This window comes from Marmota flaviventris, chromosome 3 (assembly GCF_047511675.1).
Source record: "Marmota flaviventris isolate mMarFla1 chromosome 3, mMarFla1.hap1, whole genome shotgun sequence".
NCBI classification, from domain to species: Eukaryota; Metazoa; Chordata; class Mammalia; order Rodentia; family Sciuridae; genus Marmota; species Marmota flaviventris.
In genome coordinates this window covers 109,130,772-109,419,129 of record NC_092500.1, presented here as the reverse complement: position 1 = coordinate 109,419,129, position 288,358 = coordinate 109,130,772, and the positions used below count along the sequence as shown (strand labels likewise).

Sequence of the window (288,358 nt, the reverse complement as noted above, 5' to 3'; positions counted from 1 at the left end):
GTGGTAGACCCCTTCCTTGCCTGGCATGTGTGAGGCCCTGGGTTCAATCGTCAAAACCGTCAAACGAAAAAAGAAACATTATACCAGAGAGTAACAAAAGAATAGTCTCATTTAAGATGAAAGTTTCTGATATTCCAAGTTAAAAAAGAAAGAGAGAATGACAGTTGGTACAATTCATGGGTTCTGTTGTCTATTCCTGCTAGATCCTTATGTACCTCAGGGAGCACAAAAAGGTTGATTTCTCATGGCCTCAGTATTTTGCCTTAAATGTCACAGGCAACCAACAAAAAAGCCTCAGGAATCAGTTTCAAGTTTCTTATCTATCTATACTGCATGACCTCATCCTATTTTATCTGAATCTTATCAACTGAGGCTGTTCAAGCTGGAACCTAGTGCTCCTTAATCCTGTCTCAGCCTTAGCATAATTAAGGAAGGCAAATTCCTTAAGGTAACAAAGGATCATTTAAAAAATGACTCTCAACCCAGAGGAGTGTGAGCACCAAGTAGAAGGGCTATACATTTTCAAAATGTTACCTAAGTGATTCTAACATGCCTTTCCAGGAGGAAAAACACTCATATTCGTTGAAAATGACTATTACAAAATTTCTCACAACCAAATCTGGCAAGTTCTAATCCTTTTCATCATTTCTAGATTATCCTTTCCCTAGAGTATTTTTATAAGAATATTCCTATAAAAGTACTCTTCTTCCTTATAGGTAATTACTCTTATACATTAGCAAATAACTGTTATGGTTTGAATCTGGAATGCCCTCCCAAACACTCATGGTTAAAGTCTTGGTCTCCAATGCACCAATGTTTAGAGATGGGGTTTTGGGGAAGTGATTGGATCATGAGGCCTCTGACCTCAATGGTGGATTCACAATTTGATGGCCTTATTTGGGGTGATGGAAATCGCAGGAGGTGGATATTGAAGGAGTGTCTCCTTGGGGATGTGTCCTTGGGTACTGTAGCTTGCCCCTGGCCCCTTCCCCACCCTCCCTCTCTCTGTATCCTGGCTGCCATGTGCTGAGCAACTTTCCTTTTTCATGAGCTTCCACAGTGGTGTTCTGCCTCACCTTAGCCCCGAAGCAATGGAGCCAACTGACCACGGACTGTACCTCTGAAACCATGAGCCAAAGTAAATGTTTTCTCCTTTAAATTATAACCACATATGAAATAGCAAAATCATCATATAATCAGTGTTATTTTTTAAAAAAATGAAACTTATCTCAGTAACCATAAATGGGCAAATAACAAAATATCTTTCATATACCTTCTGCCTTTCTGAATACCCTACCCCATTAAATTTGTGACCACTAGTGCTTAGATTCTACGCTGAATTCCATGTGTAAATCAGACAGATGCAAAAAAGCTTACCACTTGCCAGAATACAAATGCTAGAAGACATACTAGTGGTAGATATGTGTGTTTGTGTTTACATATATAAATGTGTGTGTGCATATATATGTGTGTGTATGTGTGCATGTGTACATATATTCAAAGAGAATTATTTGAAATCATTTCTACTAAATGGAGTCAGTAGAATTATTTCTACTAAATGAAGGCATTCACTTTACAAGAGGACATATGTGACCAATATGGTAGTATATTATGTTGCACACTAATATTAACAAATTAGTAACTGTATTTTATACGTGTAACCCAAGGAAATACACATATTCACCCAGCTGAAGTTTGCTATTGATAAGATTGACATCAGTTTTTTTCCACATATAAAAAGCAATAAAAAAAAATCATGCCAAAGAATTTAATGAATCAAAGGAAAGAGGAGGAGGCTAATTTAAAATCTGTCTTGGGCACTTATATACCTGACAATGGCAACAAGAGTCCATAGATCTGTATCTGACAGATCAACAAAACAGCTCTGAAGTTCAATATCTAACTGTCATCTGGAAATGGAGGAGATGAGCACAAAAACTCTTCTGCATAACACTTTGAAGCATTTTTTTTCAAATATGGAAGCAATGAGTAGGGGAATCTATAAAAAATATGGTATGTTTAGAAGATGTCTTCCTTACTATGGAGGAGAGCTGAATTGTTTCTAAGCATTATTATTTATTTTGGAGAGGTGTATATGGTTAGTAAGATTTCACTGACAATGTTTTTGAAGTAAAAAAATTATGATGGTGAATGGAAGACTGAGAAAGGTTAGCATTGGGAGACTGTTTGACTGCAAAGTAAAAGATTATTTTCTTTGGGATGATAAAGTTTGGTATCCTGACTCTAGTAGTGGTTGCACATACCTATACAATTCTGTAGAACTAAATACCAAAAAGTGCATGTAAAAACTGATGAAATCCAAATAAGTCTGTAGTTTGGCTAATAGTTTGTATGATGTCACTGCCCCAAATTCTGATAATTACATTATAGTTTCCTAAGTTATCTAAGTTATAGTTACTGGGGGAAGCTGGATGAAGGAAACAGAGGAACTCTGTTTTCTGCTTTTGCAACTTCTATATAAATCTAAAATTATCTCTGAAAAAAAGATATCCTTTATAAAGAAAGATTTTAAAATGAAGATTTTTTTCTATTAATATTGACCAATTTATATTGCTATTCTGTGCTCATGTAAAAATATATTATAATTAATTCCACTATTATATAGAATTATAAAGCACCAATACAAGTGTTCAAAAGATTTAAAGTAGAGTGTAGAGAAATTTCTTGTGTACTACCGCATATTTTCTGTCAGTTTTAAATTACATCAAAATGTAAAAGTTAACAAAACCAAAAAAGGTATTGGATTGCTTCTAGAACCTTCAGAGAACCAGGTTCTGAAGTCCTGCAGTCAGGTGTAAAGCTCAAATCATGCCACAGACCTGGTTCAGTGAAGACATCACTCACTGTTCACTGTCATTGTCCACAACCCTGCAGTTTCCAACACTTGGCACCACAGACACTGGACGTCCAGCACTGCATAGCACCATTGCCATTGTTGCCTCTGGCAGCCGGATGTAACTGCCTCCCCTGATCCCTGAAAGGGCTTCTACCTAGTCCCCACTTCTTCATGGGAGTATCTCCTGACTCCATATGTTGTATCAGATAGATGGGGATGTATGATATAGCTTTATCTGCAAAGGACAATGGAAATATTAGTGATGTAGCACTTTCAGCATTCATGGTGAACAATAGGTTGTCCCCCCAAAAGTGGGTGATTCCCCAAACAGTGAGGAAGTTCTAAAACTGGATCATTGAAAGAAAGGTAAAGATCTACTACAAATAAAAAATGGAAACATGGTCTTTCTTATATCGTTCTTCTGTCAACTGACCCAAACTCTTACCCTAATGAGAAGGTGGTTCTGGAGTTCAGGGGTGAACATCAGTGAGCCTAGTGACCTAAGGTACAGCAACAGGCCAAGAATCCTGAATAGGGATGACTTTCAGGCAGATATGGGACAAAGCTTTTTAATCTCCCAAATATATTTGAGGAAGAAGTTTTTTTTTAGGGAAAGAAGATAGTTAACTAACACTTGTGTGTGTATATGTGAATATATCAAATGCGCTGAAAAAAAATTATTTTCTCATTCTTAGCAATAAAATAATCAGATCTCTAGTATAAAAAGACTTGCAAGCTTTTTAGTACTACAGCGTGGTAAATGGTATTAGATACAATAGAAAAGGATAAAGGCTGATGTGGCCAGAAAATAAAATACAAAGGAAAAAGAAAAGAAGAAGAAATTGCCTAACCAAAAGGCTAAGACTTAAACAATAAATCATAGTGATAATAGAATTCAGGCAAAATCATTGAAAGTATAGTGTTTGTTTTGTGTCTATAAATGATCCGTATAACGATTATTCAAGCTTAATAGAATAGACATGCAAATCTAGAAGTCTCACTGAATTTCATAATAATCATGTATGCTTTTAGTTCTACCATCAATTCCTGATACAAATATGATCTAGCTTCATGCAAATTTTCTAATATTGTATTCAACAATTAATATATTTTCATTGATCTTTGTAGAACAAATAATTTGAAGACTTGCTGGTCTTAAGTCTTTTTATAGAAAAGAACTTCACCAAAATGGTAATAGACCATCAATGGCATGCAAACATGGTCTTCCTTATATCGTTCTTCTGTCAACTGACCCAAACTCTTTACCCAGAGTTCAAATTATTAACATTGTCCCATTATTCATCTCCTCTTCCTGAAACTAAAGCTGTTACCCCTTATGAACAAATTAAGGACATTTTTACATTCTCTTGTGTTTCCATACTGAGAATGTAATTAAATAACACAAATGTATCAACATCTTTAGGCACTGATAATTAAAACTTAAAAAAAAAAAACTTTCAAACCCATTTAGTTTCATAGTGATATCTAGACATATTTAGTCTTTTGTTTTTCAATGTACCAAGCATATTTTTCATAGGCACTTGTTTCTTCAAGTTATTTTAAAGTTAAATTTTGTCACTGCTAGTGTCTCACAAACAGAAACAAACCACTATTTAAATTATAAAACTATTTGGATATTTTATGTTTTATGCATCAGTTAAAATCAATTCAAACAAATATACAATAGAATCTGTGCTGGGAATCTATAATAATTTAAAATTATTTGTAGGAATACAGATGCATATTTGCATAATGGAGAAAATCTAAAATATGTTTTGGGAAAAAAGAACGATCAGGAAACACGTTTTAGGACTTGCAAGATACTTAAGTTACTTCTAAATGAGGGAATTTCGTCATTTCCTGAAAAGTACAGTAGAGTCACACAACCTTGTGATTTTTTTTTAACCTTTGAGAAAAATTATTTGCCAGTTGTCATAAATACCTAGTTTCTATGTAGTCCAGTTCACAAAATCAGGAGGTTGAGAAACCTGAGGTACAGCTGAGGCAAAGCTCACAGATAAATAGAAAACAGGTGGACATCCAAAGAAAATAACTTGAAGTGGGAGTTTGTGGTAAACCCCATCCTCCAAGGCATTTTAGTCTCCCAACCAGCCAGTGGAGGAAAGGGATGATCCGGGGTGTTGAGTAACAGGATGAAATACCTGATTCAGTGACGACACTGCTTTCCCTAGAGAGGAGGCCAAAATCTCAACTCCAAATCTCCAAGCCTAAAAGAAGAACTCACTTGAGTCTCATTCAGGAGGTGAGAGGACAGGATAATAGGATGTGCTAAAAAGGCTCTGGATCCTAAGTGCAAGACAGCTCCTCAGGTACTCATGCAGATGTGTCTAGGAACATTCACCCAATAGACTGAGGTTTGCCAAAGATCCCATCTGCCAAGTTTCATTCTTAGGCAGAGATAAGAGGTAGGTCAGGTGTTGAGGTTTAGATTCAAGGTTGAACTCTGGTCCCAGTAATGGAAACTGATAAATGATAGCTGGTCTTTTATGCCAACAGTCAATACGTGCAATAGAGAAAGCAGAAGTAGATGAAGAAGAGATCATTTGGATCTCAGATGAGCACATGGAAGCTTGTCCAAAGTATTCAAGGTACATTCTAGAGCATAATATGTCACTAGGCCTTGTTCCTTTGTAGTTGCTGTTGCTTGTTTGTTTTTGTTGTTTTGTTTTGTTTTTAATATCTATTTTTATTTTATTTTAATTACATTTTTAGAACTGATTCTTACTGACTCATGGACTAATTTTCATTTCTAATAAAGTGGTAGGGACTTGTGGTTTCATATAATTTTTCTACTATTTCATATTAATTATAGAAACATTTGAAAAAATCAAATTTTTAAGGGCTGAGACTTAGTGATAGAGCATTTACCTAACATGTTCAAGGTCCTGGGTCCAATCCCCAATACCAAAGAAAGGGAAACTTTAAAAAAGAAAATACATATTCTACAATTCTACCATATAGAGATCCTACAATTTTACCACATACAGATGAAATAAGTACCACTAAACTTTGGTATATATTTTTCAACTTTTATATATATATATATAAATATATATATATATATATAAAATATATTTTGTATATATATATATATATATATATATATATATATATATATATTTTGTGTATATATATATATAAAATATATTTTGTATATATATATATATATATATACAAAAAAAAACACCATTATTTATGAAAAAAAGAAAATCTTATATATTCTTCATCAGATGATCACATTGTCATAATTTAGTTGTCTCCAGGAAGGCAATGGTGACATCTTAATTGCTGTCATATTCCTACTACCCAGCATAGTACTTAGCACAGGAAGACAGACAGTATATAAACTTATGGTTTTTGATAAATATCAGCAAATTGCTCTTGTGGTAGGTTGCACCCATTTATAAACCCACAAACAATTATTTTTTTTTTCACCTGGCATGTTTTATTATCATATAAATTTATCTACAACAGCTGCAAAGTTATCTTTTTAATACAGATAGTTTCTCTTCCCCAGTACAACAGTTAACTCCCTTGTATCATGTCAATATTAATATATTGAGTTTGTTGTTAATTTCATTGTATTACTTAAGGTAACTCAGAATAATGTACATTGGTTGATATACATGACAGACTGCCCAAAAGCATTGTGAGTACTAGAACCTCAAATTAACAAATGAATAATCAGTCCAGAGTGTATAGATACATAATAAAAAAGTATATGCTAAATTATTAATATTTCTTGATTGTCAATTTTGAAATAAAAGGCATTAATTTTCTCTATTCTATGTTTGCTTAATTTGAATTTTACAAAATAAACCTGTATTACCTTTTATATTAATATGTTTTTTGTGCTGGAAATTATAATATACAGCTTGGAATAATGTCATTCATTATCATTAAAAACATCTTATACAAAACAAAAGTTATGAATACCATAGGCAATCCTTCATTCACTCTGAAAAGCAGTAACTCATACAAACTGTTTGAATAGAATTAAAAGTTAGGGGTGTTTGTGAGTGTTAAAGAAAAAATTAAAGCAATGAAATTTTTTTTTTTTTTTGCAGAGGAAAGAGAAATATGCTTTATTGAGCCATTTTTAACAAACTACCAACACATCAAGTTCAATTGTACTCTCTATAGGGAGTAAAACTCTGGGGGACACACTCACACTTTATTTTTTTTTTAATTTATTTTTTTTATTGGTTGTTCAAAACATTATAAAGCTCTTGACATATCATATTTCATACATTAGATTCAAGTTGGTTATGAACTCCCAATTTTACCCCAAATACAGATTGCAGAATCACATTGGTTACACATCCACATTTTTACATAATGCCCTATTAGTAACTGTTGTATTCTGCTACCTTTCCTATCCTCTACTACCCCCCCTCCCTCCCCTCCCATCTTCTCTCTCTACCCCATCCACTGTAATTCATTTCTCTCCTTGTTTATTTTCCCATTCCCCTCACAACCTCTTATAGGTAATTTTGTATAACAATGAGGGTCTCCCTCCATTACCATGCAATTTCCCTTTTCTCTCCCTTTCCCTCCCACCTCATGTATCTGTTTAATGTTAATCTTTTCTTCCTGCTCTTCCTCCCTGCTCTGTTCTTAGTTGCTCTCAAAGAAGACATTTGGTATTTGTTTTTTAGGGATTGGCTAGCTTCACTAAGCATAATCTGCTCTAGTGCCATCCATTTACCTGCAAATTCTATGATTTTGTCATTTTTTAGTGCTGCGTAATACTCCATGGTGTATAAATGCCACATTTTTTTTTTATCCATTCATCTATTGAAGGGCATCTGGGTTGGTTCCACAGTCTAGCAATTGTGAATTGTGCTGCTATGAACATCGATGTAGCAGTATCCCTGTAGTACGCTCTTTTAAGGTCTTCAGGGAATAGTCCAAGAAGGGCAATAGCTGGGTCAAATGGTGGTTCCATTCCCAGCTTTCCCAGGAATCTCCATACTGCTTTCCAGATTGGCCGCACCAGTTTGCAGTCCCACCAGCAATGTACACGAGTACCCTTTTCCCCACATCCTCTCCAGCACTTGTTGTTGTTTGACTTCATAATGGCTGCCAATCTTACTGGAGTGAGATGGTATCTTAGGGTGGTTTTGATTTGCATTTCTCTGACTGCTAGAGATGGTGAGCATTTTTCCATGTACTTGTTGATTGATTGTATGTCCTCCTCTGAGAAGTGTCTGTTCAGGTCTTTGGCCCATTTGTTGATTGGGTTATTTGTTTTCTTATTGTCTAGTTTTTTGAGTTCTTTGTATACTCTGAATATTAGGGCTCTATCTGAAGTGTGAGGAGTAAAAATTTGTTCCCATGATGTAGGCTCCCTATTTACCTCTTTTATTGTTTCTCTTGCTGAGAGAAAACTTTTCAGTTTAAGTAAGTCCCATTTGTTGATTCTTGTTATCAACTTTTGTGCTATGGGTGTCCTATTAAGGAATTTGGAGCCCGACCCTACAATATGTAGATCGGAGCCAACTTTTTCTTCTATCAGACGCAGAGTCTCTGATTTGATATCTAGCTCCTTGATCCACTTTGAGTTAACTTTTGTGCATGGCGAGAGGAGGGGATTCAGTTTCATTTTGTTGCATATGGATTTCCAGTTTTTCCAGCACCATTTGTTGAAGATGCTATCCTCCCTCCATTGCATGCTTTTAGCTCCTTTATCAAATATAAGATAGTTGTAGCTTTGTGGATTAGTCTCTGTGTCCTCTATTCTGTACCATTGGTCCACCCGCCTGTTTTGGTACCAGTACCATGCTGTTTTTGTTACTATTGCTCTGTAATATAGTTTTAAGTCTGGTATCGCTATACCGCCTGATTCACACTTCCTGCTTAGAATTGCTTTTGCTATTCTGGGTCTTTTATTTTTCCATATGAATTTCATGATTGCTTTATCCATTTCTACAAGAAATGCCGTTGGGATTTTGATTGGCATTGCATTAAACCTATAGAGAACTTTTGGTAATATCGCCATTTTGATGATGTTACTTCTGCCTATCCATGAACAGGGTATATTTTTCCATCTTCTAAGATCTTCTTCTATTTCTCTTTTTAGGGTTTTGTAGTTTTCATTGTATAAATCTTTCACCTCTTTTGTTAGGTTGATTCCCAAGTATTTTATTTTTTTTGAGGATATTGTGAATGGAGTGTTTTTCCTCATTTCCGTTTCAGAAGTTTTGTCGCTGATATACAGAAATGCCTTTGATTTATGCGTGTTGATTTTATATCCTGCCACTTTGCTGAATTCATTTATTAGTTCTAGTAGTTTTTTTGTAGACCCTTTTGGGTCTTCTAGGTATAGAATCATCCCACAAACAATTATGAGAAGTTCATTCCCTTCACTCACAAGAAAACTTCATATCACTTTTTTAAGAACCTTTGCCATTTGATGGAATTAGCTTGTTTCTCATTTTTTCTGTATTTGCATTTCTAAGCTATTAAGCTTGAATAATTTTCACAAAGGCCATTTGTATTTGCAAAATAAACACTTCCCTTCCAATGGTTTCGCCTGAATTCTGCCTTTGCTAATATTAATTGCCTCATTATAAACCTGAGTTAATAGTTTTATTTGTCCCTTTGTCATCCTCCACTGAAAAGGATGATGACACTTTCCCAGCAGTTCCTACTTCTTTTTGCTCATTTCAATTCAGTGCTTCCACTGGACATCTAAGCTGAGCTCTGCAAAGGAAATCCTTCCTGTCCTTGAGTCAGTAACAGCAGTTTAAAGAATCCTGAATAGGAAAATGATGGGATATGAATTCAAATCCTGGCTTCTCTACATACTTAGTGATCTTACGAAAGACAAGCAACCCCCATGGGCTTTAGGCTCCTCATTTAAAAGAAATAATGGCATTTTGCCTTCCAAGGTTGCTAGAAAGATCAAATGATATAAAATATGAAAAAGCACTATATAAATGTAGGTTATTGTTGCTCTTGTTACTACTTTCCTTGGGGATAAATAGTACATCCATCACCTGTTTTGAGGAAAATTGGCAAAGACAGTTTCCTTGTCAAGGCTAAAAATAAAACACAAGAGAGACTTGATGTTGCCCAAGAGAGTGTGCAGGGCTATTGAAGTTTGCACTTGCTAAGGAAGCTAATAGAGCTAAATAATAACTTATTCTACTGACACCATAATGTCACTCACCAGTGTAACCCAATTTGCTTCACTTCTCTTCCTACAGGAGTGGAGATTTGTGCTGCAAAAGGAAGCACATTCAATTTCCTCACAGGGGTTATTCAAACATGAGATTGTGGCAGGGTAGGGGTAGGGGGGAGCATTGACCTACAGGAAAAGGAGCCTGGAGCTGAAGTAAGTAGGGGAGGGAATCCTAAATGAGCTAGAACACTTGCAAGTCTGTCTTTCCTGTTAAAAATTTAGAAAACAAAAGAAACTTTTAAAATGTCTCTTTGAATCCACCCTTGCTCTACAGGCTCTACACAACTCAGACAAGTGCTGCCAACAGTGATTCTTACCCTTGGTTTCCTTAGCACTCAAGGAAGTCTTTATCACAGTGGTGTGCACGCCTAGTTTTTCCAAATGCTTAAAAGCAGATTATGTTTACTTTGTAGTTCCTTTAAAATACATAAATATGGCTTACAATATTTTAGAAGAAATACAAAAGTATCTAAAATCAACCTGTGGGATGAACTTTTCTTTATTCAAGATGGGGTAATAACTGAAAAAAAAAAAAAAAACCAGAACATAGTTAGGACCACCTAGTTCATTGTTCCCAAATTACTATCTTCAGATTTCTAGAGTACTATCAGCATTTTTAAATGGAAATTTTATATGTATATGCCATTAGCCTGCCCCGATGGATTCAGTAGAGCCTCTAGGTCTATTGAGTGTTCACCCTCAAGTTCATCAGTCACTCTGGCTAATGTAATTAGTTAATGCAAAAATAAATAATCACTACTCTATATACAAAAATTAAAAATAATTCTTATAAGTCAAAATTAATTCTTATAAGTTAAAGTTTGGGAAAAGCAATCCATATTATTGAACCAGTTTTATAGATGGGGTGGTTTAACATTGTTCAGTGAATTGGGGCCAGTGACTTGGATTTACTGACTCTGATGCAACACTTTCTCCTTCAAACAAAAATCAGTGTTTACATGGAGTTGAAATAAATAAATAAATCCCTCAGTCTCTTGTATATATGCAAAAGTCAGATACAAGTCCCCTATTGTGTACATGCTATGGTCATGCTTGCCTCTGTTGTGGGATACAAAGGCAAGACAAATTTCCTGCTGCTCTTAGAGAACTTTAAGCCCAAGAGAGATAATGCACTTACATAAATAAGAAATGCAAAGAATAAAATGACAGGTGCTGTCAAAGACAAAGATGAAGAGCTACAGAGGTTAGGAAAGTATAAGATTTACACTGTTTTAGTGTCAGGCCAAAAAATTCATTAGCATATTAAAAGGCATGTCTTACTAAACTCCCCAGCTATACTCAATATTGGTCGCTGGAACCCACAAGTAAAAATTCCTCTCCTTCCATGCGTTTACTTCATTGTCTAATATGAAAATCCTGTAGAGTCTTGAGTTAAGGCCCAGTTCAAACAGGGTTTCCTCTATGAGTTTTTCCATCAACAACCTCTAAAAACTCCTGCAGCATGGATGGTTCCTGAGACACTTCATTGCATAAAGCTTGATGTTGTACTATGCTAAAGACTGTAAGGAAGACTTCAGTCAAGGGCAGCTACTATAATGAGGTTTCAGAGTTGTGGAGGAAAGAGATCAGGCACAATTTTATAATACAACAAGTCAAGAGAAGATTTATAACCAAGGACCAGGGTGTAGTCAATGAATGGAAAATTATTAAGAGGAAACATCAAGGCTGAAAGGAATTTTGCTAGACTGACTCAACAGGATTCTTGCTGAAGGCAGAGCACAGTGATCCAGTGCCAGGAGTGAAGGAAGTTTGCTAAACTCACTCAGCAGGATTCTTAATAGAAGTGGACTAAGTGGGTCATGGTCAGAGCTCAAGGTCAGGCATCTAGTAAAAGAGTACGCAGGAGGAGCTTGACTGGAGTTTGGTCAAAGAGAGCTCTCGTCAGTGCTTTGGTTTTGTCTGCCTTTCTGACCTTATATTTCTAGAACCTTACTATAGTCTCTCTACATTCAGTCCAAAATAAAGAAATGATTTGAGATTTCCAAGTATTCCATTTACTTCTCATTTTCTTGCCTTCATCCCTACATCCCTAGAGTTCTTTCATTTGTGTTTGTTTTCTCAGAATTACTTCCTTTAGCAAAACCTTCCTAATACCCTAACCTATTTCCCAGTTCCATACCCTATCTGACAGGGTCTGACGGGAGACAGAACTGTCTGGTAGTTTAATCAGGACTGGGACCCCAGAGGGCAGATTTCCACTTACCACCAACACTGTGAGTAAAGTAAAGCCAAGGAGGTCAGGCCCCACAGGTCAAAACTGAAATACATAGAAAATGGTGATGGCCACAGGGGAGCAGGCAGAAGGAGGAACCAAGGAACAGAGCCGCAGTTGGTGAAAATATAAACAGATGAGACAAAATAGAACAGAAAGAAAGTAAAGTGTGATGAGTTAAAAGCTTATAGAGCCCCTGGAAATGGCTGTCCAGTCTTCAGTATCAAAGATGTGTTTGAGTTAGAGAAGAACCAAATGGCATATGCCCTTCTATATGTCCTCCTCCCCAGAACTAGATTAAGATAACGTAATCCCATAGAAGTCTGTAAATCTGGACTTCCCCCACCCCAGAAGATCTCTTAGACCACAAAGATCTTCTCAGTGTTGGCTTACTTCCATGGCCTGAGGGAAACAAGAAATTATTGGAAGGTAGATGGAAAGAAGCTTGTTGGTGCTGAGAACACACGGTGGTCAGGATACTGTTGGGGGAAGGGGTTTGCAATAAAGAGAAGCAGGCAACATCGGTAGTATCAAAGTAAGTCGACCAGTGGAGTTTGGGTGACAAACAGGTTCTTCCCAGAAATGAATTTTAAGCTCTTAAATTAGAAATATGAGATTTCTCTGATGTTGAACTAAAGTGGAAAGAGATTTTTTGTGAATCCATCTTGGTATGAACACTTTGAATCCTCTCACAGGATTAACTTGGGAGAATTTTGCCCCATTAAGTTAGGGAAGGATCGAAATGTTTGTCATTCTGAGGAACAAGCATCATTTCTCATTGCAGGACATACCAGTTCAAATCAGAACTCAACACACAGAACATCCAAGAGAGATGGTCTTCCAGTTCAATCCATCATTCACTCACTCACCCAACATACCTGTGAGTCCATCAAATGAACTATTTAGAAATCAACTGTGAAAATTGGGTAGATACTTTATTGGACACAGATACACATACATTCTCATATGGTTCCCTCTGAAAACAAAATAGGAGAGCAGAGACTGAGGAGTCCCTGAGGACCAAAGACTGAAGTCATGTCTGTGAATGTGAGCGATCTTGACCCAGACCTCATGTTTATCAGCTGTGCCTTGTGGTTTGTTTGATTCTTATTTCACAAGCCAGGGATGAATGGCAGTCTAGGAGACTATAAAATTTTGTTCAGTTTCCTGAAAGAAGGGTCAAAATGTGGGTGTCAGGTGGTTCCCCTGGAGGGTGTGGCCAAGCACAGAGCTAGGGGGGAAGGGGATCAGGGTTTGCCACCCCAAAATATGCCACTTTGACATATGGATTATTTTCTGTTAAAAACAATTAAGGAAAAGCAGACAGAAAAAAATCTCCCTATCTTCTCATCTGCCTAAAAGACCAGGAAGAGGAGGAATATGACACTTATCACCAGAAATGGAGAACGAACTGCGATGAGCCTGCAGAAACAACCCTTCATAAATAATCCCAATCTACCATTAGTTTTCTCCATGTATTTCCCTTAACACCCCATTTCCTCTGTGTAATAACGCCTCTACAATTTATCATCCTTTGTTAAAATGATATAGAAACTGCTGTTTCTAACCACTTCTTTGGGATTTTTACTTTCTTTCTATGAAGGCCCCTAGGCATATAAAATTCAAAAATATTAACATCAAGTAAAATCTGTATGCTCTTTCTTCTGTTAATCTGTCATCCATTTAATTGGTAGGCCCTGGGAAGATAACAATAGAGGGGAAATCTGTTCCTCCCCCACATAGGGCTTCCCTCATCAAGGTGATTTTTCTCTCCTGGTTACACAATAGAATGACCTGGGAAATTTTAAAGGCTTCCAATAATCAAGCTGCATCACAGAACAATTAAAGTTTCTGTAAGAACCCAAGCATCAGTGTGTTTTTAAACTTCTTAAGTAATTCTGTGCATCCAAGGTTGAGAAACACAGCCTTAGCCATGCGGTATAGAAAGTTATGGAGCAGTGTGTAGTGACCTAGAGGGGAGATAAAGGTCAAACCTAGAAAGCAAATCTGATGCTAGATAATCAATCAAGGTCCTTGTTCCAGAGTAGATGCCAAGAGTATCTAGAAAAGACTCTGCCCACAAGGAAGTATTGCAGAGTGGACTAAGGCAATGTGGGTTGGAGCATTTCCAGAGGTGGAGTGTACTTACATATGCTATCCTTGAATACAGGTTTCTCAAGAGTGTTGCAGTTATGGCAGACAGGACACATCCCAGAGTTTGTCCCTCCTGCCTCTGACTTCCCTATACATCTTGGGTTTGTTCATTTATCCTGATATACACACATTGTATCCTGATTATTTAGATGCCTGTCTTTTCTATTCTACTGGAAGGTTATTTCTTGAATCAGAGACTGCTGTGTTGTTTAATTTTACTATCTTTGCCTTCCAACAGTATTTCCAAAATTAGTAAGTCTCTGTTGAGTAAATGAACTATTTATACTTCAAATAGTATCTGTCCACTAAGGCTGCTATAACGAAAATGCCACAGACTGGGTAGCTTAAACGACATTTATTTCTCACACTTCTAGACACTGAGAGTATAAGATTAAGGCAGAATTGGTATCTGGTAAGGGTCAACAGTCTGCTACATAGATGGCCATCTTCTCACTATGTCCTCACAAGGTGGAAAGGGTGAGAGAACTCTGTGGAGTCTCTTTGATAAAAGGACTAATACCATTCATGAGGAATCCACCCTCATAACTCAATCACCTTCCAAAGGTCCCCATGCCCCAATACTATCCCTTGGGGTTTAGCATTTCAACATTTGAATTTCAGAGGGACACAAACATTCAGTCCATAACACATAGTTTTTGACAACTAAAAACTGTCTTCTCCTTTCAAAGAAACTTTAAATCCTTAAATCAAGGGCACAGCAGGAAATAGCATAGATATTTCTTATTAAGAGATATAGAAAACCAAGCAAAATCCTTCTCTGTAAGCAGTTCAGCTCATATAAGGTAAATACATATTCTGTATCAGAAAGGGGGACATTATATTCAGAGTAGGTATACTTCAGTGCCTGCAAATTCAAGGGCTAAAGAACAAGCAGGAAGATATTTTAATTCTCATTTATTATTTACAGTAATTTATAAAGAAGTGTTCCATTTAAAAAATTGCTCTAAAAGTATCTGCTTTAAAACCCATTTTGTTACATTGTACCCAATGTGGAACACCTATAAAATTTAAATATCATATATAATAATAATTATAGATCCTATCATATTATAATATAACAATTAAAATATTAGCATAATTGCTTAAGCTTTGGATTATGGTTTCCTATTTTAATGCACATGTGTCAATTTTATTGAACTCTTCACAGAATTGAAAACTTGGAACTTAATGGGTTAAGGCAGGCAATTACATGATGCAAATGAGAGTGAGCAGAAAAATTATTTCTAGATTCAAATACTTCCCAAGGCTGCCTCAGTCACATTCACATTGTATTGGTTTTCTGTCAAATAAAACTAATGTGTGTTCATAAAAAGAATGACTGGCTTACCTAGTTACTGTTGTTAAATCCAATTGCTTTAATAAAAAGGTTGTATGTAGAATAAAACCCTGCTGATACCAATTTTAATCAGCTAAAGTTCAGTCTACTCATTCATTTACTCACTCAATACTTGTTGAGAATTCGCCATAAGACATATCTTCACATCCAGCATGCCTAAAATCAAATGAGTACTTACTACAATTTTGTTAAAGATTTGTTAAAGAGAATTGGATAGAAGATTGATAACAGACTAGACTTTGGTGGAACATAATGCAAGACTTAATTTGTTCCATCTCCCATTCAACTAATATGTACTAAGACCCTACTATGGGACATGCTTTGTTTTAAGTAGTAGGGGTGGAGCAGTGGATAAGAGGCCTGTCCCCTGATTTAATGGAGTTACAGCTTAGTGAGGGGGAGGATATAACAATTAAGCAAAACAACAAACAGAGCAAGAAATGTATCTTTTGATAAATACAATAAAAACAAAAACAAAAAGATTTATGAAAGAAAATAAAAGAAGTTGTTCTTTATCTTATTAAATATAATAATAGAAGTGAAACTTGTATAGATCAGGGGTTCAAAAACTGCTCCACTGCAAAAGGACCACTTAAACAGAGCCCTGAGTATGAAATGGTGCAGAAGATGTAGAATGGGGTCAGACTGATTGCTGCTGGGTATAGAGATGTAGCCAGTCACATTGTCTCTGAACAATGAGCAGAGAAATCAGTCTGGACATTGATCGTGAATGGGACTCAAGAAAGGGATCAGGAGTCAAGGCCAGTTCTGGGAATGATTTTATCAGACAGAAATATAGCCATAGAGGGACTAGAGCAGGATGCAAAGCTAACTCCAGTGACAGATTCAGTGAGCTTCTGCCTGATTGAAAACTTGAAACAATGACAAGTTTCTGGTCTTTCTCCATAGACGCCTTCCCAATCTGGTCCCTCCTTGATTTCAGAGACCAAATCTGTTAAGACTTTGATACCCGTGTACGAAGCCCTGTCCTCATCTCACCAGAGGCCCTCACAACTCTTGCTGGCTACGAGGGTTATTGCCCTTCTGAGGATTTGGAGCTCACCTGGGGAATTCATTGTTGGCTCAGAAAAGCTGGCCTTTCAATGCCGTGAACTCTTTTCCGTTGTTCTTTCTTTACCACTCACCATTAGCTGTCTCCTTTGCTCCTCTCAGATCTTCCGCAGAGATTCTGACAACAGGTCACTTTGTGCAGTCTTGTCAAACTAAAGGTAAAGGATGTGCTGAGTGCTGAAATTGCAAAACTCTTAACACAAATATTACAAGCCCACAAAATGGAAAGCCAGGTACCTGAATATTTCAATAAGGGCTATTTTTAAAATATTCTGTACAAACAAATGGGTGACATTGGATGTATTATATGAGGAGAAAGAGAACGTTAATGTATTTAAATACACGGCTTTTGGCTTCACTAAGCACCAGAGCACATTTTCTCATGCTATATTTAGGCAGCAGGTTTCCATGTTTAAGGAATCATGAATTATTGAAAAGCACTTTGCAAAAATTTGGCAGCAATCCCCGAGCCACAGTCTGAATCAGATTTTTAAACTTCTAATATTTCTTCACTGTAGACCTCTATGAAAAAAGTGCTCAATAGTGATCAGAACACTAAAGAAAGTAAGACTTTTTGTAATTAAATAGGTAAATCAGTGGCAGGACTAAATACGGAAGAAAGAATAACAGACTAGAAGTAAGAAGACCTGTGTTTTGATTCCAGCTTTACCATTTCAAAGCCATGAGGCCTTTGACAGCACCTAATTTCTCTCAGTTTCATTTTTCTTATTTATAGTGGAGAAAACAATTTCTACTCCTCCAAGACTATAGGTCAGGACAATTATAAGAGACACACATGAGTGAGTGTGTGTGTGTGTGTGTGAGTGTGTGTGTGTGTGTACATGTATCTATAGAAAGTGTAAAACATCCACACACAAAAAAAGGTGAAGGATAATAACAGTGGAGATGATTAGTGTCCACCAGGGATGAATGGTTAAGAAAATAGGCTCTATATACATGATGGAATACTATTCACCCTAAAAAAGGAAGGAAATATTATTTGCAGCAATATATTTGGAGGACTTCATGCTGAGTAAAGAAAAAAAAAAGTAAGGCAGAGAAAGACAGGGCTTAATGATCCCACTTTGACATGGAATCTAAACTAGTGAGACTCACCAGAGCCTGGAAGGGGGATGGGAAAGTGGGAAGGTGTTAGTCAAAGAATACAACATTTCAATTAGGAGAAATAATTCCAAGAAATCTATTGTATAACATAGTGATGACAGTTAATAACAAGGTATTTTTATTTGAAAATTTCCTAGAGGATATCATGTAATATTTGATAAACATATAGTTACTTGTCAATTTAATTTAATCATAGGGATGTTATAAGGAAAACATCAAAGTTGTGTTTCCTTTAGTTTTTACAATTTCAGAGATGAATAACCCCCATTATCCTTACTTTCCAGGTGATTTTTAGATGTGCCCTCTGGGCATTACAGGTGTTTAAGGATAATTACTTCTCCAATAAGCTCTTTCATGATTTCCACAAAGGTTTGATTTTCTGGAAATCTCTCTTCATAGTCCCTTTCTTGACCTGTGTAACTCCATCTTTAGTTCAATATTGTAACTTGGAATGTCTTCTGCTACAGGTAAGAATCCCACCCTTACCTCCGATTTCTTGGTACAGGGACCAAGTGTCTTTTGCTTTGTATATTCCCTAAGTTTTGAATTGGACTATCTTACTCCATTTTCTGTTGCTGTCACAGAGTGACACAGACTAGACAATTACAAAGAAGTGTTTTCCCCAAATAGTGGATGCTGGGAAGTCCGAGAGCCTTGCCCTGGACATCAGGTGAGAGCCTGTGGGCTGCATTATCACATGGCAGAAGGGCAAGTGAGCACATGGGACATGGAACAAGAAGGCCAAACTGATCCTTTAATCAGGAGCCCACCCTCATAATAATGAGTCCATTCCTGAGATACCGAACCTTCATCTATGCTTGAGGGCAGTGCCCTCATGACAATCACAGCTTCAAGGTCTCACCTCTCAACACTGTTACAATGGCAATTACCTTTCGGCTTGAGTTTTGAAGGGGGCATGTCACACAGCACAGATCTACTCTCAGCCACTAAAATCACATCCTGGATGGCTGCCTGGAAGGCTCCTACACCATGTGAGAGATGTCCTTTCTTTATAGAGATGTCCTCTCCTTCAAAAATCTTCCCTCACCATTTTGTATTCCCCAAATAAGTGAAGAGGGTTTGGGTATTGAAGGATTGATCCTCAGAGATTCCTTAGTTAACTTCTGTATGTGTGGCTTTATCTCCCATCCCCTTTGTACCTGATTTTATTACATTGGTGTCTCATTTCCACATCTTGTCACAGATGGTAAGGACCATCTCAGATTTACCTATTAGGTAAAGCAATATCATCATGAACACTATGACATTCAAATTTGCACTCTTGTTTCATATTCATGACATTTTTCAAAATGAGCACACAAATCGTGATACTGAATTGACAATGTGAAACTGTCTTTAAGGATAAGAAACTGTGGCTAGCTCTAGGTCAGTCACAGTCTTAAATCCATCATAGAATCACCTGTGTCCTTATTATTTCTCACTGTTGTCCTAACTATGAAAATAATTAGTTTGAAAATATTAAAAAAGATTCCATTCTAAGACCATAATTTTGAAGAAAATGGTCTTTTCTTCATAATATTCCCCTCCTCTTGCTTCAATTATGCATACACAGATTTAAAATTTGAACCCAAATCTGATTGAAACTTTATGTCTTACTTCCAAATGATGGGAAACATAGGGGAGTGAAGAATATGTTAAGGGACACTCCAAATTTACAGTCAACAAAATGCAAGTATGGGTAACTTCACAGAACTAAACACCTGGTTCTTAAACAACAATAACCAATTACAAGCATAAAAAAATATACAATTGACCCTATGGAGCAAAAGAGATTTTCAGACACCTATCAGCTATTTGCTATATCTGGACTCTATTTTTATTCTGATTCAAATAATCAGACTGAAAAATGGAGAGAAAGAGAAATTTAAACACTATAATGTTTAATAATATTAAGAAAATGCCAATATTTTAAGAAATATTAATGTGTTCAGGGAGCTAAGAAAATTTTGTTTCCTGTCATGGAGTTAGGAAAATTTTTGTAATTATAATTTTAAAAATATCTTTATCCTTCAAAGAGTCACGCTGATATAATTATGAGTGGATTTATACAATATTTGAGGTTTGCATCATAATAACTCAGTGGTAACGTGGGATTCTAGAATTAGAGAGAAAGCAGGATTGTCCATGACTTAATAATTTGGAAGTTGGGCAATGGTACCAGTGGGTTTATCATACTATCCCCTGTATTTTTATACACATCTAAAACTTTCTAAATTAACATGTTTCTAAAAGCCAATTGAATGCTAACCAGATGATTGAGCAAATATTCATCGTTTCAGCTGGCTGTGTGATGTGATATAGATTTGGTCTGAGTAAGGTGTTTGATTTATTCTCTCCTTTATTTACCAAGAGCATAAAACCAAAAAGGCACAGATGAGTAATGCTAATGGAAGCTCTGGTATACCTACATACCATAGGAGTTATTTGCTTTGTGCTACACTACAAAGAGAGCAGAGAAAATGCATAACATTGTCCTTTGATTTGAGCAGGGAAGGCTGCTTTCTTCTCAGTAAGAGGGATGAAGAGAAATGCAGCAGAATGACCCACCCTTGCTTTGAAGTCTGAAGGCTTTGTGTCATTATTCAGTACTCTCCCTGAGAGAAAGTACTGTGGGGAGGTAAAATACAGCTAGAATTTATCAGAATGCCATCTCAGAAATTAAGACAGCATAAAGATTGGGAAAGAATACAGAAATTACTTTAATAGATTCTGAAATTTTTTTTGCCTTTCAAAATATTTTATATAAATAGTTGCAAAATTCTTTGTTCCCTGCCTGTTTTAGATACATAGGTATTTGTTAAATTTTTCTCCATTTTCCTTTTGTGATTGAATATTTAATTATAAGCAATATTTTTTAAATATTTATTTTTTGAAATATTTAAAGTTTTCCTAAATTTGCTTTTAAACATAGCTTGAAAATTGGAAAAATAAATGTAATTAATACATCATACATTCTGAAAGCCAGGGACAGTCTTTTACAGGTATTATAACTCTTCCCTCACACAATCCCATAATATTAGCTACATTGCCTGAAAAGAAACCAAAATATAATTAGATTAGTGTCATGTCTTAAAATGTAAATGCTACTCTTCCCACCCAATGCTTTGTGCAATCTTTTCTTTTTATGGTCCAACTCATTCTTTCCAAACGTGAAGACTATTGACTCCTTAGGGCCACAAAGTCAACTTTTCCTAAATCCTATGTACCCTAAGCATTGCAGATAGAGCAAATAAACAATGTCTCACAAATGTATGTGCTGCCATTTTTCACATACAATCTGTCCCCAACTTAACCATGGATCAACTTAGGATTTTTATATTTTACAATGGTATTAAAGTGGCATGCATTCAGTAGAAAACATACTTTGAATTTTGATTTCAAAGTATGTTTTCTACTTTTTTTCCTACTGAGATCTTTTCTTAGGATAATGATATGTGGTATGACTCTCTTGAGATGCTGGGAAGCAGTAAAAATTTATAGCTCCCAGTGTGTCGCACAATTATAAGAAGAACAACCAATACACTATCATGTACTGTGCTTCTAAGCTCTGATGCCTAGTACAGTAGATGTATCAAATGCATTTTGTGTTTATATGTTTTAATTTATCATGGATTTATCAAGATGTAATCCCAGAGTTAAACAAAATGATCTTCTGGGATTTATAAAATTTATTTTTTATAAAAGACTAATAGAATCTGAAATGTCTTTTGGCTGTCATAAATTCTCTCAATTAACTGATTAATAAAACTACAAAACCTATCATGGAGAATGTCAAAGTTTGAAATCCCTCCAAATCATTGGTGAATGTTGTACTTCATCCTTTTTGCTACTCATTTAATATTCCACAACATAAATGTACTGCATTTTAGTCAGCCTTTACTGTATTGATGAGCTTTCTGTGTTTCTAGTCCTTAACCACTACAAACAATAGTACAACAAACATCCTCTGACCTAGGATCTCACAAATGAACCCTTCTCTTTCCATGAGGTACAGTGCCAATACTGGAATTGCTGAGTGTGTTTTAGATTTCAATAGATGTTGCTACATTGCCTTCCAGAAATTCTATAAAATATTTGCAGCAATGTGCAAAGAAACCCTTTCCTCATATCCCCATTAGTAATGGATTTACAACCTTTTTAAGGTTACCAGTCCAATAAATGTAATGTGATATTTTGTTATTATTTTTATTTAAATTTCTCTTACTTACTGCTAGTGACTTTAAACACTCAAGTTTGTTGACCATCGGAATTGTCATTTATTTTGAATAAATCATTCTGTCAAAGATTTATTCAAAATATTTTTGAATTTTCTATTGTTTGTCTTTTTCTTGTCACTATGTAAAAAATCTTTATATTAAAGGAATTGCCCTATATCTGATGTCTCTCACTCTTACTTCTCAAGTCACATTCTACCAACTGACCTTTGTTTCTCCATAGTAATTATCACTATTTTAAATTGCTTTATTATTTTTTTATCTGTCGTGTTCAACACAACATAATTTCCATGAAGATAAAATCTTTTTTTTCTTCTTTTTCTATATCACCTATGACAGTACATAACACAGGATAGACACTTAAGCATTTGTTTAATAAGTAAATGAGTGAATGATGGCAAGGAATAGATTTATAAAATACAAGGCTTGATTTAAGATACTAGAGATAAATGTCATAATTTTATGACAACCACATACCTCACATTTTCTGGAAACATTTTGACTATTCCATTTCCTTTAATTATACTTACCCTTGTAAGGTCATGTGTCTAGGATGTGGTTCATACATGCATATATAAATTTTGCGTAAACATTGATGAGAAAGTAATGAGTAATTCTTGAAGAGCTGCTAGGAACTGGAATAACCTCAACAGTGACAATAAGTTTTTGCCGTAAAACCAGGAAAAAAGACAGGAAGGCAGATAGAAGAATAACGTAAACAAGGATATAGAGATGGGAGGTAAAGAGGCATTTATGGCTAAGTAATCTGGTATACTTGAGAAAGTAATGTGTATTTGGGATAGAGAGGGGAATTAAATTAATTGTGAATAAAAAAAGTGGTGAACAGATCATTGAAAATCTACACATTATACTAAGGAATTTGCTCTAATAACACATGTAAAGAAATATGGAGTCATCAAAAGTTTTTTTCAGTAGGAGGATGGCATAAATTTATAATATAGAAAGAACACTCGGTAGCAATGCTATGAATTAATTAGAAAGGGAAGAGAAGTTTTTATTAATAACAGTCCCTTGCACAGCTCTAAAATAACTAGTGCCAAACTAGCCCAAGTATATTTTATGGATAACATTTTTAATAGAATTAGCAGAGTCAGCATACATTTCCCAAATCCAATGACAGAAAAGACACTCTAAATTTTATCCATTAGCTTTTGCTGCCCAAATTTTTTATGCTGAAGAATAAAAATCATATATGAGTTGCATTAATTTCCTCAATAAAAAGGATGCTTAAATTGATTGAGAGTTTTATTCATTTTCTGCCAAACTCTGTTTCCTATTCTAATCCAATATTTCTGAAATGCTTCTGATAAATTTTATATGCCAAGTATTATGCTTGACCCACACCTAGGAATGAGTCAGATGAACTGGTTTGAGTAATATTAGAAATAGCATCGCCTAGTTTTGTCTTGTCACCTGCCCTATTTAGGATGCACATATCTGCATGGTAAAAGTCATATCTCTATTTGGCCAAGATAAGGTGAGGATTTTTTTTCTTTTGTTAGCTTAATAAATCTCAGTGAATACTCTTTGGCATGAATTTTTAAATCAGGACTAGATATTGATCAACTAAAGTGGTTAATTGGCACATCTCCCTTTAGAAAGGTAGTAGCTCTGTCTTTAGAAATCATTAGATTCTCCTTGAATGATTAAAAAATGTCTCCTCTGACAAGATGAACTGTACTTTATTGAGAGGGTGCCATACAGTTAAAAGGACATGACTTTGGAATCATTTATTCCTGCATTTGAATCCATACTATGCCCCTTATTACTTGAGTAATATTCATTTAATAAATGGTTGCAAACTATTTTGTGCCAATTACTGGTCTAGACATTAGGAATTAAAAGGCTCTATCTTTCAAGAACCAACAGCGTATTAAGAGAAATAGACAATAAAATAGATAGTGTATCATAGAAGAATGAACAAGGAACAATAGCAACACAAATAAAAAGGTAATCACAGAGGGTAGCTAAATTAAAAGGCACCCTGGACCAAAAAGACAAGAAGAATAAAATTGATAAGGCATGCTTAAGACTTCTATATTTGGTAATCTAAAAAATTAGTGAAATTTGGTTTATTTACATGCTAGTCTCTGCATGAACAAAGAATTTGTATGTTTAGACCACTGTAATTCCTAGTACCTAAAAAGGGGCATGATATATAGAGTATGATAGGTATTTGGTGAAAAAAATAAATGAAGTAAAAGATATGTTGGAAAGTGGTGAGAGAGAAAGCTAGAGAAACAAGCGGAGGACAAATTATTGTTAGAATTATAATCAAAGATTAGAAACTATGATTTTTATTTTTTATCTAAATATTTTTCAAACTTAGCTAAGTGCTATGATTTGAATAATGGAATTAAATCTCAAGAGAAAAGTTGGAACTTGAATTATAAAGTGGGAAATATCTGCATAAAAATATAGTGGTAATCTACACAGATTGTCCCAATAATTCATATTATGGTAGTCTGCCATATGATGACACATCTCCTATGGAATAGTGATTAATATTTCTCAACTAACTCTCCAGAAGGGGACAAAAGCCCTGATTTGTGGCATTCATCAAATTTTCATAAAATGCACCCACAATTCTGATCTCAAGCTACCAAATACATCACAAATCTGAGCTTGGGAAGAGATGTATACAGTTGGCTCTCACCAGCCAGTGGAGGCTGGCTCCAGCATGCCACTTCAGCCCTCTTTTGTCCCCCAAAATTCGCTGGCAGTATTCTTTGGGCCATTCTCTCTACTGGGTCCTTACTCTGGTAAAATATTTTCCATTTTACCAATAAAAACAATACCGCAAAAAAAAATCAAATACAATACATTTAAATAAGGTAATTTCTTCCCAAACATCCCATCTGTTTTTCACAATCCTGCCTAGGTTAGAGTACTCTGCTCCATGTCAGCTGGCAACACTGAGCAGCTGGTCAAGTCATGATTCACTGTCCAGATGCATCATAATTGGGTCAGGTCAGGTCTGGGTGTACCTTAACCGTTGGCCTTTCCAGTTCCCATCAAAGTACTTGACTTAAGTGACCCTCCGAGATCTACTGACCTAGAGCCCAAGTTTCAGGATTGTTGGAGTCTGGTGGTTAATAAGGTTTATGGTTCCTAAATTCATCCCATCTGTCTCATTCTTCTTTACATCTTCACTCTCTTGAGAAAGTTCCAGACTGTTCATCCCTCTTCCTCTGTGAAGTCTGGTAAAGGAGGCTTTGCAAACATTTCCTGAAGGATTGGGAAACAAACTGGGATGAGGCAACAAGAGTACAATAATTATCCAGCCATGATTAGCTAATACTTATACGGAGACTGCCCCTATGTCTAGCATTATCTGGCATGATATTCAGAGTAAGTCTGTTGTTTAACAGACTTACTAGCTAGCTCTCTCTCCCTGTTTGTCTTTAGAACATAGCTGATGGATTAAAATTTAACCCATGCAATTGCCATTACTTGGATGTTTATTGTGTGATAGACTCTAATTTTCTTTCAACATTTTAAAGATGGTCAGCTGACACAGACTGTTGGTTCTCTGAAGGTAAAGTGCAACTTCTTTATCTATTTTAAGTCTTTATTTTTGACATTGTATCAGTGGCTGTGTTATGATGTAGTTACACTTAGTTTTCTTAGTATTTATCTCTCTTGTGGTTCAAAATACTTCTTAAATCTATGACTGGATTTCTTTTATTGATTTTGGAAAATTCTCAGCTATTTTCTTAACAAATATTGCTTATTTCTCATTTTTTTCTCCATCTAGTATGTGACTTATGCTTTACCCTTTAAATAGTCCACATAATTATTTATACAATTTTTAGAATTTTCATTGTTTTTTTTTTCCTCTATGGTTAATATATCTTTTTTACCTTTCTTCCAGTTTACTGACTCACTCTTTGGTCACGTCTAATCTAATGTTAAGTTCACTTATGAACTCCTCAGCTAATATTATTTAATTTTTCAATTCTAGCACAGTAGCTTGCTTCTTATTTATTCTTATTCTTTGCTGAAGATTTCCATTTTATTGTTTATATTTTTGATCATTATTTCTAGTTATTTTAACATTCATATCTAGTAATTCCAATAACATGATCAACTCTGGGTCTATTTTACTTTTATTTTGGTCATCTCTTGGCTTGCCAAGTAATTTTTTAATTGTGTGTGTTGTTGGCAACATTTTCTTGAATGACATTGTGTCATAAAAAATATAGAGGTGATAGAAGGTGTTATTGTCATCCCAGAGAGGATTTGTTAGTTAAGTTTGGGCAAAAAGTTGGAGTAGGAGTTGTTCATCTTAATCCAATCAGAATCTTAAATTATTGAAAACTAGATTTCAGTATTTGAAAGAAAGATCTTATCTACTTTTAGTTCTCCATTATTTCAAGAATGTAGACCTTCAGGGTTTTTAACTGAAATCTTGATGTGTTTACAAGGGCCTTGAATTCTATTGTCTCCCTGACACTATGAGTCTGAGAAATCTGCTAAACACTGTGGCCTCTTAATCACTGAGTTCTTATAAATAGACAATTTTCTGAGAAAAAGCAGTGTAGAATATAAAACTCACTCTTTTGTATTTCTATTCATTCTACAATCTTTGATCATCAAATCTTTATATTATCATTCCTAAAGTTCAATATATGCCTCTCCCCCATGAGACAGAGGATGCTCTAATCAAATTTTTTGCCTTTTACCTACCACTTCCTGCTGAGCTTATGATTCAACAAATGAGAAGAATGATGGCATTAAATTTTGAACCTGCTCAGTAAATTCTCTTCTTTCTGAACTCTGAGCCATTCAAAGCCTGGCTGCTTACATAGCTCTCTGATGCCTTCAAATTTATTTTGTTTCATATCTTATCCAGACTTTCTAGTTCCTTGAATAAGAATTGTTTGGCTATACGCTAGCTCATCATAGCCAGAAGCAGAAGTGAAAAATAGTTGTATTCTGGATATGCTTTAAAGATATACATTGAAGGATATATGTTGTAAGACATTCTTTCATACAAAGCGAGGTGTGAGAGATGAATTAAGAGTCATACTGAGGCCCTTGGCTTAAGCCACTAGAAAAACTGAATTGTAATTTATGGATATAGAAAGAGCTCATAAGAAGAGCCTTGGCAGAGGAATATCAGGAGTAAATTTTAAGATGACTGTTTAAAAAAAATAGATATAAGGTATCCAGTAGGCATTTTAATATATGAGTTTAGAGTTCAAAGAAAAGGTACAGTCACAATATATAAATTTGGAAATCAGAAGCATATGGATGGTATTTACAACCAAGAGAGAAGGTGAAGTTATCAAATGCATGAGTGTAAAGAGAAAGGAGGAAAGATCCCAAATGTAAGTCTAGGGGAACACTAACATTAATGTAGATGTCAGGGACATGAGGAGAAACCATCAAGGGAGAGTAAGAAGGAGCATAAGGATAGACATGAAGACCCCAGGTCAGTACTATGCATTGGAATCCAAAAGAGAAGCTATTTCGAGTAAAGGACAGTAAACACTATGTTGAAGTCTCTGGAAGATCAAATAAAATGACTGAAAGTAGACCATTTGTTTGACAACATAAGGTCATCCTCCTCCAATGGAGGAGGAGGAGGAGGAAAATCTGATTATTTAGATTCCACATAAAGTGGAAGGAGAGGTTTTTTTTTCTTATCCCTGTTTACTTATATTGGGGAATTAATTCTTGCTTCCTCTACTGATGAATATTTCCAGGAAAACATCTCATCTAAAATTTATTTTATTTCTTGGTAGAAATTGACATGATTTATGTGTTCTCAAGTCATTGATTCTTTCTATGTTATCTTCAGAATCTGTTCATGGTTGAAGATCTTTCTTTCCCTAGGTACAGTTAATAATCACATGTAAGATGTGAAGATCTTGTATGCTCTCCACACTCTGCAAATGTCATCTGGAGCCTTGGGTATTTATACAGTGTTGACAATATAAATAACTTATAGGATTTGTACTACCAATACTTGCCCCCCAAGGTCTTTTGTAGCTGCCTCTGCTCCCTCAATTCTGAAATTGCAACATTTTCATGGACTATTCCAATCAAGATTCAAAAATATCCCTGTCATGAAAGTAGCAGACCTTGAGGTAACACACACACACACACACACACACACACACACGCACACACAATATTCCAGTGGTCATTTCTCAGTGAATAATATTCACCATAAACATGCTTCAGAGTTCAGCCCATATGAAAAGAATTCTGCTGAACCCTAGAAAGAGAAGGCTATCCTTGAACCCAACAACTCTGACAAATATGTCATCTTCTTCTCTTCTTCTAGTAGATAAAATTATTTTCTGCTTTTTTTTTTTTTTGATACCATGGGTGCTTAACCACTGAGTCATATCCCCAACCCTTTTTTATTTTTTATTTTGAGTCAGAATCTCAATAAGTTGCTTAGGGCTTCATAAAGTTGCTGACGCTGACATTGAATTTCTGATCATTCTCCCTCAGCCTCCCAAGCTGCTGTACAGGTGTGCACCACTGCATCTACATAAAATTATTTTCTTAATAATTTACATTAATGTGGAAAACTTGTTGATTTATTTTCATGTTCACCCTTCTTTAGGTATCTCTCTTGAAATCTCAGTACTCAACAACTAAGATAAATTCCCAAAACCTTACCAACATTAATCCTCCTTATATATCTCATTTAGTATTTTGAATCTGTTTAGAGTTCAGTTATTCTTGGATCAGAATGTAAAACAGTGTTTGCTCCATCTTTAGGGAAAAAAAAAAAAGATGCCATTTGACGTGATTCCTCCATCACTGCCATCTATGATGTGGTTTATTATTCAGGAGACAGCAACTGCTGAAACTACCATCCCCAAAATTGTATTATCAAAGAATTTTCTTGCTTATGTTAAAAGATAAACTTGGGGATATTATACGTTTTCCACATTTTTATTGGTGCATTATAGTTGCACATAATGATGGGATTTGTCGTTTCATATTCATACATGCACATAATATAACAATATAATTTGGGCAGTATTCCTCCCCAGCACGATTTTTGTTGAATATTCAGTGATTCATCAATTGAGAAGTACCAGGCTGCTGGTGGTTCCACACTTCACTGGGGGAACAGGTAAGAACAGAAACTTTTATGATGTATTCACAAAAGGAAGAACAAGAAAATATATTTGATTGCTTAAAACAGAAAGTCCCTAATTAGAAGTTAGTTGGTAGTTTCTGCTTGATTAAGCTTAAGTTTTATTTTACTGTTTGCATTGAATAAGATTTTTCTTTGCTTAAGTGGGAGCCCAAGGTCCAGAGCTCTCAGTCTAATGGCCTTGCAATTGATTGTTTTAACACTTATTAAAATTTCAGGGTAGGGCTGAGGTTGTGGCTCAGAGTAGCATGCACACCTAGCACATGCGAAGCCCTGAGTTCAATCCTCAGCATCACATAAAAAATAAATAAATAAAATAAAGGTATTGTCTCCAACTATAACTAAAAAATATATTTTTTTAAAAAGAAAGGAATAAAGGAAAAAGAAAAACAGAAAAAAATTCAGGGTGGACAGTCCTGTTCAGATGCTCTTCCTGGGCGGCTCTCCTCCAAACATCACCTCAGGATCCCAGGATGTTTCTATCTTCTGGCTTCTAGCTCCTTCTGACATCTTTGGCCAGCAGATAAAGGGTAAAGAGAACAGAGACTTGAATAAAGGGTTTTGTGACCAATCCTGGAAATGAATACATCATTTCCAAAACATATATATCATTGACCAGAAGTTAATCTCGTGATTTTAATCTGATTTCAAGGAAAATAGGCAATGTAGTATTCTTGTGTGCTCAGGAAGAAGAGATACAATTTCTGGAACTCTATCCTATCTCTGCTACAGAATTCTTTCTGGTCATCCAATTTTCAGCCCATTCTTCCTCTTCCCATCACCTATAAGGGTAATTCAAAGCCATACCCAATTCAGAGTCCAGGATCTCTAGATGATGCATAGTTCTTCTATCAAGGTTTGATTGGCTTCTAACATTCTGGTAATATATGAACTAAAAAGATCTGTCTACCATCACTGCCCACACAGCCAGCATGCAACAGTGAAAGAGGCTGCAAACCACACTTCCCTTTACAAAGAGAACAAGTGGGGAAAGCCCAGACATCAATAGACTTCAGCCATACTGAAGTCCTTTAAAGTAAGCAGAAAATGTAAAGAGCCCTTCACATGGTGGTAGGAAAAGTCACTTGATTTTTTGGTTTTGCTAAGGCTGCCAGGGAGGAATGATCTTGCCCATTGTTGTTTGCAATCTGGCTCCATCCTCTGAGAGTTCCACCTTGTCCATGGGTGAAGTGGGAGAGGGAAACACACCTTTTGGGATCCTTGAAAGCCAGCCTCATGCTTATGGAAATTTGATGTTCCAGTGGTTGTTTGAACTCTGAAATGATCAAAACTGGGTTATTTTATCTGTTTGATTAATTTATTGTCTATTTGGAAGTAAAACTTCCTCAAAAACTGAATAAACTTCTGATCATGTTGCTTTCTGGTATGTGCCAGAAACCACATTTAAAGATCTTTCTTAGACATAATTTTAAAATATGTTTTATTTCTCGCTTCCTTGCCACCACAATAAACTCTTCAATTTAATAATAACTACCTTAAGAGTAAAGCTTCTGAATTAGAATAACTTACCCAGAAATAGATTTCTGTGTGTGTGTGTGTGTGTGTGTGTGTGTGTGAATCACTTTACTCATCTGAAAAGATTTACTAGTCTATTTGTGCTTAAAGTTCCTTGTTTGCTTGCTTCCTCCTCTACATTTCTCTTTTTGTTCTCTTTCCTAGTTAGCTCCATTTTTCATCATTTGCATTCTAGAAACAGTCCGTTTTTTTCATAACTGAAAAATCTGAATTTCCAGTTCTTTGTATTTCCTTATATTTATTCTTGCAAAGTAAACTGTTTCCCAAGCTTTTTCACTGGCCAAAAAGCCAGTGAAAAAGAGAGCCTTTCTGAATATTGTCTGTCCACTTGCCCTCAACTCATTAGTGGACCACACTTAACGTATTCCTGTACTGCCAAAGAGCCAGTGAAAACCCCATACCACTAAAGTTCTGTTTGCCATTTCTTCTTCCTAGAGTTCAATTTCAGTTGGTACATATTCTACTTTCCAACTATTTACATGAAAAAGCTCTACCAAATGTTTTGCCACTGCATAAAAAGATTACCATTTTTCTAGTGGTTAGTTTGTTTCCTTACTGACCATTGAACAATTACTAAGTGAGTTCCACATGTCATACATTTGTTGTTATGAAAGTGACATACCTCAGCATACAAATGTCTACATACGATAGGCTACCTTCTATCACAATGACTCAAAATCTTATGGGCTCAAAAATGCTTTTAATTCAATTCCAATGCAAATACCTGGTTTTGTGATTCTCTGAAGTGGTTCCTTTGCAAATTCTGACTTAGTGACTCATGGACTTCTGTTCTGGCTGGGCCATTTCAAAAATTGAAGATAATCCTAGGATAATCTAGTCAGCAGATGAAGGAAGTAAAGAGTAGAGGATTTTATGACTGTGCCAAACAGATATACATAAATTCTGTACACATTTCCAGAATCCAATCACGTCCCAATTTAGCACACACACACACACACACACACACACTCAAAAAAATGGGAAATAATATCTTCCCATGTGATCAGGAAAAGAAAACAGGATTTTTGAGCATTGAACAAGCTTTAGAGTAAACTGTAGCTAGGACCACAGATTATCCAATGTGGGCAAGTAAAGATCGTCCAGTTCTGAAATGTGCAAGAAAGACAGATGGAAAACACAGCTGGAGCCTTGATATTCTATCAGCTGAAGTTCATTGAGAATCTACTTTTTGCCAGGCATTCTTCCAATTGCTTCATAATTATGAAGTCATTGGTCCTCAAAGTAACTCCATGAGGTGGTTACTACTATTATATTGATTGGATAGACAAGGAAATTATTGCATAAATGGATTGAGAAACTTGCCCACAGTCACAGAAGGCAGAAACAGAATTTGACCCCAAGAAGTTTGGTGCTGGAGTAGGAATTTACACATTACACTAATCAGCCCCTTCCAATTTCTTCATTAATTTTTTCAGTGAGCAGTTAAACATTCTATTGTCTAATGGCAGCATGATTTCCTCTTCCCTCCCCTTCACAGAGAGCCTTTCTGAGGCTTGTCTCTCCACTTGCCCCCAACTCATTAGTGGACCGCCCTTAATGCATATCTGTACTGTCTATAATGGTGTTAATGGAACTTTTGGGGAAAATCACCAGGATTATCAAATGACAAGGAAAGAGGATAAAGGACAAACATAAGAAGCACATTTAAGGGCTAATAAGGAAAATAAGCCAGTTCGTACCTCATATTTACAGAGACTAAGGCAAGAGTACAAACAATGGCCCATTTTTCCATAGGTCTACTATTTAGAAGTTTCAAATTAATAAAAATTTTAAATAAAATCTATTTCAATATCCTAGAATACCAATTTGAATTTAAATTTATAAGACTCAAAATTCCATGTTGCAATATATAGTTTGGGTAGGGAATAATCCCTCACCCTACCTTCTTTCCTTTCCTCCATGTGGATCCATCCTTTATGACAAAGTACTCTCTAGCATACTGTTGACACCCAGTGTACACAATTGTGCAGTGTCCACACAATTGTGCATTTGTCCACATTGTGGACAAATAGCTATGCCTATGTCTGCCATTAAGAAGATAATCATCATCTGAGAAAAGAGATGAACTGGAAACCACCTTCAGCTATAGAGAATTCCTAGGTCCTGAGCATCCAGAATAAGTCTAAGTGGAAGGTAAAGAGGTTCTCTGCAGGCACATTCCTATGGTCCAACAGAATCCTCACACAATAGTGGATGGCATAGCCCTATGAGGCCCAGAGAACGGCTCTCCAGAAAGCAGCACTAAAATCTCTGATTTCCTCTTTTGGCCATAAGATGGTAACAGATCAGATTTACCCACCAGCCTCCTGCAACAGACTGGAATTACTAATAATGTTGAATTAATTCTTCAGGAATAAAGAAAATGATAACCTATGATAACTTAGGATACCACAAAGAATGAAGAATGTCAGAAAAGACATGCATGTGTCGAATATAGAATATATTCTTCTCATTTTTAATATCTTTGAAAATATAACTGACTACTTAGAGATATACCCTGAAAACACAAACTTAAAAAAAAATTATGTTTAGTTTATGTTACTATAAGACAAAGTAATTGTAAAACAAAAGCTATCCGACACAAAGAAAAACATTCATAATAATGAAGGCACTACTTCACCCACAGAACATAAGAATTCTAAACTTTTACACACCTATTGACAGAGCTTCAAAATACCTGAAACAAAATCGATGGGACTAAAAGAGGAAACAAACAAATATACAATAGAACTGATATGGGAAATTATCACATTACAGCAGGATATTGCTATACTCTTCTATCAGCAACTGAGAGACAATCACATGGAAAGTCAGCAAGGATATAAAGCACTTGATGACCACTTCAACCTATGTGTCCTAATTGACATTTATGAAACACTCCATATAATAGCAGGAGAATACATATTTTTTTTCATGAACCTGGAACTTTTACCAAAATGGATTATATATTAGGTCATAAAACAAGTCTCAAAAAATTCTGAACAGTTGAAATCATACAAAGAATATTCTGACTAAAACAAATGTACTAACAGGAAGATATCTGAAAAATCCCCCCAAGTACATGGAAATTAAAGAATACATCTCTAAAAGAGATATCAAGCAAAACTTTACAAGGGAAATTAGAAAATACTTTCAAAATGTAAATATGACATATCAAAATCATGGGATGCAGCTAAGGTGACATTTAGAAAGAACTTTTGAAATTAAATATTTATATAAGAAAAGAATATAGGTTTCAAACCAATGATGTAAGATTTCACTTTTTTAATGGTGAGATTAAAATTATATATTTTTCTTTTTTTAAAATTTGTTCTAATTAGTTATACATGCTGGCAGAATGCATTTTGACATATTGTACACAAATGGAGTACAACTTCTCATTCCTCTGGCTGTACATGATGCAGAATCACAGCAGCCTTGCAATTATATATATATATACACACATACACATAGGGCAATAACCTCTAACTTATTGCACCATCCTTCCCATCCCCAAACCTCTTCCCCTACCCTCATTCACCTCTGGCCTATCCAAAGTTCCTCCATTCTTCTCTAGCCCTACCCCCATTATGGATAAGCATCCACATATCAGAGAAAACATTTGGCCTTTGGTTTTTTGGAAGTGGTTTATTTCACCTTAGCATGATATCCTCCAGCTCCATCAATTTACCTGCAAATGCCATAATTTTATTCTTCTTTAAGGCTGAGCAATATTCCATTGTGTATACATACCACATTTTCTTTATCCATTCATCTGTTGAAGGGGACCTAGGTTGGTTCCATAGCTTAGCTATCGTGAATTGAGCTGCTATCAACATTGATGTGGCTGCATCACTGTATTATGGTGATTTTAAGTCTTTAGGGTATAAACTGAGGAGTGGGATAGCTGGGTGTTGAATGGTGGTTCCATTCCAAGTTTTCTGAGGAATCTCCGTACTGTTTTCCAGATTGGTTGCACCAATTTGCAGTCCCACCAGCAATGTATGAGTGTACCTTTTTCCCTGCATCCTCACCAACACTTATTGTTGCTTGTATTCTTGATAATAGCCATTCTGACTGGAGTGAGATGGAATCTTAGAAAGTTTTTATTTGCATTTCTCTAATTGCTAGAAATGTTGAACATTTTTCCAAAGTTAATCAAAAGGGACAAAGAAGGACATTTCATACTGCTTAAGGGTTTATACATCAGCAAGACATAACAATCATAAATATTTATGCCCCAAACAATGGAGCAACTATGTACATCAAACAAACCCTTCTCGATTTCAGGGGTCAAATAGACCATAGCACAATAATACTGTAAGGCTTTAACATACCTCTCTCACTACTGGACAGATGTTCTAAACAAAAACTAAACAAAGAAACTGTAGAACTAAATAATGCAATCAATAATTTAGACTTAACAGACATATATAGCAGCTCACAGGTCCTTCTCTAAAATAGACCCTGTCTTATGCCACAAAGCAACTCTTAGCAAATACAAAAAAGACATAGATAATAGCCTGTATTCTATCAGATCATAATGGAATGAGATTAGAACCCAGTGATAAAATAATAGAAACTACTCTAACACATGGAGACTAAATATATATTACTGAATGACAAATAGATCGCAGAAAAAAATCAGAGATGAAATTTTAAAAATACTTAAAGGTAAATGAGAACCTGGAGACAACATTTCACTTTTAAAAACTAGGAAAAAGAGAGCAAAATAAACCAAAATAAATAAATGGAACAAACAGAGTCCACAAATAGGCCTATATATTTTTGACTAATTGACTTTTGACAAAGGTGCCAAGATAATTCAATCTGGAAAGGATAGTCTTTTTTACCAGATTGAGTGTGAACAATTAGATATCTCTATAAAAGAATAACTTTGAGGATTGGAGAGGAGGGGAGGAGTAGGGAGGATAGGAAGGGCAGCAGAATAGAATAGACAATATGATTGATGTATGTACACTCCATGTATGTATTATATGTCAAAATGCATTCTACTGTCATGTATGACTAAAATAAATAAATAAAAATTTTTAAAAAAGAATAACTTTGATCTTTACCTCCCATCATGTATAAACTCTTAACCTGAAATGAGTCTAGGTATAAATATTAAAAGTTAAAATATAAAACTATTAGAAGACAGTGTAAATGAAAATCTCATATCCACACTTAATTTAAGGACACTTTCAAATCAACAAAACAAACAAAACCCAATTTTTAAAACCCAATGATAAACCATTTTAAGACATGTCGCCAAAGAAGAATGACAAACATTACATGAAAGTCTGCTCAACTTCATTAGTCATCAGGAAAGTGACAATGAAAACCACAAAGAGTTACCACTACACATTCACTGGAATGACTAAAATTAAGAAGATTGAGTACTGAGTGCTGGCAAATACCCCACAAGCATGGAGCTATGGGAATGTTCATAAATTGCTGCTGGGAATATGAGATGGAATTACCACATTGAAAAACAGTTTGGCAGATTCTTATAGGATTAAACATCTGCTTATCATGATACTCAAAATCCAGAAATAAAAACATATGTCCACATAATAATTTGTATTTATATAGTTATAGCAGTTTTATTCATAATGGCTCAAAACTGGAAATAATAAAAATGTCTACTACCTGATCTGTGAATAATAAGAGAACGCTATTCAGCTTTACAAAAGAAAAAAATGATGTGGAATAACATAGATGAATCCTAAAAGCACTATGATAAGCATTTTAGTTAACTTTTCATCACTATAACAAATATATATGAGCTAATCAACTTATAAAGAGAAAAAAAGTTTATTTTAGCTCATAATTTTGGAGTTCCCAGTCCATGATTAGCTCTGTTGCTTTAGGCTGTGGCAAGGTGGCACATTATGGTAAGAGCCAGTAATATAGCAAAAACACTCACCTCATCAGCTAGGAAGAAAATGAGATGAGGAGAGGTCAGGATCCCACAATCCTCTTCAAGGACATGCCCACCTTAGATCACTAAGGGGTTCCCTTTAACTCCTACCTCTTAAAGGTTCTTAAAGGTTCCACCACCTCCCATAGTACTACTCCGGGGACTATGCCTTGAGTGTGTGGGCCTTTGGAGGATATTCAACATTCAAACTATAGCACTAAGTGAAAGAAGCTAGGGGGAAAAAAGACTAAGTACCAAACAGTAACCATATATACACAGTTTTAGAGAAAACAAAACTATAAGGACAGAAATAAAACGAATGTTTGCTAACAACCAAGAACGAGAGATAAGATTGACTCCAAAGAGGAAAGAGGACAATCCTGGAGATGATGGAAATGTTCTATATCATGTTTATGGAGTTGGTTTCTTGACTACAGATATTTGTAGAAACTTATCAAACTGTACTCTGATATTAATAAATGTTATTTTTCACATATTAAACCTCAATATAACTGCTTTTAAATAATGCAAAGCCCAAAACAGGGATCTCTTTTGTTGAGTGGAAAGGCAGTAATAAAAAAATAAACTAAAATAAATTGAAAATGTTTAATTTATATGGTGACTAGAGACCCTGATCACGGTGTCAGTTGAAGCCAACAATCACCAACATGCACTATTTAATGGGAGTTCTGTGCTATATACTTCTCTAAGCTTCTTGAATTAACTCTTTTAATCTGGGTGACATCCCTGGTGATAGTCAAGTCTTCTACTGAGGGCATGGTTGGCACTGAATGCTGCCTGCAAGGTGAGGATGAGAGGGGTGTATGGTTTTATGCCAAAGTAGGTGTTTAACTATTAAAAAGATGAGTTAAAACTGTATTAATATTGGGTGAGAGTGAATTAAGAAGAAGCAGTGACAAAGAATGTAGGCTATGAAGAAAGAAGTGATGCAGAATTATAGCCGAAGGAAGATTCAGGTTTTGTTTTTTTTCAGATTCTGATATTTTTAACATGTTTTTATAATAAGAAAATAGAAAAGACAGATATTGATCATATAAGTGATTAGGGGAAGAAATGATTTTTAAAAAGGAGAATTTGAGTTCTTTACATTTAGGAGCCTCACATATTTCTTATCTGCAAAAATAGAAATCATAATCTCAAATACACAAATTTTGGTGAAAATTAAATGAAATAAAATATAGCATATATTCTATCACAAAGCATTGCTTAATAAATGACTACTATGTTTATTCCATCTTATTTTGCTCTATAAAATCCAAACCAGATGCAAAATTAAAACTTGCTATAACATTATGTTTTCAAGTTTTTCTATGAATCCTATTTAAATGGGCAGGGAAAGGGGGAAGCTGGAGAATATTCAAATGAGTTGGTGAGAAGATATCAAAAGCCATATACAAATGCCAAATAGGAAATGAAGCATAAGAATAAATCTAATGCTTTTGGAAATAAAAGTGATAAGATGAAAGAGACTGACATAAGAGAAAATTTGAGTTCACTGTCCAAGTAAAATAACCAGAATAACCAATACTTTTATGTAAGATGATTATAGCTTTAAACAGATAAAAATGTTGTAAGCATCCTCAATTGCCTTCCATATGTGGCATTAGCAATGCAGATCAACAAAACAGATAAACTGTGTGGGACTAACTGAGCTATTAAAATAGGGGTAAGAATAAATTTTTTTTTGTTGTTTTTTGTTTTTTTTTGTTTTTTTTTTGGTTTTGGGGATTGAACTCAGGGGTATTTATCCACTGAGCCACATCCCCAGTCCTTACATTTATTTATTTATTTTTGAAACAGGGTTTCATTAATTTGCTTAGGGCCTCAGTAATTTGCTGAGATCATCATAAATTGAACTTGAAGTCCTCCTGCCTCATCCTCCTGAGTTGCTGGGATTACAGTCATGTGCCACCACCAGACAGGATTTTTATTTTTTTTTAAATTAAACTACAATAACTGTCAATAGGAGTATATAAAGACTACACAAAAATATCAATGATAAAAATGTTAATTAGAAAATTTGGTTTCTTCTTGAAAACTAAATTCTCTGCCAACTCACCCTTGACTAATGTACCCTTCCTTTAAAAAGTATATTTTTTTCATAGTCCATAGATTATGGCCTCACTGGGAGGTAGGTGTCATGCAAGCTCTGTAATTCCACCAAAGGTAAAATATGTAAATGATAGATAGATAATTAAAATCCCCTGGAGAATATTCTATAGCCCTTAGAGTAATAAGCAGGAAGTCAATCTATTGTTCTCATTGCTGTCTATATTAGCATGTGTGTAAGAAATGAAGTTAGAGTTACTAGAATAAACATGTGCTTCAAAAGAGCATATATTCATAGGATGTAGGACTATACATGAGTCCCATCCATAAGCAACATAGACTTACATACCCCTCACACATAGAAAGCATATATACAAACACATATTCATGTCTGTGTCTAGTTTGTGCATGAGAGTCCTTTGAAGAGCTGGTTAAAAATACATACTCCAGCCCTGCCCAAACCAGCCCTTAACTCTCCAATTTTATCAATAGATCTGGGGTAGTCCTCAGAAGAATACATTTTTAACAATAACCCCCAAGTGATTTTTATGTGGGAGGTCTGCAGACCATACTCACAAAAGCACTGTTATAGAACAATGTTTAAGTTAATCACAATGAAGAAAAGAATTCCACTATAATAAGTAACTCTAACTAAGCTGACCTTACCTTAAGCAGAGTTAAGAAACTTAAATGATTTGATTTCTGGAGGCTCTGGTTTCCCTGAGGTGACAAAGTCCTTCTATAATTAGAGGTCACATTGGATATGCAAGCTCACCCTCTACAAAAGTAATGTGTTAATTTACATGCATATTCAAAGTAAAAATACCCATACATGCATAATTGGGCACATTTCAGTTCTGTGCTAGAAATGGAAAGCTATTGGAAACAGCCCATCAAAGGACTTGATTTCTACATTTCTTAACCTATTTCATCTCTAGTGGCCTTTACCTCATCTATCATTCCTTTCCCACGACCACATCCTACACAACTCAGCTTCACCCTGGAGTGCTGAAACTCTGAAGTCTTCCAATCAAATATTCCCCTCAATGGCTACAAAGATTTATCCTTCCATGCAGGGCTTCACTGAGACCTCTGCTTTTTGGTTCATTTCCCTTTACCTCATTATCATCCTCCTGCCTTTACTTATTTTCTTGTTCATTTGGATTTCATGATCTTCACATTTTTCTTGGCACTAACTGCAACTCTTTCCTTCATTATCTTTTTATCTTTCATACCTCACAACACACATTTGCTTGATACTCACACTGGGATGTTGGGTTTGGTTACAGAAACTCACAAAACAATGCAGACTATTACTTCTATAAATTCATAATCTACAAGTCTAATCGAGGTTCTTAAAATTTCTCAGAAATCCTTCACTTTATTACTGTGCTTTATCTCCCACTCTTCATTATAGTGATTTCCAATCTTTGCCACTCTCTTCAAACTTGATGGCTCACTCAGGGGAACATTCATTTCCTATTATGTAGAGAAAGGAAAACACATCAAAAAAGACCACTGAACTTTCTATTTTCAAACCACACATGGGCCTCTCCTCCTGTTATAATAGATAAAATTCCTTTTTCTTTTTCTAAAGAACCTACCATTGTGCTTTAGATCCCTCTACCTCTTTTTGTTCTTGAAGCATCAGCTGTGAAATACCAGCGCCATATTACCTTTATCCATTCATCTACTGAAGGGCATCTAGGTTGGTTCCACACTTTAGCTATTGTGAATATCATGGCATCTGCAGGTAAATGGATGGAGCTGGAGAGTATAATGCTAAGTGAAATTAGCCAATTCCAAAAAACCAAATGCCAAATGATTTCTCTGATTTTAGGATGCTGATCCATAATATGCTGAGGGGGGGTGGATGGGGGAGGGGAGGGTTAAATGAACTCTAGATAGGGAAAAGGGAAAAGGGGAGGGAGGGGAAGGGGTAGGAAAGACGGTAGAATGCCATCGTCATCATTGCCCTAAGTACATGTATGAAAACACGAAGGAGGTGACTCTACTTTGTGTACAACCAGAGATATGAAAAATTGTGATGTATTTGTGTAGTATGAATTGTAATGCATTCTGTTGTCATATAAAAATGAAAAAAATGATTTAAAAAAAAGCTCAGTTCAGACCTTTTGAATCAGAATTCTAGATTTAGCATCAAAGAATTGTACATTACAAAAAAAAATAAAATAAAATCCAGGGGATTTTTCCTTCCTCTAGTATGCAATGACTGACCTCCAGCTTGCCACATCGGAGACCTTCCCCTTAGCTCTGGGTCTTCAGTATTTCTCATTGATATTTAAACTTGTGTGGTTCTCTTATCAGCCTTGACTATCTGCCTCCCTCAAAACTGAGACTCTTGTTTTTCTCTTCTGTTTCGCAAATTTCTTGAGACAGTTGATTCAGTTATTATCTAAACTGATATTCCCCTTTCAATCTACCACCCTGCCACCACCAATGCCCTCTACTGAGACTACTCTGGAAGCCACTGATCATTGATGACTGAATCCAGGAGGCAAGTTTCTATGTTTTTCCTACCTGGCCTGTCAGCCTCCTTCCTCAAAACACTCTTCCCTATACCTCTGTGACATTATAAGAGCTTCTCCTTTTCTGTCAGTCATTTCCTATTTTCTGTCCATATCTTAAATTAATCTACAGATTTATTTTCTAGAATTTCTTTTCTTTTAATTTATAACCATATTCCTGGGGAAAAATCCCATGAACTTCTTTGTCTTCATTTTATTTTAATTTTTTTATACCTAGGATTAAACCCAGAAGCACTTAACCACTGAGCCACATCCCCAGCCTTTTTTATTTTTTATTTTGAGACAGGGTCTCACTAAATTGCTTAGGGCCTCACTAAGTTGCTGAGGCTGGCTTTGAACTTGTAATCCTCCTTCCTCAGCCTCTTGAGTCACTGGGATCACAGGTGTGGCCTACTACACCCAGCAATGTTTCTTTAAATATTGTACATAATCTGATTAAAATCAAACCGATGCTGTACCTATTTCTCTTTTGAACTCTATTTTCATCATTTCTACCCTGCTCCATGTTCCCACATCTGTTTCTGTGTTGCGTTCTCTACCTGAATCATTTTGACTCCTGCTCCCCTGGACCCCCACATCCAATCAAACACCAAGTCCCCTTTCTTCTATTTCCTAAATCTCTCTCAAAATCTATTCATTAGTTTCTCTACATCTCCCTCATCCCCTTTTCTTACTTTCACTTCCTAAATAATCTAGTACCAAAGCCTATAGGTGGAGCTGAGGTTGGTGGGCACCAGCGTCAATGGGTAAGGGGAGTAGGGAGCTACAGTGGCTCAGGGTGTCAGAAATGAGTGGAGTGAGAAGAACAAAATGTTACTGGCACAGAAAGGGAGAAATTAGACTGAACTCTGAGATATTAGTTGAGTAACTGTAGGTACCCCGTGAACTCACCTGAATTTTTAATATATGTAGATATATGCAGAAATGAATATGACACTTATACATATAGGCATGTATAAGCATATGCCCTAGCACTACTGAGAGGGTCTAAGAGCATGATGAGGTGGCTGCACTATGGTAATGTTGTCAAACAAGGACTAGAAATGTCCTTGTTTGCTGGAAATACACCTTGAAGTGTTCAAGGATGGTGGGACATTAGATAAGCAACATTTTCTCAAATAGTTAGAAGGAAAAGTTCTCTTACATGGTTTTTGAAAATTTTCTATAAATTTGTTATTGTTTTAGTATATATTTTAAAATCTAGGTGAAACACACACACATGCAGTAAGATAAAGTAGCATTGAGCATCATCAATCAACGCTATCTAATTGACATCTATAGACTTTCATTCAATGACAAAAAATATACATTTTTCTCAAGCTCACATGAACCATTCACCAAGATAGACATGTTCTGCACCAGAAAACACACTTTAACAAAATTTTAAAAATAAGAATCATTTGAATTATGATTTCAGACAACAATGGAATTAAACTAGAAGTCAGTAACAAAATGATGGTTGGAAAATTCCAAAATAAACAGTATAATTAAAAAACAATATATAAACCAAAGGAAAAAATTATCTCAAGAGAAATATTTAAAACTGAAAATACAATATCAACATTTGAGGAATGCAGTAAATCAGGGCTTAGAGGAAAATTCATAGTATTGAATGCATTTATTTTTTTAAAAAGACAAATATATGGTCAATAACCTAAATTTCTACCTTGGGAAGCCAGATAAAAAGAGCAAATTAAGTTCAAAATAAACAGAATAAATGAAGTTTTAAAAATAGAGCGTAAATCAATAAAATTGAAAGCAGAATATTAATAGAGAAAATTAACCAAAAAAAAACCTATTTCTTTGAAAATATCAGTTAAATTGATAGGCCTCTAACCAGGCTGTAATGGTTAATTTGAATTGTCAACTTGGTTGGATTAAGAGATAGCAAGGATTGAGGCTTAGGGGTGTGTTAGTGAGGGTGTGTCTAGGAATGATTGGTATGTGGGAAAGCCCACAGAAATGGAGACCCTCCCTAAGGGTGGGCAGCATGGTCCAATAGGATGATGGCTTGGATGGAATAAAAGTTGGAAGAACAAGAAAGCAGCATCAGATGCAAGCTCAATTCTTGAACCAGTTCTTGATTGCTGCTGGGATCCTCTGAGGATAACAGACTGTTGCTTCTTCACTTTTCCAAAGTGGATTCTGCCAGTAATTCTCCAAAAGCCTTTGGTCACAGGATAGGGTAGCACCATTGATCCCTCTTGTTCTGAAGCTTCAGCCTCTTGAACTGTGCAGCTATTGGTTCTTCCAGCTCTTCCTGTAAATGGCCATTATAGACTATCTAGTTTCTGGTAGGGTTAGCCAACCTAATACTTTCCCTCCTTATAATTATATTTCCTATGGATTCTGTTCCTCTAAAGAACCTGAACTAATACACAGGCTAAATTTTTTTTAAAAAAAAAAAAGTATTGAAGACACTAATTACTATTATCATACATAAAAGATGGAAACTCTACTGATCCCATAGGCATTAAAAGGATAACAAGGTAATATTGTGTAAAACCTTATGCTCAAAAAGTCAATACCTTAGATAAAATGTGAAATGTATTAATTCTTTAAAAGACAGTCTATCAAACTAACAAAGAGCAATAGTGCTATTGGAATGGAATAGTCCTATTCCAAAGAAATGTAATCCATAATTAATAACTTTCTAAAACAAAAAATAAAAGTAAAAGACACAGAATAGCCAACACAATATTAAATGAGAACAGTCAGGGGACTATTATTATTTGACTTTAAGATGTGTTATAAAGTTTCAGTAATCAAGACAGTGCATATTGGCAAAATGGACAGATCAATGGAACATAATAGAGAGCCCAGAAGCCCAGGCAAATATAATCAACTGATCTTTGAAAAAGGAGCAAATGGATTTAATGGAAAAATGATAGTCCTTTTAACAAATAGTGCTGAAACAACTGCTTGCAAAAACACCTAAACTTTACACCCCTCAAAAAATTTCAAAATGGATCATAGATCTAAATGCAAAACAAAACTATAAAATTCCTAGAAGGTAACATAGGAGAAAATCTAGGAGACTTGGATTTGGTGATGATTTTTTAAGACACAGCATCAAAAACATGAACCATGAAAGAAAACAGTGACAAGTTGGATTTTGTTAAAACTAGAAACTTCAGTTCTGCAAAAGGCACTGTTAAGAGAATGAAAATGAAAGTCATAACTGGGAGAAAATCTTTGCAAAACATATATCTGATGAAGGACTGGAATCCAAAATAAAAACAACTCTTAAAACTCAAGGAAAAAAAAAGGCAACAATTTTTTTACAAAAAAAAAAAAAAATGGGCGTAAAATCTGGATAGATAGATCTCACCAAAGAAGATACACAGATAGCAAATAAGCATATGAAAAGATGCTCAACATCATACTTATAAAATTACAAATTAAAACAATGAAATGCCACTATACACCTGTTAGAATGGCTAAAATCCCAAACACTGACAGCACCAAATGCTAACAAGCATGTGGAGCCACAGGAACTCTCATTCATTGCTGGTGGCAATGCAAAATGGCATAGCCACTTTGGAAGGAAGGCAGTTTTGCTAATTTCTCACAAGCCTAAACATAGGCTTACCATATGATACAGCAAGCATATTCCCTGGTATTTATCCAAATGAGTTAAAGATTTATATCCACACAAAAGCTAGTACATGAGTGTTTATTGCACTATTATTCATAAGTTCCTAAAATTGAAAGCAAGCAAGATGTTCTTCAATAGGTGAATGGGTAAATAAACTGTTCCACCCACACAATAGCAGATTACTCAAGTATTTTTTTAAATGAAAGAAAAACAGCTAGGGGGCTGGAGATATCCCTCAGTGGTAATGTATTTTCTTAGCATGTGTGAGGTCCTGGGTCCTGGGCTTGATCCCCAGCACTGAAGGAAAAAAGGTGGGGGTGATAGGAAAATTTTTGCTCTGAACTTGCAACCACTTTACAAAATGAAATCTATTTTCAAAAATGAGCTAGCAAGCCACTAAACTACTTGGAGGTATGTTAAATGCATATTGCTCAGTGAAAGAAGCCAGCTGAAATAGCTATGTGTACTGTATGATTCCAACCATATTACATTCTGGAAAGGCAAAATTATAAGACAGTAATAAGATCATTGACTCCAGGGGTTCACAGAGAGAAGGAAAAGAGAAATAAATACATGGAGCACAGAGGAATTTTAGTGTAGTTAAACTGTTGCGTATGAGGCTATAATGGTAAATACACGACATTATGCATTTGTCAAAACTCAAGGAATCATAGAACACAAAAAGCAAACCATAGTGCAAACTATAGACTTTGAGAAATGTTAATTTTTCAACAGTAGCTCATCAGTTATTAAAAAGATACGGCACTGATGCAATTGTCAATAATAGGAGAAACTTCATGTACACAAGGCAGAACAAGGTGAAGGGGGAGTGGTATTTAGAACTCGGCACTATTTCTTTGCAAACCTAAAGCAGCTGTGAAACCTAAAGTCTATGTTTTTAAAATAAGAATAAATAAATAAAAAGGTGAAAAAATAAAGTCTATTTAAAAATTTATTCACTTTTCTCCACTGAAATTTTCAGAACCATCTTCAAGCTACCTTTGATTTTTTGCCTGATTTAACTCCTGCCCAGCTTCAAATTTCTCTCTCTGATCCATAATACAAACTGTAGCAAGACTGATATTTTATAAATATAGAAACAATTGTGATTTTGCTACTTCTGTTGTTGCCTCTGCCTTTACAATCTGATTCTCAATCCTTCACCTGAATCATCAGACCCTGGACATCTGCTCTTTACACTTTCAATTCCCCACAAAACTTACCCACTCCTGCATGCCATTTCTGCTAAACCACTTGCAGGTTCCCAAGTCTGTCTTGATTTCCTTCTTCTTTATCTTGTTCAAATAAGACTTATTCCTCTTCTGGTCTCACCTGAAACATCTTTTTCTCTAACAAGCCACCCCAGTGTAGCCAAAAAGTAAGCCCTGACAATCTTCAAGTGGAGAAACTAAATCCTATGAATTTCCAATGCATGTATCCAATAACTCACTTTATTGCATTTTATTAAAAGCCTGAGAAAAGCATTTGAGCCTAAACTCTGGCTTTAATGGATAGAACAAAATCATCTCAGGAAAAACAAGAAAAAAAAATGAAAAATCATTCAGTCATATGTGTGTGATGGGTTTTCCAAGTACAAATGTATCTGGACTGGAGATCAGCCTGGATCCCATTGAGGACTCCCAGGCCCTGATTGCATGTCACAACCTAAACAAACTTAAAATGACCCCTGGGAAAGTTGGCAGGTCATCACAGCTGTTCTGGTGTGGAAGCAGGCAGATCACTCCAGGTGATAGTGACTATCGCCCTAGGAATAGCTCCAGAGTATTAAATATGCATTAAAAATAGTCCAGGTGCAAAAGAAGAGTCACTTGGGCCTAGAAGGAAGAGGTGAAGGGTCAAAGCCAAGGTCAAGACCTGAATTAAAAACATGATTGGCCCTGAAGGATTAGAGACAGGAGAAGAGACAAACGTTTTACTGTACACTGAAGGCTAACATGAAAATAATAGTATACATTCCCCCCCCTTTTTCCGAAAGAAATCAAAAAGTGACCCAGACCTCTTCTAGAGTTGGTGATAATTGCATCTAATCCTCTGTAAGCAGCTGGGCCTGCCTTTGTTGTCAAAAATGTGTAAATGGTCGGCTCAAATTTTAATTCTTTGAAACCCGAGTTGAGAGTAAGAGATCCAGAAAGGGGAAAGAAAGGGAAAAGTGTAATATGAAGAATGTCAGGCAGTGCAGGCAACAAGAGAAGGTGATAACAGCCCTCCCTACTCCTCAGCCTCTCCAACACCCAGGGTGGCCGTAAGCTAGGTTGAGTGGGGGAGGCTGCACCATTGCACAAGGGACCACAGCCACCCATAGCTGCTTGGACACTCAGTTATCTGTCCCTTTCTTTAGACCCTCTGATTCTGTTGCTGTATACCCCATAGGGTGCTGGTTTGTTCATTCATTATTCATTCAACAAATATTTGCTAGGACCAGGCGCTGAAGTTATAGGACAAAAGAGACAGACAACATCCTTGATCTCATTCAACTAACATCCTAACTGGGGAGAGAGGAAATACATAGATAAAATATACAAAAAACAATGCCTGAACATGCTCAGTGTTATGAAGACAAAAAAAAAAAAAACTAGACTAAGACAACAGAAGGGAAAAGTATACTGGTTTAGATGAAGTGGCCCAGGAAGTCCTCTTGAGAATAATGTTTAAGTATACGAGGCTTAAAGGACTTAGGTGAGTGAGCCTGTGAGTATCTGTGGAAAATAGTTCGGGCAGAGTAAACAGCAAATGCACAGGCCTGAACTGGAATAGGCTCTTCCAGAGGAGCTGAGAGTCAAAAAAGGGAGTTATGTCACATGTAAAGCAGGACTTTGACCAATAGCAATCTTAGCCAGGTCTACTAGACGGTGGCTTTTATTCTAAGTGTAGTGGGCATCCCTGGAGGATTGAGAGCAGGGAAGGGATTGTATTGAGCTTGTTTGCTTATTTGTTTGTTTTCAGCAAAAGATATATAACTTACAAACATTTCCATCTTAACCATTCTTAAGTGTGTGCTTCAGTGGCATTACATCCATCCCTAACATCCCATCACCTTGATCTCAAAACCAAACTCTTTTCACCTTGTAAAACTGAAATTCTAGACCTATTAAATAACAACTCCCATTTCCCTCCTACCCTTATCCCCTGGCAACCACCATACTACTTTCTGTCTTTATCAATTTGGCTACTCTATGTACCTCATATAATTGGAATCAGTATTTTTTGTGACTGGTGTCTTTCACTTAGCCTGATGTCTTCTGAGTTTGTCCATGTTGTAGCAGTTGTCAGAGTTTCCTTTGTTCTTAAGACTTATGGTTTACATTTTCAAAGGGACACTGGCTGATGGGTGGAAAACAGATTGCCTAGAGATAATAATAGAATCAGGAAACATAATTAGGGGGCTCTTGGAATATTAAGAGCAGTCATGACGGGCATTACGATCAACAATGCCCTGCTGGACAGAGGCCCAGATGGTGTCATTAGACTTGGTTTAGGCCACCAGGCCTACAGCAACAGGAGCACAAAAAGATTTGGGGATGACTAGATCTCTCAATTCATAGTCTCTTCTCCATCAACAATCTGTATGGGAACTCTGCTGAATTTGGCCAGAGACTGAGGTATGTTTGATACTATGCAAAACATCTCACACACATATTTCCAGCTAAAGGAATCAATTCCCATGGGAAGACTGGAAACAGAGCCTCAGAACAGCATCTCTGTTGACTGATTCAGCTATTCCTCTTGCTGTGAGTATGAATTTGGGGCTAGACTAAGGAATGCAGGTTTGTTCTGTTTAAAAGAAAACTGCCACTTCTTATTTGTGTTTATGCACAGGGACCTGGAAGGGTTTGGAGATGTGGGGAGCTGTGATTTCTCAAGCTCACAGTTATTTCTAACAATGTTCAGTTATTTTAATTTTGACGCAAACCAGCACACTTTTTGTTCAAGCAGATCTACATACTCATCAAAATTGTTTTGTTAATAATGACATTTAATAAATGGCTTCTGTTTCACTTTTTTTTAGAAAACAATTCCAAATCCTTTCCAGGAACTAATGAGTTCTTGAACTTTTAGAATGACAAGCATTTCACTTCTAATGACAGGGCTAAAACCTTTCAGATAATAAGAGGAGTGTGTTTATTTTAACATGGTGATCTATTCCAGACTAAGGTGCAAGGTGGGCAGCTAAAGGAGTTGAGTCTTGATAGAAAATAAGACAAATCTAATTCCTCACTAACCAATCAGCAGCTTTGCATTTGCAGAGCATTAATATTCCAGCCATTCAGAAGAGACTTTGAACCAAAACAAACACAAAATCACTTTACTGGTTGTCTACTGAAATCTGGTCTAGGCACAATCCCAGAGGGTCAGATGAGAGGGCTCACAATAAAAATTCAGGAAAAAGTCAACAATGATATATAAATAGATAAAACCATCAGGCAAAAAACTGGGGAGAACCCTTAAGGTTTTGGAAAGCATTTCCACAACAAAGTGCTCATTTATCATTATAAAATATTTCATAACATATTCCTATTTTCCAGGATTTTCCTTAGAGCAATAAAAATAATCAATGACATTTAACTGTTTAATTAACAGAGTGACTTTCTGGTACAGTATCTCATTTAAAATGGAAAATATCTGTGTGAGGTAGGTGACCCCATTTTCTACATGTGAAAGGTTAAGCTGTTTTATTCAAATGACAGCCCTCTTTTTTAAAACACTTTGAACAGCATATACTCCAGGAGACACCCATGTAAATGGCCTTGTTTCAGTTTTAGTTACCAAGGAAGGAGGAATTTAAATAAAGGTAACATTTTTATTGAAAAGAAATCAAAAGAATAGGGTAGGAGATTGTAACTTAAGAATGTGGTAGCCACACATGCTTTGTGGCACTAAGGCAAGGTAGTATAGGGTAATGGTATTTGTTCAAGTTCAGGGTTTAGATGGCCCTGGCTTCTTAACCTGGATTTGCTCCTGATTTGCCCTGTAGCTTCAGAAAAGCTAAATAACTTCAGCCTCAGTATTACTAACATGTAATGTGAGGGAAATAATAGCATCTCTCTCTTGAGGTAGAACTGAATGTACTACAGCACGAAGGTGGGTCACGACATAGCATATGCCCAATGAGAGGCAATTGTCCCAATGCCTACTTCATAACTCCCAGAACTCCTAAAGGAGAGAGAGTCTGTGGGGTGAGGGGCCATACAGTCCATGTGGGGAGCTGCCAAGTTTGGGCATAAGGAATTTAGAATTCAGAACAGAATCATGAGGAAATAGGTTAAAATAGAGTGGAGAAATATACAGAAAAAAAAAGTTTATTTCCCTAAAGCCCATAGCTTATCTTTCATTTTAATAGCCTCAAATTCCTCTTCTCTTGAAACTTCACTATTTATTGGCTGTTTCATGTCTATAAACTGTACTAGAATAGAGGCTGCTTCTGGAATACCAGGTTCCCAGGGAATGAATGTGAGGCAAGCGAAAGAAAAGTTGGGATTGAAAATTACTCCCTAAGAAATATAAGTTGGACCATGAATTGATATGTCCATCTCTGAGTTGTCAATAAAGTTAGGAAGTGGTGCTTCAAAGACATTGAATGTGGTCCTGAAGTGGGCGTGATTTATAAATAGACCCCATTTCACAGAATACTTTTTAACATCCTTTTTTCTCATCCTTCTCTCAAACACCCATTTTAATAAATATTATTGAAAAAATATATACTTTTACCAGTAATCCTGGTGCATGTATAAAATAGTTTTTGTTGGAGTCATTTCATGGGATTTTACAGGGGATTCTTCTTCTAACACTTTCTAAACTAATTTAAAAAATGAGACAGAGGTGAAAGGCAGATGGGGAGCCAAAATATCACGAGAACTACTGATGTACAGATACCACTAACTGCCCCCCAAAATCTCCCCTCCCTCCCTCTCGGGTCATTTGTCATAGGCTCCCTTGAAGTCAGGTGACTTTATGTGGCTTTGTTTTCCACAATGGAATGCAAGTGGATATTACGTCTCCACTTGCAGAGCAGGTTAGAAAACCTTCCATTCAGGATACCTCATGCTGATTTGCTCTTCTTATGGCCAGGAATGAAGATCTCCAGGGGAATTTTGAAGCCACATGTTGAGGAGAGCAGAGAAGAATGAATACATGAAGCAGTTCCATGCCACCTACCTGAACCCTAGCCTTGGGCTCTTAGGAGACAGAGATGAATGATATTTTATTGCCATTGCTTAACCTACCTTAACTCATGATACAGCTGACTTTAGAGACAGTTTCTCTCACATCTGTGGGTAGGTAAATTCCAGCACAAGGCAGACTTATCCCTCAGTCCCTCTGATCAGGGTTTCCCATCCTCTTCCTGCTTTTCACTTCCCATAATGGATGAAGCCCAGCAGAAAGCCCGCTCAAGGTCCCTCACGGGAATGACAAATGAATTTCTGGATAGCTACCTCTGGAAAACACTTTGGAATGGTTTTTATGAAAGGGTGAGAGGAATAGGATTGGGAAGTAAAGATGAAAGGGAAGAAAGAAGGAAAGAAAGAAAGAAAGAAAGAGAAGTAACTCCTTCTGCACTAGCCTAGACTCTAACCCTGATCCAAAACCAATTCTCCTCCTTCACAGACTGATTTTTTGGCATTCTGTCCACAGGCTCCTCAGCATCCAATCTTGGCTTGCCTAGATTTGTCTTTTACTTCCAATCTTGGCCCACACAGCTGGGAGTTTTGCAGAAACAGAAGTCTGCCAAAAACAATAGCTTTTCTAAATGTCCACCAACAAGGGAATTGGGATATAAATTATGAAGCATCCAGTCAATGGAGTATTATTCAATCATTAAACATGATAAACATGAAGCCTTTGTAGCAACATAGAAAATGTCTGTGAAATAAAGTTACTGAGGGGAAAAAAAGCAAGTCATAAAATTATAGATGCATTATGGCAACAGCATTAAAAAAATGTGCACATGGGAATAAATCTTTGCATGAAACCTGGAGAAACAAAAGCAATTACTGGGTTAGACTAGTACTGGGTTTCAACAAATATTTTATTGTTTAATTAAAATTTCAATGATCAAAGAAACTACCTTTGCTGTCTGCATTCAATGATACTACAAAGATATAGTACTACCACCACCCCCACTTGCCTTCAGTGGGAACACCCCAATTGGGAACAGAGGGAGGCCTGGCAGTGCTCCAAGGGGGGGCCTGACTCCAGACACCCTACGTCTGCCTGATTCGAAGTCTGAACACAAGTCCCCGCTGCTGCTTCCATATGTCCTCACTTTATTTTTAAGTCTTTTAAGATTCTAAGCATTTTGCATTTTGATGGTAGTGCTGTTTCCCTTATTAATTCAGACACCCAAATAGAAATATTCCGTTACTCCCTCCTCTCTGAGGATCCTGGTTAATGTAACATTCTTACAGAAAGCTAATGGAAAATCTATGTCCTCAGATCATTTGAACAGATCAATACAATTCTCTGTTGACAATACTTATGAATGTGGGATTTATATTCCTTTCACTGTTCGGGAAGGCATTTTTGAAAAGGGGGTCAACGTTAAGCTATTTTTATCATTTTCTTGAAATGTACACAGAGAATGCAAATATGAAAAGCATTCGATGACAGTAGAATGCAAATTAATGCACACTGTACATATTTCTTAGTTCAAAACACTTCATGTCTCCAGAATTGATTTCTTCTACTAACTGGTTTATCACTGTCCTCCCCATCTTTCTCTCAGTGCTTTGTCCTCCTGAGTGAAGGGAAAAGGCAAAGTCCAGTGGTCATTAGTGCAACAAGCCCTTGTCTTGATGTCTCTAACACAAAATCTTCCCTTAGTTATGTGCCCATGGCTCCAAGCTTTGCAAAATGCCCATAGAGTTAAAGCAACTTCAGATGAGGCCCCAAGATAAAGGAAAAAACCCCACCTGGGAGTATATTAGACGGAAGGCTACAGAATCTGACAGCTGAACAAACTGTAAGAATTCTTGCTCAGGGGGATGAGAACTGAAAAAACATAAGCAGCCACTGGATGAGATTAATGAATTTTTGACTGGGGAATTTGACCTCAAAACTCATTTCTCAGTTCAGTGGGGGCAGGAACAAATCAGGGACAGCTGACAGATGCATGGTACATACTGTGAGGCAGCATGCACAGATGTAAGGCCTGCCCACGACAGCACTCTTTCCTGTCATCTCGCACTTAGTCCCTTTCAAGGCCAGCCAGCCCTTGATCCTGGAATACCCTTTCCAACCTTCTTTCCCACCCCCAGCCCGCTTTCCTGATCTTGTCCCATGTCAGATATAAGTCAGTTAAATCTCCAATTCTTTGTCTTCTGCAGTACTTTTTTCTTCCCCTATATTAATACTTAACACAACTTTCTAATAATTATTTATTAAACTGGTTCCACCATTATACTTTGATTAGTCCCTGAGAATAATGACCTTTCTATATGTGTCTGTATCCACAATGTACCTAGTAAGTTGTCTAGCACCTACTAGGTATTCAACAACCCTTTTGTTGTATTGATATCAACTTTGTAACATAAAAACAATCAAGAATGCTCTCTCTCTCTCTAAGTTGAAAGGCTGATGGGAGGAGAGAGGCATGCATTGATCACCAGTCTAAACCAGTCCTCTGCAAAAAAGAAGTAGCCACACTTCACAGATTATGATCAGTCAACAAATACATGAAAAATATTCAACATCTTTAGCAGTTAGAGAAATGCAAATTAAAACAACACTGAGATTTTATCTCATTCCAGTTAGAATGGCAATAATCAAGAATACAAGCAACAGTAAATGTTGGCAAGGATGTGGCAGAAAAAGGTTCACTCGTACATTGCTGGTGGGACTTTAAAAAGGTGCAATCACTCTGGAAAGCAGTATAGAGATTCTTCAGAAAACCAGGAATGGAACTCGCATTTGACCCCGTTATCCCACTCCTCGACATATACCCAAAGGACTTAAAATCAGCATACTATAGTGACATGGTCATATCAATGTTAACAGCAGCTCAATTCACAATAGCTAAGCAATAGAACCAATGTAGGTGCCCTTCAACAGATGAGTGGATAAAGAAAATGTGGTATATATATACAGAATGGAATACTAACCATACATAAAAAAAGAAATGAAATTATGGCATTTTAGAGTAAATGGATGGAACTGGAGACTATCATTCTAAGTGAAAAAAGTCAATCCCAAAAAACTAAAGGCTCTCTCTGATATGCAGATGCTAATACACAATAGGGGAGGGGGTAAGGAAGTATAGAAGTTCTTTGGATTACAGAGAGGGGGATGAAGGGAAGGGAGCAGGGATGAGAAAAGGAAAGACAGTAGAATACATCGGATATAACATTCCTATGTTCAAATATGAATACACAGTGTAACTCCACATCATGTACAACCACAAGAATGAGAAGTTATACTCCATGTATATATGTGTCAAAATACACTCTACTGTCATGTATAACTAAAAAGAATATATAAAAAATTTTTAAAAAGAAAAAGTAGCCACTAAGGATACATTGGAAGTTGAGTGCATCTTTAAAATATTCTTCCCAGAGATAATCTGGCCATCTCGTCCCAGAAATTTCTTCAGTAACAACAGGAGATAAGGAGGAGGAGCTATAAAGTTCTTCACTACAAGAAATAACCTTTTTAAATACCCTCTGTTATTGTCCTGAAGTTGTCATGCTTAAGAATTTTAAAAGCAAGCAAAAGGCTTCTCCACATTTGGGAGGTATGAACACATCTAGAAGGTTATAGTGTGATGTGGGGCCTGACCCTGAGCCAAATAATACCTGATGTCACTAAATCTGATCATCTCTATGCCAAGCAAAGATGGAAATGTTCCCTATTAGCCTATTAAATAGGTTGGGAGATTTTAACATGAGCATTAAGCTTCATTTTCCTTGTGAACATCATACCCCAAAGGGTTTTGTTTGTTTATTGTTTTGTTTTTCAATTGAAATGGAAACTTCTATTTACACTTGGAAATTAGGATTTTTCTTCTGGACTCACTAAAGCTTTCAATGATACTTCTAAGATAGGACATAATAAGAAAATGTTTCTGTCTTTCATGTTGAGTCAAGAAAAAGTGGAAATACAAAAATCAACATGAAGAATCAAAAAGTCTTTGATTCCACCAAAGAAATGCTGCTAAAAACATTTTGAAACTTTGTAATGAGAATTAACATCACCCCTTTTGCTCATTTTCAGAATGCCAGTGCTTTTGCTGTGTTTGAGTTAAACTTGAACAAGATCTTTGTAGGTTATTTAACTGGGGTAAAAAGGTAACAACCAAGAAAGCAAGTAGTATCAGCATACTAATACTAAAAATGATATTTTAGAGAAACCAAGTAACTCATCAGCTGGAAGTTGGATAAGAAGGAAAGTAGTTATGAAAAAGTCCTGGTATGTTAAAAGTTAGTGATCTTAAAATTCACTGATAGACCTTGAAGGATCCAAAAGTCTTTGGACTAGTAACTGTTTCTCTTTACAACAGATGAATATCAGTATTTTTAAAGTTCTTCAACTTAATTTTTTTATAGGAATGTGGATAAGTTCAGAACAGCCAATAAAACTGGGTAATGGAAGGAAAAAAACATTGTCTTCAGATTCTCACAAATTTGAATTCACTTCAAGGGTAACCAGTTGTCTTGGTTTGCATAGAACAGAGAGTTTTCTCAGGATGCAGGACATTCAGTGCTAAATTCAGGACAGTCCTCAGCAACCTGTGATGGCGTGGAAACTATTAGCTGGTGATCCTCATTCCAAATTCTTCCCCATACTTCCATTTCCTTCTCTCTAAAATGGGAATAATAGATTGTTATGAATGCTTAAAATAAAACTAGAGTTGCTGGGGCCTTCAAATTGTATCTGGCCATCAACAGAAATATTAAACAAGAAGACCAAAATCTCACCTAAACTCTGTATTTGATCTTATTTGCATTGTTTTACTATATTCTTTCCCATGTAGCTGACTATACTCCATATTTCAAAAGGGTTTTCAATGCAATGAGATTGTAAGAAAGTGTAAATCCTGCCAAATGTCTAGAATCTGAATGTTGTTATTGATTTCTTTTAAGCATCTTTAGAAAATAGATTTTGTTTCAATTCCAAGAGAATAGGTTGTCCCTCTTTCTGAAACTCTAGTTAAGAGAATTAATTCTTCAGTGATCCTGAAGCAAGCTCACATTGGGCAGAAGGGAAACCATCTTTGATCATAGTGAACTATAGACAAATCTGATTTACCGTCAAAATCCAATGGCTCTGATGGGCAAGGGGGAAGGATTGTGATTCACCAATGATTCCATCAGATGTATTTCTCAGTCCTGTGAAAGCAACCAAGTCAGTAAGAGAGATGAGGAAAGGTAGATCCAGCTCAGAAAGAAACTTACATGAACAATGCTCCAAACTATTGCCTTGGTTCAGAACTGGCTAGAAGGAGGGCAGGAACATAGGGACAAGATATTCAAGTAAACTAACCCTAATGACAGTGGTAATGTCCCAGATGGACTCAACATCACAAGTGAAAGCAGAAAAATAATTGCCACTCACTCACCAGTGGGCAAAGCAATTGCTGAAGTAGGGCTACCATTTAATTTTTGGATCTGGGCAGAACTGAACCAGAGACAGCAGATTATTACTGATGTCAGCAAAACAGGGTTGGAGCAGACAGGAATGGACCCAGGTGGTTTCTGAAGTTTGATATTTATCAAAGATTTTTTTAAACTGAATATGAATGTTACTGGTTATATGTAATCAACTGACAAATTTGTAGGGGAAATACAAAGCTATGTTTCTACTCAGTTTTCAGTTTTTTGTTATTGTAAAAAAAGATGTGTTTTTCCCTCTAAAATCTGGAACAAGACAGGGATGCCCTCTCTCACCACTTCTGTTCAACATAGTTCTCGAAACACTGGCCAGAGCAATTAGACAGACGAAAGAAATTAAAGGCATCAAAATAGGAAAAGAAGAACTTAAATTATCACTATTTGCAGATGACATGATTCTATACCTAGCAGACCCAAAAGGCTCTACAAAGAAACTATTAGAGCTAATAAATGAATTCAGCAAAGTGGCAGGATATAAAATCAACACGCATAAATCAAAGGCATTCCTGTATATCAGCGACAAATCCTCTGAAATGGAAATGAGGACAACCACTCCATTCACAATATCTTCAAAAAAAATAAAATACTTGGGAATCAACCTAACAAAAGAGGTGAAAGACTTATACAATGAAAACTACAGAACCCTAAAGAGAGAAATAGAAGAAGATCTTAGAAGATGGAAAAATATACCCTGTTCATGGATAGGCAGAACTAACATCATCAAAATGGCGATATTACCAAAAGTTCTCTATAGGTTTAATGCAATGCCAATCAAAATCCCAACGGCATTTCTTGTAGAAATAGAGAAAGCAATCATGAAATTCATATGGAAAAATAAAAGACCCAGAATAGCAAAAACAATGCTAAGCAGGAAGTGTGAATCAGGCGGTATAGCGATACCAGACTTCAAACTATATTACAGAGCAATAGTAACAAAAACAGCATGGTACTGGTACCAAAACAGGCGGGTGGACCAATGGTACAGAATAGAGGACACAGAAACCAATCCACAAAACTACAACTATCTTATATTTGATAAAGGGTCTAAAAGCATGCAATGGAGGAAGGATAGCATCTTCAACAAATGGTGCTGGGAAAACTGGAAATCCATACGCAACAAAATGAAACTGAATCCCTTTCTCTCGCCATGCACAAAAGTTAATTCAAAATGGATCAAGGAGCTTGATATCAAATCAGAGACACGCCGTCTGATAGAAGAAAAAGTTGGCTACGATCTACATACTGTGGGGTCGGGCTCCAAATTCCTCAATAGGACACCCATAGCACAAAAGTTAATAACTAGAATCAACAAATGGGACTTACTCAAACTAAAAAGTTTTTTCTCAGCAAAAGATACAATAAGAGAGGTAAATAGAGAGCCTACATCCTGGGAACAAATCTTTACTCCTCACACTTCAGATAGAGCCCTAATATCCAGAGTATACAAAGAACTCAAAAAATTAGACAATAAGAGAACAAACAACCCAATCAACAAATGGGCCAAGGACCTGAACAGACACTTCTCAGAGGAGGACATACAATCAATCAACAAGTACATGAAAAAATGCTCACCATCTCTAGCAGTCAGAGAAATGCAAATCAAAACCACCCTAAGATACCATCTCACTCCAGTTAGATTGGCAGCCATTATGAAGTCAAACAACAACAAGTGCTGGCGAGGATGTGGGGAAAAGGGTACACTTGTACATTGCTGGTGGGACTGCAAATTGGTGCAGCCAATTTGGAAAGCAGTATGGAGATTTCTTGGAAAGCTGGGAATGGAGCCACCATTTGACCCAGCTATTCCCCTTCTCGGTCTATTCCCTAAAGACCTAAAAAGAGCATGCTACAGGGACACTGCTACATCGATGTTCATAGCAGCACAATTCACAATAGCTAGACTGTGGAACCAACCTAGATGCCCTTCAATGGATGAATGGATAAAAAAAATGTGGCATTTATACACAATGGAGTATTACTCTGCATTAAAAAATGACAAAATCATAGAATTTACAGGGAAATGGATGGCATTAGAGCAGATTATGCTAAGTGAAGCTAGCCAATCCCTAAAAAACAAATGCCAAATGTCTTCTTTGATATAAGGAGAGTAACTAAGAACAGAGTAGGGTCGAAGAGCATGAGAAGAAGATTAACATTAAACAGGGATGAGAGGTGGGAGGGAAAGGGAGAGAGAAGGGAAAATGCATGGAAATGGAAGGAGACCCTCAGAGTTATACAAAAGTACATACAAGAGGAAGTGAGGGGAAGGGGAAAAATAATACAAGGGGGACAAACGAATGTCAGTAGAGGGGGCAGAGAGAGAAGAGGGGAGGGGAGGGGAGGGGAGGGGGGATAGTAGAGGATAGGAAAGGCAGCAGAATACAACAGACACTAGTATGGCAATATGTAAATCAATGGATGTGTAACTGATGTGATTCTGCAATCTGTATATGGGGTAAAAATGGGAGCTCATAACCCACTTGAATCAAATTGTGAAATATGATATATCAAGAACTATGTAATGTTTTGAACAGCCAACAATAAAAAATTTAAAATAAAAAAATAAAAATAAAAAGTATGAATCTAAAAAAAAAAAAAAAAGATGTGTTTTTTAATCAATCTCATAATTCATACATCTGAAAAAAACAAGATGAGTGAAAAAGAAATTTCTAAATTCTCACACCTCCCCCACTTCACCTTAAGTCATGTCTGACCTGATAAAAGTGAAAATGATTCATGAGAACTGGCCAACATTTAAAAAATTATATCCTGGCGATAGTATTATAAGCTATCCCAGTAAGAAACAAAGGAAGAACAGCAAAAGACCTTGAATAGTCCATGCATAGTGAATAGTGAACTCTAGAAATTCACACTTCAGAAAGTAAAGAAAGGGGTGGGGCAAGTAGTATACTGAGAGAAAAAAAGAGAGAAAGAGGAGTTGACGTGAATCTCTAAGAATAATATTAGAATACCTAACACTCTCAAATAGCTGAGAAATGTCAAGCATGCTAAGAGAGCAAACATATTTTTGTTATATTGAAAGTAAATAGAATAACAAGAAATGTGTTTCTCAGTTGCCTGAGCTACTGATGTAATGTTAACAGATGACAGTGAGATGGAAAGGAACTCAATTTGGATTTTGCATTGGTCTGCTTTGTCAGCAAGCATTATTTTTATTCTGAAAAGAGTAGAATAAATATTGATAGATGTGTAAGGTCTAATAAAGCAGCACCTGGCCTCTCTGAAGTGGTTTGGTTCCTCGACTATATAAATACACATTCATGGTGTAGTGTGTTTCGAAAATGTGCAGTACTTTGTGGGCTTGTAGAGACTGGATAAATGTGTTCCCACTTATCTAAAAAAGATGCAGATGGATCCTGTCATTTATGGACTAGTGAGCCTGACATCAAATCCAGGCAAGTTTCTGGGATGGAATATTAATAGGTTGATTTGTGGGCACATACAAGGGGAAGTGGTGAGCGCTAGGAGATACCTCGGGACTCATAAAGAACAAATCACGTCAACTGATCTTTCTCTCCCCCCCTGCCATCTCTCTCTCATAGTTAGCTAAGTAAAAGCTTCAGATAAACCTGAACTGCAGGAAAGCTTTTGACAAGGTCTTTCATGACATCCTTATAAAAGAAATGGAAATGTAGAGAGAAACCAAGGGTAGAGCCCTTCTTAATGATGATTACAGCTGGCATCTTGCCAGAAGACTATAAATTAATGCATTTTGTCTGCATTGGGGAGGTCTTTCCTTTGTTTAATCAATAACAAATGATACCATTTTGATCATCTGTGTGAAGCACATGAAAAGAGGAAGGCTACTTAATGCATCAGATGGAAAATTCTTTAAATCGTTTTTAGGAGAGAGTAACTGGAATTCATGGGGCTCTTTGAGAAAAGCAAATTTCCTATTTTACTGGGCCAGTTGGACACTACTAGGTAGTGTCATATATAAATGTGTTAGGAAAAAATTATAAGTTCAATCTTGAGAAAATTCTACAATTTATTCTTTGAATTGATAAGATTTCATTACTTCTATATGTCTAGATTTAAAAAGCATTGTATTTTACTTAGTATCAAGACTTTTTTTGAATCAAGATTTTAAATCAAGGACTTCAAAGGACAAGAATATTTGATGGATCTTTAAAGAAAATAAAGCCCTCCACCAACAGTATAAAATTATAGAAAAGACAGAATATGCCTAAAGAGCAACATGGAAAGGTTTCTGGGTTTTCATGAATTATTATATATTAATATTAATGTTGTAAGAAAGGCCAGATTCCAAATGTGAATTTGCTCTCTGTTAAAGAAATATATTAAAGTAAGAAATAAAGGGCATGTACTACCCTAGATTCCATGCAGATTTGTTTCACATATCATGGGGTAGGGACAAACTGGAGTGTATCTAGTCGAGAAAGATAATTGCATCATCATAGGAATAGATGAAGGAACTGGGATGGTTTAGCAGGAGATGGTTTTCTTCTAATACATGAAAACTGAATTTGTTTTAGGAATCAGCTCATTTTCTTTTGATGAGGGCTACTTTGCAGGTAACTAATGGGGCTGGGAAAGACTAGTGCTGAGAGGAGGTACACAGTCAAGGTGGAATAATCTCAAGAATGATCACCAATAGAGCTAGAACAGATTTGTTTATAAGTTTGCAAAAGTCCACAATTACCATTTCTTTTCAAGGAAGGTAATACTGGAACCATGACATGAAGCCAAAATAATCAGAAGGAACTATGAAGCCAATGAGCAAGGTAGAACAAACAGCAAATAGTAGTGACAGGGAAGGAGGATGATATAAGACAGAGAAACTCCAGAGTCTTAGAATTACCAGGTGACAGTGACTTTTCTTATGATCTCTGATCCTGTCATGAAAATTGGTATGTCTTGCTCATTTTAAGGGGTTAAAAATAAAAGCAGCAATCAACTCAACCTCCTTACACTCAAGTGAGAAAAGAGGATCTTTATGTCCATGATTTCAGCATGTGATGAAGTTCATCTGTTTTTAATGTCTTGTCCCAAGAGGGAATCAGTTCTGAAATTGGAATATTTTGATGAGAGAGAAAGAGAAAACCAAACTCAAGTAGCCAAAAAAAAGAAAGAAAGAAAACAAACAAAATTCAGATTCAAAATAGGGAAGAAGCCAGAGAGGCTAAGAGCAGAAAGGACAGGGCGACAACGAGCAGATAAAGTGAAGACAACCAAGCTTAGAAGAATGATAAATTTCTGTACCATACCCAAAGTTGACTTTTTTTGTAATTTTCATCCTTATTGACTGGAAATACCATGTGCATTTGAAGGGCCCAAAATTCTCAGGGTAGAAATTTTCCTGAAAAAAGTCACTTTTGAAACCTCAAATTTCTAGGAGTTATCAACCCTACAATTGTAGTTGCTTGACACACATTATTGCAAAGTCTAAAACATAAGGAAAAAGGCCAAAATGATCTAAAAAAGGACATACATTCTCATGTTTGTATATATCCAAGCAGCTTTAAGTGGGTCTAAGCACATCTGTGAAGGAATAGAAGACTTTCTTAATGTAATGTCCTCAAAAGTTAACAAAGAAATTTGCTGACTAACACCTATTCCTAGTAGAGTGGAATTAACCTAGACTAAGAGGCACCACAAGTGTTCTACTGAGGACCCAAGGTCACTGCAATAAGTTCTGCTCATTAGAAAAAGGTCCTTATAGTGTAACTTGTGTGGATATGGTCTGGTGTCTATAGAGCAAGTCTAGTCATAAATGACCAAGACCTTTAGCCTCAGAAATATCTCTGTCTAGTAGATATGTTTCTTCTTTTCCTTCTTAAAATTAGTTATTAAGCCTATTTACCAGTAGTAATGTATATATCCCAAACATATATAACCATCTTTGATTATTCTAGAGAGTAAGTCTGAGAGCAATATCTCTCACCTCTTATCTGATCTCAAGAAGTTGACTTTCCTAGACACAATATGTCATATTTATGGCTTACAAACTCATATCCTTTAGGATTTTTCCAGAAAGAATGCTTCAATATTTGTTCAAGAAGAGATTTAACATGATATTGAAATAGATAAGAATCTTTCTCTCTAGGAGGTGATATAGGATCAGATTTTTTTTTTAAAGAGAGAGAGAAAGAGAATTTTTAATATTTATTTTTCAATTTTCTGTGGACACAACATCTTTATTTTATTTTTTTTTTATGTGGTGCTCAGGATCGAACCTAGCGCCCCGCGCATGCCAGGGGAGCGTGTTACCGCTTGAGCCACATCCACAGCCCTAGGATCAGATTTATAACCACAGGAAGATGTAAAAGAAAAAAACACAAGCTGAAGAGCATCATTATTATTATTCCTCTACTTCTAGAAGCTTTCTACCCATCATTCTTCCTAAATTATATGAGTTCTATGTAAGCACCAATTTTATTTAGAGTCATTCTTTATGCTACTAATCTAGATAGAGTCTCACTGGTTAAGATTTATTTGCTTATTTATTTATTTATTTACTGAGGACTTTGTTTAGAGCACAGAGAGTGAGTTAATACTCTTGGAAGGAGCACAAGCATCAGTTGTTAATGTCTCACACAGCTGTACCTCTACTGCTTCCTGATAAGAAAATATCTTCTAGTAGATGGCCAATCTGGATTGCCAGGAAAGAGATGATGAGAGAGTCTCCTCAAAGCAGGCTGAACAGGACAGAGGTAGTACTGGTGGTAGAATTCTGAATTTCAGTGGAAAGCATGGGAAGAGAGATAGCCTAGTTTCCAGTCAGAAGAGAAAAAAGAGTAGGGAAACATGGGATGTGAAAAACGGCCAAAGCCGTTCACACGTCCCCTGTGCACAGTACACTGGAGAGATCTGATGCCTCCCCCAGTAGAGTCTTCTCTATCAGCAGGGTTCACACCAAGCATGACAATGGATTAAGTAAGCATATGGGGCCACACCACGATTTGTCACAAACTTCATTATTTCAAGGCTGACGTGAACAGCCATGTCAATTCTGCAGGCGTGCAGAACACTCCTCCTACCTCCTAGCTGGTGAACAGGGTGCATTGGGATGTGAATGAACTTTAATGGCCATCCAGGTGGGCTCTAGCAATGATTACACCTGGCATCTCAGGTGCTCATGAGCAAAATGTGCGTAAGTGTTGCTTTGTCAAAATGTGCCAACTGATCAGTGCAGTAGAGGAAGGGGATTGAGGAGGAAGGAAGAAGCACTGTGGAATGAACTTGATCAAATTATGTTATATACATATATGAAAATACCACAGTGAATTTCACCCTTGGGTATATCTATAAAGCACCATTTTATTTAGCTTTTGTGTTTCTGTGACCAAAATACCCAACAAGAATAACTTAGAGAAGGAAAAATTTATTTGGGGGGTTACAGTTTCAGGGGTCTCAGACCATAGATGATGGACTCCATTGCTCTGGGCCCAAGGTGAGGCAGCATGTCATGAGGGAAAGGGCCAGTAGGGGAAATGCAGGAGCAGCACAGGGAAGATACACCCTTCCAGGGCACACCCCAGTGACCCACCTCCCCTAGTCTACAGTTTCCAACCTGCCTACAGTTTCCAACCAGTCAGTACATTCAAACTAGGATGGACTAATTGGGTTACAGCTCTCATAATCCAACCATTTTATCTCTGAATATTCCTGAATTAACAGGATCTCTGAAGGGACACCTCTATCCAAACAATAACAAGCACCAATTTAAAAAAAATAAAAGTAGAAAACCAACAGAGTAGAGGAAGAGAAATGGGGAGGAAGGAGGAGAGAGAAAGAGAAAGTACTAGGTTTTGGAATGGAGAAAATTATATTCCATGTACGTATATTATGTCAAAATGAACCTTGCTATTATGTGTAATGATGATGCACTAATAAAAACTTTTTTTAAAATATGCCAAGTGATATCTAAGAGACATGCCACCAGCTTACTCAGAGAGACTGGAAGTTTGGATCTGCTAGATAGTTTGCAAAACTGTACCCTTAGGTTCTTAGAAATTGGACCCACAATATATATCTGTTTACTCAAGTCACAGAGATACAGAAAAGTGCTGGTGACTTCTAACAGTGTCTTTGGCTTCATTTTAGTGTTCAATGCAAGTGATGGTGGGCAGTGCCTACCTTGGCATGTGAGAATAATTTACTTGAATGTATCCATGTCTCTTGGAGAAAAAAATGCTGAAATGCTAAACATGTACCATCACAAGAAAAGTACAAGATCAGATGACCTCTAAACGTTCTTTTAATATTAATATTGATTTACTCTCATGACTGAATTTGTAAAAATGCTTACTAACCCAAATATATCTCAATTTGGTAAAATTTCACACATGATAATAAAGTGAAGGAGGAATTATTTAATATTTAAACAGTAAAACAATATATTTGGGGGCAGGTTGATAACTGTTTTGAATGTTTGTTTACATATTCATACATGTGTACAAACACACACACACACAAATAGCCACAACCAACTCCTATAGCGTATACAGAACAATGTTTCTATCTTGCCTTTTCCAAATTGATGGATTTTTAATAACTAAAGGAATGATCCTCACTTTTGGTTTTGGACAAAAAACAAAAGGAAAAAAGAAGCTTTTGTTCTTCTCTTTCAATTGTTCTCAAACTAGCATACAGCATCAGCACTGAAGCATGATAATAATACAGATTTTAGAACCCTCTCACAGATTTCAGATTCAAAAGCTAACATGCCATTATAGGCCTGAAGCTCAAAATTTTGTATTTCTAACAAATTCCCAAGTTGATAACACTGTTGACCTGAGGACCACATTTTTAAAATCATAGCTTTTTTAAAAACATGAGCCAGTTCTTCTAATTTTTAACTGGATTGTAAGAAACTTCTAGGTCTCTGATAAAAAAAAAATTTTCACTCAGAGATTTAAATTTTTAACAAATTACTCAGTATCCCGTGTAACTGATACTTTGAGAAATGCCAATTATTGTCTTTGTTCTTTGATTATATTCATAGTATTAACATTCTGGTGTAGCTTGCACATACTTTTGATGCCAAAAATGGTTACAATAGCAGAGGTTTATGCTGATCAAGGCATTTACTGATTTTAAGTAAGAGTCCCCCAAATTCCCAAATTCCACAGGTATTATACAACACATCTAACTTAAAAACCCTTTGGAATCTCTTCTGCATATTCCAGCTTTGATTTAAGGAGTGGTCCTTGAAGGTTAGATGACAGGTCAATGACACTTGGACACCAGAGAGATGACAAAGCACTTAGGGAGTACAGTGTACAGAGCTGTGCTGGAAACTTGCTTCAACTGACCCAGGAGGTATATTTTAAGAGTAGCAGGGTCTGTTCTTGTTTATAAATCCATATCTCTTCATTCCTCCCTCCCTGTCAAAGCATTACCCATTCAACCATCACTAAAAAATAGCACATCTTTCAGGTCTCAACTATGGGGGAAAAGGGAACGTCTGAAACTCTGTAGAGGGGGCAGGTGCTCTAGTAATGGCAGAAACAGCAGCTCCAGTACCAAGCAGGCAAGGCTGTGAGCCTTGTTCTCTGGTGGAGAGTTGAGCCCCTGAGTGATAATCATTGTCCTAATTGGTCATATCCAGATCTAGGATTTCCTAATTTGTTCTCCAAAGTCTGATTTAAAAAAAAAAAAAAAGGCTCTGGGCATGGTGGCTCATGCCAATAATCCCAGCAGCTCGGGCTGAGGCAGGAGGATCACTAGTTCAAAGCCAGATCCAGCAAAAGCTAAGCACTAAGCAACTCAGTGAGACCCTGTCTCTAAACTACAAAATAGGGCTGGGATGTGAGTTAGTGGTCAAGTGACCTTGAGTTCAATCCCCAGCAGCCCCCCACCAAAAAAAGGTGCTAATCCTTTTCCCTGTAAGGAAATCCACCTTTGTAAATGTGGATTTAGTGCTGGCCCATCAGCACTCTTAACTAGCTCATTCCTTCAACCAATGGGAAGTATTTTCAAAATGGAGGATGTCGAGTAAGGGATTTTATCTGAGATTATGCAATAATTAACATCATGATATATCCAAGCTGACCAGTCATCCTCTGCCAACCTAACATCATAAGTGAAAGAACATATAATAAATTCACAAGCCCATTTAATGGTTACATAAATTTTTCTCCTCTTTCCTCCAAAAAAGAATATGTGAATTTGGAACCCAGCTCTGCCTCTTATTAGTTAAGGATTTGGGCAAGGTAAACTGTGAGCTTCAACCTCCTTATACTTAAAAAAAAAAATTAGTGATAGTACCTACCCCATTGGATGTTGTAAGAATCAAATGAGATAAAATATGTAAAGCACCTATAATAATGTCTGCCATTTAGAAATCAAGTCAGTAAATGTATTATTTCTTGACTTTTTCTGTAAATAACACTTCTTTTTAGAAGACTTCTCCTAAACCATTACCAATGACCTCCAGGAAGGAAGAGTTCTTCTTGAATGATTCAGTCAATATCTGTCACTGACATATAACACAATGTTTCTATAACAAGCAATGCAAAGTGGAAAAGTTATACAGTCTTATTTTAATCACTTAAATCCAAATAGAAGTATCTGTGCCTTCACTGTCTTGGAGTTCTAGAAAACTGGAAAGCCCCAATGACCATACACCTAAAAGATACGTGACTCAGCTAGAAGTCTGGGAAGTCTCTCAGTCTAGATCTTCTGGGAAGACCTGGATATTCCCAGCTTCCCATACCCAGGGACTTTCCTCATATCACTGACCTGTTTGTAGAAGCTAAATTGCAGCTTTGCCCTTTCAGTTACTCAGGGACTGGCATCCATCACTTACAAGGTTCCTAGGTGGCTCTAACTTGTCACTGCCTGGTAAGCCCCAACACCATCACAATCACCTTGATTACAAAAACTGATTCATTTTGACAATGCCTAGAAACAGAAGCCCCCTTTCCAATCAATATTGACAGTAATGATATTTTTTTCTCATTTAAAATTATAGTGAGTTTCACTGTATTTTGTTTTATTCCACCTAAGATCAGTCTGAGCTTGTTTTACACATAAATAAGTGTGAAATACCTTGTTAGTGCAGTCTTGCTACATGCCCCTCAAAGAGCAAAAAGGAATCTGCTTGTAAGTCACGAGAATGGTAAATTCTTAGAGAATAAAGTTAAATGAGAGTAACAGCAGCCTGCCTCCTGGAAAATTGTGCGTAAATTGACATTATCTAAATTTGTCCAGCCAACTGTCTATTGATGGTCAAATAAAACTTAAGGTATTTTTTTATTAGTTATCTGGAATAAAACTTATTTGAAATAATATTAACATCATCCTTTTGTCCATATATTTCTGTTAACAAGAGCATTTTAGGCTTCCTCTTTTACTTTTCCACTTCATACACATGTTGGAGTGTGTGTCTCTGGGGTCATTAGTTCTATTGTGGGCCCAAGAAGTCCCCATCATATACTTTGCTTGTTTTAGTAATGTAAACCATATTCCTTAAATCATTTCCCTAGCAGGTGCCTGATTTCTTGCACTAATCATAGTCCGACTCATGAACAATACTGCCACCCTCAGGGAATCCTAGGGAATGCCTTTCTACGTGGGAAAAAAAAAAAATGCTAACATTGGTATGAGGCTGGGGTAGCCACAAGAAATAAATGAAATAATATTTGTTGGAGTCGCAAGCTGGAAAAGAAAAGACTATGTTATTGAGATGTCTCAACCATTGTGAGAAGGGAATTTTAGTTGTTTTAAAAAAAGCTAAATGAAAGCAGGCATTTTATGAGCGTTCTTGGGGGTTTCCATGAGAGTAGGATCAATGCACGCTCTCCAAATGCTTGAGAAGCGACTCACAAATGAAATGTCAGCTGGCCACAGTTTGCTCATTGTGTGATACCATTGCCTGAGCTATGCTTCACTGCGGAAGTCCCTTTTGTCACCAAGGTCATTTTGAAATCCCTCTCTCCCTGGTTTTCTTTTGTGGTTGAATGTCACCAGTGTTCTGAGAACCCCATGTTGGTGTGTGATCAAATGGCATTTTTATCCCACTCAGTTGGTTTGCAAATTAATATAGCATGTCAGAGAAACCTAGAAGAAAAGATCCCTTTAGAGAACAATCTTGATATTCAAAATCTGGAGGAAGGGCTCTTCTCTTTGATATCTAAGGCTGTCTTAAGCATCCAACTCCCAGAACTATTTAATGGTCATTCTTTCTGCTCAGCTTTCTGCTGAATGGGAGGGCATCCATTAAGCAAGTTAGACCAATTTCCACGTTGTCAGGGGACCAAACACTGTGTCCTGGAAAGCAGGTCACTATTAATCTCCTTGCTACCTTCAGCTTGCTCCTCACCTTCTCTCCACTACTATAGAGAACATGAAATGTTTGGGTAAGGGCAGCGTGATCCATAACCACACCAAGTGCCTGCCTACCAGGTTCCTCTCACATCACAAAACATTTCTTTCGCAGCTCATCAGTTCTATGCCCAAGATTTCACGAGCATGAGCTTTTATTTTTAATACTTCTTTACGTGGTTTCAAAGATTTTTGTTGATCAAACCATATTTGAGTAATAATATTCCCTCCTTTTATGCATAAAATACCAATAAAAATTCTAACCAATTCTGTATATACTTAGCTTATGCAGCATTACCATAGGTAAACATCTATTTTCTTACTTTTTTATTTTAAAACTAACTTTATTGAGCCTTAGAAGTCTAAGAATCCCAGACTGCTATAAACCACCAAGTGTCATTTGTATCTTGTCATGATGACTAATTAGAACCATTCTTGAAAATAAGTTTTAAGTCAGTATAAAGAAGTGCACAGAACTCTGAAGTCCTAATGTACTGGGAAGATTTTCAGAGAATTTCTGAAAAGCAGAAAAGGAAAGGCTGAGATGAGGGACAGGGGACTAAAGATGCCCTTCAGCTAATTACATTTTATTTTACCCAGAGATGTTAAGTCCAGTTGAATGGGTATTTAGGCCTTCACTAAAATATCAGTACCTAGAACAGTATCTCACACTTTGTAGTTCCCAGTGAATGATTATATATGGATGAATGTTGCTAAAAAGCAAATAGAGTGACTTTTTAGTTCTTATATGTACTATTTTCTGTTCTCTAAATTTGCCATAATAAAAAGGTAAACCTTGAAGAAAGAAAGAGAGGAGAGTAGGAGGGAGGAAAAGAAGGAGGAGAAGGTTAAAAGGGGGGGAGGGAGGAAAATTTAATTAGAAGAACCCAGCATTTAAGCAAAGTGACACAGATGATTCCCCCAAGCCACAGCCACAGCCTCACACAGCCATGTGACCAGGGAATCCAGCCAGATAATCAATATTTGTCTTTTACATTTTGAAAGAAATCTTTAGAATCACTAATGTTCTAAGGGGAAAAAACCTGCAAAGCTATTAGGGAGAAGAATATAATCTAATAATGCCAAAAAATAATTTGAAATATGTTTGATACAGAAGTTCAGCTGAAAAATGTTACTGAGGAGAGTTATAGCAAGCAGCAGTATTCATAGTTGCCAAATGAAATGACAGCAGAGAAAAAAGTTTCTTTGTCCCTTCATCACATTTGTTTTAGCATATATGCTGAATATCTGGTGTGTTTACTTATCCTAATGGTCACACTGAATTCCATCAGAAGGCACAATTTGAAACCTTGCATTTTAAAGGCAAATGACAGTTCTCTTAGTTGTTAACTGTGTTCACAATTTTCTCTGCCTACTGAGTGCTGAGTGGACCACCACTCACACAGGTGCCCTACTCACACCAAATTGAAGGTAGGAATCAATCGTTCATTGCCATCTGGGTCAATAAGCACAAATGAAATGCACCCAGAAAACTGAGGCTAAATACTTTAAAATAAGATATGTAAAAGTGCTGCATATGTGCTATCTCTTGTCTCAAGAAGCCTCTTCACAAATAATCATTATAGAGGAGGGAAACAGATCAACAGAGGACTTGGGCCAAATTTCAGCTTGGCTTTTTCAGCAGGTCTCCTTCATTCATTCAAGCATACCATTCATTCATTCCTGTCTTCCACAAACATGTATGGCACTTTATGATGAGCTAGGTCCTAGGAATGGGATGTTGACAATATAGTTACAAGACTTGGATTACCTTCTCTGTTGGAGGTAAAGATTCCAGCTGCTCATTAGCCACCCAGTTTTGGTCGGACACTTCATTTCTGTAAATGAATTGGAGCAGAGTTCTCATGAGCTCCCAACCTAAGCCTTCTAATGCTCTTCAACACAAAAACTGTATCAGTAATTTAGTTTTATTTATCAAAGGATATCATATTTAAGTTACTTCTCAGACTACCTCTTAGAATAAAAGACTTCCTTAGAAATGAACACCCCCCCCCATTCCAACCCCTTCTCTCACTCTCCCACAAAAATTCCTTTCAATTCTCCATGATCACATGATATGAGAAAAGAGATTCTGCTTTTAAGTAGAATGCCTTACCAGAGGGGTAAACTTGTCTTTCCTGCCTTAGTCTGAAAACCTATGGGGTTGGGGTACATGGAATAAATGAAACAAAACTTGCCTGAGTTGCAGACTGAGAAAGAAAGGACTATGATATTGAAATGTCTCAACATTTGGGAAGAGGAAATTTTAGTTGTCATAACAAAAGCTTATGGAAAGCAGGGATTCAAAAGCACTGACCACTGTTCCTCAGCTGTAGCTGCATTGTGAATTTTCCCAGGACAAGGTTTGTGGTGTCAAAGCCTCCACATTTTATCAGATCAAACTAAATACTCATTAGAATTGCATCTCAATGGACTTTCCTTCTATGTCAGCTTTTTGCCACAGTTTTTACATATCATGCTATTCTAAGCTGCCATTATTACTTTTATCTGTCTTTTATCCTGAAAATAAAACACTTTTCCCCTCTCTTCTCTGTTTGTATATGGATAAGCTATATTTGACCACTTGCAGTGCTCCGTGAACCTATCTACAATATTGAGGAAAATTGGAAAGCTTTTCAGATTTATAGGTGTTAGAGCAATGTGATGACAGAACTTCAGAAATAGCCTCTTCCCATTTATAGGGCTCAAGACACAATTAACTTCCAGAGCTATGACAGATATCAGCTTCTATGAGATGACATCCCAAGATTTATGGCCCTAAAGAAAAAGTATTGACTGAGGTGGAGACAAGGTATTTACCCCAATATATATATATATATATATATATATATATATATATATATATATATATATATATGAGAATAAATATCTCTGTGGTATTTTCTTCATTCAGGAGTGTGACTATTATACCATAATTGTGGGTTTGGTTTCCTATTGGCTATATTGAGCCCCAGAACTGAAGGACAAGGAGGAAGAGAGGTAAGGGGAAGGAAGGATGTGTTTCTACAAGCTCTATAGATTGAAGGCAGTGGTTAAGAGCATGCATTATAATTATCCATTGACATAATTTTTATATCTCTTACTCTATGCCAGGTCTGGTGGTAGGTTTTGAGATAAAAGTATGAATAGAATAGCTATGGCTTCCTTTTGTCTTGAAGCTATCAGCATAGTAAGGAAAATAAATGTCAAACAAATTATTATTAATGGAAGGTGTATTGTGAAAAAGGAAGGGCAGGTAACTTCTATGGAAACTTATTATAATGGAGCCTAACCCAATTGACAAGGGGAAGCAGAAAAATCTGGGAAAGGGAAACATCTTCCTTATGGAAGTGTGGTTGCAGCCTAGGTATACTTGTCAGTTTTCCATCACTACAGTGAAATAACTGAGAAAGGGTACTTAAGAAGAAAAGATTTATTTTGCCTACCATTTTGGAGATTGAAGGGCATGGCACTTTTATATCAGCTTAATTGGACTGAAGACCCTCATGGAGAATGGCAGGTGGCAATAGTGGAAATATTCGTCAGAGAAAGTGGTCATAATCACAATCCAGGAAGCAGAGAAAATGAGAAGGAGCCAAACTCAGACTTTTATAACAACCCATGAGAACTACCCTCTGAGAGCCTGTCCCCAATGACCCAAGAACCTACTACCTAGACCCCGCTTCCCAAGAACATCTCCCTGGGGACCAAAACTTGGACCTTTGGGAGATACAAACCATACCCAAACTACAGCATGAAAGTAACAATCTAACCAGGCAAAGGGTAGTAGAGTCTAGAGTGCAGAGAAAGACAAAAACACCGCAATAGAGAGAACAGCAGAGATTAACAAACTAAATCTGGCCAGTGTCTCATTTGTAAAAAAAAAACATGTTTTATTGAACCCAACCATATGTGTTTGCTGACATATGGCTAAGACCATTTTTACACTCTAATAACAGGGTTATTCAGTTGCAAAACAAAACAAAAACTGTGGCCTTCAAATTCTAAAATATTTACTTACCTAGCCTCCTACAGTTTGTCAACCCATGGTTTCCTCTGACTTAGTCATGGTTAGTAATAGTAAATGCTATAACAAATCACCTCTAAGTCTCAGATACTTGCCAATAAAGTTTTTCTCTCATATTATAACTATTGAGTGGTGAGTCTGAGTAGGTCTTGTGAAAGCCAAGTTGCTTTCTTGTGGTTGTGTTATTTGCTATCTGAGAGTCCTGTGCATCCAGATATAAAAGGACAAAGAGAAAACATAGCTGCAAATATGAAATGCTTTAGGTACCTAGGAGTAATACATGTCCCTTTCACTCCCTTTCCAAGTATTATATGGTCCCACCAAAATCCAAGGGTAAGCTGAAAAAGGAAGTCTTCTATACAATTGGGAAGAAAAGGAAATGATTCAGAGAATCCATAGCTACATCTATGTCACAGCAAACACGACATATTTTTAAAACCAGGGGAACATGCAGCTTGGTTGAATTTAGATGTTACAAGATGAAGCTGAGAGATTGGCAAAGGTTAGATTGCAAAGAACCTTCTAAACCTTATCAAAAAATTGAGATTTGAACCCAGGTCTGAATTGCCATAACTCTGATGAGCTATGTAACCAAGCTGATCTGCTTCTCTGATTCTGTGCCTCTGAAAAGAAGATGGTGCTGCCTCCTTCATAGATTTGTTGAGACACAAATATTCAGTATGTGGAGCTTTTAAATACTGTCTCATGTCAAGGATATAGCTTACTGGTAGTGTGTGCTCAGCATATGTGAGGCCCTAGGTTCAATCCCCAGCTCTACAAAATCAAATGAAAGAAATAGAGTAATCTCTTTAGGTTTCCTTGGGGAATTTGTTTCAGGACTCCCCATGGATACCCAAATCCTTAGGTACCCAATTCCTTTATATAAAATGGTGTAGTGTTTGTGTATAACCTATTCAAAACCTCCTCTGCACTTTAAATCGTCTCTAAATTACATATAATAACTAATGCAATGTAAATGCTATATAAATACTTGTTATACTGTATTGTTTAGGAAAGAATGACAAGGAAAAAACCTGCAGGTGTTCAGTACAGACACAATCATCATTTGCCTGACTGCATAGCACACAGATGAGACGCCAGGTAAACGATGCTCAAACACATACTGAGGAGACTGAGGATGTGTGAAATGGCAGGAGGCCAGCTACATCAGGGTGAACCTACGTGTCACTTTTTTCCAGTGGATTCAGGGTAATTCTAAACTTGGGAAAATTCAAGTTTTGTTTTTGGAACTCTTGGAATTCTCTTTCCAAATATTTTTGCTTTGCGGTTGGTAATACTAATGGATGAGGAGGGCCAGCCGTATCACGTAGCACACTGTAAACATACAGTAAACTAGTTATTATTGCCAAAACAAGGCAAAGGAAACTTCTACTTGCCTTTCCCCAAAAACCAGACTTTTCACCTCATGGCCCCAAACTGCAGATTCTTGATGAGTATCAACAAGTCTTACCCCATAAGAAAGAAATTGGAGCACCATGAATCATTTTTCTATCATTCCACAAGCCTCCTCATTTGGTAACTTCTTTTCAAGAACACATTGGCCTAGAGAACAATCAAGTCCCCTCTCTTCAGAGCAACTAGTGGAGAAGCTAAAAATGACTACTTTCCCAAATTCCCTATGCTTCCTCAATCCAGAGAAGATGCCACTTGAAGCACTGAAAAAAATAATTCATGTTTGTGTATACACATGTATATGCACACACACCACACCCTGAACTGCCCAGGGCAAGACTACAGTGATGAGACCCTACCTACCTGATGCCTCCACCCTCACCCCAAGGATATTTTGTTGTGCCTGTAAGTCCATCTTGACCTGTGGATTTCCTGCATCATTTTTCAAAGGAATGCACCTGACCTGAGGTCTCCATGCCCTGGAACAAGAGTTTTATCTGTGCTCAGGATAATACATTAAAAACAATGAAAAAAAAAAAACAATAAAAACAAAAGTAGAATAATGTGGAGAAATAGCAAAACTTTTTGAAAAAAACTAATAGAAATAAGAAGAGACAAGATAAATAGATATTAAAGGATTTTATGGACGTATGGCATGACACCAACTCAAGAACAGATAGAAATCAATGGAATAAAATTTAATGGTAACAATTTAATATTTGCTACATAATTCAATGAGGAAATAGAAGATATTACAATAAATTATGTAGTATAAATTACTAGCTATTCAGAGAAAAAAAAAAACCTTACCCACAACCCATGCTACATATATGTACTTGTGCACACACACACACACACACACACAGATGTAGGAGAGTGTAGTGATTAAGGCAATAGTATCTACAACTAGCATGATGCTTGTTATTAAATACTGCTCTGCAATTTATTTAGATGTGTCATTTAATTTTGCAAATTATGCAGTCTTTTTGCCTATTTTTCTTTACAAATACATAAGTGGTGATGAAGGTATTTACCTTACATGGTTGTTCAAAGTCTTGGGTGAGTTAATATGCAGAAAGTACATAGAACAGTTTCTAACCCACAGTAATCACTCAATATGTGCTAATTATTGTAATGGGGCAATCACAATGAAAAGTCACTTTCATTCAACATATGCTACTCTACATTGATCTCATCAGGTAACATGAATACGGCTCTGCGAGACAAAAAAAAATAAGACACAACCCTGTCTTATTCACAGAGATGAACTTGTAATCTAACATAATTTAGAAATATATCTGCACATTTTTATTCGTCCAAGGTGAGTTCTTGAACAGAACTGGAGTTTCCCAGCACAGCTTGAACATATTGTAGACCTAATTTCTTGTTCATGTCACTGGAAATGCTTCCTACAATAAATTCATTCTGTTCTATATATAAGTTGTCATTCATCATCGCAATCCCATTCTTATGGGAAAACAGATTATGAATAGTGTAATAACTATGACTAATAATAAACAAGGCTATTTGCTTCTTGCTCTGGGGGAAATAAATCATCCAGAAGTTAGTTGCATTCCCTTCTACACCCCACAGCTCCCCAAAGGGGAGCTATCTATGTTATTGGAACATACCTACATTTAAAACTTTTGACTGTTTATCACAAAATCAAGACAAATTGCATCAATACTCCAGGAATTTTTCAAATATTTCAGCATCTTTGCAAAGAATGTAGATAGATTCCAATACCTAAGTTCATAATTCATTAAACATGTTTAAAGCAAGTTATATTTTGAAATGTTCTCTTTCTAGTTCTGAAAGTACTTTAGTACCTTGCAACTAGTAACTTGACCTGTTCAATTCTTCCCCGGGCACTTGGGAAATAAATCTTCCTCCTTCCTCTGCATTTTGAGGAGGAGGTGAACCTCTGAACCACACCACCTGCCTTACTGTACTTGTTTCTCTTGATGACTCCAAGTTGCAACTTGGGGTGGCAGAGAGAATACTGGGCTTAGGATTCACTGGGCACTAATGGATAAGATCTTGCCTCTGACCCAACCAGTCATTCTTTGGATAAGTGGTAACTTTCAGTCAATCATCTAGCAACTGTTACAGGACTCTGCTTTCCCATGTGAGAAATAAAAAGAATTTAACCGATTCTTAATTCACTGGATCATTAAGACTTGAGAAGAAAAAAATTGAATGACTTATGAAAAAATGTCATATATGTAAAAATGAAATGAGAGCCCTTCCTAGAATTGCTTTCCTGAAAAACTGAAAGATACCTATGAGCTGCATGAAGATAGCTTAATAATAAGGTTGTTATTATCACACAATTAATGACATTAAAAATTCCTGTTGGCCTTAGGATTTAAAGAAAATTTATTTTAGGGTTTGAACATTGGAAATCGAGCCTGACATTAATTAAATTCGCCCTGTCACTTTCTATGTACCAATCTTCTGAGTGGTTGATCACACGTAAAATAAAAGTGCTTCTGCCTTTTAATGTAATTACAGAGCAATTACAAAGTGCATATAATATTCCTAAGGTTAACCTCATAAATTAAACCTCAATTTTTCAGCACAGTCAAGAAACCAAACAAAGTATATCCCCCAAGTTGCATGACTCTGATTCCAGAGAGTCAAAAATTCCATCTCTCAGGGTTTCAGTGGTCACCTTCCCCAGACCATATTCATTTGTCACTCTCTCTTTGCTTATGTCCTTTTCTTTTTGCTCACAAACTTGTCACACTCTGTACATGCAAGATTAATGTTATTCCTTTCAACTCAGGAAGGAGTAAGCTGATACAAACTTATTAGTAAAATAAAGTAATATTTTCAAAATTATATATATCCTTGAACTGTGTCTGATTGAACAGTTCTTATTTTTCTCCTCTTCATTGCCAGGTGCCTTCCAAGAGTATTCTGCAAGAACTACTCAGGCATCTCTCTGAAAAGTCTCACCCAAGTTCCCCGATACTATGGAAATTTGTCAAATGTTATAGTATCTTTGCAGAGAACGTAGAATACTTTCCAATATCTAACTTCACAATTCACCAAATATGTTGATAGCAAGTTATATTTTGCCTGTATGATTTGGTAAATGACAGATTTGATGGTTCATTTATGTTTTGTTTTGTGGTACCAGGGATTGAACCCATGGGCACTTAAGTACTGAGCCACATCCTCAGTTCTTTTTTTATTTTTTATTTTGAGACAGACTCTTTCTAAATGGCTGAGGCTGGCCTCAAACTTGTGATCCTCCTGCCTCAGCCTCCCCAGTCACTGGGAGTATAGGAATGTACCGCCAAACCTGGTTTCATGGTCCCTGTGTATTACCTATCCTACCTTATCTCAATCATAGTTTTTTGGTGAATGACTATCCCTTCATTCTGAAATCTCCTTCCTTGACTTTAATAATAGATACCTCCCTGTCTGGCACAAATGACACCTGAGTCAGCCCCCTGGGTTAGCAGTCTTGCACTTTGTGAGACAGAAGAGGGGTCAGTGTGTCCCCTCCTCACAGGAGTAAACTGAATCTATACTTGCTATGCTGGGTTCAGACATCCAGGCCTAACACAAGCAGCATATAGGTGTGACTAGTCACAAAATGGAAAAACAAGATTGATTGTTAGACTTCTTTCTATTTTCCCTTACTTTTATTCTGAGCTTAAGACATAGATTTTTCTATGATTTTCTGTATATATTCCCATTAAGAAGTCCTTCATGAATGCCTGAACCTACAAGTAAACCTTGCCCCTAGGACTCTCTTCTATGTGTACATAGCTCAGTTGTGTGGCTTCACCATGACTTTGGTCTTCAAATCCAGAAACTTTCTTTTCCTCCCTGGCTGCTATCTCTTATCCCTCACAATGATCATAAGATCTTGCCAATTCTAGCCTTATAAATATCTGCACCTTTGTAAGGCGCACTCTCGTTGGCCTAGTTCATGACCTCATCATTTAAATCTGGACTTGCGTTAGCCTCGGACCTGGTCTTTAATTTCCTTCATCCACCTGACCCAGTGTTACTTTTCTCAAATACAGGCCAATGTGAAAACATATTTCCCTGCTTAAAGTTATACACTGACTTCCCATTATCTATAGAAAAAAAAAAAAAGCTTATACAATTTGCTGACTCTATAAAGCCTTTTCCAACTATACCAGAACTTAGTTATACTTAATCTTACCTTCAATTACTCCCTAAATATTAACCCAGCCCTTGGTATACATCAAATAGACACCAACGTGAATGTCTCTATCTTATACCACTCATTTCCCTATCCCTAGAATATTTCTCCCTTGTTTCTGATGCTGGTGTCTTCCTGTTCATCTTTTAAGGCCCAGGTGAAACATTATCTGTTTTAGAAAAGCTTCCTGACCAGTCAGGCAAGTTTCACCATTTCCTCATCTACTGTCGCTCTGGGAACATAATGATACGAGAAGGTAGGATACGCTACAATACATGAATACTTGTTAATATATGCTGCACTTCCCCTAGTTTGTAATTTCTTAAGGCTATAAATTAAGGGTTTTGACTTTTATCTCTTTAGGAGCTACAACATGATCTGACACAGCAGATGCTCGAAATTATTTTTCAAATGAAAGAAAAGAAAATCACAGGATTAGTGGTGAGCTGTGGTGTAACCTCTCGGCACTCAGTTTCCTAATCTATAAAATGAGACAGAGGTTTGATGGATCTGTGTTTTTCTTACTGCTCTAAAACATGTCATGCTTTTATGAAAACATTATTGGAATAATCCAGTGATTCTTTAAAAGCATAGTAAACTAATCTTAAATTGCACAAACTACTCTCTGTTCAAAAAATGTAAATTCAGAGGTTGAAAGAATTGTTCTTTTTCTTTAAATATGTTCTCCTGTTACTGGATGAAATGTGTTAGTCCTGGAAAGAAGCCAATACTAGGCTTGGAAAAAAGTTAAGAGCCAATAGAGACATTATTTTTAATTATATTAAAAGCATCTTGCAAATTTCCCATCAGCTACACCATAATTTCTCTACATTAATCATTGAAGGGCAAGTGTTTCCAGTTTGGTCTCTTGTGAATAACATTCAAGTATAGAACATGTCTTAATCTCCTCAAGCTTTTGTCAATCTAAGATACATACCATGTGTCTCTGTGTGTGTGTGTGTGTGTGTGTGTGTGTGTGTGTGTGTATCTTTCTCGCAAAGAAAGACAGGGTTTCATATTTTTAAAAAAAAAGTAGTCTCAGTAAGAAGGGAATGTGGGTGATATACATCTGCAGAATGTGTGAGGTTTTCAAGTAAGGGATGGGCAATGATCACAGAAAACTGAAATGGTCTCCAAATATTTCTTTGGGGTCAAGGCAGGAGGAGGGTAGCATTGTCAGGCTGAGAAATAGAGATGTAAGGTCTAATTCTGGCTCTGCCATTAATGTATTCTGTGACATTGAATAAGTCAATTACTCTCTAAGATGTATTCTTAGATAAGGTTAGCCACTCAGAATCTACCTCTGATTATGTGTGATTCCTTTTAGGGTTACCTTTCATTGACTTCACTTTTACTGGTATGCCCTTGGTATATGTAGAAGACCAAGACATAAAAAGAAACAATAATATGAATCATATATATCTGCTGAAGGAGGCACTGAATATGGCATTTAAATTCTTATTATGAAATTCCATGTAATAAAAAAAAACTCTTAGAATTTAATCCCAGAAAACCACCTCCTCTTCCTCAAATTTATAAAAATTATATTTTAATACATTTTATATTTTCCCTGCTACCAAAATTCTCAAAGCTCCCTTTTTCATTTTTTTAACATTAGTTCTAATTACCAAAATAGCATACGCTTATTATACATATAATCCCATAACTCAAAGTTGATCACTTAGAAATGTTGATGTATGTCCCTCAAGTTTTATTCTGAGTAGCTTCCTTTTTTCACCCCCCATTAACATCACTCTATTCACAGTATAATTTTTTATACTGGAATTTTCTTATGCAATTAGAAAGTTGCTTCAAATTTGTCATTATTAATAGAATATCCAAATTAATATACATCCAGAACAGTTATATTAGCATCTATCATTAGCAATAGCATTCTCCTTTCCACAGTCCTGTCTGTACACCATAATTTCTCTACATTAATCATTGAAGGGCAAGTGTTTCCAGTTTGGTCTCTTGTGAATAACATTCAGGTATAGAACATGTCTTAATCTCTACAGTCCTGTCTGCAGATATTTTTTGTCATAAGCAACTTCAAATTCTTCACTAAAGTAACCTTTGAAATTTCTCATTACAACTATTGTCAAATTTTGTTTGTTCTACCATATTCAAGAAAGGGATTGTGAGGAAAAACATTAAAATGGTTTTATTTCCATTAGGATCAGTTTGTTAAGTACTTTGAGTCCACATGCATAGCTCGGGTGTGGTTTGTCCCCAGGGTTCATGTGTTCAAGGTGTGGTCCCCACTGTGGCAGTATTAACCCAGTTATACAATAATCCCAGATGTGTAACAAGTACAAAAACTTAAATGCAGAATATAGCATATAATAAAATTATGCAACATATCACAATAATGTCTATAAGCTCTAGATTAATTTCCATCTTCTTTCAATGCATCTTTGTCAGTTTCATTGAAATATATAATTGAAAACCTGGGACTTAATTCATTAAGAAGAAGTGAAACCTTGAAGAGAAGGGGCCTAGTGGAAAGTTGTCAGGCCACTGGACATCTTACCCTTAGAAGGAACTAATGCTGGGCTTGTGAAGTGAGTTATTTCCTATGAAAATGAGTTGCTATAAAAGAAAAATCTGGACCCTGAAATTCTCTTTCTTCCTGTCTCATCATGTGAACTCTCGCTCTCATACATGCTCCTACCCTGTGTGACAGCCAAGGGGGACCTCATCAGGGGCTAAAGAGAAGGGGCCACTGATTTTGAAATTGCAGCCTCTAAATTGTGAGCTATAAAGTATCCAGTCTCAGGCATTTTGCTATAGCAACATAAAACAGACTTTTATACCTGGGTTTTTATTTAAATAAATAATAAACAATCTTCCCAATAAGTAATCACTATCAAAAATATATAAATAATTCAAAAAAGGTTTCCTTTGACATGGTTTCTAAATAATTCATAGGAGTTCCTCAAGATGCCACTCATTTTTCTAGGTGTTACAAAGCATGCATTTAACATCTTGTTGTAGAATTTCTCTCTCTTTTGTTTGACCTCTAAAATTTTCCTTCCTTACTTCCTTCTTTTCCATCCTTCCTTCCTTCTTCTTCTTCTTCTTCTTTTTTTCTTTATCTTTACTCTTCTGGCACATCTCCTGCTTTTCAATTCCCCCAAAGATCACCATGGGTAACCACATGCATGAGTCAGTCACAAGCTTAAGTCTTTCTCTTAACTTTTATAGCAACCAGCTTTCTTCACTGAAAAAAAAAAAAAACTCACTCTAGCTCATTTGGCAGAAAAATTACTAAAGAGTATTAACTAACTGAATGTATAAAGGGGGGTTTTAGAAACTCTGTGAGAGCTAGAGAAATGCACTTGAGAACTGAGCAGTTGGGCTCAGTATGCAAATACTTGGAAGCAGCAAGGGAAAAGGTGCCTGGGATGGGTCACATATTGACATTTTCTGTTATAACATTGTAGGTCTTATTTCACTATCTAGAAAATTGAATTCTCATATATCTAGATATATTTTTATGTCTAAACATAAAGCAGGGACCCAGTACTGGTGGACTTGATGCAAGCCAATCAACTGGAGAAGTTGAAGGGTAACTGGGTGGACAGGCAGGCAGTGGCCTCGAACCCAAGACAACAGCCTTAGGTGGCTTCTAACCTAGTTGCTATGCAGACTTTTGTGAGATTGCTAAAGAAACCTACAAAGTCATACCTCTTTTTATGCCTAAATAATACAAGGAAATTATCAGGATAGTTATCCACAACTTGAAATTAAGGCTAAAAGATGGGTGGCTAAAAGATGGGCAGAATTTCTACATAATATGATGTAAAACAAAACAAGAAAGGATCGTTTAGGGAAATATATGTAGCTCATCTTTTTTTTCCTACAGATTAATATTTACAGACCTAGTGAAATGACTTGCTAATTTGTAGCTTTTTATTTACTTGAAATGCAAATAATTTCTGTCTAGTGGAAGAGTTCATATCATATTTATGGCTTTTTGGACATCAAATGAATTTATATTTAACCCAGTAATCTTATTCTAATATTTTCTTATTAAATTGTACATAAGTAACTTAGTTTCCTAAATGTTTTGAAAGTAATCATACTTTACTAGCTCCCTAACCAACTTGGTTATTTAACAATAACTAAAATCTAAGTTCTTCCCACCCAGTTCTATTTGACCCAATTCCTTTCCCCCTGAATTTCAGGAAGTACATATGGTATGCTCTTATTTTCACAAATGGATCCTATTGTCCCCTAACTTCATGGCCTACATTTGGGTCTGGTTCTCAACTGTATTCACTCTTATATAGTTCCCCTCTGGACATCTCAGAATCAATCCTCCTGATGACATTTGATCTTTCCATCATGTGTTGCCCCAAGCATGGACATGAACCCAGCCATTAACTCCAAAAACAGATCTGAGACCAAGTCGTAACATACTGTTAAATAAATATTGACTAAAAACTTGGAAAAGTTGATGGGGTTCAGTACATGCTACCCCCAAAATATGGCACCTTGGCATTTGAGAAACCAGCAGAAAGAAAATTATCAGTAGAGCCTTCCCCTGACCTTCTCCCCTGGAGTAGGTCATAAAACGCAGGAAAAATCTTCTGGTCTTCCCCTGAAGCAGGCATAAGAGACTTGTTCAAGGGGTACTGTTCTTATACCTAAAAGAAAAGAAATGATGCGTTAAGTGCCCAAAAGAATGTGAACAAACAACTTATGGAATTCTTCCCAGCTGATTATACCCTCTTGGTCCAGGTGTTTTTCCACAACTGACTATTTTTCATCAAATCTCACATTAAAAATACACAGATTTCCCTGATTCTTTGGGTCTTCATTTCTGAAGTTTCTTGTGTCATATAAAACTTGTATTCGATAATTTTGTGTGCTACCAAGAGATAAAATTACAATAAATTTGGCTTAAAGACTAATTGACTTTATTTGTATTCTAAAATTGGGCAATATCTCATTCTATAAAATAGGATGGATATCCTGATGAGCTGAGCAGAAAGGTTTGGCTTTATAGTAAAAAAGGCCTGAAGAAAGCAAATCAAAGACTGATACTTTCTTTATAGGATAAAAGTAGAGGGAATTTCCTTATCATGGTGGTCCAGGTACATACTGATTGGTTGCTGTGAATATCCTGGTTTTTAGATAACTGGCTTGTTTCAAAGTTCAGTCTGATTGCATGACTTCTAGTGCAAGTGACTCCATTATGGATTGGTCCCTTAAGCAGGAGCTTAGTCCAAAACAGTGGGCTCTCATAAATTTTGTTCAACAATATTTTTTTTCCTATTAATCTCCCTTTGTCACAGGGGCCTCCTAAGACCTAGAAATAGGTAAAGAAAATAATCCTTTCCTCCCTTACAAAGACATAAGGGAGGTATGTTATTTGGCCTTCAATTGCTGTAATAAACACCTAAGGCAATCAGCTTACAAAGAGAAAAGGTTTATTTTCATTCTACTTCAGAGTTTTCAGTACATAATTGGTTCATCCCATTGCTTTGTGTCTGTGACAGCACATCAAGACATGGAGAGCAAAACCACTCACCTTATGACCAGGCAGTAAAAACAGAGAGAAAAGAGGAAATAGCCAGGCCCCACAATGCATTCTGAGGACATACCACTCAATGAACTAAAGACATCCTGCTAGGCCCTACTTCTTAAAGTTTCCACAGTGTCTTAATAACACCAAGCTAGGGACCAAACCTTTATTTAATACATGGGCCTTTGGTGGAGATTTACAAAATAGAGCAGGAGGTGTTACATGTGTGCACATGTGTATACATACAGGCGCGTGCAAACACATGGTTTGCAGAATTGTCTCCTTCTTTTGACGCTCCTCCTGAGATACCAGCACTACACAACAAAACTTCTACTTTGGAGATCTGGGTTCCCTAGGCCCCTCCTTCCAACTCAGAGGACCCAGTATCAGCCCAGCAGTGACCTCCTCCTCAGAGGGGTCTCCATGAGGCTTCTTTTCCAGGAATCTGAATTTTAATTATTACAACCTCTTTCTTTTGGTTCCACAGCCCTAGAGGCAATAGCTGCTTCTTTCGTTTGCCACCTCTAAGAAACCCTTTTGGTCACAAGTTAGCCCTAGGCCTAATTAATAATTCTTATTATGGCAATTCTCTCTGTTCAAGTGACTGGCATGGTTCTCTCTCCAATCTAGGCTTGGAATGGCACAATGGCAGAGCTGGGACTGCTCCAGGTTGCCTTTGGAGTTCATTCCTTAGCCATCACCGCAGGGAGGGAAAAACACAAACAGAAAGCAAAGTGATTTTTTTCTTCCACTTGTCAACACAAGCCAGCTTCTCCTCACACATAATCTTAGGGATGCTATTTTACCCAGGAGGAAGACAGCCTTCCACACAACCACATAGCACAGTTTGGCTTCTCACTATCTCCTATCCAACATAGGATCTGGGCTTTAACTTTGCAAAACCTATAGGGTGTTTTTCCAAAACAAAAGAGCTGTTGGCCCCCAAAGGTGTAATCAAGTTTCCAGTTCTAACAATGCAAGGAAACACTGACATTTTGAAAGGAAAGCTGTTGTTTTTCTTAGGTTTTTATATATCTCAAGGCCAGCTCCTTAGGGCCAACTCAAGGTCAAAGTATTTTCTCAGGAGTGTCTTCCAGGGAAACACACTTTTGAAGCACAAACTGTAAGGTAATTGCTGAGATGCACAGCGGAGACCCACTCCCCCACACTACCCTTACTCCCACCAAAGCAAACACCAGTGGTCCTGGGATTTTTTTTTTCACCTGGATTATTTATTTAATTTATTGTCTGCTTTGGCAAAAATAAAATTAACAATTCAAGAACTCGGTGGTATATCTAAGGGCAGATTTGAATGCTGCTGGGATGAGAACTAGGAACTAGGAGAGTCCTGATACTAATTTTCCCACATCTCTGCGCTAATTTTTGTGTCTATATATTCACCAGCCTTCCCCCCTCCCCCCTTTTCTGTCACACCCCTGCCTCTTGACTTAATGTAAATAAGCCTGGCAGACTCCTGCTTCAGTGGGTTGTTTAGGATTCAGGTTCATGTTTTATAAAATAGGGAACCTGCTGTGGTTTGGATCTTAAATGTTCCCCATGTGATGAAGTCATGGACCCCAGCTGATGGCACCGTGAGGGGATGGTGGAATCTTCAGCAGCTAGCGCCTAGTGGAGGAAGTTAGGTCATTAGGGGCTTGCCCTTTAAGGGGAATTGGGGACCCCAGCTCCTTCTTCTTTCTTCTGGCTTCCTGACTGTTCTTAGATAAACAGATTTGCTCCACCAGGTGGTCCCTGCCCTGATGTCCTGTCTCACTACCATCTCCAAAACATTGGAGCCAGGTGACCATGGACTGAAACCTCTGAAACTGAGAGCCAAAATATAAAAATTTTCAGTTGATTATCTTGGGTATTTTGCCACAGTAATGGAAAGTTGACTGATACAGAAATCAACCTCTCCTTTTGGGGGGGGGGGGGGGGCAGTGAGCAGAGAGGGAGCAATCATTGATTTAACTAGGCCATGCCCTATTGCACTTATCATGAATGTCTCAGAACTTACCTATTGCTCAATTCAGTCAGATATTTATATTCCCAAAATAAATCCATTAAATGTCATCAGCTAAGTGCTTAAAGAAAACTAAATTTCTAACTAATTCTGGAGTCCTTGATACAGCCACCTTGCTTCAAAAATTAGGAAAGGACAAAACAGAAAGCGTAATAGAAGAGGAAAGGTTTACCAAGGCATTAGTTGCCCTGTGGGCATAATAAATGCTAAGCCAGATTTATTATTATTATAATATGTACAATAACATAGTCCCACAAGTAAAATGCATAATATGATTATAATGTTTATTGCATATAATACAATGAAGAGTTTTTAGTAAGAGGAGTAGAAAAGGAGAAATGGGGACTGTGCCCTTGCTGAGAAGCCCACTAGAGGCTCATATGGCTAAGAAGAAAGGCCCACACCCTGTGAGTTATTCCCAAGGCCCATCCAAGGTCACAGAGCAGTTTCCCTGACTGACTGCCAAGGCCCTGGAGCCCCTGGGGAACAGCAAAATTCTTTGTGCCCCACTCCTAAGAGTTCTTCGTGTCAATTTCATTCATCTCTAACCTATGACTCTTCAGCTCCCCCTTACACCCTCAGACTTGCACACCCTAGCAGCCACAGCCATACTCTTAGGACTTTGTCTCATCTCTGGATCAGGCCCAGCCCACTCTTGGTGAATCTGTCATTGTCAGCCCAAACCAGTCTCCTCTTGGCATGGAAGTATGGCATCCCCCCTCTGGGCCACTGATCCCAGACACTATTCTATCTTGGGTCCTAACTCAGTTTGTCTCCTACTCACATTTCTCACCCTAGATGAACACCAGAACTGGCTCTCTTCCTCTAGCTTCCTTGTCTCAAGGACAAAGAGAGGATACATTTATCAGGAATGATGATACTGAAACCAGTTAGATTGGGAGGGGCCCTTACGAGCCTATAACTGAGCCCTGCCCCAGTGGTTCACTGTTGTTCCAAGTTACCATCTTGCCAAGGTTACAGTTAGAGAGAAGATCCAAACATACTACTAGTAGGAAAAAATTAGATACATAGATAGCTAGACACAGTTATCTATAGGCAGGTGGTAGGTGGGCAGAGACTGATATAAAAACTATATGGGGAGGGGGGAGGAAGAGAGGGAGAGGGAGAGGGAGAGGGGGAGAGGGAGAGAGGAAGAGGGAGAAGGGGAGGGGGGAGGAAGGGGGAGAGAGAGAGGAGAGGAAGAGAGAATGTGCATTAAAAAAAAAAAAGAGAGATCCACAAATTCTGATGTTATGAACTCTATTATTTCCAAGGGAAGAGCTATCTCTATCTATCTTAAAATCCATAGTACAGGATCATATTAGTGACTGCCTAGGCCCTCACACCAAAAGAAGCAAAAACAAACACACAAACCAACAAAATCCCAGAATGCTCTACTTACACAATAATATTTTCTATTTGCAAATTATTATCAAACACAGACACTCTGCTAATGGTCTTGTTAATTATTTCATTTAATCCTTGCTCCAACCCTAAGAGTTGGTTCGGTTAATATCTGCATTCTGTGGAAGAGGAAATGGAGGTATAAAGATCCAGGTACTTGCTGTCTCACTTGAGCTGGTAGGAGGGGCTTTTTATTTCACTCTGTGTTTTGAGAACTATGCCTTCCTTCCTCCTCAGCTCAAATCTTACCTACCACGCCCAGTGCAGCACAAGGTCAGTCAGGTGCCCTGACATCTCCTTTGTGGGTATTGATTCACTGACCTCCTGGAAGGATGAGCAGATGTGGCCCAGCTCTGACTGTGCCTCCAACACTTCTATTAGCATGGCTGGTGAATGTGCCCTCACTCCTTCACCTTCAGGGAGAGAGAGGTGCATGAGCAGAGGGCCTGAGGCAGCATGGACAGCTCCCTGTAAGAAACACTCCCGAAATCAGAGGCATTCCAGAGTGGCCAGGGACTGTTCACACCCCAAAGCACCCAGCTTCCCAGTTCTGCAGTGTCCTCATTTTACAGAGTGTCAAACAATTCTCTTTAAGAGATTAGCTTTGTCCAAACACCAATTAACACAGGTAGCTAAAATCATGGAATCAAAGTGAATCCTTTTAAACCCTTGAGAACCAGCTACCCATCATGGCATTGAAATGAGAATTAATGTCAGTATTGACTGTGGCTTTGTGGGGGCGGGGGGAAGGCACATGGTCCCCAAATTGCCAACTAATACAGCAGCTCAGATACATGTGGGGATCATTCACAGTTGAAATTTTGAATATTTTCTAGCACTCCTTTTCTGCTCACCTGTCCAATTACTTTTGAGTCCTGGTAGGGGACAAATTCATGATTTAACAGATCTCATTTTGAAAAACTCTCCAACTTTGTTACCAATTTTAAGTGCATATGATTTCAGACACACTGTATATTATTATGATTTAATTGTATCTGTATTTATTCATATTACAGTTCTTATAATACTAAAAAGTATCTTTAGGTTTATTAAGAAGATACAAAGTAAAAGCATTCATCATTTTTATACATTTGACCACAAGGAATATAATAATCTCAATTTCCTCACCTGCATAAGAAATTGCCCTTCCGCTCATTTCCTTTGCAACTTAATGACACAATATGTTACTTTACCCGGGAAAATCATGAATGATAAAGAGAAAAGTGTGCCGATTAGAGTACTTTCTCAAGTTATATTGCCCTGTTGGGTTCTTTTCCAGAGAATTGCACAGACTGAGATGCATTGTTCTGTGACAGACTCATAAACAGAATGATTTCCCAACAATATTGAATCGCCAAAGGGTGAAAACCTGATTATATTCTGATCACAGAAAATAAGTAATGGTTCCTTTTCTATAAGTGAATGGAGATAAAATGATTAAAGTGTAATCAAACACCTCTGGTCTTCCTCATTCTATGAAAGCAAATGAGAAAGATCAGAGGATGATTTAGATCTTGCCAGAAAGTAAGGCTAAGATATGAGCTTAAAGAAGGAAGAATCTCTAGGAAAAAAAAAATTATTATGATGATGGAAGAGGTCAAGAAAACATACATGAGCACACACAGACTCGTTTATTTAAATCATCGAACAATAAACATTTATGCCCAGAAAATTGGAGGTAAGTAGAACCTGAACAAATACAGAATATTTGAGAAAAAGAAAGAAAATTTGTTAAGCACAGATTAGAGGAAAGCACATTCTAGGAAAGAGGAATAAATGGCAGCTAAAGTGCTTTGTATAGCATTTTATTGTTTTGAAAGCATTTGAATGTTATCTCATTTATTCTCTAAAAGAGCTAGGAAATGGAGTTTATTTATTCACTTACTTTGTTAAAATGGATCCCAGAGGCTTATTGTGGTATATGAAGTATAGCATGGTTCTAAGAAAAGTGAGACCAGAGATGAAGTAACACAAAAACAGAGCTTATGGGAAACCAGAAATGAAGTTACCATTATCATTATTCCTCTACCATCAAGACAGGACCAAGTAAGTCCGAGAGCAACTATAAAATGTGGAAGAACCTCCAGTGAGGTCATTTAATTGGTGTTCTTTCTCTTTAAATAATCATCAATTATTCATGGGAACAGGCCTTAAAATGTCTTTTTTGTTGTTTTTGTTTTGTTTTTAGATTTATTTCTGTACACATTTTCTACAACCAATTGAATTGTGGATCATTGCATAAAAGTTATTCTATGTCAATGTAAAGTTGTATTGTAAGCAAATCTTGTGGAACCAGGCAGATCTCTGGGGTACTCACCTTCTTCTGTGCTTTTCTCTGTAGGCCATAGATTATTTTTTTGCCTTCTCATGAATACAGATAAATCTGTGTAATACTCTATGGTGCTTTCGTCATTTGTGAAGTAATTGAATTATAATGCTTTAGAAATGTCGTTATTGGCAGTGATTGGGGGAGTAAGACCAGGGATTGGGGTTTATGATCCCAGGAATAATAAGGTGTTGACTATTGATACACCAGGAAGCAGCCTGATACATGGGTTAAGGAGGACAGGCTTGGAATCAAAATGCTACATACAGACTCCCATTCTGCCACTTAGCATGTGGCTCTGTTGCTATTCCCTTCCTCAAATGTAAAATTGAGGAATTAGCAAGCACTGCCACATTCAGCAGACAGGGTATTAAATGAGATAATGTAGGAAGGCTTTTAGAAATGGCTTGGTAGATAGAGAATGCTGGGAAGGAAGCTCCATTATTATTTCACAAGTGCTCTTTCTGACAAAAGGGCTTTAAATTGCTTTCCTGGTCATCTCAACCTGATGACTTTTGGTAACAATGCAGACACTGTGCAGGTGGAGACCCTCATGTTAGAGAGCCATTTGCCCATCACCTAGCCCTTCCTAGAGGCAGATTACTTTTCATGGAGGATACTGGAAAAAGAATAAAACCTTTCAAAAATCCATTGTTAAAACTTAGCACTTGAGGACTCCACTTTGAACACATGTAAAAGCAAAACTCAAAAAGAATCCTATGTGAAGGACTGACCACAACCTATAAAGAAGAGCAAAGCCATCTTTTCAATAGACTACTCATTCTGAACAATGCATTTTCTTCACAAAGGAAGATAAACCTCCCTCAAGAGCCTGGAATCCTTCATGCAATATTATTCCTGCTGTTGCTACAAGCAAAACTACAGGATTCCCCTTCCAGATCAGACCTCGAGATGTGCACATCCAAGAGATGGGTGGAGGGTGCCAATGATTCCTTTCTCAATTATAATCTGCCTCCTTTCCCTTCTCCCCCCAATACATCTTCTCAGGAAGTCATCTCTGCATGAAAGCTAAATTGAAATGTGCTGCACAGTATTCATTATTACTATTTTAAGAGATATGTTATTGCTATTTTAAGGTCTTTGACATTCTCCTACATAGCCTTTCCATTTCATTTATCTATATGTCTAAGTATCTGTTAATAAGAATTTTGGAAAATAAGCGTATCCTCAGGTGAGTTTTAAGTCCCCTAGTCTTTTTTTCTACAAATTCCTCAACCATAGAATTCTACTACAAGAGTGGTCAGAATCCAAACTATGATGATTGAGGAAGGATTTCTGTAATTTATATGTATTACTTTCTTAGACCAAGAAGAAATCCTTGAAGCACAATTATTGGTAAAAATGGGCTTCATCTTACCTTTTGAGATAAAAAAAATTCACTCTATGACACTGCAGACTCGGGGAGCAACCCAGAGTATGTTTAACCAAGGTTGCACCCCTGCGGTCTTCATGGTATGCACTTCATTTTATTGCCCTTGGCCCATCATGCAAGTAGCATAGGGAAAGGAGACTTGCAAATTTTTAATGTACTACCTGAGGATTAGCAGAGGTTATAATATAGCAAAGTGTTCAGAGTTGATTTTGTTTAACATATATTTCAGTCAGCTTTTTCGCTGCTGCTGTGACTAAATAACCAACCAGTACAAATGTAGAGGAGGAAAAGTTCATTTGAGGGCCCACGGTTTCAGAGGTCTTAGTTCACAGAAGGCCGATCCATTCCTTGGGGCTCCAGGTGAGGCTCAACAACATAGTGGAAAAGTGTGGCAGAGGAAAGCAGTTCACATGATTATCAGGAATCAGAGAGAGACTCTATTCTCCAGATACAAAATATACCCCATAGCCGCGCCCCCCAATGAACCACTTCCTCCAGCCACCCGCCACCTGCCTCCAGTTACCACCCAGCTAATCCCACCAGGGATCAAGTCACTGAGTAGGTTAAGGCTATAAGCCAATCATTTCTCCTCCAGATCTTCTTGCATTGTCTCACATGTGAGTTTTCGGGGGACACTACATCTAAACCATAACACCATATAGCCTAGTCTGCTATTATTGTTCTAAATAATGTTTAAATTGTGGATTGAATACACTACATTCTGTCCCCCCCCCAAAAAAAAATCCCTAAAAGATTCCCCAGTGGTCATTTTAATTTTTTTCCCAGTATCAATGCAAAGCAGTTCCATCATTAGCACCATGGAGCCCTTGCAAGGTTGTTTAATTAACAATTTGAATGATTAATACTTAACACAAAGAAGCTGTGTGTGCTGCCAAAAGATTCGTATGCATGGCAGTACTGGAGCTTCACTGGAAAAGTAGTGACTTACGCAGTAAAAATTACACTTTTTGTTTGTAAAGCAATTAGAGATGAGGGACTTTCATACCTTATTGCATTTGTCCTGAAACAACCCATGAAGTGAACAATAGACCAGGCATTTCTAGATTAAGCCATAAGGTGCAATTAGTCACAAACAGTGTGCAAGGTACAAGACAGATGAATTCTGAAGTTTGTTGAATTATATATTTGAGTTATTTGTACTATGACAATATAATTTGGCAAAGAGTTTTTAAAAATTGAATGAACTTAGCCAATTGCTCAATACCCACATCCTAATACAACTGGTTCACTTGATGCCAATATGGATTATTCTCATTATGGATCTAAAGGGTAACTTAAAATTTAATATGTGGATGGGATAAAGGGTGGAAGACTTGGAAGGTCAGAAAGAAGGGATTACAAAGGTAGATATGAGGATACTTTGGAAATAATGTTTATGGTCACTATCTTTATTATGGTAATGATGCCCAAACTTCTCAAATTGTGTGCCAAATAAATACTAAAAAATATGCTTATTAAAATTTTACTGTTATGATTTATTGAAACTCAAGAGGTAAATGGCATGCCAGAATACTATCTCCAAATGTGAGGATTCATGCAGGCCTCATGGTACGTCCCTCTCCAATATCAATATTTTAGTGTACCATTCCTTGTCATAGATTCTGACTAAGGCTGCAAGAGGCTCTGTGACTTGCCTAAGGATGGACAGGAGATACTGAAGTCAGGGCTTGAAATTGACCTACTCCTAAGTTCTTCAATCCTAATATTTACAGAAACAAACGCGTGGCTGTCACTCCCGAAAGTCTATTATTAGGAAGGACTTAGCTGATTCAGGTCAAGGAGTAGCCCAAGGACAAACTGTTGAATAATCAAACACAATCTTCATATCAGTCCATATTTATATAAAGCTTCATATAAATCCATTCCCTTTGCACCACCACCTCAGTGATTTCTCATTGCTATTTTCTTACCTTAACTGCTTAGCACAGTTAGGCATCTTCTCAGTGCCCTCTGTGGTGATACTGCTCCTTGATCAAGGCACTATACCCTTCCAAAGGACTTTCAGGAGTGATGCCTTACTCCTTCAGCACTCTCCCCTCTCCCCTCTCCCTTCTGTTTGCTTTCCAGAAGAATATCTAATTATCCAAGAAAAAGGCATCCACCACAAAAGTCTGAATAGTGAAAATAGAGTCAGCTATTCTCCCAGAGATATTTACACTTTAAAAAAATTCATTAAGAGTCAGTACACTAGCTCAAGCAAGTGTAATTTTCTTTTCTTAATAGTAGGACTTTTAGCCACTGGATGAGTCATTTTTGAAGACTTGTGAGGGTTTTGTTAACAAATGGTGGTCATCTATTCCATTTATGGGAAAGGGATGACCCTAAGCGATACACGAATGTCAATCTCTTTCCAGTTCTGGAAGGCAAGCCACATACGGAGTAAAACCTAACTCCATCAAATGGATGATCCTCTCATTAACCTTTACCAACAGCCAAAGCTAATGAACTAACTTTTATTATTTAAAATAATACTTGATAACTAGTGGGTACTCAACAAATACCAGTTGAATTAAAAGGTGGAATCTTGGCAAAAATGTAGTCCAGGAACTACAGTATCATTAGATCTCCTTTTGAATTTGAGCTCTTGATAAATACCAGAATTTTAATGAATGCCTAAAGAATTGAATGTCCTTCTGGTTTATGCTTTGTTTCCCTAAACCTTTGAAAGGCTCTATGTGATGGGCAGTTCAAATCTGGGGTCACTAACTCATTCCTGAATGATAGATAATCTTGTTGGTGATTGACTGATGGTTTCCATACTTTTGATTCAAAACAGATAGATAACAGATGAAATTCCAGCATTAGAGAGGTTGACTTATACTTTTGCTCTTGGAGGAAAGAAAACAGATGCTTTCTCAGACAGAACAGAGCAAGGGGCACAACTGACCGCTCCACAGTTTTTGAGCCAGTCTCAGATCTGGGTGAAGAATCTTATAGCCCAGAAGGCTTTCCTCCTCAGACCTTAATCTAACCACAAGACAGTGAGAGCAAGGTTGAAAAGACCAGAGAAACTAAAACATCATTGGCCACAGAATCCATGTTCATTGACTTCTTAAATGGGGTTAAAATTTTTAGAAGGCTGAGGTGTGAGATATGTAATTATACATTCAGCCCCAGAAATATGCTAAAGACAAATTCTATTGCAGCAGTCTGCTAGTGTAATTTAACTATGTCCCAAAATAAAATAGAACTTGAGAATCACTCCAATTTTCTCTGGAGGGAATTGGAGTAGGTCTTTCTCATAATACCCAGTCCTCTGATATGACTTGACTTCTTATATTGAAAGTCAAGCCCTCTGGAAATCATAATGGAGATGTTCTGGTTTATCGGATTTACCATCAGGAGAGGTAAACCGTGAGCAAACAACCTAGCTTCATTATTTCCACCCTAGATCTTTTTATAAATTTTTCTCTCATATTTAGAGGCCATAGAAGGTCCAGACTTGGAAATAAAGTTTAATACAACAACCCTGAAGGCGGAACATTTGGAGTGCTTCTTCATTTCACGCTGTGATCAGTGAGAGGGCTGCTCATCTATTTCTATCATAGACCGGGCCACTGCCAGGACACTGAGTTCTGCAGAATGACATTGTTCCAGGTCTTTAAATTCTGCAGTGGCCTTGCTCCCCACCCCCTTCTCCTAATTAAGCATTTACTAGAAGTACAATAAAGGAGATGAATGACCTGTCTGTTTTAATTATTGATGCCCATCCCTGGCTCAGCCTTTGAAACGCTGTCTCTCACCTAGTCCTTGGCCAACAGCCCCACCTGGCCAGCATCTGACATGTTTCAAACAAGTAGCTGGTGAATTTTATACTATTTTTTAAAAAGAAAGGAAGAAAACACTCATTTGTTCTTAGAGAGTTCTGACTTTTCTTCAGATGAAATTCTATCACTCTCTAGCATTCCATCTAAGCACTCTGCCATTTCCCTGGCAGATTATTTCAAGATTTCTCTTATCTACTAAAACGTACACCCTTTCCACCATCCTTACTCTCAACTGATGACATTATTTCCCATTTCACTCAGAAAAGTGACCTTCCACAAACTTCCACACATCTCCCATTCTCCCGCCCATTGATAGATGAACTTCTTATGTTGCTGTATAAAATCCACATCTTCCACATGCTTATCAGATCCCATCCTCTCTATCTGCTCCAGGTGTTGACTCCTGAATTTTTCTTTCTTGCCTACATTATTCATTTTTCACTCTCTACTGGATCATTTCATTCAGAATGCTAATAGGTAAGATCTTGTTTTATCTTAGAAAAGAAAAAAAATAAATAAAACCTTCTCTTGATTCTGCTTTCCCCCACCAACTTAGACCTAATTTTTTTGTTCCCCTTCATAGCAAATCTCATTGAGTTATCTGTACTCTCTCTTATTTTGCTCTTCTCATTTGTCTTAGCCCTTTTCCTGCTGCTATAACAGAATACCTAAGAGTAGGTAATTAATAAGGAATAGAGATTTATTTGGTTCGTGTTTCAGGAGGTTGGGATGTCCAAGAGTATGGATTCACATCTGGTCAGAATCTCATGCCGCTTCATCCCATGGTGGGAGGCAGAATGACAAGAGAATGTACGAGAAAATACAAACAAGTAAAAATGGACCAAGCCCACTTTTATAACAAGCCCATTCTTGTGATAACTAACACATTTCTGTAATAGTGATGTTAATCCATGAGGGCTCTTCCCTCATGACCCATTCAGCTCTTTCTAGGACACACCTCCTAGTATTGATGGGATTAAGTTTCTAACACATGACCTTTAGGGGACACATTCAACCCATTCAACACATCTTTGTCTCTTCAATCCATACCAATCAGCATCCACTATAAACTTATTCCACTAAAACTTCTCTAATCAAGTCACCAATGACTTACACATTGTAAAATACAGTAGTTAAGTCCTATTCTTACTTAACCACTAGGAGAATTCATCCACTTGTTCACTGTTTCTTTCCAAATATACTTTCTTCACCCAGCTTTCAGGGGGGGGTTACCATATTCTGGGTTTTTTGTTTGATTGTTTGTTTGTTTGTTTTTGTTTTGTTTTGTTTTGTTCTGCATACTACCAGTGACTTCTCTTTATTCTATATGAAACTTTAATGTTTGAATACCCCCGAGTTTAGTCCTTGGTCCTTTTTTCTATCTGTCTTCACTATTTTGATGATATCATTGACTCTCATTGCATTAAGAATTATCTGTAATCTGACAGCTCTCAGATGTCTATGTTTTAACCAGAACTCCCTTGCAAACACCAAACTCATATATGCACCGCCCCCTCAACATTTCCACTGTATCCAAAACTGAACTTGATCTTCCCTACATGCCAAGGAAGGCACCTCTAGCCTTTCTTGTCTGTCATGGTAACTGCATCCTACTGATAAATAGCTCATGCCAAAGACTTTGGAATCATCTTTGACTTCACATAATCTTTCCTCCACCTCACCAATTCCATATTTGAGAAAATTCTTTCATTTTGACCTTAAAACATGTCCAGAATTAGACACTTCTCACTCCCTCATTCCTAACATCCAGGCACAAATAAACTTCATCTCTGGTTTGAAGCATTACAACAGCCTGCTAACAGCTTGCCTCCATGCTCATCCCCTAACAATCTATATTTTCAGAAGGTAAGTCAGATAATGCTGCTTCTCTGCTAAAACCTTTATCTTTACCCCCATTTCACTGTAGTAAAAGCCTTTCGAAGGCCTACAAAACTGCTTCCTGATCTGACCTCCTTTTCCTCATCCTCTCTCTTCCTCGTTCTGCTCCACGAGTCGCAACTGCCTTGTTCCTCAAATATTTTCACTAACCCGAATGTTCTTCCTCTACCTCATTTTTTTTTAGCATTTGCCTATTTTAAAATGAAGTTATAAGAATTAATTCAATATCTCTAAAATATGGTGGCTCTTAAGATATCTTTATTCATAAATATCAGTATTATTGATCAATTTGGTTAACCATATGAATAAAATGTGCTGGTGTATTTTTTTTATTGGTTACTCAAAACATTGCAATGATCTTGACATATCATGTATCATACATTTGATTCAAATGGGGTATGAATTCTTATTTTTAACACGTGTACAGATTGTGGGATCACATTGGTTATACAGCCACGTTTATACATACTGCCATACTAGTGTCTGTTGTAGATTTTTAATTTAACTCTCTCTTCTTTACATCTTTGCACAAATCTTACCTCTCAGTGAGGCCTTCCCTAATCATGATATGTAAAACCTCAAGTTATTTTTTCACTCTAACAACCCTCCTAAATTCTTTATTCTTTTCTCATTTCTTCTCCATAGCCTTCATCGCCTTCTAACAAACTTTATACTTTACTTTTTAGGCTTCCTGTTATTGTCTGCCTCCTTTGGCTAGAATGTAAGGTCCATGAGAGAAGGGATCTTTGTTCTTTTTTCATGAATAAATTCCATGTGCCAAAAACAGTGCCTGTCACAGTGTAGACACTCAGTAAATATTTAGTAAATGAATGAACATGACTAAATGCACTTAGTGACATAACAAATCTTGCTATTGTATCGTGATGTGGGTCATATGATCTTATAAGATTATTCATAACTGTCAATCAGTGATGGATGCTATGCCAAATATAGCTGAACACAAGGAAGGCCTGTGACTTATGAGGGAGGCTAGCAGAAAATTCTGCCTACTAGAACAAGTCTGTACTGGAGAGTGTCTGGTCCCACCAACCCAGTTGTCTATACAAACCTTACAAACAACAAAGATGAATAGAAATCAAATAAGAAATATGCTGAGAGAAGTCAATTAGTGAAAGTCTTAAGTAAGTAGAAACCATGAGGCAATAAGTTGATCATAAACTAAGAATGAGGCAAAAAGAATTTAAGACCCAAGGGCAATCACTTGGAAGTTGTATCTTATACAGCAATGTATCACTTAATGGTGTCATATGTTCTGTATTATTAGTCTATTTCATCATTTGTGCAAGCATCAGTGTGTACTTACACATACCTAGATGGAATACACACCTAAGCTATATGGTAGAGCCTATTGCTCTGTCACAATACTCTGATTTGCTCTGCTGGATTGCTCTCATCAGATTTGCTCTGGCAAATAATTTTCCTCCACCATCAGCTTAGGTAGAGTTTACAATAATATTCCAGCCAACTTCACTTAAGTTCTCACAGACTCATCACTCACTTTCACATTAGGTAATGATTAATGATTCTTGAATTATTTAAACTACCCAGAGCCAGCAGTAAACTTAACATCGTGGTTGGTTCCAGCCTTTTCGTCTTTGCTTTGGCTGTGAATTGCCATGGTGCTGAGAGGGATACACTTCTCTTGTCTGGTCTTCGATCCAGGTAATAAAAAGTTCCACTATATCTAACATAGGCCCTTCTCAAATTTTTGTTAGTCTTGCTGCCTTCAATGAAGCAGACCCTTTAATGGCTTCTGTCACTTTGCTATGGTTGTTCAGGACCATAGCTATGGTCGAATGGGACATGTCTGAAAATCACTGGTTTTTTACCTTCACAGTCCTTAATCACTTTTAGTTTTGTTTTCAGATCAGTCCTTTGATGTGACTTCTTTCTGGCCACATTAGCAGTGAATTTTTTATGTTTAGGATCCTTGAGAGAAAAAACAACAAACTCATATTAAATCAAGCATAAGAAAAAAAATGGTACAATCAAGTAAAGAGTAAACAGGAGATGTATAAAGCTGCTGCCATTGTGACCCAGCGTATTGTTTTACAGTAAACTTATTTTTATAAATAGAGCATAATCTAAAATACTGATCTAAATTATAGTAAATACATAAACCAGTGGTTTTTTAATATCAGGTATTATATACTATACATAATTGTGTGTGATATACTTGTGTAGGACTGGCAGTTCAGAAACTGAACATACATGAACACATTGTGTAATAATATAGTCGATAGGAATTGTTTCAGATCCATTATAACCTTATGGTGCCACCATGGTATATACAGTCGTTCATTGACCAAAAACACCATTAGGTGGAGTTTGACAATATTGGGATCACTATGGTATCGTGAATTTATTATCCTGAATATATTCCAATTCTCCATAAAAACCTGATATTAACATTGCTAGAACTTGCTGCTTATTCTTTAGTCTAATAATAAATAGCAATCAGCTTGAGCAACCTGAGTGGATCTTCATTTCTTACAACTTAAAACTACTAGTTAATACATAAAGTCATCAAATCCTTAAATCTGCTTAGCAACTCTCAATTTAATAGCCAGATAGAACAATGAGATGATGAATATGAACTCTGGAGTCAACCTGACTAGACTGGAATCCCAGCTCTACCACTGTCCAATTGTATGAGCTTAAACAAGCTACTCAATCCCTCTATACCTTGGTTTATTATTTTTAATGAAACTATATTAGTGCATGCATTTAAATTTGTTGTGTGCATTCAAATTAGAAGTTATATGCAGCATGCTTAGAACAATGTCTGGAACACATTAGGTGCTCGATATGTGTTGGTTCCTATTTTTATTTACCATAATGCTATCTATTTAATAGAAATATAATGAGAGCTACATGTATCATTTAAAATTTTAATAGCCACATCTAGAAACAGTAAATGGGAATAGGTGAAGTTATTTTTATTATTTACCTCAATACCCCAAATAGCATTTTAGCAGGGAATCAATACAAAAATCATTAGTGGGATATTTTTTATTCTTCTTTTTATACAAAATCATCAAAATCCATTGTATAGTTTATGCTTGTAGTATATTAGAATCCGAATTAGACAGACTACTAAGTGTTCAAGAGTCACACTCAGCTAGTGGCTATAAGAGAGGAAACCCATGGGGAAGTGCCCCTTTTGTCCTTCATTCCAGTTATACATGCCCTTTTGATTAAAGATAAGGTGGAAGTCCAAAGCTTCAACCCACCATCAGTGTAAGCATCTGAGAATTAATGGGGAACTCAAGTTTACAAAGACCTAAACCTAATCTCTCCAAGTGGACCAGGTTCATCCATCCTTTCCCGAGACCTCATCCATTCTTTCTCAGAAAGCACATTGATGCTGGCTTCCTGCCATCATCCATTCTTCCCTATCATTCTTGCCTTTCCTTTGATTCATGTTCTAATTCATGTATTGATTTGTGCTCTCAGCCTCTCTTGCTTTTTTCATCATCATCATTTTCTGTTGATGAGATATGGAATCAGATGGCATCTGACAGTGAGGGAGGGATCAGGAAGGAGAGCTAAAGGAACAAGTTTTAAGATTAGGAGCTAGATGCAATGCCAGTAGTGGAAGTGTTGAGAACTGTGTGGGTAGGAGAGGGTGAAGAGAGGGGGCTAGAGCCATTGATTTTTTTTCTCCCTTTAACTGTCATTGCTTGATCAGGTCACTGTCCCTCTACACGGGATTATGGCAGTGTTCTGACTGGAAAGCTAGGGTCCAGGGCTAAGTTTCTTGTTCTCCCTCGTTCAAATACTAAAATAACAGAGGCATCTAGTAAACATTCATTAACTACCTGGGGAAAGGAGGAAGGAAATGAAAGTAAAGGAGAAATGGAGGGAGGGATAGACGGATAGGGGGAGGGAAGGAGGTTTACCCTTTGTCGTCCCTTTAATTAATTCTGCATTTCCCTGTACTAATGCTTGAACTCAACAGCACAGCCAGAAAGCCCGTGCTTGGTTTTCCTTCCTGCTTAGGTCTTCTGCCCTATTTTGACTCACTCCTCCCCTTTCACTACATTCTAGCCAAACTGCCTCTCATTATCTTTAATGATAACAAAGAACTGCCCCTTTTATAGTTCCTTAGACTAGCTGAGATTGTTGCTGCCCTAGAGCCCTGGCTTTGCCTTTGTCTGTTCTCATAATGCTCTTCACAACTTCTTCCTCATCCTTGAAGTTGCAACTTAAACATCACTAATGGAGACAGGCCTCCTTTGATGCCTACCCCGTTATTCTTCATGACAACTTCTTGGAAGGATGCTCTCATTTTATAATTATTTATTTATGGATTTGTTTATGTAGTTATAAGCCTATGACCTTCCACTCCTCACCCACACTTGATAGTAAATTCCCCATGGAGGTCAACCACTGTGTCTACTTCATTCGTCTCTGTGCACCCAACACCCTGTACAGTGTCGGCTATGTTTTAGATGCTCAACCTAAGGAGCTGGATATGTGAAAGGGATGCCTGGCATAAAAACTGCTTCTCTAGACGAACTTACCTTGTTGTTTCCTTGTGCTGTCACCCTGAACCATTCTGAAAATGCGGAACATACACCAAAGAGATGGTGCCTGGATATCCTATTTGCCTGGGAGAAGCACTGCTGCTGGAACACGTCCGGCCAGAGTGCTGCCTCAGCACAGCAGAGTCTAACTCTGGTGTGATGTTTCACTAACTGTGGAGAAAACTTCCAGTGGCAGGATTCAATCCTCAAATCAGGGCACCTTGAAGACCTCATACATTGTCCTGAGAAAATCAAGTCTTTGGGGATAACAGGGAATCTGCTTAAATGAGAAATCACTGGACCCTGGAATAGGTGTCACAGGAGTTTTCTAACAGGGAAATCATGAAGATAAGGAATATTACCACCCTTGTGTTCTCTCACCAAATGGTTTGTCTCTTAAGGACATAAAAATAACAACAACAATAATGACAACTAATTTTTCAAGAGCATTTACAATATGTCAGTCACTCTGCTAAACCTTTTTCATGCACAATCTTGCTGGATGCTCTTAACAACCCTAGCCAGTACTACAATTATATCCATTTTAAACATGAAGAAAAGAGATTTACAGATTGGTCTATTTGCTAAATATTCAACTGTTAAGTTATAAGGTTAACACTTGAATGCAAGTCTGATAATTTCAGTGCTGATGGCTTGTGCCTTTAGTCACATATCCTGAAGTATGTAATGACAGGTGGAAGATACAGCTTTAATGCTGCTATGGTTTGGAGTGGGTTTATTCCCCAGGGTTTGTGTTGGAGACTCAGTTCTCAATGTACCGATGTGAGAGGGGACGAAACCTTTAAGAGGTGGGACCTAGCAAGATGTCCTTAGGTCACTCAGGAGCATGCCCTTGGAAAGGTCCCCAGTAACTCTGTGGCTTCTTTTCTTGAGATTTGATTTCTCACATTCATATATGCTTCTGCCATGATGCCCATTAGGCCTTCTCCAGAGGCTGAATAAATGGGACCACCTGATCTGGGATGTTGATCCTCCAGAACTGTAAGCTAAGTGAACTTCTGTTGTTTATAAAATTATCCTGTCTCAAGTATTTCATTATAGTAATAAAATGGACTGATACAAATATAGACAGTGAAATATTCTTCTCTGACACAAGATTCATGCTGACCTCGATAGCAGTGATATAACTACTTGAATGGTACACAATAGACATTGAAAACATGTACTGGTCCTTCCCCAGAACAGGAGAGTATTTCCACCCGAGAGTAGCATGAATGGAAGCAGCAGAAGTATGAGATGCTGGGGAAGGGCAGTTGATGGCTACCAGTGGGACCTCTGATCAAAGGTCTAATCTGTTATTTTAGGTAACTCAGTCCAGCAATTCTGACTCATGTTTTGCTACTCAAACTCTGCAGCATTTTTTAGAATGTCCCAACCTAGTGACACCTCCACACAAAACCTACTGGGCAGTTGGTATGAGTTATGGTTTGGGTCTGAAATGCCCCCAAAAAACTTGATCCCCAGTGCAGCAGTGTTCAGGGGTGGGGTCTTTGAGAGGTGATGGGATCATGAGGTTTCTCACCTCATCAGTGGACTAATCAAACGACTGAGTAATAGCTAACAAAGCTATTGGGAAGTGGTGGAAACTTAGGAGATGGGGCCTACTTAGAAAAAGTAGGTCACTGGGGGCATGACCTTGAAGGGTATCTTTTTCAGCTACCATGCAGTGACCAGCTTTACTCTGCCACAAGCTCTCCACCATGGTGCTCTGCCTCACCGCAGACCCGGGAACGATAGAGCCAAGTGACCATGGACTGAAATCTTGGAAAACATGAGCCAAAATAAAGTTTTCTCCTTTAAATTGATTGTCCTCAGGTATTTTTGCCACAATGATGGAAAACAGACTGATACAGATGTGACCAACAAGCAAAAATCAGTTCCACAACAGCAAAGCATCAAAGAACCCTTAAAATTGACCAAGTCACGGGAGCCAAAAAATAATGACCTCTGGCCTGAACAATTCTGTTAGTCTTGTTTTTCCCTATTTTGTAATGATTATGATGATGATGATGATGGTGATGACAATTAAATAAACATTTTCTTGTTGAAATTAATATTCTCAAAGTCAAGTAAAAAGAAGAATACGTTTGAAAGTGATCTTCCTGTACATACATACAATTCCACTCTTCAGAAGCAACTGTTAACATTTTGAAGAATATTTTTTATAGCCATCCTTCTTCCTGCATTACAACCATGAGAATCAGGGTCCCCATGGTTCTCTAATCAACTGAAAGAAGAGAGTCCACAACAAGGAAGTCTTTTCTCCAAAGAGGTCTTGGCACAGCAGAGTAAGGGAAAGACTCCAAATCTAAATCCTGAGACTGCCCCGAATGGAAGTTGGGGCCAATTGCAGCTGTACCACATGGATCAATTTTTATTTCCTATGCATCTTTTGAATGGGCGATATATTCACATGGCTCCAAAATCAAAATTATGAAAAGGTTAACATTCATATGTCTCATTTCAACTCCTGACCTCCTTCACTTTATTTCACTAGAGATTACTACTTTTATTAGTTTTTAGTGGTTTGTCAATATTTAATTATGTAATCACAGATGTGTATAAATATATATTTTTATTTTTATGGTCCAGGTCTATTTTGAACCACAGCAGTATTCACACTAGTCACCTAAACAAGTTTTCAGATTGTCTGTATCTCCTCTGTCTTTTCATCATTGGGACCATGGCATCTCTAAACAATTTCATTGGTATCCATCAACATAGTTTCTTCAAACCATAAAGTACTAAATACTCTTAACCTATCACTCTTATTCAAATCATTATCCTTTTATATTTTAGGTTTCAGGGAGAGGAGAAAGTTTCTATCTGTTCAGACTCTGTCACTCTTCCCCTACAGTACCCAATCTTACCAAAAACAGAGAAACATATCAATAATTTAGGGGGAAACGTTTATTTCCCTATTTAAAAAAAAAAAAAAAACCACATTTTAATACAAGTGCCTATAGACCTGAAGAGGATACTTATGCAATTTAATGTGAAGATGAGACAGTTGAGGCTCATGTTCTCTGTAACCCTATGATATAATTGGATATGTTTTCCCCAATATTACCAGTTTTGTGAAAGAGAGGTGCTTTATATGAGTGTTGTCTCAGAACCCAATGTCCGGAGAAAACTTTTTAACAGCATCTCCAGTATCCACAAAATTAAGGTGGTTATAGTCCATCGCCTCAAAGGAGGTAAATGAGCAAAATTTATTATTGATCACATTTCAAACAGTATAACTTATAGCCTCAAAGAAACCAAGAAATGATATCAGTTTACTAATGTTACTCTGCTTAGAATATATACTTTTTAATTTCATGGTTAATAGAAATCAGACATTTACAGGTTCATCTGTTTTGAACATAATGGTTTTCATCAGAAATGTCAATATTACCTACAATTTAAGAATAAGCACTTATGACGATCTGTCTGAATAGTAGGATATGGCAAGACCATCGCTAAGGGAACTCATAGAGTCTGTAGTAGGGCATCTTATTTAGTCAACCAACGTCCTCATACACAGTCAAAATCTGAGGCCAAGAAAGGTTTGCTAAGATGAAAACCCAGGATGTTCTAGCTCTAAAGTTCATGCTCCTTTTAACCACCTAACTCCAAGATTTCTTAGCAAGGGATTTTGCTCTTTATCGTTTCTGGTTTTCCCAGAAAGATTCACTCTGTCTTTTTACAAGTAAGATAAGGAAACTTACCTTTCCAAAGGGGCAACCCCCAGGGTTGAACAATAAGTGACACTGAAAATAATTAGCACATTATTTGAGTGTTGCTTTTCACTACATCTAACCTCAGACTTTCTTCAAATCTGTGATGCAAGACCCCTTAAAGAACAGTTCACATTTCTCATGAAGGAAGAACGGTGATCTTTAAAACTGAAGATGGCACCAATCATCCACATTTGGACATTTAATTTTATCAAAATGGTAAACAGTAGCAAGATAGCATAATGATAGGCAATCAGCAACATCTTGATTAAAAATATATACAGGGGAAAACTTTGCCTGGATGGTCCAGGCAAGAAAGCATGAGGTTGAAAAGATAAGTGTGGTGACAGTTGCTATGGAAACCATGCTTAGGCAAGAGCAACAAATGGTGCCTCAAATAATAGTAGCAGATAGCTCCTAATCAGGGTGGTAGATCATACTTGGCCTTATGACCACTTGAGTGGTTTCTATTTAAAGCCTACACTGCCACCTCAACCCCCCCGCCCCCCACCTCAGAGTCTGAATACAATCATAATAATGCATCTACTGTGTCTAAAATCAACAAGAAACCTACTTATATCCTATACATGAAATGTAGTTAAAACAGGAATATTTTTAAGTCAGTGTTGTCACAGCATTGTTGCTGTCCCATTAACTCCTACTGACCACACCAGGCTTTCCCATTTTTGCCACTCTTGCACTGTCGTCCAAGGGCCTTTGTCCATGTTTTCTCCCCAGGGTGCTACCAGATAAAGGATCAGAGGTTGGGTCTTTGTAGACTGGAACCTTATAGTTAAGAATTTATTATAGAACACACCCTTCCACCTTTTCTTCCTTCCATCTTTCCTTCCTTCCTCCCTCTTTTTTTATAGGACCAATGCTATAGTTCCTGCAGAACTAAATGATTCCATCCAAAATGGTCATTCCATCTCAGTCTTGGCCACTCACTTTGAATATCATTGTCTAGACCATCCTCATCTTGGACATCTAAACTTCTAAGTGCTTCAGGATGCTGAGAGCCACAGCCGAAGGGGCCCCAGCAAACTTTCAGACTGCCAGCTGATGATTGGCTCACAGCGGCCCCAGCAACTTCTAGCTGATTAGCTCCTCTGCGGTGATGCTCATTGGGCTGTTTCCCCACCCTTTCAGACTATGGAGCTGCTCATTGGGGGACTTTTTTTGGCTCCGCCCACACGACCCAGCCAATCGGCCTCAAGAGCAGGAGGAGTGGGGGAGGTTGAGAGGCTTGTGGGAAGCCGGTGGTGGCAGTTGGGCTCTGAAGGTTTTTCCTGAGGAGCTGTTTTGTTTGGCGTGTGTGGTTCTAAAAATAAAGTTCGTTTCTTTTGACAAGTGGTTCCTGAATTGTGCCCAGCCAGACTGCAGCATTTGGTGGCCCGTACGGGGAACGAACCCGCGACCTTGGCATTATCAGCACCAAGCTCTTTACTGGAAACTCCGCCTCTAGTTATAAGATCATTGATAATGTCTGCAATGTCAGTCAATCCAGCCATCTGGAGTAGATCTACTGAAATACTTTCAAATAATTCATCACTGTTATTCATACCAGGTGAAGGAGTATTCTGGTCACTGGAAAGACTGACAGCTGAATCAGCAGAAAGGAACACACATCTGCCAGAAGAATGCTGAATCCTGGAGATACTCCTTGCTTGTTGTTCTGTTAAAATATCCTTCCAAAGTACCTTGGGCTTATGTACATTTTTTGGACACATATGCCTTTCTGCAGCACTAAGTCCTGATGAATCCAAATTTAAAAAGTTTAGAGTAAAAAGGGTTATTTTAAGTTTATCTTTGGGGAATATATACCCCTTCCCAATTCCTTATTTTTGCTTTAATAAGTACATTTTAATAGTTTGATGAGCTCTTTCAACTATGCCTTGTCCCTGTGGATTGTATGGGATTCCTGTTATATGAGTAATGCCAAATGTTGAGCAAAATTGTTTAAAAGAGGTAGAGGTATAGCCAGGACCATTATCTGTTTTTAACTGTTTTGGAACGCCCACAGTGGCAAAATTTTGAAAGCAATGAGCTATAACATCTTTAGTTTTTTCTCCGGCATGAAGGGAGCCCATCAAGAATCCAGAAGAAGTATCAACTGTAACATGCAAATATTTTAATTTTCCAAATTCTGGCAAGTGTGTGACGTCCATCTGCCAAATATGGTTAGGTATCAATCCTCTAGGATTGACTCCAAGATTAACTTGTGGTAAAAAGGTCACACAAATTTGACATTGTTTTATTATTTGTCTAGCTTGTTCCTTAGTTATTTTAAAATGCTTTTGTAAAGTATTAGCATTGACATGGAACTTTTTATGAAAATTTGTAGCTTCTTCTAGTGTAGAGAAAATATGTATGTCATGTGTAGTTTTATCTGCTAAATTATTGCCCAAACTAAGGGCTCCAGGCAATCCTGTATGTGCCCTGATATGTCCTATAAAGAACGGATCTTTTCTGTCCCAGATTAGACTTTGTATAGTGGAAAGCAAAGAGAAAACAGTAGAGGAAGGGGAAATCCTACCAGCATCTTCAAGGGATACTATAGCATTAACTATATACTGGCTATTGGAAAATAAATTAAATACAGAATCTTTAAACATCAAAAAAGCTTGTAATACTGCATTAAGCTCTACCTTTTGAGCTGATTGTTTGGGTACTAAAAATGTAAAAGTTTGATCAGGTGTAACTATTGCTGCTGTACCATTATTTGACCCATCAGTGAATATATTTGGAGCATTCATGATAGGTGTTTTTCTTGTCATTTTTGGAAAAATTACAGGATGTGATGACCAAAAAGACAATAAAGGATTAGATGGTAAGTGGTTATCAAATGAAACATTAGATTTGCACATGATTATTGCCCAAGTATTTAACTCATTAGCTAACTCATCAATTTGATTCATAGTATATGGAGTAATAATTTTATTGGGAGAAAATCCAAACACTCCCTTTGCTGCTTTTATTCCTTTGAGTATTAATTGTCCTACAGCCTCAGGATACCTAGTAAGAATAGTGTTAGGAGAATAAGATAAATGTATCCATAATAATGGACCTTCTTCCAAAATACTCCTGTAGGAATATTTTTTGTTGGTAGTACAATAAATAATAAAGGCAAACTTATATCAATTCTATCCAAATGCATAGTTTCCATATATGTTTCCATGATTTTTAATGTCTTTCTTGCTTCAGGCGTTAACATTCGGGGTGAATTTGGATCTGATGGACCTTTTAGGATATCAAATAAAGGTCCCAACTCTCCTGTTGGTATACCTAGATAAGGCCTTATCCAATTTATGTCTCCTAATAACTTTTGAAAGTCGTTAAGTGATTTGAGTTGATCTACTCGTATTTGAATTTTTGGTGGATGGACCGTGGTTGAGGATAATAGAACTCCTAAATAATTAATTGGAAAATTTAATTGTACTTTATCTATTGCTATCTCTAGATTATCATTTTTTAATAAGTTTGTAAGTGTGGCATAACATTCTAGCAATGTGTTTTTATCTTTGTGTGCTAACAATACATCATCCATATAGTGAAATATTTGTAGTTCAGGATTTTGATTTCTAAGTGGCTGGATTGCTTTGTGAACTGAAGGCTTTGGACTAAGCAAACCAGATACCAACGCCCACAATGTCAATGTGCCAACTGGCAGAGTTTCTGGGCTTTTCTTTTCTATTCTTTTTAAATCTTCACCATGATGGTTCCATTGTGATATATTCAACAACTCCTCCTTAAAAAGCCATGGGCTACATTTTTGTATTGTATCAACGTATGCCCTGACTGCTCTTGATTTTACTGGGATGCCTCCTTCCTCTAACAATTTGCTTAACACTCTTTCAGTTTGTTTTTTACTAATTTCTGATCCCATATTGTGGGAAGCCGGTGGTGGCAGTTGGCCTCTGAAGGTTTTTCCTGAGGAGCTGTTTTGTTTGGCGTGTGTGGTTCTAAAAATAAAGTTTGTTTCTTTTGACAAGTGGCTCCTGAATTGTGCCCAGCCAGACTGCGGCACCAGGATTCACTCTTTAAATCTCTTGTCTTCACTATCTATACTTACTCCATAGGTGATCTTATCCAGGCCTATAGTGTTACTTACTTTTCTGCTGCTATAACAAATTACCTGAAATTATCAACTCAAAAAGACAATTTGTTATGACTCACGGATTGGGAGATTTGAGTCCATGGTTGGCCCTGTCATTTATGGGTTTGTGGTAAAGCAGTACATCAAGGCAGAAACCATGGCAAAATTTCTCACCTCATGGCCAGGATGCAAGAGAGAGAGGAAAAGGAAGGGGCTGAAGTCCCAATATCCCCTTCAAAGGAATACCCCACCACCACCAGAAGACCACCCAGGACGCCCCACCTCTTAAAGTTATCACCACTTCCAAACAGCACAAGTTGTAGACTAAGCCTTTAACACATGAGCCTTTCAGGGACACTTAACCAAACAATAGCACCTTTAACTTTCACACAATCTCCAAGCTGATGACCTTTGTATCTCTAATACAAATACATAGCCCTATTGTTGAATTCTTCAGCTCTCCACTTAAGTTCTCCATACACCTATTGGCATTTAAAATTTAATATATTTAAAAACAAATCCTTAATTCCTCTCAACCTCATCTACTCCTACTTGCTCTTCCCTCAGCATCCTCCAACCCCCCTAACCACCCCAATCCCAACCACCCCCCATCTCCTGCTCAGTGAATGGTAACTTTCTCCTTCCAACTGTTCAGGCCAAAAGTTTTGAAACCATTCTTGAATCTTCTCTTTCTCATACAGATGCTAACAAAGCCTGCTATATCTACTCTGAAAACATATTCTGAATCACTATACTTATCACCACATCTATCACTACTACCCTAGACCAAATTACCATCATCTTTTACCTGGATTGTTGTAATAACTTTTTAATGGGTCTCCCAGATTCCATACTTGCTCCCTTACAGACTTTTATCTACAGGGCATCCAGAAGGATCATCTAAATGCTGAATATTAGACTCCTCTGCTTAAACCTCTCCAACAGTTTCTCATCTCATTTAGAGACATAGTCATTATCTGGCCCTGGATACCTCTCTGATTTATTGATTATCATAATGAATGCCCTTGTTCACTGCACTTGAGCACACTGGTCTCTCTGCTGTTTGGCAATTTCGGTCCCTTGCCAGGAATGTTATTCCCCCAGACATCCACAGGGCATGCTTCTATCTCCTTTTACTCAGGTTACTGTTTAAATTAAATCTTCTTAGATAGACTGTCTCTGAGCACTGTATCTAATATTATGTCTAACACATACATAAAAACACACACACCCCTTACTTGTAATTTTGTCTTGCTTTATTTTCCTTTATTATATTGCATTATATTGATCCTTCATTTGCTTTTTTTTTGTCTGTTCCCTCTGCTATAAAGTCCACGAAAACACAGGATTTTGATCATGCTGCTCACTTCTATATAGAGAACACCTAGAGAGTACCAGGACACATACTGTGTGCTCAATGGATATGTGTGGAAAGACTAAATTAATTACTAAATGAAAGAAAGTGGCCCTAGACTCACCTCCACCAACACTACATTATCTTCCCTGACAAAGGACAGTGGTCGCTGTTCCAACTGCCAACAAGGAGGTGGGAGTGAAAGGGGCATTTGATGAACTCCAGACGGGATCAAGTGTAGAAAGGTTAAGTAGGGAGGGTTGGAGTGAAGGGTTGACTATTGCCCAAATAACACTGGACTTCACAGAAGTGCCAGAGATTACATATACAACAAATTACAGCATAATACTCATGTGTGTACATACATGTGTATATTTATATACATACTATCTTAGTCTATCATGCTTGACAAGACAAAATACCATAGACTGGGTATTTATAAACAATGGAATGTTATTATTTCTCATAATTCTAGACACTTGGAAACTCAATATCAAGTTGCCAGATTTGGAGTCTGTGGAAGATCTATTTCCATGGTTTGTAGATGGCAACTTCTCAATGTGTTCTCACATAGTGTAAAGGGAAAAGACTTCTTCTCAGCCATCTTTAAGGGCATTAATCCCTTTTATGAAGATTCTTATGACCTAATCACCTCCCAAAGTCCCACCTCCTAATACCATCATATTGGTGACAAAGTTTCAACATAGGAATTATTGGAGAAGACAAATATTCAGTTCATAGCATTCCACCTCTGGCTTCCCAAAACTCATGTCTTTCCCACATACAAAGTACATTCTAACAAACCCAGTAGCCAAAAAGTCTTAACTCATTTCAGCATCAAAAAAAAATTTTTTTCCAGTCTTAGGGATCAAACCCAGGGCAGGTGCTGTACCAGTTAGCCACATCCTCAGTCCCTTCATGTCAAATTTAAATGCTAATTCCCAAATGTCATCTGAAAAACATCTAAATCAGTTATGATTAAGATTCAGAGTTGAGCTCCTCCTGAGACAAATTGCTCTCTAGCTATGAAAATATGAAATCTAAGTAAGTTATACACTTCCAAAATACAACATAGAACAGCCATAGAATAGCAATTCCCATTCCAAAAAGGAAAAAAATAGGAAAGAATAACTGGTGTTGAGAAAATCTGAATCAAACAGAGGAAACAACATCAAATCTTAGGGTTCCAGAATAATCTTTGACTTGATATTCCATCTTCTAGACACACTGGAATATGGGTTAGACCCCCCACTTCCTAATACCATCACATTGGTGATTAGATTTCAACATATGGATTTTAGGGGACACAGATATTCAGGCCATAGCACATATGTACATGTATCATCTAACTCTTGCTTAGATTGTGTCAGAGAGGCCCAGAGAGGCTGCCTTCTAGGAGATGCTGAGAGCACCCCCATATCTGAGAAGGCTTAGATAATTAGTAGTAATTACTGGTTACACATATCCACTGACAAAGCAAAACATTGAATATAAAAGCCACAATTTTAGTTACTGAGAAAAATATCAGTTTAAATGGTAAATTTAACAGAGGAAAGGGTGCTATAAAAGGCCCCTCTGAGTATCATAGTGTCCAATAAATACGCAGAGCTTTAAACTGAGGGATCTGAGAATGGGGGACATACAGAGAACTTAGGTGTGTGGGCCCATCATCAGCCCTGGATTAGATTGCCTGAAGATGGAGAGACCCATTACTCTGTTAGAAGGTAAAATCCCAGTCCTTGGAGGAGAGTAACGCTACATTTGTTGTGAAAATAGTGACTTAAGCACTAAAATTGGGACATAAAGTGGGTCAGTCTCAGAAATAAAAATGAGCCCAGTTCATGAACTTGGAGCACAACATCAGGGCACCTTAGGAGTCACTTGGAAATTCCTCTCATAGTGTGGGCCCAAGAGTTATAAGTTTGACCTATTTTAAAAAGACTTGGTCCTAGCTATAGGAAGAAAGGATTGTAGAAGCTATAGTCCAAGCTATGCAATACCTGAGCCCCATAATTACACAATGAACAATCCTAAATATTGCAAAATCTTTCCTGGATAAAAATTATGTATAGAAACTGAGTATTGAGGATGTATCAATAATGTATTAAAGTTTATTTGGGTGTATAAGCAGGGAAGACTAGAGTCTAAGAAGGGGGAAAATGTCTTTATTCAGGATGCTAAAAATAATAGCTTTGCATGCCATATTGAATACTACTGTTGAATGCCAACTAATTATATATTCTAAAATCTAGCTTACACCACTTTCCATTCAAATATAGCAATATTTTTTAAACATTAAAGAAGTGAACCATCTGTTTAGCTCACCTTACATAAAAAAATACTTTGCTACTTTAAAAATAACATTACTTGATGATTTCAAAAGGTAAATTTCCTAGCAAAATGAGGATTAATTCTTATTACTTAGATATAATTATTTTGGACAACTTTTTGCTTGGACAACTTTTTTTTTTTAATTATGGCATTTTATCTTCTCCTACCTCTTATTTTCTATCAAATAGCCTTCTTTATGTTGCCTCCAGGGAAGGGCATGACAGGCAGAAAGCCTTGCCGGAGGTGTAGCTCAGTGGTAGAACACATGCTTAGCATGAAGGAAATCCCAGATTCAATATCCAGAATTTTAAAAAAGAAATAGCCTAAGAGACTCTCTGTTCTGTGTTCCCAAAGCCCAAGCCCTTAGAGGAATTTACAGAATTTTAAGAATCTAATACTCACCCCACCCCATATTAGAAAAGAATTTCTCCTAGGTTAAAAAAGGGTTGAAGAAGGAAAGGAGAGTGAGGGCATTGGAAAAGGAGAGGTGAATGGGGGAGACGGCAGATAGATAATAAGAAACCAGTGCATTCCTGGTAGAGGAGCCTGCACATCTCTCCAGCAAAGAACTGGGAGGATGACAATCCCAGAAAAAGAGAAAATGGTTACATGGTGCTAATTCTAGGTGGTATTGGGCTCAACAGACTGGCAACGACTCCTTCTAGCACAGCTCAGAAGCAGCAAAGACAGCTTCCAGAGGGAAGGGCCATCCTCTACTGGAAAAGTATAATCGAGTCTTAAACAATGCTTTTTTAATTGTGTCCTCTAGTGTTACAGATGTAGAACAGTACTGTATCATACTCTGTGAGTGTAAGACCTCTTGTACCTGCTTTATGATACATAGTAGTGACTGTGCTTTATCAGAGCTGTTTTAAAGATGTTACTCTAGAATATTTTCTTTTCAGATAGTTATTGAGAAGCTTTAAAAAAAAAAAAAAAGATGGTGCCAGGTATCAAAACAGTAACAGAACTTTGCTGTTTTCTTGGGTTTTATTTTGGTTTTGTTTTTTAACTACCTCTGCCGCCCCCACCACCCTTTTTCTAATGGAATGTGCTGGATGACTCTATAATTTTGTTCAGATGACTGCAGAACCTGGAAAATCTGTTGCTGCTATTGATGCATAACATATTGCTATTATTAATCTTTTTATATAAATATAAATATATGTAATTTGAAATTTTGGAAACTTTAGCTGTGCCGTCAACTTTGGAAAAAGTATCCCAGTTCACTGTGTTGAGTTGGCATTGTACAGAAATTCACAGCCATGTTAATCTAGAAATGTTAAACTTATTTTTTCCCCATTTTTACAGGGGTAATGCATGTATTAAATATGGAAGGTCTTATCTATGTGGGTTTGATCACAAAGACTAATAAAGTATTCTCTAAATAATGGAAAAAAAAAAGAAATGAAGGGTGCCATGGAGACAAAGAACATCTTATCCACCACCTGCTCAGAGGAGCCAAGAACCAGATGGGCTCCTGCCAGTCCACATGTCAGCACTACATGTGGCACCCTGACTTTCAACAAATATCTGAGGACAGTGGGAAATCCTCAAAATTCACTAAGATTAAGTTTCCACTGTCCCGTAGTTCTGCATTGAGTCAAGATACAGTAACAAGGACTAAATTTATCCTCCTACCTGAAAAAGCAAAACAAATTATATAAAATAGTAGTTTTTTAAGACACTGGATACCAGATAAAGAAAGACAACTGTCCCTGGAAATGGGAAACAAAGGAGATAAGCCCTGTGGTTGCTCCAGCTTCCCTCCTTGAGAGAGTTTTCAAGATGCAGCTCAAAGAAGGAGAACACAAGCAGAGCCCAGCAGACTTGTATTGAAGAGACAAACCTGAAAACTTAGAGAGATCAAGTTTGTCAACATAGAATTTTATATCCAGCAAAAATATCCTTCAAAAATGAAAGTGGAAAAAGACTTCTCAAGAACTACAATTTTTGGTGTGCTGCTTCACTGTGTGGGAGTATGACAAGTCAGGACGGCTAAAGGATATTTTGTTAGGAATTTCCAGCAATAGTGGGGTGCCCCGGAACCTGGAGGAAGGATTTCCATCGCACGAGGATTGGCTACGGGGACTCAAACGCGAGAGGTTTGTCGCAGGGAGGGTAACACTGCTTATTCAGCAAATCGCCCCGCGGCTAAAGTCTGCAGAGCGCGCTGGGATAGAGACGCAGGGTTACAGCGCTGCAGTTTCTGCCAGCCGCGCAAGCACCATACTCAGGGCTGAATTCTGGGTTCGAGACAGGGGAAGGAAGCGGTCCATCTCGGTTCTCTACACCGGTCAGACCACAGAGGAGGCCAGCAGCCACCATGTTGGTAAACTGACGTCACCACCCCTGTTTTCGACTGACCGCAGCTCATTCAGCCATAGATCAGGTAATTTCAGGCTGCAATTCGCCTGCGGCTTGCAGACAGATTGCTAGGGTTCAGCGCCTGGGTGCTTCTTAGAACCTGATCCTATCGGAGCGAACACTGAGCGCGGGGCGGCCGAGTTCCGGCTCCCAGAACCGTCCCGGAACCGCCCTGGCCCAGGGCTGCGGAGCCTGCGGAGGCTGCTTCTTGGACCCTGCGCCTATCAGAGCATACACCAAGCACTAAGCAGCCGAATTCCGGCTCCCGGAACTGAGCCCGCGGGACTGCTTCTTGGAGCTTACACTTATAGGAGCTTACACAGAGCACGGAGCGGCCGAGTTCCGGCTCCCGGAACTTCCCTGGCCCGGGGCTAGGAGCCCGCGGAAACTGCTTCTCGGTCTGGGTCCTGCTGAGGGCCGGTCAGGACTCACCCGTTGCTTTGGTTGCCTGGCAAGGGGAACGAAATGCTGCCATTCGCATAGGATACCAACATGGCAGAGATCTGATGTCAGCAGAAAGCGGCGGAGGAGAGAACTTCATCAATACCAGCGGTGACATAAGCAGTTGGTCTCCTGGTAGGGGGGTGAGGCACAGTCACCCGAGTCTCCTCAATTTGTCGTCGAGCCAGAGGGGAGGAGCCGGGCCGCCGCCAGCGCCCAGAGCAGGCCCAGCGGCTCGCCAGCGTGGTGACCGCGTGACCCCAATTGGAGAGGGGGCGGAGCGGAGCTGCCACCCGCACCCCCAAGGTGGGCAGACCCGCGACCCAGTGGTACATGGGCGTGGTAGGAGGGGCAGGGCAGAGCCGCCATTCGCGCTGGCAAGGTAAACAGACCTGTGACAGCCTGGCGGGTCAGGCCCAGTGGCCTGCCAGTGTGGTACACACGTCACCCCAACTGGAGTAGGGGCAGAGCAGATCCTTCTGCCACGCCCGGATCAGGCTCTGCCGGTGTGGTGGTCACGTGACCCCAATTGGAGTGGGGGGGGAGCGGAACCGCCACCCGTGCCCGCAGGGTGAGCAGACCAGTGATCAACCTGCAGATCAGGCCCAGGGGTCCGCAGGCGTGGTAGGAGGGGCAGGGCAGATCCGCCGCCCGCGCCTCCAAGGTAGGCAGACCTACAACAGACCGGCAGATCAGGCCCAGGAGCCTGCCGGCGTGGTACAAACACCACCCTAATTGGAGTAGTGGCAGAGCAGAGTCGCCACCCGTGCCAGGAACAGGCCCAGCGTCCTGCAGGCGGGGTAGTCACGACACCCCAATTGGAGTAGGGGCAGAGCAGAACCTCCACCCGTGCCCGAAAGGTGGGCAGATCTGCGACCGACCAGCGGGACAGGCCCAGTGGCCTGCCGGTACGACAGACACGTCACCCCATTTGCAGTAGGGGCAGAGTAGAGCCGCCTCCCGTGCCTGCAGGGTAGGCAAACCTGCAACCGACCGGCGGATCAGGCCCGGTGGCCTGCCGGCGTGGTACACTCGTCACCCCAATCGGAGCAGGGGCAGAACAGAGCCGCCGCCAGCTCCCAGAACAGGCCCAGTGACCTGCTGGCGTGGTAGCCACGAAACCCCAATTGGAATAAGGAGAGAGCAGAGCCGCCGCCCGCACCTGCAGGAAAGATACGCAAGCAGTATGAAAAGACAAGGAAAGAAAGGACCACAAGCAATGCAGGTCAACGCAACTTTAGAAGAGGTAACAGCTGCAGCAGATGGAATGTCAGATAAAGAATTCAGGATATACATGCTTCAAATGATCTGGAGTATCAAGGAAGACATTAAACAGCAAAATCAGACAATGAAAGATCACTTCGACAACGAATTACGCAAACAAATCCAGGAAGCAAAGGATCAACTATACAGGGAGATAGAGGTTATAAAAAACAAACAAACAGAAATCCTAGAAATGCAGGAAGCAATAAACCAACTTAAAAACTCAATGGAGAATACTACCAGCAGAGTAGAACACTTAGAAGATAGAACATCAGACAATGAAGACAAAGTATTTCAACTTGAAAAGAACATAGACAGCTCAGCAAGACTGTTAAGGAACCATGAGCAGAACATCCAAGAAATATGGGATAACATTAAGAGACCAAACTTAAGAGTCATTGGGATACAGGAAGGTACAGAGCTCCAAACCAAAGGAATGAGAAGTCTATTCAATGAAATAATACAAGAAAACTTCCCAGACTTGAAGAATGAGACAGAATCCCAAATCCTAGAAGCCTACAGGACGCCGAATGTGCAAAATCATAAGAGATCCACACCTAGACACATTATAATGAAGATGCCCAACATACAGAATAAGGAGAGAATTTTAAAAGCTACAAGAGAAAGGAAGCAGATTACATTTAGGGGTAAGCCAATCAGGATAACAGCTGATCTTTCAACACAGACTCTGAAAGCTAGAAGATCCTGGAATAACATATTTCAAACACTGAAAGAAAATGGGTTCCAACCAAGAATTGTGTATCCAGCGAAATTAAGCTTCAGGATGGAGGATGAAATTAAAACCTTCCACGATAAAAAAAAGTTTAAAGAATTCGCAGCTAGAAAACCATCTCTTCAAAACATCCTCGCCAAAGCATTACAGGAAGAGGAAATGGAAAATAACAATGAAAACCAACAGTGGGAGGTAGGACACTAAAGGGGGGGGGAAACAATCAAAGAGGAAAACAAACCATGTTTAGTAACAGAAATAAACAAATATGGCTGGAAGAACAACCCATATCTCAATAATAACCCTAAAAGTTAATGGCTTAAACTCACCAATTAAGAGACACAGGCTAGTAGAATGGATCACAAAACAAGACCCAACAATATGCTGCCTACAGGAGACGCATTTGATAGGAAAAGACATACATAGGCTGAAGGTGAAAGGTTGGGAAAAATCATATCACTCATATGGACTTCGGAAACAAGCAGGAGTGTCCATATTCATATCAAATAAAATAGATTTCAAGCCAAAGTTAATCAAAAGAGATAAAGAGGGACACTACATACTGCTTAAGGGAACCATACACCAACAAGACATAACAATCATAAATATTTATGCCCCAAACAATGGTACAGCTATGTTCGTCAAACAAACTCTTCTCAAGTTCAAGAGTCTAATAGACCACCATACCATAATCATGGGAGACTTCAACACACCTCTCTCGCCACTGGACAGATCTTCCAAACAAAAGTTGAATAAGGAAACTATAGAACTCAATAACACTATTAATAACCTAGACCTAATTGACATATATAGAGTATACCACCCAACATCAAGCAGTTACACTTTTTTCTCAGCAGCACATGGATCCTTCTCTAAAATAGATCATATATTATGTCACAGGGCAACTCTTAGACAATATAAAGGAGTAGAGATAATACCATGCATCTTATCTGATCATAATGGAATGAAACTGAAAATCAACGATAAAAGAAGGAAGGAAAAAGCATACATCACTTGGAGAATGAACAATAGGTTACTGAATGATCAATGGGTTATAGAAGACATCAAGGAGGAAATTAAAAAATTCTTAGAGATTAATGAAAACACAGACACAACATATCGGAATCTATGGGACACATTGAAAGCAGTTCTAAGAGGAAAATTCATTGCTTGGAGTTCATTCCTTAAAAAAAGAAAAAACCAACAAATAAATGATCTCATACTTCATCTCAAAATCCTTGAAAAAGAAGAGCAAAACAACAGCAAAAGAAGTAGAAGGCAAGAAATAATTAAAATCAGAGCTGAAATTAATGAAATTGAAACAAAAGAAACAATTGAAAAAATTGACAAAACTAAAAGTTGGTTCTTTGAAAAAATAAACAAAATTGACAGACCCTTAGCCATGCTAGCGAAGAGAAGAAGAGAGAGAACTCAAATTACTAGCATACGGGATGAAAAAGGCAATATCACAACAGACACTTCAGAAATACAGAAGATAATCAAAAACTATTTTGAATCCTTATACTCCAACAAATTAGAAGATAGTGAAGGCATAGATAAATTTCTTAAGTCATATGATCTGCCCAGATTGAGTCAGGAGGATATAGAAAACCTAAACAGACCAATATCAATTGAGGAAATAGAAGAAACCATAAAAAGACTACCAAGTAAGAAAAGCCCAGGTCCGGATGGGTATACAGCAGAATTTTACAAAACCTTTAAAGAAGAACTAATACCAATACTTTTCAAGCTACTTCAGGAAATAGAAAAGGAGGGAGAACTTCCAAATTCATTCTATGAGGCCAACATCACCCTGATACCTAAACCAGACAAAGACACTTCAAAGAAAGAAAACTACAGACCAATATCTCTAATGAACCTAGATGCAAAAATCCTCAATAAAATTCTGGCGAATCGGATACAAAAACATATCAAAAAAATTGTACACCATGATCAAGTAGGATTCATCCCTGGGATGCAAGGCTGGTTCAATATACGGAAATCAATAAATGTTATTCACCACATCAATAGACTTAAAAATAAGAACCATATGATCATCTCGATAGATGCGGAAAAAGCATTCGACAAAGTACAGCATCCCTTTATGTTCAAAACTCTAGAAAAACTAGGGATAACAGGAACATACCTCAATATTGTAAAAGCAATCTATGCTAAGCCTCAGGCTAGCATCATCCTGAATGGAGAAAAACTGAAGGCATTCCCTCTAAAATCTGGAACAAGACAGGGATGCCCTCTCTCTCCACTTCTGTTCAACATAGTTCTCGAAACATTGGCCAGAGCAATTAGACAGACGAAAGAAATTAAAGGCATAAAAATAGGAAAAGAAGAACTTAAATTATCACTATTTGCAGATGATATGATTCTATACCTAGCAGACCCAAAAGGCTCTACAAAGAAACTATTAGAGCTAATAAATGAATTCAGCAAAGTGGCAGGATATAAAATCAGCACGCATAGATCAAAGGCATTCCTGTATATCAGCGACAAATCCTCTGAAATGGAAATGAGGACAACCACTCCATTCAAAATATCTTCAAAAAAAAATAAAATACTTGGGAATCAACCTAACAAAAGAGGTGAAAGACTTATACAATGAAAACTACAGAACCCTAAAGAGAGAAATAGAAGAAGATCTTAGAAGATGGAAAAATATACCCTGTTCATGGATAGGCAGAACTAACATCATCAAAATGGCGATATTACCAAAAGTTCTCTATAGGTTTAATGCAATGCCAATCAAAATCCCAACAGCATTTCTTGTAGAAATAGAGAAAGCAATCATGAAATTCATATGGAAAAATAAAAGACCCAGAATAGCAAAAACAATGCTAAGCAGGAAGTGTGAATCAGGCGGTATAGTGATACCAGACTTCAAACTATACTACAGAGCAATAGTAACAAAAACAGCATGGTACTGGTACCAAAACAGACGGGTGGACCAATGGTACAGAATAGAGGACACAGAAACCAATCCACAAAACTACAACTTTCTTATATTTGATAAAGGGGCTAAAAACATGCAATGGAGGAAGGATAGCATCTTCAACAAATGGTGCTGGGAAAACTGGAAATCCATATGCAACAAAATGAAACTGAATCCCTTTCTCTCGCCATGCACAAAAGTGAATTCAAAATGGATCAAGGAGCTTGATATCAAATCAGAGACGCGCCGTCTGATAGAAGAAAAAGTTGGCTACGATCTACAGTCGGTGGGGTCGGGCTCCAAATTCCTCAATAGGACACCCATAGCACAAAAGTTAATAACTAGAATCAACAAATGGGACTTAATCAAAGTAAAAAGTTTTTTCTCAGCAAAAGAAACAATAAGAGAGGTAAATAGGGAGCCTACACCCTGGGAACAAATCTTTACTCCTCACACTTCAGATAGAGCCCTAATATCCAGAGTATACAAAGAACTCAAAAAATTAGACAATAAGAGAACAAACAACCCAATCAACAAATGGGCCAAGGACCTGAACAGACACTTCTCAGAGGAGGACATACAGTCAATCAACAAGTACATGAAAAAATGCTCAACATCTCTAGCTGTCAGAGAAATGCAAATCAAAACCACCCTAAGATACCATCTCACTCCAGTAAGATTGGCAGCCATTAGGAAGTCAAACAACAACAAGTGCTGGCGAGGATGTGGGGAAAAGGGTACACTTGTACATTGCTGGTGGGACTGCAGATTGGTGCAGCCAATTTGGAAAGCAGTATGGAGATTTCTTGGAAAGCTGGGAATGGAGCCACCATTTGACCCAGCTATTCCCCTTCTTGGTCTATTCCCTAAAGACCTAGAAAGAGCATGCTACAGGGACACTGCTACATCGATGTTCATAGCAGCACAGTTCACAATAGCAAGACTGTGGAACCAACCTAGATGCCCTTCAATAGACGAATGGATAAAAAAAATGTGGCATTTATACACAATGGAGTATTACTCTGCATTAAAAAATGACAAAATCATAGAATTTACAGGGAAATGGATGGCATTAGAGCAGATTATGCTAAGTGAAGCTAGCCAATCCCTAAAAAACAAATGCCAAATGTCTTCTTTGATATAAGGAGAGTAACTAAGAACAGTGTAGGGACGAAGAACAGGAGAAGAAGATTAACATTTAACAGGGATGAGAGGTGGGAGGGAAAGGGAGAGAGAAGGGAAATTGCATGGTAATGGAAGGAGACCCTCAGGGTTATACAGTGGAGGAGGTAGAGAGAGAGGAGGGGAGGGGAGGGGAGAGGTGGGGAGGGGGGAGGGCGGAGGATGGGAAAGGCAGTGGAGCACAACAGACACTAGTATGGCAATTTGTAAATCAATGGATGTGTAACTGATGTGACTCTGCAATCTGTGTATGGGGTGAAGGTGGGAGTTCATAACCCACTTGAATCAAAGTGTGGAATATGATATGTCAAGAAATTTGTAATGTTTTGAACAACCCACAATAAAAAATTTAAAAAAAAAAAAGAACTACAATTTTTTTAAAGTGTTACCAAAAATAAATAAATAAATAAGAATAAGAATACCACATGAAAATATGGATATAGGGCTGGGGATATAGCTCAGTTGGTAGAGTGCTTGCCTTGCATGCATAAGGCCCTGGGTTCAATCCCACATACAAAAAAAAAGAAAAGAAAATATAGATAAACACAAAGGAATAAATTCCACAGGAAAAAGTAACTACATGTGTAAATATGTAAGTCTTTTCTTATTATTTAACCCCTGTAAAATAGAATTGTTCAAACATAAATAATAACAATGTATTATGGGCTTATAGCATAGGCCTAAGTAAAATGTATGACAGCAATAGCATTAAGGCTGGGAACGGAGAGAAGTAATGATCTTTTGCTGTGTGTGAAGTGGTAGTATAATATCACTTGAGCATAGACTGTGAGAAGTCAAAGGTGTATAAATACAAAGCACTGACTAACAAAACAAGAGTTATAGCTTATAAGAAAAAAAAAGGAGATTAAGATGGAATGACAAAAATTATTTCATCTAAAAGAAAACAGTAAAAGACAGCATTGAGCTCCACCAGGAGATCCAAGTTCCAGTTCCAGCTCTATCTCTGGATGATGGTAGGAATCTAATCACAATGTCTCTTTGGACTCCAGTTTTTCTTCCTATAAAATGAGTGTTTGGAATAGAGTCTAGCTTAGTTACTAGATGATATGCAAGCCTTCATTGAGCTCTAATATTCTGTAGCTTCTGATCTCTTTTCCAGAATGTCATCTGAGATTTTAGTGATTAGAGAATCAAGGGTGGCTCAGGAAAATCTCCATTAGAGCTTCCATCAGAAAAGAAGATCACTCAAGTTCTCTTGACGAGACCTGAACTCACATCTTATCTTCTTCTGACCAGCAGAAACCCAGTGACAATGAGACTCTTGATTTCTGACTCCTCATTATGATACAAGGTGATTAAATGAATCCTCTGGCCTTATCACTACTGACATTTCAATTTGAACTTCTAAATGTCATCCTCAGTTGTTCCCATGCCCTTAATCAATACTCAGTAAAAATAAATTAAAATCCATCTCACAAACTCTGATAAGTTCTGAACTGATATTAACTTTTTGGTGATTTTAAATAAAAATGTTTAGTCAAGTCCTGACTAAAGAAAATGAATGAAACCAACCAACTATGTGGCAGGGAAAATTCATTGGTTTTCTTTTTTTTTAATTTTTTTTTAGTTATATTTGGGCACAATACCTTTATTTTATTTGTTTATTTTTATGTGGTGCTGAGGATCGAACCCAGAGCCTTGCACATGCTAAGTGAGCACTCTACCACTGAGCCACAACCCCAGCCCAGCAGTGCTTCCTTCTTTACTGCTGTAGTCTGGCTGGGCGGAATAACGAGGGGGGGGGGGGGAGTGACAAGGAACTTGTGAAGGTTGATACAGCGGGAGCAAGAGCCGTCTTTATTGCAGGACAGCAGAGGTATGCTTATCTTAATTAACATAAACTAGATACAGCAGTCAACCAATAAGGAATCCTCATCATCTTAATGATTACACACAGCTTAACTTAATTGACATAATCTAGACACAGCAGTCAGTCATTAAGGAATCTCTACACTTAATGGCCAGGCGCCATCTTGACTTGTTTATGGACCCTAACACTTTACATCACCATGGTTGCTCTGGTTGCTCACAAAAAAATTCTTACTAATGAAGGAAATCTTCAAGACCCAAGTCACCTACTTAATTGTTAATCCCCATTCTGTATATGAATTTTGTCCCTATCATTCATTTATTCTCTATGCCTGAATAAATTAAAAATAGAAAGGATGGGAGGAATTTCGTCACAAACATACAATTCTTTGACCACTTGAGAAGCACAATTTCCATGTGGATCTCTCATCCAGGCTTGAGACTTGATCTGAGCTCCACCTTTGACAGAATCAGAGAATTCTCCTTATGTCCCTCATCTGTTTTCCAGGATTTCACCACAGTGCTCAAGGCTATTGAGATGGTACTAAAATGAAGGCAACTGAGGAGGATTACTAAAAAGGAAGACAGAGGTTTTTAAACTGTGTGTCTTACAGAAAAAGCTCAAAAGAAGAAAAAAAAAAGCTAAGCTATTGACAGCAGTTCTTTTGAATACACAATGCAATTCCCAACCTTGCTTCCTTATCCATAGATGATCTCTCACCAAATGTCTCTTTTCTCAAAATACAACAATAAAAATTTCCCACAATAAACCACAGTAAAGACAGAATACTGGGCTGGGCATGCAGCTCAGTAGTAGAGCACTTGTTTACCAAGGGTGAGTCTGTTTTAATCCATAGTACTATTTTTTAAAAAAAAGGAGAAGAAAAATAAGACAGAACTTGTCAAGGAGAGTGGTGCCAGTCCCCTTTATTTACTTGTGGTTTTCATACTGTACAGAATTGAAGTACAAGTAGCCCTCCCTCCCTTCATGCCAGCTCACAGGTATCTGCATATTCCCATTTTCAGTACATATTTCAAATTTTCTATGTCCTTTTATATTTTTTAACATTGACAGGCTTTGAAAATTAATAATTGATAGTGGTCACAATCTTTGGTATAAAGAACTTTTAGCCAAACATTTGAGTATCTGGAATGTAATAGAATCGCAGTAAGTCTTTGTTGAGTGAATGAAAGAATAAATAAATTACAGTGCTCTAAATCAGCTTGAACTTGAACAGTCATAGATAAGAGAAAAGGAACAAGTTTTACCATTCTCATGCTTATTCAAAGAGAAACAACCATAATATTAAGAAGAATCCCATTACAGAAAATTTGCCTCAAGAGTCTTACCTAACTGCTACACAAAAATACAAGCAGGAACTTTGAAATTAAATTGTTTTACTTTCTATATGTTTACTTTACCCACTATGTTAAAGATTGAAAGAGTGCACTCTTCTATAATTTCTGACCATGGCTTGGAATCAGTAGGAGGAGCCCTATTCCTGCTAAACATGAAATCTCCTTAAACTAGCGTGGGACATGATTTGACTTTCTAGAAAGACTAGCTCAGACCTCAGATGCCTTGTCTTGTGTTTTGATATCTTCTTGCAGTGGGTGGAATTATGTTGCCCCACAACCACCAAAAATAAAGATGTTCAATTCCTAACTCCCAATAACAATGAATTGACCTTATTTGGAAACAGCGTTCTTACATATGAAATCAGATTAAGATGAGGTATAATGAATTAGGGCAAGCCCTCATTCAATGCCTGGTTTCCTTATAAGAAAAGAAAAATTTGGACACAGAGAGGAACACATACACACACACACACACACACACACACGTAGAATGCCATGTGACCACAGAGCCAGAGGTTGGAGTGATGTGTCTACAAACCAAGGCATGTCTAGGATTGCCAGCAATCACCAAACTCTAGGAAGAGGCAAAGGAAGGATTCTGCTCTAGTGCATTCAAAGATAAAATGAGCTTCACCAAATAAAGTATTTTTAAAATTTCTCCTGCCACCAAAGACCATGAAAACTAAGTTTATAATAATCTAAAGAGTTCCTTGTCCACCAAATTGTTAGTTCCTCCACAATTAAAACCCTTCGTGTTTTCATTCTATACTTTGTGCTGTCCAATTTGCGGCAATAATAGCTCAGAGCCATAACTTAAATCCTCAGAAAGCTATTTCCCTCCTTTCTCTTCATCTCCCTGAAGTATCAGAAAACTACTGGTCTAGTAATTGTCATGTAACTCAACCTCCTCCTGACAGGTATTTCCAATCTCCTGTGGTCAGAGACATGAGGCACACATACCGCACCATCTCCTCAGATATCACTGCTTCTGCTGCTGATGTCTCATTTATTCATTCATTCATCCCTTCTGAGCATGTCCTCTGTGTCAGGTCCAGTTCCAAGTAGTGGGAATATAACAAAATGAAAATGAATAATGAATACCCTTAAGGAGTGTACTTTCTATTCTGTTATGATCATAAATAAATGAAGCAAACCAATTGTTGCCAAAGACAATAGAGGGAAATTAAATATAAAGATGGAGGTTCAGTAGGGATTGCAAGTTTAGAAGGGTAGTCAGGGTAAATCAACTTCTAGTTACTATAGCAAAATTCAACTACCAACAGTACTTGGTTGCAAAAATTCTATTACCTTGAATGGTAGTAAGTATTACCTCTTGATTTTCTAGGCAGAGCCATCCCTTGGTGCCCATGCTCTTTACCTTCTGTCCCATCTCTTGGAGGAAGCTTCTTTCCTAGCCCTCCCTCCTCTCCCCTCCCCCATCATAATCCTCCCTTCGGTTTAGGGCTCATGGTTGGAAGTATTCTGTTGACTCCATTCCAGTTGTGCTCTCTCTAAATTGGAGCACAGAACTGATAACCTCCCTCACTATTCCAGTTGACTCTGACCAATACAGAGTAAAAGGAAACTATCACCTCTGATACTCTTTATTCCACATACTTTATTTCTTATGGTACAAACATGATCAGGCCCACTTTTCCTTTTTCCTTTCTTTCTTTTTTGTACCATGTTGCTGACTCGTAGACCCCAAAGTCAGTTAGATGGCTAATAAATTTTTATGTTTCCTAACTTTGCAACCCCCAGGCTCTTTCCACTCCATAGAGTCTCCTCCCTCCTCATTTTATTAGCTTTAGGAAAAATTAAAGGAGTTAAGGCAGTCAGGACACTCAGTGTGCAATGACCTCTAGGTATCCTCTCTGCCCCCTATAACTCTGCCTGCTATATTCTAGAGATTTGATTAGACACCATCCCAATCTGCAATGCTTTAAAGTGCTGAGTTATCATCTGCCTATTTTTTCCCTTCTAATGTTTAAAAAGAAATCAATTGATGGCAGCTCATGTTTCTGTCCTTTGCTTCCCTTGCCAGAGGTGACTCCCACTGTTTCTGAGTGAGAACAGGCTGTGTGCCTGCCCTGCAGCCTCTCCAGTTGAGAATGAGATCATGAAGAAAATTCACATTCTCTTCTCACTGCCCAGCCCTACAAGACAATTAGACCATATGGTATGGAGGTTAAACTGCTCTTATATCTAAAATTTTCTTTTTTTAAATTGATTACCTTCCAAAATCAGAAAGGAAAAATAATTAAAAAGGCACTAAGGCTGGGTGGCACATGCCTGTAATCCCAGCAGCTCAGGAGGCTGAGGCAAGAGGATCCAGAGTTAAAAGCCAGTCTCAGCAATGGCAAGGCACTAAGCAACTCAGTGAGACTGTCTCTAAATAAAATACAAAATGCAGCTTGAGATTTGGCTCAGATGTGTCCCTGAGTTCAATCTCTGGTACCTCCCCCACTCAGCAAAAAAAGACACTAAGACCATATATTACAGCTGTCTTGAGGGTTTAAATCAACCAACAACCACCTGTAGAATCCTGGTCATATCATTCAGCCCCTCGGTGACTCTGTTTTCCCTCCATAAAATGGACTTAATAATAGTAGCTACTGTCAGGGCACATAGTAACCATTAAATGAGTTCACATGTGTAAAGTACTTGGGACCATAACTGGCATATAGTGAACACCATGTTAAGTGTTACCTTCCACTCAGGGTTAAAATTAAGTACTTAAACTCATAATTTATTCCCAAATAGTTGGAGACAGATTATCTGTCGTGTTGTGTTTTCTCCAGGAGAAACTGTGTGATACAACAGGTTCCAAAGTCAGACGGACAAGGAATAGATAGACCCAAGCTCACCTGCATGATCTTGGAAAAGAGATTAATCCTAGGTAAGCCTCAACTTCCTCATTTGCTAAAGAGTGATAATAACGTGTGCTTCAGAGAGCTGCTAGGAGAACTAGGTGTGTTAAGTGTTTGTATCGAACGTGCACATTCAATATGTGGCTTCTGTTTCTCAAAATGCAATATACATCCTTGAAGGGGGAAGACTGCTCCCTGAAGAATGGAATTTAGTCAGATTGGAATTCCAGAAAGAGACCTGAGCTCCTGACTTACCTTTCATAATGGGGAGCCACTTCTGTTCCAGCAGTCCAAGTTGCACTGTAACCTGGGAAGGTAGCCAATGTGTCCTCAATGCCCCATCCTTATGTGTCTTCCCTTCCAGCCCAACAAGTTTCCCAAGGCTATTCTGACCCAGGTCAACTCCCTTTGCCAAGAGCACATCCATTATTCAGAACTGTCCTCTAAATATGGTTAAAAATATGATATAACCATAACATAAAATTCTCCCATTGAGAATATCCCAATGAGAATCAAAGAGGTTACCCTTTCTGATTTTCTAATAGTAAAAACTTGCCTTGGACAGGATCAATTAAAACACACCAAGATGAGCATATTAGGCACTAAGCCAGGATCAGCAAGGGTAGAAGCATAGCATTTCATATGCAATTCAATCAAGTCATCAAAGTAAATTGCTAAGTACACTGTATGACCTGTATGTGCAGAACTCTTTGACTGCCTTAGGAAAAAATCACATTATGCACATATAGTATCTTATTTCTGATTGAATCAATTTTTGTTTGGTACCTCAATGATAATAGACTGGGGTTCTACCTGTAAAGTAGCAGAATTAAAAGTACCTTCTGGATCACCCATTGCACGTACTTTATGTTGTGCATGAATAAACTTAGAAATAAGAAGCTTATCCTTGAGCACAAAGGTAAGGAATGATAGTCAGATGTAGAACCCTAGTCCCAATTTCTCTTATTCTTTCCACTGCCCCACACCACCCCATATTCCTGCTGAACCTTAGATATCTGCACAACAGTGCTGAATCTGTGTAACTAAAACTTCTTTATGATTGCATGATTTTCTTTCTGATGGTAAACTTAAAGAAAAATATCTTTATAGAGAGCACCCTGTGTTTAAAACAAGAACAAAATCCTTCCAACAGCAAACTGAGATATGCTTTCACTATATTGTCATCCTTGAATCACTTCAAAATGTATGTATGCCCTTGTTCATCTAATATTCCAGATAAATATCATCCTCCACCTTGAAGCAGCTCATTTTCTGCTGATAAACAGCCCTTGACAAGGCCATAAGCAGTCAGTTTTTACCAACTGTTCATTAATCCCTAGAAATGCCCTATACCCAAATTCTTAATTGTTTAAACAAATAGTTTCCATGGATGATTAAACATCAGAGTGAATCTTTAGCACCTGCTGATAGTAAAAGTGGTTCCTTGTGACATTGCTCCTAAATACTCCTCCCCTCCATCCCAGGAAACACTGAGAGAAGTAGACAGAACCACAACAGGTGGAAGAACAGGGCTGTAGGTGGGGGACCAAGCTCCTGCTCCCTTCCCAATGTCATTTGGAGAGCAAGTGAAATAGCAAAGTGGCATGTTTGAAAGTCAGGACTGGTGGGAACACGCTTCAGTGTTTGTGAGAATGTAGGTTTGGTCTCAGTTACGATTAAACAAACATCTTCACTGAGAAGCTTTAAATAGAGGGATACTTGTACAGCACATGGGGAGCACTCAGTTCTTGACATAATGGTTGCATTATGGTCATATGATGCCCCCTCACCATTTTGGTTTGCCTTTCTATTTGGCTCCATTGTTGGCTTGCCCAGCTCTTTGGCTTTCCTGGAAGCAGTAACCCCTTTCCTTCCCTCACCCCCCCCCCCACTGCCACCATTCACATGGTTACATCAGCTCAGCTGTTTCACACCACGTGGCTGTGACACCAGGTCGCAGTTGACCCCTGATCTGGGTAAGCCCACAGAGCCCCTTCCTACAATTTTCAGACCCCAGGCCAGTTTCCTTCAGCAACTTTCTGTTGCACATTCTGTAAAGCTCAGAACCTCCATGGTTGTTTCCTACCCTGTCTTCAGGACACAGAATACACCAATCCAAAGAAAGAAAATGAGAGAGGAACTGATTGTAGCAAAGGAAAAATAAAGACAGAGGTCATTGGGATGAGCTTTGTCCCTTGTTCCTGCTGTCCCCGGAACACATCTGCTGGGATTTCATGAGACTCCCTGGCATTTGAATAATAAGCTCCCCTTTTTACTTTAAGCTAATAGGAACCTGTCACTGAAAAAAAAATTTTCATAATTAATATGTTTCCTTGATTTCTTCCTTCCTTTGATACCGTCTTTATGGTGAATCATTTAAATCCAAGGACATCTTCTATTTTTCTTTGAGAGTAATGTATATGTTTTCCTCACATTTATGTTATAATTAGATAAAGATGAAGTGCCTGGGATTTCTGCAATCTTAGCATTTTTCCAATACTGTCTAGTTGTGGGGAGGTAGATTATCATTGCTGTCAAATGTCGAGCACACCTGTTATCTACCTGAAAGCACAGCCAGGGCTAATGGGGAAGTGATATTAGGAGGGCAGGCTTATTTGTCCTGCATCTCCTGTCTTTTTTTTTATTATAGGATATGGGCCATCAGGAAGATAAAAGGAATATGAGTGGGTATCCAATTAATGAGACTTTAAAAACTGCCTTCCTCCTCCTATGGGGCTGGTGAGACTCATGGGGTCAAGACAGTGTCCTAGGATTCCCTGTGCAAGACCAGTTTCTATCTTCTGTACCAACGTTGGCAAGCACAGAGAGATAAGGCTACTAGAAGATAACACCTCCTCTCTGAGGTCAGAGCTAAGGTCAATAAGTGAAAATAAAATTAGAAAAGCCCAGTGGGTCTTGAAAACAGTTCTTAAAGACAAATTTAGGCATGCTTGTGAATATGCTGAACAGTGACACAAAGTGGTGCCTGTCTTCTCCCCATATTTTCACCATTTCCTTACCATTGTCCTATGTTCCTATCTTGACAGATTCATTAAAACTCTTCTGATTCTTCATTTTAGGGCAAGTTTTGAGCAAAGGTGTGAAGTAGGGGCTCCACGTCCCCTGCCTGCTCCCTTGCTTGCCCTCAGCACATGGAGTTCCAGATTCGAGTTCTTTTCCGGTCTTCATTTGTCCAACAGAGGCCCAGGTGTTTCCAGCCTCACTTCTCCATTCCTAATCCTCACCTCCAATTGGTCCATATTCTCATGATCTTGTTCTCTATTGATTTCTCAATGTTTAATTAAACCTTTTGTGTAATATGTTTGCAAACTAACATCTCGGGAATAATATGCCAATTCCAAAGAAATGCCCTTAATTATGGAATTGCAGGCAAAGTGTTACATAAGTTGGGGAGTTGCATCTTCAGATATTCTAGGCATGAATAACTGTTATTTATGTTTGAACCAGCCTCTAGGTCTCTGGCCACATAAGAATTCCATTCAATGAAGTGCTTAGGCTTATTTTACTTCACCCTCTTTTGTATTTATTGAGAACCTCTCCTGCTAATGTTTAAACTGCTCCTCGGTGTACTGTTTCTCTCAACCTTTTAAAGAGGAAGGATTGAGTAATCCAGAATCTTAGACATCCTTAAGAGCTCAAGCTTGGAACAGACATTTATATAAACTCTATAATTTCCCACACATTCCCTTGCACAAAAAAGGAAGATGGGTGAGAGGAAGGCAAGATTTTGTACACACACACACACACACACACACATGAAACATTATTAGTCCTGACCTCCCTGATCCTGACACTGACTAAAGAGTTTTCATATTTTCAGGCCAGCTCCTGAGGCATATATAATCAAGTTCAGCTGCACCTGAACTTGATCACCACTTGACACTGACATCCCCCATGATTCATTCAATAGAAAATGACCATGAATCTACCATGTGCCAGTCATTATGATAGATTTTACCTCCTCCTGCTCAGAGCTTTGTGTTTTCCCAATCACTGACTAGCACGACTATACTGGCAAACACTTAAGGTACCTAAGAATAAAGACTATACCAAGTATATGAGATCGTTAAACTTTCATTTGCTAGTCGATTGACTAATACTTTAATTGCTTACAAATACAGAAGCGGGATACCTGAAAAACATTTTTTCTCCATTTTTCACTTCTCAAAATGAATTAGGGAAGAACACAATCAAATGTTGAAGTAGAACAAAATTAAATTATGATCAATGATAGTGAGATAATTTGCAAATGATTTACAACTACCCTAAAAGAGTTCATTTGCCTTTCAGCACCTAGAATGCTACATTTTAATTTTGCAAGACTTTTTTGGTTGATCTCACCTAAGTTTTTCTAGCTCAGTTGGTTATATAATGAATACTTCCTAATTAAATACTTGTTGTGGTTTCTCTCTTTGCTATCTATTGCTACACAATAAATCACCCCAAAACTTAGTGGTTTAAATCAAGAATTATCACCTTTCATAGCTCTCAAGTAATTGAGCCAAGATATATGGTTCTCTCTTGGTATCTCACATATCAGACAGAACCATAGCTATCCGAAGTTTGACGGGGCTGAACATCCAAGATGGCTCATTCATGGCTGAGAGTTGATGCTGACTAAATACTAGGAATCAAGTGGGGATTTAAACAAAAGTACTTACCCATGATCTCTATAAGGTTTGGGCTCCTTGTAGCTGGACTTCATGTCAGCTCAGTTTTAAGAGGTAAAAATCAGAAAAACAAACATTATAAGAGAATCAGGCAAAAGGTAGTAGATTTCAGGCCTCAGAAACTATTGTTTCTGATGTATCTTGCTGGTAAAGAATAAGTCATCAGGGTTCAAATTCAAAGGGAGAGGGTTATATAAAGGCACAAATACAGGGATGCTTGGTTCTTTGGAAATCCATCTTTAGAGAGTTGCTACCGCAGTCCACCTTCTAGCCACTAATGATTTATATGTCTCCAACATACAAAATACACTCACTTCTCCTAATAGCTCCAAGTCTCATCCCGTTATGGTGTTGGGTTTGGGTTTTTGAAAGTGTAGGGTCTCATCATCTCAACCAGGTTTAGACAGTGAGGAGGCTCCTCAGATATAGTTCCTCAGGTACACTTGTTCAAATGGTACCAATTCTCTTCTAATTAATTATTAGTACATAGCGAGTTGTGTAGAGTTGAGTGGCTTCTAATAGGCATTATATTTTGTAAATCAGGCATTCAGAGAAGATACAGCTCATTTCAGGGCACCAGCAGGAGCAGCTGTGATGGGTAAGGAGGCTCTCTCCCTTTTACATCTGAAGCTGCGCTTACTCTCCGGCACTTACTCTCTCCTCTCTTTTTCCTTTCCTCCATTGAATCAGTGTCTCACAGCAGGGTGGCCTCAGAATACCTGAATTTCTTATTTGGTCACTAGCTTTGTCCAAAAATGAAAGTTCCAGAATATCACTTCTGCCATTTATTAAGCCAGGTCACCAAAAACAGCCCAGATGCAAGGAAAGGAAATAGAGCCACTTCTTGGTATGATGAGGAAAGGGATTCATGTTAGCCATCTTGCAGAAAAATTACTAAGTTTTCCTTGTCGCCTACCACAAACATGGAGCTCTTCCAGGAAAACAATTCATCTCTGCCAAATTGCAGCTGAAATGTCACTTCCCTTAAGGCAGTTTTCCTTGACTCCCCTAGAATGCTTAGATATCCCTTTTAATTTATATAATAAGTACTTATGTCATAGCAATGGCTATTCCCATTACTAAGATTACTTGTTTAACTTTGTCTACTTGACTAAGTGCTGCTGTGAGCCTCTGTCTTGCTCACTGCTGCATCTGCTGCATCTCCAATACCTAGCATGGTACCCTGCACATGATTGACCCTCAATTAATATTTAATGGAATAAAACTGGAAGCTGATTATATCTGCTGCCAACCTTGCTGGAGCCATCCTTTGGTTTCAAAGGCATGTCTCAATCCTTGGACTTTGTATCCCTTCTATTTATTTTTCCCAAACAGAACAGCAATACTTTTCTTGTTAATAACATCATCAAGTCTTATCCCGGACTGATTTTTTCTGCATGAGCTCCTGTGGGCTGAAAGAGTGATTATCATGCGTAAGACAGAAAAGGGGAGGGGACCTAAGCTGCTCCTGAAAATGAATCTACCATGATGCACCAGCCAGGAGCTTAATAGGGAGCATGATCTTCAATTTGCTGAGTGTAGCTCTACAAGGAGCCCTGAGCTGAGTTTGTGACATGCCATTTCTCAGAGGATTTCAGATACTGCTGCTGCTACAGGGAAGGATTGATGACTCTGATAAGAGATTTGAACACAGTCCTCATAAAACAGAAGGACTAGGGCTGTTGGGCTAATTGGCATTATAGGCACGTGCATGTGCATGCCACACATAATAATGCATGTAAATTATATACATAGAATAAAAGGGTAGGATAGTTGAGGATAAAACAAGAGCTGGAAGGACAAAGGCAACCAGCAATCTAATCCACTTAATGGGTCAAGGAGCTCCAAGCTGAGCCACAAATGCATCATTTGATAATGGTAATGAAAAAGACAGCAATCTATATCCACAAATAACATTAAGGTAGATTTGGTTTGGAGGCCAAACTGAGTTGATGTGAGATTTACGAGACTGGCTGTCTCAGATACGCTGGGTGAGGGGGAGCTCTGGGTGAAGTCTTGTTTGTAAGACCTCATATGTTGGACTTTTTTTTTTAAGCGACAATTAAGTATTTGCCACCTAAGCTTATCATAGTGCTCAGGATGCCAATTTTACAAATGGGTGAGGTCAACTTGATGACATTTTGGGACATTTCATTTCCCTGTCCAGTCTCTTTGGCTGTCTTGCTTGCAGGAGAGCAGACACACACACATACACACACATTTAAACATTGCAGGTACAAATTGAACTGAATTTGCATTAGGGCATGTGTCTGAATCATAACTTAGCAGCTGATTCTAGAAAATATCTGAAATGTGTCTTGATGATTTGGACAGTGTGCTTCATGTCTGCAAATCCCATTAAAATATTCCTGTGCGAAATGCTATTGGAAAAGTGCTTCATTTTCAACCAAAGTTCCCATACATCCTTCACAGTAATGACAGTACATTGCATTGCAAATATGCATGGCATATTAAGCTTTTTTCTTCCATAATGCTTCAGTCAATATCAGGTAGCATTCACAAAGTGTAATAAAGTCTGCTTTCCACACATCAACGTTATGTGCTGATTAACCTTCACTTGGTGCTACACCTGCAGAGAAAGGGAACCCTGATGTGTTGTGCAGTGTAGAGCATATGCAAGTCAGGTGTCTTGAAGTAAGCAATGAGCTTGTCCCTGCTGCATGTGGTGGGAGGTTTCACTCCAGGCTCACTCCTAATGAAAGACTATATTACTGCATGTTGGAGTGGGGCTTGGGCATACAATACCAGCTACTGGATGGGGCTGAGACAGAAGAATTGTAAGTTCAAGGCCAGCCTGGACAACTTAGTGAGACCCTATCTCAAAATAAAATTTTTAAAATGGTTGGGGATAGCCCAGTTTGGTGGCACACACTTGTAATCCCCTCCAGTGGTTCTGGAAGCTGAGACAAGAGGATTGCAAATTCAAAGCCAGCCTCAGCAACTTAGCGAGGCCCTGAGCAACTTAGCAAGACCCTGTCTCTAAATAAAAAATAAAAAGAGCTGGGGATGTGTCTCAGTGGTTAGGTGCCCCCGGGTTTATTATTTAACTCTTATTTTTACCCAGTAATTACCATTAAATGAGCTATGTCAATTCCCTCCTTCCCACTGAGCAGTAATTCTCTTAACAATATCATAGCAGATTTAACAAATTTATGGTATCCATTAGATACCGGAACGTCTCATGATCTAAGTATCAGACGCCTGCTCCTTCTTCCTTTTCCAACTTAACTTTCCTCAAATGTGAAGAGGAAGGAAAAGGATAATGAAGGCAGGATTTCTTTGCATGGTTTTTCCATTGCTCAAACAAAATACATGAGACAGGTTAATTTTAAAAGAAAATAGGTTATTTACTATCAGTTATGAATGCTGAAAGTCCAAGATCAGAAGCCTTCATCAACTCGACCTCTGGTTAGGGCCCAGACTGGCTGCATCACAATTATGCAGATGGCATCAAGGAAAGAGTGTATGTGAGAAAGAGATCACAAGGTGAGAGAGAAAGCCAGAGAACAGGAAAAAGCCAGTGTTGCTCTTTTTATAGCCACCTACTTTCATAGGAACTAACCAGGATACAACATGAACTACATTAATCCATTCCAAGGGCAACCCTCCAATTACCTAATTACCTCTCACTAGGCCCTACCTCTTAAGGACCAAGCTTCAGTACCACCACACTGAGGACCAAGCTTCCAACACATGAAACTTGGGAGACAAACCACATCCAAACTATAGCAGGCTCTCTTGAACTCACTCTGTTTCATCTAGTTCCATCAAATGCAGATGACTTCCAATTAACAATGTGGTGTTTGGGGAAAGACTGGCTTTCACCCAGCACACTCCATAACTGAGACCCTCTCCCAGAAGTCCTCCACCAGGAGTACCCACCACATTTACCTTCGGATTGAGTAGTGTATTGTCTGGTGCAGTGCATTAGGCAGACCCAGAGCTGCTGCTTCTCTGGTAAACCTGGGGCTCTTCACAGGGAACTGCTGGTATTGTGGGAACTCTCTTGTGCCTTCTACATATGGCCTCTGCAGGACTGGAATGAAATACATCTTTTCCCACCAAACACTTTATGCTACAATCTATTTCAAGCCCATGCCAGTGGGCCTTTATCCTCATAAGTCTTTAGATCTTAGCTTTTGGGGTTTAAGTGTGTCTCCAAACCTCAGAGAACACATATAAGACTGTGGAGCTAAAGAGAGCAATGTAGGCATTCCCCTAGGATTCATTCCAGCATGTTCCTCCAAAGGCCTTAAAACACTCACTACTCAGAGCATCAGAACAACTCTGGGAGTTTGCTCTCAGCTCAGCAAATAGTCAAGGAAAAAGTTGCCATTCTCCACACCCTGAAGTAGCCTCCAGTCTTAATAAGAAAGTCTCTTTGAACTCTCTTGCCTGTGTTTGGGTAGCATTGCATTGCTCGCTCAGCCAAGGTTCCCCTGTCCTGAAAGGTAGGAGGGTGGCAGAGTAGTGATGGAGGTAGGGCTAGCAAAGAGCCATGTTATAGCAGCAAATCTGTCATGATCCGGATCCCCAATAAACCCCAGGCAGTGTTACTGGAATCATTTGCTGAAGAGCTTTGTTGGAATATGGAGTATGTAGGGCCTTTGTTCTTCACCTCTGGGTTTTAGCAATTATACATGAGGGGGAAACACACTGTTAAGTGCCTTATATTATAGACATATAGATTCCTGTTGGCTTTATCATTGTTTTTATAATATATATCTCTAAGTATGTGTCTCCTTGCAGATGCTGGAAACTCTTTAAAGGAATATATCTTCTTCATTTTCTATCTCCATTTCTTAGTACAGTACTGAGCATTTTGTGGGCATGGAATCAATGCCTGATATACTGTTTCCTAATCCCCAACAAAGCTAAAGTTCCAAGATCGTGAGATGCCAAGCTCCTCACTTTTCAGAAGAAACTCAGGCCTAGAAAGATGAGGTCATTCATCCAAGGGCACACAGCTAGTTGGGATTTCCATTTCTCATACAAATTCATACACTTAATGGTGCAGCAGAAGCAAAAGTGAGCCAAGCATATTTGATGACTGGCCTTTGGAGAGAAGAAAATGGGTAATGGAAAACACTGTACAAATTCCAAAAGTTAATTTTTGCAGATGAAGCACATTTTTCATTCCCTGATCTGGTAGGGTTTGCCAGTGTGTGCCGTGACTAATGCTGGCCCAGCCTAGACTTCCTGTTTTTAGGGCAGCATGACAGATTTGTTGGTACAATTTGGCTTTAATTCATTTCAGGCCAATCCTGGAAACCAGAGGCTCTGTCATGTCTCATTGCAACATTAACTCCATTTTTCTGCCTTCACTCCTTCTATTAATAAGCAGAGGCCACTCAATAGGGCAATCTTAACTGCCTGCTGAAGGTGACAGCCAGAAGTATAAATAACGCTTCTCATTTAGTCTTTTTTTTTTATTTTCCAGGAAAAGTAGTGGTTTTGTTCTTTTATCTTTCAAGTGAATACAAGGCTGATTATCTCATTCAAGACAGAGCACATGTTTCTTAGTGAAATGGAATTTCCAGAAGGGATAATACCTGTGGTGCCATCTGATGAACTCACAGTGCCTTAGGGTTAATAAACTATTTCCTCTGGGACCCAGTTGTGTCCATATTTAATTCCATTTATTAGAGCATAAAATGGTTGGAATCTGAGTATTATCCAAAAAGAGAGGTTTTTTTTTTTTCTTTCTACTTTTTCTGTGGCTCACTTATTCAGAATTCCCAGAATTAGGGTGGAAAGGAAAAAGGATAGGAAGCAGAAGGCTGAAGGTGTGCTCAGAATCTTCCACATTCAGATGGTGAGGCACTCTGTGGAATAGGAAGTGGTTTCTAGAAACAGATCTTTAGGAGGGAAGAGGTCCTACTCCAGCAGCTCTTGGCCTGGATACCTTTTTGTATTGTTCACCCTCACTCATTGAGAAAAGCCTGACCTCAAAATTTACCCAGAGTTCAAAGTTATTCTTGGTAGAGACATAAAACCCAAAAAACTGTCCAACCACAAGCCAATTATCATAGCCAGAGATACCAAGAATGCTGATTGGCCATTCAGTACTGTGTACCCATATCCAAATGTAGGGAAAGGAGAACCTACTGAATTGAATGGCAGGAGCATCCAGAGAAATACAGGGAGTGAGGGAGAGTGTTATGGTTTAGATATCAGCTGTCCCCCAAAAGCTCATGTGAGAGACAATTCAAGAAGGTTTAGAGGTGAAACGATTGGGTTATGAGCTCTTTAACCTAATCAGTGCATTACTTGAATGAATTAACTGGGTAATAACTGCAGGCAGGCAAGCAGTGGCTGGAGGAGGTGGGTTGCTGGGAGCGTGCCTTCAGGTATATATTTCATGTCCTCGACTGCTTTCCTCCTCCACATCCTTCTACCATGATGTATTTCTGCCTCATCTGGGGCCCAGAGCAATGGAGTTGACTGTCTATGAATTAGTCCTCCAAAACATGTGAGCCCCAAATAAGCTTTTCTTCCTCTAAAATTGTTATTGTCAGGTATTTGGTTCACAGCAGTGAAAAAGCTGACCAAAACAGACAGGATATTCTATTGAGGGATGAACGCTGAACTGACATCTATCCATCAGTTAAGACTCCTATACATTTTTCTATTTATATTTCAAAACTCACTCATTCATACATTACCTAAGATAATTTTGGTATTTAATGTGATATTTAAGAATTTATGTAATGCCTAGTAAGCCTATTGGACATAATATTAAAATATACTCTTCCAAAGACTGTTAGGCTATATATCTAAAACCTAGGACCCGCACACAGTGGATATCTTCTATGCTTCCCTGGCAATAAACCACGTGTCAAATTTATACACCGAGTGCCCTGTCTTTTCCAATCGATTCCTTTCTTTTCCCATATTGAGAAATCACATGGAAAAAATTTTTTTAGAAATAACCAAGTATTTCAGATGGAAAAGATGAGTAAGACACATTGCTATTGATCATCCATACTTTCCTAAGCGGAAATTTGAAATATCACAGGATGTTTAGAAAGTCTAAAAGTAACTGATTGTTTTCAAGCACATTTTCAAAAAGTAAACCCACAGCAGAATTTTCTGAGATAAAATCTAATTCTCACAAGGTCGATTAAAAGAGAGGCTGTTATCTTTATGTAGGAGTTGGAAATCTGGAAATTTTCTTTTCCTTCATATTTCTCTTTTTTTCTTATTATAATATTAGATTCATAACCATTGCCTCTGTAACACAATTACTCAATACTGCAAAGGGGAAATGAGGCTGATTTTCCCATTCATTACATGATGTGGCTTGGAGTCCCCAAGGCTACAAACAATGCCACAGAGAAGGAAGAGGCAGAGCTTCCCTTATTTCCATTTCACTCTTAAGTAAATGTGGGCAGCCAAGAATTATGAGTGCTCATAATGAGGTGTTCTTACAAGATTTAGTATGTTTCTAGGCTGCCATCAATATAGCACTAGGCCTTTCATATTCTTGTAAATGGGTCTTTCCTCTTCAAAGATCATTTTAGTTGCTTTTCATCCAAAGATTCATTTAAGCAAGTGCATAACCTAAGGGAGAACAAAAGAATAATAATCCATTTTACCTTCTAATGCACCTCAGCCCCAAAATACTTAACACTAAAAGAAAGACATAAAAAGGTGCAGTTGTTTAGGGATTACAGGGAAGATAACAATGCTTTAAGACAAGGTGGGAAAAGAGCAAAGGACCCAATTATTTAAATGTTTGCTTCATTCCCAACAAAGATGAAAAGATTTCCTTTCCTCAACGAATCACAAACCAGTAGGGAAGATAATATGAACTTTAAAGTTTAAAAAAGGGTCTCACACACAGAAGATGTTATTAAATGTTTTTTGGCCAAATTATTTGCCAATAACAAAATTCATATTCTCACACTGCATTATACCTGTGCCAAACTCTGGCTCTACCACTAACAAGCTGTGTAGTGTTGCACAGGTTACTTAACATCTCTGTTATTATAAAATGCTTTGCACAGTGCCTGATACATACATGTAATAGCAGTTAATATTGTTGCCTGCCTCTCCCCGTCATCTGCTGTTACATATCTCTCCCTTCTTTCCTTAAGACCTATGATTCTGTCTCAGTAAAGTCACACTTCCATACACACTATATTTCACCTTTCTGAGTTTATGATCTTCATTCTATCTTGTTCATCTCGAGTGACCTCCCAACCTGATTGTGATCCCTTCATGGGGAGGCGTCGTGGGGTTTTGCTTTTATAATTCCAACATCTAGCATATTTCCCAGTGCAGTGTAGACTCAACAAATATGTATGCCCTTAAATTAACTGTGTGTAATAATGATAGTGGGAATAAAACTATATACTACCCAAGTGAGGAAAGATTGGAGAATTCTTCACAAGGAATGAATTACAGAAGGTTTTCTATAAGAATAGATGAATTAATATGTGAGCTTTGAAGTTTAAATTCATCAGAGATAGAGGTTTGGTATGTGCATGCATTGTAGTTGGCTTATGAGAATTAGGGGCACCATCCCTAATGCAAGGTAGTGAGTAGAAGGGCCACTTTCTAAGTAGTGAGCTAAATGAAGAAAAGAATGGAGGCACACATTTATTCTCTAAGCAAAAATATTTTTTCACACTAAGAAAAAGCACAATTTGGATTGTTTGCTTCATTTTAGCTTCTCTCCTACATCAAAAATATTTTTGGAAACTCATAAACAATGAGGAAGGAAAGGACCTTAGCTATTTCTCAGACTTTTATAGTGCAAAAAACAACAAACAATTCTCGCTGCTATTAAATCCCCCCTTCCATTTTCCAAGTCTCCTTTGCCCCAGCCCATTTCCCATAGCCAGTGGGGACCTCTTCTCAGCCGTAACCTATGCATAGCTTTCCTACTTCATCTTCTGGTGTGAGCCTGTGTAGAAGCTGATCTCAGGAACCTACTCTTCAGGGAAAAGAAAGAATTTTTTTTTTTTTGGAATTACACCTGTATTAAAGGTCTATGAAAAGATCAGTTATTTTCTATTAAAGTGAGCAACAAAATGCTCCACTGACAGGCAGATGCAGCACAAGACCTAAGCCAAAGCAAATTTTCTACTCAGTGTGCTGGAGCAAAAAGATCAGCCCTTCTGCAAAACCCATGCAGAAGGTACTTGGTTTAAGAAACAGAAGAGTGTGTGTGTGTGTGTGTGTGTGTGAGAGAGAGAGAGAGAGAGAGAGAGAGAGAGAGAGAGAGAGAGAGAGAGAAAGGGGTGAGGGAAGGGAAGATAAAAGCTGAAAGATCAAGGGTCAGAGGAGGAGGGCACCAGATAGGGAGTTGAAGTTGAAGCTGTGGCAAAACCTTTGGAGAAACAATATAGACACATACCCTTCCTTTATGGAGAAATAGTCCACCAGGGAAAAGAGAAATCATAAAAGAGTAATCGCCAACATGATAAGCATTATGAAACTAAGATGCAAGGAGGGGAGGGTCATATAAATTAAAGAACATTAATGTCCTAAGGAGTTTTAAAAAGGCTTCCAAGTTCTTTTAGAAAGTGTCAATCTGTCAACAGAAGAACTGAGAATCTGACATTCCAGGGAGAAAACTCGAAGTAGGAAAAGGTCTAGAATAAAATCTGGAGTGCATTTGAGATTGAAATTCCAGTGATGCTAAGACTGGGTATAAGAGGTGAGACCAGAATCCAGAGAGGCTGTTCTGAGAAGTCCCTATAAATCATGGTATAGATCTGGATCCATGTCTGAATAGCCAGAGGAAGCCAGTTAAAGCAGTGGAGTGGTGTAATTAGACTGCAATTTTAAGAAAGTCATGTTCCATGTGGCTGAAATACAGAGTGTGGAAGGGAAGTGACAAGAGGTAACACTGAAGAAATCAGCAGAGGCCAGGACACAGGAGAAAAGGTCCATAAAATTTTTCTCTCCAAGAAAAAGGAAGAAAGGGAATGAAAGAGGAAAGAGGGAAGAAAGACAGATATTAAGACAGTTACACCAAACATCTCTGAGAAGTGTCCCTCTCTCCCATTAAAATTATTCTCTTGACGAAGACTGAGAGTAACTGCCAACACATGGGTCGTTTATACGAGTGCTTCTCACACTTTCCTAAATGAATCTGCTGATGACCTTATTAAATGCAGATTCTTAATCAGTAATGATAGGGCCTCACATTCTGCATTTCTAACGTACTCCCCAGTGAAGCCTTTATGCTGGTTCATGAGCCATACTTTCAATAGCAAAGCCCTGTACAGTTCTAGAACTAAAAAGAAGGTTATTTTTGGCCTTCCGAACACAATAGGAGAGTTTAAAATACAAAACAAGCAAAAAGAGCCAGTAGATTATGCCTCTGTCACTTTACTGCCTGTTTTTATATAACCTGGGTATGACATACTTTCCAGGAAGAGACTTTAGAAGATGTTCAGTGTGTAACTTAATCGGAAGCAATTCAGCTCCAACATATTCCTCCAGGAAGCACCAGTCTGGCCCCCATCTGACTGTGACCCTACACCACAGTGACACCTGCTGGTGAAAGGATGGGTTGCATTTTAAACTCGTTCTCTTAAGAAAGCTCTGAGAAAAATTGAATCAAGTGAGGAAAGATTTTTGTACTTGTAATTTTACCTGAAGTGTATCTTCTGGATGTAAAAGGGATCTTAAAATATGAGATGTCTGAAACTTCTTATAAATATAAGGGCCTATATGCTAATAAGTGCTTAATAACCAGCTTTTCAGGGGAAATGAATGTGTGTGTGTGTGTGTGTGTGTGTGTGTGTGTGTGACATAAAAGACTACAATGGCAATATGATTATACTTGAAATAACTGAAAAAAACAGAAAGTTTCCACCAAGAAAATATAAAACTTCAAGAAAGAAATAGGAAGTGTAAAGGAAAAGCAAATGAAAAATTTAGAATTAAAATATACAATATCCAAGTTTTAAAAGTTCATAGAATGGACTGAAGGTAAGGATGGAAGAGACAGAGGAAAGGATCAGTGAACTGGAAGGTAAAATAACAGCAATGACGTAACTTAAAACAGAAATAACAGGTTGAAAAAAATGCACAGCGCCTCAAGAACCTGTGGGGCTGTAACTGCAGGTCTCACTTACGTGTCTTTGGAGTCCTGAAAGGAAAGGAGAAACATGGTGGGGTTGAAAAGACGCTAAGAGAAATAAGGCAGAAAACGTATCAAATTTGGCAAAAGACAAATCCACAGATTCAAAATGGCCAAATGCCAAAAAAAAAAAAATCCATACCACCATAATGATTTTTTTAAAAGCCATATCATCTTAATTAAATTTCTTAAAACTATACACAAAGAAGAAAAATATTAAAAGCATTCTAGAATACTGACACCTTACCCATATAGGAAAAAGAGTTCTAATGACAATTGATTTCTTATTCAAAAGCCATGGTAGCCAGGAAAAAAAAAGTGTCATAATGTTTTTCAAGTGCTAGAAGAAAAGAAACATCAACCCAGAATCTTATATCCCAGAAAAAAATGCTTGAGAAATAAAAGGAAAATCAGATATGTTCACATGAAGGAAAAAAGAACCTTTTTTTGGTTTTGCCAGAAAACCTACCCTGAAGAATTGTTTTAAGAAGTTCTCTAAAATATAATGAAAAGTATAATAGAAGCAATACTGGAAAACTAGAAAAGAAGAAGAAATACAGTAAACCAAAAAGAGACACAGAAGGAGACCCCTCAAGTTTTCTAATTTATGGTTGCTAATTGAAACAAATAGTATAACACTGTCTGATAAGGTTTGAAATATATATGTTGATATTTAAGACATTTGCGCCATAAATTAAGAAGGCTAAAGGGGAACCAGAAATGAAGGATTTCGTTACCTCTCCCAAATTGGTAAAATGACAACAGCAGTAGATTGTGATAATTTCTGTATGTATAATGAAACGTAATAAAGAAGAAACATAATAAAGATCAAATAATACATTTTAAACACTATAGATAATTAAAAAGAAACACTAAAATATGTTCACATATGTACAGGCTAAAAAGGAGAACAGAGAAATTAACATCAGAACCAAAATTTACCATAATTTCAAATATTATACTTAGCAGAAATCAGTAAAGGTAACAAAAAATATTCAATATTTATATACAGAAAACCACACAATGGTGAAGAAATAAATCTAAAAAGATCTAATTGAAGAGATTTTTGTGAATTAGAAGACTCAACACACTAAAAATGTCATTTCTTTCCAAACAGATATACAGTTTGAACACAATTCCTAGAAAAATTTCAGCAAGCCCTTTTGAATATATAGACAAGGTTACTCTAAAATATACATGGAAATGCAAAGAAATTAGAAGAGCTAAAACAATTTTTAAAAGAAGAAAAGCCTGGGGATGTAGCTCAGTGGCAGAGTGCTTACCTAGCATATGGGAAGCATCAGCTCCCAACACAGGGAGGAAAGAAAGCAGGAAGAATCAGTCTACTGATTTCAAGACTAATTATATAACTATAGTAATCAAGACTTTATGGTAAGGATGAGGAACAGACATACAGACCAATAAATAGAGAACCCAGAAATTGATTCATACAGTGTTTAGTCAGCTTTTTCAGTGCTATGTCCAAAATACCTGACAAGAACAATTTTAAGGAGGAAAAGTTTATTTGGCGGCTCATGGTTTCAGAGGTCTTGGTCCATAGATAGCTGGCTCCATTCCTTGGGACTCAGGTGAGGCAGAACATCATGGCCAAAGAGTGTGGTGGAGAAAAGCAGGTCACCAAGCAGCAGAGAGAGCTCTGCACAACAAGGACAAAATATAAACCCCAAAGGCATGCCTCCAGGGAACCACCTCATTCTTCTCCAGCCACACCCTACCTACAGTTACCACCCAGTTAATCCTCATTAGGGGATTAATTCACAGATTGGGTTAAGGGTCTCATAAATCAATCATTTCTCTAAACCTCTCACATTGTCTCACACAGGAGCTTTTGAGGGGGACACCTCGTATCCTCACCATAACATACAAATATATGCCAAGTGATTTTTAAGTTAAATGTCTTTATTCTAAATAGCTGTGATTGTGGTGCTTGTTTGAGGAAATCAAAACAAACAAGTACACACAACAGTTGATTATTTATTGTTTATAGAAAGCAGTATGAGGTTCCACAACACCAAATAAACCAGTTCTTATGTTTCCCAAAGACAAATTTAACAGCTCCTATTTCTTTAGTGTTTATCAAAATACAAAAGAAAAAAAAAGTTAGAGGTCATCTTTTTCCTTGGTAAATAGTACTCTTGCAGGGTTATGAAGAGAAATCTACTTCACATGTGAAGATGGAGATGGTCCAGGGGCTATGGATCTAGAACGAGCCAACCCTTACGGCTTGTACATGTTCCCACTAGTGAGACCCCAGCCTCACGTCAATGTATCTGAGCCAGTTCATAAGCAAAGGAGCACTGGGAATTACAGGAGCCCCCATACCAGTGACACACTAACCAAGAGCAAGGATGGAGCCCTGCATCCCCATGACGGTCCCCAGCCCATCTCCTAGGTGACTGAGGTCAAAGACAGCACAGTGCTGTGGAATGCAGGTGACCTGAAGATAGGTGAGTCACAGGGATCTGTGACCATGCAGAATGGTGGAGGTTTGTTTCATAGCCATCTCTCTCGGAACCAGAAGGGAATAGCCGATCTGATCTGATGAACTCATATTTCAGGCAGTTACTACAAAACCTGCATTTGGTATAGTCTTCCTTCTATGTCTTCAAGTGTTTTCCCTATCTTGAATTTTTAACTATTTTTAAAAAGTGCACTGAGTTCAGGTTAAAAACAAACCACCAGATGGATCTCCATTCCAACCTAACTAAAGCCCAGCAGCTCCCAAGGCTGGGGCTTAACCACGCACCTTCCCTTTCAGTATTTAACAACAAATTGATTTTTTTTTAAATGTTGAGTAATGTTGCCTGGGAACACCAAAAACTGCCTCAGTGGAAACAGACATTATTTATATTAAATTAAAACCTGGCTGCCGTCAAAGTCTGCACATGTACAGCAATGTGACCAACCCATGGAGCTAGCTTCTGTCACTCAGGATCCAGGTCTGCCACCTGAGAGAAAAGGAGAAGGAGGTGAGGAAAAAGAGAGTGCGGTTGGGGTGGGGGAGGCTTCTGGATCACTTCTAGTTCCAGAACTGAGAGGACAGACACTCCAGTCCTGCCTAGAGCCCACCTCTGCTGGCACAGGTGGCTTGAATGTATCAGTTCCTGCAATGCACGCTTGTCTGTGATTTGGAGGATGTTCATGGAATTAGGGAGATCCTGTTTATTGGTGAACACCAAGAGGATGGCAAATACCAGGAGGATTACATTCCCAAGCTTTTCCTCCTCCAGTATCTTCATGAGCTCCTCATGGGCCTTGTTCTCTGTCATTGCTATCTGCCACAAGAAACAAGGCTTGGGTGTTCTGGACTGTGGTGGAATCGGTGGTCATGATTTTGCAGTGCTTGTTCATACAGAATCATAGTCTTCCCCAAACTATCCAAACCCATGATGAGGATACACATTTCTTTTTTGCCAAAACAACTCTTTAACCTATCTTGTGCCTAAAGATATTCCCCATGCTTGTGGGGGGCTGGGGCAACACTAGCCATAGAGTCTCAGTGGCTGCTGCGTCAAGCAGGGGATTGGTTTCCACCTGCCCAAGTGATTTTTGATTAAAGGTGCAAAAGTAGTTCAAAGGAGGACAGATAGCTTTTTCAACAAATGATACTGGAGAAATTAAATATATTTCAACCTAAATTTCATGACTTCTATAAAAATTAACTCAAAATAGAATATGAACTTAAAGATCAAACGCAAGACTATAAAACTTTTAGGAAAAAAAGGTAAGAGAAAATGTCTGGGATCTAGGACTAGGTGGAAGTTCTTAGACTTGACACCAAACACAATCATGAAAGGTAAACTAATACATGGTTTAAAATAAAGTTATAAAATGATAAATTGGACTTAGAATTTTTTAAAAAAATTTGCTCTATAAAAGATAATGTTAGAGGGATGAAAAGACAAGCTACAAAGTGGGAGAAAATATTTGAAAATCATTTATCCAACAAAGTACTAGAATATATAAGAGCTTTCAAAGCTTAACAGTAAAAAATAAACAATGCAATTAGAATGTGAACTAAAGATATGAAGATGCATTCCACAGAAAATATACAAACAGCCAAAAAGCCCATGAAAAGATGTTCAGCCCTACCTATTAGGGAAATGCAAATTCAAACCACAATGAGCTGTCACTACACACTGTATAAGAATGGCTACAATTAAATAGTGAAAATTCTAGATGCTAGTGAAAACAGAAAAATAGAACTATTCATACATTGTTAGCAGAAATGTTATAGCCACTTTGGAAAAAGTTTGCCAATTTCTTTAAGAGCTAAATTTGCAACAAATGTTTTACCAAGCAATTGCACATCTGATCATTTATCCCAGAGAAATTAAAACTTATTTTCACACAAAATCCTCTATTAAGCTTAATTTTAAAATATTTAACTTCTCATGGGATACACAAAAGTGTAAAGACACAAGACAAGATCTCTATATGGTCCTCTGTCCTTCACTATATACCTGTCTAGCATATCTGGAATGACATTTAAATTTTGCCTTCATCTGAAGGATAATGGCTAAATTCTGTGCTGACAAAGATTTTAAGGTTCTAGATTCCAGAGTTAGCAAGAAACATCTTTATTATTGATTAGCAGTGTCCTCATGAACATAACCAGCAAAAATAGCATATACAGCCGGGTGCAGTGACACACACCTATAATCCCAGTGGCTTGGGAGGCTGGGACAGGAGGATCACGAGTTCAAAGCCAGCCTCAGCAAAAGCGAGGCACTAAGCAACTAACTCAGTGAGACCCTGTCTCTAAATAAAATGCAAAGTAGGGCTGGGGATGTGGCTCAGTGGCCAAGTGCCCCTGAGTTTAATCCCTGGTACACCCCCCTCAAAAAATGGCATATACAAAGCTTAATATTTGTCAGTTCCAAATTGAAGTATAGGTTTAACATGTTTTATTATGACTCACTTTCTTGCACTTCACAGATATTGAGTTATTTTACAAAGTGAAGATTTGCGGCAACCTGTGTCAATCAAGTCTATGGGTGCCATTTCTCCAACAGCATGTGCTCACGTCATGTCTCTGTGTCACATTTTGGTAATTCTCACAATATTTCAATACTCTTATATCTATTATGTTTGTTATGGTGATCTGTGATTAAAGATATTTGATGTAACTATTGTAATTGTTTTATGGCACCAAGAACTGCACCCATATACTACAGCAAACTTAAATGATAAGTGTGTACATTCAGATGCTCCATTGACCAGCTATTCCCCTTCTCTCTCCCTCTCCTCAGACTTCTTATTCCCTGAGATACAACAATATTGAAAGTAGGCACATCTATAACCTTATGCTGCCTCTAAGTGTTCAATTGGAAGGAAAAGTAGCATGTTTCTCTTTTTTAAATCAAAAGCTAAAAATGATGCAGTATAGTAAAGGAAGCCATGTTGAAAACTGAACTTCACAGAAGAAGATATACAATCAATCAACAAGCATATGAAAAATGTTTATCATCTCTAGCAATTAGAGAAATGCAAATCAAAACTACTTTAAGACAGCGAAAGAAACACTCAGTGAGGTGAATAGAGAGCCTACTAATTGGGAACAAATTCTTACCACACTCATGTCAGATAGAGCACTAATCTCTAGAATATATAAAGAACTCAAAAATCTCAACACCAAAAAAACAAATAACCCAATCAATAAATGGGCCAAGGAACTGAACAGACACTTCTCAGAAGAAGATATACAATCAATTAATAAATATATGAAAAAGGTTCAACATCTCTAGCAATTAGGGAAATGCAAATCAAAACTACTCTTAAGATTTTATCTCACTCCAGTCAGAATGGCAGCTATTAAGAATACAAACAACAATAAGTGTTGGCGAGGATGTGGGGGAAAAGGCACACCTATACATTGCTGGTGGGACTGAAAATTGGTGTAGCCAATATGGAAAGCAGTATGCAGAATCCTTAGAAAACTGGAAATGGAACCACTATTTGACCCAGCTATCCCACTCCTCAGTCTATACCCAAAGGACTTAAAATCAGCATGCTACAGGGACATAGCCACATCAATGTTTATAGCAGCACAATTCAAAATAGCTAAACTGTGGAACCAACCTAGATAGATGCCCTTCAGTGGATGAATGTATAATGAAACTGTGGTATATATACACAATGGAATATTACTCAGCAATAAAAGAGAATAAAATCATGGCATTTGCAGGAAAATGGATGGAGTTGGAGAATATAATGCTAAGTGAAGTTAGCCAATCCCAAAAAAAGAAATGCTGAATGTTTTTTCTGACATATGAGGCTAATTCATAGGAGGTTAGGAGGGGGAGCATGGAAGTATTAGATGAACTCTAGATAGGAAAGACGGGTGGGAAGGAAAGGGAAGAGGATGGGGGTAGAAAATATGGTGGAATGATATGGACATCATTACCCTAATGGTGTGAATATACTTTGTATATAACCAGAGATAGGAATATTGTGCTATATATGTGTAATATGAATTGTAATGCATTCTACTGTCATATATAATAAATTGGAATAAAAAATAAATTTTTAAAAATGGCAAGAGAACAATAATAAAAAGTGAAGCTTTGAAAATAGGACTGGACTGCTACAATCTCATGATAAAACATAGTGGAGTTGCTTCCTACAGAGGCACAAGGAAAGTGTTTCTCATGGAGGAATCTACCTACTACTGGTGATGATGCTGAGAATGTTGTTTAAGGACAACAAGTGATTTAGGATATTACATAAACCTAGTTGGCAAAGTTACAGCATTATTTGAGAGAATTAACTTACTTTGAAAGAAGTTCTATTGTTAAAATGTTTGAATTGGCTAAAATGCTATCAAACAGCATCATATACTACAGAGAAATCTTTAATGAAAGGAAGAATTAATCAATATGGCAATTTGGGGGAAGGTACTAGGTATTGAACCCCCAAGCACTCTACCAGTGTACTACATTCCCACTCCTTTTAATTTTTCATTTTGAGGATGGCCCACTGAGTTTCCAAAGCTGGCCTCCAACTTCCAATACTCCTGTCTCAGCCTCCTGAGTCACTGGGATTACAGGTGCATACCACCATGCCCAGCTCAATGCAGCAAACTTCATTATTGTGTTAGTCAGCTCTCTATTGCTATGACAAAGTACCTGAGAAAAATAGACTTAAAAGGAGGAAAGATTTATTTTGGCTCATGGTTTCAAAAGTTTTAGTCCATGGTGGCTTGGCCCCATCATTTTAGGTCTGTGGTGAGGCACAACATCATGGTAGGAGCATGTGGTGGAGCAACATTGCTCAACTCATGGCAACCAGAAAGCAGAGAGAAAAACTTGAAGAGGTCCCAAGATCCCTCAAGGACACATCCCCAGTGACCTCACTTCTCTCCACTAGGTCCACTTCCTAAAGGTTCCACCACCTCCTAGTGGCACCACAGGCTGGCAACTAAGCTTTTAGTATATGGCCTTTAGGGGACAGTTCAAATCCAAACCATAAAAATTATCTTTATTGTAACAAATTACCACAGCCATCCCAACCCTCAACAACCACCACCGTGATCAGTCAACATCCATCAACATTGAGGCAAGACCTTCTGCCAAAAAAAAAAAAAAGATGACAATTCACTACAGTCTCAGAGGATCATTAGCATTTTAGTAATGAATTATTAAATTAAGGTATGTACATTTTTTAGATACAATACTACTATAAACTTAATAGATCCTACTATTGTGTAATTGTAACTTTTATATGCACTAGGAAACCAAAACACTTGTGACTCACTTTACTGTAATACTTGCTTTATTGCTGTGATTTGGAACCAAGCTCACAGTATCTCCAAGGTACACCGACTTGTTAATCAGGAATACTCAAACCAAGGAGGTACTATCAATTACCGAGCATACCTCTTAACAGGCCCTGTGCTTACTATCTGACTTCTCCATTTGCAAAGTCCATCCTGTTCTCGGAAGTAATTGACTACATATTTCAAATCAATGAGTTTTCTCTTTTGACTAAAGGATCTCACTTGTGCAGTCTTTTCTCACAAACATCTTGATGCTGGTGATGTCCTAGAAAATTCAACTCCAAAACTTGAAGCAGGACCCCTATTTTCTTTCATCATCTTGAAAGTCAAGCTAAAGGGTCCTAAGGCCATGCCTTGTCTTATTTTTAGGAAGTGCCTTTATCCTCTTCCATTCCAGGAAGTAGTAGAGGGGAGCCATAAAACGGGGTGTGAGCTCTCCCTTCCTAATTGCCCACTGTCTACACTTGCATCACCCCAACATGCTGGCAATTACAGGAGTCTCTTCAGGCTTCCAGAACAAACAGATTCCATTTCCCCTCTTAGCTCCTTTGCCCGGCTAATATTATCAAGAATAAATAGAGTCAAATTAAAATGTCCAGGTCTTGATGTGCTTATGTTTTTTAAAGAGGGAAAGAAGCCAGCTTCTTAAATCCTTCACCACTGAGAACAAGCTGTGCTCTGGGATTTGAATTCATTACTGGCTACTTTGGTCCCGTGTGCCTTGAGACCTGACAGTCTGAAGCTCCACTTAAGGTCCCTCGGTAACCACATATTGATGGTTAATGAATACATGAGGATTTGAGGACCAGGCTGGCTGGAGCAGGCCTGACACTTGATCTTTAGAGTGAAACTGGTGGCAGCAGCTCACGGTGTGCCCTCTGAAAGCTTTCCGTGGCCTTTGCTCTTGCCAGCCTCCTACCTTATCAGCAGGCACCTAAGCTTCAAATTACAGCTGCTAATTGGATGGAAACGGAAATGCATCTTTCTAATGGAGTGAGAGACTTATGCCTGGATTTTTTCCCCCCTTCACTTGCAGAAGCAAAACAAAGACCCAGAGGAAGGTTGTGATGTAGCAAAGTAAGTTGGCTCACTTCAGAGTCACAGATTGTGATCCAGTCAAAATCTAAGGTGTCTTAGAGACTACAGACATATAGAAAAAATAAGGGAGGAAAAAAACATAGCAGCAGCCAAATTATTCAAGAAAAGACCTACCGAATCCCTTGCTCTCAGTATAATTTAGCAGTACAATTTACCTCCATCCATGGATAAGTTACTTTGTACCTAGAGATAATTTCATTTATGGCCTGGTTTTATGACATTTTTATAACTGTGACACCCTATATGGGTCCCAGAAATAAATAGAGCAGAATAATAAGAGACATCAAAATAAAGATTTTATGTGAAATTGTCTAATGCAATTGGGACTCACAATATAGCCAACAGGACATATTTTTCATGAGCATTTGTTGCTCCAGTAGATTTCTTTTGCACTCGTCTAGTTTTTATTAAAAGCACATTTGCAGTTGGTTCAAGAGAGAACTCTCTTGCTACATCAACCCATTTTATTTAAAGCAGTGTGCAATTTAAAAAATACATGGAGAAATATATTTTTATTAAATTACTCTAAAGAGCAATATTACCATAGAGTGATTGAAACACTAAAATTCAAAGGTGTTTGAGAGTGAGATATAGTTTATATATTTGATTTACGCCATTTAAAAGACAGGTTTGAGATCAGTGAGGCCCATCATCTACCATGTGGGCCGTTGGTTCACACTGTCAGCCACAACCCCATCTCAATTAAGCACCAATTAAAAGCAGAACCTTGGGTTACCTATCCTGTGAATGCCCAATGTGGAATGGACAGAATATCAGAATATCAGATGACCAAATACATATATATGACAAGTTCATGACTCCCACCTCTCTCTTTTTAAAAATTTTTATTTAATTTCTCGGAGGGCCACTATATACCAATCAGAATAATTCTATTTCTTTAAAAAGTATATTACAAAGCAATCATGAATTTTGCTCTAAATCTGGACACCGACACTTCTTTGCTGTGCAAATTTGGATGTCACTTGATAGTCTGCATCTGTTTTCCCATCTGCAAAAATCAGAATAATGATATTTCCACCTTACAGAAGGCTCAGGTCTCATCATAGCCTTATATAAAAATGTTTGAATCATAGTAGATATATATGGAGCTACAGAGAATTAAAAGAAAGACATGAACCCCTAAGACAAGATAATCTAGCAGGTGAGATGTGATATGGGATTATCATAAAGCATCATATAAATATTAGACACACACACACACACACACACACACACACACACACTGAGTAGGCACAGCCCATGTGAACATTATAGTATTCAAAGCAAGTGAGAGTAAACATGGGGCAGGTTAGTCCAAGGAAACTTCCAAGAGATTTAGCCCTTGAAAGGAATATGATCCATCCATCAAATCTAAAATCAGAATATACTGTTGGTATTTGTAAGACTCATATGTCTTCAAAGAACTTCTCAAATGCTTTACCCATATCTCTGACACTTATTAATACAACTTATCCTTCAAAACATTTATCACAAACCACCTGATGACCAAGTGTTCCTTCTCCTGGGCTTATCACAGAGATCTGCTCAGAGATCAGAGCTTCTTTCCAGGCTCCTCCAAACATGGAGAAAAACATACAAGCCCACCTCAATCTCCACATGTAACACTTTGAACAGACACTTTTGAAAGTGGTGTTGAAAAAAAAAAAAAGAGCATGTCTTGTTTGGTTGCATTTTCTCTTATAGCTTATTTTCTTCCATTTTAATGTACCATAGTACTTACATATCATGTCTATGCATCTAACACCAGGAATAAGACTTGGTAAATTATACAAATTAATTATTCAGCTTTAGTTTTAATTTCTATTTTAAAGTATAATGCATTTACTATAAAGCAACAATACATGAGATTACCTATGCCTGTTGCTAATTTTAAATGGAAAGATATTCAAAATTCAAACACATTTGTAGATATTCAAACACATTTTCATTTGCTCATGAGCAGGTTTTTAATTAAGGCAGAGCATATTACTTAACATAACTCATTAACTTTGGTAGTGGAAGTATAGTCATAATTCAAATTCACAAATTAATTCACTGATTCATTCTGCCACTGTGCTAGGCACTAGAGATATGTACAGGAAGAGACGTCATCCCTTCAAGGAACTCATGTTTTTACATGCAAGAGACACATGTAAACAGATTCTAAAAACAGCAATTTAAGTCCTTTTATAGACATTGCAGGAGTAGCTTTTCCCATTTCAACTTTCTCCTTCTGGTGCCAGGTATATATTCTAGAAAGTATATTATCCACTAATCTGGACTAACATGGGAAGAGAGAAGTCAAGGAAGGAGTACAGGATGACTCACTTATGTACAATTTTGATGATGAGATGGGTTGATAGAGAAAGATCCTGATTTCCACTTTGTAAGGTAAAAAGGCCTTGATACAAGACTCTCAGTGAGTAATCTAACCTATGATCAAGATTATAATCATAGCTTTGAGGAGAAAACATGTTTAATGTCAGATGCCTGGAACCCAGAACAAGGAGTATTGACTATAAAGTGGGATTAAGAGATTTGTTGGTGTGAATAAGATAATACTGATTGTGGAGATAGATAAATATTTGAAAGAACTCACTGAGTCTGAAATGGTTGAATGGTATTTCAGGAAATTACAATGCAGTAAATATTTTTAAATGTTTAAATCACAAATGTTAATGAGAAATAGACAAGATTATTAAGAATGGTGATATAGTTTTGTGCAGAGGTTCAAATTTCATTCTACTATATGGATTTCCAGTTTTCCCAGCATCATTTGTTGAAGGCCTATCTTTTCTCCATTGTATGTTTATGGTGCCTTGTTTAGTATGAGATAACTGGATGTGGGTATGTGTCTGTGTCTTCTATTCTGTTCCGTTTGGTCTTCATGTCTGTTTTGGTGCCAATATCATGTTGTTTTTGTTACCATACCTCTGTAGCATAATTTAATGTCTGGTACTGTGATGCCTACTGAGTTACTTTTCTTGCTAAGAATTGCTTTGGCTATCCTGGGCCTCTTATTTTTTCAAATGAATTTCATCATTTCTTTTTCTATTTCTATGAAGAATGTCATTGGGATTTTAATAGAAATCGCATTAAATCTATATAGCACTTTGGGTAGTATGGCCATTTTGACAATATTAATTCTTCCTATCCAAGAACATGGGAGATCTTTCCATCGTCTAAGGTCGTATTCAATTTCTTTCTTTAGTGTTCTGAAGTTTTCATGGGTAGAGGTCTTTTCCTCTTTTATTAGATTGATTCCCAGATTTTTGTTTGTTTGATTGTTTGTTTTGAGGCTGTTGAGAATGGGATACTTTTCCCGCCTTCTCATTCAACTGATTTGTCATTGGTGCATAGGAACATAACTGATTTATCCATGTTAATTTTATATCCTGTTACTTTGCTGAATTCATTTATGAGTTCTGGAAGTTTTCTGGTAGAATTTTTTGGATCTTCTAAATATAGAATCCTGTCATCAGCAAATAAGAATAGTTTGAGTTCTTGTTTTCCTGTGTGTCCAATTTAATTTCTTTAATTTAACTTAATTTCTTTTGTCCAATTTCTCTGGTTAGGGTTTTAAGAATTACAAAATTCATCTAAAAGTGGATCAAGGACCTAGGCATTAGACCAGAGACCTTGTGCCTTCTAGAAGAAAAAGTAGGCCCAACTCTCCAACACGTCAGCTTAGGAACCAGCTTTCTCAACAAGACTCTGAAAGCAAAAGAAGTAAAATCAAGAAGCAATAAATGGAATGGTATCAAACTAAAAAGCTTCTTCATAGCAAAGGGAACAATTGACAATGTGAACAGAGAGCCTGCAGAATGGGAGAAAATCTGTACCACAAGCACCTCCAATAGAACATTAATCCCCAGGATATATAAAGAACTCAAAAAACTTAGCACAAAAAAACAAATAACCCAATTAATAAATGGGCAAAGAAACTGAATAGAATAAGAAATACAAATAGTCAAAAAATATATGAAAAAATGTTCAACATCTCTAGCAGTTAAAGAAATGCAAATTAAAACTTCACTGAGACTCTCACTTCAGTCATAATAGCAATTATCAAGAATACAAGCAACAGTGAATTTTAGTGAGTATGTGGGGAAAAAGGTTCACTTATACATTGCTGGTGGGACTGCAAATTGGTGCAATCACTATGAAAAATAGTGTGGAGATTCCATAGAAAACTTGAATGGAACCATCATTTGACCCATTTATCCCGCTCCTAAGTCTATAACCAAAGTACTCAAAATCAGCATACTAGTGACACAGCCACATCAATATTTGTAGCAGCTCAATTCACAATAGCCAAGCTATGGAACCAACCTAAGTGCCCTACAACAGATGAATGGATACAGAAAATGTGGTATATATACCTAATGGAATATTACTCAGCCATAAAAAAGAATAAAATTATGCCATCTGCTGGTAAATGGATGGAACTGGAGAATATCATGCTAAGTGAAATAAGCCAATCCCACAAAACCAAAGGCAAAATATTCTCTCTGATATGTGTATGCTAACCCACAACAAAGGAAGGGAAGATTAGACATTCATTGGGTTAGACAAGGGGAATAAATGGAAGAGAGGGGGTTGGGAATATAAAATGAATTAGACATAACTTTCCTATCCTTATACATGAATACATGACCAATGTAACTCCATATCATGTACAACCACAAGTATTAGACTAAGTTATAGTCCATGAATGTATAATATGTCAAAATATACTCTACTGTCATGTATATCTAAAAAGAATGAATAAAAAAAGAATGATGATAGAGTGAAATAAGAAGGGTAGAGAGGCGAGAACTATATGTAATGGGTAGGAAATGAAAACTAGCCCAATTGTCAACCCGTGTTTAGCTCTGATAAAATTGTATCATTTTCAAGCTCTTTGGGAGTTTATATTCATCTAGTCCCACCTCATTTGATATATGGAGGAACTGAGGCTCATAATGAGGTAAAATATTTTGCTTGAGCTCATAAATGTAGTCAATAACAAAGGAAAGTCTACACAAGCCAGGACTCCTGGGTCTGAGATGGTCCCATCTTGGAACGCCCCATCAGTGGGATTAAGCATATGTGTCACCCTATATCACAAAAAGGAGCCCCACTTGTGACCCACTGAGATTGAGTCACATGCTCTAGTTCCTGCTTTCTGTATACTGTGTTTATGAAATAGCCATGTGGCCCTACAAGCTTGTACAAGGCTTTAGAAACCTTCAAGAAAAGAGAGAGGTGCTCCCAGCAGGGATGACTTGAGCTTTGGGAGTTTGGAAGAAACAAGATCTGCCCCTCTAGTCCTAACAAGGTGGGGGGGGCACACAAATACATACCGACAAAGCAGGCCTTGTCTCCCCTCTGTGATGATACATCTCTGCACACTGCACAGGAACTTCCTGACAAATCAAATAAAGAGCATGTTTGAATGCCAATGAAAATTAAGAAAGAGGAAGTGTTGAGAAGCTATTTAATAATTTACCAAGCCAAGTGCCAAGTTTAAATTTTATTTTATTTTTTTTAAACATGAACTCACATATGTGTATTTCTACTTATTATGAGAAAGAAAAATAAAAATTCGCCTTCATCAGTGAATATCTAACAGATGGAAGCAGAAACATTTAGGGGAGAGGAAATAGAGACAAATATGGTTGTCATGGTTTCTTTGAGATACAGTAAACATCGGGACCCAAATGGACAATGAAATCCCCCATTGGGAGAAGCCACATGTCACTCCTCTCTTTCTTAGATAATTGTCAAGCTGACTTTGAATGTCTGGAGTCAGTGGGAGATGAAAAAGTACAGATATTACCACTCACTCCTGGCTATTCTCAAATTAGATTTGCCTTGGACCATCCTATTCTCTCTCCTACATAACAGATATCAAATAATTAATGACAATCTCAGATTAATCAATAATCCCAGTGGGCAGTGCCTAGGGGAAATATGGGGCACATGTAAACACAAAAGAAGCTCTGCACAGGTTGAGTCGGAGAGCTGGGTTTCACTGGAAAGCAGCAAGCCCACCTAAGAACATTTCAGATTTGTATGTCCTGGTAGACACATTCAGGTTCCCAGTCCTTAGTGTCATTTTTCAGTCATGTCCAAATTCATCCAAACCCCAAACCACACACATTTTGGGTGCTATGTGGATTGCACCCATAAACAAATTATGGGCCAAATGTTTACCACAATCTATTTGCAGGTGCTAGAAAAGGAGAGAGTGAAGGTGGATAGGGGCTTCCTTCACAATAGACAGGGAGTAAAACCAAAGCCCAGTGCAATGAAGACTATGCCTAATCGGTGTCCAACAGGCCAATGTGGAGACGTTGTCTGGCTGAACTCACGTGTTTTGTCTGGAGGTTCCGATCAAGTTGACACAGACTAAAAAATCTTTTCCAAGGTCATCCCGGAGGCTGCCAGAGCTGAGATCACTGTTTAAACCCCCGAGTTCTACAGCAGCTCCCCTCCTCACTACGGCCAAAACAGATTCTTTCTAGTCCGCACAAGATTAGGAGTTGTTTCTCTTTTAGTTTTCCATGCCCTCCATCAGTGACCCTCCGGTTTGCTAAAGGACGGGGCAGCTTCAGCGGAGGCCATGGGAGGACGTGGGGAATGGGGTTGTGTTGCTCCAACCCCAGTTCTGGAACAATGGGCAGTAAGACTGAGGGCACTTGAGCCAGCTGCAGACAGAGGTAAGGACGGGTGGCTTCATCTTGGCTCCGTTACGTGTCTTCAGAGGCTGAGAAGCCACAGAGCAATTTTTAGGTTGTTGAAATTCATCTCTCTCATGAGTCTTTCCCAAAAGCCCAAAGATTGCAACATCTTATTTCCTGTTTGGGAATTTCCTGAAACTGAAATACAGACTTTGGCCTCTGTAAAGAAACCCATGGGAAACCTTTTTCTCTGGAACTGCCTGTGTGCATCAGCGTCACCATGCAATCTGCCTCACCAACTTAACACTATTTTTATATATCCTCAGAAAGTGCTATTTTTAAAACTTTTTCTTCATTTACCCATACCTAACTGTCCCATGTTATTGTCATTTCCCAAAAACTTACAGAAAATTTGACAGCCCCTTATTATGATTCAGATGGTCCTCGGCTGATGAAGGTTCAACTTACAAATTTTCAACTTTAGGGTGGTGTGAAATTAACACATTTAGTAGAAACTGTACTTCAAATTTTGAATTTTGATCTTTTCCCACACTAGGGATATGCAATAGGATACTCTCTGGAGATCTGAGGCAGCCACAGCTGCCAGTCAGCCATGTGATCACAAAGAGAAACAACCAGTACCACAGGGTGCTGTATTGCTGGGAGGTTCAGTGGGTTAGGCATATTAAACACATTTTCAACTTATGATTATTTCGAACTTACAATAGAGTTATGTACCTACATCCTAGGTCAAGGAACATCTGTTAAATAAGGTTTATTTGAGGATATTGGTTTTTCAAGAAATGGGGCAGAATATGAATTTTGGAGAGTCATGTCACAGTTCTCCAGAGAAACAGAATCAACAAGAAACAGATTTATAGATATAGTCATAGATGAGATTTATTATGGAAATTAGATCATGTGACAATAGAGGCTAAGAAGTACTATTATCTGCCATCTTTAAGCTACAGATCTAGGGAAGCTGCTGGTGCAATTTCTGGTACAAGTCTGAAAACCTGAGAAAGACAGGGGAATTCCCAGCCTGAGAACTGGGAGCATCAATGTATGAGAGTAGGAGATGGATGTTCCAGACCGAGAAGAGAAAGAAAATTCACCCTTGTTTGGGCCTTTGGTTCTATCAGGGCCCTTGATGAATTGGATGAGGCCTGCCCACACTGGTGAGAGTGATTTTGTTTTCTCAGAACAGTGATTCAAATACTAGTCTCGTCTGGAAACACCTTTATAGACATAACAGAAATAATGTTTTTCAGCTACCCTTAGCTTAGTTGACACATAAAACATATTATCATAAAACATATTATCATAAACAATCTTGGATTGGAATTCACATTTGTCATTAGTTGTGTAACACTGGATAAGTTATATATATATTTGATATTCATAACTTATAATTAATGTTCATCATCCTAGATAATAAAGGCACATTTCTTTTAATATGTGTTTCCATTTTTTCTATTTCAAAAGAACTCTTTAATCTTCTAAGTATTATGATACATCTAAGAACTTTAGGGGACTATCTAAGGCTATGATGAATTCAGATTATCATATATTCTACCAGACAACTGGTTTGGATTCTTCCTAAATGTTGGGGTCACAAAAGACCAAACCAAAGCAAAATAAAAACAAATAAAAAAAACAGAACTGTTGTAGATTAAAAGATATTAAAGATACATAAAAAATAAATGCAATGTGTGATTGGATAAAAAGAAAGCTATAATCAGCCATCATAATGGCAACTGGGAAAATGAATATGGACTTTGTATTCAATAATATTATAATATCAGTGTTTCATTTATTGGGTGTAATAGTGGTACAATAACTGTTCAGAAGAATACTATCATGGTCTGAATTTTGTGACCCCCACCCTGCAAAATTCATATGTTGAAATACTAACTTCTAAGGTGAGGGTGGTAGGATGTGGGGTCACTGGCATGTGGTTAGGTCATGAAGGCATAGGCCTCATGAATGAATTTAGTGCCCTTACAAAAGAGAACCCAGAGAGGCCCTCACTCCTCTACCATGTGCGGTTACAGTAAAGAGATAGTGACTTATAAACCAGGAAGTAAACCCTCACCAGACACTGAGTCTACCTGCACCTTGATCGTGGACTTCCCAGCCTCCAGAACTGTGAAGAATAACATTCTTTTGTTTATAAGCCTCCAGTTTGTAGTATTTTCCTAGCTGCCCAAACAACCTAAGACAAATGCCCTTCACGTAAGATGGAGGGATAAAGTGACGCAAGGTCAGTCAGCATCTTACTGTTGAATGGCAAAACATTAAAACAGAAAGAAAAAGAGATAAACCAAAACTGGCAAAATTTATCAATTGATGGGTATTGCTGAAGAATATTCAAGCATTATATTATTCTTATAGGTTATTTGTAGTTCTGAAATTATTTTAAAATAATATGTTGTGTTAAAAAAAAAAAGGATTCTTTCTGTAAAGAGGAAGTTTCTCTAAGTGCCAATAACTTTCCCCCCAAGAGAGACTGCAGGACCTATTCTACTCAGATTTCTATGCCTCCCTATAAATGGCTTTTGACTTTTGCTATGGTTTGAATATGGCTTGTCTCCTCAGAAAACATTTCAAAATTAAATCCTTGTTGTGAGATCTAAGAGTGGAAACTTAAACGACGGTATTTAGAGCTAGACCTTTTGGGGATGATTAGGGTTAGATTATGGTCATCAGGGTGGAAGCCCATGATTGCATATCCACGGCTTTATAAGAAGAGGGAGAAACCAGAGGACACACACACACTTCCTGACTCTTGCATACAACGCCCTGCATAACTTAGGGTTTTTTCTAGCAAGAAGGCTATTATCAGGGAGCATGGGAGCATGGGAGGAATTGATGAACTCTAGATAGGGCAAAGGGGTGGGAGGGGAAGGGAGTGGGCAGGGGGTTAGCAATGATGGAGGAATGTGATGGACATCATTATCCAAAGTACATGTATGAAGACATGAATTGGTGTGAACATACTTTATACACAGAGATACAAAAAATTGTGTTCTATATGTGTAATAAGAATTGTGATGCATCCGCTGTCATGTATTTAAAAAAATAAAAGCATTTTTTAAAAATTAAAAATAAAAAAATAAATTCTCAGCGACTTGGGGAAAAAAAAAGAAGAAGAAGGCTATTATCAAATGTGGCCCCTCACCTTGAACCAGAACCACAAGCCAAAATAAATCTTTTTTTTTTAAAACCAACCCAGTTTGTGATGTTGTGTATTTCTAGCAATAGAAAATGGACTAATACAGCTTTTCCATAACTAAAGTATTTGGTAGAGGTGAGCTATCATTTCCAAGTACCAAAAAAAAAAAAAAAAATTTTTTTTCTTCCTCCAGAATAAAGGGAACCTGAGCACCTACATCACCCTGGTAAAAGAACTGCTCAAGAAATTCTTGCTGAATCAAGATCACCTCCACCCTGGGTCCTTGGGGAACACTACCACTAGAAAAAAGAAGTTGCTGGTAACTCTTATCACAGTACCTTCTCAAGTGAAAAAATAAGTCAAAAATTTATCCCACCATGGTTTTATTTTGTATTATAAATTCAGGGAAAACCAAATACTATAATAACAATTGTCATTATACACAACAGCATCTAGCCCAGTGCCCAACACATGACACCCTTATTAAACATCAGTCACCTATCCTTATTTGAGCACTGTGTCCTCAGGGACTGATGCTGAACAGTGTTGCTAAAACACCACGCGCTCCCCAGTATATCCTCACGCGTGGTATGTGTTATTCCCAGGCTAAGTCTATTGTGCTGGCTAAATCAAGAGCACCCCCCACTCCAGAAATGTTCCAATTTGATGATAAATGATAAGACCACCCTACCTATTGTCATTCCTTCCAGAAAACGTCCTACTAAGCGCACAAACAGCTGTGCTGGTCTTTCTGAATAATGGTCACCAAAATGTGTTTCAACAGCATCCCTCGAGCTACTGTAACAATAAATACACAAATGGGGAAGGGGGTGTGGCACACAGGTGTGATTCATTTTCACTGTTTCTGCTTCTAGGCCAATTGCACGCTGGAGTTGAAATTTTAGACCACAAAAACAGGATGAAGAAAATATCAATGACTAAACTTGGATATTTGAAGATGTTTATCTAAGTGACCCACATTCTCTGAGACCCGCAGATTATTTCAGTGGTGAAATGAGTCTTCTTAATAATGGCATGTGAGCTCCATCGACAGTGACTGAAGGCTGCTGCAAAGGTAACTCTTACCCTTTTGAGACACCGTGGTACGTAAATATTGACTCACCCCAGCCTCTGTTCTTGAGGTGAACAGATGTAGATGGGATAGAACAAAACTGCTTGCCCAGGTGGGCTCCCCACTGTCATTTCTACTCCCCAAGTTGGAATTCTAGTCAGAAATCACCGCATGTTGACAGACGAAATGCCCCTTCTCCCGGGCCACAGGAATAAATATGGATCAAAGAATGAAATGAACAGAGAAAGGATATGCTTCTAGACTTGCCAACTCACTTTGGATTTGAACTTTTAGTACTTCTAACACATGACTAACATAGCCCATTTAATACAGTCTATAAATATAATCCATTTATATCACATTTCATGTTTCAGATGGAAGTGGTACGAACTCAGAGGTAAATTCCATCCCACAGGGATCTTAGAAAATAAAGAAAAGCTTCCTTGAAGTGCTTCATATTTTGCTAAAGTATTTTAATTTTCATTCCCTAATAGAATTAGAAACTATGGTAACTGGGCTTTGTCAGTTCCATTCACTACTATAACCCCATAGCCCTGAATAATTCCTGGCGTATAGTAAATGTTCAATAAAAATGGATAAAATACACTAATAAGTCCTAGGCTGCTTGACCCCAAAATAATGACTTCCTTGATACATTTAATAAATATATATATTTTATAATATTTTTCTTATCCTTGATTCATCTTTTTCTTGTTTCCCATTTTAAAAACCAAGAATTTTTTTCCTCATTGATAGCTCTGATTATCACTTCTCTTACCACAACTGTCAAATAATCAATATTGTTTAAAACCTGAGGTGCAGGGCGAGGTGGGGGTGTCTTATAAATGTAAAAGGGAGACCAATATAGGAAGGAGACCAGGGAAGCAGGGAGAGAGAAGAGGAGGGTTACTGGGGAATGAAATTGACCGAAGTATACTGTTATAGAACTATGTGACAGTATATCCCACTGTGACATATAATTGTAATGTACCAATAAAAAGGGGAAAAATCTCTTCACATATGGAACTCTTTAACTAGTGTGTGTGTGTGTGTGTGTGTGTGTGTTCAAAAATATTCTCTCTAGGATATAACACTTTTTCTTCCTTCCTTAGAATTATAAAAATAAAAAGGAAAGAACACCATTACATGTGTCAAAAGCAATACTGATTCATATTACCACCAATATCATCAAGAAAATCTTTTAATATGGGAAGTTATCAGCTTCAAAGTGTTAGATACTAGTTTTCTAAAATTTTAATTTTTACTTGAAAGCTCAGATTTTTATCACTGGCAGCAAACTATAATCTCTTAAACAGGCTCACTTTGTTTTCATGAAACAGACTGACAAAAACCCCAAGACTGAATAAGCATCATTTGTCAGATATTCTTTTGAATATCCATGGCAAACAAGGCTAGTTCATCTCACAACTCAATCACATGAGGCTTTCCTTAAGACTCCTGCTATACTTCGGTGTGTAGCACAGATGTTTAATGTATACTCTCAATTTTGTCACACAAAAAAGACATGTACTCAAAGGTTGGGATTTAATAAAATTATTTTTATTGTTTCTTCAAGGATGTTCTTACATAAAACTGGCATTTTCTCCCCCCTGGGATAGACTCATGAAATGAGTTTCCTCTAAATAGAGAATGTTAGATTCATTCCAAGGACTCCTGGGATAATTAATGCCCCTGCATCAAAATCATTACTACCAGTCCCTATCTACACAGTCTTTAAATTTCCTTATCTTCATAATCAGTGTTTTTTAAAAATTATTAAGTTCCTGATAGTAAAATTTTGAATATTCATAATGGCCTATTTGGGCTGGTTGTATAATCTCTGAGCCAGGTTTGATGACGGTCACATTGTGCATGGTAAATAATATAAAGAATAAATTTTTGGCCTAATGCTCAAAATGTCCTTGGAAGCATGGATCAATGTCTAGTTCCGCTCAGTTCAAAAGGTTCATAGGTAATAACTAAACTGCATATGTCACTATCCCAGGGGAATACAAAGGGGCAAGGATAGATGTCAGAAAGAACTCTCAGGAAGACAACAGGAGGTCTCAGTTCTCACAAATGGCCAGATACCCTGTGGGATACAGCTACACCTCTGACTGACCAGAGGTTTGACTGTTACACCCAATGAGCAATGAGTTTAGAGGACAAAAATCCTGAAGTCACTCTGCCCCTCCCTACACCTCTGCCCCTTGCCAATCTTCTTAACAAACCCTACCACCAACACCATTGGGTCTAGGAAATTAGGAGGGCCACATTTTAGAATCAGGGAGGTCCCTACAAATTAAAAGTAAGGCTCTACGCATTGTACTCCAGAGTCTCATATCCATCCCTTATGGAGAGCAAAAGAAGGTCCATCTCCCCTTAGAAGGCCAAATAAGGTTTCTCTTCTTTCCACCTTTGATTTTTCCATTAATGAGTGAACTGGGTCAAGACCTACAGACCTGGTCATTTTTCTCTCCTTTTTCTTAGTACTAGCATAATGAACTGGCTGGTCCCAAGACTCAGATTGAGAAATGGAAAGATCACAAAAGAGTCTATTTAGGCTTCCGGTCTAAATCAAGCTTTTACCAGAGAGTTCTGCAAAGGGATTGCTCAGATTTACACAACTAATATAAGGAGGCTGTTTTAGTGTCATTACTTGTTGGGAGATGTGTATAAAACTCCATCAAAGATCCAATGGAGGAGGGAGAGAGTCAAAGAATAACCTGGGCATTCTTCAGTCCCTAGTTTTAATACCATCATAAGATCACAAAACCCTACCCAGAGCCCTGCACATCTTTCCTACATCTTATTCACATCAACTATGGTGTCTAGCAGAATGCCTATTTCATAACACTCAATAAATATGTATCAAATAACAAAATAAAGAACAAAAAAGTATCACCCCTGGTAGTATCACTAATTATACCATTTTTCTGGACAAATCTCAGTAGAAATCTTCAAAAACAAAAGGTTGTTTGAAGAAGAGAAAATAAAAATTAAGGGAAAAAAAGTCATGGCTACAGATAGCTATAACCAATACAGCCAGCATTTGTTTAGCTATGTTTGAACATGAGCTTATTTAATCCTCACAACGACCTCAGAGGGAGTCTGGATGTCATTGTAGATGCTAGAAACTCATTTTACAGAAGAGCAAAGTGAAGCTTAGAAAAGCCAAATAACTTGATCAAAATAACAGACAATACAATACAGAGTGGCAACTAAGAATAGGTCTTTCTTACCCCAAAGTCATAGTTTATAATTCTATTTTGAGTTTTCAAGCATTTTTAACTTTCTGTAATCAGAAGAACTCAACATCTACATTGATAATAGAATTATGAAGGGACAATATTATAGGTACTGAAAAGAAAATTTTTTAAATTTCCTAAGGAAGGATGAGAAGTTTTTAATAAAATATTCAAGATTAAAAAGTTAATCAAAACATAATTAGCACTATTCTTGGTCTGTGAACTTTCAAACTATATACTTTGAAGCTTTTAAGAAAGATACATGAGCTGAGTTGGGTGTAATCCAAGCGGCCTGTAATCTAGGTGGCTCAGGAAGCTGAGAAAGGAGAATCGAGAATTCAAAGCCTACCTCAGCTATGGCAAGGTGCTTAGCAGCTCAGTGAGACCCTGTCTCTAAATAAAATACAAAATAGGGTTGGGGATGAGGCTCACTGGCCAAGTGGCTCTGAGTTCAATTCCCAGTACCCCCACCCCCAAAAAAAAAGAAAGAAAGAAAGATGTATGACATGCAGAGTGTACCTATCTTGCTTTAGGGTAATCAACATTGTTCACTAAAAATTAACTCTACACTGATGCTACAGACTGAACTTTTGTGTCCCCCTAAAACTACTATGTTGAAATTCTAATCACGATGTGACAGCATTAGCAAGTGAGGCCCGTGGGAGGTAAGTAGATCATGAAGTGAAGCCCTCATCGATGAGATCAGTGGCCTTGTAAGAGACCTGAGAGCTCACTCACTCATTCTGCCATGTGAGGACAAAGCAAGAAAACAGCGATCTATGAACTATAAAGCGGCCTCTTACCAGACTCCAAATCTACCACTACTTTGATCTTGTTATACTTCCCAGCATCCAGAATTGAGAGAAATAAATTTTTGGTGTTTGTAAGTCACCAAGTGTATGGTATTCTATTACAGCAACCCAGAGGGACGAAGACAGAAATGGATATCAGGAGAAGGGGTGCTATTGTACCTAAAAACGTGAAGTGATTTTGGAACTAGGTCTAGTGTAGAGGCTAGAAGAATTTTGAGGCACATGCTGAAAAAAAGCCTGCATTCCCATGAATGGTGGAAGTGATTCTGGTGAGGGTCCAGAAAGAAAGAACAACCATAGAAAGAGCTTTAGTTTTCTTAGAGAACACCTCAATAATCCTGAACAGAAAGTTGTTTGGAATATGGTCGATAAAGCGATTCTGATAAACCCTCGTGTGACAATGAGGAATATATTACTGGAAAGTGGAAAAAAAGTGATCCTTGTTATGAAGTGACAAAGGACTTAGCTAAGTCATGTTTGTGTTCCAGAGTTTTATGGAAGGGAGAACTTGTGAATGATGAAATTAGATCCTAGCTGAAGCTATCTCTAAGCAAAATGTTAGAGGTATAACACGGCTCCTCTGAGTGCTTGCAATGAAACGTGAAAACAAAGACGTGACTTAAAGACAGAATTGTTCAGCAAAAGGAACAACTTAAAGATTGAGGAAGTTCTCAATCTATCCTATATCAAAAAATAATAAAAATAAGAACACGAAGGGTGTGTCCAATGACCACTTTATAAGGAGATTAGTTTGGATCAGATATCTCAACAGAAGCCAGGACCTATTTTCCAAAACAATGGAAGAATGATAGAGCTGCTACTCCTAACAATGACTTAAGGCACAAGCGAGAGTGAGAGGAGCAGAGCAGTTTCAAAGCGACCACCACGGCACCTGAGGGCCTTGGGCCTGTGCTGCTCAGCACCATCTCACCTCACAGCCTTCGCTGTTGCACTCTGGCACCATTCCTCAGCCACCCAGATGCAGCTCCAGTGGCCTTGGAGCCCTGTAGTCCATAGTAGCAGCACACCTCCAGAGGGAGCAGGCAGCAATCAATCTCTCTCTCTTTCCTTTTCAAACCCCAGGGGCTCCTTACCACTGAGCTACACCCCCAGGTTTTGTTTGTTTTTTGAGACATAGGGTCTCACTAAGTTGTCAAGGCTGGTCCCAAACTGGTGATCCTCCTGTCTCAGCCTCCTGAGTCGCTGGGATTATAGGTATGGGCCACCCAGATAAGCTATCTTTTATGGAATCCATACAGTACAGTCTGCACTGACCCACAGAGTGCAGAGGATGTGGGGGAGCATAGAAAAGCTGCCTCCACCTGAGTTTTAAAGGACAGAGGTACATGGAGCCAAGACTGTATAGCACAGCTCTGTCCTGGGAAAACTGCAGCAGTAGGGGAAGGACTGCTATAGAAAGCTGCTATGGGGCTTTCTCACAAGCACTGAGGGTGACGTTTCCACCCCAGTGGTCCTGGAGGGAAGAACTCTGAGAGTCAAAAAGTTTTATTTTCAAGCCTTAATGTCTAATGGAATTTTCCCATTAGATTTTGGACTTACCTGGGACATTGTTTCCTCCATCTCTCCCCTTTGAAATGGTAATGTCCATCCTCACCCTTATATTTTGGATGCACAGAATTTATTTGGCTTCACAGCAAAAGAGCAATTCATTTCAGGATAAAAATAAATCTTCGTCTATGGTTACCAACATTGTTCATTTATCTTAGTTTCACTCCTTCGATTTAGATGATATTTAGATGAGACTTTGGATCTGAAGACATTTGAGTTGATGCTGAAATACATTAAGACTTTTAAGGCTATTTGGATATATGAATATGTTTTATATGAGAGAAGGATAATTTGGGGGGCTTAGGGGCAAAATGCTATAAATTGAATGTCTGTGTTTCTCCCAAATCCATAGTTGAAATCTTAACCTCTAAGGTAATGATTTTAGGAGGTGAAGGCTTTCAAGGGTGGAGCCACCATGAATGGGACTAATGCCTTTATAAGACAGAGAGCCAGAGAGCTCCCACACACCTTCAATCATGTGAAAGGTCAAAGCAAGATGGCGGCCATATGTGAAAGAGAAAGAGTACCTTCACCAGACACCAAATGTGCTGGCACCTTGATCTCAGGCTTCTCAGCCTCCTGAACTATAAGAAAAAAAGTTTATAAGCACCCCAGTTCATGGTGTTCTATTAGAGCAGCCTAGACAGACTAAAATAAATAAATTATGCTAATGAACTGCCATCTTTAGCAGGAATTATGTTCCACCAATGGCTTTTTTTAAATGTATAATATTACCCCAGGCATTTCAAGTTCAGGTTTGTATTGTACTTGGATTCACACAGTGTTCTCTGGATTCTGAGCTGGCTCTCCTATATGTAACATTCAGTGTGTGACTGAAAAAATGATACTCATTTTTTTCTTGTGTCTTTTATTTCTGAAGAGTGCATAGCATACTTATGTGTTCAATCTATTACCATAATGCTAATGACCCCAACTAATATTCTAGATACTATAAATTAGTCTTTCTAGTTACTATAAACTAGTCCTTAATAGCAACAAATAAGCCAGTCACAGCCTTTGGGGTCTGAAATATCTGTACATGATTGAAGGTCAGAGTTGCCTCCATTTTCAGGTGGAGACCAGGAGACTATTAAATAGCCTTAGGGATCACTGTCACACTAGGTTACGTCTGTATTCCGCAACATTTCTGGAAAGGTTTCTGTCCACCTTGTCATATCACTTTGAAAATTTGTCCTTGAGAACAATCCAAGTGAAATATAATGAAACGCTAAACAGAATGCTGTATTGAACAAAGTTTTCAGAGCCATGAGGCATTCCTCACAACAGTGCTATAAGTCAGACCCCTTTCTTAATCATGTTTCACAAATGAAGACAGTAAGGTGAAGATAAAGGTGTGGCATGATGGAATACACACAGACAATTGTATAAGAATTGTGTAAGATAAGAATCCTGTTACCATGGGGACCACTTCTCACTCCCTAACAGTGATTATCAGACAAGACAGTGTTGTCTCATGAATGAAAATCCTGTTGAAGCAGCACATGCTAAGCAAAAAAATAAAGTCTCAAATCTGTGGGTAGGGACTCAAAGAATCTCAAAGAACCCCTGAGTTATTTTCTTTGAAATACATCCTCTGTTCAAGCCTGTGGATTTCTCTCTTCACCATCCTCTTCCCCGACAAAATCTTTAGACTGCATTGCACAATTTCATTTCACTAAATTTGTTTGGGGATACATAATTCAGAAAACTTTAAGGAGGATTTCATCTAGGAACTCTTCATAAAGAACTAGGATACGACAAGAGTACATGGATTACTGAGGTTTCAGACATGCTAGATATAAGCACTGGATATTTGTTAAGGCATTTGTGGAGAGAACACAAGCTATCATAATATCTTGCCGGAGGCATAAGTCAATTCTCAGTTTTCTCTTTCAAAAAGAACATTACTTCACTCAGTATATAATTTAAAACCTGATCTTTTAACAAATTCTTCCTTTCCAATGTATACTACTTTGATATCATCAGATAAAAAGAGAAATAAAGCTCCCCTATTCCCAATACCACCCAAGAAGTATGCTCCTTCCTGCAAAAAAAAGGGCACACTTCCTTTGACAGTCACTCTGACCTACTGACTTAGTAAAAGCACTTACTAAATTAAACTTCTTAAATTTTAGTAAATTAAAGAATATTACATAAAAAAAATTTCAAAGACTAACCCCATCACTTCTTTGTAGATGCAAAACTAAGGCCCTACTATGCTGGGGGTATAGCTCAGTGGTAAAGTGCTTACCTAGCAGATACAAGGCCATCTCCAGCATCATTAAAAAAAAAAAAATAGCAGTTCAGGGGTTAAGGCAAAAGGATTTCAAGTTCAAGGCAACTTAATGAGACCCTAAACAACTTAGTGAGACCCTGACTCAAAACTAAAAATATAATAATAATAAAAAGTACTAGGGATAGAGTTCAGTGGTAAAGAGCCCCTGGTACTGAATGTAATCTCCAGTACCAAAAACAAACAACAACAACAACAAAAAACAACCCGGAGGCTCACGTAAGTTAACAGATTTGTACAAGATCACATTTAATTATGGCAGACTTGGGTCTGGGAAGAAATTAGTCATAGACACCTTCTCCCACCCAGCAAAGTGACCTTCACCTGCTGGTGCCACAAGCAGAGAGAACACTGTATAAGAATGACACAGCTCACTGCTGGGCACATCAAGGGCACTGGCCACCAACTCATGGAATAAAAGTCAGTGTTGTTCTCCTTGTCTCTCATGGAACTACAGGAGACACCCCAGATAAGACAGCTGACCCTTAACAGGATAGGAAACCAGGAAATGCTCATGAACTGAACGCCTGTGGCTGCCCACCATGACAGGTTGTATATCATCCTAAAGACAAATCAGCTTCAACACAACTGGAGTGCCTGGGGCATTCAGTTCTACTCTCACGTTGATCAAAACATATAGGCTGTCCAGGCAAACCAGACAAATCTTATTATTCTGCTCAGAAGTATAAGGAACAACTGGTTAATCTCCCTGATCAAAATACACAGGAAGAAATTACTCCTTTATGAGACATTCCACTTGGGAGGGAAGACAGGAGGCAGCCTGGGGCAAGGTGAACATAAGAAAGGTCAGAGAGGCAGCTGACAGCACAGAGAATGGAGCCATATAAATAAAGGTGTGTCGTGATGGTATGCACACAGACAATTGTATAAGAATATTATATATATATATATATATATATATATATATATATATATATATAATCTTTTGACATAAAAAGCAGATAGTGCATTAGTTTGACACAGTTTTTTCTACTCCCTTGCATGCCTGGAAACAAACAGATGGAATCTTTTATTGCCAAATTCTAATGCATTTCATGTTCATGCTCAGCATAGAAACATTTGGCTTGCCAAAAGCCAGTAAGTTGCTGATCGTTTAAGATATACATGGAGGAGTGACTATCAAAAGTCCCAGCTAGATACTGTGGCCCCACTGCAGCAAGGAAAACACTCTATTTAGGTGAATTTTTACAAAAAGCAGCAAGTATGTGGGTCCAAACATGTAAACTAAAGATGATCAATGTCCATAAAAAAATATTTATTTTTTCACTATAAAAAATACAGAAGCAAACCCCTAAGGGTAATAATTCATATCTGTTACTTGATAGGGCTCATTATGAGAACTGTAGCAATTAATGTTTATCCTAAAGGATAGTCAACAGAATAGCTATTATAGTCAGACATTAAGGCAACCTAGAAAATAAATCTCATAAAGGCTTTAGTCTATGTTATTCTGATACTTTTGGAAATTACTCCTTAAACACTAGAGCCCAAAACTCTTGAGTTGAAAAATTTTGATTCCTATCCACCAGCCACCTCAGTGCCTGGGCTTCTTTCTTGGACTGCTGGAAGCTTGGTATCCACATCTCTCGCAGGGAGTTCCTACGCGGAGCCAGAGGAACTGGAGACGAGAAAGCAAACGTGGTAGGTTCCGGGCAACTCAGGTGTGTAACTTCAGCCTTCCATTTTTTGGGGGGTAAACCCTGCAAGAGACAAGAGAAAAAGAACTTAAGACAGAATAAGGAAGCCCAATTTCCATGTTTCCATCTCATAATAATAGAACACAACACATACTCTCCCTAAAGCAAATATCTTCCCTAATGATGTCTCAATAGTTATACTGTTCAACAGTTGAAGGGGAAAGAAGGTATCTAATCCTTATGGAGACTACTCTGGGTACCACACACACAACTAGACAGCTGCATAGATTGTCTCATTTAATTCTTATGACAAGCAAATTAAATAAGTACCACTACCTTATTTTAGAGAGGTGGGAACTAGGGTTCCAAGAGTTGTAAAAACTGTCCCAAACAAATCTTGATATAACTAAAATGTAACCTAGTTCTCTCTAGATTCTAAAGAATTCTCCTTGCTTTTGTTATTATTTGTTACCTCAGTTATGTATTTAGTTCCCTTTACCTGAATGTCACTGCCACTATGATCCTCCCTGCTGCTATGAGCTTGGTCCATGCCCTTTCCTGGTTTATTTCCATGGTCTCCTGACTAGTGATCCTCATTTTTCTTGATTCAGTGCTAGCCTATACTCAGCAGCTCTTTGCATTCCAAGTTTAAGACCAAGTTTTTTGATGCCCTACAAATTTAAGATTTGGTCCTCTAATAATTTTCTAAGAGAAAAGAAAGAAAGGAGAAAGAGAAAAAAAAGAAAAAAGAAGAAGGAGGAGGAGGAGGAGGAGGAAAGAGGGAGGAAGAAGGAAGAAGAAAGAAGGAAGAAGGGAGAAGGAGAAGAAGAAAGTGAAAGAAAGAGACTCCAGAATGTCAGCCTGAACGTACACACCTAATTTCATTTGCTTATTAAACACCATTAAAACAGGAGTAAAATGATTGTCTTTGGAAATTAAGAACCTGTAAGAATTGAGAGACGAGAAGATGGCAGAATTGTAGTAAAGTGTTGGGCACTAGAATAAACAGGTGGGACAGCAGTAAACAGTGCAGCAGCCGAAGTGTGAGATGCAAAGCAGCCTATTTTACATTGCAGAACCCCAAAGAATAAGAGGCAACAGATACCCCTGGAAGTGGAAGAGGGGCAACAAATTTAAAAGAATTAATAGAAAGTCTGATAAAGGTTTGAAAGACAAAGCTGGAAAATATTCAAAAACTAGAAGAAAAAGTATTTGAAGATTGGACCTCTGGGATCAGTTCAACACCAGACCACCAATTCATGAGATCCACTATGCAAATATCAAAAGTTCCAGCAAAGAGAGAGGAAAGGGAAGAAATGCCCAAGGAAATAATTCAAAGAAATTTCCCAAAGGTGGAAATCCTCACTTCCAGATATAAAAGTCCCAGTGAGGGCCCAGCATGACCATCACAAGAATCTCTTGCCAAAGTGCATTTTTATGAAATTTCCAAAGAAAAAGATTCTATTGTTGTAGGGACAGATGAAGCAAGGCACCGAAGATAGCAGGACACTGTTTTATTTGGCTGCAGCCAGGTTCAGAGGGCACAGCTTTTGCTGTAATCAATCAATCCCCTGAACCCCGAGTTCAGGTAGTTTCAGAGTTTCATACCCAACATGTAAGGGGAGGGGCTCAGAAGTTCACATTCTGCAGAAGTTCACATAAAAGCAGTTTTTTCTTTCACTGTTCTGGGCAAGTTAACCCTTCAAGGACAATACCTGAGAAGGGGAGAGCTTTTTCTCCCCCTTTCTTTCCTCCCCCTGCCAGCTGTTACCATGGAGCCCAAATGGCAACTTCTCTTCTCTTAGGAATGTAGACATCTATGTGAAGCCCCAGCTCAAGGCCAAAGGCCTTGTTTGCACATTTCTACAAACTACTATACTGGATACATGTTTGTGAGAAACTAGTAAGGGGGTGTCCAGCACCTGGAGTGCTGATTTCTTCCTGGCCAGTGGCCAAGTAAAACAGGACAACACGAAAATAGGAAGTTTATCTACATTGGACTCTTTTGCTGACAGTCCTAAAATCAGCCATGGTGAAGATTTCCGGAGAGGCCCAGTTAAGTCTTTTCTGTGGAGAAAAGGGATGCCACTACACTACACCTCCCTGGTAGGACAAGCCTAATGCAAGGACCAGAAGTTAGGATGGTTTTGGATTTCCTGGTAGCAATACGGGAAGTTAAGAATCAATGGTGAGATTCACTGATGAATGCAAAGTTTAGTGAATAAAACTAAAACTACGGAGAAAAAGGATAGCTGCATATCTTCAAAATATTTCACCAAAAGTACTTTTAATTACTCTGGTGGTCTGGTACTTTTTACACATGCCCACTAATTATTTGTATTTCTCTCTTAAGGAGATAAAAGTTTAATTCCTCTCCCTTTGAATCTGGGCTGGACCTAGTGATTCATTAAGTGAAAAAAATGAAAGTCAGTTTTTCATAGTAGAAAAAACCAGTAGACACCAGCCTTAATAAAGTTAATACTACCAGTAATGTCATGTGGCTATCATGCAACCCCCTGAGATGAGACACAATGAGGATGTTTTCTCTTCTTTAGTATTATTTCCCAAAATCTATAACCCAAGTGTGAACTTGAGAAAGAAAACATTAGACAAACCACATGATGGGCTATTTTATAGAATTATGACCAACACTGTTCAAAAGTCATTAAAAATAAGGAACGTAGAGATCACAGATTGAAGGAGACTAAGGACAGATGATGGCTAAATACAACCTAGAACCGGGATATGGTCCTGGAAGAGACAAAGTCTATTAGGAAAATATGATGAACAATGACTAAAGTTTATAGCTTAACCAAAATTAATTGTTGTTGAAAAATGTACCATGATTATGTAAAACATTAACATTAGAAGCCAGGTGAAGTGTACACAGAACTTGGAGCTTTCTTTTTAATCTTCTGTAAACAAATTATTTTTAAAAAAGCTTTTGAAAGGCACTGCAAAATGCCTTCAAAATTCTTAGAAAATTGATGTCTATTTTCATAGTTTACGCTCAAATTATTGCTTAAATGTTATAGTGGAATGAAGACATTTTTATATACTCTCCCAAATATCTCTTCATTGGAAGCTAGTAGAGCAGAACAGAATCGAGTAAGGAGATCCCAAGGTGATTACCAAAAACAACTTTGAGAAGACATTGTTCATCTTTATTGACTGGTAAGTACAAAGGCAGTCAGGCAGTATCCTGCTAAACTGAAGAATCGGGTGCAAGCAGCTAAGAACTATGAAAGGGGAAGCTGGGGTTCAAAATAAAGAACCATGTAACTGTCCAAACTGGCAAATGATAAAATAAGCTGTCTTTAAAATAATGAAATCACAAGGTGTGGTGGTGCATGCCTATACTCCCAGTGGCTCCAACAGCTGAGGCAGGAGGATAGTGAGTTCAAAGCCAGCCTCAGCAAAATGTGCTAAGCAACTCAGTGAGACAGTCTCTAAATAAAATACAAAATAGGGCTGGGGATGTGGCTCAGTGGTCGAGTGTCCCCTAGTTCAATAACCAGTATCCCCAAAATAATAATAATAATAAAATCATCAGCACAAGAAATTTTTTAGCACAAATTAGGGCACAACTTGTTCACAATATTTGAATCATCAGTTAGCAGGCAGCTGTACTCATCACATAACCTTCAATGGCCTTCTCAATACGGACCCTGTCTGTTTACATGAGACCATTGGAAATGACAGTCTATTTCATTTCCAGCCACTTGAGAAGACTCCACTCGACAGTGCAGGATAAGGTTCCGTCTGAAGGTGACATAACAGAGGAAAGAATCCTATAAAAAGGACTATTTCACTCCAACATTCTGCCAAAAATATTTCACAATATGACCTGAAGGAAGTGTGTTTGATGAAATCATTATGGCACTTTTAGAAATAACCAAGTTTGGGTATTCCTTTCTAGCTGAGATCTTGGGAAGAAAAACAAGCTATTTCTAAAATATGATTTTAAAAGATTTTCCTTCCAAAAAGAATATGGCTCCTTCTTCAACAATGAGGAAAGAAATCAGATAATCCTCAAATTCTGAACTTTTATTGAGTCTACTGGAGAACTGAATCCCAGAGTGAGAAACCCTTCCATGGAGAGTTGGATACATGATCTGCTTCACCTTTGGCAGAACACAGGAGAAAGCTGTGGTCACCATACAAACAGGTAATAAGAAATCAGGTAAAATTCTAACCCTTCCTTAAGTGTGAAGTATCGGCTACCCTGTCAGTTTGGCATAGCTGGGAGGGCCAGTTGCAAAAGGAAAGTTCTAACTCACTGAAGAGCTCGTTGCCATGCCTCTCATTCAATGCCAAGAAGGAAGATGAGGGTGGGGAGAAGACTGGAAAGGGCTCCCCACCTTGGCACAGTGCAGTGGCAGGAGGAAATCAACTTCTGCTTGGAAACATTCAATAAGCCTTCCCAACCTCCCCAGACCCTTCTTTGATAAAGTGAAAAAAGCCTTATGCCACTGAAGGAGTAGTAAGAAATCCTTCTGCCCCCAGATACAAGAGAAAAATCTATTATTTGCAGGGAATGGGGGGCGGGTCAAAGCAAAACTCCTCTCTCCTGGTTGGGAAAAAGTTCGAAACTATGTTGGGCCTAGGATCCTACAGTGATACCAGAGGTGACCTACACTGGTGAGGGACAAAAAACTCTCTCCCACCCAATCCAACCAAAAACACAAGACACTGTTTAGCTGCCATGGGAAGGAGAGGCTGGAACACTAGAAAGCTTCACCACTGAGACCTAGGGGTTGAGGGCCTGCCTAGACCTGGGGCTACCAACAAAAACCTGCCATACTGCCAATATGAACCTACCATGAAGTAACAGGAAACGGCAGTTACACAGCAAGAGGAGCGATGCAGGAATCAATAAAAGTTGAGAGTGGAGGATAAACACTGAGGAAAAAACTCTTTACCACTCCAGACCCCACTCTAAGCATGGGTAATAGCAAGGCTTAGTTACTAGATAAATGTTATTACTGAACAAATTTGAAGCCTGTGGAGTACTAAAGGTAATAACACAAATCCCAAATCTAGCTCAACTCCCTTACCCACTAACAGCCTGACAAAAAAGAAAACCTGCCCATTTCTACACACAAATGCTATTTACCTCAGTCTCTACACTCATGTGCATGATATTGAGCAATCCGTTAAAAAAAAAAAAAAAAAGAAGAAGAAGAAGACACATTTTTTTAAAATGGTCAAGAGCTAAAACAATCAACAGACTCAGATAATGGCACTATCAGGCAGGAACTTTAAAAATACCTAATGTTAAAAATTATAGTGGAGGGGTTGGGGTGATGGTTCAGTGGTAGAGCACTTACCTCACATATGTGAGGCACTGGGTTTGATTCTCAGCACTGTATACAAATAAATGAATAAAAATATAATGGAGAAGGTGAAAAAATATGCATGAACTTAAGACTTAAATCAGTCAAGAGATGTAATACAAAGCAAGGATCAAATATTCTGAGATCAAATATTGTGAGGTCATCACATTAAAAAGATAAGAGAAAAAAATAAAAATAAGGAACTGCCGAAATTCAATCAGGAGGATACAAAATTTAAACAGATCAATTTCAAGCAATAAAAGATGCCATCAAAAATCTACCAAGAAAGAAAAGGCCAGGACCAGATTCTCAGCCAAGTTCTATCGGACCTTCAAGGAAGAACTCACACCAATCCTCCTCAAATCATTCCATGAATTAGAAAAGAAGGAAATCCTTCCAAACTCATTCTAAGAAGCTAGTATCACCCTGATACCAAAACCAGACAAAGATACATCAAGGAAAGAAAACTTCAGACCAATATCCCTGATGAATATAGATGCAAAAATTCTTAATAAAATACTAGCAAATCACATACAAAAACATGTTAAAAACATAGTGTACCATGATCAAATGGGGTTCATCCCAGTGATGCAAGGTTGGCTGAACATATGAAAATCAATAAATGTAATTCATCACATCAATAGACTTAAAGACAAGAATCACATGATTATTTCAATAGAAGCAGAAAAAACATCTGAGAAAACACAGCATCCACTCAAGATCAAAACACTAGAAAACTAGGAATAGTAGGAACATACCTAAACATTGTAAGAGTTATATATACTAAACCCAAGGCCAACATAATTCTAAATGGAGAAAAACTGAAAGCATTCCCTCTAAAAACTGGAAAAAGACAGGGATGCCCTCTGTTACCACTTCTGTTCAACGTAGTCCTTGAAACTCTAACCAGAAAAATTAGGAAAGAGAAAGAAATTAAAGGGATACAAATAAGAAAAGAAGAGCTGAAACTATCCCCATTTGCTGATGACATTCTATGTTTAGAAGACCCAAAGAACTCCACCGGAAAACTTCTAGAACTCATAAATTAATTCAGCAAAGTAGCAGGATACAAAATTAACACCCATAAATCAATTGCATTCCTATATAACAGTGATAAATCAACTGAAAGAGAAATTAGGAAAATTATTCCATTCACCATAGCCTCAAAAAAAAAATATTTTGAGAGTCATTATAACAAAAGAGGTAAAAGATATCTACAATGAAAACTACAGAACACTAAAGAAAGAAATTGAAGAAGACCTCAGAAAATGGCAAAATCTCCCATGTTCTTGGATAGGCAGAATTAACATTGTCAAATGGCCACACTACCAAAAGCGCTACACAGATTTAATGCAATTCCTATTAAAATTTCAATGACAACTATTCATAGAAATAGAAAACACAGTCATGAAATTCATTTGGAAAAATAAGAGACCCAGAATAGCCAAAGCAATCCTTAGCAAGAAAAGCTAAGCAGGAGACATCACAATACCAGACCTTAAATTATACTACAGAGCTACTATAAGAAAAACAGCATGGTACTGGCACCAAAACAGACATGAAGACCAATGGAACAGAAGAGAAGACACAGAAAAAACCCACACAAATGCAATTATCTCATACTAGACAAAGGTGCCGTAAACATAAAATAGAGGAAAGATAGCCTCCTCAACAAATGGTGCTAGGAAAACTGGAAATCCACATGTAGCCAAATGAAATTGAATCCCTGATCTCTTACCCTGCACAAAACTCAAAGTAGATCAAGGACCTAGGCATTAGACCAGAGATGTTGCACCTACCAAAAGAAAAAGTAGGCCCCCAACTTTCTCATCATGTCGACTTAGGAACTGACTTCCTCCACAAGACTCCTAAAGTGCAAGAAGTAAAATCAAGAATCAATAAACAGAATAATATCAAACAAAAAAGCTTCTTCACAGCAAAGGAAACAAACAAGGATATGAAGAAAGAGCATACAGAAAAGGAGAAAATCTTTGCCACCTGCACCTCAGAGCATTAATCTCCAGGATATATAAAAAAAAAACTCAGAAAACTTAACACCAAAAAAAAAAAAAAAACAAAACAAATAACCCAATCAATAAATTAACAAAGGAACTGAACAAGTACTTCACAGAAAAAGAAATAGAACGGTCAACAAATATATGAAAAGACTGTTCAACATCTCTAGCAATTAGAGATATACAAATTAAAACCACACTGAGATTCCATCTCACTCCAGTCAAAATGGTAATTATCAAGAATACAAGTAATGATAACTTTTAGTGAGGATGTGGGGAAAAGGTACACTCACACATTGCTGGTAGAACTGCAAATTGGTGCTACCACTATGGAAAGCAGTATGGAGATTCCTCAGAAAACTGGGAATGGAAGCAATATTCTCCCAAAGCAAAGTTATCCCACTCCTCAGCATATACCCAAAGGACTTAAAATCAGTATACTATGGCGACACAGCCACATCAATGTTTGTAGCAGCTCAATTCACAATAGCTAAGCTACTGGAACCAACCAACCTAAGTGCCCTTCAACAGATGAATGGATAAAGAAAATGTGGTATATATATACACAATGGAATATTATTCAGCCATAAAAAAATGGCTTTGTGACTTTTGCCAGTAAATGGATGGAGCTGCAGACTATCATGCTAAGTGAAATGAGCCAATCCTAAAAAAATCAAAGGGTGAATGTTCTGATACGTAGATGCTAACACACAATAAGGTGGGGGAGGGAAGAACAGAAGTTTATTGGGTTAGACAAACAGGAATGAAGTGAAGGGGGGTGATGAGATAGGACAGAAATCAGACATAACTTCCCTATTTCACCACCAGTGAAACTCCACATCATGTACAACCACAAGAATGGGATCCTAATTAGAGTAAGTTGTATTCCGTATTTGTAGAATGTGTCATAATGCACTCTACTGTCATGTATATCTAAGAATAACAAAAATAAAGAACTGGATTGTTAATATGTAGAAAACATGATGTAACTGACAATTTCCCACTTGGAACTGTTCCTTCACATATTTCGTCTAAAATATAAAAAGCAGTGAAAAATTACTTCAGGAAACTCCAGTTAGAAAGTAAGTTCTGTTAACCCTAAGAGAGACTTTCTGCTTTGTTCTGTTTAAATATAAATAGGAAACCTCTAAATTATCCATCTTTTAGAGTCATGTCACACTAAATCCACTTTTCCCAGAAATCCTCCCCATTTCATACCTCATTTATCCTTCTAACTTCACAAAATCATCCCATCTACTTAAAACATTAATACTTAAGAAGAAAAGTTTTGACCCAAGGAGTTTATTGGATGACTTTTAATAAATGACATCTATGATATAAGCATAAATTTTTACTCTGTGAGTAGATATTGAATAAAAGTTTGCTCAAAGAAAAGAAAATGTAAAGAAGCTCATTCTCTCCCAGCAAGTGTCCACTTAAGGTTGTTACTCCTAGTGGTGATTTAGTACTAGGGATACATGATGCTAAAAGCTTTAACATGAGAATACAACTAAATGCATCTTTTGTTTCTAGGGTTCATCATCTTTGGTCAGAAGTTAACAGAAACGCTGTTAATGCAGAGTCGGAGCACTGGGGCAATAGGACTAACAACTAACAACCGGCTGACAGTAATTAGGATGGTCCTTTGGTAGATTCTTCTAGAATCTCTACCAGAAGTGTTCACGCCTATCAGAAAACCTTTCCCTCCCATCAAAGATCATTTCTATTGCTATTTAATAATATTTTTCTAAACTGTAAGACCTATCTATGACAGGGACCATGTATTTTATTGTCTACCCAAATAATGTCAGAAAAAGAGCATATCCTCAATGAAAATGTTTCTCAATAGTCTATTCAATAAATGAGTGGAGACTTCCAGATTTAAAAAAAAAAAAAAAGATTGACTAAACATACATTTTAATAATGAGAGTAAGGAGTTTTCTAATATGACATAATCTCACAAGGAAAGACAAAATGGTGGAGAAAGAGTAACAAAATTTTGGAAATGGCAAAATCAATGACTTAGTTGATCGGAGAAAGTTCTAAGAAGCAGAAAAGCAACTCTGAACACTACAATGGGCCCAAGAAATTCTAGAATTTAGTGACATAAGAAAACTCTGGAAGTGAGTAAAAAGCAGGGGCTAAAACCAGAAAAGGCACTTGTTTTGGCAAGAAGCAATAGAAGTCATGAATCACTCTGCACAAACAAGAAACTGATGCTCCCCTATCCCACCAAGTCAGGTATCTCTAAGAATCTTGTATGGTGGGTCATTAGGTTTAGGGAGAGTGGGGCATAGTTGAAGGTGAGGGCACTCTACTCTAGCAGACACCTCTTAGGTGCCTGAACCATCTCAGCCAGAACAGTTTGGGCTATTCATGGCCCTGGACAATTGCACACCTCAGCTTCTTCCATGTGACTCCTTTCCTGCCCTAAGATTTAACTGCCGATGTCACTATGAACTCTTCTCAGCAACTGATCACCCAAGTGCAAGCCAAAAGTAAGTGGGATTTAAGTCCAGTTGGAAAAATTTTTACTTACAGAAGATTAGAGTCAATGGATAAATTCACCCCCCTCCCTTACCCTGATCTTGAGATGCTCTATGTGCTTCTCATTGGAAGGTTGAAATAATTAACCATTCGTCCCATTTAAAAGCACTCATCTCAGTCACATCCTTATATTTGCCCCTCCTCCTTCACTGCTTCACTCACCTCTTCCTCCCTCCATCTCTACAGGATTACACTTCATAATATAATCACAGCACATATGCCGCTGCTTCCCTTTGTCTTTTGTGGAACCCAGGTTAAAAGTGTTGGTGCTAGGAGTGGCCCTAAAAGGTATTATTCAACTGATGACAATAAAAGCCCCACTACTGGTGGTAAATAACCACTAAAACCAATAAGGATATCACCTTTCACTTTGCACATGAGTGAAAAATGCAGGGCCTGCTCTAAGGAGAAATAACTCATAAACCCAAAAAGCCCCTGAAAGCTCTGGCTAGAACACACTGCCAAGAACTGGGGAAGCATATGTAGGGTATATCTTGAGGCATTTGGATCAGAGTGAGAGAAATATGAGGATAAATAGGAAAAACTTTATGGACCTAGAGAGACACACTTATGATATGAAATACAATACTCTGGCAAGAAGTAGGACCTGAAGCTGGTCCTAATGATTTGTTGAATGTCTCCTTGAAACTGGGACATGATGAGGGTGTACTGTAAATGAGACCGAAATGGCAAAGCTTGCTCGGCATAATATCAGGAAGATGGTAAGAAAGCTCAGGAGCTGGAAAAGTTAGGATGGATTTACTACGTAAGACTGAGAACCAACCCAAAGGACACTGAGAACTCAAGAGGACACTTTACAACTTCAGTATGGGAAGAATGACTGACATGAGAGAAGAGAGAAGGACTGACACTTTTTATCAGTGTGCCTCTAGAAACAGAGTCTCTAAAAATAAAAATTATATATATATATATATATATATATATATATATATATATATATATTTTTTTTTTTTTTTTTAAGCAAGCTCCAAAATCAGGGAAAGTACCATAATGATTAGGAATGCCACACTAGAGTTGCCTCACTCACAGGATTTGTAGCATTTCTGCAGGTGAGATAGATGGTGGTCAAAGTAACTAAGTTACTCATATTGTATAACCAAAAGGGATAAATCATGAAGAGAAAATGAATGGTAGTTACCACAATGGAACTCACTGTTTCAAAAACTAAAATTAGGTCACAGAGCAGAGCCACTGGCTGAAAGGTCCATTGCTGCAGTTCATTATTCATTTGAGAAGAAAAGCAGAATATTGAGATTTTCAAAGACTGCTGGATACAGGGTCTGAAGCTGACAGTTGCCAGAGGCTCAAAACTGCACCATGACCCTCTGTTTAGAGTAGGAGCACATCGTGACCTGATGATAAATGAAGTTGTTGCCTACGCCTAGTAGCTCCAATGCTTCTACAAATACACCTTGTGTTTATTTCCTTGGTTCCTGAGTGAGTATGTGGGGAAGTTGTACTTAGCAGCTGGAGGAAACTTCATATAAATTTCTTAATCTGAGGGTCTAAGAAAAAAATCATGACAAAAACCTTCAAACTGCCCCCTTTAGTCAGGATGCTGACTGAAGCTATACCATATCCTTGGGGAAAACTTCAGAGATCAACACCTGTATCAGACTGAGGGCTTGTCCTCATGATCCCCACTCACCCCCTTTTAATTTACTTTTCTTACTCTTGACAAAAACAAGTTAAATCATGGCTGAAGATGGCATATATTATGACCTTAACCTAATAGTGAACCAACTACCACTGCCCTACTGAATGTGCTATCTATGTAAGACCAACACTACTCCAACCAATATCTGATATTAATGACCACAAATAAGTGTCCACTGACAAGAAGCTCTTAACAAGCAGGTTGATAATATGGTTTGTCTTGGATGTCACCCAGCTTCCATGCTGTTACCCATTACTGTTCTTTGGCCCACGAACCAAGAAGACATGATTGCAATGATGCAGGTTATGCATGAACCAAAAAGCTTCAGCTCCCAAACATGAAGGCAGAATTCATTACTGCCATTTTTTTAATACCTTGCCTACCAGCAACAACGATCAATGCTATGAACTTTAGATATGGCACCATTCTTTGAAGGAGACCATCTAGCCTCTTACTGACTAAAATCCTTTCACCCAGAAGGAGCAGAAATTTGTCTTTGCTGAAATTGACACCTACTTTAGACACATATTTGACTTAATTTCCACCCCCTGCCCAAATTCTGCCAACACTGACCATCCAGGGGTTACAGAATAGCTTCTTTAGCAACATGGTAACTTGTAAACACTAAGACGACCTAAGAACCCACTGTATATTGAAGGAGATATCAATGGACAACTGACAGCTAACAACATGCAGTATGACCCTGAGCACAGGATTTATTTCTTTCACGTTAGTGACCCCATCACTAAGAAGAAGTCAGAATAGTCTTTTAGTAACTCAGCATAAGTAACAGTGCAAGGATAATACTTTATGGGTTTATTAAACCAGTAGTTGATATCTGGTATTGTATTCCAAGCAGCTAGACAAAATAGTTCTAGGAAACCCCCAGTTGAAGTAGGATTGACTAACCTCACCATAATTCTTTGACCCATTTGCTTATTTTGTGTTTTTTATTCCTGCAACTTGAGTCTTTTCTGGGTTCCCAGGTAGAGTGGGAAATGGGAATCTTTTCCACTAGGAGCATAGGAAGGTTTCCACTGAACTTGAATCTACAGAACTACAACTACTCCCTGGTCACTTTGAGTCCTTAATAGCAATGGATTAGCAGGAAAAATAAAGAAATTTCTGTAGTGGTGGTAATAATGGACTAATAATTAGCTAATGTTGCAGCTATACAATGGAAGTAAACTGGGCATATCCAGGACTGGGCAGTGTCCATACACAAATGAATTTCATATCCAATGTGAAAGTGTAATTGCAGTAATCACTGCCTAAGAGGGGCAAGGCAACTACAGATTCCTATGGGAAGAAAGTCTGGTCACCAAAGGCAAGCAATCCAAACGATTCAAAGTTACTGGCCAATAGTGAAGGAAATAAAGAATGGGTTGTGAAACAGGAAAAGGATGCATATCGGTTATTGACTTTGGGTCACCTGCAGCAATGAGGTCTAAACCTTATTTCATTAACCCTCTTGTCCAAAGTCTTTCAGAGAGCTGGGCTGACCAACTGGACTTATACTTCCTTACTCAGGGAAAAAAATGATAATCTCCCCTCCTATCATTATTAAATACTATAGTATGAGACCTGGACACAGAGGAAAGATAAGGGAATCTGGGTGATATCAAGAATGGATGATATTAGATACTTTTCATTTCATCATTTCAAATCCCCTCAGCATAAATGGACTCTCATTCCATTTCTACATATGCTTGACAGATTTCACATAGACATGACCTGAAAGAACACTGGCTATTACCTGCACCAATGCCTTTCATTTCCTACCCCAAGACTTCCACGCTGATATTGCTTTGAGATCACATAGGAAGCTGACATGCATACATGTACATCCAGAGCGTAGGGAAGTTAACACACCATGGGACAAACCTATGACCAAGGGGTCATAGAACCAGTGGATCAATTCTCTCTACAGTCTTCCTACAAGCATTAAGAAAGTATTTAGATTTGGGGAAGCACATTTCTATAGATAAAGCAATCAGTCACACTTAGTAGTGGCTAGGACAATTAAGGTATCTTTGTGTTAACTCCTTCCCTGCTTTACCCTCCTTGGCCTTTACTCTGGCTTACTGGGATTATACTCATTAATAAAATAATAGTACATAAGCCTCCTGCTCAGGCTATATCTGGGTATGTATGGAGAAAAATCTAAGCTATTAACATATACTCAAGATACAAGGTGTAATGCACAACTTTCAGTTCTGAATGCTGGCAGACATAGCTTTCTTTTTCCACTCAGCAAACAGAACACTTGCAACCAAGCCAGCACCTCCCTTGAAGGAGATTAGAAGAGCAAAATGATAAATAAGTCAATTCATGTAGAAGACACAAAATTACTAAATATTTATTTACCTAATAACAGAGCTTGAAGACACTTGAAGCAAATATTAACAGAACTGAAAAAAGAAATCAACTCAAAATGGATTAAAGACCTGAGAATTAAACCAGAAACTATACAACTCCTAGAAGTTTTCTTCTAGGGTCAACATTTCAACATATTGTCACAGGCAATGACTTTTCCAATAGGACTCCTAAAGCTCAGGAAATAATGCCAAGAGTTAATAAATGGGACAGCATCAAATTAAAAAGTTTCTGCACAGCAAAAGAAACATTAGGAATGTGAAGACAGAACCTACCTAATTGGAGAAAAATTTTTGCTAGCTACTCTTCTGACAGAGTATTAATATCCAGAATATATAAAGAACTCAAAATACTTAACACCTGGGGCTGGGGTTGTGGCTCAGTGGTAGAGAACTTGCCTAGTATATGTGAGGCACTGGGTTCAACCCTCAGCACCACATAAAAATAAATAGATAAAATAAAGGTTAAAAAAAACACAGCAAAAAAACAAGCAACCAATTATGAATTAGGCAAATGAACTAAACAAACACATCTCAAAAACAGAAATACAAATGGCCAACGGCTATATGAAAAAAAGTTCCACATCATTAGCAAGTAGGGAAATGCATATCAAAATTTCCCTAAGACCTCAGTCAGAATGGCAGTCAGCAAGAATACTATCAATAATAAATGCTGAGGAGAATGTGGAGAAAAAGGAACACTTTTATACTGTTGGTGGCATTGTGAATTAGTACAACCATTATGGAAATCAGTAAGGAGGTTCCTCAATGACTAGGAATGGACTCACCATATAATCCAGCCACATCACTCCTCAGTATTTATCATAAAAAATTAAAGTTATCTTACTCTAGTGATACATGCACACCCATGTTTATAGCAGCACAATTCACAATAGCCATACTATGAAACTAGCCTATATGTCCATCAATGGCTAAACAGATAAAGAAAATGTGATATATATACAAAAAAATGGAGTTTTATTCAATCAAAATTAAATAAAATTATGTCATCTGCAAGAAAAAGATGGAACTTGGGAACATTATGTTAAGTGAAATAAGTCAAATTGAAAGGTCAACGGTTATGTGTTTTCTCTCATATGTGAAAGCTAGACAGGAAAAAGGAAAAGAAAGGTGAGGGGTCAAGAATCTCATGAAATGAAAGGGAGATCAACAGAATAGAAGAAAGGGACCAGAGGAAGGGAATAGGGGAGGGAAAGGAGAAACACTGGGGAATCTTATTGGCCAAATTATATTGTTATATTGTGTGCATGTACAAATACGTAACAAGAGATCCCGTTGTTGTGTACAAGTATAATGCACCAATAAAAATATGGAAAAAAGAGATTTGTTTGTGTTTTAACAAAAATAAACATATATACATACATGAGTTACTTAGGGTAACTCATGAGTTACAAAATATGTATACCAGACACAATAAAATACTGTCCAGAGAAATTAGAGACCTAAATACTTTGATAGATTTACATGTGTATGGATTAACTGTCTCATTGTCAATTCTCCCCAAACTGATATATAGATTCAACATAATGGCAATAAAAATGCCACCAAGATTTTTGTAGAAATTGACAAAATGTATCTAAAATTTTTGTGGAAATCAAAAGACCCAAAATTGTGAAAATAATTTTTAGAAAGAACAAAGTTGGAAGACTTTTCAAAAGGATCTTTCAAAAAGCTTTTCATAAAGACTTTTCGTCAAGCTAGAGTAATTAAGATAGGTGGTCCTGGCATAAATACAGACATATTGATAAGCCCAGAAATTAACACAAAAATATATGGACAATTGATTACTGAAAAAGAAGCCAAGGTCATTCAATCAGTAAAGTATAACATTTCCAGCAAATTATTCTGCTACAAATGGATATCCAAATAAATGAATCTCAACTCTTGCCTCATTCTGCATTATAAAAATTTATTCTAAGTGGGTCATAGCATAAATGAAAAAGTTAAAACTATAAAATTTCTAGAAAAAAACAGAAACAATTCTTAGTGAATCTGGGCTAAACAAAGATTTTTCTACGCAGAACACAAAATGAATGAAAAAAGAAGCATAGGTTGGGCTTCATCAAAATTTAAAACTTCACACTTCAAAAGACACTATAAGAAAAGAAAAAGGGGGAAAGATGGCGGCGAGGGGAGTGCATTGCCCCCGTGTGCTGCTTCACTGTGTGGGAGTATGACAAGTCAGGACGGCTAAAGGCTATCTTGTTAGGAATTTCCAGCAATAGTGGGGTGCTCCGGAACCTGGAGGAAGGATTTCCATCGCACGAGGATCGGCTACGGGGACTCAAACGCGAGAGGTTTGTCGCACGGAGGGTAACACTGCTTATTCAGCAAATCGCCCCGCGGCTAGAGTCTGCAGAGCTCGCTGGGATAGAGACGCAGGGTTACAGCGCTGCAGTTTCTGCCAGCCGCGCAAGCACCGTACTCAGGGCTGAATTCTGGGTTCGAGACGGGGGAAGGAAGCAGTCCATCTCGGTTCTCCACACCGGTCAGACCACAGAGGAGGCCAGCAGCCACCATGTTGGTAAACTGACGTCACCATCCCTGTTTTCGACTGACCGCAGCTCATTCAGCCATAGATCAGGTAATTTCAGGCTGCAATTCGCCTGCGGCTTGCAGACAGATTGCTAGGGTTCAGCGCCTGGGTGCTTCTTAGAACATGATCGTATCGGAGTGAACACCGAGCGCGGGGCGGCCGAGTTCCGGCTCCCGGAACCGTCCCGGAACCGCCCTGGCCCAGGGCTGCTGAGCCTGCGGAGGCTGCATCTTGGACCCTGCTCCTATCAGAGCATACAACAAGCACTAAGCAGCCGAATTCCGGCTCCCGGAACTGAGCCCGCGGGGACTGCTTCTTGGAGCTTACACTTATAGGAGCTTACACCGAGCACGGAGCGGCCGAGTTCCGGCTCCCGGAACTTCCCTGGCCCGGGGCTAGGAGCCCGCGGAAACTGCTTCTCGGTCAGGGTCCTGCTGAGGGCCGGTCAGGACTCACCCGGTGCTTTGGTTGCCCGGCAAGGGGAACGAAATGCTGCCATTCGCATAGGATACCAACATGGCAGAGATCTGATGTCTGCAGAAAGCGGCGGAGGAGAGAACTTCATCACTACCAGCGGTGACATAAGCAGTTGGTCTCCTGGTAGGGGGGGTGAGGCACAGTCACCCGAGTCTCCTCAATTTGTCGTCGAGCCAGAGGGGAGGAGCCGGGCCGCCGCCAGCGCCCGGAGCAGGCCCAGCGGCTCGCCAGCGTGGTGACCGCATGACCCCAATTGGAGAGGGGGCGGAGCAGAGCCGCCACCCGCACCTGCAAGGTGGGCAGACCCGCGACCCAGTGGTACATGGGCGTGGTAGGAGGGGCAGGGCAGAGCCGCCATTCGCGCTGGCAAGGTAAACAGACCTGTGGCAGCCTGGCGGGTCAGGCCCAGTGGCCTGCCAGTGTGGTACACACGTCACCCCAACTGGAGTAGGGGCAGAGCAGATCCTTCTCCCACGCCCGGATCAGGCTCTGCCGGTGTGGTGGTCACGTGACCCCAATTGGAGTGGGGGGGGAGCGGAACCGCCACCCGTGCCCGCAGGGTGAGCAGACCAGTGATCAACCTGCAGATCAGGCCCAGGGGTCCGCAGGCGTGGTAGGAGGGGCAGGGCAGATCCGCCGCCCGCGCCTCCAAGGTAGGCAGACCTACAACAGACCGGCGGATCAGGCCCAGGAGCCTGCCGGCGTGGTACAAACACCACCCTAATTGGAGTAGTGGCAGAGCAGAGTCGCCGCCCGTGCCAGGAACAGGCCCAGCGTCCTGCAGGCGGGGTAGTCACGACACCCCAATTGGAGTAGGGGCAGAGCAGAGCCTCCACCCGTGCCCGAAAGGTGGGCAGATCTGCGACCGACCAGCGGGACAGGCCCAGTGGCCTGCCGGTACGACAGACACGTCACCCCATTTGGAGTAGGGGCAGAGTAGAGCCGCCTCCCGCGCCTGCAGGGTAGGCAAACCTGCAACCAACCGGCGGATCAGGCCCGGTGGCCTGCTGGCGTGGTACACTCGTCACCCCAATTGGAGTAGGGGCAGAACAGAGCCGCCGCCAGCTCCCAGAACAGGCCCAGTGACCTCCCGTCGTGGTAGCCAAGACACCCCAATTGGAATAAGGAGAGAGCAGAGCTGCCGCCCGCACCTGCAGGAAAGATACGCAAGCAGTATGAAAAGACAAGGAAAGAAAGGACCACAAGCAATGCAGGTCAACGCAACTTTAGAAGAGGTAACAGCTGCAGCAGATGGAATGTCAGATAAAGAATTCAGGATATACATGCTTCAGATGATCTGGAGTATCAAGGAAGACATTAAACAGCAAAATCAGACAATGAAAGATCACTTCGACAACGAATTACGCAAACAAATCCAGGAAGCAAAGGATCAACTATACAGGGAGATAGAGGTTATAAAAAACAAACAAACAGAAATCCTAGAAATGCAGGAAGCAATAAACCAACTTAAAAACTCAATGGAGAATACTACCAGCAGAGTAGAACACTTAGAAGATAGAACATCAGACAATGAAGACAAAGTATTTCAACTGGAAAAGAACATAGACAGCTCAGCAAGACTGTTAAGAAACCATGAGCAGAACATCCAAGAAATATGGGATAACATTAAGAGACCAAACTTAAGAGTCATTGGGATACAGGAAGGTACAGAGCTCCAAACCAAAGGAATGAGAAGTCTATTCAATGAAATAATACAAGAAAACTTCCCAGACTTGAAGAATGAGACAGAATCCCAAATCCTAGAAGCCTACAGGACGCCGAATGTGCAAAATCATAAGAGATCCACACCTAGACACATTATAATGAAGATGCCCAACATACAGAATAAGGAGAGAATTTTAAAAGCTACAAGAGAAAGGAAGCAGATTTCATTTAGGGGTAAGCCAATCAGGATAACAGCTGATCTTTCAACACAGACTCTGAAAGCTAGAAGATCCTGGAATAACATATTTCAAACACTGAAAGAAAATGGGTTCCAACCAAGAATTGTGTATCCAGCGAAATTAAGCTTCAGGATGGAGGATGAAATTAAAACCTTCCACGATAAACAAAAGTTTAAAGAATTCGCAGCTAGAAACCATCTCTTCAAAACATCCTCGACAAAGCATTACAGGAAGAGGAAATGGAAAATAACAATGAAAACCAACAGTGGGAGGTAGGACAGTAAAGGGGGGGGGAATAATCAAAGAGGAAAACAAACCATGTTTAGTAACAGAAATAAACAAATATGGCTGGAAGAACAACCCATATCTCAATAATAACCCTAAATGTTAATGGCTTAAACTCACCAATTAAGAGACACAGGCTAGTAGAATGGATCACAAAACAAGACCCAACAATATGCTGCCTACAGGAGACGCATTTGATATGAAAAGACTTACATAGGCTGAAGGTGAAAGGTTGGGAAAAATCATATCACTCATATGGACTTCGGAAACAAGCAGGAGTGTCCATACTCATATCAAATAAAATAGATTTCAAGCCAAAGTTAATCAAAAGAGATAAAGAGGGACACTACATACTGCTTAAGGGAACCATACACCAACAAGACATAACAATCATAAATATTTATGCCCCAAACAATGGTGCAGCTATGTTCGTCAAACAAACTCTTCTCAAGTTCAAGAGTCTAATAGACCACCATACCATAATCATGGGAGACTTCAACACACCTCTCTCGCCACTGGACAGATCTTCCAAACAAAAGTTGAATAAGGAAACTATAGAACTCAATAACACTATTAATAACCTAGACCTAATGGACATATATAGAATATACCACCCAACATCAAGCAGTTACACTTTTTTCTCAGCAGCACATGGATCCTTCTCAAAAATAGATCATATATTATGTCACAGGGCAACTCTTAGACAATATAAAGGAGTAGAGATAATACCATGCATCTTATCTGATCATAATGGAATGAAACTGAAAATCAACGATAAAAGAAGGAAGGAAAAAGCATACATCACTTGGAGAATGAACAATAGGTTACTGAATGATCAATGGGTTATAGAAGACATCAAGAAGGAAATTAAAAAATTCTTAGAGATAAATGAAAACACAGACACAACATATCGGAATCTATGGGACACATTGAAAGCAGTTCTAAGAGGAAAATTCATTGCTTGGAGTTCATTCCTTAAAAAAAGAAAAAACCAACAAATAAATGATCTCATACTTCATCTCAAAATCCTTGAAAAAGAAGAGCAAAACAACAGCAAAAGAAGTAGAAGGCAAGAAATAATTAAAATCAGAGCTGAAATTAATGAAATCGAAACAAAAGAAACAATTGAAAAAATTGACAAAACTAAAAGTTGGTTCTTTGAAAAAATAAACAAAATCGACAGACCCTTAGCGATGCTAGCGAAGAGAAGAAGAGAGAGAACTCAAATTACTAGCATACGGGATGAAAAAGGCAATATCACAACAGACACTTCAGAAATACAGAAGATAATCAAAAACTATTTTGAATCCTTATACTCCAACAAATTAGAAGATAGTGAAGGCATAGATAAATTTCTTAAGTCATATGATCTGCCCAGATTGAGTCAGGAGGATATAGAAAACCTAAACAGACCAATATCAATTGAGGAAATAGAAGAAACCATAAAAAAACTACCAACTAAGAAAAGCCCAGGTCCAGATGGGTATACAGCAGAATTTTACAAAACCTTTAAAGAAGAACTAATACCAATACTTTTCAAGCTACTTCAGGAAATAGAAAAGGAGGGAGAACTTCCAAATTCATTCTATGAGGCCAACATCACCCTGATACCTAAACCAGACAAAGACACTTCAAAGAAAGAAAACTACAGACCAATATCTCTAATGAACCTAGATGCAAAAATCCTCAATAAAATTCTGGCGAATCGGATACAAAAACATATCAAAAAAATTGTACACCATGATCAAGTAGGATTCATCCCAGGGATGCAAGGCTGGTTCAATATACGGAAATCAATAAATGTTATTCACCACATCAATAGACTTAAAAATAAGAACCATATGATCATCTCGATAGATGCGGAAAAAGCATTTGACAAAGTACAGCATCCCTTTATGTTCAAAACTCTAGAAAAACTAGGGATAACAGGAACATACCTCAATATTGTAAAAGCAATCTACGCTAAGCCTCAGGCTAGCATCATTCTGAATGGAGAAAAACTGAAGGCATTCCCTCTAAAATCTGGAACTAGACAGGGATGCCCTCTCTCTCCACTTCTGTTCAACATAGTTCTCGAAACACTGGCCAGAGCAATTAGACAGACGAAAGAAATTAAAGGCATAAAAATAGGAAAAGAAGAACTTAAATTATCACTATTTGCAGATGATATGATTCTATACCTAGCAGACCCAAAAGGCTCTACAAAGAAACTATTAGAGCTAATAAATGAATTCAGCAAAGTGGCAGGATATAAAATCAACACGCATAAATCAAAGGCATTCCTGTATATCAGCGACAAATCCTCTGAAATGGAAATGAGGACAACCACTCCATTCAAAATATCTTCAAAAAAAATAAAATACTTGGGAATCAACCTAACAAAAGAGGTGAAAGACTTATACAATGAAAACTACAGAACCCTAAAGAGAGAAATAGAAGAAGATCTTAGAAGATGGAAAAATATACCCTGTTCATGGATAGGCAGAACTAACATCATCAAAATGGCGATATTACCAAAAGTTCTCTATAGGTTTAATGCAATGCCAATCAAAATCCCAATGGCATTTCTTGTAGAAATAGAGAAAGCAATCATGAAATTCATATGGAATAATAAAAGACCCAGAATAGCAAAAACAATGCTAAGCAGGAAGTGTGAATCAGGCGGTATAGCGATACCAGACTTCAAACTATACTACAGAGCAATAGTAACAAAAACAGCATGGTACTGGTACCAAAACAGGCGGGTGGACCAATGGTACAGAATAGAGGACACAGAAACCAATCCACAAAACTACAACTATCTTATATTTGATAAAGGGTCTAAAAGCATGCAATGGAGGAAGGATAGCATCTTCAACAAATGGTGCTGGGAAAACTGGAAATCCATATGCAACAAAATGAAACTGAATCCCTTTCTCTCGCCATGCACAAAAGTGAATTCAAAATGGATCAAGGAGCTTGATATCAAATCAGAGACACGGCGTCTGATAGAAGAAAAAGTTGGCTACGATCTACATACTGTGGGGTCGGGCTCCAAATTCCTCAATAGGACACCCATAGCACAAAAGTTAATAACTAGAATCAACAAATGGGACTTACTCAAACTAAAAAGTTTTTTCTCAGCAAAAGAAACAATAAGAGAGGTAAATAGGGAGCCTACACCCTGGGAACAAATCTTTACTCCTCACAACTCAGATAGAGCCCTAATATCCAGAGTATACAAAGAACTCAAAAAATTAGACAATAAGAGAACAAACAACCCAATCAACAAATGGGCCAAGGACCTGAACAGACACTTCTCAGAGGAGGACATACAGTCAATCAACAAGTACATGAAAAAATGCTCAACATCTCTAGCTGTCAGAGAAATGCAAATCAAAACCACCCTAAGATACCATCTCACTCCAGTAAGATTGGCAGCCATTAGGAAGTCAAACAACAACAAGTGCTGGCGAGGATGTGGGGAAAAGGGTACACTTGTACATTGCTGGTGGGACTGCAGATTGGTGCAGCCAATTTGGAAAGCAGTATGGAGATTTCTTGGAAAGCTGGGAATGGAGCCACCATTTGACCCAGCTATTCCCCTTCTTGGTCTATTCCCTAAAGACCTAAAAAGAGCATGCTACAGGGACACTGCTACATCGATGTTCATAGCAGCACAGTTCACAATAGCAAGACTGTGGAACCAACCTAGATGCCCTCCAATAGACGAATGGATAAAAAAAATGTGGCATTTATACACAATGGAGTATTACTCTGCATTAAAAAATGACAAAATCATAGAATTTACAGGGAAATGGATGGCATTAGAGCAGATTATTCTAAGTGAAGCTAGCCAATCCCTAAAAAACAAATGCCAAATGTCTTCTTTGATATAAGGAGAGTAACTAAGAACAGTGTAGGGACGAAGAACAGGAGAAGAAGATTAACATTTAACAGGGATGAGAGGTGGGAGGGAAAGGGAGAGAGAAGGGAAATTGCATGGTAATGGAAGGAGACCCTCAGGGTTATACAGTGGAGGAGGTAGAGAGAGAGGAGGGGAGGGGAGGGGAGAGGTGGGGAGGGGGGAGGGGGGAGGATGGGAAAGGCAGCGGAGCACAACAGACACTAGTATGGCAATTTGTAAATCAATGGATGTGTAACTGATGTGATTCTGCAATCTGTGTATGGGGTGAAGGTGGGAGTTCATAACCCACTTGAATCAAAGTGTGGAATATGATATGTCAAGAAATTTGTAATGTTTTGAACAACCCACAATAAAAATTAAAAAAAAAAAAAAAAGAAACAATAAGAGAGGTAAATAGGGAGCCTACACCCTGGGAACAAATCTTTACTCCTCACACTTCAGATAGAGCCCTAATATCCAGAGTATACAAAGAACTCAAAAAATTAGACAATAAGAAAACAAACAACCCAATCAACAAATGGGCCAAGGACCTGAACAGACACTTCTCAGAGGAGGACATACAGTCAATCAACAAGTACATGAAAAAATGCTCAACATCTCTAGCTGTCAGAGAAATGCAAATCAAAACCACCCTAAGATACCATCTCACTCCAGTAAGATTGGCAGCCATTAGGAAGTCAAACAACAACAAGTGCTGGCGAGGATGTGGGGAAAAGGGTACACTTGTACATTGCTGGTGGGACTGCAGATTGGTGCAGCCAATTTGGAAAGCAGTATGGAGATTTCTTGGAAAGCTGGGAATGGAGCCACCATTTGACCCAGCTATTCCCCTTCTTGGTCTATTCCCTAAAGACCTAGAAAGAGCATGCTACAGGGACACTGCTACATCGATGTTCATAGCAGCACAGTTCACAATAGCAAGACTGTGGAACCAACCTAGATGCCCTTCAATAGACGAATGGATAAAAAAAATGTGGCATTTATACACAATGGAGTATTACTCTGCATTAAAAAATGACAAAATCATAGAATTTACAGGGAAATGGATGGCATTAGAGCAGATTATGCTAAGTGAAGCTAGCCAATCCCTAAAAAACAAATGCCAAATGTCTTCTTTGATATAAGGAGAGTAACTAAGAACAGTGTAGGGACGAAGAACAGGAGAAGAAGATTAACATTTAACAGGGATGAGAGGTGGGAGGGAAAGGGAGAGAGAAGGGAAATTGCATGGTAATGGAAGGAGACCCTCAGGGTTATACAGTGGAGGAGGTAGAGAGAGAGGAGGGGAGGGGAGGGGAGAGGTGGGGAGGGGGGAGGGCGGAGGATGGGAAAGGCAGTGGAGCACAACAGACACTAGTATGGCAATTTGTAAATCAATGGATGTGTAACTGATGTGACTCTGCAATCTGTGTATGGGGTGAAGGTGGGAGTTCATAACCCACTTGAATCAAAGTGTGGAATATGATATGTCAAGAAATTTGTAATGTTTTGAACAACCCACAATAAAAAATTAAAAAAAAAAAAAAAAAAGAAAGAAAAGAAAAAGATGGACTGGGGTTGTGGCTCAGTGGTGGACTGCTCGCCTAGCATGCATGAGGCACTGGGTTCAATCCTCAGCACCACGTAAATATAAAATAAAGATATTGTATCCACCTAAAACTAAAAAATAAATATTCTTTTTAAAAAAGAAAAAAATGAAAAGGCAATCTACAGGCTGGAATAAAACACAGCACTTGTAACCTTATAATTAAAAATCATTCTGTATTAGAAATATGTAAAGACTTCTTAAAATTCAATAATAACAACACACACAACCAAATGTTTTAAAAGCAAGGATAAGTCTTAGGATACCCCGTCAAAGATCTCCATAGCAAACAAGCAATTGAAAATGTTCAATAAAGCCAAGCACAGTGGTGCACCCCTGTAATCCCAGTGGCTCAGGAGGCTGAGGCAGAAAAATCACAATTTCAAAGTCAGTTTCAGCAACTTAGTGAGGCACTTAGCAACTCAGCGAGACTCTGTCTCTAATAAAATATTTTAAAAGGGTTGGGGTTGTGGCTCAGTGGTTAAGCACACCGGGTTCAAACCCCAATACCAAAAAAAAAAAAATCGTCAATATCATCAGTCATTAAAGACATATAAATTAACCCCAGTGAGATACCATTATGTACCCACTAAAAAGTCAGAAATTGAAAGTCTGACTGAACCAGGTGGAACTCTCAAAAAATGCTGGTGAGAATGTGGGACAAAAAGAAAGTGGAAACCAATCTGGGAGTTTCTCTAAATGTTAAATATACATCTACCATACAGCCTAGCCATTATAGTCCTAGATATTTACAGAAAAGAACTGAAAACATATGTCTTAAACATCCATGCTGTTAGAGCATATGTATGAATGTTCATAGCACCTTTATTTATACAGCTAAAAACTAGAAACAACTCAAATGTCTACCAACAGGTAAACAAATAAGTAAATGTTGGTAGGTCCTTACTTCAGAAATTGAGTATGGTCCCCCATGATCCCTGTGTCCTGGTATTAACACCTGTGTAATCTCCTATCCTTGGCTCTTACTCTATTTAGCTGCTGTAACAAAACAGGGTGGCTGGGAAGTATAAGACCAAGGCACCAGAAATTTTGTTGTCTAGGATGAGCCTTCTTCTTGGTTCACAGATGGCCATCTGTGTATCTTTGCTGTATCCTTCAAGGCAAGAGACCCACTCATGAGGGCTCCACATTCATGCTCTAATTATTTCCTGAAGGCCCCACCTACAAACGTAATCACATTTTGAGGGTCAGGGTCTCAACATATGAATTTGGGGTAGATATGATCACGCAACATACAGCATCTTAAGTGATTCCTTCTTACTTGTTTCTACTCTATAAAATAGAGCAAAGGTAATGTTATTACAAATATATGATTATGTACATGAGAGTACACTGGTCTTTCTGGAGTCTCTGGCTTCCTTGCTGGCTTTGAGGAATAAGCAGCCATGTTGCAGAAGCTCACATGGCAAGGAACTGTGGGTGGCCTCTAGGAGCTGAGAGCAGCCTCCAACTTTCTATCAGCAAGAAACCAAGGTCTCAAACTAAGTCTCAAGAAACTGAATCTGCTGCCAGGTGCAGTGGCGCATGCCTGTAATCCCAGTGGCTTGGGAGGCTGAGATAGGAGAATCGTGAGTTCAAAGGCAGCCTCAGCAACTGTGAAGCGCTAAGCAACTCAGTGAGACCCTGTCTCTAAATAAAATACAAAATAGGGCTGGGGATGTGGCACAGTGGTCAAGTGCCCTTGAGTTCAATCCCCAGTGCCAGAAAAAGAAAATTTTTTTAATTAAAAAAAAAAAAACTGAATTTGCTAAAAGGCACAAGTTAAGAAACAAATACCCAGATGAGAATACAGCCCTGAATGACACCTTGATTGGAGACTTGTACAGAACCCAGCTATGCCATGACCAGAATCCTGATCCACAGAAACTGAGATGACATATGTTGTTTTACACCACAAGATTTGTTATACTACAAGATTCTGTATATGGGAGGTTAAGAAGAGGAGAAGCAAAGTAAAGGAATGGGAAATGCATATGATATTGTAACAGTACTTTATACCTCTAAACATAACAATTCAAACTATTATTTACTACAAGATAAAAATCATCAAGAAAGGAAATCAAACTGTCTTTTAGCTCTTCTTTGGCTGAAAGACAAAAAAAAATGAAGAAACTTACACTTAAGTAGTTTGAGTCATGCCACATGTAAACTATAACAAATATTATAAAATAAAGGCAAATGAAAGCAACTGGTCTAGTATCCTTTAATGTACTTTAATGGCATGTTTGTTCCACTTTTCACTAATGAGGATAATTGCTTTTTAGAAATGTAACTAATTCACTGAAATGTAAGCAAAGGCTTCTAAGCACCTTTGCTGACCACCTCTCTGGAATAAGAGCTATCTCTTCTGTTCGTCCTCAGTAAGTCCAAAGCGAAGGATATTCAATTGTGCCACCTTGGGCAATCTGAAATACCACAATCAGCTGTTTTTCCATTAGAAAGGCACGAATGTATGTAATCTCCTATAACTTTTTATTTACCAGTATCATCATATCCCCTCTTCTGGTGCCCAATAATCATTCCTAGAAGGCTTCTCTGAGGCAGGGAAACAGTCAGGATTTGCACAGTTCTTGCAGTTTTCTGTGAATGTAATCCACAAGATAGTCTAAGCAAATCTTCACCTTCCGAAATTTCATTATCTGACTTTATATTTTGAGAATTACATAATTGGTATAGCATGGGACAATTAATGTGTGACTATTCTGGTGTACTTATGTAGCTGTGTGTGTGTGTGTGTGTGTGTGTGTGTCTGTGTGTCTGTGTCTGTGTGTCTGTGTGTGTGTGTGGTGTATCTTATTTTTTCCTGTGCTGTAACCCTATAAATTACACATAAAGGAAATCATCAGAAAGCAGGATACAATACTTAATTCTTAGTGTTCCTGTTACTGACCAAGATACATAACATAAAATAAATGATTTTATGAGTTAAAATGTATTTCATAAGGCCAGACAAAAGAATGTGTGTTTTATCACACACACACACATACAACAATACACAGATTTAGTATGTGAAATTCCCTGTATAGTATACACACAATACAGAAAAATAATCTTACACACTGTTCAGGTTTTGTCTCACCTGAAATTAATATGATGGTCAAAATAAACATTTAAATATTTAACAAAAATTGTTTGCCTTCAGAGAATTTAGATAAGACATTATGTATAGATGGGAATCAGGCAAGAGGATGATGGATGATAAGCAACTGGTATGTGTGAGCCATCTCATTTCTTCGAAGTTTCATGAGAAGTTAAATCTCATCCTTCTATTTCTTTCAACAAACTTCATTTTAACAAATACAGTTATGTATAACCATTCACATTGTAAATAAGTAAACAAATGGCAAGAAACTTAAATACATTACTAAGAACTTTACAATAATTTTTAAAAAAACGAAGACTTTCAAGAATTATCTCCATCACTATTTGAATAGTCTCTCTACATATGGGTTGAGCATCCCTAACCCAAAAATCTAAAATCTGAAATACTCCAAAATCTAAAGTGTTTTTTTTTAACACCAACACAATGTTCACAACTTTTCATATTTTGGAATATTTCAGATTTTGGATTTTTAGATTAAAGATGTTCAACTGGTAAAGTCTATGTAAACATTTCAAAACCTGAAAAACTCCAAAATCTGAAATACTTCTGGTCCCAAGCACTTCAGATAAAAGATACTCAATCTGTATTAAGATATATGTGTGCCCAAAAGAAAAAAAGCAAGAATGGGGTTCAGGAAATGAAAATGAGTTTCAGGATGGCAGACTGGGGACCGTGAATTAAAGGGTCTGGCAGAAATCACCATAATCCTTCGTCATAGTATCAATGAAAAGGTGAAAGGATCAATATGTGGCTGATATGCAGAACTTATTTTTTCATTTTTACACTGGAATTAAACCCAGGGATACTTTACCACTGAGCTAAATCCTCACCTCTTTTTTAGTATGAGAAAAGGTCTCTCTAAGTTGCTGAGGCTGGCCTCAAACTTGTAATTCTCCTGCCTCACTTCCAAAGTCACTAGGATTATAGGTGTGTGACACTGTACTTGCCATTTTTTTTTTAAGGCTTTTTCCCTCCTTCTGGAGGCCCCAGCATCTGCAATACAGGGGTCTTCCAGAAGAAAATTGAAGGACTTCAGGAAAAAAGACATGACTTGTTTGTTTTTGTTTCATTTTGTTTTGCTTCATTTGAGTTGGTTTCTAAGGACATGACTTGTAAACTTCATACCAATCCCAAAGATATTAATGAAATATTCAACCTTTTTAAAGATCTCAGCCTCCTGCTAGGAATGAAGAACAGTGATGGGCAGCAGCCACAGAAAGAAGGGCAGCACATTGAGAAATGGCAGAGATCCTAGAAATGACCAGCCTAGCACCCCTTTGCCAGATCTTGATGCACTTACCTTTTCCTGTAGCCTAATGTTATCCCACACTTTGCTGCACACCATACACTCAAATGCATCGATGTAATTGTCCTGATTGATGTCTTGCACTCCCCACTTCCTTTCCCTGAGAGTGGCCAGAAGCCGCTGATTAGAGATCTCACCCTTCAGCTTCCAATCTACATAGGCCTCATACAATCTGTCATCGTAATCCAGTTGTCTGATGTAACTCGCCAGTTCTCTGGGGTGAGAAAATTCTGATACAAGAATAGCACTTCTGTTACTTGGAAGCCAGTCTGCAATGCTGGGGGATCCGTAATAGACAGGGACAACCCCCAGTTTCAGTGGTCTCCAGAACTTCTCGGTGATGTAGTCATCACAAACTGCATTCTCAAAAGCAAGGATAAACTTATACTGTGCAATAATCCTATAAAAGCCATCGGCATCCATGGAGGCTGGATTTTTCAGCTGCTGAGGGAGATCTTTGTTTCGTAAACACTCACCATAGGAATCAACCTCAATGTAGGTCATCAGCTCACGAACATAGCTGTCCCTGTCTGATGGTGGGTCACAGTCTGACTGTACGTACACCAGTGGAGCAAGTCGTTTCCTTAGGTTGTTTTTGGACTGCAAAGGAACCAAGTATTGGAGTGACTTCAGGACGTCCACACCCTCCAGGTATTGGGTAGTCAGTGGCAAGTGGGAATGCCGGCTGAAGGTGGCAGTGTAATTGAACAAGGTGATAACTGGTTTATGAAAGAGCTTATAATTGTTTTTTGGGGACTCTTCATGAAAAAGGGCCCAGTCATGATGGGCTTTCCGAGGCAGAGGTAAGCTCTCTATGTTAAAGTCAGTACCTAGGAAAAGAAAAGAAAATGTTAACTAGTATGCCCAAAAGAATCTTGGTATCTATGGTTAAGACGAGAATTCAGAGTCTGAGGCTATAAATAAGGAGTATGTTACACTGTCACTGTAAAATGCATGGCAGTCAATCATCAAGAATTTCACCCCCAAAACTGCATAAGGACAGGATTGTCAAGTAGAAGGAATATCCTTCTCATTCTGTGAAAAAGGAAATGAGAGTAATGTCTGGTCAGATGCTAAAGGAGAATTTATTCCACTGCCTCCTGCAATTCAGTTTCCATTGGAGCGGTGTTGTCCATGGGAGGGCAGAAGAAATAAAGAGATCAAGATAGACAGTTCTTTAAAAAGAAAAAGCAAGAGAAAGGAAGCCTAAAAGGAAAAAGCAACCAGGATGGCTGATTGATTAATTGGGGTGAGGGTGGGGGAGGCAGTGAAATCATGCAAAAGTAGCCAGAAGAAATATACAGGATAGATTTTTTTTAATCCAAAATGATCGATTTCAACAAAGTGCAGTTAATCAATCTTAGTCAAAATGGTAGACAGAGGCTTTTAAAGACAAAAGAGCTGATAATAGCACTATGTTACAGACTGTTGCGGGTGGACATGAATTAACAAGCACATCAAGAAATAAAGAGGCCTAACAGGATTATAATTAGGAATGATTCTAGCTTCCACAGGATTAATTGGAAAACCTTTGAAACATGATAATGTGGAGGCAGAAGTGATGGATGTGGGAAGCAATTGTTTCCTGACTGTGTGGGTGGAGATCCACTCAGGAAGAACTTATTTCTATGACTAAGGAGGAAGAATTAAGACATTATCACAATAAGTAACGTGGAATTTCTGAATGATCCTGACACATGATTTTGTGGGTTCTGATTTGAAATTTTAAAAATAAATGTAAGGAAATGGAAAAAAAAATCTGTCTTCCAGCACCTGCAGTGAAGGATAGGAGGGGAAGATCAGCAAATAAATAAATACAGCAGAAAAAAAAAAAAAAAAAAAAACATTCTCTGGTAAAGCTCATAAAAGTCATTTATTTAATGCCGGTCAGTGCACACTGTCTCAAATAAATATAAACTCTTTGGTGACAAAAACACATCCAATGAGAAATCAATTATCAAGAAAAGCTTTTAAAAAATTAAAGGTTAGATAAGATTATGGCAGAGGAAGCACACTCATCTCTGGGAAATTGCTTTTAAAAATGCCTCTGTCATCAGAGTAATGAGTGACATGTAAACATGGGTATATATGTTTATTTGGCATTTGCTATATTTGACTTTCAGCATCAAAAAGAATACTCACCCACACCTCAAAAATGTAATGGCATACAGAATTGGATAGCTGGCAAAAGTTAATAATCATTAGGGCAGAGAAACAGGAAGACATGAAAGAGAATTTGAGACAAAAGGCAATTCATTGCACTGAAGTAGCTGCTGCTCAGAAAGGGTCTAGGCTGGTCAGTGGTCAATGATGGGAACCGGAACCCATAAAATTGAGTTAGAACATAAAGTTTCCACCTACAGCATAACAGAAACCAAGGTCATTTACCAGCAGAGAAAGTACAAAGTGCAATTCATAGGAATCAGAGACAGGAATAGAAGTTGTAAGATTAGAGGCTGAAGGGGATACAATTAAAACAAAGGAGATCCAGGATTAAGCAGGAGAATCAGTCACAGGTGTTTTGAATGAGCGACTTTAACACCTCTGGCTGTCTGCTGCTAACTGCTAGGAGGCATATGGTGATTCTTAATTTGGCTCACTGTGGGTACACCAAAACAAAGATCCAAGTTGGTGAGCAGGGAAGCAGAGAGACAAGACATACTCCAGTGCTTCAGAGTTCCATCTCTGTTCATCTACATCAGCAAAGTGCAGGAACTAAAAATGGCCATGTCAAGACTCTTTTGTGGGCACTGTGTAGGTCTACTCAGGTTGTGCAGGTGATGGGACTTGTGGGACTTGAAAGCTGCACAGTTATAATGAGGCTGTCACTCATGGTAACTGCAGGTTTATAGGTCCATTATGCCTCTAGCCAAGCAGCTATTAGAATCTTGACATTGGAAAAAAGGAGAGAAGAGAATGGGGTCCCCCCACATGCAATCTAGAGTAGCAAAACATACTGCAGAATCTAAGCAGGAAATATTTATATACACGTATTGAGAAGCAACACACCTTAAAAATAAAGTGTGAAGTTCTCATACCCATCTGATAGTCAACTCAACTCTGAATCCTGTTGAGTTTGCAAGTTGGTGATATCTTCAATAGTGGGGGATGTCTCTTTAATAGTTAAAGGGGTCTATCTTTCCAGGAATATTTTCCAGGTTTTTATTTTTAAAGATCATTCCCTGAGATAACACACACAAAACAATCTACCCCCTGCCCATTGCACATATACTATCACATTGAAAATGGGTTTGTGTCAGATTGTTTCAAACTAAAACTTTCTGTCAGTTTGCACTGTAAACTCATCTCTTGATACCAAAATTATAACCACAACAAACCTAACCTACTGCACTAGCCTACAAAATGAGTGTCAATGTTGGGCAATTTCTAAAAGGTGTTGGATGTGGCTCATGAAACAATTAAGTCATTCAAATCTCCTTACCTCCAGAGGAATACCAACTATAACAAGAATTGGAACTCAGGTGTTTAAAGAAATGGAAAGCCACCCACCTATGTAAATCCAGAAAATATGACTAAGTTACATGTAACTGGCTCACTAGTTTAGACAGTCATCTTTGCTGCCTCTTAACATTTAAAAACTTTAGATTTAGACTTTTATTTTTCTGGGTTATTCTGTGTTTACTGAATACTGACAAATTTATTTGTTCCTTTAAACAACAGCTGACAAATAGAACTTAGGCACTAAAGTGCACTGTAAAGGGAATTACAACTTAGAATACAAATGGAATGAAATTAAGGCTAGGAAATGATGCCAGATTGCTGACTATGAAGGCTGAATTTAAAATAGCAATAAGCAGAGGAGTAACATACATTACAGGATGTGTTTATGTGCCCCCTCCTTCTGTAGGGGCACGCTTGATTCTTTCATTATCCCCACACAGACTGGGAAAAACAGAAGGCAACACATATGATTCACCCCACTTATTAACAGAGTGTGAATCACTTATCCAGAGCTACAAATCCCAGGTGGGGCCAAAATTTCAGACTGGCCAATAACAAAGGACCCCAGGGATCAGTGGCCCTGCTATGATATTCATTCTGTGAATGAATGACTGACTCTGGCACTCTCAAGTATGCCCCCAAAATACCCACCACCAGTTTTTAGCATACTAAAAATGTGGAAATCACATTCTGTTCTAGAAGATGGCATGTCTTAACATGGAACAGAGAAGTGGTCTCATATACTGTCCTCACAAGTAATTTATTTTAGAAAAGAATCCTCATCATAAAGTTTTACAATCATACATCCTATAAAGTGTGGTCCCATCAAAAATTCCAATAAGAAAACTTTTGAGAAAAAGTAATGCAGAGAAAAGGGCTGCCTTGTGTATTATCTAGCAATTGCAGAGTTCACTGCTATTTTTAAAGTCTTCAGCATGAATTTTCTTGACTTATCCACACAACTCCATCAAATTATTTATTTTCTCCAAGGTTCTAAGTATTAACTAAAAATCTAAAAGAATGATTTTGGTAAAAAGGAAAAGTTCTTATTACCAGACTTCTGCAGATTTCCTGGCTCCAGCCAACTCAAAGGATTTTGACAGGCCACTTGATTCAAAGAGCTCTCACACTAATTTCTAAGCCCATGTTCCTCCCTCTTCTCCCATTGTTTCTCTTTGAGAGTCCTCTTGCCTTCCCCTTAATCAATTCTATATCATTCAACCTTCTCTCAATTGCACTTGTACATTAGGCAGGTATGTTCTACCTCTGGGCGTGGAAATTTCTTTAGCCCCCTTATGAAGTCTGTGCTATAGGCCAGTCAATAAATTTGCAGCCCCCTTCCTAACATATGCAGAGCCTGAAGCAAGAGTATAAATAGAGTCCTATGTACAATATGCCTAAAATACTTAAAAGCCATAAATCAATCTAACAAGCTGCTAGAAATAAAATATTTGTTTTATCCTTCCACCACTGCACATACACCTTTATGGTGAAAGTATTATATGTATATGTGAGTGCAAACGTGTGTAAAGCTGTAGCCCACAATGAATAATTGTGCATAACATATATTAAAAATTAACATCCCTCTGATCTCCTATCTCTCCTCTAGTGATCTTCCTTCCTTATTTTTTTAACTGGGGGGAGGAGGAAGGGAAAGGGAAAGTGCTGGGGATTAAAGTGGAGAAAATTATATTATATGCATTTATGAATATGTCAAAATGAACCCCACTAATATATATATATATATATATATATATATATATATATATATAGTAATAACATAAAAATTTTACAACATTTTTGCCAAAGATGATGGTTGTCTTTGGGGCTTGGCTTGGAGTGAAGAGATGAAAAGGGAAAGAGTTCTTCCTTGCTGACTCACCCTGACCTGATCCCTCGAATCTTCTCTTCCTTTCACTCAGGGTCACTACAGCTCAAACTCCCCTCACTGTCCAGACGCCTGAGGAAGTTCATGAGTATGTTGCCTCTGAGGTTTCTCCTCTGTTGAAAGAATCCCCACAGATAACCTCTGTCCCATCCCTGCTGTCAACTGTCTTTCAAGTTCCTCAAAGGAACCTACATCTAGAAAACCAGATACAAATCTAAAGCTCTCAGACCTCTCAGAGTTCTAAGCCAGAATATGATGATGCCTGGCCCCCTTCTTCTTGCACCCAAGCCGTGGCCCACACTATGAGGGATGAGTCTCTGCATATAAATATGGATACTCCAACCTACAAGTCCAAGTTCCATCCCAGCAAGACTCCCTCCTTGACCCGAGTATAGTCAGACTCCTCTGAAGCCCCTTTGAACTTGGCCTGCTGAGCTCAGCTTTCACAAAGAATCTCCACCTTTGATATCTGATCAAGGTCCTCATTCCCTATACAGCATGTCTAAGCCCTTGGCCTGCCTTTAGCCATTTACCATACACTCGCCTCCCTCACTCTGCTGCTTGACCATAAATTCCCAACTGTCTCTGTCGTATTCAGAGTTATATTGAAGTCTCTCTCCCCTACTGCAGTAGCACAAATACAATTTCTGTTTTTAACAAGTATCTGGTGCAAAACTTTTCTCTTATAGTCCACACCTTTGCTGTCACCCTTGGCCAACCATCAGGGGTGTGTACTAGCAGCCCAGTTTTCTCTTGAGAGAATAAACTAGGCAAAAGGCCCCTGCAAGTTCTGGAAGTAGACTCCAGGTTTTTGTGGAAGGGAATTTTGGGGTCCTGGTGTTTGCATGTGATATCCTCCCCTGAGGATGGGGTATAGGCTCTCTGTCTACAAGAGGACATAGAACTTTGGCTCATGGACACCTTGTCCTGTGTGAAGGGGCACAACTGAAGGAAGCCGGACTAGACACTCCTGGCCAAGTTTATAGGTTCCATTGTCTCATATTAGTTGTCAATCATCTTTCCCAAGCACAGCTGTAATTCATGCACTGAACTATACAGGGCTGATGTACATTAGTGATTCCTTAAGTCACGAGCACAAATTCTGCTTTAAAATCTCTCAGCAACTACATGCAATATGATCGGACAGAAAAAGGGGCAGCAAGGACAATTATTTACCTTTAGTGCATTTTCCCAAATTATTTCTTTTCAGTGAGCTAAAATTTATTTATTCTATTCTAAAGTACTCTGTTTTAACTAAATCCTTTATTTGGAAAATTACCTAGAGTTTCAATCAGACACCTACAAGGCTACTAGAAATGTCCCCTTGTATATTCCATAGACAAGCATAAATAATTACCATGACTAAACCTGTCATCTTTCTCCCAAATGTGGCCTTTCTCTGTTTTCTTTTTCTCCCTTGTCAAATCACCAAAGATGATTTGAACCTCTTAGAATAAACTGGGTGCTCCTCCTCTGAGCATCTCTCTTCCTTTGTTTTCCCCAATGAAAACATACCTCAATTGCACAGAATTATCCTTTAACAAAGCAAGTATAAATCTATATAAACTCTTGCCAATGTACCTCTTCTTACTACCAACACATTACCCCAGAACATAATTTAGGAGTTGCCATTTAGAGACAATGCCCCAGAGATCTGAGTAATCCCTTAAACCTTTACATACTGGAACAACACTACATGCAGTCAAACTTGTTTCTTAAATTCATATTTTTCAATGACTTGAAATATAACAATTATAAATTCCTATGAGGGATAAAACATCATGTACATGAAAGAATTTTCTCTTTTTAAAAAAGTCTCACTGAGCACAGTGTGTCACACATCCATAATCCCAACTGCTTAGGAAGGTGAGGCAGGAGGATTACAAATTCAAAGCCAGCCTCAGCAATTTAGCAAGGCCCTAAGCAACTTAGCAAGAATTTGTCTCAAAAATGAGATGTAAAAAAAGGGGTTAGGGATGTGGCTCTGTGGTTAAGTACCTTTGGGTCAACCCCTGATACTCAAAAAAAAAAAAAAAAGAATTCTTCTGCCAAAATGGATCAAGATTTTATAAAAATACATCACGAAAGCAAAGAATTTAAAGCAGAGACCGTCTTTCTGGTGGTGGAGAATAATTTTTCCCAAGTATACCTATGTCCTCCAACACACTTTCTTTCAGGATTTCAAACACTAGGCCTAGTATTACAATGGTTTTTGCCCAAGATTATAGCACTGTCAGGTAAATCTAGGTTCACAAAAGACTACAAAGTGACCTCTGATCTTTTTTTCTAACAGGAGTCTGTACTAGCCATTAGCTTTTCAGTTGCTCAGCTCCATTTCTACCTTCCTGCGCTATACTCTGTATTTTAGGGGCCCAAGACCCAGAAAACTTCATTTCTCAAGTTCCCTGGACAACTGACTCATAATTAGGTTCTGCCAATGGGGGACTGGGAGGAGGGCAGAAGAGAGAAGGAATTTTCAACGCAGACCCCTGAGACCCAGCCAGACTGCACACCTGGAGAAGTTCCTTTACCTGTGCTTCTTTAGCCCAGGGACACTAGGGTTTTCTTGTATCCCCACATTTGCCTAACATTCTCCTACCTTCTTTTGTTCCACCAGCCCTTCAACAAGATCCCATTTAAAAAAAAAACAAAAAAAAAAAAACCTACTGTTTGAAATATCTAGAATTATTTCTGTTTTCCTATCAGAACATGTATAATACAGAGACCCATTGCAAAAGCTTGAGACTTCTTATGGCAACTAATGAGTCCAAGTTTTCTTGCTCTCCGGATCTTTGATTTTTTTCTAAAAATTCTGTTTTGTTTTGTTTTGTTTATGATTCTGTCCCCTTGTTATTACCATCCCAGGTTTCTGTTTTCTTCTCAGAGAATCACCTTTCTGTTTATGTCTCTTAGTCCATCTGGTGAGAACATGGAAATAGAATAATGAAATCTTTCTATTTAAGAATGAAAAATATAAAATCAGAAAACTAGACTCCTTTTAAGAAAGGAACTATCAAACTACTTGAAAACAAAAAACATTCTTCATTCAGGTATGGTGTCACAAACTCCTCCTCTGAGCTATGATATAAAATATACAGAATATTAAGACCCGGGTAGCTACAATTAATAATCAGGTGGAGTAGGTCTCCAGGGCTTAAGCACATGCCACATTTTATCACAAATTACAAATCCTCTCCATTGTTTCTTGACAATGTCAAAAAGAGATGAGGACATTTTTGTTCGTAAAAGATTTTATTACAAAAGTTTTAAGCCATACAAAATGAAAATTTCCATGCCCATAAGATGTTAAAGCTTGTTAAACAATTTCCAAAATATAACTATTGTAGGAGACAGCGATAGCTCATAAATTACACCTATTTTAAGTCCCCTCAGTTAAACTAAATTCACAGTGACTCTCTTGAGTTTTTCTCATTTCCTGCCTTGGATTAAACCATTTGTTTCACAAACCTCGAACAACTTCTAGTGTTTGAGATAACTATTAAAAGTGCTACCTCCCTGTTACTGCTGTCCACAGTAAGCTGAAAGCAAATTACTTCTGACAGGTTCTAAATCCAAGCACAAAACCAATTCACTCTCTTTCAACAATTATAAAAAGTGAGAATAGGTGTTGTGAAGAAGACAAAAAAAAGTTCAAAACAGAGCAGGGGGTGACAGCTTGCGGTGCAGCCTGAGGCACTGCCCTCCACAAAGAAAAATAGCAGCTGAGATGGCAGTTAAGAGACTGGCAAAGCCAGTACAGAGAGTCCCATAATGTTCCACTCAACACCAATAAGAAACCTCAGGACAAAACTGCTTAACCCTGAGGAGGATTGGGGAGTATCTCTCAAAGCATGTGAAAAAAAATTATTTCTAATTATTAAAAGCCACATGCATGATTCTACATATCACATTCTGGTTACTTGATTGCAGTCAATATATCTGGAGACAAGAGACCATACTACTAATTAAGAGATGCTCAGCCATTACTAAAAAGCATAATGGTACTGAGTCCTACTATTTGAAAAACATTAAGCTGGAAACTCTGAAGCTTCAAAGATGAGCAAAATAAGCCCCAAGGGATCTTATGATTATGAATGTAAATGTTAAACCATTAGCTCGAACTCGAACTAAAATAACATGCATGCATGTAGTGTGGCAGGAAAAAGAAAGGAGTAATTATTTTTGACTAGGTAGAGTTTGTGAATTAGTAATTCATAGAAGTACATAGAAAAGTACATAGAAAACCTAGCAATCAAAAAAAGAAGGCTTAATTTTTAACAAAAGACAAACAAGAAGATAATCACTGTATTATCTGGTTCATTTATGAGTATCATTTGCACAGTCATCATAACCTAAAGAGTTGATATTGATCTTTCAAGCACCGTAATATAAAAGGAGGGCAGAATACAGGAAGGTTGAATGTGCATGTTGAAAAAACAGGGTAAATGAGTGAATGATCATAATCCAACACAGAACCAATAGATAATGCTTAATACTAGTAATTTCAACATGTTACTTAGAGGTCCAGTGACAGTAACCAAAACAGATTGCTGGGCTAGGGATACAGCTCAGTGCTAGAGCACTAGCCTAACACGGGCAAGCTCCCAGGTTCATCCCCAACACTGAAAAGAAAAAAAAAAAGTCAGATAAAAGACTTGAAAGGTGATAATCATTCCCTGATGGGGAATGCATAAGATTGAAACTTGACCCCTATCTCTCACCCTGTACAAAAATCAACTCTAAATGGATCAAAGATCTTAATGTAAGACCTGAAACAGCTACTGGAAAACAGGGAAAACACTTCAAAATACTGGTACAAGTAATGATTTTCTGGAGAGGACTCCAAAAGCACAGAAAATGAAAACAAAAATTGACAAAGTGGATTACATCAAATTAAAAAGCCTCTGCACAGCAAAGGAAAGAACAGAGTGTAAAAAACCCACAGAATGGGAGAAAACACTTGCCAGTTATTCATCTGACAGAGGGTTAATATTCAGATTATACAGAAAAAATCATAAAACTTAACAACAACAAAAAAAACTAAGGGCTGGGGCTGTAGCTCAGTGGCAGAGTGCTTGCCTACCATGTGTGAGGCACTGGGTTCGATCCATCTACAAAACAAAACAAAACCAAGTAATCCCATTAAAAACTGGGCAATGATCTGAATAGATACTTCTCAAAAGAAAAAAAAAGACCAATAAATATATATTTTTAAATGTTTAATATGCCATAAGGGAAATGCAAATCAAAACTACAATGAGATACCATCTCACTCCAGTTAGAATACCTATTATCAAAAACAAAAACAAAAAACAAATGCTGGTGAGAATGTATAGATAAAGGAACCTTTAAACACTGTTGGTGGGAATGTAAATTAGTACAGCCCCTAAGGAAAACCCTATGGAAGCTCCTCAGAAAACTAAAAATAGAACTATCATATGATCCAGCTATCACACTAGTAGGTGTAAACCCAAAGGAAGTCAGTATACAAAAGAGATAAACACTCATGTTTATTGCAGCCCTATTCATAATCACTAAGATATGAAATCGGCCTAGGGTTCCATCAACAGATAAATGGATACGATAATATCACATATAGAGAGGGGAAATTATTCACCCATAAAGAAGAATGAAATTAGGGGAAATACTGGGGAATAATTTTGGCCAAAATCATAGTGTTATATTGCATAAATATGTAACAACAAATCTCACCATTATGTACAACTGTGATGCACAAGATAAAAAAGAATGAAATTCTATCATTTGCAGAAAAATGGATGGAATTGGAGGACATCATGTTAAACAAACTAAGCCAGAAACAAAGACAATTATTTTTATGTTCTCTCTCAAATGTGGACACTTAAGAAAAAGAATATCTGAAAGTAGAAAAATAGAAGAGAGATTACTATGGACTTGCAGGGTGCCAGGGTGGGGTAGATGGACGTAATCAATGCACAATGTATGCATGTATGGAAATATCACAGTGAATCTGTTTAATATGTACAATTAATATGTTAGTACTCACTTTAAAAATCCAGTGGGAAAAAACCATTCACTATCTAAACCTGGAGTTTGTATAGCTCTGATAAAAATAAAGTGAACAAAATATTACATGGAAAATAAGTCTTCTTTCCCATACCTCAGCCACACAGGTGACAGTTGTATGTTCTATATTTTTTAAAAAAAATTGGATGGAAAGGTTAAAAAAGGAAGGGAGGGAGGGAGAGATCTATGATATAATGATTTCCTATACCTAGATTTTTTTTATTTGTACTTATTAAAAGACTTCTTTTAGATTTACTTACAGATTTTTTTTACCATTGATCACTTTTGTGAATACTTGGAAAAAATTAAATTTGTTAATAAATCAAAATCTTTTCAGAGTCTAACTCTTCTGAATCACTTCTTAAATCTTTGACATCTATGTTTTCCTATGTGATATTCTGCTCTGTACCTAAAACCACTGGCATCACAGCCTTCCTTCAAAGAGTGCTCGGCTAACATCTCTGAAATTTTCTTCCAAGCCACTGATACCCAGCCCCGAATTTTAATGTTGATGCTTTCTTTATGTCACCAGAAGTTGTCAAAGAAAGTTTCCACACACCAGCTGGACTCCTATACCTTCCTTAACTAGTCCTTAAGTGCTTTGCTCAGAGAAACCCCCAAAGGCTGTCCCTGTCCCATCACACTAGATGGGGGAACCCAGTTGGTGTCCATTAAGGATTGCACAACAACAGCATTGCTGTCACCCAACTGACAAAGACAGACAGGAGACTACTGGGATAGTTTTAAACCACTGTGACTAAATACCTAACAAGAACAACTTAGAGGATGGAAGGTTTGTTTTGGATCACAGTTTCAGAAGATTCAGTCCATGGATGGCCAGCTCCATTGCTCTGGGCCTGAGGTGAGGGACAGTTTTCATGGCAGAAGAACCCAGCACATGCTCATCTCATGGCAGCCAAGAAATAGAGAAAAAGAAAGAGGGGGAGGGAAAGTGAGGAAGTGAGAAAGGGAGAAGATAAGTTTTCCAGGACATGCCCCTTGTGACCTATTAGGTCCCACCACCTAGCAGTCCATTCAGCTATCTATGGATTAATCCACATTCATCCACTCTTAAGAGCCCTCATGATCCAATCATTGCTTAAAAGCCCCACCTGTACACACATGAGCCTTTGAGGAGCATATCAGGTCAAAACCATAACAGCCATTATGCTGTTGATATGTCATACATGCATGTATGACAAGACATGCTGATTTCAAAGATGCTGAAATTTGAAAAGGAGATAAAAAACTTCCTAGAATTAAGGAAATTTTTTTCTAATAAATAAAAACATAGACATAGCTATAAACTTGGCATTATCCATAAAATTACCACAGAAGTACTCCATCCAGTGCATAAGAGTACCCTGTTCTCTTTATTGATCACATGATATTACGCATGTGTACGCAGTCTCTTCAATATTCGCCCAACTTGGTGGGGTTAAATCTATATAATAAAAGTTGGGTCAAGAAACAGCAAATTTTACAAGTTACGTTGTATCCTAAGACACTCAATACTGGCTGATATCTTCAATAGCAACTAATATCTCAGTGTACACTGTCAAAAGCTCTTGGCGCACAATAAGGGAGGGACTTTTTCAGAAGTCAATGATGAATACAATAGTCAGATTCCAAGCTTATTAAATCAAAGATTAATCCTCTGAAATTATTAACAAGACACCAACTGTGCTCTTAAAGCAAGCTTATCCGCCAAACTGCAAATCATTTACTACACTTTTGACCTAGTTGGAAGCTATGATTTGGAGAATAAACTCCCTTACTCCCCAAACCAGCAGTTTTCCACTCCATTTAATCATCTTAGAATCTCTCTACTCAGGGGAGCAAAAGCGTAAAATAAAGCACTTTCCTCTAAAGTTAATCATGTCTAAATACAGTTATCTCATAGTAGACAAAGGTTCCATAAACATACACTGGAATGGTGCTGGGAAAAATGGAAATCCATGTGTAGAAAAATAAAATTAAACCCCTATCTCTTACCCTGCAAAAAATTCAAAAGTTGATCAAGGACCTAGGCATTAGATGAGAGACCTTGCACCTACAGAAGAAAAAGTAGACCCAACTCTCCAGCATGCCAGCTTAGGAACTGAGTTCCTCAATAAGATTTCTAAAGCACAAGAAGTAAAATCAAGAAGCAATGAATGGGATGGTATCAAAATAAAAGGATTCTTCACAACAAAGGAAACCATCAAGAATATCAAGAGAGAGCCTACAGAATGGAAGAAAATCTTTACCACCTGCACCTCAGATAGAGCACTAATCTCCAGGATATATAAAGAACTCAAAAAACTTAACACCAGAAAAACAAATAACTCAATAAATGGGCACAGGAACTGAACAGGCACTTCACAGAACAGGAAATATGATAAGTCAACAAATATATGAAAAAAATGTTCAACATCTTTAGCAGTTAGAGAAATGCAAATTAAAACTACATTGAGTATGGATGCCTCCCAGTGTGCGCTTGCTCTTGCTGCTGAGGGAGTGGGGGGAGGGCCCAGGAAAAGGGGGAGTTGGAGCCAGGGTCGAAATGCCCGAAATGCCCGGGGACTTGTAGGTGAGAGAACACCAAGCCAGTCGCTGGAGCCTCAGCAGCGGAGAAGCTCTTGTTCCCCCTGCTGGGAAGGAGAGTCTGGTGTCCACATCACCCACCTGCTGGTGGTACAAGGATGTCGTCCAGGAAAGATTGTGCAGATGACTAAAGCAGAAGTCCGGGGCTTATGTATCAAGTCTCGTGAAATCTTCCTCAGCCAGCCTATTATTTTGGAATTGGAAGCACCACTGAAAATTTGTGAAGATATTCATGGACAGTATACAGATTTACTGAGATTATTTGAATATGGAGGTTTCCCACCAGAAGCCAACTATCTTTTCTTAGGAAATTATGTGGACAGAGGAAAGCAGTCTTTGGAAACCATTTGTTTGCTATTGGCTTATAAAATCAAGTATCCAGAGAACTTCTTTCTCTTAAGAGGAAATCATGAATGTGCTAGCATCAATCGCATTTATGGATTCTATGATGAATGCGAATGAAGGTTTAATATTAAATTGTGGAAGACCTTCACTGATTGTTTTAACTGTCTGCCTATAGCTGCCATTGTGGATGAGAAGATCTTCTGTTGTCATGGAGGACTATCACCAGACTTGCAATCTATGGAGCAGATTCGGAGAATTATGAGACCCACTGATGTCCCTGATGCAGGTTTACTCTGTGATTTTCTGTGGTCTGACCCAGATAAGGATGTGCAAGGCTGGGGAGAAAATGATCGTGGTGTTTCCTTTACTTTTGGAGCTGATGTAGTTAGTAAATTTCTGAATCGTCATGATTTGTACTTGATTTGTCGAGTTCATTAGGTGGTGGAAGATGGATATGAATTTTTTGCTAAATGACAATTGGTAACCATATTTTCAGCCCCATATTACTGTGGCGAGTTTGACAGTGCTGGTGGAATGATGAGTGTGGATGAAACTTTGATGTGTTCATTTCAGATATTGAAACCATCTGAAAAGAAAGCTAAGTACCAGTATGGTGGACTGAACTCTGGACGTCCTGTCACTCCACCTCAAACAGCTAATCCTCCGAAGAAAAGGTGAAGAAAGGAATTCTATAAAGAAACCATAAGACTTGTTATGGACATACTTCATAATATATAAGTGTGCACTGTAAAACCATCCAGCCATTTGACACCCTTTATGATGTCACACCTTTAACTTAAGGAGACGGGTAAAGGATCTTAAATTTTTTTCTAATAGAAAGATGTGCTACACTGTATTGTAATAAGTATACTCCGTTATAATATTCAACAAAAGAAGTTAAATCCAAATTCAAAATTATCCATTAAAGTTACATCTTCATGTATCACAATTTTTAAAGTTTGAAAAAGCATCCCAGTTAAACTAGATGTGATAGTTAAATCAGATGAAAGCATGATGATCCATCTGTGTAATGTGGTTTTAGTGTTGCTTGGTTGTTTAATTATTTTGGGCTTGTTTTGTTTGTTTGTTTTTGCTAGAATAATGGCAACTATTTTTAATTTTTTTCTGAAACATTTTTAAAAGTGAAAACATGGGAAGACCTTTAAAGACATTCACCAACTATTATTTTCCTTTACTTATCTATTTGCTCTTACTAAGAAAACAATGCCTCATTACAGTAAAAGGAATTTTAGAGATTGATAGTTTTAAAAATATGCAAACTATCCAATCCAATAATTTTAAATCAAACAGTTTGGGCATACATACAGCTGATAGTGAATATTTTGCTTTTTACAGAAATTGCCACTGATTTGGATTTGTGCACTCTAATTTTTAACTTATTGATGCTCTATTGTGCAGTAGCATTTCATTTAATTTTAAGATAAGGCTCATATAGTATCACCCAACTAGTTGGTTATGTGATTATGTGGTACCTTGGCTTTAGGTTTTAATTTGCATGAAACACCTTTTGGCATGCCTACTTCCTGATAACACCCTCATCTGCATCAGTTTTGTTTTTGGGGTTTTTGTTGTTGTTTGTTTGTTTGTTTTTAGATCCACAGAACATGAGAATCCTATTTTGACAAGCCTTGGAAAGCTGACACTATTTTCCTCCCTCTGTATGAAGGATGTATTTAAAATGGATGCTGGTCAGTGGGACATATTGTCAACAATGGGTATTGGGTGCTTCACTGTCTAATATTGCCATGTGAATGTTGTATATGATTGTAAGGCTGTGTCACTAAAGATTTTAATTCTGGTTTTTCATAATCAAAGGTCGTATGATATTGTATAGATATGCTTTGTAGTGAACTATAGTAGCAATAATTTTTGTACGTGATCAAGAGTTTATTGCAGCATTTCTTTTCTTGTTTTTGTTTTGTTTTGTTTTAAGAGTTAGAATTAACAAATGGCAAGGAGTAGAAAAGTCAACATAAAGATTTTAGAAGGAGAACTTATAGGACACAGGTTTGTGATTCATTGGATGTGATTCTAAAATCTTTTATTGAGCATTGTCAAATTTGTAAGTTTCACAGGGATGGACATCATATTTATAATACCCTTCTATATGTGCTACCATAGACATGAAATTCTTGACCTTAATATTGTCTTTGAAAATGTTAAATTGAGAATTCTATTAACTTACATTTTATGGATTGGCGCATTGTATTACTGCAAGAAATATTTGATTTTCAGCACAGTGCAAAAGTTCTTTAAAATGCATATGTCTTTTTTTCCTAATTCCATTTTGTTTTAAAGCACATTTTAAATGTAGTTTTCTCATTTAGTAAAAGTAACCATAAATGTTGGCAAGGATGTAAAGGAAAAACACTACATACATTGCTGGTGGGACTGCAAATTGGTGCAACCACTCTGGAAAGCAGTGTGGAGATTCCTCAGAAAACTGGGAATGGAACCACCATTTGACCCAGCTAGCCCACTCCACGACCTATACCCAAAGGACTTAAAATCAGCATACTAAGTGACACAGCCACACCAATGTTTATAGCAGCTCAATTCACCATAGCCAAGCTATAGAACCAAACTAGGTGTCCTTCAACAGATGATTGAATTAAAAAAATGTGGTATACATATACAATGTAATATTACTCAGCCATAAAAAATGGCTTTACGACTTTTATTGGTAAATGGATAGATTGGGAGACTATCATGCTGAGTGAAATAAGCCAATCCCAAAAACCGAAAGGCCGAAGTTCTCTCTGATATGCAAATGCTAGCACACAATAAGGGAGAGAATAGAAGTTCATTGGATTAGACAAAGAGGAATGAAGAGAAGGCAGGAGAATGGAAATAGGAAAGACAGTAGAATGAATTGGACATAACTTTTCTCTGTTCATATATGAATACACAAACAATGTAACTCCACTTCATGTACAAGAAAGGGATACTAATTAGAATAAATTATACTTCATGTATCTATAATATGTCAAAATACACACTACTGTCATGTATATCTAAAAAGAACAAATTAAATAAGTAAATAAATAAATATAATCATATCTAGGATGTTCCCAACTTGATTTTCTCATGTACATGCTTTATCAATGAAGCAACAAACATGGTCAAGGATCAGGTCTACATTAAGTATCACTAGTAATGCAGGAACTGGGTATATAATTCAGTTAGTAGAGTGCTTGCCTACCATGCACAAGGCCTGGGTTCTATCCCCAGCACTACCAAAAACAAATAAACAATCAAAAAGAATCAAAGTAATGCAAAATGCATGAACTGTAATTCATAGGCCCAAGTCTATTAATGAATAAGGTCTGAAAACAAATAAGATCCAACTCTCTTAGGACAGTCCCCCCAAAAAAGCAAAATGATAAAAACATTAAGCAAAGGACATACACATTTCCAATATTTTTTCTTTTATTTAATATGTTTTCAACAAATTTCTAATAATAGTATAATGTTCAATACAAGACATTCTAGTGACCTCAAAAAATAGAAGGAAATGGGTAGAAGAAGAAAAGTATCACCCATTTTCACAAAGAAAAGCAACATTCAACAATGGGGGCTTTTCCCCCACATAAGTACGAATTTGTGCATGAGTACTATGTGCATGTATGTGCATGTGTGTGAGAGCATGTGTGTACGTGAATGTGTTATGATGTGCTAGTGTAGTGGGTGTAGAGCTAAATGAGAAAACACTGATTTCAACCTAACAATGCATTAACTATTGACATATGTCTTCAGTAAAAGAATTCATGATAAAATTAGCATATTCTATATTACTATATGTAAAGTAAGTTAAGATTTGTTCCCAAAACCATATTCTATAGAGACTAATCATATGGCTCCCCAGCTGCCAAGATACACAGCCAGCCTGTTAATTTCTGCCATGAAGCAATGATGGAGCACTAGAGGGGCAATCCGAGTAGGCTGGAGCACAGGCAGTGAATAAAGGCCTCAGCCACAGAGAGCCTACCATACCAGTGCAGTGAGCCAGAACAGAGGCAAGGCAGAGTGCACCCACTTGTCATGCAGAGGCAGCCAGCCCAAACCCAATGCAGATGCCCACTCCACACAGCACCATAGCCTGGAACCCCCGAGCATCCATGGTCCCAAACCTCAACCTCCCTCCCACTTCCTGACTAGGTTTGGGAGTGAAGAAAGGGAAGTGGGACAGACCTAAATGGGATTGCAGGGCTAACCAATAGCAGTTGGTGCTTTTCCAAACTCTCATTAGCATAAATTGGGACCAATGGCATTGACCAATTGCTATATAAACCCCTAGACTACCATACTCAAGCAGCAATCCCTACTGGGTCCCTCTTGCCCTGCAAGAGCTCTGTCTCTTTTTTCCCCTCATGAATAAGTCCTACTCCTTTGCACTCAATTTTCCTCATATGTGAATTTTATTCTTCAAATTCGTGAAGCAAAAGCCTGGAAAGAAGCTGGTAGTTAGTTTCTGGGGTCTTCTGGAGGGAATGGTATGACATGAAGAGCTTCAATAGGCCACTCAATCATAGTGGGGGGCTACACAGACTGTGTCCCTCAGAGCTGACACAAGCAGGAACACCCCACCTTGATTAGCTAACACTACAACAGGCTTTCTCTGCTGCAGAGGCCTCAAGCTTATGGAGGCTGGACTCACCAGCAGAAGCAGAGAATCCAGTTCCATCTCAAACTCTGGTTTCACTATGAGTCAAAGAAGAAACAGAATGGGCCCCAAAGTAAGAAATAAAAAATGCCATATATACTCTAACAATGACAGGGGAAGCTTAACAGCCACAGCTTCTTTCTTCCCAGCTCAGTTACCCTATCTCCAAAGCTTTAGCTCATGTGGTATGTATGCAGCATGTGTGTACAGCTGAGCATGACAGCCAGCCAGGAAGCAAGCAGCACATGGAGCAGAAGCACAGGACAGGGGGGAGGAAAGGAAGGCTCTCAGAGAAGGATCTCATCACACAATGTTGGGGGATGTTGGGTTTTCTGCATAGGTGAGGTCCTTCAGCTACTATAATCACAAAATGTGTGGAAATGACCTCACCCACATGTGGAAAAATGGCAGAGTAGAGGGGTGTCTTCAATGACATGTTCAACTACTGAACAAAATAGGTCTGTCTGCCCTAGACTTCTGGCTAATTTTGTAAATTAATATCTTTATTGCTAAGCCACTTTGATTAGGTTTTTCATACTTACAGCCTATTACATTTAATGGCAAAAACATTACACTGTGGCCTAACATATGGGAAGTCTGTGTGTGGGTGTTTAAAAACAATGTAGGACACTGGGGTTGTGGCTCAGTGGTAGAGTGCTTGCCTGGCACATGTCAGTCACTGGGTTCAATCCCCAGTACCACATTAAATAAATAAAATGTATTGTGTCCATTCACAACTAAAAAAAAAAACACCCAACGTAGGAGATGAGACCTTCCTGGCTTTTTTTCCAAGAAGTCAAATCACTATTGCCAATAGGGACTCTAGGAAACAAATGCTTTTTCAGAAAGAGGTTTCCAAGTTGGTTATCCCCTTTCAGTTATCTCATGGCTTTTGTAATGGACTATACATAGCATTTATCATTCTCAACTGCAATTATGTGTAAATCTATCTAACTCCCTACCAGTGAGGGAAGCTTTCAAAAACCAAGTATTGCTCATCTTTGCCTAAGAACCAACATACTTCCAGCAGTGTAGTAGGTTCACAAAGATATTCCAAGTATAGTCAAGCTTGATGGAATATGCCTGTAATCCCAGAGACTGGGAGACAGAGGCAGGAGGATCCCAAGTTCAAGGACAGCCTCAGCAATTTAGCAAGACCCTGTCTCAAAATTTAAAAAATGCAAAGGACTGGGGTAAAACACCCCTGGTTTGTTGAATCCCTAGTACTCCCCCCAAGCACTCCCCAAATATATATGTATATGTATGTGTGTGTGTGTGTGTGTGTGTATTCCAAGAAATAATAAACACAGTTAAGTCTTATTTTGTAAAAAGTCAGGCCTTAGCATTTTCTGACAATAAGCTGTATAGAGTAAGCAAGAAGTAAAACTAGAAACTTTATGCTAACAGCAAGTACATGTCAAGGGACACCACTCAAATATAGATCAACTGTAATTAAATGTAAGCATTGAAATATGGTATAACCTCTATACAGGTGTCATCTGAAAGTTTAATCAGTCTCATCACAAAATTAAAAAAAAAAAGAAGAAGAATTTCATTCAAATTCCTTGTTAGATTTTGTGACTTGGATGGCCACCCAATGAGGTCAACAGGTTTCTCTGAACAAAAAATAACATATTAAATTAGAAACTGATAAAACAAATTGATAAGAAAATGACTACCTTGATCATGAACTTTATCCTTACTGATTTACTCTGACAAGCTTAACAGTCTTATTCTAATTACTTATGATAATATTTCACGGTAGACTAGTATATGATACTAACTCATTAATAATAATAATAAAATATAAGCAAAACTTTGATATTAAGTTATTAACTTTTGGCAAAAAAATAATAAAGTCAGTGTTTTGAGAAAGAATTAATGAGTCATGAGAATGGAAATGAGACATTAAAAAAATGCTAAAGAACCAGAAGATTTAATTTGAACTTTGGAAGATCTTCTCATTGGAGGTAGTTTCTTGATTATTCCATGCTGATCACATTTCATTATTGTTTATTACATGCAAACATATTAGCAGTCAGTCAGGAGGAAACACTAAGTTTCACTCTAATTCTGAGCTCATGTGAAGTCCATGAAGTTATAAATCTGCAAGTCAATGTCTTAAGCTTGTCTGAGAAGCTTTATATGAATCAAATATATAAGTAAGCAATAAATAAAATTTCATAAAAAGCAGATCATATTTCCAATTTGTTATTTGAACTTGCAAGATTTAATTATACACTTTCATTTTGCTTTAAAATTTTCAAGTGTTAAAAACATTCAAACTTGGAGGGGAAATTGGTATAGCCAATTTCCAATTTAGCAGTATGTGTAAAAATTTTAATTTATGCACTCACACAGCAATTCAGATATTTAGAAAAATACTAGCACATGAACATAGACATACAATATGTTCATAGTAACTGTTACAGTTTGATTCCAAAGTATCTCCCAAAGACCCATGGGTTAAAGACCTGGTCACCAACCTATGGCATTACAGTAGTGGAACCTTTAGAAGGTGGGGCCTAGTGGGAGGAAGTTATTCATTAGGAGGATGCTCCTGAAGGGGATATTGGAACCAAAGCTCCTTATTCCTCTTTTGCTTCCTGGCCATCATGAGATGAACAGCTCTGCTCTACCATGTGCTCCTCAACATGATGCACTGCCTTGCCACAGGCCCAAACACAATAGAGCAAATCAACCATGAATTACAACATTTAAAACCTTCCTCCTTTTAATTTGGTTAGCTCAGGTTATTTGTCACAGCAATGAAATTGATGAACACAGTAATATTACAAAAGGAAGAGAAAGAAGGGAGGGATGGACCTAAAATTCAATTATACAAGAATGGTTAATTTAGATACATCCATACTATGGAATGAACATAGCTTTTAAAATAATAAAGTTGCTATAATATAACATGAAATAAATCTTTGAAACATAAATAGAAAATCATCAAATTATGTTACATGCATGTATGAATATGCCATAATGAAACCTGCTATTCCATATAATTAATATGCACCAATAAAAAATGTTAAAATGGAAAGAAAGAAAAACAAGGAGAAATCAGTATCTTTCGTGTAATTCATTAAAAGAAAATCAGGGAAAACGCGAGAGGTTTGTCGGCACGGAGGGTATCACTGCTTATTCAGCAAATCGCCCCGCGGCTAAAGTCTGGGATAGAGACGCAGGGTTACAGCGCTGCAGTTTCTGCCAGCCGCGCAAGCACCGTACTCAGGGCTGAATTCTGGGTTCGAGACGGGGGAAGGAAGCGGTCCATCTCGGTTCTCCACACCGGTCAGACCACAGAGGAGGCCAGCAGCCACCATGTTGGTAAACTGACGTCACCACCCCTGTTTTTGACTGACCGCAGCTCATTCAGCCATAGAACAGGTAATTTCAGGCTGCAATTCGCCTGCGGCTTGCAGACAGATTGCTAGGGCTCAGCGCCTGGGTGCTTCTTAGAACCTGATCTTATCAGAGTGAATACGGAGCGCGGGGCGGCCGAGTTCCGGCTCCCGGAACTGAGCCCGCGGGGACTGCTTCTTGGAGCTTACATTTATAGGAGCTTACACCGAGCACGGAGTGGCCGAGTTCCGGCTCCCGGAACTTCCCTGGCCCGGGGCTAGGAGCCCGCGGAAACTGCTTCTCGGTCCGGGTCCTGCTGAGGGCCGGTCAGGACTCACCCGGTGCTTTGGTTGCCCGGCAAGGGGAACGAAATGCTGCCATTCGCATAGGATACCAACATGGCAGAGATCTGACGTCTGCAGAAAGCAGCAGAGGAGGGAACTTCATCAATACCAGTGGTGACATAAGCAGTTGGTTTCCTGGTAGGGGGGGTGAGGCACAGTCACCCGAGTCTCCTCAATTTGTCGTCGAGCCAGAGGGAAGGAGCCGGGCCGCCGCCAGCGCCCGGAGCAGGCCCAGCGGCTTGCCAGCGTGGTGACCGCGTGACCCCAATTGGAGAGGGGGCGGAGCGGAGCCGCCAGCCGCAACCGCAAGGTGGGCAGACCCGCGACCCAGTGGTACATGGGCGTGGTAGGAGGGGCAGGGCAGAGCCGCAGTTCGCGCTTGCAAGGTAAACAGACCTGTGTCAGCCTGGCGGGTCAGGCCCAGTGGCCTGCCAGTGTGGTACACACGTCACCCCAACTGGAGTAGGGGCAGAGCAGATCCTTCTCCCACGCCCGGATCAGGCCCTGCCGGTGTGGTGGTCACGTGACCCCAATTGGAGTGGGGGCGGAGCGGAACTGCCACCCGTGCCCGCAGGGTGAGCAGATCAGTGATCAACCTGCAGATCAGGCCCAGGGGTCCGCAGGCGTGGTAGGAGGGGCAGGGCAGATCCGTCGCCCGCGCCTCCAAGGTAGGCAGACCTACAACAGACCGGCGGATCAGGCCCAGGAGCCTGCCGGCGTGGTACAAACACCACCCTAATTGGAGTAGTGGCAGAGCAGAGTCGCTGTCCGTGCCAGGAACAGGCCCAGCGTCCTGCAGGCGGGGTAGCCATGACACCCTAATTGGAGTAGGGGCAGAGCAGAGCCTCCACCCGTGCCCGAAAGGTGGGCAGATCTGCGACCGACCAGCGGGACAGGCCCAGTGGCCTGCCGGTACGACAGACACGTCACCCCATTTGCAGTAGGGGCAGAGTAGAGCCGCCTCCCGCGCCTGCAGGGTAGGCAAACCTGCAACCGACCGGCGGATCAGGCCCGGTGGCCTGCCGGCGTGGTACACTCGTCACCCCAATTGGAGTAGGGGCAGAACAGAGCCGCCGCCAGCTCCCAGAACAGGCCCAGTGACCTGCCGGTGTGGTAGCCACGACACCCCAATTGGAATAAGGAGAGAGCAGAGCCGCCGCCCGCACCTGCAGGAAAGATACGCAAGCAGTATGAAAAGACAAGGAAAGAAAGTACCACAAGCAATTCAGGTCAACGCAACTTTAGAAGAGGTAACAGCTGCAGCAGATGGAATGTCAGATAAAGAATTCAGGATATACATGCTTCAGATGATCTGGAGTATCAAGGAAGACATTAAACAGCAAAATCAGACAATGAAAGATCACTTCGACAACGAATTACGCAAACAAATCCAGGAAGCAAAGGATCAACTATACAGGGAGATAGAGGTTATAAAAAACAAACAAACAGAAATCCTAGAAATGCAGGAAGCAATAAACCAACTTAAAAACTCAATGGAGAATACTACCAGCAGAGTAGAACACTTAGAAGATAGAACATCAGACAATGAAGACAAAGTATTTCAACTGGAAAACAACATAGACAGCTCAGCAAGACTGTTAAGAAACCATGAGCAGAACATCCAAGAAATATGGGATAACATTAAGAGACCAAACTTAAGAGTCACTGGGATACAGGAAGGTACAGAGCTCCAAACCAAAGGAATGAGAAGTCTATTCAATGAAATAATACAAGAAAACTTCCCAGACTTGAAGAATGAGACAGAACCCCAAATCCTAGAAGCCTACAGGACGCCGAATGTGCAAAATCATAAGAGATCCACACCTAGACACATCATAATGAAGATGCCCAACATACAGAATAAGGAGAGAATTTTAAAAGCTACAAGAGAAAGGAAGCAGATTACATTTAGGGGTAAGCCAATCAGGATAACAGCTGATCTGTCAACACAGACTCTGAAAGCTAGAAGATCCTGGAATAACATATTTCAAACACTGAAAGAAAATGGGTTCCAACCAAGAATTGTGTATCCAGCGAAATTAAGCTTCAGGATGGAGGATGAAATTAAAACCTTCCACGATAAACAAAAGTTTAAAGAATTCGCAGCTAGAAAACCATCTCTTCAAAACATCCTCGCCAAAGCATTACAGGAAGAGGAAATGGAAAATAACAATGAAAACCAACAGTGGGAGGTAGGACAGTAAAGGGGGGGGGGGGAATAATCAAAGAGGAAAACAAACCATGTTTAGTAACAGAAATAAACAAATATGGCTGGAAGAACAACCCATATCTCAATAATAACCCTAAATGTTAATGGCTTAAACTCACCAATTAAGAGACACAGGCTAGTAGAATGGATCACAAAACAAGACCCAACAATATGCTGCCTGCAGGAGACGCATTTGATAGGAAAAGACATATATAGGCTGAAGGTGAAAGGTTGGGAAAAATCATATCACTCATATGGACTTCGGAAACAAGCAGGAGTGTCCATACTCATATCAAATAAAATAGATTTCAAGCCAAAGTTAATCAAAAGAGATAAAGAGGGACACTACATACTGCTTAAGGGAACCATACAACAACAAGACATAACAATCATAAATATTTATGCCCCAAACAATGGTGCAGCTATGTTCGTCAAACAAACTCTTCTCAAGTTCAAGAGTCTAATAGATCACCATACCATAATCATGGGAGACTTCAACACACCTCTCTCGCCACTGGACAGATCTTCCAAACAAAAGTTGAATAAGGAAACTATAGAACTCAATAACACTATTAATAACCTAGACCTAATTGACATATATAGAATATATCACCCAACATCAAGCAGTTACACTTTTTTCTCAGCAGCACATGGATCCTTCTCAAAAATAGATCATATATTATGTCACAGGGCAACTCTTAGACAATATAAAGGAGTAGAGATAATACCATGCATCTTATCTGATCATAATGGAATGAAACTGAAAATCAACGATAAAAGAAGGAAGGAAAAAGCATACATCACTTGGAGAATGAACAATAGGTTACTGAATGATCAATGGGTTATAGAAGACATCAAGAAGGAAATTAAAAAATTCTTAGAGATAAATGAAAACACAGACACAACATATCGGAATCTATGGGACACATTGAAAGCAGTTCTAAGAGGAAAATTCATTGCTTGGAGTTCATTCCTTAAAAAAAGAAAAAACCAACAAATAAATGATCTCATACTTCATCTCAAAATCCTTGAAAAAGAAGAGCAAAACAACAGCAAAAGAAGTAGAAGGCAAGAAATAATTAAAATCAGAGCTGAAATTAATGAAATCGAAACAAAAGAAACAATTGAAAAAATTGACAAAACTAAAAGTTGGTTCTTTGAAAAAATAAACAAAATCGACAGACCCTTAGCGATGCTAGCGAAGAGAAGAAGAGAGAGAACTCAAATTACTAGCATACGGGATGAAAAAGGCAATATCACAACAGACACTTCAGAAATACAGAAGATAATCAAAAACTATTTTGAATCCTTATACTCCAACAAATTAGAAGATAGTGAAGGCATAGATAAATTTCTTAAGTCATATGATCTGCCCAGATTGAGTCAGGAGGATATAGAAAACCTAAACAGACCAATATCAATTGAGGAAATAGAAGAAACCATAAAAAGACTTCCAACTAAGAAAAGCCCAGGTCCAGATGGGTATACAGCAGAATTTTACAAAACCTTTAAAGAAGAACTAATACCAATACTTTTCAAGCTACTTCAGGAAATAGAAAAGGAGGGAGAACTTCCAAATTCATTCTATGAGGCCAACATCACCCTGATACCTAAACCAGACAAAGACACTTCAAAGAAAGAAAACTACAGACCAATATCTCTAATGAACCTAGATGCAAAAATCCTCAATAAAATTCTGGCGAATCGGATACAAAAACATATCAAAAAAATTGTACACCATGATCAAGTAGGATTCATCCCTGGGATGCAAGGCTGGTTCAATATAAGGAAATCAATAAATGTTATTCACCACATCAATAGACTTAAAAATAAGAACCATATGATCATCTCGATAGATGCGGAAAAAGCATTTGACAAAGTACAGCATCCCTTTATGTTCAAAACTCTAGAAAAACTAGGGATAACAGGAACATACCTCAATATTGTAAAAGCAATCTATGCTAAGCCTCAGGCTAGCATCATTCTGAATGGAGAAAAACTGAAGGCATTCCCTCTAAAATCTGGAACTAGACAGGGATGCCCTCTCTCTCCACTTCTGTTCAACATAGTTCTCGAAACACTGGCCAGAGCAATTAGACAGATGAAAGAAATTAAAGGCATAAAAATAGGAAAAGAAGAACTTAAATTATCACTATTTGCAGATGATATGATTCTATACCTAGCAGACCCAAAAGGCTCTACAAAGAAACTATTAGAGCTAATAAATGAATTCAGCAAAGTGGCAGGATATAAAATCAACACGCATAAATCAAAGGCATTCCTGTATATCAGCGACAAATCCTCTGAAATGGAAATGAGGACAACCACTCCATTCAAAATATCTTCAAAAAAAATAAAATACTTGGGAATCAACCTAACAAAAGAGGTGAAAGACTTATACAATGAAAACTACAGAACCCTAAAGAGAGAAATAGAAGAAGATCTTAGAAGATGGAAAAATATACCCTGTTCATGGATAGGCAGAACTAACATCATCAAAATGGCGATATTACCAAAAGTTCTCTATAGGTTTAATGCAATGCCAATCAAAATCCCAATGGCATTTCTTGTAGAAATAGAGAAAGCAATCATGAAATTCATATGGAAAAATAAAAGACCCAGAATAGCAAAAACAATGCTAAGCAGGAAGTGTGAATCAGGCGGTATAGCGATACCAGACTTCAAACTATACTACAGAGCAATAGTAACAAAAACAGCATGGTACTGGTACCAAAACAGGCGGGTGGACCAATGGTACAGAATAGAGGACACAGAAACCAATCCACAAAACTACAACTATCTTATATTTGATAAAGGGTCTAAAAGCATGCAATGGAGGAAGGATAGCATCTTCAACAAATGGTGCTGGGAAAACTGGAAATCCATATGCAACAAAATGAAACTGAATCCCTTTCTCTCGCCATGCACAAAAGTGAATTCAAAATGGATCAAGGAGCTTGATATCAAATCAGAGACGCGCCGTCTGATAGAAGAAAAAGTTGGCTACGATCTACAGTCGGTGGGGTCGGGCTCCAAATTCCTCAATAGGACACCCATAGCACAAAAGTTAATAACTAGAATCAACAAATGGGACTTACTCAAACTAAAAAGTTTTTTCTCAGCAAAAGAAACAATAAGAGAGGTAAATAGGGAGCCTACACCCTGGGAACAAATCTTTACTCCTCACACTTCAGATAGAGCCCTAATATCCAGAGTATACAAAGAACTCAAAAAATTAGACAATAAGAGAACAAACAACCCAATCAACAAATGGGCCAAGGACCTGAACAGACACTTCTCAGAGGAGGACATACAGTCAATCAACAAGTACATGAAAAAATGCTCAACATCTCTAGCTGTCAGAGAAATGCAAATCAAAACCACCCTAAGATACCATCTCACTCCAGTAAGATTGGCAGCCATTAGGAAGTCAAACAACAACAAGTGCTGGCGAGGATGTGGGGAAAAGGGTACACTTGTACATTGCTGGTGGGACTGCAGATTGGTGCAGCCAATTTGGAAAGCAGTATGGAGATTTCTTGGAAAGCTGGGAATGGAGCCACCATTTGACCCAGCTATTCCCCTTCTTGGTCTATTCCCTAAAGACCTAAAAAGAGCATGCTACAGGGACACTGCTACATCGATGTTCATAGCAGCACAGTTCACAATAGCAAGACTGTGGAACCAACCTAGATGCCCTTCAATAGACGAATGGATAAAAAAAATGTGGCATTTATACACAATGGAGTATTACTCTGCATTAAAAAATGACAAAATCATAGAATTTACAGGGAAATGGATGGCATTAGAGAAGATTATTCTAAGTGAAGCTAGCCAATCCCTAAAAAACAAATGCCAAATGTCTTCTTTGATATAAGGAGAGTAACTAAGAACAGAGTAGGGTCGAAGAGCAGGAGAAGAAGATTAACATTAAACAGGGATGAGAGGTGGGAGGGAAAGGGAGAGAGAAGGGAAATTGCATGGTAATGGAAGGAGACCCTCAGGGTTATACAGTGGAGGAGGTAGAGAGAGAGGAGGGGAGGGGAGGGGAGAGGTGGGGAGGGGGTAGGGTGGAGGATGGGAAAGGCAGCGGAGCACAACAGACACTAGTATGGCAATTTGTAAATCAATGGATGTGTAACTGATGTGATTCTGCAATCTGTGTATGGGGTGAAGGTGGGAGTTCATAACCCACTTGAATCAAAGTGTGGAATATGATATGTCAAGAAATTTGTAATGTTTTGAACAACCCACAATAAAAATTAAAAAAAAAAAAAAAGAAAATCAGGCAAAACTAAAGGATAAACTCAATTATGCATAAAAATTCTAGAAAGATAGCCATTAATCTGACTGGCATGGTGTATAAGAACATAAACACTAAATTTCAGTTTTTCCTGGGAGACTATTGTTTTAATTTGGCCATAAGTAATATATTCATTCATTTCTTAAATTATTTTTGAAAACCAAAAATATTAAAGAAAAAAAACAGAATCTTTCTGAAGAGAAAAATAAAAAAAAATTCTCACAAATTTGGTAAAATATGTCAAGACTCAAAGATACATTCCTAAAACTGCCACATCATCCCAGTGATATTTAAGAAATACTACCCTTGGACTCCTGCCTGTTTTTATAAGAGTATCATAATTCGGAATTTATGTGGAAAATTATATGGCACAGTAAACTGCCAGGAATTTCACCTACCCCAAAAAGGAAAGAGGCAAATTATAGTTCACTTGAACATCAGCAGGTGAATGTGTTCTGCTAACATCCACCTAATGAATTAGAGATGAGCCTACATTCTCTCAGAGGCCCTTTCAGAACAATGCCTAATAATTCAGCTTAAAGGTTGGCTGGAATTTAAAAATTAAAACCTGACAAAAATAAGCAAATCAGAGACCATCAAACCAAGCACCTTGAAATAATAACATTTGCAAATGTATCAAGCTTAGGACTTTTAAATATGTATTTCAAAATCTTGATTATATTTAAAAACCAAATATTGGCAATGTTGAAGCTCTTAAAATAGTATTCTGGAAGGAAAAGCGTAATAAAACATAATATATCCATAGTAAAACAGGAAACTAAACTATAAAATGGGTAAAAAAAAAAAAATTTAACAGTTGAGAAATCAGGTATGGGATGCCTAATCCCTCAGCAAACCCTCCAGCTGGATTTAGCTTCTAGAGGGCTTCTCCCAGAGCAGGGGCCCCTTATAACTGAGGGTTTCAAGGTAAAGAAGCATAAAATACCCATTTTTCTTACCCTTTCTCCATTTGTTAGAAGGTCCTACACCACAGGTGCTTGACAGTACTTTCTAAAGGGGAATAGGGTGACCAGTTAATCTCAACTGGCCGCGAACTTTTCCAGTTTTACCACTGAAAATCCCTTACCTCACATGTGCACGCTAAAAAAAGATTGATTTAATAGAAGTTGAGAGTAGAATGCAGTTAATAGAGGCTGGAAAGAATAGTGGGGAGGGAGAGATGATGAAAGGTTTGTCCATGGGTACTAAATTACATTTAAATAGGAGCAAGAAGTTCTGATGTACCATTGTGCCATAGGGTGACTACAGATAACAATTATGTACTGTATGTTTTTTAAAACTAGAAAAAGGGGGTTGGGGTTGTGGCTTAGCAGAAGAGTCCTCTAAGTTCAGTCCTCAGCACCACATAAAAATAAATAAATAAAACAAAGGTATTGTGTCCAACTACAACTAATAAATAAATTCTTTCTTCTTTTTTTAAAAAAAAAAAAACATTTAAAATCTTTCACCATAAAAAATTTATAAAAGAGAGAACAGATATGTTTAACTTGATTTAAACATTAACCTGCCGAGCACAGTGGCATACACCTGTAATCCCGATACCTCAAGAGGCTGAGGCAGGGGGATGGCAAGTTCAGTGCCAGCCTTGGCAATTTAGTGAGACCCTAAGCAACATGCAAAATCCTGTTTCAAAATAAAAAATAAACAGGGTTAGGGATGTAGTTCTGTGGTAAAGTGCCCCTAGGTTCAATCCCCAGTAACAAAAATAAACAAACAAACACACATTAACTTGATTTAAACAACCTGACTGTAATAGACATGAGTACACAATGAATACATGCATTGAACATCACATGGCACTTCATTAATATGCATAATTTTATGTTTTATATACCAGTTTCATATAAAGTTATTTTTAAAATGCGCATTGATTTTAAAAAGAGGAGTGGGCTCTTCCATCATCAAAGAGATGCAAGACAGACTGGAGCAGGATCTTTCAGGGATGCCACTGGCAGGATTCCTGAGTTAGATGATTTGGGCAGATCAAAGAGCCATAGTCACTTTCAACTCAACACTTACAAGATTCTAATAGGGCAAGCACCTTACTTCTCTCCCTTTTCTAAAATCAATTCAAAATTCACTCAATTCGAAATTGTCTCAGAATTCACGCAATCCTTCAAAACAGGAAATGTATATCATAACCCACTTGAATCAAAGTGTGAAATATGGTATATCAAGAACTATGTAATGTTTTGAACAACCAACAATAAAAATTTTAAAAAAAAGAAAAGAAATGTATAGATTCCTTCTCTGGAAATATCTAAGAAAAGCATAGCTAACATTCCCCCATTTCATGTGGCTTTGTTGTTGTTATATCTACAAACTTACGAAAAGACTAGAGGACCAGACACACAGTCGAAGGGGAGTTGGTGTAGATTTCAGCACTTTTGAATAGACCAATAGAGCAACCCAACACAAACAGCTTCTAGTACAGAGATTGTCCCAGCTGTGGGGACTTAATCTAATAAAAATGTGTGAAGTGGCTTTGGTTCAGGAGTTGGTCCCTGTTCTGATTTTGATGTCTTATTTGCTTACTTCATGAAAATGTCTGCGAGCTGGCTAGGAACTGGAAAACAAAGATACAGAACTCAATGACTAAAGGAGAGAAACACCTTTGGTGATGGAACATATGTCCTTCAGTGCATCAGACAACACTTCCACAGGGAAATAGTCCTTGGACGGTTTGACTTTTAGAACATTAGCTTGCTCTGATTCACTTTTCAGTTCCTTGCCTCTTTCATGGTCCTAAGGCTGCCCAGAGGATCAGTGTGCATTATGAACAGTTGGCATGACAGGCTGGAACTGAAGGAATCCACTATGTTGCTAAGCAGCCCCAAGACAGAGTGTAGCACCCACAGGAGAGCAGAGGTGCTTGCTGGTAGTTAACCAGGAGAAAAGAAAGCAGCCCAACCTTTAAAGAGCCCACAGGGAATCTTCTATGAACTTTCACTGAAAATTTCTCAAGTGAGAAAGCCAGCAGTCTCTCACTCGATACATATTTGACAAAGGATAAGGCTCATGAGCCTATGGGTGTGTGCATGCGCCTACATTACCATGTGTCAAGAGTCTGCTGGTTCCTGTTAGCTAGCATAGTGACTCCTTGCACTGTACCAGAAGAGCCAAACATCTTCCCAGAATTATTTCCCGGTTGGGAAATGGAAAGTTATTGGATTGACTCTTCCATCTAATGGTATGTAATGAAGTTTGGTACATAATAGAAATTCTGGCCCAGTAAAACATCAGAGACAATTCTATCCTTTGCAACCCAAGAGCTGAGCTGGCATGCATGGGCCCCAATACAGCACTGTCAGCCCGGGCCAGATCCTCAGGCAGAATGCCTGTGCCTGATGACCACCTCTAACAGCCACTGCACTCAGGTTTCCTACCAAACTGTCAGGTCCCTTTTGTCTAATAATGAGCAGTGGATAGATGCTGGGTGTTATGGTCTGGGCCATTCAGATGCCAAACCTTGAAAATAAATCCTCCCCCAGTAACTTGGAGCTAGTACTCAGGAAAAATAATGGCACCACAGAGATATCATTGAGCTTGCATGAAAAGAATTAGAGGATTAGAACTGGTAAATGACGTTATGAGAAAAGTACCACATTCACTGATCCAAGGTAAGAAAATTAAGATAGAATAACACAAAATGAGGATGAAAGGGAAAGCAGAGAAATGCTGAACTTGTTTTAAGCTACACAATAGCTGGAACCAGGCCAAAATGAACCAAGGAGTCATATTTCGACATTCTATTCATCTGTTCCCGAGCAGATAGGCCAAAGAGGATGTGTTGGTTTCCATTCAACCTTACTGAATGACTCCATCTCAAAAGAGAAATTGCACAGCACCATTCATTAGAAAATTGATTCTACATCTTTCTAAAAATATTTGTTTTAGATTTTAAATAATATGACAACCTCAGAGGGAATAATCCAGAATTCTGTCCTAGAACAGCTCTAAATAAAGCACCCCTGAGTTCCACTGGGCAGCAGCCAAGAGCTCTGAATCTCAAAGGCTGTGCCTGCTCAGCCATTCACCACTCCAGGGTCAGGACAGGCATCTGACAATTCCTAAGTTTTCCTTTTCAGACTGGACATCAAGAGTCAAATCCCTCATGCACATAACTTAGGCAACACAAATATTCAACAGAGTCAACATATGAATGTCAATTCAATAACAGGGGACCACATTTAAGCCCATCCTTACTGAATACACACTTTCATGTTCTGCAGTCTAAAGAACCAAGACAGAAAAATCCTCAATGTTTGTGAAACTTAGCACCTTTGAAATCAACATCACCAAATTAGTTTTTTGAATGAAGCCTCCAAATATCTCAAAATTTAAGATATTAAATAGAGACCCAATGAAAACAAAAGTGAAGCATTGGAAATGAAGAATAAGTCCATGATGAATACTAGAAAAGACCTCAAAAACTGACACCCAGCAAAGGCTATACAAATAGATTTTGTAATTTAATCCCTTCAGTTCATTCTTCAACCACAGAGCCATGAAAGAAGGTGACAATCAGAAAATACTGGCCCCGTCACTCACTGTACTAACACAGCATCAGCCTTGCTATGATAGTACAGTGCCAATGGCTGCTTAGGTCTGAGCCATTAATGTTGCCCGGTGTCTAAGGAGAGCCACCGTATGCAGCCTGTGAAGTTACATCGTAGAAAAGACTCTTTCTTCCTCTCAAGTTACTCATGATATCTCTGCATTGCTGTCTTAGGAGATCCTGGGCATCAAGGCAATGCAGTAATGTGTCCATGCAGAAGGGAATGGAAAATCATGAAGGACAGAATATTTCACTTCCTAAGTATATATGATCATGATAGTTTATTTCTTTCATTTATTTATTCATTTATATTTCTTAAAACAAAAATAGTGGCACAATGCTATGAACTAAATGTTTGTGCCCCCCAAAAATTCTTATGTTGAAACCATAATTTAAAGGTATTGGGAGGCTGGACTTCTTTCAAGAGGTAATTAGGTCTGAATGAAGTCATCAGAGTGGCATCCCCGTGATTGGATTAGTGTCCTTAAAAGGAAAAGAGACACCAGAGCTCTTGCTCTTTCTATCATGTGAGGATACTGCAAGAAAGTGGCCATCTGCAAACCAGAAAGACAACCCTTACTAAGACATGGGATCTACAGGCACCCTGATCTTGGACTTCCCAGCTTCCACAATGATGAGAAATAAATACCTGTTGTTTAAGCCACTGGTTCTATGGTAATTTGTTATAGCAGCCCAAACTGACTAAGGCACTCTCATATCTTGGAATACTACAAAGTGTCTCTCTTCTATTCTTCCACCATCCCTGTCCTTCTCTCTTCTAGTAAATGTCTTTATTGCATCAAATAAGTCAACAAGAGTGTAAGTGAACATGTGGCAATGATGCTATATAAAGGTATTAGTGCACTCTGCCATAATACTCTATCAAAAAAAAAATACTTACAAAGAATGTATATACATCATAAATACATCTTATTTTCAAAAATGGACTAATTAAGGGCTGGGGATATAGCTTTTTTTTAAATTTTTATTGTTGGTTGTTCAAAACATTACATAGTTCTTGACATATCATATTTCACACTTTGATTCAAGTGGGTTATGAACTCCCATTTTTACCCCGTATACAGATTGCAGAGGGATATACCTTTGTCATAGAGTACTTGCCTACCATGTATAAAGCTTTGGTTCAATCCCCAGTACTGTATTGCAAGAAGAAAGAAAGAAAATTCACTAATTAGAATTTAATGTAAAGATGAACATATTTCCTATTTATTATTTATTAAGTATCTATGTAAGCTTTCCGTTACTATAACAAATATCTTAGACAACCAACTTGTGAAAAGAAAAGGTTTACTTTTTATCATAGTTTTGGAGGTTTCAGTTCATGATTGTTGACCCTGTTGCTTTGGGCCTGTGACAGCACACCATGGCAAAAGCATGTAACGAAGCAAAACCTCTTGCCTCACAGCCAGGAAGTTCAAGAAAGAAAGAGAAAGGGGATGGAGTCCCTCTATCTCATTTGACAGCACATCCCCCAATAACCTAAACACCTCCCAATAAGCCCCACCTATTAAAGGCTCCACCCCACCCAATAGCATCAAACCTAGGCTCAAGCCTTTAACACATGGGCCCTTGGGGGGCTACTAAGATCCAAACCTTTGTAGTATCTTTTCTTCCACAGTTACCGACCCAAATATTACAATCTAGTCTCCCTTAATTATAATTCTTCCTTCTTTTATTCCCATCAACACACTGTCTTATTTCCTTCTCTATATATTTACATATGGCCCCAGAAGTGGAGTTGGACATCTAAACTCACAGGACAGGTAAGCGACAAACTGAACTCAGTGCCTGGCTCACTAGTTTAAGCATCCCTCAGTCTCCTAGTTAAACACAAGTTCATCTCTTTCCCCATTTCCAAACCCCTAAAAATGACCACAAAGAGAAAAAAATACAAACCTACAAGAACGCAGAATAAAAGAAAAGTCTGAATCATGAATCAAATGAGGGATCTGAGTTTTTTGAATGGAGGAGCTGGTAAACCCAAAGAAGGAAGGTGCTGTGGGGGAGAAGGGGCCAACTGGGCCTGGGGACACTTGAACAATGCAGGAAGGTACAAGGATAGTACTGTCAAGGCAGGGATGAGGGGTGAGAAGACAGAATAATAAAAAAAGTAATTATGGAGCAAGCAAGTACCAGGCCCACTCCCTCTTCATGTAGCCTGTGACCAATACACTCCCAGCCAAGAGATAGTTATTTTCTCCATAAATTTGAAATTAAAATCTCCAGACTTGGTTGTACCAGATATAATCAAGATCAGGTAAGATCAAAAAATGGGAGGCTTAAGAGAAATTGTGGGAATTAAAGCCCCAGGACCTAGTCCCTCAGCTCCCAGAATGTTGGCAGCCATGTCTACGTCCTGTAAATACTTTCCTTTGGAAACTGAGCAGCCAGAGAATGACCCACACATTACTAATACTCAATGGTCCCCCAGGGGGAAGGAAATTTAAGTAGCCTCCCCCAAACCAACCAGAGAGAATTAAACAAATAAACAAGAAATGGAAATGCAGGGAAGAAATGAAATAATTAAAATTATTTTAATTTTAAAATAATTAAAAAATCTAAATGAAGAGAAGTGATCCAGGAGCTTCAATGGATACCCACTTAATATAGTTTCAAAAGTAGAGATCAGAGAAGAGGATATGATCAAGAAAATACTATGAGACATGTTTTCAGAGCTGAAGCACACAGGCTCTAAAAGGTTTACTCATGCCTATTCCATAGCAGAAAAAAAACCCACACTAAGCTAATCAGTAAGAATTTTCAGAAAACTGGTTTGAAAAAGAAATGGGAAGCTGGGCACCATGACACATACCTGTAATCCCAGCAGCTCAGAAGGCTGAGACAGTAGGATCACAGGTTCAAAGCCAGCCTCAGCAAAAGCAGAGCTAGGCAACTAAGTGAGATCCTGTCTCTAAATAAAATACAAAATAGGGCTGTGGATGTGGCTCAGTGGTTGAGTGCCCCTGAGTTCAATCCCTGGTACCAAAAGCAACAACAAAAAAGAAATGGGAAGTGAAATGCCACCACATGCAAATAGTAATAATAACCAGAAAAAAAGCTCAATCTCAAACACCAGTATTCTTTGTTCAGTAAATATGGCATCTTTTTCTTCAAAGACAGAACTGTGTATTGTTACCAACCCCAAATTGACAATCTAATGTCCCTTAAATAAACTGGCCAATGTGAACTACTAATCACCATATTTACTTACAAAAGAAAAGGAACCAGAATGACATCAGACTTCTAGAGGACAATGGACCAAAGCCTTCAAAGTTCTGAGGAAGATGATGTTCAGTACCAAATTCCAAACTTCCCTTTCATCATTTTAAGGAAATGATTAGAAGGGTGGCTGCAGCCATTTAAAGGGAGAAAATCAAAAAAGCAGAAAATGTCAGACCTAGGAAATAGGAAATCAATCCATTATAAAGCAGCAAAAGTGAAAAAACAATTTTTTTCTCATGATAGTTCCAGGATAAGAATATTCAGGAATATTCATAAAGATTAGAGAACAACAAATTTAGTTTAAAGGAGAGCTCCAAAATGAATAAAATTGGTATATCACCTATTATATTAGACCATTTATTTAAAATTTATATATGTGTATATGTGTTTGATATATCTGAAAGAAGCCTGTTAAATTAATTAATTAATTTTGAGATACTTATTAGTTTTATGTAAATAAAATACACAAATATGGCTCTATATCTAGTAATATTCTCATTGTTAATAATAATTTTTTTAGTTTCTCAAGACAATACAATGATCTTGACATATCATACATTTTATTCAAATGGGGTATGAATTCTCATTTTTCCACATGTACAGATTGCAGGATCACATTGGTTATACAGCCACGTTTATACATACAGCAATACTAGTGTGTTAATAATAATTTAAATGATCTTGATAAATGGTATGATGTTTAGGATTTATTTAAGGTAAGGGAGGAATACTCAAATCCAAAAAAGATGGAATCAGCAGTTGCTGAAGTTTACAAAGATTTTTAGGGCATTTCTCATTCCATCTGCTCTTGTTTGCATATAAAAAATTCCATGATAAAAATTAAGATTATAACGATTGTATTACAACCTATGATTTCTAAGATAATATAATTGGATTATATTAGATTATTGGGCTACAGAAATGTATGTGTCTAGGGTAATTCTTTACAAATAAACCAAATAACCATTTGCTTCAAGAAATAAATGTACATATTATTTAAAATAGTAACATCAATTCCAGAAGAAACTACAGGAGAGAGAAGTAGGTAAAATAGGAACTGCTTTTTTCTAATTAAAAAATTAACATTATTTGATTTTTTAAAGTATTATTTTAAAATTAACAAAATCCTTCATCCTCTAAAGATATGTTTCATTATGCATATAACTTCAATGCCTTTTTTCCTTTATGTAATAAAATTGGAAGAATTAAGGGGGATACTTGAACATTTCTAAAAAATGTAACTGGAAATGATCAAATTCAGTAGCTTGCTTCAAGGTTTCACTGTACACACTGCCCTCTAGTGTCACTTCATGGGAAAACATGGGAAAAATTTCTAGTTTACATTTTGTAAAGTAGAAATTTACTTAAATCTTTAAATGCTACATTCTCTGGTCTTAGATCCTCTGCTCTCTCCATGTGATCAGTCTCCTATTTCTACGACTTAGAATTCAGGCTTGGGTTGATTTTATAATTGTATAGCTTGGCTTCATTATGGACTCAAAAGATTTTGATGGAGGGTCCTGGAACCTAGATAATGGTTAATTAATCAGGAAATATGTTCTGAGTTCCAAACAACTATTTCCTTGGTTGGAGCAAAGAACCTTCTATTTGTCCTCAGTTCCTTGAGAACAGATGCTTCTAGAATCACATGTAGTACTGGGCAAAAGTTTGACACATGGGGATGTTCAAAGAACAGTAAGCGAACTGGGCAACAAGTGGTTTTCAGAAGCCATTTTATTATGTGTTGGTAACCTTGGTTATTTTTGAATAGGACATTGATATTGTTGTCATTAATAACTGCTTACACCAAATTATCTAGTGAAGAGGAACAAGGCAAATCAGATGATATGTCTAATTCATTCCTGGAGGTGAAATGGAGAGATTAAATGACCAAAGGTCCACCTTGATGCCTCCTAGCCACCCCTGACAAAAGAAGACGTGGGGGGGGGGGGGGAGAAAACAGTAAGAACCACCTGCTTTTCACCACACTCCTTCCTTTGCAATGAGAAGAATGTGATTTGTTCCTAAGCATTATTTACTATTTGATAAAAATCACATATTTCTCCCTGCCAAAACTTTAACACAGGTTCAGTTCCAAGTTTTTTTCCTCTGCTGTTAGGTAAGAGAGACCATGTGTCTCCCCCAACCTTACCAGTTTTAGGTTTTTCAAGTATGCTCCTCCACTCTAAGCTAAGGACCCTCATCCACACTTATTCAGAAGAAAAGGGTCCTGGGTGCTCAAGGCATGGGACAGTCAACACCTACAGTAAAGGTGGTATGTGTTCTACTGAGACGCATTCTCTTGGAAGATCTCACAAAAGCTCCTAGTTCAAGGTCAGAAATTCTTCCACTCCAAAGTAGTTCAGATTTTGACTCATGATTTGTAAACATTTGTAAATTTCCTACATTGGTATCTACCTGATTAACACTTTGACCAAGAAAATTCACAATGTTTGCATCCTTCAGGATAAAATCAGGAGGACAATTCCAGACATTTTTGACCCTCGCAGGCATACCACTTAGAAATTGAACATTTCAAATCCTGAGTCTTTTTTCGGCAATTAGATATTGCCCATTCTTAGCCTAAAATGAAATATTTTATATCCTATGGTTTGCTTAACTTCCCCAAAACCAACAAGTATATAAACAGGGATAATAGTTCCAGTAAAAATTATTTTGTCAGTATTAGAGATAGAACCCAGGGCCTCAAGCATGCTGAGCAAAATCTCTACCACTAAGCTATACTCCCAGCCCCTCAATTGTAAATTTTGAACCTACTAATATGACAAATAATTGAAAAGGGTATTTTTCTCTTCAATGGCAAATAAAAAACAGTCATTACAAAATCTTTAATAAATCACCAGAATATATTAGAAAGAATTTGTTATTTTCAGCCAATGGAATGAATTTAAAATTTTACTTTATCCACATGAATATGATTTTAAGTATCTCTGAGCCATAGCTAGCCCATCTTTCAAATGAAGAAAATATTGACCTTATCCTACCATGTGCCTGTAATACAGAGGGAATTTTGGAAATGTTAGTTTATAGTCCTCTCCCTCCTTTTTTTTTTTTTTTTTGTCCCAAGGTCCAACCTGTTAGTTCTATACCCCATGGAGGAATAGAATTGCTACCACCTGTTGTGCAAGAAGCTTCCAAAGCAAAGCTGTTGTCAGCAAGAAAAAACTGCTCTCTCCCCTTACTGTTCTGCCTCTGTCTATATAGTTACAGCTTTCATGTATATAGGGGCAAGATCCTTTTCCACCCAAGAAGGGACTAGTGAGAAGCAGAAGGCCTGACCACCAACTGCGGCTTCACTCACAGCTGAGATTCCCTCCATCCCCCTCACCAACTCCAGCTAGAAGTTCCTCACACTCACTCCATTTTTCTCCTAGATAAACTATGCTTTTGCTTCTCAAGTTTCCACTTTGACATTTCTCCCTCTCCTCCTCTGTTCCTGATTAAACAGCCTGACAAACTAGATAACTAACCTCAAAGACAGAAACCTTGATTCTGGCAGCTCTCTGCTGCCCCCTCTTGTCAATGAGTGAAACTGCTCTTGCCACAAAAATCTTGCAGGTTTTGGCAATGGGCAGCATTTATTGAGAGCCTTCTGTGTGTGCCTGGTATTGTGTTCAGTATTAAAGATGTAATAGCAAGAAAAATCAGAAAATTCTCTTGCTCTCATACACTGCATTGATCAAATAATCATATAAGTAAATGTAACACCAGAACTAAGAGGTGTTATAAAATACTTTAAGAGCCTGTGATAGGGGATTTTACCCTGTCAGGAAGGTCAAAGAAGGCTTTCTGGAGATGGCATCAAAGGCTGAGATTGCAGGGTGAATGGAATAAACAGGACTAAGGAAGAAGGAATGTTCCAGAAGTGGAAGCAGCATGTGTTACAAGGTCTGTGGTAGCAAGGAGCATACTAATTATAAGGGACCAAAAAATGGTTAGTGTAGGCAGAGGAAAGGGGAGAGTAGAAAGAGGGGCAACAGGAAAGGCTGCATGGCTGCGAGAGGGTTGAGCTGGAGGTTGCCACCGGAGTCCATGCAAGAGGCTATGGCAATTTAGGTTTGAGATGTCATGGCACAGCTTGAAAGAAGAGATTAGGAAAAACATGTAAAAACTTATTTTCCAGTTTTAGGAAACACTATAGAATTAAAAAAATCTTTTGACAGATTAGATACCCATACAAGCTAAGATAAAGGAGGGTTCCGAGGATGATTCTTGGTTTTCTGATGTGCATAAACAGATGGACACCATACCCATGATCTGAGACTGGAGTGATTCTTAAAGTGGAAATTGAGTACACAATAGGATATTCACATGTGGAGCACTGAAGAGAGCCAGAATGAAGGTGTAAGTACATGTGTTATCTGCATGTAGGCAGCTGGGTCATGGAGGAGGCCTCTTAGGGCAGTAGTCTCCTCACTGAATAGGAACCTGTCTTAGTCCATTTTGTGCTGCTGAACCAGAATACCACACACTGGGTAATTTATAAAGAAATTTGTTTGGCTCATGTTCTAGAGGCCAGGACGTCCATGATGGAGGGGCCACCTCTGGTAACCACTTTCTTGCTAAGTTGTTACATGGCGGAGGGCATCACATGAAGAGAGACAGCATGCATTGAGGATGGAGCAAGAAAGGGCCAAACTCACTCCCAAAATAACTAACCCATCCTTGTTAGATAAGGACTTTAGTCCATTCACAAGGGCAGAGCCTTCACAACCTAAACGCCTCTCATTAGGCCCCACCTCCCTAGACAGATACATGGGGGACTACATTTCCAACAATGGACTTCGAGGGAGAGAGTCAAACTACAGCAGATCCCTGGGGGCTATTTAAGGAACAAGACATCTAGGAGGCTTCTGGAAAATTTTCAGGGTGGAGGAGATAGGGCAGTTGTCTTACTGTGATTTGGGATTGCTACTGCCATTCAATCTGAGGGGACCAGGGATGCCGGTCATCTTGCAAATCACAACACAATTCAGAGAAGAAACAGCCCATGTTCCACATGTCATGAAGGTTTAAAAACCTGTTTCTAATTATCTGAGCCTGAATTCTAACTCATCTTACACATAAACACGAAGGCTTATATTTCTTGCCTAGTTTCAATTTACATTGAATTTTTCAGGAATGTGAGAACTATGTAAATTAAAGGAAAAGTGGACTCTTATTTATTATTTAGAGCTATTCACCAGTTCAGAAAAACCACATCTGTGCTCATGGTAAATGAGTATCAGTACCACATTCCTCTGTCCTTCTACAGAGTGGACTCTATGTAAAAATGCCCACATTCACCCTTGATGATCCCTACACAGAGGTACAAACTATTTGGCTTGTTGGTGATGCTTTCTACATGCCTAAGCACATACATATTAAAATACTTATTAAATATAACTTATTTCCCTTTATATTACAAACACGATATTATGTATTTTTTAACTGCAAATTTTTATAAAGAGTTGGCATTTAGGTTGATGGGACTATGAACTACCAGCCCAGAAAATCTAAGTAAGAAACAGAGTGCTTTGGGTTCAGTCATGAAAAATTCCAACATTCAATGGCCAGCTAGAGAAATTCAGCCTTGCAAAGGCAGAAGAAAAAAAAATGAAGAGGGAAAAAAAAACCAGAAATGTTAGGTGGGAGAAGCAAAGAAAAAGCATTTTAGGAGGGAGGACTTAGTTATCAATGTCAAATATCACTGAGAAGTCTAACAGGACATGTACTGGGAAATGCCTTCATCTTATTTAACCATGTGATGGATTTGGCAACAGAGATGTCTGATAATTTAGCAAGAGCTATTTCAGTGGAGGGATGGGGCCAGAGCCAGGCAGAGTTGAGGAGTAAAGGAGAAGATGGGAAGATAGAAATGGCTATGGTATGCTTCCTGAGGAATTTTTTTTATAAAGGAGGAATGATAGGAGACAACAGGAAGATGAATAGGAGGCTGTTTCTTGCTGCTGTCTTTTGTTTTTTTTTTTGTTTTTTTTTTTTTTTTTTAAGAAAAACATCTACCTACAGATCTGTTTGTTAATGTGACCTTTATATCTTCAATGCAAACTAATGACCTGGGTTCCCTCCTTTAAAAGGAGTTCAAATTGGTTGAAGTTGTTAAGAGAGGGATGGAAGTTGGGACCATGGGTAGCAAGTGGTGTTTTTTCTGCCTCTAGTTTTCTGACCTCAGTGGACATATGCTTTTGCAACTGTAGTCAGCACATAGTCACTTGTGATCTGCCAAGAGATCCTGCCAGGACCCAGAGGAAACTCCATTGATAACTCAGCCCCCTCAATGCCCATTAGGAATATATCTCTCTGGGATAACCAACCATATCACTTATGGTACACATGTGACCCTTTGAAGAGTGACTCGGAGCACCAACTGGATGCAGGTACTGTGGGTGAAAGCCCAGTTGTCGTGGGCCAGCAAGTGCACAGTCACCCTATTACTGAGTCTGCTACGCTGAGAAAGGAGAATCATAAGTTCAAATCCAGCCTCAGCAAAAGCAAGGCTCTAAGCAACTCAGTGAGACCCTGTCTCTAAATAAAATACAAAAAAGGGCTGGAGATGTGGCTTGGTAGTTAAGTGTCACTGGGTTCAATCTCTGGTCCCCTTCCCCCTCCAAAAAAAAAACCTCAATGAGTTTGCTTTTTAAATATATTATAGACTCCCATTATCACTGCTTTTTAACTTTATATGGCAGTTCATCTGAACATAAGCATGATGGTAAGTCTCTGGCACAATCTATTAAGCCTCTACCATCCCTCATGTGCTATAATGAGTATTTTCTAGGAATTGTCTTTACTCGTCACAAAAACATAAAGAATTGCTTTACTATCTTTACTTTACAAATAAAGATACGTAATGAGATTAAGTAGTGGTGCAAATATTACAGATTTAACGAGTGGTGAGATGAATTCACCCCAGTGCTTCCGACTCAGACCACACATAGTTCCCTTAAACCTCTGAATTTCTCAAGCAGTTTTGGAGTATAAAGACTAGTTATGATGTGCCCCACTTACCCCTCTCCCTGCCAAAATTAGACTGGCATTCATTCATCATGAAAGAAGCTCTTTCGGTCAGTCTGAGTGTTTAATAGCAATTTGGCTAATGTGAAACAACTATCAGCCTCTTGCTTCCCAAGAATAATGTGACATAAAATAAAGCATAATGAGGTTCACAAACAAGATGTATACTTTCTATAATTCATGACAAAAAGGCCTGAAGCAATTGAGGAGACTAAGGAGGAAAAAGGGGAGGAGAAGAAAGGGCAGACACCCGCAAAAATGCTTATCTGTAAACAAGACAGAGGAGATATGGGTACAAGAATAAGGAGAAAGGTTTGATCTTAACAAAAACAAAAAAAAGACAAACAAACAAAAAAAAGTTCAATCTGGTTCATATTTAAACCTGCCATGTAGTAAAATTTACTACCCTCTATACCATTACCACCATTACCAACCACCTGATAGTCACTGAGAAAACCAATTACTTGTATGCTCATAATGGTGTACTGGTGCCAAACATCAATGCTAGCTTTGCAGACAGAGCACTGGCCCAGAGGACCCGAGGTCTAGGATAAGCCAAGTAGGAATGATGCATGGCAATTTCCTTGTCAGCCTACCCAATGTTGCTTAGAGGAAGGAGGCATTTGGCGGCCCGTGCGGGGAACATCTGAAACTTGGAGGTAAGTGAAATTACTCACCCCTGAAGGAGAACGAAAGAATGGGTGACCATTTCAAAAAACAATGTGTTCTTGTTTTGATTTATTTTGTTTTTATTTCAAGTTGCCTGTTCCTAGAACTTTCTCAGGCAAACTGGGGAAAATGGTTGACTCAAGGTTTGAAGTTGTTCGCCCCCGAGGAAGAGAAATTGTTAGAGGAAGGAGGCACCCCAGTAAGACCAAGAACAATAAGGGCATATGTTGATACAATACAAAAATGTAGCCCATGGCTTTTTAAAGAGAAGTTGTTAAATATATCAATGGGACCATCATGGTATCCTGTAAAAGGATTTTTCTTCAACAAGAAAGAGATGGCTAGTTCTGTTTACTACACTTGTCTAAGATTCTGGTTTTTACAGACATCTGATTAATTTACAAAGCTAAAGTGTTAAAATATCAACCACTAAATATAAAATCAAGTTCTCTTTACTTATTAAGTTACATAAGGTAATATATTTAAACATTATGTGTGTTTTCATAAATTGGTAAATGGAAAAAAGTTTAATATTGCTTTGTGTCTGTGTTTTTGCTAAAACAAGGTTACTAAGAGTTAAGATTCTATCATGTGTAATTTATATATAAAGAGTATAAGAAGTTTCAGTTGGGTTTCAATTATAGTATTATAGTACCATAAAAAAACATGAAAGTATTTCATCTTATTAAAGTGAAGTAATTTGTCTAAATTCAGAAATTTTATAAGGGTTGTTTCAGAATGTGAATTTATAAAAAGGGTTAATGGCTACAAAAGAGATATAAAAAGATTCAAGATGTGGAAATATGTTTCTAGATGAGATAATCTGTGTGGTAAAGTAAAAAGTTGTAAAATGCCATTTAAAAAGATTTTGAGAAAACTAGACTTACTTTAAAAGCTTGAGAAAGGAAGAAAGAAGAAAAAGGTATTTGTACATGGCAGATTGAGACAAAGCTTCTTAATGGAGTAAAAAAAAAAAAAAAAGCCTTTAGTTAAAGAGCAGCCATGTAAACTAACATTAAGCGATTTAAACAGAATCTAAGCCTCATTTAAAAGAGTGAAGCTGTAGGTGGTGAAAAAATACATTTAAAAGTACAGTATAGATGATAATTGGAAGGCTTTAAAAGGTTAAATTGAAGGTGGTTAAGATGCCTTCATGACAGAGGAAAGATTGCGTCATTCGAAGCCTAGTTAATCTTAAAAGCATTACTTAAAAAAAAAAAAAACATGAAAATGGGAAGATAATAGGATAAAAGATATTTGGATAAAGAAGATTAAAATTTTGAAGTGAAAAACTTTAAAGACAGAAGTATAGAAAGTTAAAAAGATAAAGAAGATGTAGAAAGAAAAGATGTAGGAAGACAAGAATTTTAAACCCACAAAATAGGAAACAAAAGAAAACTAGGAGGAAAAAAAGCAACTAAGGGTGAATGTACAAACCTAAAAAAAAAACAAAAAAAAAAAAAAACTAGAAGATAGAAATAAGATAGAAAATGGTTAAAAATGTCAAGTAAAGGTATTTCAGATAGAAAATGCAAAAAGCTAAGACAACTATTAGATACAGACATTCAAGATAGAAAAAAGTAGAAGAGAGAAGTTTAAAGTCAGATATTGGATAAAATAGAAGAACAAGGAGATTATTAGTAATTTTTTTCAAAAAGCCCATCAACTTTAATTTCTGGTGGTGCAGAAATTAGAAGTCTCAGATGAGGATGTTAAAATTTAAAGACAAGAGCCAATTTAGAAAACGTTAAACTAGAAGGAAATTGGTTTAAAATCAATCAAAAAATTAAAATAACTAAAAACTAAGACAAAATGCTTTTGGAAGACTTAAATTTAAAAAGATCTTTAAATTTCCAAAGGATGCATATAGGATATTTTGGAACATCATCCCTGAAGAAAAATCAGTTAATGTTTTACTTAACAGGAATCCCATACAATCCACAGGGACAAGGCATAGTTGAAAGAGCTCATCAAACTATTAAAATGTACTTATTAAAGCAAAAAGAGGGAATTGGAAAGGGGTATATATCCCCCAAAGATAAACTTAAAATAACGCTTTTTACTCTAAACTTTTTAAATTTGGATTCATCAGGACTTAGTGCTGCGGAAAGGCATATGTATCCAAAAAATGTACATAAGCCTAAGGTACTTTGGAAGGATATTCTAACAGGACAATGGAAAGGTCCTGACCCAGTGATTGTCTGGAGTCGGGGTTCTGTTTGTGTGTTTCCACAGGGAGAACAGCAGCCGATTTGGATTCCAGAGAGACTAACCAAAGCGATTTCTAAAGACAAAAAAGAAGATGATTTGACTCGAATCCATAACAGCTGATATCCAGAGCTCCAGCTTGGCTATTCCTACATCTGTGACAGTGATTAACCAGGATGCTTTTTTTAATATCTATTTTATTATTGCCTTTTCCCACATCATAAAGTTCTATTTTATTTTTTGAGCTCACACAGACCTAGGTTAATGTTTTTCTGATCAGTTTTATTTTTTGACTGTGGAATTTTAAACATTGCAATGGAGATTTCACCTGTGTAAAGCTACAAGGCCTTTACTATTGTCTTATGTGTTGTACGTTTGTGTGCACTCTTGTGTTTTGTGTTGTATGTCTGTATGTGCGTATGTCCATATTTCATATATGAGGAGCGCTCATGAAAAAATGGATCCGAATTTTTTTTTTATTCATGTGATTTAAATGGTTTAATTTAAATTAGGTAAACAGCTGTTAAGGATTGTTTTTAAAGGTGGTTAACAGATCTGTTTGTTTACTTTCACCTTTCCTTTTCATTATATTTAATAATTCTGTTCAGGATAATGTAAGGTTACATAATTTCTTTTTAGCATCATTGCCAGAATTCCTATCTTCATCCCAGAGCTGGTGAAGACAAAGATAAAACCAAACTACAGCTTCTTTGATAGCTATCACAGTAAACTGTATAAACTGATGCATCAATGAATAATAACTCAACAAGTAATGCTCAGTCAAGGAGTCGATTTACTTTGGGAGGAAATGGACATACTGATAGATTCCTCCACTTTGAACTGCTTGCAGAACTTGCCTGGACTATGTATCACTTGTATGCATTGTGAACTATCTGTTGGTGCAGCAAATTGTGGTAGTGCTGTCATATCTTTGCTGATGGTGTCACTGGTGATACAATTTTTCCTAAGGAGCCATCAATTGGCTTGGCGTCGTGGCATTTCTGTATCCTCCTCCCTTCTGCTAGTGATGGTCTAAAATTTGGGGGCCAACAGAGGTGAGGCAAAGAACCTCACCCCCCCACTGGCACCAAGGCCAAATTTGGGGGCCAACAGAGGTGAGGCAAAGAACCTCACCCCCCCACTGGTGCATAGGCCTATCCACAAGTATGGCTGTATGCTGGACTGGTAGTCAGTGACGGGTATGATCCAATTGCAGTGGTATCAACCTAAGACAGGAGGCTGACTTAGAGGTCAGTTCATCCGATGACGGGGATAAGGACCATATGCTGAATTGGACAACCTAACAGGCACGGTCCCTAAGCCACATTGCTTGTTGTTTAATTAATCAGAAGGGGGGACATGCTGAGAGCCATGACATGGCATTTTTGGTTAAGGTGACCCTGCTCAGGGATTAGGGTGGCTCCAGGTTTAGGGTGGATCCTGCTGGGAATAGGGCGTATCCTGCTGCCTCAGGCGCCCACTCCTGGAGTTCCCGTTGAGTTCTCGCAGGATTCAGAGGGTATTTGGTACGCAGAGCCCGGTGGAGGGTGTATTTTCCCCAGAATGTGCGTGTAGAGTGCCGGTGACAGTTCGGGAATAAAGAGCTGCTGTTTGAATCTACAAGGCTTTTGTGGTGGCTTGGTTATTTTGTGCCCAGCCAGACTGCGGCACAGGAGCAGAAGTAACTTGATTGCCATGAAAAAGAAAGATGCTCAAAAAAAAAAGAAAGATGCTCACTTCATCTTTATGCCTTCAACCCCTCTCCACATATTTTCCAAACACTTCCAAACAAGGAGTGTTTGAAAAACTGAATTTATAGGCTAAAAGTAGGCAACTTGGAAAATTAAAGTGTGATCATTTGACTTCACTTCAAACTAAGGGACAATTTAACTAGGCAGCTTGCAAACTGCTGAATGTCATATATGAAAATAAAAACTAGCATTTAGGTGCCTTGAGAATAAAAGGAATACAGATGGCTGAAGCCAATCATTTGTCAAAGACTTGAGTTTTGGAAACTGGAGCTTTATAGTGCTTGGTCACATGGGAATTTATAAAGATTGTTTTAAAGGAAACTAGTAACTTTAGCACTATAGAAGAAAGCTAAGTCAAATGTCCCCTATCCCCGCAAAGCCTCAATAGTTTTGTGGTTTTATGGCAACATGCAAATTCTCATTGGAGACTGTATTCTGGGTCTGTGTTCTTCCAGGTAGAGATGGTAGAAGATTTCTACCTCATCCCTCCTGGATCCATACTTTAGATCAGACTCCAAACAGAGGCCACTGGTTCTAACACTTTCAGAAATCACCAGATTCTGTGTTATGGTTTCAATAAATGTCCCCAAAAGGACCATGTGTTGAAAGTTTAGTCTCCAGCCTGTGCAGCTATTGGGAGTGATGGAAGCACCCGGTGGAAAGAACTTTGGTCATTGGGGACCCACCCTTTAAGATAATATTGGGATCCCAGCCCCTCTCTGTCTCTCTGACACAGGGAGAGCTGTTTCCTCTACCACATACTCCTGCCAAAATGTACTGTGTCACTATAGGGCCAAAACTATAGGGCCAAGCAACCACGCACTGAAACCTCTCAAACCATGGGCCAAAATAAGCCATTCCCTCTTATAAGTTACTTGCCTCAGGTACGTTGTCACAGTGATGAAAAGCTAACATGTTTTGTACATGCCCAACAATGAAGTGCTCCTCAAAGACTAAATTATTCCCATGTGGCTAGAAGAATACCCTCATTGTATAATTCCTTTGAAGGAATTATCAAAACTCACATTTCGAGAAACATTTTTCTGTTTTCAACACAAACCAATCTTGGAAACTTTGTCACAAGGCAAATGTCTTCAAGCAAATTTCATTTTTCAGAAAATATAATGCTATAATGGGATATTTTGTTATCATAGCACCAAATAAATAATAAGCATGTGAGAGCAACAACAGGAGATAAAACCAAAGATACATCTGCAAGTTCCCATAATGAAACTTGGACATTTTATATTAAATCATAAAACATTAGCAATAGAAGCCTCCTTAGAAATCACCTAGGAACTGTCCCCAGTGCCTCACCACAGACTGGCCACAATGGCCAAGGAAGCTTGACAAAGGATACAGGTTCTTACCAGTTGCAATGAGGCAGAACCTGTAATGCCAGTGACTCAGGAGGCTGAGGCAGGCAAATCACAAGTTTGAGGCCAGCCTCAAGAATGCAGGGAGACCCTGCCTCAAAATGCAATATAAAAAGGACTGGAGAGATAGCCCAGAGGTAAAGCCATTCTTGAGTTCAATCCCCAGTACCAAAAAAAAAGAAAATACAGATTACTGAACCTCATTACTGAAAAGGCTGATTTGGTATGGAATGGAAAATAAAAATGATGTCATTTTCATTTTTCCAGGTAGTTCAGATATGCATTTGGATTTGGGAATTGCTAGTCTAGACTGGTCACGACTAGTGTCAAGAGTTGGACTTCAAACCTAGATGATCTGATTCTCAGATCAATGCTCTTTCCACACCACAGTTCCTGCTATCCAAAAATGCTGAATATATTGTTTTTTTCAAAAGGACAAAATACTAAAAAGCATACTATTAGAATACATTAAAAAGTACCACTTATTATAAAGTTGCCCAAATAGTAATATTTAGCTATCATAAAAGTTAAATTATTTTGGCTAATTCCATTTGTATTTTTAAAACTATAAAAGGATCTTTAGGATAACAAGTAGGATAGCCAAGATCTTTAAGTCCTTCAAAAGAAATTGACACTGCTTTAAATTTTCCTTATAGCATATTGATGCATTTAAAATCATTAATTGAACATTCTTTCCATAGTTGTCCTGCAGCAGGTCATTAAGCACTTTATTTTATTTATAGGAGTCTCCTGAATCTGATCTTATTCATCCTCTTGTATTTGCTCTTCCTAGTTAATTTTTCTCTCCACCCTGACCAATGCACCTTGGCCACACCCATCATTCCAGAACAATCTAGGATAATCACGGAAGAGGGAAAAAAGAAAAAAAAAAAAAAAAAAAACACATGTGGCAGCATTGGGGCAAGAGAGGATGGAAAGACCAGTGGGGAAGACCACTTCCAATTCTTCTTTAATGACCCTGCCAATTATGGCCTAGTGTTTAATTCAGCTCCATGGATACTTTAAAACCAAACCAAACCAAATAAACAAAAAGGGTATTCAGCCATGCACAGTGGTGCATGCCTATAATCCCAGCTACTCAGGAGGCTGAGGTAAAAGGATCACAAGTTCGAGGCCAGCCTGAGCAACACCAATGTAGCTCAGTCGTAAAGTACCCCTGGGTTCAATTCCCACTACCAAAACAAAAGAAAAAAAAAAAAAACTACTTAATTACCTCTTTTTTCCTTCCCCTCATCACTCATACACTTCTGTAGAAACTGTCAAGAGCCCTTCGGGGTAACACCAGACCTTGGTTTTCTGATGGGAGTCACTGAAGAAGCCATCTGGCATCAGCACATTATCCTAGGCCCAAGAGAGGAGGTTCTGACCCCCTTTAGAGAAAGACTCAGTGACATCCATCTCCACTTTCCATGGGGGCAATCATCCTGCAAGATCACCCAGGTCCACTGCAGAGCTGCTCCTGGCTCTCTGAGGGACTCACACATAACCTGACAGGGTCTCGCCTTCTCTGGGGGACTTCTCTGCCACTGTTGCAGGGCAGGTGCCAAGACCAGCCAGCATACTCACCCACAGGCTAGCTTGCTGGCTAGTGTGCAGGGGTGTCATTATATCTGGCTTACTCAGAGTCTACCCCAGGGACCAAATAACATGACTCAAAGTACCTTGGAGAAACTCAGACCAATGAAAGTCAGGAAGCAGACAGGGAGGAAGAGGCAAATAAGTTCTTCCTTCTTCCCAGTTCCAAGACACATGTTTCACACAGCTTCTCCAGAGACCTCTCACAGAGTTGTCTTATGGTGAAATGTACCATCTTGTACTTCCTTTTCTTCCTTCCAACCACCACCTCCCTTTTCTCTCACTCTTGCTCCCTGGAACTGTCTCCCCAATAAGTTATACCTCTAGAGAACCCGGACTAAGACAAAGAATGGGCTAAAGAATTAGTCACAGAAGCAAGAGATTCAGTTGCAAGTGAAACAAACATTATGCACTTTCAAAAGACTCCTACTTGGGGCTGGGGTTGTGTCTCAGTGGTAGAGCACTTGCCTAGTATATGTGAGGCACTGGGTTCGATTCTTAGCACTGCAAGTAAATAAATAAAGTAAAGGCCCATTGACAACTAAAAAATATTAAAAAAAAAAAAAAAAAAAAGACTCCTACAGCTGGGCACAGTGGCCCATGCCTTTAATCCCAGTGGTTAGGGAGGCTGAGGTAGGGAGAACTGCAAGTTCAAAGCCAGCCTCAGCAAAAGTGAAGTACTAAGCAATTCAGTGAGACAGACCCTGTCTCTAAATAAAATAAAAAAAAAATAGAGCTGTGGATGTGTCTCAGTGGTTAAGTGCCTCTGAGTTTAATTCTCAGTAACCCCCGCTCCAAAAAAAAGAAGACTCCTACTAGGGAAAAAAACATAGATTTGTACAATTAAAGTAACAATTTTAAAAACATGCATAAATGACTCTGGATGCTTTTCTCCTAGAGGTACTGGTTAAAATGCCAATTAGTAAATGAAGGAGTCTAAAGAATTTGTATTTACATTTTTAGATGCTAAAATCTTGGGGTAGTAAAATCAGCTGCACATTTAGATTTTAATCACTGGTCCTAACATACAACTAAAATATGTAGTTACCAATGATTTGGATGTAAAATTAAAGTACCCATACTCAGGAAAATAAAATATGAAGATCTCAATAACATTAAGGATTAAATATTTATATGCCTGTGAAAGCAAAATATTTAATGATCAATAATTTACTGATTTTTTTCACCTGTCAGGAAGGAAATGAATAACTCAATTTATATTTCTTATGCATCATAGTTGCGGTAAGTTGATAAGATGAGGTCAAACAAAGTGTCTGAGAGGCCATGAGTTAAACAAAGAAGCTGAGTTAATTTTTCTCTTTGGCCCCACATATACACAGAGATACTGTTAAGCCATAAGCAAGACACCCATTCTGTCTTCGGACACATCTCAAATCTACCCATCTCTTTCTTTCTTCCCTGCCTCCCACCCTTGTCCAGGGCACCATCACTTCCACTTATTTTACACTTTTACATTCCAATCCATTCTCCAGAAAAGCCAGAGGGAGTCTTAAAAACATAAATCAGAACCAAACAAAATAATAATCAGATCATACCACCCCTGCTTAAAACCTTCTGATATTTTCCCATAGCTCTTAGCTTATATCAAACTTCTTAGAGCTGGAGGGATAGTTCAGTAGTGGAGCACTTGCTGGGCATCATAATGCCCTAGGTTCAACCCCAATACCACACACACACACACACACAAAAGAACCAAAACGTGTGTGTGTCACACACACACACACACACACACACACACGTGTGTTAAACTTACTTCTCCATGTGATAAAGCCCTTGATGATCCATGATTACCTGAGTAACCCCTGCCTGCCATTTAAATCTCAACCCATAGGCCCTCCCTAAGTTCCTTCAATCTTCACTATACTTCTTAGCTTTCTACTCTAAGCCTCAAGGGTTAGTCCTCAGAGAGGTTTCCCTGGCAGCTCAGCCTAAAGTCAAAATGCCTGTGTCTATCTGGTCACATCCTATTTATGAATTTCATAAACTCCATAAGGCAGAGCCTGTTTAGTTTTATAACCCCAGTGCCTCCACAAGGATAGACGTACAATAAATGTCTCTTAGATACCAGGTGTGTAAAGAAATAAAGAAGAAACCTCAACGTGAACCACAGATACACCCTGACATACTCTCAAATTCTCCCAAATCATGACAATTATAGCATACTGCTTCCTCAAATAAATAAAATTATGTAGACTAATTCACCGGGATCCGAACCATCAAGTTAGCTGTTTTAATGGATTAAAGATCAGAACATTGTACTATCTTCTGTCTAATAACCACTGTTAATTAAGGCATTAGATCTTTGTGCTTATATCTATTATTAGCACTGCAGTTGACTTTCAACAGAGGAATGATTTTTTCACTAATAAACAGAGTTTTTAACATTTGAGGGGAGTTTCAGCAAATGCAACAAGTATATAAAGCAGGCCAGGTGAGAAACAGACACTGGCTGATCTCACCCAACAGCAGTTGACTCTCCTTAGCATCCCCATCTTACAAAGGCCAAGCAACCCAAATCTGTGCCATAGAACAGTCTAGATAAGTGAATCAACTATGAATGTAAAAAATTATGGAAACAAAGTCCTGCCATCCTTACTCTTTGGTCTAATTTGTTTTGTTCTAATTTTCAAGAGCAAAGAGAAACACATCAACTAAAGCTGCATAGCTACATTCTGTATGTCTTTGAGATATGTCATCTGGTCTGAAGAATGGAGCTGCCAGATTGTCTCGGAGGATTTCTGGGTATCAGAGAATCTGCCTGGAACTGGATCAGTGCCAGCATTTCCATTGGCCCAAATTGCTGAAACCGCAGTCCTGAAATCTGTCCACTACCTCCTGCTGCCAGATGGAAGGGAAGTGCCTGAATGAGAACTCATCACTTCTCTGCTTCCTTTCCAATGTTTAAGGTCAACCTGAGAAATGCAGTCAGACCTCCAGCCACTTTTGCTCTTTCTTTCATCCTTTTATTTCCACATGCCAGAACAGAGAGGGTTTAAAAAAGAAGGGAGATGCTAAGTCAGGGAAAAGGCCAAGAGAAGGCCTACCCTTATTGAACAACCCTTAAAACTAAATATTATGAGGCTCAGTAAGGCCTTTGCCCTTACATCAAACTAAATGGAGCAAACCTCTGTTGATTTATTTTTTTAACTGGAAAGACTGGAAACCAAGTTATATTAATAGATAATATTTTCATGGAAACAAATGAGTAGATTGGCTATAAGAAATAATAACTTCTTTAAGTAATCAATACTTTTCCATAAAGATAGAAGGGGTAGAGATAGAAGATGGGAGGGGAGGGGAGGGGAGGGGAGAGGGGATAGTAGAGGATAGGAAAGATAGCAGAATACAACAGTCACTAGTATGGCAATATGTAAAAACGTGGATGTGTAACCGATGTGATTCTGCAATCTGTATATGGGGTAAAAATGGGAGTTCATAACCCACTTGAATCAAATGTATGAAATATGATATGTCAAGAGCTTTGTAATGGTTTGAACAACCAATAAATATTAAAAAAAAAAGATATCTTATAAAGCAAAAGAGCCTAGAAGTCATACAGTTTATTAACAATTTTTGATATTTTGTGCTTATCTACCTCTTAAGACAAAATGTCTTTGTTAATTTTTTATTTATGTCAAATGAAGTCACATGGATTTTTTTTTTATTTTTTGTAGTTGGAGATGGACAGCATGCCTTTATTTTATTCATTTTTATGTGGTGTTAAGGATTGAACCCAGTGCCTCACACGTGCTAGGCAAGCACTTTCCATTGAGCTTCAGCCCCAGACCCACACAGAGCTTTTTAAGTGAAATACCGCACATAGTTTTATCAGGAGATCACATAAAACATTCCATAGGCCAGATGATGCTCTAATTCTTTCAGGTGTTTCTTCTGTACTTATGCTTCAAAAATATCTGAATAACATGCTATTTCTTAGTCTCTCAGTTTTAGGTAATACCTATTTTCTTGCTGTTATGGAAGATATAGGTTTTAACTGTCCCATATCACTCTGTGCCCCACACATTTGTCCTTCACTTTATTCATTTTTTATTAAATCTGTATCCAGGGTTTTCATTATTAAAAGTATAAATACTGTTTACTACTAAGTTAAACCAGCACGTTACAATTACATTTTCTTCTGGAAATTTATTTTAATAGTGTAACTCAATGATACAGCCATGTTTAGCATGAATGAGGTCCTAGTTCCAGCTCTGGCACCAAAAGAAAAAAAGAGAGAGAAATCAATCTCTCACATGGACAAACTGACATATTTCTGACAGTATGAAACTTCAAAAGCAGAGATTCTGAAGGAGTAAGTTTGGAATGGGGCCCAGGAAATTAAGTTGCTTCTTTGTTTTTGTTTGTTACCTGGGTGTCCCGACACATAACTAAACCAATCAGGGTCACTCCAGGAGAACTGGACTGGCATGAAATAATAAACAAAGACAGAGAAACATCTTTTCTTTGGGTTCTGTGACAGCCCCTCTGACCCAGCTCCCACAAAGGAGGCAAAGCAGGTAAGAAAGAGAGGGAGCATACCTCGAGCTCAGTTTTAGTGGGGGAGGCTGTTCAAAAGAACATTCTATCCATATAAGGCAGAGGGGTAATGTTACAAAGGGTAGCCTACTGCCCCTGGGTAATGCCCACTCCCAAAGCTGTGCTCCTCTGCGGAGCAGAAACCGCAGAAACCCGGATCCACCTGCCTCTGATATGGGGAAGCCAGTCTCCACATTTCCATCATTCAAAGCTAGGGGGCGCTCAGCTCCTATGTGGTAGCTGACACCTGGGATTGAACCCAGGGGCATTTTACCACTGAGCTACCTTACCAGTCCTTTTTATTATTTTAATTTGGAAACAAGTTCTCATTAAATTACTGAGGTGATCTTGAACTCACGGATCCTCCTGCCTCAGTCTCCTGAGTCCCTGAGATTACAGATGTGTACCACTGTACCCAACTGTTTCTTTGTTTTTAAAACTGTACCCCTAGGTGAGCTAGGTTTGGGAACCCTCATTATAGTGAAATGAGAACTCTGATAAATTCTTGAGATTTAGAAATTGAAATTACAGAGGATTTGGGTTCAGTTCTCTACTATTCTAGTATCACCTACAGAATCTTTCTAGAGACAGAAATTAATTTGGCACAAGTTCAAGGAATAACTCATGCTTTATGTTACATGAACAAACAACAAAACTCAACACAACTATACCAAGAACCAAAGTCTGGGCCACTGTTTGGATTTCTTTACTTTCCCATCTTAATACCTGAATGAGTATTGTGTTTACACCTGGTTCATGTTGGGCATTAAGATTATAATCCTCAGGGCTGGGATGTGGCTCAAGCGGTAGCATGCTCGCCTGGCATGCGTGCATCCTGGGTTCAATCCTCAGCACCACATATAAACAAAAGATGTTGTGTCCGCTGAAAACTAAAAAATAAATATTAAAATTCTCTCTCTCTCTCTCTCTTTAAAAAAAAAAAAAAAAGATTAATGCTAGGCAAATGCTCTACCACTGAACTATATTCCCAGTCCTTTTTATTTCTTATTTTGAGACAGGGTCTCACCAAGTTGCCTAGGTTGGCCTGGAACTTGCTATGTTCCTGCCTCAGCCTGCAGAGTAGCTGGGATTACAGGCATGCACCAACCATGCTCAGTTAATTACAGAGGGGTTTTATGCTTTAAAAAAAAAAAAAAAAAAGTTATAAGCCCAGAGAGACAAAAGAGGGTAACTAACTACACATGACCTCTATGAAAAGCACAGTGATAAGATTTACTGTCTTGCCAGATTCGAGAAGGATAAATCTAAAACACACAGTGGGGAAGGTCAACAAACAACCTAGTCTACCCAAACAGCCCCAACCAGCATTCAACAATCTGGAAACATTAGCTGTGTCCAAAAGTAGAGGTGACAATGAGACTCAGTGCAAAGGATTTGTAAATGCTAACTTAACAGACAACTATATTCTGTGCACGTAAGCAACACTGACTTCTCCAACCTAACCTGTAAACAGCAAAAGAAAAGGTCTTGGGCTGCAGGTTCAGGAGGAAATGCTGAAAAAAGAATTAAGTGATAGTTTACAGATGAGGTATTGAGAAGTTCAGTTGTCTTTCCTCACTCAGCTAATATGGATGGCATCTCCATATTACTCTCCATGTTTAAAATTCAAAGAATTCTCACTGGAGAATGTGACCAGACCAAGAGAATACCCCCCAAAATACTTACATAAGATAGTAATAATAATATAATGATAAGCTTCCTTACCTAGCTGAGGTGTGAATGTTTGAAAGAACATTCTATTGATATAAGGCAGAGGGGTAATGCCTTATGAGTTATAACATTGTGTTATAATATTATTGAGTCATAAAAATGCAATTATTGAGTTATAATAATGTAAGTCTTAAATAATCAACAAACTAAAATCCTCATCTTTCTTCTTGGGAGGCTGACAGACAATGACTAAAACAGAAAATCATAAGATTACCAAAAAATGACAACATAAGCTTGTTACTTAGAAAATAACTAGAACTGAAAATGATTGCTTCTAGCAACTGGAAAATGGGGGCAGATTCATCTGTTTGCTGGAAATAAGCCTTATTCCCAAACATACACTCAACTTCATATGTGAATAAATGTAGCAAAATATAATTTAAATAAAGCAGGGTTTTCATCATAGGGTTTGATGAATTCCTGTGTGATGAATGCCAGGCACAACACAGATAAGTAATGGAACATCTCAAAACCCAACAAAGATAAAATTTGAAATGTTCCCATTTCCTCCTCAACTGTATGTGAGGATCAGGCCAGGGTCACTTATCCACTCACTCATTGACTAATGTTGTCTGAAGCCTGCTCCATGCCAGGCACGGTTCTCAGCAATAGAGCTACTACAATGGACCCAAGGCTCTGTTCAAACTAGTCAGCAAATGAGTAAGAGAACTTCAGGAGGTGAAAGAAACAAAAAATACAGCAAGGCAAGCATTTCTGCCATCAGAGAGTACTGAAGAAATAGAGTAATATTCTAGAAAAAAGGTGAAGAAAGTGGCTAGTGTAAAGGAGCAAGCTAGGAAGCACATCCCAGGTGAAGGAAGACAATGACAGTTTGAGAGACACAGCAGAGCAGTGGATGGAGGGGTGAGCAAAGGAGGAAGACCTAGGAGGAAACTCGAAGAATGGGATGGGGAGGGGGGACAATAAGCAGAGTTTCACAAGCCACAGGGAAGACCTGGAATTTTAATGAGATGGGAAGTCACTGGAGGTGTCTAAACAGAGCTTCATGAGAGCATTACTTTATATAACATCTCAAGACCCAGTAGAGATAATCATGTTAAATAAAACAATATGCAATCATTTGTGTAAGTTAAAATGGAACGTCTATGGGCTGGGGCTGTAGCTCAGTGGTAGAGCGCTTGCCTAGCATGTGTGAGGCATTGGGTTCAATCCTCAGCACCACATAAAAATAAATAAAATAAAGTTACTGTGTCCATCTACAAAAACAACAACAACAAAATTTTAATGGAACATCTGTTTAACAGAAAAGGTTTGATTATAACAAATAAATTAAATCTATCACTCACTTATGACCTTCTTTTCCATGTTCAGCTTGGTTACTGACCAACATTCCAATTAAGCCCATTTCTTTACCATCTCCCAAATAAGACACAATAAATCTAGTATGTTATTGACAATTATCTACTATCTTCATTTAATAATGCACAGAGCCTGAGATAAAATTAATCTCTGGAGAGATAAATGAGTGTATGCAATGGATGAGATCAGCAGAAATCTCTGACCTCGAGAATGGTTCTTAGATACGTCTTTGGAGACACCCACGAGGGAAGTTAGCATAAGGAATCTACCACAGTTGGTACTGTATCAACAGTAATAGAATTATGGTACTGTATCTGCTTGTTTTCCATGCAACTCTACCATAGGAGTGGCCTGGGAAGTGATAACTCTCAACAGAGACACAGAAAATTGGATGTCAGTATGAACCAAGAAGACAAATATCAAGGTTCCAAGGCCAATATGAGACAGAAACTCCAACTTGCCTCCACCCACAGAATTTATAGAAAGGATAAAGGAGAACCTATTCCATGGTTCACAGATTCCTCAATGAGGTCAAGAATGTAGAAAGGGTGGGAGAAAAGAGTCTGCAGGGAGACTAGGGAGTTTCCATGGAAAGTGCTATTGCTCTGCCCTGAATCCCTGGTTTCAAAGGGGCTACCTAGAGTACTGTGCTGGGTAGAGTGCCTACATGTCTGAGGCAGCTCAGGCATACTGCAGGCTGAGGTCCAGCTCCCTTGGCCCATCTTCTCAGGAGAGTGGAGGAGAGCTGCTGAGCCACCAAAGCTGGTGAGGGTGACAGGTAGGTGAGCACATCTCACAGGTGCATGTCGGGAGTCTTGGTCCTCCTAATAAGAGGCAAGGAGACCTCCAGAGAAGAAAAGCTGGGTGTGTTCTGCAGGATGCCAGTAGCAGGGAGGGTTTCCCATGTGACTACCCAGAGTAGAAATGCAGTTTTCTAGAAAGGAAAACTACAAAAGCTAGAAGTCCAACAAAGAAACTCCGAGTACTAGGAAAATGATCCAGAATGAGAAAAGTGCACTATTATCATCTGCCAGGCCCTCCTGTGGATATCAGCTTTAACCACCTGGTAGATTTAGAGGACATGAAGCTACCTATCCAGGTAAGAAATGCCCCATGCTCCCCACCTCTCCTCACTGCAACTCTGGCTGGCTCCACCAAGCAGCTGCTGAGGGAGAAAGAAGAGCATCAAGGAATGAACACAGAGCAAAAAGTCCACAGCAGGCTTCCAGTATGACAGGGATCTGAGCTGGGAAATGCAAGAAGATACAATGAGGCATGCTTGAAGCTTGGATTCTATATGGGACTGAATATTACATTTACTAAATTTGAAACTGTGCTTGCAATTTAAAGTGATCATAATATTGTCATTCCTAAGAGGGAAAACAAAAGCAGGAGTTCAGCTAGAGTTGAAAATTAATTCTAGAGCGATGAATTAACTTCCTTAATAAGGTTTTAAAGGGACAAAATTAAAAACACAAAGAATGTGGGTTGATCTTATTGCACACATCATGTTTGCTAATAATACCGGCCATGAAAAAAACAAATGTCTAAAAGGGAAATGAGTAAACTAAAGAGTCAATGCTTGCATGAAACCTAGATGAGAGAAACATAAATAGCAACAGAATCCACTGTTTAACATCCACAAAGGAGAAAGATGCTGGTTGTGCTAGGTCTCTGCAGCTGTGATAAAATACCTGAAATAAAGCAATCTAGAGGGAGGAAAGATTTGGTTTGGCTTATTTATTTCAGAGGTTTCAGTCTAAGTCACTTGGGCCCACCATTTTGGACCTGTGGCAAGACAGAACATCATAGCAGGAACATGTAGTGGAGTAAAACTGATCACCACTTGTTGATCAGGAGGCAAACAGGGACTGGAGTTCCAATATCCCCTTCAAGGATATCTCTTCAATGACTTAACTTAATTCCACTATACTCCACCTTCTAAAGGTTCCATTACCTCCCAATAATACCACTGGATATGGACAAAGACTTCAACACATGAGCTTTTAGGGGACACAAGTTCCACAACACTGGTTCTGATACACATGCTTAGGGCCTGTGCTGTAATGGTGTGGTAAAATATGAATAGCTAGAGCAAGAGTTATAGAATCAGATGTTCAGATTTGGATACATGTTCAGACATTTACCATCCATATGACCTTATGCAAGTCACTGACATTCTCTGTAAATCACTTACCTCTCTCTAAAATGGTAATCATACCTAGGGTAACATATTGTGTTGTGGACAATTTAAATAAGAGAATACATGGAGAGTGTTTCTTTATGCCTAGCACAGAGTATGTACTGATTAATGACAGTGATGAGGGTTCCCACTACTCTGAGGGACAGAGGAAGAAGCTAAGCAGGCATTCTTATGTTATAGATGATCTATCCCTCAAGGCTTTGTTGACTGTAATTCCAAGATTGCTAAGCAACCTAATGATTTTAATTCCATTTTCAAGCTAACTTGATCATTGGGGGTAAATACCTGGAACAATGAACATCAGGAATCCTGTGACCAATAAATCAGCTTTTTTTTTATTGATTTTTTTCAGCTTTTCTTATAAACATGAATCTCCTATTTAAATCAACACCATTCAGGGGCTGAGGTGGTAGCTCAGTGGTAGCATGCTCACCTAGCACGTGTGAGGCCCTGGGTTCAATCCTCAGCACCACATAAAAATAAATAAATAAAGTACAGGTATTATGTCCAACTACAACTAAAAAATAAATATTTTAAAAAATCAACACCATTCAGTTCATTAAGGTCTGATAGATTCTTGGTGAACTAAAAAAAACTGACTAGACATAGAGGGATAAGGATTCTGCCAGAGGACTGACCCTTGAGAGGCCCTATATGAACAGCTGGGCTCTCCTCCTACCTCCCTCTCTTTAATTATACATGATTACACCAAGACACTGAGAAATCCCAAAGAATCCTCTGAAACAAAGAAAGCCTCCTACTACATTTGCTATTTTTTGTTCTAAATGAATCTCATAACTCTCCAAAAACTAGAAATGCATACATAGTATAGATAACGACACTACCATTCAGGGGAACTTTACAACCAAAACACCTTGTTCACTTACACGCCCTTATCATCTGTCACTCTAATGCTGATCTCTGTTGACTTGCTGGTAACATTTCATGACTGAATCCACTCCCCCCTCTTATATCCACAACCTCTTTTATAAATCCTTCCTCACAACTCATGTCCTTCAAGAAGTCTTCCCCAATACTACGAGCCCTTTCTGGTTGAGGGTGTAGCTCAGTGGTAGGCAGATTACATGCTTTATATGCACAAGGCTGATTTCTAGATCCAATATCCCCATTCCTAGCCCCACCCCCCAAAAAACTAATTTATTCACTTGTGACCACTTAATTTTTCTTTCAAGCAATTGTTAAGCAGCTAAATCCTTGCATTTTTCAAATGTCTCAAAGAAGACCCAATACTTGATATATTTCACCAATTAAGTTCTTTATTGCCACCAGATATATATTTATATTAAGTAAATAAATCATCTTAAGGAAGAAGAAAGAAAAACTAGATTACAAAGGTGACAAACAAAAGATGTTCTGGTTGACAGAAGCTTTGCGATCACATAATCCTTCGAGTTTCCTTTTCTCTTAATTAGGTCAGCTTTTAATACCACAATCATTCTTTCTGCCTTTTCCTTTTCAATCCTGCTGCACCAGAGTCCCACTGCAGTTTAAGTGACCTACTTAATAAAAAGTTTGGAGTCCTCAAACAGAAAACTGGGTTGGTTCCTCTACTGCCAACTGCTATGCAATCTTGGCACATTCCCTAGCCTCCCAAAGCTGCAGTCTTCTTTTCTTTACAGAGAAGAGGTTAGATTTCTTTTTGGCTGTAAGTATCTATGAGTATTTTCTGAGAACCTATCCCATACAAAGCACTGTGCTTGATATGAGGGTGGGAAGAGGTATAAGTAAAAATCAATGTTGCTCCATCATCTATTTAGGGAAGAGAAGGCCCATACAGTACAAAACCAAATGCCACAGTTACTTTGTTTATCATCCCCATTCCTGATTCTCTATTCCATGATTGGAATTGTGCATGGCATATAGATGTTCAATTCAATGACATACACACCTTATGGGTGTTTAGAGAAGACAGACTTCATCTTACGTCAAGAATGGTTCAAAGATTTCTAAAAGGTTGTTCAACTTTCACTCCTCCCCAACATTATCTTCTAATTGGAACCAAAATCATAAGCCAGTGTTCAAGTTTCTCCATGCTCTGGTTTCAATATATCCTTCAATCCTTTTCTTTTCCTTATATAGAACTATGCTGAAGCCAACCTCCTTGTTATACCTCAGATCTTACTCTTCACTCCTCCTTCCTCCATACCACATTTATGCTGTTCTTCATAATAAAATGTCTTCTAATCCTAACATGGCCCAATTCCATTATCTCTCAGGGTAATTTTAAATTTCTCCATATCTGTATGGAGGTGTGTGTGTGTGTGTGTGTGTGTGTGTGTGTGTGTGAGAGAGAGAGAGAGAGAGAGAGAGAGAGAATAGATCATTTTTTAAATTTTGGTGCTGGAGATTAAACCCAGGCCCTCATGCATGCTAAGCACATTCTCTATCACAGAGATACACCCTCAACTCCTCTCCTAGTTTATGAAAGAGACCTTAGAAAGCATTTCTTAATCCCTCCAATCATGTGCTCCCTCCTGCCTCTGAAACCCCAAAAGATTTGTTGACATTTCTCTTGTGGTACATATAACGACTGGCTCTGCAGTACATCTGGGCCATATCTTTGCCTCAAGAGAATAATCTTTAACATCAAAAATTATATTATTCACCTGCTTTGCCAAACAAATAAAGGATAGTCACTAGATTAGTCTGACAGGACAAATATAAAAGGACACTTTAGGATATAAAAAGTGGATAAACAATGGTACCAAGTTAGGAACATTTGTAACTTATGACTAAAATGGTGACTACTATCCCACTCTCAATAACCTCAAAAAAATTATATATATATATATATATATATATATATATATATATATATATATATATGCATAATTTTGTTTTGGTACCACCAAAACAAAAAAGTATAATGAGATTTCATCTCACTCCAATCAGAATGGCAATTATCAAGAATACAAATAATAACACATGCTGGTGAGGATGTGGGAGAAAAGCTATACTTATATATTGTTGGTAGGACTGCAAATTAGTACAACCACCCTAGAAACCAGTCTGGGGATTCTTAAAAAAAACTAGGGATGGAACTACCATATGACCCAGCTATCCCACTTCTTGCTATATATCATAAAGATATAAAATCAGCATCAATGTTTATAATAGCACAATTCACATTAGCCAAGTTATGAAACCAGCCTAGATGCCTGTCAACAGAAGAATGGATAAACAAAATGTGGTATATATATGCACAATGGAGTTTTACTCAGTCATAAAGAAGAACGAATAAACTGGAGAACATCGTGCTAAGTGAAATAAGCCAATCCCCCAAACCCAAAGGCTAAATGTTCTCTCTGATATGTGGATGCTAAGAAAAAATAGGGGAGGTAAGGAGGAAAAAATAGAAGTTCACTGCATTAGGCAAAGGGGAATGAAGGAAAGGGAGGGGATTGGGAATAGTAGAAACAGTAGAATGACTTGGACATAACTTTCCTATGTTCCTATATGAATAAATGACCAGTGTAACTCCACATCATGTACAACCACAAGAATGGGATCCTAATTAGAATACATTGCACTCCATGTATGTATAATATGTCAAAATACATTCTACTGTCATGTATATCTGAAAAGAACGAATTTTCAAAAAGAGAAAAAAATAAGCTAGACACAGAAAGTCAAAGGTCAATTGTTTTTCTCATATATGGAAGCTGGAAAAAGACGGGAGGTAAGAGGTTTCATGAAAATAGAAGAGAGATCAGGAGTAGATCAGTGGGATTGAGGGAGAGGGTAGAGGGATGTGAAAAAGAAAGACCAGTTAAATAAATAGAAGAAAGATCAGTAGAATCCTAGAAAGGGAGCAGGCAGAGGGAGGAAGAGAAGGAAAGGTGAAGTACTAGGGACTGACTTGGACAAATTAAATTCCATGTTTGTATAATTATGCCAGAAATAACATCAAATTATATATAACTGTAATGAACTAATAAAAAAATCAAAATAACTAAAAAGGGCGAGGAGTATAGATCAGTGGTAGAATGTCCTTGGGTTGTATACCCAGAATTGCAAAAAAAAAAAAAAAAAGTGGATAAAATTACTTCCAGGCTATGTGTCTGAGATATATCTCAAACATAAATAAATTTTGTGTTTAGATCTGGGTTTCATCTCCAAAATAATAATTATGTACATACAAATATTCCAAAATCCAAGAAAATACAAAATTTGAAACACTTCAGATAAGAGATATTTAGGCTGTACTTGGAATTTCTCTGGATTTTTAAGTATCTGGAATTTCCCTGAATGCTTACCTATAACAGAACACTGCTCTGTAGCCCTGACCAACTAGTGGGGCATACCTACCACTTAGTTTCTAATGAACTCATTTCTCATTTTCAACAGTTTTATTTAAGCTGTTGTTAGGCAGAACACTGAGAATAACAGTTCTACCTTTCCAGAGCCAGCAACAGACACACACACACATATATACATACATTCATACCCACTCTAAAACAGATTTCATTGACTTCGTAACTGAAGAAATTAGCTTCACATGCATTTAGCCAATTGGTCTCCCTGGCCCCACCTCTCATCACCAAGAAACTGTATTCCCATCTCTGCTGGTATCCTGCAAACTACATCTACTGGGGTTTGGTTGCCCTTCAATCCCAGCATGACAAATAATCAGCCTCAAGAACTCTTGAAAGGTGACACTGAATAATCTTTTTATTTTTATTTCTGATTAATCTTACGTCAAATAAATGAAGAACATGATTCTTGGCTTAAGTACAATTAAAAATCTGTCATTGTAATCAAAACCTGGCTTTCATCACAAGTGACATTTTGAATTCATGTCAGTGTATATGCAATACCCAATCCCCTGATAACAAATGTAATAAGCACAAAACTTAACAGTGAAAAAGTGAGAAAAAAAAAAATCTCTCTTCTCCTCCATAAATACCAGCTAGTCTGGACAAACACTTCTTTGCTGATCAGATTTCCTTGATGTTTATATTTGCTAAATGCTCAGGCCTTCCACAGAGGAAACCAGGTGTGCCCAAGTGTCTTCAAGGGGAGCTCCACCCCCTCTTCCACAGGAAACATGCAGTAACTCAGTTTTGGAGTGAGGCAGCAGCAGGCAAAGGAAGAAAGACAGAAGCCCTACTTACCATAGAAGAGGAACGCTTTGGTCATGGGATGGTGCCAGTAAGTCCGGTTGATGGTGAAGAAACAGGCATCTGCTCCACAATGGCCCAGCCGTCCAGTTTCCCCAGTCAGTGGGGACCACCAGAGCATGATGGGGTAGCTGTCGATTTCCAGTTGTCTCTTCCTAATCAAGGACAGTGTGTCTTTCTGAAGGAATGGATTGAGATGTTCCGGCTCTTCCTCCAATTTTTTATGTCCATCTTGCAAATTGGAATTTTTAAACGTCTTCCTTTCAAATTTTCCTAGCTCAACCACGACCTAAGAATGAAGGCAATTATTACCAGAGTCACATTATTTAACTTTCATCAGCATATCTCACTCATCTTGATGATTTAGCCTCCTACTAGTTTTCTATTGTTGCTGTAACAAATTTCCATGAACTTAATAATTCAAAACAGCACACACTTATTATTACACAGTTCTGAAGGTCAGAAATTTGAAATGAGACTCACTGGGCTAAAATCAAGGGGCCAGTAGGCCTTTATTCTTTTTTGGAGATTGGGAGAATCAGTTTCTTGCCTTTTCTCTCTCTTGGAGGCAGCCCACAGTTCTGGACTCAAGGCCGCCTTCCTGCTTCTTCAAAGCCAGCGGCACTGAAGACTGTGGCTCTTTTGATAATATTTCTCTGTCTAACGAGAGCCAGGAAAGACTGTACTCTTAATGATTCATGTGATTACACTGGGCCTCCATAGATAATTCAGGATAATCTCCTGTTTTAGTTGATATCATGCTGCCTTACCAGAACACCTGAGATTGAGTAATTTACAAAGAATTGGGATGTATTTCTTACAGTTCTGGAGGCTAGAAAGTACAAAGTCAAGGGGTCCCTGAGCAGGAAAGGAAGACACGCTTATGCTTTGATCGGGAACCTACACCAGGGACAACTAACTGACTTCCACTATAAGGCACTCATCTGCCCTCATGACCTAATCACCTCTTAAAGTTCCCACCTCTCAATCCTGTTGCATTGAGGACCAAGTTCCCAACATGTGAACTCTGAGAGATATTCACACCAAAGCATTTCCATACCTCAAGGTATATCACATTAATCCCATATGCAAAGTCTTTTTTGCCGTGTGAGTAACATATTCACAGGTTCCAGGCATATGGGACATGAAAAGAGCCTCCAAAATAAAAATTCTATTCTACACGTAGACCCATTTCTCTGCTATTTCATCAGCATACATAGCGCCTAGCACATATAGTACCTTGAAAATTACAATAGGGTTTCTACCTGTCTACGCTAACGATGACGCTCCAGGGAAAAAGAGCTGTAAACTACCAGCGGATTACCTTTATTGCAATTAAAGAAGTCATAATATGAGAGTTATATTTTTAATAATACCTACTATTGCACTGACACCATGAAGTATAACGGCAAAACTTCCTGGAATCTGCGTTATCAACACAGTAAACCATTGGGGATTGGATCTTCACTCACTTCCACATAAAACCATATTTTTACCTACGTCAAGATAGTCTAAGTCAGAGTCACTGGACAGCCAGGCCATCAGAAATAGTAATCTGGAGGTGGTGAGATTGAAACTGAGGACCAATTGTTCTCCAAAATTTTTCACACTTTAAGATTTAATGCCAATATGGCCCTACAAAAATATTATCAAAAGGGTTTTTTTACATATGCTTTAAACATCAATGATCAGGCTACAAAAATATTATCAAAAGGGTTTTTTTACATATGCTTTAAACATCAATGATCAGGCTATCAAGCACATAAAGCAGTTAAAAGAAGGCACATTTACATTTTTCCTGCAGTCAGCCCTCTGTATATGCAAGTTCCACATCTATAGAGTCAACCAACTGTGGATCAAAAATATTCAAAGAAAATTTGCATCTGTACTGAACATGTATAGACTTTTTTTTCCTTGAATTATTCCCTAAACAATAAAGTATAACAACCATTCACATAATTTTTACACTGTGTTGGATATTATAAGCAATCTGAGGTGACTAAAAGTATACAGAAGAAAATGTATGGGTTACATACAAATAGCACACCATTTTAAATAAGGCATGTAGGGATCTGCCAATTTTGGTATCCACAGAGGGTCCTGGAACCAATCTTCTGTGAAAACCATTGGATGACTACATTAATTCCTCCACAGCCAGCCACAGAGGCATTTCCTGTGTGGCCATCAGGCCCCACCAACCAAGGACGGTTTCTTTTTTATTTCCTTGTTACTCCTATCACTGGTCACTGATGCATGACATGGAGTCTGCAAGTCCCTGGAAAGGGCCCATAAATTTCATTAGATTCTCAAAGGTATCTAAGGCCAACCAAAAGTAGGAATCACAGATTGAAAGCCAACCAACAAGCACTCCAAAAGGAGTAAGGAGTTCTATTAGCTTTTAAAAAAATCATACGAGGGGCTGGGATTGTAGCTCAGTGGTAGAGTGCTTGCCTAGCATGTGTGAGAAATTGGGTTCAATCCTCAGTACCACATAAAAATGAATAAATAAAATAAAGGTATTGTGTTTAGATACAACTAAAACTATCTTTAAAAAATCATATGATACCAAAGTCCACATTCAAACAGCAAAACAATCCCTGAAAACTAAAGCCTAACCCTTGCCAATAGCTTTCTCAGCAATTTTGTAATCGAATAATGTAGCTCTTCCCCAGCAGCTTGATGGAACAGAATTGACTTATAACTCCACACTATCTTTTCATTTAACTTTCTTTTGCTAATGTACAACCAGTAACCTAAAAGAAAAAAACATGGCTTTTAAAAAGCCATGGGATAGGGCTAGGGATGTAGTTCAGCAGTAGTGCACTTACTTAGCATGTGCAAGAACATGGGTTCAATCCTCAGTATAGGTGTATAAATATATATACATATATTTATATATTATTATTTGTATTATTATTTATGTATACATATGTACACACATACACACACATATATATTTGTTTATAGTCAGGCCCAGATATCATTATCAGGTGGTAGGAAATATGGGGGGACAGAAAAACATATTTATAAAAGCTATAAGGATAAAAATCAACCAGATCCATAATCTAGAACTCAAAAGGAAAGATAACCCAGTTTCTTCAACAAACCTGTGACATGGCATAAAATGTGGGATAAAAGAAATTTGCAAAAGAAAAAATACAAAGCACAAAACCTGAGATACACCAACCAAATGTAATATGTGAAATTTGTTTACTCCATATTCAAAACAATCTATTATTTTTAAACAAATTTTTAAAAATTGGGGGAGGGAATTTTAACATGCCTAGGATACAGAAGATATTAAGTAATTATTATTAATTTTATTCAATGAGAGAACAGTAATATGGATACATGAATTTTTGGGGGGGAGACAAGCAAGGAAGACAAGCGTTTCCTCAAAGACAAGCAAGGAAGCAGTCAAGTGTTTCCTCTGTCCAGAATCCGAGTCTGGCTGTAGAGTGTCTGCCAAAGTGCTTTCAAAATCTTTATCTCATTCTATGCTGATTAGGAGAAGTAGGATCTCGCAGAGTCAAAAAGCCCAAGGAACACCTATTTCCAGAGATTGAACTCAAGGGCACTCAACCACTGAGCCATGTCTCCAGCCCTATTTTGTATTTTATTTAGAGACAGGATCTCACAGAGTTGCTTAGCACTTTGCTATTGCTGACGCTGGCTCTGAACTCACGATCCTCCTGTCTTAGCCTCCTGAGCTGTGATTAGAAGCATGCGCCACCATCCCCAGCAGTTATGTGAAATTAAAAGTCCCTATCTTTCAGTGATTAAAACCAACATATATCTAGGTGAAATACTATTATGTCTGAGATTTGCTTTAAAATATTTTAAATGCATTCATTTAGTTGCATCAAAAAGTAATATTCAAAAATTTACAAAATATAGTTAAACAAAAATGGATAACAAGGTCTAAGATGAATGATTTCCTCCAGAGAATGACAATGTTTTAGTTTAACTGTAGGTAAACCTAACATTTTAGAGTTTAGATTATTATTAGTTAAATAATATAGTTTATATATCTGTAATGGGCTGAATTGTGTACCCAACAATTCATATGTTGAAGTCCTAAGCCTCAGTACCATAGAATATGACTAATATTTGTATATAGAGAAGTATATTTGGATACAGACAAGCACAGAGGAAGGACAAATGAAGACCCCTCCTTTAAGTCAATGTGGCAGACTAAGAAGAAACAACTCACCAATACTTTAGACTTGAATTCCCCAACCTCCAGAATTGTGAGAAAATTAATTTCTTTTGTTTAAGCTAACCATCGTAAGATACTTTATTATGACGTCCATGACATGACTGTGTTTGTTTATCCTTCCTTTACCCTATTCATGTAGCAAATCATTTCATCTGCCTACTCTCCAAACCAATAAAAACAGGAATGGTTCTGAATACACAGGCATTTTATAAAAGTATCCCATGTGCCAGGAAAGACTAAGGAATAACCCAAACCATGCTATTAGTGGCAAAACCCAAACTGAGCCAGACTAAGGTTTAGCTCCAGTATTCATACCATTTCTGATGCTCTGGAACTGAGAGAAGACATACACATCAAAAATATGGTGGCAATTTATTCTGACACCAAAAGGAAAGCTCTTACCTTAGGTACTCCTCATAACTGAGAAAAGAGCCACAATAAGATCAAAGCTCTCTTATAACTTTCTGTAGAAAGGAGCAGAAAAACCCAGCCCCTCCTACAGAGCAGTTCCTGGAGACAAGCAAGGAAGACAAGCAAGTGTTTCCTCTGTCCAGAATCCGAGTCTGGCTGTAGAGTGTCTGCCAAAGTGCTTTCAAAATCTTTATCTCATTCTATGCTGATTAGGAGAAGTAGGATCCCGCAGAGTCAAAAAGCCAAAGGAATACCTATTTCCATTGGTCCCATACCTGAAAGACTGACATCCACAGATAATCTGTAAAAGTCTCTTGAAGGCTCAAATGGACAGAATATATCTACACTGATAGCCATATTTTTACCATCACTGTACAATTTTTTATTTCAATTTTAAATCAGTGAACAGAGTTTAGAATAACTGTAGGAAATAAATCAAATATGTCAAGAAATTTATTAATGCAGTTGTTTGTATTCTGCACTTACTTTAAGACACAGAATATCTTTCATATACTCTTTACAGAATAGTCCTTGCTTCTTCAAGAATGCCATCTTTCAGAAGTGATTAGGACCTATAATCCCAGCTACCAAAAAATGTGGGGCAGGAGGATCACAAGCTTGAGGCCAAACTGGGCAATTTAGTGAGGGCCTGTCTCAAAGTAAAATAAAAAGAGCTGGGATATAGCTCAGTGGTAGAGCACTTCTAGCATGGGGGAACCTCTAGGTTCAACCTCTAGTACCCCCCCCCCCGCCCCACCAAAAAAAGAAGCAGATAGAAAACTTTGAGAAAGTTATTCAACTTTGACCCAATGAGACAGTCTGAACTTTGCCTAAAACCAGGACCATACAAGAGTCACACTCTGATCTCAATCTCAATGATTTTGTTTCTGCCTGACATATCTGTTTGCTGTACCCATTCACTCAACCTCAACTCCACATGATTAAATTTTTTTTAAAAAAAAAAAAAGTGTTTTTCCTGCCTTAGACAGTAGCAATCACCTGAAAGATTAAGCAAAAAGTAACAAACTTGGAATTCTGTGAGAATAGAGCTGGGGATATAGAGGAGATGGCAAAGGCTCAGTAATGAATCCACATTACACAACTCAAATTCTTGGTACCTGGAGTGTGACGAGCAGAAAGACAGTAGCTGTCATGCACAGGCAAGATGCCAAAACCTTCCTCCTCTGAATCCGCACCATGCTGCCCTGCCCTGGGTGACTGACAGAGGGCTAGCCCAGTTAACAGGTGTTCTCGCGGCAGCCCATAGCCCGAGACAACTTCACATGGAGGAACCATCTGGGTGCCAATTTCTTGCACTGCCATTCCTGCTGGGACCTGGTCTCCATGAAGGACTGAGATCTGAGGTTTTGAGCGAGCCTGGCTTGGCATCGAGAGCAAACAGCATGCAGTCTTCTTAAGCTATCATCAGAGCAGCTGGAGATTCTTCAGACAAGAAGACATCAAACAATTCTGTAACAGACAAATGGATAATCTTTTAGCCATAGTGCACAAGATTTAATAAACGTAGTCTTACAGGTTTATCATGTACAAGCACTAATGTTTTAAACTAAAAGGAATCTTGGAGATCATGTAGTCGTAATAACTCATTCACAGACAGGGAAATGGAGACTAGAGTAGTGAAGTGGCTCACCTAAGGTCACCTAGCCCATTAGAAGAGCATGTCAAATCTACAATCAGGTACCAAATCTAAAATTCTCTTTCACTTAATTTTCTATGGCAAAAGAGGACCGAATTCCAGAAGCCATTTATATGAAGTTACTCCCTTATATTGAGGTTTCAAAGGAATAAAGAAGTAGAACAGAAAGTACCAGGACAAGAGGTTAGGAGTATAGCTCAGTGGTAGAGCACTTGACTAGCATACATGAGGCCCTGAGTTCAATCACTCTCTACCATTACAGAGTGGGGAAAAAAGGAAAGAAAGTACCAGGACTATGTACCCACTCTGGTTAAAAATTAGAAAAAAAAATGGTCAGGCTTCAATCAAAAATGAATAATAATTGACTAGGGTATTGGTCAGTGGTAAAGTGCTTGCCTAGCATGCAAGAGGTCCTGGGTTTAATCCCCAACACTGGACAAAGAAAATTTATAATGGATGATCATCAACTGTCCCAGTATACCCCAAGAAAACCAACTTCAGTGAAAACATAAAGAAACCTGATTATTAATCTATTTTGTTAATTCTTGTATGGCAAGTGTAATAAAGCAGTGTGCTGTTTGAGCAACATGACTCTGGTTTCATCTATCTCAGTGGATGATCTTTTTGAAAAGTTTTAAGAAGGAACTACATGGTTCCAAAAGATTGTCTCTTATTCCCAAGATTCCATGAGTTCCACGTCTTAGCAAATGGCCTTGTGCAGGGATCAGCTTCCAGAAGATGGTCAGTATTGCTTCACAGTGCTCCAAAGGCCTGACCCTAACTCAGAGCCACAGGTTTCTAGGAGAGAGTTAAAGATATAACTAGAACTGTAAAAATGATATGGAACTCTAGTCCTGGGTCTAAAAAAGTGAGCTCTTCTCTTACCTTGATTTACTTTTAAGCCCAGGATACTTTTCTTCCTCAATAACACAAAGACTCACTGAAAGTGCATTTTTCTTCTTTCATCCATGGGAATTCTCAAAATAGAGTAACTATGAAAACAGACTCTAGAGTCAGCCTGCAAGGATTCAAATCTCAACTCCGCAGCTGGCATAATGCAGGTGCACCATAAACTTAAATATTATTATGATTTTTATTAGATGGAAGTGAAGCTGAATTCTCAATGTCACTGTCTCATCAACTGGAACTTCTTAAGGAGATATGAACATGAAAAGGAGACTGTTCATGTTTATTGAACAACCTATTATGGGCAAGGCCTTTCCTAAGTATGTAGCATTTATAAGCCAAAAACGACTGCATGAAGTAGCAACTACTATCCTTAGTTTTGAAGGTAAGAATATTAAATTTGAAGGCAGCAAGGTAAATTGCTCAAGACAATAACTTCATAACTTTGATAAATACTACAACCAGAAAAGAGTCTGGCTTTTGAGTTCATGTGGTTTGGGGGTTTTTTTGTTTGTTTTTTCTTTCTTTGTATTGTTTTGGTTTTGTTTTTTTGTACTGGGGATTCAACCCAGAGGCACTTTACCACAACCCTTTTTATTTTTTAATTTTGAGATAGTGTTTCACTAAGCCACATGGGGCCTTCCTAAGTTGCTGAGGCTGGTCTCAAACTTGAGATCCTCCTGTCTCAGCCTCCTGACTCACTGGGATTACAGGCCTTTGCCACTGTACATGACTCTTTTCTATTTTTTTTTAACCATTAATACTGGTAAAATTCCTACCAGATAATGCTAACATTACAGCTATCTACCTGAACCACAGGAGGGAAAAAACAAATAAACAACAACAAAAAAAAAACTACGTAGAATAGTTGTTGGCTAGTATGTTAGAGAAAACAAAACAAAATCTACCAGGAACCTGTAAAGCTCCTTACCTTCTACTCAGTAGATGATAGTAGATATTAGCTACATAAAATGTGAAGCTGGCTATTTGGATTCTAATTCTGATTCTATCACTTATACATAATATAATTTGGACAAGTTACTAAGCCTCAGTTTTTTTAATAATAAACAATAAAAGTTAATTATCATTGTTTCTTTCCTTTGCATAACAGAAAAATTATCAAATTTTCTACTTAGGGGCTGGGGATGTGGCTCAAGCGGTAGCGCGCTCGCCTGGCATGCGTGCGGCCCGGGTTCGATCCTCAGCACCACATACAAACAAAGATGTTGTGTCTGCCGAAAACTAAAAAATAAACATTAAAATTCTCTTTCTCTCTCTCTCTCTCTTTAAAAAAATTTTTTTCTACTTATGTGCAAAAGCAATTTATTATAATTAATGCACCCAGATTAGAAAGTAAAACAATATTATAAGCTTAAAAGGGAATAAAATTATATCACTCTCAAAAGTTTTAGGTCTGTCAGTCCACTCAATCTTATAACCACTTTGTAAGCTAGACAAGGAGGTATTGTATTCCCAGTTCCAACAAATAAGTAAACTGATCTTCAGCAACTTTAAGTGATTTGCCTGGATCATAGGTTTTTTTGTTTGTTTGTTTGTTTTCAAGGCAGAAGTGGATCTAGAAATCAGGTCACTTGACTCCAAGATCAATGGAAAGGAAAGACATGGGAAAAACAATGAAAGTTTGTCATGAATACAAAACAAGTCAGGGACAAAGGAAAACAAAGGATGGAGAGAGAACTTGAGGACAGATCTGGGAATGTTTTTACAGCTACCAGATAGCTCAGGTCGGTTGTGGGGTCTTTATAAGGCTGTATAAAGAAAATTCTGCAATGGAAGAATTTAAGGCTACAAATTCCCTTGCATCTGGAAAATCTCAACTTAGGTTATACTCCTGAAGCTAGAGTAGTGAGATCTCAGGGACCAAGCAGTGGTTAAATACCCACCACTAAAGAACAGATCCCAGTACTGTGATTTATAGTATGCAGCCATCAACCAAGTCTCAGGGTACATTTGTAGCAGTAACAATCAATCTAATATATAGTATTAATTACCCAAGGCCCATCATCAAGTCAGCAGTCTCCCAGCTTGTGTGACAGATGAGCTTTGCAGAGAGCACGATGAAGACCACCAATCTCCAACTCCATGGCACTCCAAGAGCAAAGTGCCCTTCTGCCTAGCATTGCCTGAAAAATAAATCTCAGAGTCTTCTAAGAGAATGCCCCCAAAATTTTTTTTTCTGGTACAGAGCAATGTGTTTGTTCAATCACAGAACATCACATCTGAAATGGACTCTTACTAACCAATACTCTTGACCCTAGAAGCTGAGCTTCTGTAATGTACTGCCCCGGGGCTGGCCATCTGCTGCCCAGAGTGGGGTTTGGAGCTAAGTGCAACTGCCTCATGCTCCTGCAAGTGCTATTCCACCAAAACCAGCAGCACTGTCATCCTAAAATGGATCCAAATTTCCTACTTTGTTTTGAATTAAGAGAGACAGAAGAAAGACTGAGTATCTCAAAGAAAATTAGCAGTCTGAGTGTGCCAGCTCCAAATTCTGGCTGTGCAGGTCCAGAATTGGAACAAAGAAATGATTCTACCCTGTCCTTTAGACTGAAAAATGAGAAGCCAAGCCTAGTGATGCACTTAATACATGAGATTTCCAACCCTGACAGTCTGTGTCCCTCTCCTTATTGGCAGGAAAGAGGTGAGGCAGAAGGCAGGGAGCTCTGGGAAGCCTTCTCTGCTCAGTTCTTTCTCATCTAGCAACTGGAAATCAATTGTTTTAATAAACAACCCTCTTAACTGAGATGAATATAATACCAGGAAGGGCTTTTAGAGGGGATGCAACTAATTATCAAACTTAAATTATTCCTATTAAATTATTTCTATTAAGGTATAATTTCTCCAGTTAGCTTGACTCTCCCAGGAAGTGTTGTCACTCTATAACATAAATCTCCAGGACATCCCTTACATGGTTGCTTAGAAAGAGATGAGATGGTAGACTGATGGGAAGATGTCTAAGGACCCGTATTAGTCTGATTTCCATGCTGTGACAAAATACCTGAGAAAAACAATCTTAAAAGAGGAAATATTTATTTTGGATCATGGTTTTACAGTCCATTCAATTATGAATGCATTATTGGATTACTACATTGATGAGATCAGAGCCCTTCCCAAAAACCCCAAGTCTGAAAATTGCTACACTATAGACCAATCCTTCAACACATGAGCCTTTGAGGTACGTTCCAAATATAAACCATAACAGGACTTTGGACCACTCGTCAGGCACATGCAACTACCTCCTTTCAACTATCTCTCATTAACACTCCTCACTCATTCCTACCTGGTTACTCCCAAGACCCAATAACCAGTGTTCTTCCTAGTCTGACCTTCATGCATTCTCCATTCAGATATAAAGAGATGTCCCTAGAATGTTGATTAGGTATATCACCTCTGATTGACATCCTTCAATGGCTTCCCAAAGATCTCAAGGTAAATATAAAACTCTGTTAGCTTAAAAGCTAGAGGATGTGCATCCCCCCCTACACCTCTTGCTTCTTTCCTGGTGTCCTCCTCACACATTCTGTCCCAGCTATACCTAGAATGCAGAGCTTCCTCTTCTGTGCCTTCTCTAGAGTGCCTGAACCTCTTTTACTTTTCCAGCCATTCCACAAGATTCTCAAGATTACCTAAAATGGGATATACCCCTCCCAAGACCAAGTCAGCTTATAGATCCATGTCATCCTGTGCATTATTTCTATCACAACAATGGAGAGAAGGCAGGAAGCTGGAGGATTTTAGAAAACTTTCTGAAGCTGCTTCATTGGGTGCATAAAAAACAATTGTGACATGAAACAGTTGGTCTATTGTTTAATTTGAAAACTTCTTTAATACCTGCCACTGTCCCTATAGCACCTAATGACCACAGTGTAATGATTCCAATTTTGATGTTTACCCAATTTTATCAACATCTATTTCCATGGTTCTTAATGGACTTCTGATCTTGCTAGGCAATTATTTTTATATAAAGAAGGCTGAGGGTTAAAGATTTCTACTTGGGAAGGTTATCTTATGCAACCAAGCACACATTTCAGGCAAGACTAACAGAGACTAGGAAGGGAGAAAGGAGCACTGGCAGCCTTGTGAATCAAGATGGACTATTAAAGGGGTGGGGAGGTGTCAGGGCGTGCCCTTAGATTCCAGATACACACTTCAGTGTTAATAATACAGCCTCCACTGATATAAAGCCCCAGTAAAAAAGCACAGTTAAAAGGGGTGATTGGGGCACAAGACTGAAGCTTTTATGTCAAAATAAGAACTAAGGTGACTCCTCAAGAAGCAAGAAGGCATCATCTTTGATTTGTTTATTTGTTTGCAGTACTAGGGATTGAACCCAGAGCCATACCTCTGAGCTACACCCCCACACCTTTTTTAATTTTATCTGGGACAGGGTCTCACAAAGTGACCCAGGCTGGCCTTGAACTTGCAATCCCCCAAGGCAAGAATTCTTCATTTTTGTTTTTCCTATAAGGTCTTCTTAGTAACTATTCATTCTTCAAAAAGAACTTATAGATTTTTTTGTGTGAAAATTTTTCTACTTGGCAGATATGAAGAAAAATATCTCATCTACTTTTAGCAATTTACATAATCATGAATGAGGAGCTGGTTAAATAACACAGAATATGGCTAACATTTCACATGTCTATAAACAATAGCTGTACCAGGCAATCTTCTGAAGTTTCTTGCCAAAAACAAGTTCTCTATTCCCATGAATAGTGTCCAGGTGCAAAAATTCTCCAGAGAAGAAAGTTTAAGTTAGTAAAATGATAATCATCAAGACAATTTGAATAATCACAAACTAGAATTTCAAGAAATATAAAACAAAAAATATTTGTATATAACAAGTTTAGGATTGTTAATTTCCCCCCTCCTGCACTGGGGATCAAATCCAGGACCTTAAGCATGCTTAGCAAGCACTCTACTACTGAGATACATCCCCAGCCCCATTTTCCCTTTTAGCAATTCAACATTACCTTTTGAAAACTAAAATTGTATCCTCAAAAAAAAAAAAACTCTGAAACACATTATAAATAAAGATAAACTTTTTTTTAACTGAGAGAGTTTTTTTAAGTTGCTGATGATCTCACTAAATTGCTAAGCTGGCACTGAACTTGTAACCCTCCTGCCTCAGCCTCCTGAGTCACTAAAATTACAGGCATGCACTACCACTACACACCCAGCTTAATTTTTCTTAATTTTTCAAAAACCCTTGTCCAGTAACGTGATAACATTTTTATTGTAGAATGCTGATAGTTGAGTAAGATACTGCATTTCTTGCTGAAATCAACTCTTTACATTCCAAATAAAAAGTATTTAAATATAGGTTGGAAATGTCTGCATACTGAGCAATATTTATACATATATGAATAACATCATTGTTTATGCAAACTATTTTCTTTTTCTTTATTTCCTAAATTTAACCAGGTTGAATTTCTTTTTCAAAAAATGATCTGTTGGTAAGATATAACTTGAAAACACACTACTTTTTTCCTCCTTGAAGAATAAAAGATAAGCAACACAGTAACAGTTGATGCTGGATGTTTAATTCACTGCTGCACACTGCCACCTAGCAGGAAGCTAGCAAATGAAGAGTTATTGTAGCCACTTCAAAATATGCACAAACCTTAATGATCACTTAATGCTACAACTTTGCCTCTGGCTTAGAGGCAGCAGGAGAAAGTTCTAAGACTGAGGCTAGGATGCTGTCTATATTGGTGGCTTGGAAACTTTAGTGTGCTAATACCTGTCCTGTTTATTCAATGCAGATGGCCAGGCCCCACCTGAAAGACCTCTGTTGGAGACAATGGTGGACTGTGGGAAAACAAGGCCCTACTTTGCAGAGTGAAATCACCAACAAGCCCACAATTGGTCATAAGCTTCTGCAGAAGGGAGGATCTCATTTGAGAGAAGGGAGGATGTATGAAGGCACTGAGGTCCTGACGACCGATTTTCCTTATTCAAAATTGTACCCAACCAGAGTTGCATGTATTTTACAAATAAAATGAACAATCCAAGTCACCTCAAGCATAAAATATTCTCCCCAACATTTCTGGGTACTGTGGGAGTAACCTGTTGGCGCTTCAATGTTAAGAAATACAGTAGTTTGCCATAGCATTTCCTAAGTATTAAAGAATTATTAAAAGATCCCAAGACTGGTGTGGTGGTACATGCTTGTAATTCCAGCCATTTGGGAGGCTGAGGCAGGAGGATCTCAAGTTTGAGGATTGCTTGGGCAATCTAGCATGACTCTGTCTCAAAATAAAAAAATAAATAAATAAAAATTAAAAGGGCAGGGGATGTAGCTCAGTAGTAAAGCAACCCTGGATTCAAATCCCAGTATGGGTGGTGAAAGGATCCCAAGTAAATGTCTTAAAATCACAGCAGTATTCTATGTCTTACATAAAATATAGAAAATAGCTCTAAGGGAGCTAACTGGGTACAAAAACACCTTTCGAAATGGCTTGCACGTGGAAAACCAAAGCCGCAGTCTGGGGGCTCTCCCAAGGTATTTTCTGTAATATATACACAAGAATCTCCACAGCTGGAAAGTCAGGATTGCTGCTAGTTCCGCACGAAATTCTAGCAACAAGTGATTCTCAGTGAAGACCCAAGTGCACTGAAGCAATGCACAATACACAAGCAAAGTTAGGGGAAGCAGATGGTGGCAGGCAGGGGGAGGAACGCGAGGTCCCCGGCGCCAGAGGCGCAGCGAGCGCAGCAGCAGAACCGCTCGCTCCTCCTCTGGGCTCCCGGTTATACCCACCGCCTGTCATCAGCCTCCCACTTGTGTCATCTCAGCAGCCGGATCAGCTTAAATCTCAGGCCGTGGCTCTGGAAAGATCTGCCCAAGGTTTCTGTTCTCAAACAGACGTAGACTCTTTTAGTGCACAACTCGGTCTCCTAACACTCATACCCTTCTTGGCATAGAGATTTTCTTCAACTGTGGCTCCAGCAGGCGCGTCCCAGTTTCCAAGGGCAACAGAAAAGTCTCTTTTCTTTTCTCTACATCAAGCCCCTGCCCCCACCAGGCCATTACCCAAACTAGAGAAGACCCACAGTTCCACACTCACCTCGCCGCAGCGTAGGAGGATAGTTAAACGGATTACAGCAGGCTGCTTTTCACTTTCAGTTTGCGCCCCCTCTTGGCCTAGGGGAAGACCGGGAAAGGTTGCCGGAATGGGCTGCGTTGAGGATGAGAGATCCTGGATCCAGGTTTTCACTAATGCCTTACGGCGGGGAGTAGCGGGGACGGGGCGGGTGGGGCTTGCTTCAGAGAACATGGATCCTCTCCTCCCTGGGGCGTCCAAGCACAATCTGCCCTAGGACTCAGTTCTTCTTGAAAGTTTTGGAAAGTTCTTCATGAAAGCCTTCTAGAAAGGAAGGCTCCTGAGGCCCTCTTAAGTCACAGGAAACTCTTCTTCTCAAACTATACAAGTACTAAAGTTCAAAGTTAGCTATTTAGGAAAATTGTGAGTCTTTTTTTTTTTTGCTAATCCAATTCTGAGATCCTTTAATCAGTTTCCTTGGTGTTTGGTAGAGTGAACTTTAGTAGGATCATTTAGTTTGGTATTACTGGTTGGTGTAGACCAAATGTTTGTGTCCTAGTGCAGTGGTGTTGGGAGGGGAACCATCAGGGATGTGATTTGGTCAGGAGGACAGAGTCTGACAGAGATGGCAGGGGGGTCCTACCATCACCTGAGGAAATCTACCTGAGCTTCCATCTTGGACTGCCCAGTCTCCAAGTTCACTTCAGTTGCTTATAAGGCACCCAGTCTAAGGTATTTTGTTATAGCAGCCACATGGACTACAGTACTGCTAAAGGAAAACTGATACTGAGAATCCAATCCAGATAAACCAATTAAAAATATTTTGCCTTAGTCCAGGTGGTGATCAACCTAAGGACATTATTTAAGACTTTGGGGAGGGCTGGAGCTGTTAATGGAGCTCTAGGCTAGAAGCCTGACATGGGGGATTCCAATGAATCAACCCCCTTCCTCACCCCCACCCCCCCAAAAAAAAGAAATAAAGAAAAGGTGATGGTGAAAAACAGGAAAATAACTTTAATCAACATGGCCATATTTGGAAGGCAAAGTAAGATCCAGCATTTCAGCCCTTTGTGTGGATAAATGAGCTTTAGATTCAAATACAGGAAGAATTGGAACAGGGGAAAGGGTACACATAATTAAGCCGACTTGATCCAACTGTAGTCTGATTGATCATTATTTTAGTTCTGGTTCTGGGAGTAGCTCTGGAGAAGTCCTTATTGCTTGTGGGTGTAAGAGGCAATTTCCACTTGCAGTTCCCAATGTTTATCAACCAGACTTGTGATCATGGAAAGGGGTAATTCAGTTCCCATGAAGTTATTGCTTCTGTTTAGGAGGGCAGTCACTGCAAATCTTGGGTGCAGCTGCAGGACCCAGATATACTGTCCTAGGTCTGCCTTATCCTAGTCCTGACCCTGCAGAGCTCCCATGCCAAGCACCTCAATTAACTTCTCTGCAAAAATGGTTACCTAATAATACTGTCCACTTCTAGAAAAATCAAACACAAAAGATTGAAAATTGAGTATATTAAAAGTAATGAGTTCTAGGGGTTGGAGGTGGTAGGGCATGTGCATAGAATATGCAAGACCCTGGATTCAATCCCCAGAAACAAAATGAAAAAAGTAAGAAATTCTTTTCATGAAAGACACCTTTAGAAAGTGGGAAAATGATAGATAAGAGATACTTACTTCTGTATTAGTTTTTCATCACTATTACCAAACTATCTGATATGAACAACTTAAAGGAGGAAATATTTGTTTTGGCTTAGTTTTAGAAGTTTCACCCCATGGTCAGCCAGTTCTATAGCTCTGAGCCTGAGGTGAGACAGAACATCATGGCAGAAGGGTGGTAGAAGAAAGCTGCTCAGCTCATGGCAGCCAGGAAGGGGGGTGGGGGGATGGGGAAAAGACATAATCCCTAAAAGCACATCCTGGATGACCCACTTCCTCTAGTCATGCCCTACCTGCCAACAGTTTCTACCACCTCCCAGTAGTCCATTCAGCTATCACAGGATTAATCCACTGATAAGGATAGTCTCTCAGGATTCCATCACATCCTCAAAATCCTAAACCTGGATATTGCTGCATTGGGTATCAGGTCTTCAACTCATGAGCCTTTGGGAGACATTCCAGATTCATAACATTTTCAATAGATAGTATCTAACAAAGAGTTAATACTCAGAACATGTCAAGAATTCCTACAATGCAATAAGAAAGACAAGCAGTCAAGGAGGAGGAGGAGGAGCAGGGGGAGAAAGAAAGAGAGAAAGAAAAGCAATCAAAAAAATATAGCACTTCACCAAGAAGGAATCTAAATAGCCAGTAAGTATGTGAAAAGATGCTTAACTTCTTTATTCATCAAGGAAATGCAAGTGAACACAATAAAGTACTACTAACACCCACCAAAATGGTTACAAATTTTAAAATTGACAATACCAAGTGAAGGAAAATCTGTGGAGCACATGGAGCAAGAAACTAAGAAACTCAAGAATTACTGGTGGAGGAATAATTGTGACAGCCACTTTGGAAAACTGCCTATTGATATCTACTAGACCTAAATGTACACATGCTTTATGACCCAGAAATTCCCATAAAATATGCCTAATACATGTATATGAATCAAAAGACATGTATAAAGACACTAGACAATAAAATATACCTTAACAAATTTAAAGTAATAGATATCACATTTCAGACAACAATGGAATTAAACAAGAAATCAATAACTGGAAGAACCCCAAATATGTGGAGATTAAACAGCACACTTCTATATAATACATGGGTCAGAGAAGAAAACTCAAGCCAGCTTTGTGACAAGGTTGGCTGCAAAGTGTGACAGAAATAACAGGGTGCCAATTCCAAGCCTAAGCCTAAATGTCCTCAACTTCTGTATCTTGGTACACTACCTAGCCCCCATAAGAACATCCCCAAAATAACCAGCCGAATAATAGCTCACTATTTTGCCCCTGGCAAAAACCTACCAATTCTAAGACATATGAGGGCATTCTAGACCAAGCAGCTGCAGGCCTTTCCACCAGCTGACTGCAGATTCTTGAGCAAGTCCAAGGTCAGCAGAACCACCCACCTGACTTTAAAAAAAAAAAAAAAAAAAAAGTGAGCAATAATAAATGCTTACTGTTTTAAACCTCTGAGTTTTAGAGTGCTTAGTCTGTTTTCTTTTTCTATGACAGAATACTACAGACTGAATAATTTCTTAAAAAAAAATTAGTTTATTCAGCTCACATCTGGTGACTGGGAAGGTCACGGTATGATATCTGCTGAGGGTGTTCTTGCTGCATCAAAATCAACCAATAATCCCATCATGCTTCCCCTCATGAACTCATCTAACTCTGATTACTTCTCAAAATCTCTACCTCCAAATATCATCAACATATGAATTTAAGGGTTAAGTGTCTAACACATGAATTCTTAGGAGAGACAGTCAAATCTGATATAGTGACATATTCATACATATAGATATCAATGTATAGGAATATATGTATTCAAAGTCTAATAAAGATATGTTACACAGCAATACCTAACCAATATAGAAATTGGCATCTAGAAGTGGCTGCTGCTTTAATAGAAGTTTAAAATATATAGCACTGGCTTTGGGACCAGGTGGTGGGCAAAGACTGAAAAACAGTGAGAATGTATCTACTTGACAGGCTTTATGCAGTTACCGCCTATTGCCAAGGGTTCCACTACAGATGCAAGAAAAACATGTCCTCACATTTTCTGTTGGTCTGATTATGGTAATGAAGATTGAATGGAGGAAATACAGGAGAAATATATAACAAAGGGGAAAAACGTGGAGAGACAATTTTTGCCACTCAGAAATAACCTTGTAAATAGTGAAGAATCTGTTTTGTTGTTGCTGTTATTTGATTTTTGTTTTGGTAGTACTAGGAATAGTGCAGTTTAGCTTTACCGATAAGCTGCATGTTTTAATCCAAACAAGAATCTAAACTTTTAGTATTTTTTGAGCAACAAGGAAACTACTATAGCAAACTGGAAAAATAATGGCACATATTATGCAGTGGTGAAATATTTGCTTAAACTACTACCTATAGCAACTTGCAACAAATAAAACATTCCCAGTGAACTTTTACATCTTGATAAAAAAATGATTTCCAGGCAGAATGCTGAATGTGTTTGTTGGTATCTTTTAGCTGTATATTCTGAGAACTGCAGAAAAGGAAAAGGGAGACCAAAAGCTAGCAGATTTGAAAAAAAATGTCTGGTTCTCATCTCCTGTCTCCAAATCAGTAAAGCATCCTCAGGTGAGGTTGGAAGGTTCTTTTATTAAGATCTCTAGAAAAGGCTAAGTGAGCCTATAGTAGATCTTTTAAGTTAAACAAAACAGGCGGTAGGAATAATAAGGATATCTTACCAAGTTTGGCGTGCCCAAGGTAGTCACAATTAAGTCTGAGGAGAGAAATTTGTCTGAAAAGAATTTTTTCATATGACTTTTATCTAATGGAGTGGACTTCAATCAGATGTTACATAGAATACTCATAAATATTTTTAAAAGTTTTACCTAGTAAAAATTTTTTTTCCCAACTTGAACTAAACATGCTGAAATTGTGCAAATTCATAAAATGTTTCTAAGATCCAAGCTCCTATAGGCAGGATATGAACTGAGAAGAGTGCTCAGCTACCAACAGGAGCCGGGTCTTCATAAGTAGCCAAGGAGGATGATGGCAAAGAGAGACGCTTCCAATGGTTGAACTAAGAGCTTTGGAGGACAAAGAAGCAGGGAGCAGAACTTGGCCCCAACCAAGGAGCATCTGCTGCTTCTTCCAGGACCTGGCAACACTTGCTGGGTGGGATTTCGGTAAGAAATGGACCAGAAAATTTTGTGTACTTACTGCTAGGTACTCACAACTCTAATTAAATATTCATTTAATGGCCATTTTTATTTCTTCTTTTTAAAAATACCTAATGATTTGTCTTCCCGAGACAGCCAGAGTGATCCTCAGAAATCATGAAAAAAAATCATGCCACTATTCCATCCAAAAACATCTGTATAAGATCATGAACTATAAGGTCTGAAATGATGAGTTTTGGGCTATTTCTCCAATTTCATTTCCAAGCACCCTCTGTTTACTCTTTGCTCTATACCCACACTGGCCTCC

The 288,358-nt window shown here is 38.2% G+C and overlaps 1 protein-coding gene and 1 pseudogene across 2 annotated transcripts; one reads left to right on the top strand and one right to left on the bottom strand.

Moving 5' to 3' along the window:
- Positions 1-83,193: 83,193 nt before the first annotated feature.
- On the bottom strand, positions 83,194-283,242 carry Fut10 (fucosyltransferase 10). 2 transcript variants are annotated; one of them, XM_071610222.1, is made up of 8 exons: positions 282,942-283,242; positions 278,173-278,304; positions 274,716-275,067; positions 268,962-269,256; positions 202,336-203,171; positions 173,142-173,308; positions 158,099-158,161; positions 83,194-83,273 (listed from the first exon to the last, which is right to left on the bottom strand). In XM_071610222.1, the coding sequence occupies exons 3-8, from the start codon at positions 274,794-274,796 to the stop codon at positions 83,252-83,254; spliced, it is 1,464 nt and encodes a 487-aa protein (XP_071466323.1). In that variant the 5' UTR covers positions 274,797-275,067; positions 278,173-278,304; positions 282,942-283,242; the 3' UTR covers positions 83,194-83,251. The 2 variants fall into 2 exon arrangements, with proteins under 2 accessions (XP_071466323.1, XP_027795158.2); XM_027939357.2 differs by lacking the exons at positions 83,194-83,273; positions 158,099-158,161 and having other exon boundaries at positions 171,808-173,308.
- Positions 216,405-217,564, top strand: LOC114095831 (serine/threonine-protein phosphatase PP1-beta catalytic subunit pseudogene; annotated as a pseudogene).
- Positions 283,243-288,358: the final 5,116 nt, after the last annotated feature.

Coding starts and splice junctions, on each gene's coding strand:
- Fut10 (XM_071610222.1), bottom strand. CDS start 274,796: ATGGTGCGGATTCAGAGGAGGAAGGTTTTGGCATCTTGCCTGTGCATG. Junction 203,172..268,961: donor CAAAGCGTTCCTCTTCTATG/GTAAGTAGGGCT, acceptor TTCTTTTCCTAG/GTACTGACTTTAACATAGAG. Junction 83,274..158,098: donor AGACAAGGCCTGCTTTGTCG/GTATGTATTTGT, acceptor CTTTTCTTTTAG/GTATAAGAACAGTACCCCTT.